The 288,358-nt window shown below is 44.6% G+C and overlaps 13 protein-coding genes across 15 annotated transcripts in view; 6 read left to right on the top strand and 7 right to left on the bottom strand.

Moving 5' to 3' along the window:
- The first annotated feature begins 4,132 nt into the window (after window positions 1-4,132).
- On the top strand, window positions 4,133-19,303 carry LOC307229092 (26S proteasome non-ATPase regulatory subunit 4). Its single transcript, XM_079998969.1, has 10 exons — window positions 4,133-4,182; window positions 5,260-5,400; window positions 10,857-10,971; window positions 11,050-11,136; window positions 13,789-13,857; window positions 14,436-14,651; window positions 16,377-16,485; window positions 16,576-16,707; window positions 18,601-18,653; window positions 18,746-19,303. Exons 1-10 carry the CDS (start codon window positions 4,157-4,159, stop codon window positions 18,914-18,916), a joined length of 1,119 nt encoding a protein of 372 aa, XP_079855095.1. The 5' UTR covers window positions 4,133-4,156; the 3' UTR covers window positions 18,917-19,303.
- Window positions 19,304-19,543: 240 nt separating this feature from the next.
- Window positions 19,544-35,507, top strand: znf687b (zinc finger protein 687b). Its single transcript, XM_080010086.1, has 10 exons — window positions 19,544-19,623; window positions 20,466-22,816; window positions 24,077-24,333; window positions 25,074-25,258; window positions 28,071-28,247; window positions 28,332-28,494; window positions 28,903-29,277; window positions 29,642-29,742; window positions 31,222-31,309; window positions 33,774-35,507. Exons 2-10 carry the CDS (start codon window positions 20,479-20,481, stop codon window positions 34,392-34,394), a joined length of 4,305 nt encoding a protein of 1,434 aa, XP_079866212.1. The 5' UTR covers window positions 19,544-19,623; window positions 20,466-20,478; the 3' UTR covers window positions 34,395-35,507.
- A 1,965-nt stretch (window positions 35,508-37,472) lies between these two features.
- aqp10b (aquaporin 10b) lies at window positions 37,473-43,252 on the bottom strand (the record flags this gene model as incomplete). Its single annotated transcript, XM_079998079.1, has 6 exons — window positions 37,473-37,665; window positions 38,134-38,351; window positions 40,016-40,134; window positions 42,112-42,249; window positions 42,363-42,489; window positions 43,166-43,252. The coding sequence occupies 6 exons, from the start codon at window positions 43,250-43,252 to the stop codon at window positions 37,473-37,475; spliced, it is 882 nt and encodes a 293-aa protein (XP_079854205.1).
- A 4,097-nt stretch (window positions 43,253-47,349) lies between these two features.
- hax1 (HCLS1 associated protein X-1) lies at window positions 47,350-53,900 on the bottom strand. The gene is made up of 7 exons (XM_079999388.1): window positions 53,737-53,900; window positions 49,976-50,220; window positions 49,574-49,803; window positions 48,824-48,887; window positions 48,578-48,708; window positions 48,221-48,350; window positions 47,350-47,745 (listed from the first exon to the last, which is right to left on the bottom strand). Exons 1-7 carry the CDS (start codon window positions 53,805-53,807, stop codon window positions 47,675-47,677), a joined length of 942 nt encoding a protein of 313 aa, XP_079855514.1. The 5' UTR covers window positions 53,808-53,900; the 3' UTR covers window positions 47,350-47,674.
- A 2,403-nt stretch (window positions 53,901-56,303) lies between these two features.
- On the bottom strand, window positions 56,304-86,085 carry ubap2l (ubiquitin associated protein 2-like; the record flags this gene model as incomplete). The annotated part of the gene is given in 30 exon segments (XM_080000391.1): window positions 56,304-56,413; window positions 58,679-58,873; window positions 59,467-59,534; window positions 61,185-61,310; window positions 64,324-64,429; window positions 65,047-65,264; window positions 66,094-66,175; window positions 66,691-66,744; window positions 67,387-67,475; window positions 67,999-68,320; window positions 68,610-68,676; window positions 68,862-69,045; window positions 69,168-69,207; window positions 70,904-71,024; window positions 71,404-71,576; window positions 72,778-73,100; window positions 75,035-75,236; window positions 76,539-76,716; window positions 77,012-77,097; window positions 77,570-77,622; window positions 77,719-77,778; window positions 78,480-78,586; window positions 79,891-79,935; window positions 81,799-81,844; window positions 82,051-82,167; window positions 84,626-84,660; window positions 84,662-84,798; window positions 85,313-85,423; window positions 85,739-85,816; window positions 86,002-86,085. Coding segments are annotated over 30 exon segments (3,603 nt in total). The 3' UTR covers window positions 56,304-56,317.
- Window positions 86,086-89,556: 3,471 nt separating this feature from the next.
- Window positions 89,557-95,165, top strand: LOC307234022 (protein C1orf43 homolog). The gene is made up of 8 exons (XM_080005564.1): window positions 89,557-89,687; window positions 89,809-90,044; window positions 91,040-91,141; window positions 91,375-91,483; window positions 91,574-91,627; window positions 94,085-94,251; window positions 94,575-94,633; window positions 94,775-95,165. Exons 2-8 carry the CDS (start codon window positions 89,913-89,915, stop codon window positions 94,980-94,982), a joined length of 831 nt encoding a protein of 276 aa, XP_079861690.1. The 5' UTR covers window positions 89,557-89,687; window positions 89,809-89,912; the 3' UTR covers window positions 94,983-95,165.
- A 39,620-nt stretch (window positions 95,166-134,785) lies between these two features.
- On the top strand, window positions 134,786-143,728 carry ttc22 (tetratricopeptide repeat domain 22; the record flags this gene model as incomplete). The annotated part of the gene is given in 9 exon segments (XM_079998067.1): window positions 134,786-135,048; window positions 138,799-139,000; window positions 139,003-139,143; window positions 139,241-139,296; window positions 139,394-139,509; window positions 139,981-140,099; window positions 140,183-140,344; window positions 140,725-140,877; window positions 143,186-143,728. Coding segments are annotated over 9 exon segments (1,755 nt in total).
- A 6,810-nt stretch (window positions 143,729-150,538) lies between these two features.
- ttc4 (tetratricopeptide repeat domain 4) lies at window positions 150,539-154,009 on the bottom strand. The gene is made up of 10 exons (XM_080001077.1): window positions 153,791-154,009; window positions 153,516-153,633; window positions 153,191-153,349; window positions 153,003-153,080; window positions 152,769-152,893; window positions 152,574-152,660; window positions 151,753-151,982; window positions 151,331-151,415; window positions 150,846-150,928; window positions 150,539-150,673 (listed from the first exon to the last, which is right to left on the bottom strand). The coding sequence occupies exons 1-10, from the start codon at window positions 153,899-153,901 to the stop codon at window positions 150,574-150,576; spliced, it is 1,176 nt and encodes a 391-aa protein (XP_079857203.1). The 5' UTR covers window positions 153,902-154,009; the 3' UTR covers window positions 150,539-150,573.
- Window positions 154,010-155,465: 1,456 nt separating this feature from the next.
- pars2 (prolyl-tRNA synthetase 2, mitochondrial) lies at window positions 155,466-160,958 on the bottom strand. 3 transcript variants are annotated; one of them, XM_080007435.1, is made up of 4 exons: window positions 160,821-160,946; window positions 159,769-160,144; window positions 158,603-158,848; window positions 155,466-156,733 (listed from the first exon to the last, which is right to left on the bottom strand). In XM_080007435.1, exons 2-4 carry the CDS (start codon window positions 160,087-160,089, stop codon window positions 155,852-155,854), a joined length of 1,449 nt encoding a protein of 482 aa, XP_079863561.1. In that variant the 5' UTR covers window positions 160,090-160,144; window positions 160,821-160,946; the 3' UTR covers window positions 155,466-155,851. The 3 variants fall into 3 exon arrangements, with proteins under 3 accessions (XP_079863561.1, XP_079863562.1, XP_079863560.1); XM_080007436.1 differs by having other exon boundaries at window positions 159,769-160,108; window positions 160,821-160,903; XM_080007434.1 differs by having other exon boundaries at window positions 155,467-156,733; window positions 159,769-160,123; window positions 160,821-160,958.
- Window positions 160,933-170,092, top strand: dnai4 (dynein axonemal intermediate chain 4; the record flags this gene model as incomplete). Its single annotated transcript, XM_079998056.1, has 15 exons — window positions 160,933-161,001; window positions 161,881-161,974; window positions 162,520-162,640; window positions 162,740-162,879; window positions 162,966-163,094; window positions 163,369-163,560; window positions 163,895-164,043; window positions 164,644-164,730; window positions 165,509-165,660; window positions 167,477-167,619; window positions 167,848-167,960; window positions 168,066-168,164; window positions 169,201-169,427; window positions 169,514-169,664; window positions 170,042-170,092. The coding sequence occupies 15 exons, from the start codon at window positions 160,933-160,935 to the stop codon at window positions 170,090-170,092; spliced, it is 1,917 nt and encodes a 638-aa protein (XP_079854182.1).
- Window positions 170,093-171,597: 1,505 nt separating this feature from the next.
- Window positions 171,598-172,887, top strand: insl5a (insulin-like 5a; the record flags this gene model as incomplete). Its single annotated transcript, XM_079998043.1, has 2 exons — window positions 171,598-171,760; window positions 172,705-172,887. The coding sequence occupies 2 exons, from the start codon at window positions 171,598-171,600 to the stop codon at window positions 172,836-172,838; spliced, it is 297 nt and encodes a 98-aa protein (XP_079854169.1). The 3' UTR covers window positions 172,839-172,887.
- Window positions 172,888-174,360: 1,473 nt separating this feature from the next.
- sgip1a (SH3GL interacting endocytic adaptor 1a) lies at window positions 174,361-246,004 on the bottom strand (the record flags this gene model as incomplete). The annotated part of the gene is made up of 25 exons (XM_079998033.1): window positions 174,361-177,136; window positions 177,747-177,911; window positions 178,947-179,011; window positions 179,128-179,330; window positions 179,423-179,558; window positions 180,565-180,720; window positions 180,893-181,004; window positions 182,680-182,739; window positions 184,692-184,751; window positions 188,321-188,477; window positions 188,594-188,715; window positions 189,982-190,755; window positions 191,220-191,294; window positions 191,864-191,944; window positions 192,728-192,813; window positions 193,913-193,988; window positions 194,104-194,128; window positions 195,503-195,514; window positions 199,171-199,349; window positions 200,326-200,389; window positions 201,225-201,287; window positions 201,982-202,006; window positions 202,327-202,390; window positions 241,729-241,773; window positions 245,962-246,004. 25 exons carry the CDS (start codon window positions 246,002-246,004, stop codon window positions 177,114-177,116), a joined length of 2,871 nt encoding a protein of 956 aa, XP_079854159.1. The 3' UTR covers window positions 174,361-177,113.
- Window positions 246,005-284,700: 38,696 nt separating this feature from the next.
- pde4ba (phosphodiesterase 4B, cAMP-specific a) overlaps window positions 284,701-288,358 on the bottom strand; it is a gene marked incomplete at its 5' end in the record, with an annotated part of 121,966 nt that continues 118,308 nt past the window's right edge. The window contains 7 exon segments of the mRNA XM_080011515.1: window positions 284,701-285,404; window positions 286,042-286,224; window positions 286,667-286,789; window positions 286,905-287,059; window positions 287,171-287,270; window positions 287,838-288,002; window positions 288,161-288,358. The exon segment at window positions 288,161-288,358 is cut by the window's right edge and continues 86 nt beyond it. Of these exon segments, the coding sequence (XP_079867641.1) occupies window positions 284,952-285,404; window positions 286,042-286,224; window positions 286,667-286,789; window positions 286,905-287,059; window positions 287,171-287,270; window positions 287,838-288,002; window positions 288,161-288,358 (1,377 nt within the window). The 3' untranslated portion in view covers window positions 284,701-284,951.

Below are 288,358 nucleotides of genomic sequence, written 5' to 3'. Positions count from 1 at the left end.
AAATAGAGGTTTACTCAAAACAAGTACAAAAACTGGGCAAAAACAAATAAGAAGTCTCGGGAGCTTGGAACAAGAGCGTTGTCATGAGGTTAGACAAACTCAAGACTGAGCGCCCAGGACACAAACGACAGGGTCTAAATAGGGACAACCAAACGAGACACAGGTGAAACATATCACCTAATGAGGCAGGGTAATCAGGAACAGAAATAGGTGAAGCAGAGCAACCCTGAAAAGGCAGTACTGGCGGCATCTAGTGGCCCCGGGCGAACCCTGACAGGACCCCCCCGTCTAGGAACGGCTCCCGACGTTCCTCCAGGGAGTGTCGGGCGGCGACGGCGGAAATCCTGTATCAGAGAGGGGTCCAGGATATCCCGGGCCGGAACCCAGGAGTGCTCCTCCGGCCCGTAACCCTCCCAGTCCACCAGGTATTGCAGGGCCCCGCGGACCCGGCGGGAGTCCAGGAGTCGGCGGACCGTGTAGGCGGGCTGACCGTCGATGATGCGAGGCGCCGGAGGAGGCCTCGTGGTGGGCGCCAAGGTGCTGGTGACCACCGGCGACACGCGACACGTGGAAGGTGGGGTTTATCCTCATGGACCTGGGGAGCAGAGGACGGTATGCGGCAGGATTGACCCGCCGCACGATCTTGAAGGGCCCAACATACCGTGGCGCGAGCTGGCGTGACTCCACCCGTAATGGAAGGTCCCTGGTGGACAGCCAGACCCTCTGGCCCGGACCCCGGTCAGTGAGACGCCCGGAGGCCCAGGCCAGATGTGGGTTGTGACGGGCCAGCCATGGGTAGCGCACGACCAGTGGAAATTCAGGAGAGTGGATGAGGTGGAGCTGGATTAGCTCTGAATGTTTTCCCTCCAGTGACAGCCAAAGGGGGGCGGTGAGATGGCACACGCTACCGGACCCCAGTGGTCTTCCATCCAGGGCTGTCACCGTGAGAGGATGCTCCAGAGGTGCCAGAGGGAGCTTTAGGGCTTTTGCTAGCCCTACATCGCCGGAATCCACCATAGCTTGGAGGGAGTGATGTTGATCTCCCCAGGCGAGGGAGGCAGCCAGCCGGACCCCGGTCGCCTCGAGCTCGGGAGAGAAGGTTGGCCTCGTCGCAGTTCTCCCTACCCTGGACGAGAGTTGGCTTTTCCCGAGAGCTCAGGGCAGGAAGAACGGAAATGCCCCGGGATTCCACAGTACAAGCAGCAGCGCTCTCTCATCCGCTGGTCACGTTTGGACCGAGAGAGCCGTGTGCTGCCTACTTGCATCGGCTCCTCCCTTGATGCTGGAGGCGGGCTCGGGATAGCCAGGGGATGCTCGGGAGGCCTCGTCCCCAGAGCCGCTCTGCGCGCTGGTCTTGGTGAAGCGGGGAAAAATGCGTTCCCCTTGTCTCTCCCGGAGGCGGTTGTCCACCCGAATCGCTGTATCGATGAGCGTGTCCAGGTCCTCCTGCGCCTCCCGGGATGCCAGCTCGTCCTTGACACCCTCATTGAGACCCTCCTGGAAGGCCGCGATGAGTGCCTCGCTGTTCCATCCGGACGCCACGGCGAGGGTGCGGAATGCGATGGCGTAGTCCGCTACGCTCTGTCCCCCCTGGCGGAGCCGGAGTAGCCGTGTCGACGCCTCCCTCCCACTGACTGAGTGGTCAAACACTCGGCGCATCTCCCCGGCAAAAGCCTGGTAGCTGGAGCAGGCCGGGGTTTGCCGATTCCAGATGGCTGTGGCCCAGGAGAGTGCTTTGCCGGTGAGTAGCGTGACCACGTATGCCACCTGTGAGCGCTGGGTGGGGAACTGTGACGGCTGGAGCTCGAAAGCCAGGGAGCATTGTGTCAGAAAACCACGACAACCCCCTGGGTTACCGTCGTACCTCTCTGGCGCCGGCAGTCGTGGTTTGCGGTGATCTGGAGGATGCGGGTCCATGGGAGGCAGCGCTGGCGCAGGGGCCATAGGTGGAGCCTGTGTCTGGCTCTGCTGGACGGCCTGGGCGAGCGACTGCAGGTTGTCCAGGACCTGTTGGAGAACCTGCTCATGGCGGCCAATCGCAGCCCCCTGGTTCGTCAAGGCCACCCGCAGGCTCTCCACCTCTGGAGGCTGGCTCTCTGCTGGGTCCATGTTGTGGCTCAGTCTTGCTGTTAGGAGGTATGCTGAGTGAGCCCAGGTGCAGAGAACAAGGCAGAGGCGAGGTGGCAAAAATAGAGGTTTACTCAAAACAAGTACAAAAACTGGGCAAAAACAATACGACATCTCGGGCGCTTGGAACAAGCGCATTGTCATGAGGTTGGACAAACTCAAGACTGAGCGCCTGAGGACACAAACGACAGGGTCTAAATAGGGACGACCAAACCAGACACAGGTGAAACATCACCTAATGAGGCAGGGTAATCAGGAACAGAAATAGGTGAAGCAGAGCAACCCTGAAAAGGCAGTACTGGCGGCATCTAGTGGCCGATGCCGGTGGGCCCCAGGCGAACCCTGACAAGAGGTGGGGATCAGCGAGCAGCAATATGGTTTCATGCCAGAAAAAAGGACGACATATGCAATGTTTGCTTTAAGAATGCTAATGGAAAAGTACAGGGAAGGCCAGAGGGAGTTGCACTGCATCTTTGTGGATTTAGAGAAAGCATATGATAGGGTGCCGAGAGAGGAAGTGTGGTATTGCATGAGGAAGTCGGGGGTGCAGAGAAGTAGATAAGAGTGGTACAGGATATGTATGAGGGCAGTCAGACAGTAGTAAGGTGTGCAGTAGGCGTGACGAAGGCATTCAAAGTGGAGGGGGGATTGCATCAAGGATCAGCTCTGAGCCCTTTGTTGTTTGCAATGGTGATGGACAGGTTCACAGATGAAATCAGCCAGGAGTCTCCGTGGACTATGATGTTCAGGGATGATGTGATCTGTAGCGAGAGTAGGAAGCAGGTGAGGAGAGCCTGGAGAAGTGGAGGCATGCATGAGAGAGAAGAGGAATGAAAGTCAGCAGGAGTAAAGCAGAATACATGTGCCTGAATGGGAGGGAGGGCAGCGAAAAGCTGAGAATGCAAGGAGTGGAGTTGGAGAAGGCGGATGAGTTCAAGTTCTTGGGGTTGACCATCCAAAGCAGTGGAGAGTGTGGGAGAGAGGTGAAGAAGAGAGTACAGGCAAGGTGGAGTGCGTGGAGAAGAGTGTCCGGAGTGATCTGTGACAGAAGGGTTCCAGCAAGAGTGAAGGGGAGGCTCTACAGGACGGTAGTGAGACCAGCTATGTTGTACGGTTTAGAGGCGGTGGCACTGACACAAAGGCAGGTGGCTGAACTGGAGGTGGCAGAGTTGAGGATGTTGAGACTTTCATTGGGAGTGATGAGGATGGACCGGATTAAGAATGAGTAGATTAGAGGGACAGCTCAGGTTGGACAGTTTGGGGAAAAGATGAGAGAGGCCAGATTGAGATGGTTTGGACACGTGTGTAGGAGAGATGAGAGTTACATTGGGAGAAGGATGCTGAGGATGGAGCTGCCAGGTTAGAGGAAAAGAGGAAGTCCAAAGAGGAGGTTTATGGATGTGGTGAGGGAGGACATGCAGGCGGTTGGTGTAAGGGAGGAAGATGTGCAGAACAGAAGGTATTGGAGGCAGATGATCCGCTGTGGTGACCCCAAACGGGAGCGCCCCGAAAGAAGAACATATGTATATGGATATACACATATGTATATGTGTGTGTATCATATCAATGTGTGTTTGTGTATGTGTACGTTTATACATATATGTGTGTGTGTATACTTAGTAATTGATTCAAAAAAGTGTGTTATTGACAATAAATAAAATATGTGCATATACAGTGTGTAGCAGTGTGTAACAATATAATGTATACCGTACCGATAACCAGTATTTTTTTACAATTGAAGAAATAATAATGAAGTAAATCTATTAATGTACAAGAATAAAACACATACCATATCCATATGTTCAATACGTATCAGAATGGAATGTTTCCTAATTAAATAATAACTCATTATAATATTTCATTCTTCTTTTCCACAGTCTGCTTAATGTTCACGGGGTCGTATTTAACGTGCATGTGACGACATGACAGGCCTGACGTCCCAACAATCAGATCCCTCTTTGTTTGAGCCTCCGCCTGCTCTCAGCCAATAGGCGGCCAGCTTACGGCAGAGCAACAAGAAGTTTTCAAAATGGGGCTGGAAAGTACTATGGTCTGGTAAGAGCGACACCAAATAAGAACAACAGTCCGACCATAGTTAATGTTCGTGGAGCCGCTTTGTGGAAGCCCTGAATGGAACACGGCTGCTTCGCAGTGTCATTCCGAAAAATGTGTTTTTAAAGCGAAGCCGTTAAAAAAAGGTCGTTAAGCTTGCTAAGCTAACCTTAGCATCGGCGCCCTAGCTGAGTCATTCCAACTCGTTCTCATCGGGTTTTGTCGCATCGGTGGCGCCGTCTCCCAGAGTTTTGTCGCCAAATCAAGTGGAATCAAGTTGAAATAATGAGTTGACACTGTTTCTAATGGATTGTCTCGGCCGCAGTCTCTCTAGCTGGCTCTGCATCACCGCTAGCCGACGTTAGCTGCAGCATTAGAAACGCTGGGAACTACTCTGCTCCTTCAATTGTTAAAACTGCTGTCCGTCCTACCGTCAACGTATGAGATCCTATATATATCACATTTTTATTTTTTATTCCTTGTTGTAGATATCATGAGCGTTACCCGAGGACAATTGTCACCTTAATTTCCTCAATGTCCCTATGTTTTTCCCTTAGGTTTATCGTACATCGCCAATTTTATTTTTATTTTTTTGTAATTACAATTATTACTTTTTTTTTTTTTGGTTTGTGCCTCATGGCCTGATCATATGGTGCCTCATTCATAGTTTTACGTTTATTTTAAGGTTTCATGTATATTACCAGATGTTTTTGTATGTATATGTTTTATTATATTTCAGCTTTATTCTATATTGCCAGTCTGTTTTAGTTTTATTTAAGCCTTAATCTGTATAGCCAGCTTTTCTGTTTTTTTTACCTTTATTGTATGTTGCCAGTTTTTTTTTTTCCATTTTTGTTATATTTTAACTTTATTGTATAGAATATTTTCTATTTTTGTTCTTATTACTTGATCATTATTTTCCCTATGGTTTTGATGTGAGCTCTGTGTATATGTCTGTATCTGTCTGTCATGAGTGCATATGTTATAGCTCTCAGAGGAACAAGAAATTATTTCTTAGTTTGTCACTAATAGGCTATGTGCTATTTCAGAACCGTTCAGGTCTTGTTTCTTTATTTCCAGTGTGGACAACAGCGAGTACATGAGAAATGGAGATTTTCTGCCCACCAGACTACAGGCCCAGCAGGATGCTGTCAACATCGTCTGCCACTCCAAAACACGCAGCAACCCCGAGAACAACGTGGGCCTCATCACAATGGCAAAGTAAGAAAACTGGGAATATTCCACTCTAACGGATCACTATAATGGTTTTGAGTCGCATTTTTGTGAAATGGTAGCGTGCTGTTGAGACAACATTGCTTGATTTGAATATATATTTTTTTGTTTACTGATTTAGTTTTATTTAATCTTAGTTGTTTTTACATTCATTCATTTAGCAGACGCTTTTGTCCAAAGCGACTTACATGAGATGATGGAAACAATCGAAGCATGCATCGACCATTGGAGATTTATATTTAAAGGAGCAATACACAACTTTTTTTGCTTTTACTTGTCATTATGAGGCTAATGTTGATTGCACAGTGTGGCTCAGATTGCTAGAGATTGCTAGACCGGGTACGAACTCCTGGGAAAAGGCTAGATTTATGGCAGTGCATCACAGGACATGGGTCAACCAATGTGCAACCATTAGCAGAAAAGGCAGACGGTGGAGCAATCTACTCCAGGAAGATTATAAACCCTTGAATATAAAAATAACTAATTGAAATCAGTTGAGAAATGTAAATGTTATAGTGCTTTTTATCCAGAAAAAACACAGCTCCAGAGTTGACTTGTTTGTTAACAGGCCAGTCTTGCAGCTCCAATATGGTGGCGACGTTAACGTATCACAGCTACGAGCCGAAGCAAGTCAAGTCACACTTTATTTATAGAGCGCATTTCATACCAGGGCAACACAATGCGCTTTACAAAGAATTACGAAAAAGAAAGAGAGAACGTAGTTATCAGCCGATCATTACAAAAGAATGCCCCTGAAACAACAGCAAAAACAACAATAAAAGCAACTCCAACCACAGTGGCAGCCACAGTAACAACAAACCAACAACAGCAGCAGCAGCAACAACAACAACAACAACCACAGAAACAACAACAACGGCAGCAGCAACATCGACGCCAGCAGCAGCAACAACAACAGCAGCAACGTACACGCAAAGACTTCACCGGAACAGGAAGTGGTAGCTTTCACCGGAACTGGAAAGGTCACTCAGGTTAGAGATGCTTAAGTTGAGATATAAGGCTACGATAAGTTTAGGTACAAGGCAAGCGAGAGTCAAGTTTAGGTACAAGGTTAGCAGCAGCGACGACAACACCAGTTAAGGTATAAGGTTAGCGGCACCAACAACATCACCGGCAGCAGCAGCAACGACAACACCAGCAGTGACAATACCAGCAGCAGACAACAGCAGCAACAAAAACGGCAACAGCGCACAAGCAAAGTCGTCACCGGGACCGGAAGTGGTAGCTCTCACCAGAACCAGAAATCTTCTCGTCTGTATTGAGTCAACAGTGTGTACCATCTCATCTCAACGAAGTAAAGCACAGCAAAGACCTCACCAGAACTGGAAGTGGTTGCCCTCACCGGAAACGGAAATTTAAACTGTGTGCACCATCTCATCTTAATCCAGTCACGGTCCTTTAATTAGCGACCCTAAGTTACGGGTCAAGTTTTCAATCAGACTTCAGGAGGGAGATCCTTTTGACTCTCTCTCTCCGAAAACACACCCTTCTTATGATCCTCTAACTGTAATATCACAACAGAAACAACCACAGCAACAGAAATAGCAGCAATATCAACACCAGCAGCAACAACAGCAAAACCAAAGCAGGAGCAACAACAGCAACGCACGCGCAAAGACCTCACTGGAACCGGAAGTGGTAGCTCTCACCGGAACCGGAAAAGTCACTCAGGTTAGAGATGTTGAGTTGAGGTACAAAGTTAGAGATATTTAAATTAGGGTATAAGGTTGGAGATTGTTATGTTTAGGTATAATGTTCGAGATGATTAGGTCAAGGAATAAGGTCAGATGGTTAAGTTTAGGTATAAGGTTAGCAGCGGCAACGACAACACCAGTTAAGGTATAAGGTTAGCAGCACCAACACCACCACCAGCAGCAATAACAACACTAGCGGCTACTGTACCAGCAGCAACAATAGCAGCAGCAAAAACAGCAGCAGCAACAGCGCACAAGCGAAGATGTCACCGGAAGTGGTAGCTCTCACCGGAACCAGAAATCTCATCTGTATTGAGTCAACAGTTCTCAGGGAAGCAACGCAGACAGAAGACGTCACCGGAACCGGAAGTGCAGCCCGTACCAGACACTGAGATTTCAACTGTGTGTACCATCTCATCCAAATCCAGTCATGGTGGATGGTCAAGTTTAGGTATAAGGTTAGCAGCAGCAACAACAGTACCGCAGAAACAATAGCAGCAACAGAAAACAGCAGCAGCAACAGCGCACAAGCGAGGACATCACTGGAACCAGAAGTAGTTGCTCTCACCGTAACCAGAAATCTCCTCATCTGTATTGAGTCAACAGTGTGTACCATCTCATCTCAACAAAGTAACGCAGAGCAAAGACGTCACCGGAACCGGAAGCGGTAGCCCTCACCAGAAACGGAAATTTAAACTGTGTGCACCGTCTCATCTTAATCCAGTCACGGTCCTTTAATTAGCGTCCCTAAATTACGGGTCAAGTTTTTCATTCTGACCTCGGGAGGGAGATCCTTTTGGCTATCTCTCTGAAAACACACCCTTCTTATAATCCTCTCTATCACAACAGAAACTACAACAACAGCAACAGAAATAGCAGCAGCAGCCACAAAACAAAAACAGCAGCAGCAACATCAACTCCAGCAACAGCAACAAAAAAACAACAGCAAAAAAGACAACAGCAACACACACACAAAGAAGTCACCGGAACCGGAAGTGGTAGCCCTCACCAGAAACGGAAATTTAAACTGTGTGCACCGTCTCATCTTAATCCAGTCACGGTCCTTTAATTAGCGTCCCTAAATTACGGGTCAAGTTTTTCATTCTGACCTCGGGAGGGAGATCCTTTTGGCTATCTCTCTGAAAACACACCCTTCTTATAATCCTCTCTATCACAACAGAAACTACAACAACAGCAACAGAAATAGCAGCAGCAGCCACAAAACAAAAACAGCAGCAGCAACATCAACTCCAGCAACAGCAACAAAAAAACAACAGCAAAAAAGACAACAGCAACACACACACAAAGAAGTCACCGGAACCGGAAGTGGTAGCTCTCACCGGAACCGGAAGTGGTAGCACTCACCGGAAACGGAGAAGGCAGTCAATGTGGTGTCTATGTATATACTGTATGTCTATGAATGCGCGACCAAAGTAAATAAAATTAAACAGAAATTGTGACAATGTATAGATAGTCCTACCTGCCTGATGTTGGCGGGGCTTTTCGCTTGATATTTGATCTCTTTTGCTCTTTTTCTAAATGATGGCATTCTGTTTGTTGTGCGCCTTCTTAATTTGTGGGATTTGAGAAAGTTGTAACATACCAACTGGAGGAGTCCAAGATGTGTTTCATTGACTCAGAGTGCATCGGAAAACAAGGGCCCAGAAAACTATAAATAATTACAGAAAGACTTCACCGCGTCATTACGTCACTCTGTCATTGTTGCTCCACACGGCACCAAACGGGCACCTGTCTGTCACTGTGAGTGCAACTCTATTTCCACAGACAACACGATGAGTTATAACAATAAGAAGTTCTGGTTTACAGGCAACCATAAACAGCTTTTTGTTTTGCGCTGTGTCGACCGCATAGTGGTTGCTACATGAGACGACAGACCGGGTGGGTGAGCTGATGCAGCGTTCAACATAAACTCAAATCGAGCTGTGTTTCAGAGAACCGGGAACCTCAGCCCTTTCCTGTTTGCGATGGTGATGGACAGGTTCACAGATTCAATCAGGCAGGAGTCTCCATGGACTATGATGTTCACGGATGATGTGATCTGTAGTGAGAGTAGGAAGCAGGTGAGGAGAGCCTGGCGAAGTGGAGGCATGCATGAGAGAGAAGAGGAATGAAAGTCAGCAGGAGTAAGACACAATACATGTGCCTGAATGGGAGGGAGGGCGGCAAAAAGCTGAGAATGCAAGGAGTGGAGGTGGAGAAGGCGGATGAGTTCAAGTACTTGGGTTTGACCATCCAAAGCAGCGGAGAGTGTGGGAGAGAGGTGAAGAAGAGAGTACAGGCAGGGTGGAGTGGGTGGAGAAGAGTGTCCGGAGTGATCTGTGACAGAAGGGTTCCAGCAAGAGTGAAGGGGAGGCTCTACAGGACGGTAGTGAGACCAGCTATGTTGTACGGTTTAGAGGCGGTGGCACTGACAAAAAGGCAGGTGGCTGAACTGGAGGTGGCAGAGTTGAGGATGTTCAGATTTTCAATGGGGGAGACAAGGATGGACAGAAATAAGAATGAGTACATTTGAGGGACAGCTCAGGTTGGACAGTTTAGTGAAAAAGTGAGAGGCCAGATTGAGAGGGTTTGGACACGTGTGTGGGGGAGATGAGAGTTACATTGGGAGAAGGATGCTGAGGATGGAGCTGCCAGGCCAGAGGAAAAGAGGAAGGCCAAAGAGGAGGTTTATGGATGTGGTGAGGGAGGACATGCAGGCGGTTGGTGTAAGGGAGGAAGATGCGCAGAACAGAAGGTATTGGAGGCAGATGATCTGCTGTGGCAACCACTAAGGGGAGCAGCCGAAAGAAGAAGACGTAGTTTTAGAGAACTGGGAAAACTGAAATACGTACCAAACACGCTAAACTGATATTGCTGCCTGCAGCTTTATTTATTATTATTATTTTTATTGCCTATTTTTGATGTGAGCTTCTATGACACGGCAGTTTGATGATAGTGTTTGATGGCACTGTTTTCCCTAGAACTTGTTTTTTTTTAGGCCTGGTGGGATGCTCCGAAAAAGCCCTAAACAGACGAGGCACGCGGGTTGGCATATTGGCGTGGTTGGCTTCAATCAGATGGTGCAGCAGGCAATCTAGGATTTATATTTGCGCAGTGTATTTGAGGCTTAAAACAAAGTGATCACAAGGAGACGGTGACTTAACAAGTTGCATTTATTGCATAAAAATAAGCTGTGTAACCAATGACTATTTCAAAACATTAGCACATCATCAACACAGTGTGCATGATTCATTGCAGCACTTTATCTTCTTTGGCTTGGAGAAAATTTACCATGGGGTCAGGATATGGAAATTTTGTCACAGGAGATCCATTTATTGAAATCTTCATGCAGGACCCAAAGTGCTCTCCTCATTCCTGAGGTCTGGTCTGTTTTCACCTACCAAAAGAGAAGATTTGTCTTTATTTAGTAAATTGTTACATTTAAGGATAGATTGCTATCAAATCAATCATGTGTTGTGAGTTATAGCCTGGTACCCTGTTCATGGTGGAGAAATCATGTTCACAGTTTACACTGCCCACAGGAACTGTGAGCGCTGTAGACTTTGATTAGGGATACCGCAGTCACGTGACATCACAGTGGTACTGAGCTCATTACCGTAATCACCGCCAATAAAAGTAAATATGGCTTTGTAACAAATCCTGAACTAAACAAACAAGTCTGTCTCACTATCTGTCTATCTATCTAATCGCTTTCCTCTGTTTTTTCTGCAGTAACTGTGAGGTCCTGACCACATTGACCCCGGACACCGGTCGCATCCTGTCCAAACTCCACGCTGTCCAGCCCCGAGGAAACATCTGCTTCTGCACGGGAATCAGAGTGGCCCACGTGAGGAATATATACCTGCTTTGTTGGATAACTATTTGCTTTGGGGCTTTGGTTGACGTGTGTTTTTATTTTTTGCAGCTGGCCCTAAAACACAGACAGGGAAAAAACCACAAGATGAGAATCATCGCCTTCGTCGGAAGCCCTGTCGAGGACAACGAGAAAGACGTGAGTAAAGCCCCTTTCCCACATGGAATCCATAACAGTGAGACCAGCGCTTCAGTTTCCAGCTCCGTCTCCCAACCCCTCCTGGGCAGACTCTGTTTCCTCCACTAACATAGCTGGGACAGGTCCCCCATCCCCGGACACAATAACCCTAACCCAATGTTATTAAATCAGTGTGATCATTTTTAACCTGTCCTACACTCTCTGCCTCCTGAGAAGGGGCATTCTCCACCCGTTCTACCTCTCCCTGTCCACTCACTCCCTTTCCGGCTCTGTGCCTCCGTGCAGCCGACGGGCAAGCGAAGTGCTTGTGCCCTATGTCCCTTCACAGCAGCCCATCCCTAACACTAGGATCCGAGCTGCATTTTTAGCAAGAAGAATACCAAACTGGACGTGTTTCAGTTTCTCTTCTTTGCAGCCGAGTGCCACAGTTCAGATCTGACTCGCCATTTTTCCGAATGTTGTTTTTTTTTTTTCCCTTGTAAAGAAATTATTTTAAAAATATTTATATGAAATAAATACTCGGAAAAACCCACTATTTGTGCTTTGCCGATATTCAGATTGCTCTCCACCCCTACTTTACGTGCTTTTCCCGAAATTTTTACTTCTTTCATTCCCACACACTTCCTTATTCCGTACCGGCATTTTCCCGGAAATGATACAAGATCGAGAGTGGGGAAATTTACGGAACGACTTTTACTGAACATTGAAACCGGCTCCTGTTCCCACATTAAGTCAATAGGGAACATTGCCAGTAGATTTATGTTTTTCAGTGCAAGTTGGAAAGGGACTATACTTTCTACAGAATCCTCTCCACAACTTTGAACATTCCCTTTAGCTCCCCCCTCAGTTCAAGTATTTTTCTTTGCGGATATACTTATACTGTTATCATTAGTGCCACTACTATTATTATTATTATTATTATTATTATTATTATTATTATTATTATTATTATTATTAGGGGTCCCTCCTATTGTTATTGTTCGGATAATTATTATTATAATTATTCTCCTTGGTACTTTTCGATCGAAAAGTGTTGGAACAGGACGGCCACTGCAGCTACGGACACGGCTGAGATCTCATTAGAACCTGGACGTCTCAGACATCACATGGTTCAAGTTTCAACCCACATACAAAGAAGGAATCAGTGAAAACCGATGAACTGAAGTAGCATCACCCACATGCCAAGGTTGTTAAACTTCCGGGAGCTAGCTGTTAGGGAGCGAGATAAGTTTGTGGAGTAAGACGCTTTGTGACGATGACATCCAATTCGCTATAAATGGTGTGTGTGTGTGTGTGTGTGTGTGTGTGTGTGTGTGTGTGTGTGTGTGTGTGTGTGTGTGTGTGTGTGTGTGTGTGTGTGTGTGTGTGTGTGTGTGTGTGTGTGTGTGTGTGTGTGTGTGTGTGTGTGTGTGTGTGTCGTCATGCCTGTTTGACGTCGGCGGGATATTTCGTTTGATATTTTATTGTTTTGCCCTTTTTGTAAAAATGAACGCAGTCTGTTCCATCTAACTTGGTGATGTGTACCTCCTTCGGCATTGGAGCAAGTCCTAACACGCAAACTGAAGGAATCAAAAACAGTCCAAAACATTTTCTGTTTGTGTCCTCACACATGGAGTCTGTTTGCAGCTCCAGAGTAACAGGTCTGAATCGCGTTTGTTTTATTTTAGTCTCGAAAGTTAAAAAGTTAAGGAAATGTCCCTTAGGAACATGCAGTGTTTAGTCCGTTTGAATGGAGGCGTGTTGTTGGGAACTTCCACATGGAGTGATTTCCTTCCACAGAGACACCGTGAGGCAGGACTCTGTGTACTACTGGTAGTAGATGGCCATCTTCTAATTTTTAGGATAAAGTCAACACTCCGTGTATCTTTGTAGCAGTAATTCTGCGTGTCACCTGGACTCGGAAAACTGGAGTCACCTCGTCATCTCATGAGTCGATGCTGCTTTCATTCGAAACTCTGATGTGCAATGCTGATGTGAAGATGAGTGACAGCATAAACTGATGCGACGTTTCATAGGAACTCGAAAATTTGTTGTTGGTATCAATAATAGGCCTTGTGTATTGCTGCCTCCAGCTATATTTATTATTGTAGTTATTATTACTACCATTAATTCTCTTATTATTGTTATATCAGAATCCGAATTTACTTATTCCGCCACGGGCATCTACATGCACAAGGAATTTGTCATGGTGAGGGATGGTGCGTTTCTACAGATCAGCATTAAAAAAACAAGTCTTGACAAAAAAATCTTATAATAAAATCTAATAGAATACAAAGTAGTCAAGAACTGCCAAATATGCACAAATTATTGTTACTGGATTACTGTTATTATAATCCCACATTATTCTCACTACTCTGATATCTCACCCGACTATGGATGGAAATTCTTATACAGTATGGCTATACACATTTTTCAATTTGGACTTTCTCGCCAAGGATTGATAAAGTGTTAGGTTATATGCTACATACTATGCTCAAAGTTGCTGGAAATGTTGCTATACTGAAATTAAATGTATTTTCTACCCGAGCAAAATGTCTTATTTCCATCATTTTCCCTCAATCAGGTAATTTACCTTCTCCTTCATTATCTGTCTGTCTTCCTCTTTCTTCCATCAATCTCCATTGCTCTGTTCCAACCTGGCAACCCGTGCAGCTTGTCAAACTGGCCAAGCGCTTGAAAAAGGAGAAGGTTAACGTGGACATAATCAACTTTGGCGAGGAGGTGAGAAAATTTGAATGCATTGTACCCCCTTCCCCAAAAAGTAAATGCAAGCATGGTGTTTATGTGTGTTAAAATCTTTTTATTTATTTACTGTTGACATTTTTATTTATTTTTCTTGAGGGTTTTTTTGTCTGATTATTTGGCTAATATTTAATGTTAAACATTCAGTTTATTGTATATTACCCTGTTTTGTTTTTTTGTTTTCTTTCTGCTTCACTGTCAGAGTTTTTTCATTAGTTATTGTATATGACCAATTTTTCCTGTTTTTTTTCTGTTTGAGATTTGTATTTCTGTCATGTCATCGTGGATAAATATGTTTATGTTGCAATATTTCTTTATTGCATACAGTTAACTGTCAAGTTTTATTGTAGTCCATATATTGTGGGGGATTTTATTTGTATTTATTTTTTTTATCCCATCGGCTTATTATTATTGCCTATTTGAGGCAATCTTCTCAGACGCTGTAATATCCCACCGGTGATGAATAAAGTATTCCTTTAATAATCTAAATTAACCAGTATTTTTATTTCCCTCCATCACTATCTGTCTCCTTCTCCTCCCCCTCCTCATGTCGTAAGGAGTTGAACACGGAGAAGCTGACTTCCTTCATCAACACTCTAAACGGGAAGGAGGGAACAGGCTCCCATTTGGTCACCGTTCCTCCAGGGCCGAGCCTCGCCGACGCGCTGCTCTCCTCTCCCATTCTCGCCGGAGAGGGAGGCTCCATGATGGGTCTGGGTGCGAGTGACTTTGAGTTTGGCGTGGATCCCAGCGCCGACCCAGAGCTGGCCCTGGTACGATGCAGATTAAAAAAAGCAAAAAAAAAAAAAAAAAACAAAGTGGGTGGGATGGATCAATGGATGTCGGTTGATCTGGTTAAACTAATAAGAACCAACCAGTCAGTTTTATTTTATTTATTTATTTATTTTTATTGGATTCAGCTTGCCACTAACTTGAGGGGTATATTCAAGGTGTGGTCTTAATTTTTGCTCATCAAAAAATAGACCATAAATAATAAAGCAATACAATAAAACTGAATTAATCAATATTGCGTTAGGGGTTGGTTAAAGGGGCAATAAATAACTTTTGCGCTGCTGTCGCAAAGATAACGGGGTAGCTCCATGTAAATGATCAAAACCACTTTGCAAATGAGAGAGAAGAAGCATGTTTACCCAGGAGGTCAATTGAAATTGTCACAATTTTAGTTGAATCTTATTTCTTTTGGTTGCGCGAAAATAGACATTGATATATACGTAGACCCCGCATTGACTGCTTCGGCTCATGGCTGCGATACGTCACCATCTCTGTCATCCTCTAAACAAACACAAGTAATTGGGAAAGCACTATAACGTTAACGTTTCTCAACCGATTTCAATGACTCGTTTTTATAATCAAGGGTTTTATGTTCTACCTGGAGTAGATTGCGCCACCATCTGTCATTTCCTCTAATGGTTGTGCATTGGTTGATGCACTTCCTGTGACCCACTGCCATAAATCTATCATTTTCCTGAGAGTTCATACCTAGTGGCCTTTGGAATGCGTAGTGATATCAAGGCTTATAGGGAACCAATCTAAACAACTATTGTGTCATTATTCTATTCCAATTACGCTGTGCAATCAACATTAACATCGTAATGATAAGTAAAGCAAAAAAGTTTTCTATTGCTCCTTTAACTAGGGGATAAACAATAAATATGATTGAAACTAGAAGATGGATACATTAACATGGACAATAATACTAAAGAAATTAACAATAACTAATGAAATAAAATTTGAAATGAACCTAAAGAAACAATGAACGTAATGAATTAGGTAATGTACAATAAACCTAATGATAGACAATAGATATAACCCAAGAAGTAACAAAAACACAATATATTGACCTAAAAGATAAACAGTGTTTGTTCATATACACAAACTAAGGGATACCTTTGCATAAACCTGTAAAAAAAGAAAAATAATGAATAGGACAATGAACAGGTGCTAAAGATAAATGATGAACAGTAAACATTTTGATAATGTACAATAACCCAAATGATAAACATTGAATATAAGTTAAAAAAACAAACAATAGAAAATAAACATAAAACTTAAACAGCAAACAAAATGTTGGCAATAAACATCAAAAATGTAAAGTAAACATATACATCACTATCAACAAATTCACATTCTGGAAGTTGTCCAATTTGGGAGGTGGGAGAGAGAGAATATGGGGGGTAGATGAGTGAGAGGGAGGGAGAGGAGAACTTTATTTTCTCATTTTAACAAAGTAAACACATTGGCCTTTGCCACGATTCACCATGATAAACATTTAATACAACCAAAAAAGTAACTAGAAAAACTACAGAAATGACCTAGAAAATTAACATTAAAAAATAGCAATTAGTAACAACTAATTAAATAAAATTAACAATAAACTGTATAAATGTGGGTAATTTACAATAAACCTAATGATAACCTTTGGCCATGCTCATACATTTTAACATAGTAAACACACATGGTCTCTGTCGTCGTGGTAGGCTCTCAGAGTGTCCATGGAGGAGCAGCGGCAGCGGCAGGAGGAGGAGGCCCGTCGAGCAGCTGCTGCCTCTGCAGCCGAGGCCGGTGTGCCCACACCCACCGCCGATGGTGAGGCTCAGCTAGGACGCTGCGCAAACTCCAAAATGGAAAGAAAAAAAACGACCTCTGCTCTATCTTTGGATTGCGTTTTGTTTTCAGAGTCGGAGGAGGCCTTGCTCAAGATGTCGGTGTCTCAGCCGGAGACGGGCGTCGCCGTGCTGCCCGACTTCAGCAGCATGACGGAGGATGAGCAGATCGCCTACGCCATGCAGATGTCCCTCGCAGGAGGAGGTGGACCACCGCTGCTTTTTATTTCTATTTAGATTATTTATCTGTTTTTAATTTGCCGTCTCTGTTCATTGGTCGTGTCAAAACTGGAACCATCCGTCCCCTTCCCCCTTTTCTGTGTTGAGATAGACATGGTACATTATACCACCTTTTATAAGTCATGATAAAAAATATTATTTACATGATAAGATATGAAAGTACTAAGGGCACTTCAGGATTTATTTAATCAACCATACTTAGAACTTGTAATTATTGGTACTGCTGCTATCATATGATCTACACTTAATATACAGCTGTTTACAACCGCACATTACTACTCTGCTGCTGCTACCTGGACTTACTTTAAAGTAACTGCCATCCGCCTACATAGGGCACACTACTACTAGTTAGCATAGTGCTACTCTTTAGAATAGTGATACTATTTAAAATAGAGCTACTGGTTAGTATATTACTACCAGTTAGTATAGTGCTACTATTTAGAACAGTTATACTATTTAGAGCAGTTATACTAGTTTGAATAGTGTTATTATCTATAACGGTTATACTAGTTGGTAAAGTGTTACTATTTAGAATGGTTATACTAGTTCGTATGGTGTTACTATCTATAATGGTTATACTAATTAGTATAGTGCTGCTATTTAGAATGGTAATAATAGTTAGTATGGTGTTACTACTAGAACAGTTGTACTATTTAGTCTAGTGCTACTATTTAGAACGGTTATACTAGTTAGTATAGTGCTACTATTTATAATGATCAAACTAATTAGTATGGTGTTACTATTTAGAACGTTATACTAGTGAGTATAGTGTTACTATTTAGAAGAGTTACAGAGGTACCTTGAGTAACGAGTGCACTAACATACGAGTTTTCCGAGTTACGAGCCGTCGTTCCGTCAGTTTTTTGTATTGCGTGCGAGCAAAAATTTGAGTTATGAGGAGGTAACTCAGGTACGCCGCCGCTGGTGGGCGTGGCGAGCGAATGCATCCAGCGTCTCACTCCTTCACTTCACGTAGTTACCTGAGCGTGGAAGCATCGCTTTTGTGTTTTGTGCTTGCAATTTGTGCTTTTTGTGCAGTTATTTTGCCAATTTTTTTTTCCGAACCATGGGTCTGAAAAAAAAAAAAGTGCTGAGAAGAAGAAGCGGATGATATCCATTGACTTAAAGCGCAAAATAATAGGAAAACATGAGCGAGGTGTGCGTGTGATGGAATTGGCGAGGCAGTACGAGCGTAGTACTTCTACCATATGTACCATACTGAAGCAGAAGGAGACAATAAAGGGTATTACGCCAGCCAAGGGCGTTAAAATAATGTCTAAGCTGCGGACCACTGTCCATGAAAAGATGGAGAATCTGCTGTTGGTGTGGTTGATGGAGAAGCAGCTCGCAGGAGATAGCGTGACGGAGGTTATCATCTGCGAGAAGGCAGAAGAGAAGAGAGATCTACACATTATTTTATTGTGTTTTACTATGGTTCTTATACAATATTTATTTATAAATACATTTTTCTTATTTGAAACACGTAACAAAAAAAAAATAGGGGTGTTTTTCTGCGGGCTGGAAAGGATTGTCATTTCAATTAATTTCAATAGGGAAAACTGATTTGCTATACGAGCAGATTGAATTGCGAGCTCTGTCACGGAACAAATTAAACTCGTAAGTCAAGGTACCACTGTATACTAGTTAGTATTGTGTTTCTACTTAGAATAGTTATACTAGTTAGTATATTTTTACTATTTAGAACAGTTATACTAGTTAGTATAGTGTTACTATTTAGGACAGTTATACTAGTTAGTGAAGTGTTACTATATAGAACAGTTATACAAGTTAGTATAGTGCTACAAGTTAGTATAGTGAGAGAGAGAGAAATAATAAAGTTTTGTTTTCTGTGATTCAGAGTATGGAGACATGGACACAGGAGCCCCCATGGACACGGCAGAATCTGCCAAGGTGGGTGGGGCAGTGTTTAAAAAAAAAAGCCGTTTTACGCCCTGTGAATCGTACATTAACTCTGTCTCCTCTGGATGTTTGTTTTCTTTCAGGAGGAGGATGACTACGACGTGATGCAGGATCCGGAGTTCCTCCAGAGCGTCCTGGAGAACCTGCCGGGCGTCGACCCCAACAACGAGGCCATCCGCAACGCAATGGGCTCCCTGGCCTCACAGACGGGCGGCAAAACGGACGGAAAGAAGGACGAGGAGAAGAAGAAATGAGGAGGAGGAGGAGGAGGATGACACGAACAATAGAAAACGATAAGACTGACGTTACGTGACCCAATTGACCCTGCACGGCCGCGCCCACACGTTGAACACATTCTGACCAATCCAAGTGATTTAAACGTGTGGAACTACATTGTATTATTGAGTAGAATGTTAAGATACGAACCAATGAGTGGATCCCGTTTGTGTTTGTCGTTGTGCGGCGCAACACAGCGTATAGACGTAGAAACTGCCTTTTGCTTTTTACTGGACTCCATGAACTCCGTGCTGACCTTTGACCCTCTATCTGACCGGAACGCCGTTTCTAAGGTGGAGATGGGTTCGCCGTTCCTCTGTCGTGTCGTCTTTGTTTTCCTTTTGCAATAAAAGAAAAAAATGTGTGGAAAACATGGCGTCGCGTCGTTTGTTCCACATCGGAATACGGATCCCGAAACGAGGGTCGGTCAGCGGATATAGTTTAAAGGGATGGTTTGTTGTCTCTTGTATTAATAAAGTACCTTTAACTAAAGTTCCTTTATCTTAAAAAAAACCGTTGGTAAACCAAACATTTGGTTCAAGCTGTGATTTTTTTATTTATTTATTTTTCTCTCCTCCCAACCAGGTTTTTTTCCCCCTAAATATTCCGACGGGTCACGTGACGGGAAGCGCAGCATTTTCGGCTAAACTCGAGCTCGGAGCGGAGTCTGGAACGGCACACTCAGGTAAACAAGCGAGGATCCGCGCCGTGCGCCTTTCAAAATCCGCACAGAGCCGCCCGACCACCCGCCCCCTCCCCGCCCCCCGTGGCCACGTCGACCCCGCGGGCGTCGCGCTGACACCGGGGCAAGAGCGGACCACGGCGAGTGGCTTTCCCGGGGCTCCGTTCCGTGCGCTAGCTGCTTAGCTAAATGACCCTTGGCTGGAGCTCCGCGACCAGCTAGCCCGGTTAGCTCTGCTAGCCGTCACATAATGGCACCAGGGAGCTGGAGCCGCTGCTACAGCCTGGTGGTACCGCTCCGGAACGGCACATTAGTCCACAGCGCGTTCGGGCTGTGGACCCTTGAATAAGTAAATAAGGGGGGAAGTCTGTTCCCGGAAAAGGGGCTTTTATACAGCGAGGGATGCTAGCGGTGCCTGGCTAACGGTGCTGGGACCTGGGAGGCAGCTTAGCTTAGCATGCTAACCAAGCACTGTTTTGCAGCATCCTATGTCTTTACATTGTGCAGTGTTGTTGTTTTACACAGAATTGACAACTGTGCAAAACCACGAGTGATAAGTCTTGTCAACATGCATCCCCCCTCTGATAGTGCATTACACGGTGTCATTTAGCAGATGCTTTTGTCCAAAGCGTCTTACATTCTAAGTACAAATCTGTCACAGTATCAGACCAGCTGTGTATAAGCAGCACCAGCAGAGGCAGAGAGAGGGTCCATCTTATTATTATTATTTTGTAATGGTATGACCGTAAAGGGAGAAGGGGGGGGGCCTCGTGGGGCGGACGGTAGGTCTGTGCAAGCCGCATCCAGGTGTCATCTGATGATGTTCCCACTGTTTTCCATTCAAGATTTGATCCCGGTATGGGGGACATGAAGACCCCCGATTTCGATGACCTGCTGGCGGCATTTGACATACCCGACATCGATGCCAAGGAGGCCATCCAGTCGGCCCCGGATGAGACGGAGGGGTCCCACGGGCCCGCTGGGGCCCCTCTGGGAAAGCCAGACGGCGTCGTGGGTGTGGGCCAGTCGCTGGGAGCGCCGAGCCCTGCCGACCCGCAGGCCGACACCTCCATCGTAAGTGTAATCGTGAAGAACAAAGTGCGTCTTGAGGCTGTGGACGGAGGCGACGTGGACCCGGACCCCATCAATGTCATCACAGGGGTGGACGCAGGCCCCCGGCTCGGCACCTGCGCCCCGGGCATGGTCGAATCGGAGGCTCTCAATCACAACGGTTTTGGGGCGTCCGGAGTCCCGGTCGCCCTGCCGCCGGGTCAAGGCCAGTCCAACGGAGCGCCGTGGTCCATGAGCTCACCCAAAGTGTCCTCCGACGCCGGCTTGGCAAAGTCTCACAAGCAGGGCGGGAACATCTTCAACAGACTCAAGCCCCTCATGGCGCAGGGGTCCGGGGACCCTGTGGGCCGTGCCAGGAAGATGCAACTCCTCCAGCAGCAGCACCAGCAGCAGCAAGATGTTGGCCAAGAGAGAGCAGACGGGGCGAAGGCCTCGTTGCCGTCCTCCTCTTTATCTGCTGTGTCTTCGCCCTTGGCCGCAGGCGGATCGGTCGGGCTGTCCTCGTCGTTCTTCCCGCCCTCCAAGCCTCTGCTCGCCGCACCCCTGTCCGCCCTATCCTCGCACCCGCTGCACTCATCCCAGCCGTTCAACGGTGCACCCAAAGCTGGTCCCGCGGGATTTCAACCACGGGAGTCTGAGGAAGAGGATTCTGATCCTGATCTGGGGGGCCCGTTGATCATTCAGGAGAGGCCGGACTCCCCCACCTGCGCTCCCCCCCAGCTGAGCCGTCGCTACAAGACCGTTAGCACAGACTCCGCCTCCAGCCAGTCGCCAACCTCCGCCGCAGCTCACCCCAAAATGGGAGATACTCCCTCAGGCGCCAGTCTCACCTCATCCACCCCGCGGTCCGGTTCGGCTGACACCCCGCCATCCGACGAGAGGAATCCAGAGCACGTCATCGAGGAGAGGGACTCACCGGAGAGCCCCGAGCCGGAGATGCCCAAATCCACCGTTTCAGTCAACGCCAAAAGGTGCTCCAGTCCCGCGGTGGCTTCCACGCCGCCGCCCTCGGACCTGCGGGAGCCCAAGGAGGAGGAAGAAGAAATGGAGGTGGGGAATGGGATCGACCGGGTTGTCGACGGAAAAGCTGAAACACGGAAGGGAGAGAGTCCACAAACTGGCGAAGAGAAGATGGAGGTGGATGAAGGGAAGCCCAAACCTGCGTCCACTGAAGGAGGTGGAGGCGGAGGTCGACCGGCAAGTCAGACGCCGGGGGCTCCGTCAAGACCTTTAAAAGTCCGAATTAAGACCATCAAAACATCCACGGGTGGAATCACCAGAACGGTCACCAGGGTGGCGCCCAAGGGTGCTGGAGCTGCGGCGGGGAAGGGATTGAACCCGAAATCTCAAAGTGGACGCAAGGTCCTAGCCAACAAGGCTCAGAAGGTTGAGGCCGCCACGTCGCAGCAACAAAAAGTCAAAGCTCTCAACGCTTTGCCGGTGTCCACCCTAGCAGCAAGCAGCGTCATGCTCGCCGCCGCTACAAAGGTCCAAAACAAAATGGCTGCCACCGACAAGACCAAGGTCTCTGCTACGGCCGTGAACATCACAAAGTCTGCTGCTCTGCCTGCGACTCCTGCCGTGGCTTCCTCGCCCAAGTTTTCCGTGGCTGCTGGTGGGATCAGCGTGCGCACCGCCACCGCAAAGACAGCGAACGGAGGAAGCAGTACCATCGTGGCCGGAACGCTGCAGTCCAACAAGCCCGCCTCCATAGTCAACAGCACGGGAGCCGTCATCTCCCGCAGCCAATCGAGCCTCGTGGAGGCCTTTAACAAAATCCTCAACAGTAAGAACCTTCTTCCCAGCTACAAGCCTGACCTGTCGGCGCCTCCTCCCCCGGAGTGGGGTCTGCCGCTGCCCGCCACTGGTTACCGCTGCCTCGAGTGCGGGGACGCCTTCGCCCTGGAGCGCAGCCTCGCACGTCACTACGACCGTCGCTCGCTGCGCATTGAGGTGACCTGCAACCACTGCGCCAAGAGGCTGGCCTTCTTCAACAAGTGCAGCCTGCTGCTGCACGCCAGGGAGCACAAGGAGCGCGGGCTGGTGATGCAGTGCTCCCACCTGGTCATGAGACCCGTCACCGTGGAACAGATGATAGGACAGCAGGACGCCACGGCCATCGGTGGTAAGAAGGGTGTTTTTGTTTTGTTTTTTTATGTGTCTTGACTAGAGGGAGGTATCGGCATCTTAGAGCAGTGTTTCCAGTTTTTACTATGAAACACTCACGGCACTACAGCATCACTATACTACCGCTATACTAACAACCTCAGAAACATGTAGAACTGTGCTTATTATGATCTACTAATAGTGATGCACAATTCGTTCATACATGATCAACAACATGAACAATTCCTTCATAGCAAACAAATCTTCTAAATGACTCAAGAGTTGGGAGTCGTCACTTCATCAAAAGAGTGAATCTTTAGCTGCTTTCACACATGCACTGCAACCCTGAAATTATCCGGACATTACCCGGAGCAGCGGTTTTTTAACGCAAATGTCTGAGTCGGTTGGATCTTTCTGCTCTTCTTTATATTCCTATTCACTCTTTCATTTATATTGCGGATACGTCCAAATTCATTGAGTATCAGCGTAAAAAAAAAGTCGGTCACCTGGTCCGCCATTTTGGATGTGCTAAAACTCTTGGCGTCATTGCATCACGTCCTGCCTCCTGCACACTCTACCCGGGCTCTGGCCGATGTCTAAACCATATTGAGTATTTCCAGGTAGTGTAAACGCATCTCTCACGGACAATCTCCGGTTGTGTGCTACATGTGTGAAAGGGCAACTCCGGACAATGTCCGGACCTGATTATCCAAACATCGTCCGGAGTTCATGTGTGAAAGCAGCTTTTGACTCACAGACAGGGAATAATTACCGAGGACTATGTTCAAGTCCACCGGGGGAAAAAAGTCAAGGCATTTGGATATTTTAATTCATATTAAATGTGATTGATTGTGATCAAGGATTGTGGAATTGTGATTCCACCAAAATAATAACCATTTTGACAGAATTAAATGATTCTTGTGAGACTCTTCTGACTCTCTGTCACCGTGCCTTCCACCAACTGAACGAGTCAGAAAATGGAACAACTCTTTTTATTGAGCCACTCTTCCGGAACCAAATTTAAAAAAAAATGAAATATGTCTAACCTTTCATCACTACTAATAGTCGTCATTTTCCAAGTGAAAGTTGAGGTTGTTCTGATGTACACAAGAGCTGCTATTTAGCTGGGACTGATGAATCAACCCGGGCCAATTTTGGTCTTGCAACACAAGTAATAATTTCATATTTAATGGAAAAAAATAGTGACCCCTGGAATCCTCCCTTGACTTGTACTTGGGCTGACCAGGCTCACTCTGCTCTTCTGCCTCCTCTCCTCCAGTCTCCTCCCCGTCCTCGACGTCGGGAGCTCCCGCCAGCTCCAGTCCCATGAAGGACGGCGGCTCTCCAGCGGCGTCTGCTCAGCCTCGGCCGCTGCGCCGCACGCCCCAGGGACCGCAGGCGCTGATGCCTCTGCCCTGCAAGAAGGCCGAGGTGCTGCAGTACAACAACTACAAATGTCCAGAGTGCCAGACGCAGTTCTCTGGCAAGGCCGAGCTGGTCACACACTTCCAGCAGATCAGAGCGGCTCCCAACTCAGTGAGTCTACTGTACTTGTTATAATCTTTTCTAATAACAAAATGCTAATGTTTGGTAGATAGAGAGAGATGGATGAATAGATTTGTGAAGGTACTTTATTTATCCAAACAGCACTCATCAAAACAGTAGCAAAGTAATAATAAATAAATAAATACAATAAAAATATAAAAGAGAAAATAGCAATATATATGGGATAATTGGAAAAAAAAATACAATATATCTCATGACAAATATAATCTAACAAAAACAGTAAAAGAAATAAAATAAAATTAGACCAAAATGAAAAATACCAAAAAGAAAATTATAGGTGTCCAAAAATTAAATATACATAAACTAATATCCTATACAATTTTGTATGAAATAAACAGTGAATTTATAATTAATCTGAATGGGCACTGGGGTGGTGGAGAGGGGCGATTTGTGACATCATCATCCAATTTATGCCTGTAACAACACAAACAGCCATAATGCCACTTCGTCCCAGCTGGTGCCTTTTTTAATTTTACTTGTCCTGTGCAATTTTTTTGTACATTGTGTATAAATATTTATATATTTGAATTTTCTTTTGTAGTTGCTTATTTTGTCTTGTGAATCTGTTTTTACATTTTGTAATTCTTGTTTTATTTTTCCAGACTTTTTTTCTGATTTTATTTGCAAATTGTTCATTCTGATTCTGTTTACTGATTTGCGTGTGAAATTAAATTGTCTTTGCTTCATTATTATTTTCCTCCATTTCCCAGACATGTACTCAGTGCTCGCCTCCCATGATGCTGCCAAACTCGTGCGCTGTTGCCGCCCATCAGAGGATCCACAAGCACCGCGCGCCCCACGTCTGTCCAGAGTGCGGGGGCGTGGCCCGGCAGGCCAGCTTCCAGACCCACCTGGAGGAGGCTTGCCTACACTTTGCCAGACGCATCGGCTACAGGTAGGTTCTCACCTGAAATGGAGCTTTGGTGTTGAATTGGCTCGTCAAGAGATAATTATTTTAGGTAGTGTTGGGCCCATGTAAAAAATTTCAAACCGGTTTGATTTGAAGCCAAACACCGAGCCGGACCGGTATACCGATGTGGCAGACCAAGGGTCATGGTTAAGCCCGCAACTGCAGACTGCAGCATGCGGGTAATGTAGGAGCCCCGTCTGAACATGGCTGGAGGCACATGCGTATGACGGAGATCGCTTTGAGAGCCGATACACTTGTTTTGTGTTATTACTTAATCCTAAATATTAGAACGTGGCTGTCTACTTCCTGTTATCCACAGAGTCCTGCCTCACGGTGTGTCTGTGGAAGGAAATCACTCCGTGTGGAAGTTCCCAACAACACGCTTCCATTCAAACGGATTAAACACTGCGCGTCCCTAAGAGACATTTCATCAACTTTTAAACTTTTGGGACTAAAATAAAACCGACACGATTTAGACCCGTTGCTCTGTTGCTATGAGCGAACTCTGTGTGAGGACACAAACATTGAATTTGTTTTTGACTGACTTGAGGATGAGTAAAAAATTCCACCATATCGGTATGGACGAATGCCTGGACAAATGGATTTATGTTTGTGACTCAGACTTTCATCGATTCTAAATAGTACATTTTAATCTTGTCTGATAACTGTTAATGATCGGTTAACGAGGGTCGGCTATCAGTCAGAAAAAAAATTCTGAATTAGCATCCTTAAATTAAACATAATATTATGTTATCACGTTGTGATTTTGCTTATTACGAATGCAATACAAGTTTTATTTAGCGCCGTGACGCCATCGGCACAGGTTGCTGATGTAGGCTACTTTTTAATTTGCCAGTACATCTCAAATGACAAATGCCGGTTGAATTGGTTTGCATACAATCAAACTGGTTTAGGCTCGCACACCGGACCGGGAAAACCGGAAATTGACCCAACTCTAGTTTAAGGTCGCGTTCTCCCTGTTTGCATACTCTGAATCAGAGTGAAGTTTTATACTTTTGGTTGGTTTTCTATTTGGTCCGATTCAGTTTCACTCTGCCTGGGTCCAGCACGCCTAAGCCCACTGAGATATGCATTAGGGATGCCACGTCCCATCCGTTAATAAACTCAGGACAACACTGGTAACACCAGACATTTTACACTTTTGGCTTTGACACCAAATCCTCTGCCATAGTCTTGTGTCATTTTAAGGTCTAGAGCCTTTCCTCTCCTTACTCTTGTCCCATGATAAGTGAAATTTGACGCCGGTAGACTGTGCTGTAACTCGGTTACACTAAAAGTACAATGAAAAGCAGCTCCACGTCAGGAAATACACAACGGGCAGAGCCGCCATGATGAATCCACCTGTGACGTCACCAATCATCGTCACCCACTGCCCGTCCAACCCCGCGCCGGCCTGCGGTGACATCGGCCAATCGGAACTGTGGGGGGACTAGTATTAGTCCCCAGTTGGTCCTCATGGCCGGACTGCAGTGAGAGGCTTCTCCATCAACAAACAAGTCGATATCTGTAATGTCCAGGAGGACACCATCATTGCACATAGAATTGAGAGCTCCTTGCCTCTGCCGTGGCAGCAAGGACCAGATCCTCAATCCATCTTGAGAATAAGAGAAGAACAAAGGAATCCGAGGCACATGGCCTGTAAGAAAGGGTCACAGAGGAGCACCTGGAGCAATTTGAAGAGTACAAGAGCCATCCAGGAAATGGCTGAAGGCCTGGCTAGAGATGCGGTCGAGGCTGAGGCTTGCTGCAAGTTGGCAGCAAGATGGCAGAGCTCATTGCTGAGTCCAATGCTATCAGAAGGATCCACAAGGAGAAGTTGGCTGAGCTCAAGAACCTGGATGAACAGATAGTGCCCAAGATAGCAAATCTCCGAAAACTGTTGGCTCTTGTGTCTAGTGACACTCACTGACAGACACTCACTACACAGCAAGATGGATTGCTGCACTTTTCTGATCCTAATGTACTATGTGTGTTATTTAATCTCTGTTGTTGTTGGTTCAAAAGTGCTTTTTCTGACGCTCTATTTCCCCTAGTGGTGGAAATTAAGAATCACCAGGGTTGGGGCTGGTGGTTTTGGTTCATTTTATGTTATTAGAGTAAATAAAATGTTCAATTGAATGTTTTATTCAAGTACTTGGTAAATAATTATTTTCAAGGGCTTAAAATGCATACTGATTTTCCATTTCCAACGCACTCGTGTTACCGGCTTTGACCTGGCATTGAACCCTCGAGGCCTCCAACACAGAAGTTCTCAACCAACAACTTATCTCTTGGGGCCACTGAGTCTTATGGAGCTTGGTTGTCTCAGTGCTTGAAGGCAGCATCTGAACCATCACGCCACCAGGTCAACTTCACACCAGCCTTAGTCTCCGGGCGTTTTTGAAATAGTATTTAATATATTCATAATCTTTTTTTCCTGTCTTTGTTTAACAAAGTGAAGAGTGTTTGAATTGGTTAGTTAGAATTCTAATTAAGCTTTGCCCTCTGAAAAGAGCTCCCTATTAATAGATTTTGGTCCTGGCTGCCTGGGGCCTCAAAATCACAAAGACCACCCCTGGATATATGGGGCCTGTGGCTTTAAAGAGATTGCATTGTGGGTAAAGTAGGAGTCCTGTTTGAGAATGGCTTGCGGAGGGGAGTAGGGAGAGCTATGTCTGTCTTGTAACAAATGTAACATTATATGGATAATTGGACTACTTCAACTTAATTGAACAATTGTGTGGGAAGGTTCCATTTTAGGCATTTGGCGTGACCTATTTAAATGTGTGCCCTGCAGATGCTCCAGCTGCCAGGTGGTTTTCGGAGGGCTGAACTCCATCAAGTCCCACATCCAGACTGCCCACTGCGAGGTCTTCCACAAGTGCCCCAGCTGCCCCATGGCATTCAAGTCGTCCCCCAGCGCCCAGGGCCACATCTCTACCCAACACCCCAACCTCGCCGGAGGCCAGGCCAAGTACGCACCCTGCTCCTGCTCGCAGTTTGAGCCTTCTGTGATGGATTGCCCGAAATAAATATATTCTTTGCCTTCCATTTGCAGAATGATCTACAAGTGTGTGATGTGCGACACCGTTTTCACACAGAAACCCCTGCTGTACATGCACTTTGACACTCACCTGGCCAAGCAGAAAGTACACGTGTTCAAATGTCCTGACTGCACCAAACTCTACGCCCAGAAAGGCTCCATGATGGAGCACATCAAGGTTGGTTTTCTGAACGGACTGATTTGGATTAGGAATTACAAACAATATTTCTGGATCTGTCTTTATGTGTTCATATAATGCATGTCTGAACTCATAACAAAGACAGAAATATTGTTGTACTTACTAATCATAAAAGAGCCGTTTGCCTCATTAAGTACAGTAGAGGTACAGATTCTAAGGAATGGAAGTGAGATGATTTGGGATGTGAAAATATGAATGCGGTGCCATTCTATTTCTATGAAGAATCAAATTCAGTGTGTGTGTGTGTGTGTGTATTTATTTTTTATAGGCCAGCCACGCACAACAGTTTGAATACCGCTGTTGTAAACTAAATGCAGCTAAGAGGTTGACTGATCTAACTTCTTTATTTTTGTTGTTTGTCTGTTCCTCCTCCTCTTGGGCGTCCAGACTTCTCACCGAGGCCTCTCGGTGAAACACGAAGTGCAGTTGGACGCCGTGGCCCCGGCCTCCGCCCCGCCCAACATATCCGCTCCTTCGGGCCCTAAGTCCAAGCCCTCCGGGAAGACGGACAACTCGGACGGGGAGGACTGGGGACGGGACCAGGAGGATGAGGAAGATGATGAGGAGGACGACGAAGATGATGAGGATGAGGACGACGAGGGGGACGAGGACTACGAGGCCCCGGCCACGCTCTCGGGCCCAGCGGAGCCCGGCGGTGGTGGCGGCTCCAGCTCCTTCTCCGAGTGGACATGTCCCCAGTGCCAGTCCACCTACACCGACAACGAGGACTATCTGAACCACGTCAAGGTGGAGCACGGAAAGGTGATGTAGTTCTTTGTTCAGCGTTTATAACCCAAAGCCAATTTGGATGTTTGAATAACCTTTATTTGTACAGGACCTTTAATTCACAACATGCAGCTCAAAGTGCTCCATAGCAATGGGAGAAAATCAAATCATGATCAAAATGCAATAATGTTCCTCTTCTCCCACTCTCTTCCTCACTTCTTTGGTTCTGTCCCCTCCTTCTTTGCCGCTCTCCTCCTCCTCCACATCAAGAAATGCAATAATCATCTTTCCTGAGTTGTATTGTTTCTTACATTAATTCCATGACGTTGTGGTGTGTGTGTGTGTGTGTGTGCGTGTGTGTGTGTGCGTGTGTGTGTGTGCGTGCGCGCGCGTTCCACAGTTCCCGTGTCGTATTTGCGGCGGCACGTTCAGCACGTCGTCCAGTCTGAGGCGTCACGAGCGTGTCATCCACGAGGGAAACAAGAAAGTCTTTCACTGCCAGTGAGTCGCAGCTTCAGGGACGCGTGTCGTCCACACCGCCTGGGGAGAAGGGGTTCAACCTCCATCAGGACCAAGACTACTCTACTTCCATGAGTCCAGAATATAAACGTGCTAGACTAGATCAGATCAGCCTAATCCACACCCATTCATTTAAAAGGTTTCATTTAAGATTCATTAATACCTAGATAAGCGCTCATCGTGGTTCTGAAAATTGGATTTTTTTTTTAAAACCAAAACTAGGGCGAGTCTGAGACTATTCTAGATATTGATGCCCCGATCCGTCGGCCGGTTTTCAGCTTGAACGGCCATGACCAGTGAGCGACCGATCGGGGTCAGATATAAACCATTCTGTGACGGTCATATTAACACGCACGATACGGTGCAAAAGTACTGGTAAAAATGCTCTGATATTCAAACCCGATACAATGTAATGTAACGTAGTTGACACTCAAAAAGAGCAAATGTCTGCTGTTTGGAGGTTCTTCAAGGTAAAAACAAAGATTCGATCAATTATAACCTGACAAACTTCCAAAATTGTGCAGACTGTTTCTACCGGTGTTACTACAGCGGAGCATCTGCTCTGGTTGTTCCTAGCGCACAAGCTCCGCTGGTGATGAAAGGTTCGACTCTTTTTTTGAGACTTGGTTGTTGACGAGTCACTCAGTAAAACCAGTCGATACAGTTGGTTTAACGCACGGTGAGCGAAGGAGGACTTCCAGTGAATGAGAGTGAGAAGAGATGGACAATTATTTATTTTTTTTGCAAGGATTGCAATTTACTTTGGAATGGCAAGTAACATATACATTTTATAGAAAGTTATATTTCCACTTAAAAGTGAAAGAAACAATCATTTTAAGTTTGAACTTGACATTTCCATGTTAGTTTTATGTTGTGTTCTACTAAAACTCTTACAGGTTGAATTATACTGAAACTTGGTGACAGTCCCATTTTGTTGGAACTCAGGACAGTTTCATGTTCTATTTTTGTTCCATAGTGAATAAGGAACAATAATAAAGACAGCAATCAGCAATCTCACTACTGTGGGAACTGAAAGTTGCAGCGGTAGTCCGTATGTGCAGCTGTCCTATAACGTGAGGGTAATCAGATCACATGATGTATTTGTCATTGACCTACTGCAGATAAACCCAATGAGACCAAATGGTAAGAAAATGTTAGTTCTTCCATCACGGATACAAACCACTATCGGACGAAATTGTCAAGTCATTTAATAGTCAATGTTTTATTATGAACATACAAGTGAATGAAATCCCCAATAATAGGTGGATCAGACCTTTAAGAAATTGGAACATCTCTAATTTTAGATTTCACAACTGAGAAAGGGCCGTTTCAGTTAGTCCACATTAGTGGGATTAAGTGTAAGATTAGGCCTAATCTGTGTCTGTGTATCCGCCATTAAAGTGCAGAATTAGGAACATTTACGAAGGTTTCCCTGCACTTGTGTATATAAATATTTTTCAGATTTTGCACAGAAGGGAAGCGCACCTTCGGCAGCCGCTTGTTACTGGACAAGCACGTTCGACTCCATCACAGAACCACGGATGGACAGGTCAGTATACTGTACAAACAGTGTTTCAGCAGAAAATATTTTTTTTATATATAAAAATGTTGCGTGCTACGTCCACGTACATACTCTTTGTTTGTGCAAGTGAATGAGTGTGTGCAAGTGTCCTCTGCTGCTCCAGCGTCTGTCGCTCGGCAACCCCCGCCAACATGTGTAGCTGCATGTGTGCATAGTTAACATCTGAACAGTTATCCCTGTAATTTACCGGGAACTATGTGTGGAAGGGGCTTTGTTATTTATAGCTACCAACTATGGAGGGAAAGGAAAACAATGAGAAACTACTTACAATTATGTATTTTTTTTTAACTAACTTGTTGTGAAGGGTTCCGTTGGCCTAAAAACTTTTGTTTTACATCAGACGTGATGTGAAAACCATTGTTTTGAATAGAATGTAATGGCTCTAAAGCTAAATTTGCTTATACCAAGGGGAATTATGCGAAAAGTTGTTACGCGGCGGATAGAAGCATAAAATTTGATACATATATGACCCACCTTACGTACTTTAGGGTCATTTGGTGCATTTTGGAAAAAAAGAAAATTCATTGGAAGTGCATCATTTGAAAGTGGAGAATCAGAGCTTCCAAACAAGGTGTCACTTGTGCAAATCGAGCAAATTCAATTTAAGCTATGACTTGTTAATGATAAGGGTGTGGCAAACCGTGTTTCTGAGATAATCACATTCAAGGTTTTACCCACACTAGGTTCGTGGCTCATTAACATACTTCTGAATGGGCCAATCATGAACAGCTCAACAACACACAACTAATTTTGTTTATTTAACAGTAAGAATATACATGTTTTATAAAATTTGAATTATTTTGGAGTTTAAAAGTATGGACAACACAACAAAATGTAGAGTCGAGCAATATTATTGGTCTCAGAAAATCTGAAAATCTGTCACCAACCTCAACGGACTTCATCACGTCATGAACTTCTTCCATTGTAACAACAGTGGCCATATCGTCGGTCTCTTCCGTTGGTTCTTTAAAATATACTGTTTCATCGTCACATTAAGTTTGAAATCCGCTGTTTGAAATGTCCTCCAAGTCCGGGATAATATCAGATTCGGCATCGCTGCTGTTCTCCATGTCGCTGGACATGGAGAACAGCAGCGATGCCGAAACGGTTTCACATTGTGACTTCATATCACATGGAATATGGATGAATGATCTTGGACCTGGACGCTCGCTTTAAAGGAAACCATCGATCGGCGTTTAGCGCTGTTCTGCGTCTCGGTAAGTGAACTGCGTTTCCCCATGTAATCTAATGGGAATATTCAACTCCACGGTTTAACATTTTTCTACTATTTATAAATCAAACTCGGTTTTGAAAATACGTTGAGATAAAAAAAACAAAAAAAAACAACATTTTTGTCCTTCAAGAAAGATTTTTTTTCAACTTATTTGGCTGCTCCTGGCGATTTTAAAAATGTGTAAGATGGCGGCTTTTGCTGTGGTGGGTCACATAAGACATCTTAGAGGGGGTGCCCAAAAAATATTTAGGAAGTGAGCTATTGAACAAATTCCAAATGGCCGCCTAAACAGTTAGCAATTGACATAAGGCACAGAAAATACCTCATAAAAGCATATAATTTGCTAAGTACATTTAGTGATCTTAATATATCCGAGAACGGGTGTCGCCAAAAACTTTTCAACAAATTCCAAATGGCTGTCTAAACAGTTGGCAATTGACCTCTGATGCACCCAAGTGGACAGTCTAGTACTGTAGTGACTCCTATGAACCAGTTCACATGTTCCAGCACATTTGGCGTAAAACTGTGCAAGGTAACCTGGCTTTCCGGCATCAACACTTTCGAGAACAGAGGGGCTCAGTTCTGCAGACACACTTTAGGAGTCCTCTACAAACCATGGTAGCTTCTGGCAAGAGTGTCCATAAAGTTGTCCACGAATCAGCTACTTTGGTCCATCCATATTTTTCAGGAGAATGTACGGACTGGATAGCTTTCAGACATCTGGTTTATGATGCATTTTCTGGAGGTTTTGCCCCACACCAAAAGCAACTCAGAGGTCGATATTTGGGTAGTCTTTGGCAAGCTGTCAATACTGACCAACAATGATCACTATTCGAATATCATGCTCGTCAGGCGCCTTTCCCTTCTAAAAAGCCTGGGTCTGAATTTTTGGACATCTTCTGAGATATCCTAAAGAGTGTCTATCCAGTTCTGTCCACCGTGTAACAAGTTGGGCCCTTTTTTGGGCTTAATTCCCCTGACTATTAAAATGTAGTGAGATATTTGGTGATGTGGAAGAGACATGGACTGTGAGGCATTGTGTTTTTAATCCACAGCATAGCTCTCAAAGTCCAAGCACCCGGGGGCCACATGTGGGCCCTAGGCCAATGCTTAGAGACCCCTCCTCTGCCGTGTTTCCAAAAACAGTACATCTTACTCAGAACCAGCTCTCTCAGTCTTCTCGGTTTCCTCCACCAGGCTCCCCCCCAGAAAAGGAAGCGCTCAGCAGGCGGCGGTGAGGCCCCCAGCAGTTCCTCAGAGCAGGACGGGGAGGGCGTAGCACCAGCGGGCCGGACGGGCGACGAGGAGGATACTCCCCCAGGGGAGGAGGGCGAGGAGGGGGGCAGCGGCGGCGCGCCGGCCAAGAGACCCCGTGGTCCCGCGCCGCCTCCCCCTCCCCCGGCGGAGCCTGAGGAGGAGGACAGCATGTTCCGCTGCGTCCCCTGTGGCTTCTCCACGGAGGACGGCGCCGCCTTCCAGCGCCACCTCCCGCTGCACCGCGCCGACACCGCCTCCTTCCAGTGCCTCACCTGCGGCGTCTGCTTCGCCTCGGTTGGCTCGCTGGGACGCCACCGCTTCATCACGCACCGCGTGCGGGACGATGGGGAGCGCGGGGCGCCACGGGCCCTCGCCCGCTCCCCTGACGGCTCGCCCTCCTCCCCCTCGCCGCAGGGCCAGGCGGGGGAGGAGGGCGAGGGCGACGGACTGGGCTGCAAGGTCTGTGGACGCCGGTTCGACAAGGCCTCCGACCTCAACACACACTTCCGGACCCACGGCATGGCCTTCATCACCGCCCACAAGACGGACAAGCCCCAGTAGAGGGGGATGGGGGGGGGCGGAGGAGGAGCCGCTCCGTGTTCCGTGCACTTTGTTTGGTTCTTCTCCCAGCGACACTGTGGCTGCACGTTGGGAGAGGAAGAGCAGTGGACAGTTCCCCAAACAAAGCGGCATTGGCCACGTTGCCATGTCCATCGCTCCCACTTTGCACTGAGCGTCCTATTGGTTTGTTTGTTTCCCAGTCGAACTTCTCTCAGCTCTATTCACGTACAACAGGCTGATCCCCACTTCTCATAGCAATGTTGTTTTTTTTGGACCGTCGGCATCTGAAGCCCAAAAAATTTTAAATAAACGTGCGTTTGGAGAATTTAGACACTGATTTTTATGTTGCAACAATATTCTATTTATTTATATATATTAAAAAAAGGAGCATTACTGCTGTTGGTATTCGTGTGTGTGTGTGTGTGTATATGTTGCGTCAAATCCTAACTACTGGCTGCAACGGTAGAAGTAGAGAGAGACGAGACGTAGGCCTCAGTGCATTTCGTTAGAGAACAAGGATACGGGATTTCCTAAATTCCCCGTTTCCGACACGGTCTGAATGAAGCGCCTGTTATGAAACGGAACTAGAGCAAAGGGAGTTGGGGCTACGTGCTGTAAATACATATTACACTAAAAGAAACATACTCGTTTTAGTTACTTGCTATGAAAATGTGAATACGTATAGTATTTGTACTTGTACTGTACCCCTTTTTATCTCCCCAAAAACGATTTGAAACAAAAAAAAAAAAGTCCCCTGACCCGCCCATCCAGAGGTAGCTATACGTTGTAATTAGAAAGCAGAGGGAGAATTTTGGGGGGGGATCTGTGTCGTCTTAATGTCCATGAATACAAACGTTTATCTCAGAGACGGTTCTTTTTTCTATGCTTGCTGTTCTCACTTTTTCCTTTTGTACGTTTAAAAACAGCCAGAAGGAGGCCTATAGATAGATATTTGTTTTGTTTGTTTGCATCTTTTTATATATATGTCATATCATATTTATATAGCTCAATAGTGGAAATCCATGTCATTTTTTTTTTTCTATGGTTGTGGTCTGCTTGCTGAAATGCCATACACTTTTTGTGCCGTTTCAAAATAAATGTGAAAGAGAAAAAGGCATGGCTAACGGAGCGTGTTCATTTCTATTAATAAATAACCATTTGCATACAGTGGTATCGAAACTGCAGGGGTGTAGAGGAATTACAAGGGGGGGCGTGAGAAAATAAAAGCAGGCCTTTACTATACATTTTAAGCACTAATTTGACCAATCACATTTCCTTAAATATGTTTATTTAAAGCTTGTAAATGGTTATGGTAATATTTGAATGTAATTTATTTTCATTAGTTGTACACCTTTCTGTGAACAGGGAATAAAAAATCAACCTGGTTTACTATAAACTACCGTAGTTTGCCTGCGACATTTTTTGTACTTTTTGGGATTTCCATTCCTTGAAATCCTCAAAGGGCTCGGCCATGAAGTTTGAATACCACCACTGGTGTGCTTAAACACACATTATATTGTTGGCAAAACCAACGCAGTTTGTTATTTTCTTAACTATACACTTTTTCTGCAGGCGTCCATGTTTTTTTTATTCCGGATTGAGGCATTGTAACATCATATCCTTGCAGCGTTTATTCAAAATATTAACATGTTATTACAGATTTTTAGATTTGATTACCTAATATTGTGTATTGCCCTTATTAGCTGATATTATCTATCACTGGCCTGCATGACTTTAAAGGACAGGACAGGACAGGGGCCAATAAATTGAAACGGCTTCCTACAGAAATCCCCAGAAATGTTATATGCCACCAGTCAAGACCCAAACAACTGCTTCGGCATATACTTAAAGATCACCTCCAGCCAACTCGATATCATGTTTTCCTCCTCAAATGTTCTCCAAATGGAAAGTGGTTTTTAGCCTCCACCAAAGCGCTCTCATTAGGCTACCAGTTAGCATCAATAACAAAGAGCAAAAGTAAACAGAAGTGACCGCTCACAAAAAGGTTTTTAGGTGGAGGACACTTCCTATATTCAGCCATTTGACTCGCTCACTACACTTGAAAAGACTCCAGTTGTTTTCAGAAGCGCTTGAAACACTTAACTTCCGGGGCTACAATCAGTTATTTGTTAATAATTTATGGCTGTCACTTCTGGGGATTTCTGTAGGAAGCCGTTTCAATTTACTGGCCCCTGTCCTGTCCTGTCCTTTAAAGTCATGCAGGCCAGTGATAGATAATATTAGCTAATAAGGGCAATACACAATATTAGGTAATCAAATCTAAAAATCGGTAATAACACGTTAATATTTTGAATAAACGCTGCAAGGATATGATGTTACAATGCCTCAATCCGGAATAAAAAAAACATGGACGCCTGCAGAAAAAGTGTATAGTTAAGAAAATAACAAACTGCGTTGGTTTTGCCAACAATATAATGTGTGTTTAAGCATTCGCTGAGTTTATTTACCAGGTGGTGGGCTCTGGAGCAGGTTTTTTCATCTTTTATCTTTGTGACACGGGTAAGTCAGCACCCGGTCCTCCAGGTTGGGTGTCCGGCGTGGGGTTAACAACCTCAACCCCGTAAAAAAAAAGCATGTTACGGAAACGACGAGAAGACGCCATTCTGGTAAATGGTGGGGACTCATCGCCCAATGTTCCAGAAGGAACGGGAGGAACTGAACTGAACTGCGCTAATAGCTGACCTAGTTATTTCTTTATTTATGTGCATAATGCAATTTTCAATAGAACACATCCAGAGCAGCCATTTTAAGACTTCACAGACGAGCAAATTCACGAAAAGATTGGCTTTTGCGGCCGTTAAACTTGCACAAATAAGACAAAAATATTTCTCAATGCACCCCTAAATGCGCTGCCAAGCATATAGCGTCTCGGTTCTCCTTGCGTGTATTTCAATTGGGCATTATGCATACGTACATACGGCACAACATTGTCCCCTTTCTATGCAAATGAGCAACATTGCAAATAGCGTCCAATTCATGGTCTTGTCAGCGGCTGCAATTCATTCTTGGTCAATTGGCCCCAGAGTCTTAAGGAAGCTATGACCCATAAAGTCATATCTAAAAGAAGCCATGTTGGCCCTGTTTTGGTGCTCCGCTGGGGCTCACCCCTTCCAGCTCCACCTCCACGGCGTCCTGCTCCGTGGGGTTAGGCGGGTGGTGCACCTCCACCAGCAGCTCGTAGATCGACGCCCCCACCAGCGCCCCCAGGCAGGTGGCCACCAGCGGCACCCACCACCACCCGCCTCCGGCCCTACAGAGACAGCGAGTTAGAATACAAGTGGTATGATACTCTGATATGTACACTCACACAGTATGCAATAATATATGTATAACAGTAGTGTAATTACTTACTAAATACAGAGCACTCATTTATAAACATATATAACCATACCAATAACTTGTCCCTTGCATTGAATCACTTTTGTGTTTTTCAGCTATTTGTGTATTGGGCAAATAATTTTTTTTTACATAATTTTCTATTAAAATGTATTTATTATTTTCAGCTATTTCAGCTACTTTGAATTGACATTTTATTCTATAAAATTGTATTATTAATTAATTAAAGTATTTTATTTTCCCTGACATATTTTGTTATGTGGACCTCAGATGCAGTTCTTCCGACGGCTATTAGGGGGAGGATCCGACTGTCGGTTGTGGTGTGAAGCCAGCTTCATACTTGATGACAGACAGTGGTGAAGAGAAGAGAAACTCCACCTACGTGAAAACCTCCGCCCCCCAGCCAGCGCAGTAGGTGAAGAGGCGCGGGCCAAAGTCCCGGGCGGGGTTGAGGGCATAGCCGCTGTTGGAGCCCATGGAGACACCGATGACCAGCACGACAGCCCCGACCAGGACGGGCTCCGACCCGGGCGGCGATGGGGAGTTCCTCTGGTCCACGAGGGCCAGGACACACACCAGCAGCGCCGCCGTGCCGATCACCTGGAGGAGAAACACCAAACCAGGAAATAGATTCTGTTCATTTTTATTTTTTTTTTTTTAAGGACATTTTCAGATATGAAGAATGTAGATTAGGACGATTGGTGTGTTGCTGTGCAGAAAATTTGCATAGAGATAAATTCTTAAAAAAATGTGGAAATGTAGAATAGCTAAATATATAAAAAAAGAAAATAAGAATAAAAGAACAAAAATATCAAGAAAAAGATCAAATAAAAGAACAAAAATATATTAAGAAAAAAAGTTAAAGAAAAATAGCCAAATATATTAAGAACCAAAAAAGCCAAATATATAAAGAATGAAAGGGGAAAAAAAAGATGAAATACTTAAATAACTAAACTAGCGGAATATACTAAAATAGCCATATATGTAAACTTGCAGCATGGCTGCTCGTGTTATGGGTTATAAAATATAGATTAATTTATTGTACGGGATGAATAAATATGAATACAATAATACGGGAATGGAAAACAATGAATGAGCAGATTACTATCATTTGTATCCCTAAAGTATTACAATATTTACATAGTATTCTGTTATATCAATGTTATCTAGGTCACGTTCAATCCGGGACGTCTCAGACATCTCATGGTTCAAGTTTGATCCATATCGATCTACATTTAGAGCAGGAATTAGTGAAAAACCGACAAATGTGCTTGAAGTAGCCCAACGTTCGTGCATCGCAAATACGGCAACTTTCTACAACTTCCGATCGGTGGTGGAGAAAGATGAGTTTGTGGAGCGGGCTGCTTTGTGACATCATCATCCAATCGATTATGTGAATTGTGGCTCTGGGTGGGAATTTGCATGGTGCGAGGTGTAGACTCAATTGGTCTGTAGTGGTTACAAGCTGTGTGTGTGTGTCGTCTTACCTGCTTGACACCGGTGGGGGCTTTTCGTTTGATATTTTATTCTTTTGCCATTTTTGTAAATATGAAGACATTCTGTTTGCAGCTAACCCGGTACCATGGCCCTCCTTATTTTTGCGGCATTCGAGCCAGTCTTAAGACACTAAAACAGTCCAAAACATATTCTCTTTGTGTCAGCTCCAGAGCAACGGGTCTGAATCATGCACATTTTGTTTCGTCCCAAAAGTTTAAAAAAAGTTGATGAAATGTCTCTGAGGGACATGAAGTGTTCAATCAGTTTGAATGGAAGCGTGTTGTTGGGAACTTCCACACGGAGTGATTTCCTTCCACAGAGACACCGTGAGGCAGGACGGCCACCTTCTAACTTTTAGAATAAAGTCATAACACGCAGCAGGTGGATCAGCTTGTAGTAGTAATTCTGCGTGTCATTACGTCCGCCGAAATTGTACATTTTTTCCGTAATGCTGATGTAAAGACGAGCGACAGCGCAAACTGATGAAATGTTTAATCTCCCCCTTGAAAATGTGTAATATTTTAATTTAATTTATTTTAATTTGTCGATACAAAGTGATGGTGCTTTTTACAGGAACTCAGGAACTGTCATTTATATCTAGCACAACTAAGCTGGAACCCATCTGTTGTTACAGCTAATGACTGAATTCCATTTCATTATGCTAAGTTAATCCTATCACAGACTTTTAATTTTGTATAAATGAGGATCTGAAAAATCCACTTGTTTCAGCCTAATTTTGGAAATCTCAGAGTGGGTGCTGCCCTCACCTGGTCCACGATGCCTCCCCACACACTGAGGTAGGTGGAGGGGTAGGTGGAGAAGATTCCTGCCGTGGCCGTGGGACCCGTGACCGTCAGCTCCCCGTCGCCGTACGCCAGGATAGCATCTACACACACACACACACACACACACACACACCACACACACACACACACACACACACACACACACACACACACACACACACACACACACTCCAAACGTGGCGGCAGCATCTTAACATGTCCAATAAAACACATGCACTACAGTATTTCAGTATTTTTTTTTTTATTTAAACATCAACATAACCCTAAAGCTTGTGTTCACCGATATTAAATATTGTCAATTTTTTTTATTTATAATGATGTTGAATTTGGTCTCCCTCAAAGACAGAAATGTTACGATTGTGTATGGTTGTTGGTGTTTTAGGAGTATGCCTTTTTCCTTCTGAATTAAAGTATATATAGAATTCTCGTAATCCTGGGTCTTAATATAAAAATAGTAAGGTGACAAAATATCAAAATGTTGATTGCCATTTCATTCATTTCTGTCTGTTCGTAGCAGGAACCTCCCTGAACGCCTAACTGCTGAGAAACCACTCTGCTGCAGCTTCTCACTGGACTGCACTGCTGTCCAATGGGGCAAACAATTAAGCCTTAAAAACGGTCCTATTATGAAAAACTCACTTTTTCAGTGCTTGTGCACATACATTTGGGTTTCTGGCAACCTGCAACTAATTGGTTGCAGGTCTATCCAAGAGCATTGGACAGACCATTGGATAGTTGTGATTGCTCTGACCCTGGCAAGGTCGGGTGGAAATCTATTTGAAAGTGAGGGTGGCCAGATGTGTCTTCCAGGGCAAATGAAACATGAGCTGCAGATTGGTCTGGTTCCCAGGATATCTACCAACACACAAACTGTGAAATAAGACGACCCAGTCAGTTTATTGTGAGCTTCTGTTTCAGAAAACATGTCCAAAAACAAGCCGTTCAGCTTGGCTGCCCCAACATACGTCATAGTATTAATATACGTCACTTCAGTAGAATTAGAACCGCCCCCATCTAAGTAACTCCACCAGTGGCTGGAGTGTGACCAAACCCGTTAGCATCGGAGCTAATCGTGGGACAAGCTCTGTTGGCTGCAGAGACCAGCACAAATCTTTTAAAAGAAAAATGAATTAATACCAAATGTCCATGACAAAACATCAGACAAAGGAAATGTAAGTATTGAAGGAGGTATTCTGTTGTGTTTCTTTCATTGTGTGTGTGTGTGTGTGTGTGTGTGTGTGTGTGTGTGTGTCAATGGTAGGTTGACTGTAAAAGAAAAAGGTTATGAATATAAAGTGATATTATTGGTTTCAAAAAATGTGAGTTTCCCATTTTCAAAAGGATGAAACTTTTTTTTAGGGCTTAATGGTTTGCCTCATTGGACGGCATTGAAGCCCAGTGAGAAGCTGCAGCAGAGTGGTAAGTTTCTCAGCAGTAAAGCATTCAGCGGTTCAGGTTGTTGCTACGAATAGTTAGAAATGGATGAAATGGGAATCAATATTTGACTATTACAGCCTGAGTTGAATAATAAAAGAGCAAACCTATCCTTTAATGCCTCTCTCTCCCCCACTGTACTACTTTCTGCCGGGAGGAGTCGAAGCCCAGTGGAGCCCCATCATGTCTCTTTTGAAGGGGACGAGCATGTTCTGAATGTCGCTGTGATGCAATTTAGGCAGCCACACCTGTCTTGGGTCTAGTTAATTGGGCCCGGGATCAGTGGTGGCTACACGCCTGTAGCTCGTCAGAGCGACCAACAAGCACAGGTTATATCACCCGTCCCCACACACATGGGAGGAGCCCTTGTCATTACATGCTTCCATTTGGTCCGGGCTTGATCCATCTTGCCCACTCTCTTCGATAAACTCGTATGTTTTAACACATACGAGTTTATTTTTATGTTTTAGCCTGTGTCTCTGTGTTGGAGGGCCCCCGAAAAAGCCACTCGGATGGCGTATGTCAGATGGAACTGCCACAGTTACTGAATACAGCACAAGATAATTCTCCATCTTTCCATAACCCATTGCCTCTTTTGTATGGATTCCAGGTGGTTTCCTCACCATAATACTGTAGTCCAACGGTTGCTGCGGCCAAAAATGCTCCAAAGACCTGAAAGAAGATGTAGAAAGGCAGCTTTGTCCAAGCATGCCTGCCCAAAAAGCACATGCTCAGAGACACAGCGGGGTTCAGATGAGCACCTTGAACAGGAATAGAAAAAAAAAATCATTTTAGGACACTTGGATTTTTTTATTTCAGTTGGATCCCTCATCTATTGTATCACAGGTGTCATGTTAGTGTATCTGTATCTCACCCGACACGCCCCTGGAAACAAAGACGCCAAAGGTTGTTCCCAAAGCAAACCCCAGATTGATGGACAGGTATTGGCCTTTCTTATCTCCGGTCGTTGTCACCTGGGCGACGGAGCCACATCCAAAAAGCTGCAACCACAGAAAAGGGGACAACGTGCCACAGGAAATCTGAAACTACTTGGAAATAAATAATCAAAGAAGTCGTGCTGTGCTATGATTAGGTATGCAACTTTTTAGAGTCGCAATTTTCTTTTTACGCCCCATTATTTGGAAGTCCATATAAACAGACAAACCAGTGCCTCAGCGTAATCTCAATTTTATGGAGCTGCTCTATGGAAGTGCTTTACTTTATGATTTGTGTTGTAATTTCTGATAACTAGGGCAGGTCGGCCAAGCAATGGATAACGGATAAGAGGCAATACTACCAAACTCAGTAGAAAAGTATACAACTTTATAAATATATATTAAATTGTTATCTGCCCCTTGACTCAAACTGCTCTTCTTAGGCCAAAGTCCCTGGTTAGCCATTGAGGAGATTTACTTGTGCCCAAAAACAAGGCAACAAACTGTTTCATACACTTTGTTGTGGAAAACAATGACAAAATTACACATGTACATGTACCCAAATTCAGAAGAGTGGAATCACACCAAGACCCCAAGAAATTAACGATAGAACGGCCTTCACGTGCAATTGCTTTCGCGACTCATGAGAATCCAAATGCATGTGAGGTTATTACATATGCGCTCCATTCCCCACAGAATTAAAATAATACAAAAAGGACGAACAGAACGTAAAACAACTCACAATCATGACGTAGACTCCGAGGCATTCGGCCATGCACTCCCTGACAAGCTGGCTCTTAATCCGACACCTTCTCAGGACCCGCTCCATCCTGTGGCGGGTGTCTTCTGGAGTTCCTGCTTTCAGAGCTGAGCCACTGCCGCTTCCATTCCAAACATCTGGGCACGGCCTAGCTCTCGGGCCGACCGAGCACAGCCTGACCTTTCATACCTGAGATCTGAACCATGTCACGCGCTTTATGGCACGGCTCAGGCGGAGGAGTTGCTTCATGCGTTAGAGGGCAGTATGAACATATTTGTACAGAAAAGAGAGCGCACAATATGTTCCTTTTTTTTTTTTTTACTTTTCTGATTGCTACTCCTTTGTCCAGAATTCCATTCAGCACAGTAGCAGAAGACACTGGTTTCTTTCCCCTCAGCTGAACCCAGTTGTCTCCTATTGGGCCTGTCATTTTATTGGTTGTTATAGACCTTCATCAACACAATTTATTTCTGTAACTATTTATATTTCCCTAACTCTCTGCGGGTGATCGGATGTCTTTCCTTCCACGGCAGAGTGAGATAATATCTACCCACTACAAAAATCTCCAAAATCACATTTCCTTTAACTCCACTTAGGTGTTAATGTGAACAATACAAGGACTGCGAGGAATAATTTACAGGGATGTAAACATTGAAAATACAACATAATGTGTCACAACAACGCCGGCCATTCCTTTTTCACTTTCTATGTTGTTTGATAACTTATTGGCACCGTTAAGTTAATAAGATATGGGCATCAACTCGGCACTGAGGCGTCAGCAATCTGACTCCCATTAAACAATTTCTTATCACATAATTTCATAATTTTTTATGATATTTTGGAAAACAGTTTCACAGTATCTAGGTTGTTAAATTGGACTTGCAATATAATCTGCCACATCCAACATAGACGTCTTTATAGATCAGCACTTTAATATACAGTGGGGCAAAAAAGTATTTAGTCAGCCACCAATTGTGCAAGTTCTCCCACTTAAAAAGATGAGAGAGGCCTGTTATTTTCATCATAGGTATACCTCAACTATAAGAGACAAAATGAGAAAAAAAAAATCCAGAAAATCACATTGTCTGATTTTTAAAGAATTTATTTGCAAATTATGGTGGAAAATAAGTATTTGGTCAATAACAAAAGATCATCTCAATACTTTGTTATATACCCTTTGTTTGCAATGACAGAGGTCAAACGTTTTCTGTAAGTCTTCACAAGGTTTTCACACACTGTTGCTGGTATTTTGGCCCATTCCTCCATGCAGATCTCCTCTAGAGCAGTGATGTTTTGGGGCTGTCGCTGGGCAACACGGACTTTCAACTCCCTCCAAAGATTTTCTATGGGGTTGAGATCTGGAGACTGGCTAGGCCACTCCAGGACCTTGAAATGCTTCTTACGAAGCCACTCCTTCGTAGCCCGGGCGGTGTGTTTGGGATCATTGTCATGCTGAAAGACCCAGCCACGTTTCATCTTCAATGCCCTTGCTGATGGAAGGAGGTTTTCACTCAAAATCTCACGATACATGGCCCCATTCATTCTTTCCTTTACACGGATCAGTCGTCCTGGTCCCTTTGCAGAAAAACAGCCCCAAAGCATGATGTTTCCACCCCCATGCTTCACAGTAGGTATGGTGTTCTTTGGACGCAACTCAGCTTTCTTTCTCCTCCAAACACGACAAGTTGAGTTTTTATCAAAAAATTCTATTTCGGTTTCATCTGACCATATGACATTCTCCCAATCCTCTTCTGGATCATCCAAATGCTCTCTAGCAAACTTCAGACGGGCCTGGACATGTACTGGCTTAAGCAGGGGGACACGTCTGGCACTGCAGGATTTGAGTCCCTGGCGGCGTAGTGTGTTACTGATGGTAGCCTTTGTTACTTTGGTCCCAGCTCTCTGCAGGTCATTCACTAGGTCCCCCCGTGTGGTTCTGGGATGTTTGCTCACCGTTCTTGTGATCATTTTGACCCCACGGGGTGAGATCTTACGTGGAGCCCCAGATGGAGGGAGATTATCAGTGGTCTTGTATGTCTTCCATTTTCTAATAATTGCTCCCACAGTTTATTTCTTCACAACAAGCTGCTTACCTATTGCAGATTCAGTCTTCCCAGCCTGGTTCAGGTCTACAATTTTGTTTCTGGTGTCCTTTGACAGCTCTTTGGTCTTGGCCATAGTGGAGTTTGGAGTGTGACTGTTTGAGGTTGTGGACAGGTGTCTTTTATAATGATAATGAGTTCAAAACGGTGCCATTAATACAGGTAAGGAGTGGAGGACAGAGGAGCCTCTTAAAGAAAAAGTTACAGGTCTGTGAAAGCCAGAAATCTTGCTTGTTTGTAGGTGACCAAATACTTATTTTACCGAGGAATTTACCAATTAATTCATTAAAAATCCTACAATGTGATTTCCTGGATTCTTTCCCCCCTTTCTGTCTCTCATAGTTGAAGTGTACCTATGATGAAAATTACAGGCCTCTCATCTTTTTAAGTGGGAGAACTTGCACAATTGGTGGCTGACTAAATACTTTTTTGCCCCACTGTACATCGACTTGGCAATTTTTAAATTAAGTTTGTCCATCCAAATCTCAAGTTTATTTATCGAAATAAGTGGTTGACACAAAGCTTAAACCGTGTTTTTAAAAGGAAATAAACTAGCTCTGGGCAGCAAACGATTGTGAAGGACAGATATGGAACAACAGTATGAAGCGCATAACATTGGTATCATGAATAATAATAAATATAGCTGCCGGCAGCAATACACAGGGTCCAGTATCGACACCAATTACAATTTTTCAAGTTCCCGTGGAACGTAGCATCAGTGCTTGCTCCACTTTACATCAGCATTTCTATGAAAATTTGTCACAATTATCCAAGTTTCCATTGAATGCAGCCTCCGCTGACGTAATGACAAGTTTTCAGAGTCCTGGTGACACGCAGAATTACTACTAAAAGCCGATACACTTGTTGAGTGTTATGACTTTGTGTCTACTTCCTGTTATCCACAGAGTGCTGCCTCACGGTGTCTCTGTGGAAGGAAATCACTCTGTGTGGAAGTTCCCAACAACACGGTTCCATTCAAACGGATTAACACTGCATATCAAAATTCTTTTAACAAAACAGACACAATTCAGACCCGTTGCTCTGGAGCTGCAGGTGAACTCCATGTGTGAAGACACAAACACAAAATATGTTTTGGACTGTTTTCAACTCCTACAGTTTGTATGTTACGACTGGCTCCAATACCACAGTAGGGACACAGTACACGGTTAGATGGAACAGACTGTTTATATTTACAATCAAGGAAAAATAATAAAATATCAAACGAAAAGCCTCGCCGACATCAAGCAGCTAAGACAATACGCACACGCAGTTTGCAACCCCTACAGAGTGATGTAGTCTAGGTTCGTAGCCACAGCCTGCAAATATATAACAAATTAGATGATGTCACAGAGCGTCCTTCTCCACAAACTTATCTCGCTCCACCACCAGACTGGAACGTTGGTGTATCGGTGATGCACGAACGTTCAGCTACTTCCGGTCAGATTTCATCGGTTTTTCCACTTATTCATGCTCCGAATTAACTATGAGATGTTTGAGACGTCCCGGTTCTAACGAGACCTCAATCATGTCCGTAGTTCCAACGGGTGTCGTAGTCCAGACAATTTTAGACCGAAAATTGCCAAGTTTAATAATACTAATAAAAATGTATACCTATAAAAATAAATACCATAAATACCTCTGATGAGTCACTGTGGAAGAACTAGCAACATGTTACTGAGAAGTAGAAACCTTGAGTGAGAAAATTTAAACTTGTATCTTATTTTAGGAAAAAGGACCAACATAGCATGAATCATTAAAAAAATTCGAAGGCCTTATATCCAAGGCCCTAATGTCTCCAACAATTTGGGGACTTGGTGCTACACAACTCATTTCTGTGAATATAACTGGTCATTCCGATGAGATGGGTTTAAATTCTGAATATACATCATTTCTAACACCCATAGTCAAATATTTAAATAAAGGGAACATTTAACGAAATCAGACTTAGCTGTTTGTTAAATCCTTAAACTATCACCTAGTTTAGTCTATTTCATGTGTATGGAAATGACCAAGACCAAGTTAATAGTTGGTCATAGAAGTAATTATTAAACACGAACACCAATGTCAATATATTAAGACACTTTATTTTTTGCACAACAGTTGTATAGGTTTATCAAGAAGAGAATACAAAAATAAAATGTATACATGATACATGTCTGATTCATCCCATTTTAAGAAATCATCCGTTAATATCATTGTTTTTCATTTATGGCTTCATGGAAATCCTGGTGCCATCTTCGAGCCAAAGCATTTATTAGTCAATTAAGGGTGAATCAATCTGATATATATATATATATATATATATATATATATATATAATTGTTTTTTTTTTACATTCAAACATTGAAATATAATTGTCTGAGAAACAGCTTGAACGTTTAATTTCCCATCATTTAAAACCTCCAAAGAACCTGGAGAAGAGCGAGTCGTCGCGCAAGTCAGAGAAGGAGCGCGGAGCACCTGGGACGGAAAACAAAAAAAAACAGTGAGAACATTTGGGGCGTGTTCCTTCACTCCTTTCTGTTAGTTTAGTTAAATATGTTTTGTTGCGACCAATCCAGCTGCAATTTGGGACATCGACTTTACGATTACGATATTTTGTGTTTCTTTTTTTTTTATATACTTCATTGTGTCGTATTTCAATGTTCCACTGTTTGTTACCATGACATAAACAGTCTTCATGTCCCATAAATACATTTCATTGTTTAGATACTTTTACTTGTTTTGGCTAATTTAACTCAAAAGATGATGTAAAAGTAACAATTAGTCGTAGATAGAAAACAGAAACCAAAAGGAAAAATGGTATATTGGAAAAGGCAGAACAAAACAAAATAATAATGATTAAGAGAATATAAAAATAAAATAAATAATTATTATTAAAATATTTGTGTTATTATTATTGTGCATTTGTACATAAAAGTATAAATCCACCAACCTGGCATGGCGGGTGCCCGTGTAGTGTCTGACTGCTCAGGGCCACTGGGACCCTCAGGACCCCCGGAGCGCGTCACAGTAGTCTCCTCGTTGCCCTGCCCGTCTCGCACTGTACGCCTCTCCTCCACAGACTGACGGATGGACCCCAAAAATAACATCCAACCATCACCACATGAACGATCCCCCGGTGGACGGAGATAATCTCTTGACATATTGCTCGTAGGGAATTTGTCATAACATATGTGATATTTGTTTTTTGAGGGATTTATTTTATGGCCAGTGCATACATATTCCATTGAAAGATTCCAAGCACATCCATCCATCCACATATTTATAACTTAAGAAATATGTCTCTCACCCCATCGGGCTTCACCACCTTGGTGACGGTGACTGACTGGAAGAAGGAGCGAATTCTGGGATGGCTGGGCGGTTCGCTAGGGGGCGTGAGGATCTGATCCAAACCTCCAGAGGAAACCGCAGAGTCCAGATCTACACGGAGAACAGAAATCACTGAAACAATGTCTCCACCGGCATTTCTTTGTGAAATGTTCACAATGCTCTCTTGGAGTTACGTTAGTGTGATGTGAGAAAAAAAAAACATTACCTCCGTCTTCTCTACGCTCTCTGCCTGGACTCCTCTGCTGCGCCTGTCTCCAAACCTCATTGAACTGAGAATATGACGACACGATAAAATTGCCTTTTTCCCCAAGAACTGAGATTTCTCGAGCCCCCCGCCCTTGGTTTTCAAGGACTTGTCGCCCCCCCCCCAAATAAAAGGATAAATACAAAATGTGTCATATGTAAACTAATGTAGTTTATAGTAAACCAGGTTGAGCAGACATTCATTTGTGGCGCACAACTAATAATAATAACTAATGCTAACTAATAATAAGAATGAAAACAAATAATTTTAATTAATCAAAATATGAACAAATTGTATTATTTTCAATTTGTCAATTGTCAAATGTCGTGTCAAAATATATATTAAAAGGCCTATTTTTTTTATCTTTGATATTCTCATTCCCCGCCTACAATTCCTCCACAGCCAACTAGTGGGGCACGCCCCACAGTTTAAATACCTCTGTGGTATTGCATTAATATTAACAAAAATTAATTATTAATTTGCATTCTTGCATCATTAACTTGCACAAAGGGGCTTAATCCGATTTCAAGCACAGTTCTAAGCTTGAAAAACATTAATGAATCAATTAAAATGACAAGATACTAGGCCAGCTAAGAAAACCGACAAGCAATAAGCTGCAAAGAAAATAGACAACAAGCAATAATCTGCAAGAAGACAGAAGGATCTCTTTGCGTTGACATTAATCAAAGGGAATTTTGCTGAGGGTCTTACTTTAGAAAAGGGGGTCCAGCCATGGAAGGGAGAGTTAGGGAAGTTTGGTAAACCCGCAGGAGGCGTGCTGTTATTTCCAGGCTCTCTGGACGGCCCTGCGTGGGGTCTTGGTGGAGGATCATCTGGGGATTTTAACATAAAGTCCCGCAGCGTGTTCCCACTCAAGTTTTTCTTGTTCCTGTCGGGTCTGTCCTGGGGTGGCACTGAGGGCGGCATTATGCCCGGACTACCTGGAAGTGACAAGTGTGTCGCAGAAAAATAAATTGAAGCCGAGATACAGAGGAGCACAGTTTAAATCCACTTCACGATAATTTATACATTTATTTCCATGATTTATTGGACGAAACCCATATTATCAAAAGATACTTGATAAAATATTGAATGTTCAGATGGTGTGCGTACCAAAGCCTGCGTCTCCAGGCTGATCGTCCCAGCGTCCCAGCTGGGAGATGATCTCCTCTATCTCCCTGAAGACCTGGCCAAAGGCCTCAGGCTCCTCGATCCTCATCCCACTGGGTCCGAAGTGGAACCCAAACCTCCAGGCGTCGTCAAAGTGGTCTTGTTCGTCCCTGTAGCCGTCATAGTGGAATTCATCATCTTCATCCTCGTCGTCGTCATCATGTGTCATGCCATCGAAGAAAGGGTCCCTGGTGTAGCAACAAGTACAGTGGGGCAAAAAAGTATTTAGTCAGCCACCAATTGTGCAAGTTCTCCCACTTAAAAAGATGAGAGAGGCCTGTTATTTTCATCATAGGTATACCTCAACTATGAGAGACAAAATGAGAAAAAAAATCCAGAAAATCACGTCTGATTTTTAAAGAATTTATTTGCAAATTATGGTGGAAAATAAGTATTTGGTCAATAACAAAAGTTCATCTCAATACTTTGTTATATACCCTTTGTTTGCAATGACAGAGGTCAAACGTTTTCTGTAAGTCTTCACAAGGTTTTCACACACTGTTGCTGGTATTTTGGCCCATTCCTCCATGCAGATCTCCTCTAGAGCAGTGATGTTTTGGGGCTGTTGCTTGGCAACACGGACTTTCAACTCCCTCCAAAGATTTTCTATGGGGTTGAGATCTGGAGACTGGCTAGGCCACTCCAGGACCTTGAAATGCTTCTTACGAAGCCACTCCTTCGTTGCCCGGGCGGTGTGTTTGGGATCATTGTCATGCTGAAAGACCCAGCCACGTTTCATCTTCAATGCCCTTGCTGATGGAAGGAGGTTTTCACTCAAAACCTCACGATACATGGCCTCATTCATTCTTTCTTTACACGGATCAGTCGTCCTGGTCCCTTTGCAGAAAAACAGCCCCAAAGCATGATGTTTCCACCCCCATGCTTCACAGTAGGTATGGTGTTCAACTCAGCTTTCTTTCTCCTCCAAACACGACAAGTTGAGTTTTTATCAAAAAATTCTATTTCGGTTTCATCTGACCATATGACATTCTCCCAATACTCATCTGGATCATCCAAATGCTCTCTAGCAAACTTCAGACGGGCCTGGACATGTACTGGCTTAAGCAGGGGGACACGTCTGGCACTGCAGGATTTGAGTCCCTGGCGGCGTAGTGTGTTACTGATGGTAGCCTTTGTTACTTTGGTCCCAGCTCTCTGCAGGTCATTCACGAGGTCCCCCCGTGTGGTTCTGGGATGTTTGCTCACCGTTCTTGTGATCATTTTGACCTCACGGGGTGAGATCTTGCGTGGAGCCCCAGATCGAGGGAGATTATCAGTGGTCTTGTATGTCTTCCATTTTCTAATAATTGCTCCCACAGCTGATTTCTTCACAACAAGCTGCTTACCTATTGCAGATTCGGTCTTCCCAGCCTGGTCTAGGTCTACAATTTTGTTTCTGGTGTCCTTTGACAGGTCTTTGGTCTTGGCCATAGTGGAGTTTGGAGTGTGACTGTTTGAGGTTGTGGACAGGTGTCTTTTATAATGATAATGAGTTCAAACAGGTGCCATTAATACAGGTAAGGAGTGGAGGACAGAGGAGCCTCTTAAAGAAAAAGTTACAGGTCTGTGAAAGCCAGAAATCTTGCTTGTTTGTAGGTGACCAAATACTTATTTTACCGAGGAATTTACCAATTAATTCATTAAAAATCCTACAATGTGATTTCCTGGATTCTTTCCCCCCATTCTGTCTCTCATAGTTGAAGTGTACCTATGATGAAAATTACAGGCCTCTCTCATCTTTTTAAGTGGGAGAACTTGCACAATTGGTGGCTGACTAAATACTTTTTTGCCTCACTGTATATATACATACACACAAACATATACATACACACACACACACACACACACACACACACACACACACACACACACAGTTAGGGATATTCGGCTTTTGGGTGAAATTTCAGGATGAAGATAAAATGCACGATAACCTTTACAGCTGAACTTAATTTGACCTTCTCTAAACTTTTGAATGCACATGTCCAACTGTTGAATGTTTCCGTACTTTTTGCACTATTTGCTGTTCTCTAACAAGGAGCTGAACGGCAAAATTCACAACAGGCGTTTGATCCATGAATCGACCAATACATTTCCTGGTTCAATTAGAATTGGTATTTAAACAGTCCTCTTCATCATGCCGTTCACATTTTGACATCATGAGACCAAGACGACACCTAACAATTGATCAACAGTACCTCGCCATTGTGAGGCTTCAAACAGGATGTTCTCAGAGGGAAGTGGCCACTGAGCTTAAGAGTGTCACAGAGTGTCATCAGCAGGTTGCAACAGAGATACAGAGACTGGAAGAGACACAGAAAGGCATAGAAGTGGACGTCCTTTGGCCACATCCCACACTGATGAGCGCTTCATTGTGAACAGCGCCCTGCGGAACCGGATGATGATGATGCCACTCAACTCCAGGCACATTTAAGGGAGGTGAGAGGCACCCAAGTGTCACGTCAGACCATTCAAAACCGTTGACATCAGCGTGGTCTGCGTGCTAGACGACCTGCAAGGGTACCTGACCACACCACCAGGCACAGCCATCATCGTCTTGCACGGGCCAGGGAGCATTTACGCTGGACGAGGGACCAGTGGCCTCAGTGCTGTTCTCTGATGAAAGTCGATTCACGTTGAGCAGAAATGATGGCCGCCAACGATGTTGGAGACGTCAAGGAGAGCGCTATGCATCAGCCATTGTTGTCACCAGACAAGCCTTTGGTGGTGGTGGTGTTACAGTGTGGGCAGGTGTGTCTAGTCAATACAGAACTGCCCTACACTTTGTGAATGGTACAGTGACAAGCCCATACTACCTGAATAACATCATTCATCCAGTCATTGTGCCCCTGCATGAACAACACAGGCCTAATTTCATCTTCATGGACGACAATGCTCCAGCTCATCGAGGTTGCATCATTAAGGAACGGCTGCTGGAGACTGGGGCACCTCAAATGGAGTGGCCTGCACTTTCTCCAGACCTGAATCCCATAGAAAACCTATGGGATCAGCTGAGTCGCTGTGTAGAGGCTTGTAACTCTGTACCCCAGAACCTCAATGACCTGAGGGCCGCCCTTCAAGAAGAGTGGGGAGCCAGGCCTCAGCAGACAATAAGTCGACTTGTGAACAGCATGAGACGTCCTTGTCAAGCTGTAATTGATGCTCAAGGGCGCAGGACAAGTTATTGAGACGTTGACATTTTTTGTTGTGGTATAGCCACCACTGTTGTTGGCTTTTGTTTCAATAAATTGTTTGAGATGAGGAAATCACCATTGCATGCTTCTACTGAAATGCCCTACACTCATGATATATCACTGTAGCGTGAACTTTACATTTTCCATAAATTTCACCCAAAAGCCAAATATCCATAACTTTTTTCTGTTTAGTGTGTGTGTGTGTGTGTGTGTGTGTGTGTACACACACACACACACACACACACACACACACATTAAGAAATACAGAGCATTTCCTTGGACTACGAAATAACTGTTGTACTCGAACTAGTACAGTATATGTGTAAAGAGGTAGTGATAACTTTTAAATATAACGCATGCGTCTTTTTATGTTCTACCAAACATCTTTAAGTGTTCAACTAGTTAGAGATGCGGGCAGTAAATAACCAACACCTTATCTTAGGTCTGGAGTGCGTGCAGCGAGCTAACGTGTTAGCATCCGAACGCCTGCGTTCCAACCATAAAATACCTCACCTTCTGCCCTCTCCGCTGTGGTATCCACCGGGAGGCCCGAAGAAACCACGAAATAAATCAAACACGCTCATTTGACCTCAACACTCGGGGCTCAAACCATCTTTAGTAACTTCTAATGACAAGTTTAACAGCGCCGGGAGGACGTCACGTCTGTCAACAATGCCGTAAAGCAGTATCGCTGTTTGCGACAATGACGCAACTGTCATAAGTAGTTTTACAGCACTTGGGTTTTGTGTGTTTATATGACGTAAAGCCGCACGACGTCAAAGTACACGTCTCAACCCCAGCACGTGCTGCTGACGCCGCTTTCCAGTGCAGTAAAATGTTTAATCAATGCCATACTTGTTTTATAGCTTATTATTATAACGATTTTTTTTTTATTGCGTAATAATTTTACTTTTTACAAAAATATGCTCGATTTTTCTTGCGACTGCATGTCCACCATGCATATCAAACTCTACATATATACACACACACACATATATATATATACACACACACATATATATATATACACACACACACATATATATATACACACACACACACACACACACACACATTTACGCACACATATGCATACGTACACATACATATAGTAAAGAACAAATATTTATTTTTCATAAATAAAGACTAATAAATATAATAAAGCTCATACCAAGATTAGGACTTAAACTAAATGAGATTTCTATGCAGTTTGTATTTATCAATAGATTTACCCCTCAGGATTTAGAACAGATAGCTGCACTTGATCGCACAAGCGAAATAGGAAACAAATAGGTAAGAGGTTGAGTCATGAGCATAATTAATGTTGGTAAACAAACACGACCCCCGCAAAAATGTTTTTCTATATCGGGTATTTTAAGTGCAAGCTTAATTAATGTCCAGCCCAATCACATGCATCAGCAATTTAGTGTAGAATCACAAGTGGTATAGAAAGCACAAAATGTATAGAGAAATACTGTGTTTGGAGTTTTATTTGGTGTCTACAAGATAATAAAGCCCAGTTACCTATTAAATTACGTCAGCCACTATGAATTTGATTCTATCAAACTTCAGTAGGACAGGTCCGTTCAGTGTTTTCCAGAATAAATTGCTTCACCATTTTCGCAAAATAATTTTTTTTTAACAAAGAACAATTTGAACTTAATTTTACATTCCAAGTTGTCAGGGATAAGTTGCAGAATGACAGTCCGTTTGTTAAAGTGCCAGGCACCAGAGTCAAGCTCATGTCTGAGGAAACAAACAAAAGAAAGAAAAAGCTGTATTAACAAGCCACTTCAGATACAAAAATAAGATTTCTTAAAAAAAAAAGACATTCACATCCAAAATGATGAAAATGCCTTTCCCATTTATTTACTTAATATTTATATATATTTTTTTACAAAATAAAAAACATTTGAAAACAACAACCAAAAAGCTAACAAGTCTGCAAGGATTTGAGGACAGGGAAAAAGCCAACAAACGAGGACTACAGTACTTGTGTTTTTTTTATATATATATGTATATATGTATATATGTACAAGACAAGTTTATCCATTTCAATCTTTTTTTTTTTTTAAATGCACAGTACAAAAAAGAAAAAAAAATATCACAGACAAAATAAACCCATAGAACAACTCTGTCCATCACAACTTTATCTGTGTTTCTCCAATGCCATTGGACAGGTGTGTGTGTGTGTGTGTGTGTGTGTGTGTGTGTCTGTGTGTGTGTGTGGGGCAGATTGAAGGGGAACATTTTGGGGGTTTAAAAATTTTAAATAAAAAAAGAAAACACATGGGAAGGCAAATTGGGTGTGTATTGGCCTTGGCATTCACTCGCAGAATATTTGGGATGTGTAGTAACGCTTGTCGTCCATTGGAACAGTTACTGTACAGTGAGTCAATTAAAGAACTTCATACACCAAACATCCTGTGCTAGGCAGAAAAAAGAGAAAAAAAAAACAAAACACAAAAACAAGCACAGTACACACCCATGGCCTGTGTGTACAAATACACGTGCAAACACATAAAAAAAAAACCACTGTTCCTCCGCATTCCAAAAGCCAGCGAGCTTTTCCTATAAATCTCAGAATATATCTATATTTAGTAAAAAATGAATTTCCAACAACGGACAATTTTAGTAGATTCCTTTCTTGAAACGTAAAATAATGTTAAAAAAAAAAAAGAAAAATAAATGGGGGGGCGTGGGCAAAAAAAAGAAATCCGTATAAGCCTAGGATGGGGAGTAGAGGGAGAGAAATACAAAACAAGCCTGTCCCCCACCTTGAGCTATATCAGAATTTCTCCCCGTTAATTAAAAAAAAGAATTTAAAAAAGCAAAAAAAAAAAAAAAAACGAATCAACCAATCCTTGGAAAGAAAAGTGGGGAGGGCAGGTCAATCTTTAATCCCGTCTCCCTCCTTTAGCTCGCTTTCCGAGCACGCAACACTCCCTCCTCCCTGCAGGGAAGGAATTTGGAATTCTGGAAAGAGACAGAGAGAAATTGATAGAAAAGGGGGGGGGGGGGTGTCTAAGGAGCACATTTGGGGGGAGTTGAATCTCCCGCGCCAGTATTTGGAACGCAGTGGCAGCAGCATGTGTTAGTTGGCTCCCCAGTTGTAGCTGCTGTACGCCGACTTGTTGATCTGAGACTTCTGTTGGATGGATGCGTTCTGGCTGCGCTGACCCGTGCCGCTCTGCTTGACAAGGAATTTAAAACAAACAATGAGAACACATACACACACAAACGGGGTGCTACAGGCTAAATATTTACTCAAACTGAGCATTTGTGGTATTTCACTCTCCCTCCCATATGTGAACTCACCACTTAGCCCCAACCTCAGATCTGCCATTTGTCTGGCAGTAATAAACGTATCTATGAGGGATGCAACGGCACACGGTACGTTATCGAAGCGGTCGGTACCCCCACCCTACGGTTCAATCCGCCCACACGAACAGCGGTATCATGATATCACTGTGGAAGTCCACCGGCCGCATTGGGGCAGCGTAGGGGAGTGGCGCGGCGTGCAGTAAGTGCAGCTTCTCATCAAACCCACTTTTGAAGAAGCATTTCTCTATTTTTGCGCAACAGGTCTATTTTATTTTTTATTTTCCAAACTGTGCGGGGCTACACAGCCTTTTCAATTGAAACACACAATCAAACTACACAGAAACATTTTTGTAAGGAATCCAATCAATCAAGGCGTCCGGTGGGAAAATAACCCCCTGGGATGGTCGTGTACCTCTTTATTACAAACTTCTCGTCAACACATCGTTCACCGGTTCTTTTGTAGGAACGAAAGGAACCGAGTCTCACTGGGTGATGAGCTGTTCTTTTTTTTTGTTAGGTTTCCCAGTTTTATGTTGTTTAATTTGCAGTCTCCTGCCACCGGAAACTGTTTACCCCTCTATGTACGAGACTGCCTATGCTCCTCCCTCGCAGGGAGGTGCCCTGGCTGAAAAGGAGCGCACCCACTGTCACCTCAGGTTCACAAAGGGAAGGCACACTCGCACTGGTCTGACTGAGGTTTTATCTTACTATTATTATTTAAGTGTGAAAAATACTGTTTATACCTGTTCTCCATAAAAATATCTACCTAAAGTACTGGTTTTATATTTTTTTATTGTTTATTAACGTAAATGTAATATTTGAATTATCCACTATCCTGGACACCTCCCCTTCCAATCAGACAAACTTGTGCAAATTATAACACGCCAATGAACTTGAACCCCCATCTTCCCCCTCCCCCCACAGTGATACACACAGAGCGTTACACTAGTTATTTATGGCAGACTACTATGAAAACATTTTTTACACCTTTTAACTTAATAAAATATATATATATATCATAAATATAAAGATACCAAAACCGTAACAGGGCCCCAAGACCGTGATACATACGGAACCATGGGCCCTCTGTACCATTGCATCCCTAGTATCTACCATTATATTATTATTACCATTATCCTGAATTTCCCTCCAGAGATGAATAAAATGTTATCTAAACTCATAATAGGATAGTCGTGATAAGACAAAACTATTAATTCCCTTAGAGGGAAATTCAGGCGTTACAGTAGCAAAGAGCAGTGCGGTCAAGAGGCCCTCCCTCTGCGTACGTAGGGGTGTTGGCGGGTACCGGATGACCCACCCGTGCACTTTCATGACCATCGGACACCACGCAAAGGAGTAACATGTTATTAGGAGGAGCACATCAAAGTATAAAACATGACATTTTCCATCGCCACCAGGCACCACTGTGACCATGTCTTCGGGCCGCCACTCTTCACAACTTGTGACGTTTGCGGCAGATATGACCATGTACAGTCGAGTTATAAACCACTTCCTGTTTCATGGCGAGACATGGAAATTCAACGCCACAGAGTTGGGCGAAAAAACTCAAGCTTTTAGTAACTTTTCATCACTAAGGTCTTATCTACACTGACCAAGTTTGAGGTGGACCTGGTTAGCACTACTAGATTGCATAGTAGGCTACTTTTTAGCATATTTCTGCCTCCTGATAGATTTGTACACAATTTATTTTCAACTCTTTTAGACTTGCACTCGAGTAAATTTTGGCAGAATTTCCCCCAGGGAATTAATAACATGCTATTTTATTGTATGGTTGCACATACTTAACATATAAATAAACAATCACAACAGACAAAAACAATCAAAAGGACTTTCATGTAGCAGCTTCTAAGTTCCAGTCAGCCACAGCAGTTTGGGTCAGACTGTATCTGGTGGTCACTGCACTTGTTCTGGCACACACCGCTCCCTGTCACGCCATGGAGACACAGAACAGGACTAACGGCGGTGCAGTTTGCACAATAGAGCGAATAAAGGAGAGTGAATATAATGTGAATATATAAGGCTCACTAGAGCGTGTGATTTGGCCAATCAACCCATCACTATTAGTAATAATTGAAAACCAAACAAAACAAAAAAATGTTGAAAACACTACCTGTCCGTCTTGCTGCAGGTGGTGGTGCAGGATTTGGGAATGGGGTTGTTGGTGCGGCGCCAGTATGTGCATGAAGGGGGGCGGTGCGTAACCCGCTGCAGCCGGGGGGTTGATGGGTCCGGCGCTGGCCAGGGCCGAGGGAAGGCTGAAGGACGCTGCTGGTGTCGCAGCGTGGAAACCCTGCTTGTCAAACGACTGCAGAAAAAAAGGGGGAAATTACTACTTTAAATGGTGAAATGTGTAAAAACAGGAGCGCTGGAGAGGTCCTTCATTTACTTAGTTGATACTGACCCGAGAAGACACTACAGGGTGGTTTCGTAGACACAGATTAGGCCAAATCGTCAACAGAAATCACACTTTTAACCTGGACTAACTGAAACGGGCCTTTCTCAGTCATGGTTTAAAATAGTCTCAGACTTGCACTCGTCTTGGTTAAAAAAATGAATCAGATTTCCAGAAGGAAGATTAGAGCTGAGTTAGGTCGAAGTGAATCTTAAATTACATTTTTGGACTAATAGGTTAGGCCCCTAAGACCAGCCACAGGACCTGACAGAAGGAGCCAACCAGTCCTACATCACCCTAGTCTAGGACTTCCTTGTCTACAACTAACCAATTTTAAATGAAGCAACATCTCAATTTATTCATTTTTTAACTCCATTCATTTAAATAGGATCATCTTAGTCCTGACTTAGATTAAACCCCTTCAGTGAAACAGCCCCTTTAAATCTTAATAGTGCTATTCTTGATGAGTGAGCGATAAGCAGGGCAAAGGCCGTTTCGGTACAGACCTGCGTCTTTGTGTAAACAGACCCCGAAATATCTGGCACGCCCGTGTTGCTCGATGTCACCGAAACTCCTGCAGAGGACAGAAAGGAACAAGGCGCACTGCTGTGAGAATGCCAGGGAGAGCATCGGCGATCGGGGCACATCGGCACGTTTGTTCAGCCGAAGTCCATGGTCGTGGCTTAAAACTTCATACACACACACAATGCATCACGGACGGATCTGACCACGGCCACTTTAAGGTCTGTGTTACAGATCAAATACAATTCCATCACATAGGGAAAAGGTCAGTAGGAAGTGATATCTTAGTTAATCCATATTGATGGAAGATACACCCATACATCCATCTGAAGGAGTTAAATACAAATATCAAGACAATTTGAGGATGTCAAGAAAAGATGATACTTTTAAGTAGTTGTTATGCAAAGAGTAGATTATGATCCAACTATAAATCCCCCATTGGGAGGTTTGAGGAGATGCAAGAGGATGAGGAGAGAGGTATGAAATGATGATGACGATGAGTAGCATGAGAACAACGGAGCGGCAGCGCTGCTGTTCCAGTCATCCACCTTGTTTACGAATTTGATCATATCCCGTGTTTGCTGGAGATTCCCTGTCATTTCCATGAGAGGAAACACGGGGCAACCTGGTGTGCCGTACAGGAAGCGGATTAGAAAGTGAAAATACTTTTTTTTTTGACCAATGCCACATGCAAGTTGGCACAACACGGCTCTCATTCCATTTTGACACATCAGACATTTGGGCGTTTTGACGCTTTCGTAGCTTCATGGAACGGTCTTCGCTCAAGCTAGTTGTGTTTGACGTAAATGTTATTTTGGCACCTTTTCCATCTGGTATTAGGATGGGACCTGTATCTGGAGAATGACATCCCAACGCGGGGTTTGGCATCTACACCAGGTGTTAAAAAGCGCTGTGGTTGTCTTGATTCTGCTCGCACTGTGATGGATCTCAGTGTGCAAATCACAGGAATCACTGTCTCCCAGATCACTGGAAGCCATGCCGCTTAGCGACCTTTCACTAGTTTTTCCGTTGCAGAGGAAGGGAGCAGGCTCGCTTCCTTGAAGAGCCTGGGAGAGGCAGGGTTAGGGGGACATTTTCAACTTGCAGGCTGACCCCCGCCAATGTGGCCGAGGTGTATGGACTGCGTTTCCACCAGGCTGAGATCAGATCCCGTAGCGTTCCCATTGTAATGCGTTGTGCGTGCATTAAAATGCATATTTCCATGTCAAGATAAAGACACATGTAAATATACAGATCGCATTTTTATGCAGGGTGTAAAAGGGGCTTTGTAACTGTCGTTCCTGGATACAACTCCCTGCACCCAACAGAGAGATGAGCATCTGCGGGGTGGGGGGGAATCCTCATGTTAAAAACACGATAAGCAGGAAGCAAGCAGCACGCAGGAAACATGGAAGAGATAGCCCGGCTACTAATTTTAACACTTCTAAGACCTCCTCACACGCAACATGTAGAGATGACGACATTAAAACATGTCGGTCTGGCTGGAGTACAGCCAGCGGACGCAGACTGGGCCTGGGCAATGTGTAGCCTCGCAGGGAGACAGACTGCATGGCGGACGAGGCCGCAGGCAGAGGTCATACGTGTAAGGGAGGGGAACCGTGAAGGACAGAGGATAAAGGACCGGAAGAGAGGGACGTAGCGCTTCCTTTTGTTTTTTGTTTTGGCTTGTGGCGGCACTCACCGACTCCAGGCCCGGTGACGGAACTGGCGGGCTTGTTTTGGGCAGAAGCGGCGGCAGCCACGGCAGTGCCGTATCCGCCCTTACAGAAATCCCCACTGCCTGAAGCCTCGCCCACATCCTCATAGCCTGCAACAGTCAGACACACAGCCGCAGCCTGCAGCGTTAGACACACTAGGGAGAGGGACGCAGACTCGGGCACACAGCGCCGGCCAACCATTCATTGCGTCTTTTCTATATTTTGTCGCTTTGTTTGTGCTCGGCTTCATCCAGCTGCACTGGGCGGAGCTACGTCGGGCGACGACCTCACAGCGACGGGGAAAGTTTAGCACATTTAAACTTAATGCAAATGAGCACCGCTGGGCGATAGCCAATAGGAGGGAAGATAACACTCTCAATGGCGCTGATCCATGGAAAATGGACGCCCAGACCACTGTTTATTTAATCGAAAAAAGCCCCTTAAACCAATGATTAAATAAGGAAAACATCACTTTGTTTCTCCAACAAGGACAACAACAAGACTAGCTACGTCCTTTTATTCCGGTTATTTATTTTGCTAAGTAAACAGCTACCAAAAAAAAAAAAAAAAAAAAAAGTCACACATCTATGTCATTTATATTAAATATGGAAAGGGAGAGATGTTTGAGGTGTTTGGCACGCCCGCAACAGCCCAGGGCCACGGAGACCTGGTGATGAGACGAGAGCTGCTTTGCCTCACGCTGCAGCCCCGGGGCCCAACATCACTCTGGGGTTCATGACGTGAGGATGCTACGAGTCAACGCTGCCACAGTCCTCCCCTGCACTAGCGAGCTGTCTCAAAGCAGGAGGCTGGGCATTGCCTCACCACGGGGCACACTATGCCCACGCTCCTTCTATGGAAGCGCCCCCAGGTGGGCTCAGACCACAACAACAGGTACGTCTCTGATGCAAATAGGTTGCCATGCTCCCCCAAGGACGGTTCGACACGAGCCGCTCTGCGATGGAATTGTGCTCCTTTCACAGTGTGCTCCAATCTGTCCAACTGGTGTAGCAGTAACATCCCGTTACAGAGAACGAGAAAGGAACAACTGGGAGAAATAACACATTCCCCAGGATTCAATCTAGTATTACAAAATGAAATTCAAGGACTTTCAAGTACTTTTTCAAAGCATCATTTTTTCTTCAGGCAAAATGAATGTAATCAATTTTCAATGTGATCTTTATTCATTCAAATATAATCGTAGTCTCACTGTTTAATATATATATATATATATATATATATATATATATATATATATATATATAAAAAACAGTGACTTAGATTACATTTTTTATGATGTCACAATTTTAAGAACAAAACCTGGGGAATATCACAGGTTTTTAATTACCACATTTCTTTCAAGGACTTTCCAAGCACTTTTTCAAGGTATCTCAGTACTTACATTTCTGAGGATGAAATTCAAGCCCTTCAAGCACCTCAAGGACCTGGTAAGAACCCTACCGCCCTACAAGCTAGCTCAGTGGAAACATACACTACTCACAAAAAGTTAGGGATATTCGGCTTTTGGGTAAAATTTCAGGATGAACCTAAAATGCACTATAACCTTTACAGGTGAACTTATTTTGACCTTCTCTAAACTTTTGAATGCACATTTCCAACTGTTCAATGTTTCAGTACTTTTTGCACAACTTGCTGTTCTCTCACAAGGAGCTGAACGGCAAAATTCACAACAGGTGTTTGATCCATGAATCGACCAATACATTTCCTGGTTCAATTAGAATTTGTATTTAAACAGTCCTCTTCATCATGCTGTTCACATGTTGACATCATGAGACCAAGACGACACCTAACAATTGATCAACAGTACCTCACCATTGTGAGGCTTCAAACAGGATGTTCTCAGAGGGAAGTGGCCACTGAGCTTAAGAGTGTCAGAGTGTCATCAGCAGGTTGCAACAGAGATACAGAGACTGGAAGAGTCACAGAAAGGCATAGAAGTGGACGTCCTTTGGCCACATCCCACACTGATGAGCGCTTCATGTGAACAGCGCCCTGCGGAACCAGATGATGATGATGATGCCACTCAACTCCAGGCACATTTAAGGGAGGTGAGAGGCACCCAAGTGTCACGTCAGACCATTCGAAACCGTTTACATCAGCGTGGTCTCCGTGCTAGACGACCTGCAAAGGTACCTGACCACACCACCAGGCACAGGCATCATCGTCTTGCACGGGCCAGGGAGCATTTACGCTGGACGAGGGACCGGTGGCCTCAGTGCTGTTCTCTGATGAAAGTCGATTCACGTTGAGCAGAAACGATGGCCGCCAACGATGTTTGAGACGTCAAGGAGAGCGCTATGCATCAGCCACTGTTGTCACCAGACGAGCCTTTGGTGGTGGTGGTGTTACAGTGTGGGCAGGTGTGTCTAGTCAATACAGAACTGCCCTACACTTTGTGAATGGTACAGTGACAAGCCCAGCCTGAATAACATCATTCATCCAGTCATTGTGCCCCTGCATCAACAACACAGGCCTCATTTCATCTTCATGGACAACAATGCTCCAGCTCATCGAGGTCGCATCATTAGGGAACGGCTGCTGGAGACTGGGGCACCTCAAATGGAGTGGCCTGCACTTTCTCCAGACCTGAATCCCATAGAAAACCTATGGGATCAGCTGAGTCGCCGTGTAGAGGCTCGTAACTCTGTACCCCAGAACCTCAATGACCTGAGGGCCGCCCTTCAAGAAGAGTGGGGAGCCAGGCCTCAGCAGACAATAAGTCGACTTGTGAACAGCATGAGACATCGTTATCAAGCTGTAATTGATGCTCAAGGCCACATGACAAGTTGAGACATTGACATTTTTTGTTGTGGTATACCCACCGCTGTTGTTGGCTTTTGTTTCAAAACATTGTTTGAGATGAGGAAATCACCATTGCATGCTTCTACTTAAATGCCCTACTTTCATGATATAATATCACTGTAGCGTGAACTTTTTACATTTTCCATAAATTTCACCTGAAAGCCAAATATCCCTAACTTTTTGTGAGTAGTGTATTGTGTGTGAGGAGAAATTAATCCAATTCCTGAAGTAGAGATGCGCTCAATGAGGCCGAATTGAAAAGCCGTCGCTTCCACGAAACAAAATGGTTTGGTGCCTCACCAGTGTTGTATCCATGGGAACCGTAGCCGCTGGCCTGCTGGAAGGGTGTGGCTGAAGCGTTGACGCCAACATTGACACCGTGCTGCTTGGACGAGGTAGGGGCCACCTGGACAACAAAAACAAAAGTTGTAAATTAAGTAATTCAAAGTGACATTAGTCAAAATATGACAAGAAAAACCTTAAGACTGTGAAACTATTTGGGTCACATGTTCTCGTTGCCATATCCTGGAACGCAACTTTGTAAATTAATGTAATAACGAATAAGTAAATTACTTTGTTAACACAGAGGTATATGTTCAGTTTATATTGGGTTCATCAACATTCTGCTTTACTGCTTAAATATTTGTTTTTTTATCATTAATTTGTAAAGAATTGGAAAATACATCATTCAAGTTAATCCTTTAATTTTAAGTTTCATTTCTTGTGTTCATTTAAAGTTCAATGCTCTATAACATCTAATCTATGCTCTAGTAGCATGACCCCTCTATTATTCTGTAACTTTTAAACATTCCCATTTCCTGCATTTATTGTTTTATAACCATGAGTTTTCAGAAAGTGGCACATTTCAAATGGCGCACATCAAGACCTAGAACCTAGAACCAGACAACAATTCCCAGAATGCAAATGGCTCGGTCCTCCCAGCCGTTGGTGGGGCACACATGAATTCCACCCAAAACAGCAGCCATTTTCCACTGAAATGAAACGAACAACTCCAGTCCTCACCGGGAACACAGCGGGTCCGTACTGGAAGGTGTTGGGCAGGCCCGGCATGCCGGTGTAGTAGGGCAGACTGGTGTAGCTGTAGCCGGGCGGCAGGGCAGGGTTGAGGAAGGGCTGCTGCGTGGTGTGGTGGGTCTGCGTCTGGTTCTGCTGCGTCTGGGACAGCGTGGTGGCCGGCGCCGGTGACGACGCGTCTGCTCGGCCGAACTTTGATAAGTCACCTGCGGCAGTGGCGGCGGGAGAATAAGAAGGAGCGGGAAACGTTCCAAAAGAAAATTTAGCTTTCCAAAGACAGACACAGAATTTTAACATTTTCACGGAAAACTCCGGAAAGCAGAAACTTTTAAATTGATCCAATCCAAGTGAGACTATGGATATGTATGCAATATGTTTGCATATTGAATATACACCACATTTTTACTAGTACCATCACAGCATATTATCCCAACACACTGCTGCTATACTGTATACCATTTGACATTTAGCCCCATTTCCTCCTACACATATTGAACTGACCACTCACCATAAGGTCACTTCCAATAAACATCTGTTTATAGTCTACATCTATTCAATTTATTTCTCTTTTTCTGTCAACTTTACTGCTTCAACACCTGAATTTCCACCCAAGGATTAATGAAGTGTTATTTAATCTGATGGTGGCACATACCCAACGCATCAGACACATCTGACATAAGACATTACAACAGAGAAACAATCCAAGGACTTTCATGTAGCAGCTACTAAGTTCCAGTCAGCCACAGCAGTTTGGGTCAGACTGTATCTGGTGGTCACTGCACTTGTTCTGGCACACACTGCTCCCTGTCTCGCCATGGAAACACCGAACAGGACTAACAGCGGTGCAGTTTGCACACTACAGCGAATAAAGGAGAGTGAAATTTATATATATTATATATAGCGTAGTTACCGGTGTTTTTCCCAGAGTTCAGGCATACACAGATTAACATTCCTTGCCCACCGCAGTTTTTTTTTTTTCTCTTTTACATTTAAATTTAAATAAAATGCATTTAGTTCATTTTGGCGAAGCCGCACCAGAGTAAGGGTTGTTGGTGAGGCTCCCCTCTCTGCCGGTCAGTGCAGTCGTGGGGGTCGCAAACGGAATGCTGTAGTAGTCCTGGTGCCGCAAAAATACAGAGGGGAGATAAAAGTAAAGCTTGGCCCAGAACAAGAAGACATTGTGTTTTTCTGTGTTAAAAGACAAGATACTTTATCGCTCTAGGGAGATTACAGCAGCTCGCATCAAAATAGACAATAATAATAAGATAATAAAATAGGCAAGAAAGGCGCACACAATAAAGCTATATATACCTAAAAACACAAAAATAAAAATGTATAAAATTCTCCAATTGTACAATAAACCCAACAGGTTGACAATAAAATAGACCAATAAACAGTAAATACAAGACAAACAGATTACGAACATGAACAGTAGATATGTGGTTATGTACACAATAAACATTAAATATAAACCTATTGAAATATTAAAATAACTATAAAATAAACTGTAAACAAGAAAAAAATGGAAATTTAGAGTAGATGAAGGCTAGACTGTAGGCTAAAAAGTAAACTGGGAGAATTAAGCCTTAAAATAAGCAGTGAACAATAACAATTCCACAATATAAAACTCACCAGAGGTATTCTGGTCTGCAGCATCTGCAGGTCGTCGTACCCGTACACCTGAGGCTGAGAAACACAAAAGTGTAATCTTAAATTATTATTTTTATTATTATTATTATTATTTTTTTTTTAACCGGGGGGGATTGTCATCGCTGAACGACATCTTGGTTTTTAGGGCCAACAACTCAAAGAGAACAATGCGAGGAGAGGAGACCAAGGAGGAACGGAATGACAGCATTTTTCTGTTCCAGTCATCCACATTGTTTTGGGGTCTGACCGTATCTGGTGTTTGCTGCCGTAGTTTCTCTGGCAAAAACAGATTCCCTGTATTTTCCACGGAGAGGAAACACAGGGCAGGCTGATGTGCCGTACAGGAAGGAGATTTAAAAACAAAAAAAAAAAAAAAAAAAAAAAAAACGTTTCAGCTGTCGTCCAGTTTCAACATATCAAATTGCAACCTATAAATAAGTGACTTTAAAACATTCGGAAGCACAGGATCATTGAAGTTTAGTCAAGCGTAGACATTTAGTTGCTTTGTCGTCTCTAGGATGCGGTTAACTTTCCTCACAAGAGACGAAAAGCACCGTGAGACCCTTGTTAAAAAACATCCAAGCAGCATGTGACGTGAGATTCGATTTACAGACCCAAGATTACGACACTGAAAATACTAAGGGGTCAGACTGACGGGCGTGGTCAGAGGGGACTTACAGGGTAGGCGTGTAGTAGTCCAGGGGCCATAATGTACGGGTTGGGCAGCAGGGGGGGCACTCCGGGGGGCAGGTTTGGAGGCGCTTTCCCTGGGTGTAAAGTAAAGACAAGTGAAATTTGAGCAAAAAAAAAAAAAAAAAAAAAAAAAAGTCTGCACATCTATACTAAAATCAATTCAGGAGCTTTTCATTAAAGACAAGACACCCAAGTAAAAGGAGAAATGGAAAGTTACCCATTCCAACAGATAAATGTATTCAGGGCTATTTTAAATTGTGATATCATTGTTATATTGTGGTATTAAATGCATTCTTCAAGGCTGCATTACAGCGAAGTAATGCACTTTTCTAGTTGTTGTAAATAACAACAACTCTACCTGCTTGGTCACAATATGCACTTTACTGGTGACCGTCTTCTCAAAATAATTTTTTTTTTTTTTTTTTAAAAAGCACCAATAGCATCCCCACAATATAAAGCAATTATCGATATCAAGGTATTCATCAAAATATGATATTTGAGTTTCACTCTGATTAATGTGGCTGAGAGAAAACTCTTAAGATATTACGTTCTCCAATATCAAAGGCATGGTTTTAGCCGCTCAAGGACTCCTCTTACCTGAGGATGCTGCTGAGCTGCGCGAGGATGAGGCGGACGAAGAGGGAATGGCTGAAACCGCTGTTGAGATGGAGGCGGTGGCACCGGCGGGCCCCATGGAGGCCGCGTTGAGGCCCATGGCCAGGGTGCTGACGGGCGTGAGGCCGGAGGGGGCGCATACCGTGGAGGGCCCCACTGACAGGGCCTGTGGGACGCCCAGGGAAACGTGCGCCGCTGCCGCAGCCACTGCCACCGATGTGGAGGGGACCAAGGAAACAACAGCAGACACGGAGGAAGGGAAGGAGGGGGAGTGCAGGCCGGCGTCGCCGTCCACACCGGGGTGCTGTGGAGACGGAAGGAGGGAAGACAGGAAGATGGGAGGGAACGGAGGAGGTTAAGGGAAATTAGATTACAATTCCATTAGGGTCAGCCGATAAGTGACTTAATGCATCTGCTTCTGCAGGAACAGCTGTTTTGCAGATGATGCTCATGGATGGCGGCGGATACACCCGACAGCTCGCTAATGGAACGGCAGTCTACTTGAAATGACTTCTCTCTGTGAACGAGTGCTTGGCGCAGGAGACAAAATGGACTCCGAGGCGCGGTCGTGTAGAGAGACGCAAAGAACTTACCAATAAGCCGGAGTTGGATGAACGAACTGAAGATGCAGGAAGAGTGTTCTGTTGTGACGGGAGAGAGCTGCAGAGAAAAGAGACTTTATTACTCAGCCTTCATTCTTTTAGACAGTAAATACCTAGATCTGAGCCTTTATTATGTTGTATGGTTCCATGCCATCTGAGCCTACCAAGACATAAAACTCCATATACAAATAATTTTTCCCCTTCTACAGTTTGTTTCAAGTTTCACTTCCGTTGCGTTCTCACTTGTTGTGCTGCGGTGGGGGTAGCTCTTCATTGTGCCCCAAAGCGCCGAGGGACGTCGGGTTGGATGCGGTCAACAATGTCGCAGGGCCGGAGCTGCTGTCCGTCAAAGTGCCCAAGGCGGAGACCGATACTGGCGTGACAGAGTCAGAGACCGACTTCATGGATACTGCAGAGCCTGCTGCAGCTGAATGGAGAAACAACAAAAACAGGTTGCTATGTAGAATGAATTAATAAAGAACCTAAAATTAAGTTCAAAGCTTACTTGTTACCGATAGAACACTCAATAAATAATTAAATGACACCCACCTTCACCAGATTGCGTTGTCTGTATTGAATTGAAGCCATTCTGTTAAAAAAAAAATAAAGAAAGAAAACAGTGCAGGTGAGATCATGAATTTCGATGGAAACCACCTCTGATCAAGTCGTTAAACGAGGGTTGGGTTTATGGCAATAGAATTAACCAGGAGCTGTGATTGATGTTGTGGCTACTGAAACTGAACACAATGAAAATTATTTGGATCATTGTCATAGTCTGATAGAATGAGCCCATACTAAAGAAGATCCACAAAATGCATATCGCTTATTGCGCTCTTCAAAAAAATAATTAAAAGTAGTCTGGTAGTCTCAGAACAGTCAGAAGATATTATCCACCCAAGTAGCAGGAGGGGAAGCCATAGCGCCAATCTTGAGCTCCCGATAACTAGCGAAAGCAACCAACCCCCCCCCCCCCAGTATGGAACACCATTTGAGAAAATAATAAGCCTATTAAATAAATTTTGAGGCAATAAATATATAAATTAATATAGCTACACAATGTGAATTTGTTTATAGTAATTGTTATTTTTTAAATTATTTTATTAATTTCAGGGGACTTGTATTTCATAATTCCGCTTTTATTTCTTATTTTTAATGCCACATTTACATCTGTTATATCCAAATGAATGGGGCGTGAATATCTCCTATTCAGAGCGGGCGGAGACAGGGGGAGCCACTGGCGTTCTACGCAACAGTGGTGGTTGCTCGGAGGTGTCCCCGGCTCCGGATACCTCCTCGGTTGGAGCCAGCGGCCGGTAGGGACTGAGCCAGTCACGGTGGAGGGCAACCACCCTTAAACAGCCGCGCCCTGTCAGACAGCCGTGGGCTGGCCCTTGCACTGTGCTGGAACAGTGCAACAACCAATTCTGAGTCCTACCACTTTTGCAGCGCCGCCCCTTCCTGCTGGCTCTGAATCTGTGAGATAACCATGCTCCATTAATTTGCTGCAAGGATTGGAAATGCGACATTACGAAATAAAAGTGCTATGAAATAAATAAAAGTGGCATTATGAAATAAGTACCCATTCATAAATAAATGTGGAATTGTGAAATAAGTCACATGAAATTAATAAAAATAATATGTTCAAAAATACCCTTTTAAAAAATAAATAATTTATTTAACTATATTTACTCATTCACATTTCCAATTATTGATATATTTATTCCATAATTTATTTATTTATTTATTACAGGATTTATCCATAGGCACATTTATTTATTTGTTTACGATTGATTCAAATGGCGTTCCATACCCTAGTTCATAAATCTGCAAACAAACATTGACATCCCTGCTTCTAATGAACGGGTGCATTGAAACAAGAAGCCAGAACAAACGCAACAAAGGACAGAATTTGTGGCAAGATGGCGAGCAAGACGGTGGCACGTAGGGTGGCTCTGTATTTTAGAGGGTTTCATTCAACCCTGACATGTGATTAAAGGATAAGCCGGCTTTTGAGAGATACACTGAGTGTGCACTTTAGGTACACGCGTACAATTCTGTACAACTGCCTTTTAAACTGTTTGTTATGACTGAAATACACAAGTTTTTCCATGATAATATGGTATTCAAGTTAGCATAGGTCTTCTGGGTGAGCACCAAATAGAGCAAGGGACTATCATAGAATATCAAGAATAGAACAATTTCCTTGCAGGTGTGTGTGTGTGTGTGTGTGTGTGTGTCTTCTCGAGCAGCAAGTTGTCGGGCTCAAATAGGATGTTGTGCCTTACCTTAGGCTGCAGATCCTTCTGTGGGGAAGAGGAGACGGAGGGAGGGTAGCGCCGGGTCTGAGGAGCTCTCTGATCATACAGGTCAATCTGGCCAGGGTTTGGAAGGCCTGGCGTAGACTCACTGAGAGATGGGAGATTTATTTTTGTCACACAAAAATAGGGTTGCGCTCTCCAGTCATGTGTTATACTGCTGAGTGAAATGCATGCTAATTATTTTGTTATGCCCATCGCTAGCTGCTCAGGACATGCTCACTTGAACTGACAGTCGTTTTTTTAATGTGACTGAATCTAACGCTGTAATGAGTCCTTGGGTTGCTGGAAATGCACTCACAAATCAAAGCCGTTATCATTGCATTTCTTTGCACTGAGCAATAAATCAAAATGATAATTTTTCATATTTCCCTGTCAGTTATGAAATTATAATACTTCCGTATGGTATATCAAGTCTGAAAGATTTAAAGTTTTATTTGGAAACACTAGATTTTTTTTATGCAATATACCTGCTGGGACTGGCGTAAAGGCTGTTCTGGACCTGGTTGGCCTGCGTAGTGGCAGCAGGGGTGGCATCGTACTCTTGGAGTACCGGTTCAGAACCAAACTGCAGCGCTCCAAACTGGAGATTGATGCCCGAGATGTCCGTCGAACCAGGCATCTCCACTGGCATGGCTGGAATCTGGAGATGGAGGATAATACTATTAAATATATCTGCAGGCAGCAATACAGAGGGTCCAGCTCAGTTGTGTTAGATGCAAATTACAGTTTTCTGAGTTCCCGTAAAACACACCATCCCTTCGTATTGACACCAAGTACAAATTTTTGGGTTTCCACTGAACGCAGCATTGGCTGATGTAATGACACGATGAGTCCTGGTGACACGCAGAATTACTACTACAAGCTGATTCACTTGTTGCATGTTTTTAATTTATCCTAAAAGTTAGAAGGTGGGTGTCTACTTCCTGTGGTGCACAGAGTTCTGCCTCATGGTGTCTCTGTGGAAGGAACACTCCCTGTGGAAGTTCCCAACAACACGCTTCCATGCAAACGGATGGAACACGCCGTGCATGTCCCTCAGAGGCATCATTCATTTCATCAACCCTTTAAACTTTTGGCTAAAATAGAACAGAACAGTTGCTCCACGTGCGAGGGCACAAACAGAATGTTTTCGACTCCGGCTGCAATGTCGCAAAATAAGGAGGGATACAACACTGCATGTAACACAGGGTTGAATGCGAACAGAATGGGTTTATTAACAAAAAGGGAAAAAGAGATAAAATATACAAAGGAAAAAATACAAAGGAAAAGCCTCACAGAAATCAAGCAGGTAAGAGGACACACACGGTCACATGCAGTTTTCCTCCACCAACACAGACTGATGGAGTCTACACCATGCAAGATGCAATGGCCTCCAGAGGCACAACCGTCACATACATAACGAATTGGATGACGATTTCACAAAGAGCTTCGCTCCACAAACTCATCATGCACCACCACCCAACCGGAAGTTTTATAACATTGGCATATCGGCGATGCGCCAACGTTGTGCTACTTACGGTAGATTTGTCAGTTTTTCACTAATTCCTGCTCCAACTATAGACCGATATGGGTCAAACTTGAACCACGAGATGTCTAAGAGGTCCCGGTTCTAACCAGACCTCAACCATGTCCGTGGGTTCAGGGATTGTCGTGTTCCAGACACCTTTAGCCCGAAAAATGCCAAGGAGAATAGTAATAATAATAAAAATCACAGCAATAACGATAGGGGTACAGCCCCATGTAAAAATAAAAAAATTAAATTAAAATTTAAACCACAACAACACACCACAGTTTCCCTTTAAGAAGTTGATATTGGAAATACTAAATACATTCAAGGTTACCTTGGTGGTGAGGGAGGTTCTCTTCTTCTGCTGCTTTAGTTTGTGCTGCTGCAGCGGCAGTGGACTAGAGCCCTGGGTGTCTGAGGAACCTGGAGAACCCTGCTGGCCAAGGGAAGGGACCATGGTCATTTTTGGAAGGGATGACGCGGGCGGAGGCACCGCGTGGGGCGAAGGTGCCGTCTGTTGGGACAAGGAGGCGGAAGGAGGCAGGCCCTTGTCCTGTAGAAAGGCATCCAGCATGGAGGAGGCTGAGGTGGCGGTCTGGTAGGGCTGGCGCTTGGTGAAGGGGCTGTGCACAGCAGACTCTGGCTGAGTCTTCACATCTACGCCATGAGGAAGAGAGGACCAGAATCAGAAAAGCAACAGACTCCGCATTGAGCATCAAATGATCTCAAACTACATATTGACCTCTCCCTTCATTAGTAGTATATGTAGGAAGCATTGAGAGTCTTCGGAACTATTTACTGACCTCACCCCATCTTTAAATTACCATATCGAACCGAATATAAGACGATTTTTCAACTCATTTTTGCAAAAATACAACGTGAAAAACCTATCTTATTTTTATAAAGAATCATTTTATTTCAAAATAATGATAACCCAGCATCCAGTCGTATGGAGAATACGTGTAGAATATAATCCGGAATCAAATTTCACAGGCACGAGTTCTACCCGAAAATCGTTAGCAACATGCTAAGCTGCACGTCTGACTGAGTCAGTCACACGATGGCGAGTGCAAATGAGTGGGACACACAGGAGCTAGAAGACCCACCCGCTTCTTTCAAATCAGCCGTGTGGTAACATTTTGGGTTCCCAGTGAACTACGACCGCAACGGGGAGCGAGTGATGGATTGGACGAGGATAGGGTGTGGGCGTTGTTCCACAGTTATAGGGTGTGTGTGCGGAAACAAATTGAAACACGCCTAATGCACACGTTTTGTTTTTTATTATTCTACTGTACATTGAAATTTAGAAGTCTAGACGCCGAAAATATAAGACGATCCCATTTTTCAGGCGTATTTGCAGGAAAAAAAATCCATCTTATATTATTCCGGTCAATAAGGTAGTCCAAATACCACATGGTTGCTTGCAATGAGATTAAAAAAAAGGCAGAGGGTAGACCACAACTTTCTTTTCTGGTTCATTTTTTCCCCACTCCATTGTTGCATCCACTTCGCATTCAGTAACATTTACACAGATCAGCCACAACATTAAAACCACTGACAGGTGAAGTGAATAACATTGCTCATCTTGTTCCACTGGCGCCTGTCAAGGGGTGGGATATATTAGGCATAAAGGGTACAGTCAGTTCTTGAAGTTGAAGTGTTGGAAGCAGGAAAAATGGGCAAGCGTAAGGATCTGGGCCACTTTGACAAGGGCCAAATTGTGATGGCTGGACGACTGGGTCAGAGCATCTCCAAAAGGGCAGGTCTTGTGGGGTGTTCCCTGTATGCAGTGGTTAGTACCTACCAAAAGTGGTCCAAGGAAGGACAACCGGTGAACCGGCGACAGGGTCATGGTAAATGTTCTGCTGGGAAACCTTGGGTCCCGGTTACTTTGACACGTACCACCTACCTAAACATTGTTGAGGCGGGTCAAGAGTTGTTCTGGGGCCCTACACAATCAGGCAAGTGGTTTTAATGTTGTGGCTGAACGGCGTAGGTACAGGGACAAGTTCTCAAGCAGTTGCTTTTCGCACAGGTGTTTCTTCGACTGAAGTATACTGGCTGCTTAATGAGGGAAAAATCATTCCTTCTGAACTAATATTTATGATTTGATTTACGTCCAGTGTTCATATCAGAGCTTTGGGGATGGTAGCTCAGGCGGTAGAGCTGGTGGTCTAGTAATCTAAAGGTTGCTGGTTGGATCCCAGGCTCCTCCTGCTAGCATGCTGTAGTGTCCTTGAGCAAGACACTTAACCCCTAATTGCTCCTGATGGCTGCGTCCGTCGGTGTTTGAACAATTGTAAGTCGCTTTGGATAAAAGCGTCTGCTAAATGACTAAATGTAATGTAAATGTAAATGTAAATGTTTGCATATCTTTCACTGCCTCAAAAATTGCAGGTAAATGATTTGCACTTCCCTCACACATTTCCAAGAAGCCTAAATAATATATGTCAGACTGCCTCCAACAAATCAGTATGCATAGAGAGCTCGCTGTGGAGCCACAATTGTTTTAACAGGGGTCGACCCAGAATTTAACCAGAGACTGGGATGAATGAAATATCGCAGACAGACAATTTGGTGTAGGCTCTCACCGTACTGCCCCATTGCGGTAGCACTGGTTTCCCAAGAGGAAGGGGCTGTGTTTGGAGGTCCACTCTGAGAGTGCTGAGCCGCCAGCTGGGCCAGCGCCTGGGCCGTCTTATACTGCTCCAGGAACTGGGATCCAGTCGTGGTCCCTGTACTACCTCCTTTTGGTCCCCCAACGTCCCCAAAGCCCTTGCTCAGCATGCTAACCTGCAACATCAGAGACAATATAAAAACTGTAATGACATTGCCAGAGTTATATCATGAGTAACAAGTAAGGTTTTTAAAATAAAAGGCAGTAAAGAGAGCATCATGAGGAGGCTATTAAATAATTAAATTAATAAGTAAAACAAGTGACAGGTGAAGTGAATAACATTGCTCATCTCGTTCCAATGGCATCTGTCAAGGGGTGGGATATATTAGGCAACAAGTGAACAGTCAGTTCTTGAAGTTGAAGTGTTGGAAGCAGGAAAAATGGGCAAGCGTAAGGACCTGAGCCACTTTGACAAGGGATAAATTGTGATGGCTAGACAACGGGGTAGAGCATCTCCAAAACGTCTTGTGGGATGTTGCAGTAGTTAATACCTACCAAAAGTGTTCCAAGGAAGGATAACAATTAATAACTGATTATAAATGTTTTGGCTCGATTGGCTTGGATCTGATGAACAATAAAGTTCAATATAAGTTCATCCAGTTTGTTGCACAGTTAATGCACATTAGAGAGAAATATTCCCGGTAACCTTGTGCAAAGTGCATATCGGCTGAGACGTGCCACAACGCTTTTCTCCTCCAGGGCTACACAAAAAAATTAAAATGTATTAAGCGGGTTGCGTATTTTTGGGCTTGTTTTAAAAAAAATCGGTTGCTGGACGAAAACCTGACAAGCAGCTTGTTTTTTTGTTTACATTTATGATTGCAATTTTCCCCAATGTAGAGGTTCCCAAGCACCGGGCCGCGGGGCAATTGCCACAAGGCCGTGAGAATGTGGGCGGGATTTTTTCTTAATTGTGATTCCATGTTTACAATTTGTTCTCGTTTAAAGCAGTTTTATACTGGAATCTTAATTCCTGACCAATTTGTTGCTGCATTAAAAGCTTCACACTTGAATTGTATTTCCTGTTAATTTTGAAGATTTTTTACCAAGTTATTATTTTAATCATAAATAGCAATTCGGTAAATTTATATATGTATTTGTTACATTTTGTTTTACAAAGAAGAAAGACATGTTTAAGTCAAGCCTGATGTTGCCTTACACATTAAATTAATCTTCTTAACAGGAATACAGATTATTCATTTAACGCTGGTAACGGATTGGTACTCTGTCGAATCGCCGATACCCAAAGCCCAGGTATCGCTATCGGGACTGGAAAAAGTCGGGTCGGTGCATCCCTTGCCACTAGGCATCAATACCGATATGCAGTGCGTATTTCCCACATCTCCATAGCAATCAAAACAAAGCCTTTTGCACACCCGTTTATATAAATGTCCAATACCACTGAGATGAAGGCTCACCATGCTGTGCTGGGTGTAAGCAGCACTGGAGGGCGTTTGGGACAGCGGCACCCCTTGCTTGGAGTTGCTGAACACCAGCGATTGGGAGAGGGAGGGGGGTTGGCCGGCCTCCATGGGGGCGCTCTCCGTCTCTGAGGACGAGGGCGGAGTCTTCCCCAGCAACACAGCCAGGTCAATCCTAGAGGGAGGCAATGGGAGAGCATCAACAACCGACGGTGACATAACTTCAAAACCAACAAACGATGAATAATCACCATCCAAATACACACAATTGGAACAATCTTTTGAGCCAAGATATTTATTACATTACACAGGTTGTGAATAAAGCTAAATTCTTATAGACCTCATCCTTTCAAGTTTTAGAAAAAATGGATTTGTTTTACAAATGGGTTATGATGAGTTGTTTTGCTCAATTTTACATCCTAAAGCAAGTTGTTGTGTGTATTATTAGTATGACAAGCATGTCAACTTACCTTTGTCCTTTAGTGATGGTTACATTCTCCTGAGGGAGCGGCATGGAGGCGACACTGGACGCTGTGAATATCTTCGTCTCTGACAACTTCCAATGGGGGTAAGAGAAAAGAAAAATTTAGAGAAGGGAAGAGGAGTGACAGGAACCCAATTGGGTCAAGTTCACGCGACCCACTGAAAATCAAGGACACTTTATGGCCTATATTCACCAGCAAAGAGCACGGGCTGCATCAGAGCTTCAGCTTGAGCTCAGAATAAGGACAGGCTGGTTATCCATAACTAACTATATCATTTCAACTTTCAGCTCTCATCATTTTATTCATTTTTTTTTTTTTTTACCTATAACTGGCCAATTTGCAAACTGAAGCCTAGTTTTGCACGTCTACAATCTCCACACGCCCATCACACATGACTTGACCGTAGCAAGGTAATCACAGGCGTAGCTCAGAATATGAATTATGGGTTTGTTCCACATTTTGACCATACCGCACAACATCCAAACTGCAATCATTTTGGGCTCTAATAAATATAAATCTTCTCTCTAGCTTATTGACACTCACATCCTCATTCCAGTCCTCTGTGCCCCATTCCTCCGTAGCAGTCCTCCAGGCACCTACAAATCAAAAAGAAAATAGTTCAATACAAATATCTTGAGCCTACCCAGCTTCAAACTGAATACAGGATTAAAAAATATTAATAATTTCCTTACCAGGAGCAGAGTCAAATTTGGGTTGGTAGTTGGGCGCGTCTCCTGTGGTGTACTCCAGCCCTGAAAATCAACGAGAGGAAGGACAGTGAGGGCACAAGAAAACGCAAAGGAACTCCACGCAAATTAAATCACATCGATATTCGTCTCACAAATCACACTTTTTCCACAAGTCTGATCGGAGTGGGGATGAAAAAAAAGTGTGGTATGGGGGCGCTTTACTTTCTTTCACTTCCTGCATGTTTTGAACAATCATGTGGCTGGGGGCGGGGCTCTATTAGCAGTGTTATGAGTCCAAACTGGAAACAACCTGAGCAGTGAAACCAGGAAACGTGACGTGACTCGGGACTAAAAAACCCTTTTAGAAAAAGAGGCCCGGGATCCCTGATGACTCCTTGACTCACAGTGAACACAAACTCAGCAGTCACTGATACATTTAACTTTCCCCGTAGCCGGTGGGAAGACAAGCTACAACATCCTGTATGGACACCAACGTACTCAGGCAAAACTCAAGAGGGGCTTCCCCCCGGAGGTCCTTTTAAGAAAAGGACTGCTCCGAGATGACATTGATATCACCAGATGACATGCAAAGACCGGTGAGGCTGAATGCCAACCCAACCCCAAGAAGGAACCGTCTGTCACATGAGAAGTTGAGAACTCGTCAGCCACCATGAACATCAAAATCTCAACTTTTGAGTCGTCGAAAAACATAAGCGCGCGAAACGCGCACATTTACTTCCGCTTCTGCTCGTCATTGAACTTACTGGCTCCTTCCTCTGGCTCGACGCCCCCAGTGTTATTCCAGGTGTTGCCCCCTCCATAGCTCCCCTCCGTCTGCGCTGGTTCAGCGTAGTCGGCAGGATTGAAAGTTCTGGAAAAAGTCAACAACAGGACTTACTTGTTAATGACTGTACCCACCTCCTGACAACAGCAACATATACGGGAGTAGACGTTAGCGCTGTACCCAGCATTGAGGACACACAGCCAGTTCTAGCTTCCATGTTGCAGCTTCCCACTAAAAGTTAAGGTTCTAAGAGTAAGGCCGCATCCACGCGCACATGGATATTTTTGAAAACGCATTTTTCTACCTGTTTAAAAAGTTTTTTTTTTTTTTTTTTATCTCTGTCTACAGGAGAACGCAAAAATTATTTACATAAATATGCCACCTACTGCCAATGCATGGATGCCATTCCTGAGATGGAGAGACATAAGAGCTTTTGATGGAGACACGGAGACCAACGCAACGGGCGCCAGTTCCTGACGCAGGTCGACGTCCTGACGTCAGCGTTTTCCCAAAAAAAAATTCTCCACCCTGGAAGACGTTTTCCCAAAGCCTAGTTTTCAGTTCCAAAATCGCTGTTTTCATGCAGACTGGAGGCCAACAAGCAGAGAAAATACATTCTAAAACAATATCCATATACGTGTGAACAGGGCCTATGCGTAGAAGCTCCTTATCCAGCACTCAAGAATCTCACCGATGGAAATAATATATTTTAACAGGAGTGTTTTTTTTGTGGTACTTTAAGTGCATACATTATTTCAGTGCACGTGCATCCCAAAATTAAACCACATCTCCCAAAGGTGGAATAGTTCCCCTCATGCCATCGCCGACGCATAGAACAGAACCATAGACGAAAGTGAGCTTTGCAGCAGGAAGAGGAAGTTAACGGTACATTGTGGCATTGCAGTCACTGCAAAAGGCGCGAGCGTGTTCAGTGGAAGGTTTTTTAGAAGAACAACCAGAAACAGGAAGGAACATTGGCCGAGTCGTCTTTCTACCTGCGGCCGATGGTAAAACATACAGCTTTGACTAATCTGGTGCATCCATGGGTAACTGAGATAGCTGCAACAAAATCATTTACTGAACAGCTCTACTTGCTTTCAGACTACCACGCGGCGAGCACTGAACAAAGCATTCTGGTGGTTCCTTTTGGCAGTTTTTTTTTGTATTTGTTTGTAATTTTGAGTATTCCATATGCAAATCCCGACAGCTGAGAGACTTGTGCCAACATGTTAAATCCCCAAGGTTAAGAGACAGGTCATCTCACTAGGCTGTTTGCTTCTCTCTAGCATGGCAAAGAACACTAACATCCTTCCATCTCATTTTTGGCAGTCAGAAACCCCCACACTAAAAGTAAGATTCACACACTGAGACACCAGTGGCAGTGCACTCACCTCTGATCTCCTGCAAAATCATATCTGGGCTCTTTATCAATCTGGCTTTAGAGGAAAAATAGCATTCATTATAAGCAGCAAAACAAGGGGATTGTTGAGAATAGACCGTGTGGATTCTCTAAAAAATAAAAATAAAAATAAAAAAAAAGATAATAATAAAAAATCAATTAATGCAATATCAGAAAGAATAGACAAGTCACTTTATACAGTACTGTGCATGTTCCAAAACACACAGTATCTGAACACTGCACTCAAGAGTGTGGTGCCACTTTGCTATGTGTTAGATTGCCTAGGGAGGGAAAAAAAAAAACAAAAAAAAAATGATAAAACTCAACCATGTTGGTTTATTGTACAGCCTGGGTAGAGACACATTGAATACAACACTCGGGCTCCAAAAGCCACTCATTCCAAAACAACAAGCCCCTCTACTTTTAATAGGTTGCGCACAAACTCAAATTACTCTTCAGTCCACCTACAATGCAAGTCAAGCCAGGAAGCGTTCGCTCAAACTGGATCGTTACATCCCAAGGAAGCCAAATTCAACAAAAGCACAAACACACAGACGGCAGCTGGGCAACTCGCTGTTAAGCAACAAATGTATTAATTCCCCCCCTCTTCCTCTCTGACCTTCATCAGCTAGTTGTATTTTCAACGACCTACCACCTTTTATCATTAGACTAGGCAGGACGTCATGGAAAGAGACGTGCTCAATCATTTGTTGTGTCCTTTCAGAGAGTATTCTGCATTTTAGCTCATTCATTTTCAAATGCAAATTGTTCCATTTCATATACATAGTAGATGTTAAACAGCACTTTAGTTTAAAACCAAGTCTTTGCGAAGAACCCCTATGGTCATTGAATTGTTTGGTTTGACCATTTCAATGTGTCCTGTATTAACTTCTATGGTTTCAGTGGTCGGTAAAGGTTGTTAGTAAATATACAAGCGGTTTTGGCACTGTGTCAAGAGCATTAGTACAAGGTACCAGTTACTGGAAACAAAGAGGTAAAGCTGCTGTCTTAGTGTGAGGTCACACACCTTAATCGGTTTAATGGGCAGAGACCTTAATGGTCGTTGTGTATAACCCCAGATCGTCATGTGTTAGGACATGATCAATTTGATCAGGTTAGTTACTAGGGGTGGTAACTATTGTTTCTTTTTTGAAACTAAACAAATGCACAATGCGCCTCAAACTGATGTGATCAGTCTCGTTTACTTACAGGAACGGTGTGCCAAATAGGTGAGAAGTAACATTAAAACACCATTTAAACACGACTAAATTAGTACACACACACACACACACACACTTAATATTTGGCCCAGCGACAAAATTGACAAGCGCCCTTTTCACCCGAGGATGCCATTTTCAGTCCTGTGCAGCACATCCATTTCTTCAGTGTTGCCCAAATAATTATTTGATTTAGATAGCCATGAGGCAAAATCTCAATTTCAAACAGTTTTAACGGATAAATGATTTCACTACATTTAGGAAACGTGCTCTGACTGACATCCCAATGAGGGAAGCGGGAAGAAGCACTCCCTCCGTCATCACACACGAGACCAGATAACACCAACAGCGTACTGCACAAACGCCTGATATCACCACGAGAACTTTAAATATCACTGCTCGCCAGGGCCAGACAGCAGAAATGTTAAAAGTAAACCAATTGGATAACCCAAAGAATATTAAACGGTTCTCTATGTATTCCCCTTCAACTCCCTGAAGAGTCTGGTTATATAAAGATACTGCGTGCGACCCACGCGGTTTCATTTTATTGGCCCGTGTTGTGTCTGCCTTGAATTGAAAAAGGGAGACAATGGGCCAGGCTCCTGCTCCCTTGTGACCATGGCAACCGGTGAGAGACCAACAAAAGGCTGTTGGGTTTTAGGGTAATCCAAGTGTTTCCTTACCCCATGCCTTGTGCTGAGAACCTGCCTCCCCGCCTCGCAGATGCTCCTGAGCAGACAGGAGAAGAACTAGTTCAGATTCCGCCAAGAGTAGTTACCACATTAGAAATAATAACCCCCCTTTTAAGGATTCACATCTTAACCGGTCAAAAGGAAGTTACTTTTCACAGCTTCCACTGGGTCAAAAAGGGAGGGAGAATCATAGTGTCGAAGCTGCATCATTCTCAAACCCCCGGTGGTCATAAAGTTACTCACCAACAGTTCCTCTTCCTCTGCCTCTTCCCCGTCTGCCTCGCTCTGCACCTCGCTCTGCGCCTCGACCTGCTATTCCAGCAGCCTTGCCTGCATCCAGGCCATTCTCCTGACCACGGACTAAACGAAAATGTGATTGGGGGGGGGGGGGGGGGGGGCTAAATGAAATAAATTCCAGTATTGGAAACACACATGGATTTTATTTGGCCATCTAAATAATCAACATTAGAAAATGAGAAAATAGCCAGCATAAAATACATAGTAAATGCTGAATGATATGTCACTTCATTGCTATAAATCTCATATTTACCACTACACTTCTTCCTTATCTATACATTCCATAAGTCCAGGGCACTCGTGACAAGAGGTAATGGAACTGCCAGTTATTATGCCCACAGTGGCCACTCATGTCACCGAAAGCCCAAAACTACTCGTAATGCAGAGCTGCCAACCTAGGAAAGTATTTTGAGTACCACGACAGTGTAACAAGGAGTCACAGTGGTGTTTGAGTTACTGCAGTTAAATAAATCCTGTTATTCACACGATAGTCGTGACAAAGCAAATCACCCCTTAAGCGAGCTACTACAGCTGACTACATATTGAGCTCATAAGGATTAACACCTTGAAATGCATCATCTCGTAAAGTTAAATGTTCAGCAAGAGATGCACCGATTCCAGTTTTCTTGGCCGATTAATGATTTTTTTATTTTATTTATTATTATTATTTATTTATTTATTTATTTATTTTCAATCTGACCTGCCGATTCCCATTTTGTCCAATTTTCACTCACTTGTATGTTCATAATAATACATTGACTATTAAAATAACGTTTACATTATCGTCCGATAATTCTGAGTGTATATCCATGATGGGAGAACTAACATTTTCTTACCATTTGGTCTCATTGGGTATATCTGTAGTAGGTCAATGATAAATACATCATGTCATCTGAAGACGGGCATGTGATAGGACAACTGCACCTACGGACTACCACTGCAACTTTCAGTTCTCATAATAGTGAGATTGCTGATTTGGACATTGTGTTTATTATTGTTCATTATTCACTATGGAACAATAATAGAACATGAAACTGTCCCTGACTTCCAATAAAATACAACATGGAGCAGATGGACAAAACATAACATGGAAATGTCCAGTTCAAACTTCAAATGAACGTTTCACTTAAAGTGAAAATAACTTTCTTTTATATTTATATGGTACTTGCAATTAAAAAGAAAAAAAAATGCAATCCTTGCAAAAATATGAATTATATATATATAAAAAATAAATGGCCGTCTCTTCTCACTCTCGTTCACTGGTTAAACCAACTGTATTGACTGGTTTTACTGAGTGACTCGTCAAGAACCGAGTCTCAAATAAGAGTTGAGCCTTTCATCACCAGCAGAGTTGTGCACTAGGAACAACCAGAGCAGATGCGCCGCTCTAGTGACATCGGTAGATGTCAGTCTCCACAATTTTGGAAGTTTGTCAGGTGATAATTTACTGAATCGTCTTTGTTTTTACCTTTAAGTTCTTCCAAACAGCAGACATTTGCTCTTTTTGAGTGTCAACTACGTTACATAAAAATATTTTTTTTAAGGTTTATATCGAACCCCGATCGGTCGCTCACTGGTCATGGCCGTTCAAGCTGAAAACCAGCCGATCGATCACGGTTTGTGTTAACATAAGTTCACATTTTTATGCTTGATTATTACTCCCTCACTTCCCATTTCTCCTCAGTAATGCAGCGTTCTGCCTCGGGGGATAATAACAACTGCTGCGCATAAGTGGATGTGGAGTGAGTGAAAGGAGAGGGAGGGGTTACAGAACCACAGGTCCCTTTTTGATCACTGGAAAGTCCAGCAACTTTTACATAATTTAAGTCTAAATAGCCTCTCCTCTGGGGGATGTTTTAATCATCTTGCGCAGGGTTGGAGACTGAAACCCGGAAGCACTACTATCAATTGTGTCCACCGAACTGAATCACAACACAGATTTCGGTGCCATGCCCCATCGTTGCTCCGAAACCTCCACCCACCACTTTCCTCTCCCCTGCGACTCGAGCCAAACAGCAGCGGCGTTCGTCAATATCACATTATGGTCACTTAGCCAATCAGATAAGAGGCGGGGTGTAAACGTTTTCACAATCGATAACATTCAGTTCACACAAACTGTCAGTAGTTTGTCAACATGTAACATCTGAAAAGTAATTAAAGACAAATGGGGGAAAAAAACTCAAACAGCTTCTAGGGTGGATTGGCTAGGGTCTAGGGTTCCCTCTAAATTTGAATAGGTGATAAATAAGTACGAGTACGTAATTCATTTTAACTAGTAACTAAAATATAAGTACTAGAGACTCGTTCTTCCTTTGTATTAAACGTTAAAATGGCCACCATACAAGACCGCAGCCAGCGATATGGAGCTTGATGGCGAGCCGCTTTGCACGCGCTATGATGCTGAGCTCGGTGGGCCAAAAAAAAAAAAGAATAATAATATATATATATATATATATATATATATATATATATATATATATATATATATATATATATATAAAATAAACAGACCAACACTCACACTCTCGCCCCCGACTGGCTCCACGGCCTGCGCGGGGCCCCGCCTCGACGCCGTGCCACATCCCTCTCTCCTCCTTTATCCCTGTTCTCCTTTCCTTCCTCTCCGGCCTCCACCTGGCAGGTCTCCTTCTGGCCCGACACACCTTTCTTTTTCCCCACCATTTCCCAGGAGTCCTGGGGAAGAGCAGAAGACAGGACAAGCTTGGATGCATACACCCAAATATTCTCACCACAGGAAGAGGAAATAAATAACAAAAATAAAAAAACACGTCAGGCACCGCGCCCAGAAGGGATGAACCACATCTTCGTACTTTGGTACACAAGTAAAAAGATAGATGCCTTTTAGGACGGACAATTTTAGTCGTATTCCGACAGCCGTAGACCCGCCATCTACAGCTGTCCTAATGACGTGTTGAAGCGCATTATGGGATATTTATGCCAGCGGAGTGTGCAGTGCTCGCATACTAGCTTATTTCAGCAGTTTAGCATGTCATGTCTGATACTTCTGACATACAAATGAATCATACACACCCGTGTGTGTGTGTGTGTGTGTGTGTGTGTGTGTGTGTGTGTGTGTGTGTGCGTATATTCAAACAAAATGTGACCCTGGCAGTGCGCGATGCCCAGTCCTCCAACACAGTGTAAGTTTGTTCGGGGGGCGCTGCCCGCACACAAAGCCTATACTCACAGTATCTGGGCTGCCCTCCAGTAGCACATTGATGGCTCTGTTGACGTCCCCGTTGCAGTCATGCAGTGCGATCATAGACTCATCCTGGTCCTTGCCTGTGATGTCAATCAGCTACAGTGGAGAGATAAGACAGTTATTCACACAGACAGTTTGTGTGTGTGTGTGTGTGTGTGTACACGCAAAGGCCAAAAACTCAAAGAAAACAACCCAAATAACACAACCCTCTGAAACTTTCTGAATCACCACATGCTCATAATGGCCCCCAGCTGTGCAATTAATAAACAGTCTCCCACATCCAACAGAAGAATCCGTCCGTCTTACATTTTTGTGAGTCGGGGTTCGGGTGGGTTTCCGATGGAGTACGAAGTTAAGACAAAAACTTCAGCACTAAACTAAAAGTACAAAAGGGCGGCGGCCTTTCCTCACCTGCTTGACCTTTGCTTCAAAGTCAGCATCATTGTGGTCGGAAATCATCTGTGCAAGTCGGATCTGCTCAGCAGTGGCCTGTCACAGTGGAGAGTTGGAATCTCAAGCATACATAAAAGCTTATTCAAATTAATTCTGAGTAAACATTGTGTTCGAACACATAACTGAAATGCTTTGAAATAAAGTTGTCGGAGAAAAAGAATCGGGTCAATCAAAACATACATTAGTGACACGGGTTGATAAACTCTTGAACCGGCAGTTACCTGGGGCCTCTGCTTGTGCTGTGTCTGGCCTTGTGTCTGCTCCCAACTGCCCCGAGCTCGGGTTCCGCCCACGGACGTCATCATTTACAGTATATACAAATAACAGTATTTACAAAGGAAAAAAATCTGTGGAGGGGAAATTGGACCCGGGTTACTCCAACTATAGATGTATCCCGTGCTCCAGTGCAAAAAAAAAGGGAACAAAACTGGATTAAAAGACAGTATCTGGGGAGACAATGGGGTAGCATGGCATCTGAGGCTCCAGTGTTGGAAAATACATGGATTATTATTTATTTTTTTTAATTCCAAATTGGTAAGAGGAATTTTTAAATGTAAGGTTCAGTACCACAAACAAAATTCACCGATAAACACCGCAATAAAAAACAGCCCAAAACGCCACGTGAAAGGTCCTTCCGCTCAGAATGCGACGGGTGGATTTCTGTTTCATTTTGTTACGGCACAGTTCCATCTTCCAGGCCACACTGGGGGGGGGGGGGGGGCGTGGAATGGGCAACTGCCGTGAACAAGGCCTAGATTTAGTTTTCAAAAGTTAAACACGGGTATTGAGCCACAGGGTGCCAGCATTATAATTAACCATTTAAAAACATGGTGGACATTTTATCCAATCGTCACTAGTCTGGTTTGTGACGAGGGTCCCTTTCATATACACTCAGTGTTCACTATATTACATACACCTGTACAGTCTAATATAATAAATACATCCGCTCAGCCATAAATGTTGCCTATCATGTTCAGGGGTTTTTGACACTGTCATAGAAGACGTGTTAATTCATTTATATATTATAGCATCGAGGTCATAGTAAGTGGTGGTGTTGTACTAAGAGGTTTTCTAATATTCTGACCCCCTCATGTATGTCAATAGGGAGGCCATTTAGAAACAACTCTCAATATAATGTAGTTCAATACAACACCATGTTTAACTACGACCTGAGTCATGAAAATATAATTTAATTTACACATTTCAGACTCGATGTCAACGAAAACTGTTATAAACGTCATAAATGTAGGATTCATGGCTGAGCTGGTGTATTGGATTATATTGAATTGTACAGAGGTGCCTAATAAAGTGCACACTGAGTGAAGTGTAGTGTAGTGTAATGTAATGCAATACACACACACACACACACACACACACACACACACACACACACACACACACACTTAAAGGGATCTCTAAGGAGGGATGACAGCTGAAACCCACAACTTGTTTTGGGCCTAAATCCATTCAGGAAAAAGATACGTGTGCATGGTACGACGCACGTTTTAAGAATGAAACCAGAGTGGAACCGCCTAACACGATGACTGGATCAGAGTATCGGACCGACGAACACGGTGTCGACCCGACTAACACGTTGACCGGCCAAGCGTATCGAACCGGCTAAAACGGTGACTGGACGGGCACTCTTGTGTTTGAATATCCGCGTCGGACGCTTATAATCTGGAGCTGGTTACGTAAATCCTTGTTTACGAGCCCGAGGATATTCCTCCGGCCACGGCCCAGGGGAAACACCGCCGCCGCCGAGCAGCCACATGGTCAGCGTGCTAGCTGCTAACACTGGAGGGGGGGGAAAGTCCAGCCCCGAAGTGTCGGTGGGCTTCCGCTGCCGGAGCCTCACCTCATGGCGGCGGTGGGGCTACGTTAGCTTAGCACGCTAGCGCCTTAGCTTTGATAGCCGGATAGCACGAAATGTAAGTCGGTGCGATCAGCAGCGTAAGCCGCTAACGCGCTAACGTGAGCCGCGTTAACTCGGCGAACTGGTTACGGAGAGCGGTTCGCTCGTTAGCTCGTGGAGTCCCAACCACCCCGAACGGAATCGACAATCGAAGCAGCTGTCCGGGGCTGTGGCAAAGCCAGACCGAGGCGCAAGGCCGCCCCAAGGCCCCGAACAGGAAAATAAATAAGGAGGCGATACTGACCAGCAGCGCGACTCGGGTGTAAGATAATCGGCAATACAACCAACCGAGTGACCGCCGTGGTCGATGTCCGCGTCGGATCGGGGTCGGGACGCGGTCACCGAGTCTCAAGTTAACACAACTAACTTGGAGATGCAGCGAGCCGCCGCGCACCGACAGCAGCAGAGAGGGAGGCGGACGTTACCTGCTCCACTCTGCACCGCGGAGAGTCCGTCACGTGGTCCGCAGGGCGCCTGGAGGAACGCGGACCCGAGACACGTGACCACGCGGCGTTCAATTACGTGTGGACTACATGTGATAAACATGTAATATACATGTATATTACATACATGGATTACGCATGTACTACATATGTGTTACACATGTAATATATTACATGTGATATACATGTGTAATACATGTAAAAAAACACGTATTATGCATGTGCTACACATATACTACACATGTACTACACATGTGATATAAATCTAAAATGCATGTAATATACCTGTAATATACATGTAATGCACATGTAATATACATGTACTACACATGTATTACACATGTACTGCACATGTACTACACATGTATTACAGATGTAATACACATGTATCACACATGTATTCCACATGTGTTACACTTGTATTACACATGTACTGCACATGTAAAATACATGTAATACACATGTATTCCACATGTATTCCACATGTACTACACATCTATTACAGATGTACTACACATGTACTACACATGTATTACACATGTATTACACATGTATTACAAATGTACATGTGATGGCTACGATCCACGCACCAGTGTTATTCGTTGGAGTCAAATAATAATAATAAGAAATTACAATAAATTCTCATATCAGTTAAATGCAGAACACGGTGCACATTACAGCAGCAATCTAACTGAACCATGTGCATATTGCAGTTTCTTCAGATTTTAGATTTGATGATTAGATACACCACCAGGAGGGAGATTGCAAAAATTCAGTTTTTCAACCACTGTGTCAGGAAAGCTTGCTAGTGCCGTGTAAATGTTTCATATTCCACCTAATAATAATAATAATAATAATAATAATAATAATAATAATAATGGAAAATATAATTATCTTACTGAAGTTTGCAATATTTCCAAGCTATTCTAGGTCATCGGCTCCAGGCAGGATAGTCTGCGTCCTTCAGAACAACTTTAACGCTGAACTGCCGCATGAAAAAAGAACAGTTATACATGTTTGTGACGTTTTGTGACGTTTGTTTTCGGTTGAGAGGCTCGTGGTCTGTTGAGCGTGCCGTGGCAGGGAACAAAACAGCTGAGAAACACTGCAATAACAGCGTAAAAAAATGGGAATATAAAACAATATCCATCTAAATATTCTCAACTCGAAGGCGAAAATCTGTACTCAAAGCTCATATTAATCGTTTGATTGTTAATTGAACGTCATTTGCCCTCCCGTGATGAAGCGACACGACTACTCGCGCAGCTTTTGTCTTATACGACGTTATTACGATAATAGGAAGTCGCTTTTTGACTGTCCCGCTACAACGTTATTGCGGTAAGAGGGAGTTGTTTTCCAACGTCACGCTACATCGTTTGGCGGTAATTAGAAGGCGCTTTTTGAGTGTCCAGAAACAACGTCCTTACGGTAACGCGGAGGCGCTTTTGTCCCGGAACAACGTCTGACGGTAATATGAAGGCGATTTTGAGTGTCCCCTATCAGCGTCATTGCGGTAACACGAAGGCGCTTCTTGGTGTCCAGAAATAACGTAAGTACGGCAATGTGAAGGCGCGTTGGAGTGTTCCGAAACGACGTCACGACGGCGATATGACGTCTCTTTTCGGTGTCCCGCTACAATGTCATTACGGTAACGCGACGTCTCTTTTCAGTCTCTCGCCACAACGTCATTACGGCCGGGCGCACTTGTCCTGCGTCGCTTCCCAAATGGAGGCTGTGCAGCCCCCCCCGCAGGGCCTGCTGATTTGATGCGTTCATGGTTTCCACGGAAGAATCATCTCTCTTTCACCGCCGCTATACGCACAGGAGCCAAAGAAAGGCTAACATGGCCGAGTCGTCACCGCTCTCCGGAGTCAATGTGGTTCTGGTCATGGCTTACGGAAGCCTGGTGAGTAGCCGGTGGTTAGACGGGCGCAATATTAAAGTTGTAATCCATCAGATTCATTTGTTTCAGAAAATCACAGTGGTGTATTGCTATTCATCCGATATTTGTTGCGCTGCCACCGCGCCCCGCCCGCTTTCACACACGCCAGTCATTGCGTTTGTGTTACGCACGTGATGCCGTGCAGTACATTGTTGTGTCCGCCTTTGCTGGTAAGATCAGGCACGTAGCTTGTTGTGCTCAGTAAATTGAACATTCACAATAAAGAACAGATGGGAATGAATGCAGGGCACTGGTTTCCTTATTTAGCACTAATAACCTTATTATTACACATCGCTTTGGAGAAAAGCGTCTCCAAAATGACACCGTGTCATGTAATAATCACTGCATATTGCTGCTAAACACGGCTGCTGTTTACTATTCTTATACTTCAACGTAACTGCCATAACCTGTGCATAGTGGGTTCATGAGTTAGCATAGTGCTACTGCAGGTTACCTGCTATTTATAGATATGTACATAGATGTTGTTCTTATTTCATTTCATTTTTGATCTCTTCATTGATTTGCATGATCCGATACAACTTTATTGGCAGTTTGCACTGAAATTGGTTTGCACCTTGGGCAGTTTGCACACAGATGAAACCCAAAGTATAGCAGCATATATATATATATATATATATATATATGAGACCATCATACATACCAAACGACATCCATAATTCTTCAGCCTGTTGCGTTTTAATTGAGGGACTCCACATTGGAGGGCCGAAGTGTGTGTTCTCCGTTTAAAACATGCCTGTGCTCGAACGCTTGAATTTAACAACGTCTTGAAGACGACCCGCCAAGATGAGGGTGAACGCGGACGCTGGATTAAAAACATGGCGGTGTGAAATGGAATTCGGGGACTCGGGTTGTGAGGTTCACTCAGTCATCACAGACCTGTCTGATGGATTACCACTTGAATGACCTTGTTTTTCCTCTTTAATAACCTTGTTTTCCAGGTGTTTGTGCTGCTGTTCATCTTTGCCAAGAGGCAGATCATGCGTTTTGCCGTTCGATCCCGACGAGGACCCCATGCCCCCATCGGGCACAATGCACCCAAGGTAAAATATATTTTCACTTTGGACACGACATCTGTCTGTCTGTCTGTCTGTCTGTCTGTCTGTCTGTCTGTCTGTCTATTCTATTTCTCTCTCGCTCTCTCTCTCTGTCCGTCTGTCTGTCTGTCGTCTATCTGTCTGTCTGCCTGTCTCAGTAAATGTCATTGGGAATGAGAGTGAGACAGGGTGATTTGGGGGGGTTGTAACCAGCAGCGTGTGGGCGTCCATTGATCCAGGGTTTGAGGGAGCGGATCGACTCGCGCCTCACCAAGGTCCAGGAGCTGCGCTTTGAGCCGCGCCTCCTGTCGGAGCAGGACGACAGGCTCGGCCACGCCCCTCCACTCAGTGAGTGGAGCCCAAAAAAACCACAAAAAGGACGAGATGCCGATTTGACATTTCAGATGGGGCTTAACCAAATGTGCTTGTGACCTTTAGATTGCTACAACTACCTGTACAGGATGAAGGCTCTGGACGCCATTCGGGATTCAGGTGAGAGCTTATCATCCACCGCAGTCACTGCTTTTTGTTTTTACTTCGTCCGATTTGGTCAATCGGACTATTCCTGTTTTGGATTTTTCGGTGTTTGTGGTGGTCATATAATTTATGGTCTGCTTATTCAGGATACCAGCAAGGTTAAAAGTATTAAAAAAAACATTGAATTTAACATTCCCAAAAAGGGCCTTAAAAGTATTGAATTTTGTTTACAAAGGTCTTTATTTTTTATTGTTTATTTACGTACTAAATGCTTGCCCCTCTGCTTGGCGACAGCGCCGGCGCGTCCTTAGCAACGTGGGTGTGTCTTCCGGGTTACCAGAGGTCAAATGTTCGAGTGGAGAGGTCAGAGCAGATGCACCGTCTCTGTCGCCCAAAGTTGCATTTAAATCTTCTTGTGCGTCACTGGCAATACGCACGTCCTTAGTGTCCCCCTCAACCGCACACGACACCTTGTTGTTGTTTCTGACCGTGAGGTCCCCGGTCGGAGTTCATAACAATGGCGTTCCTCACGCACCGCTCGGCTAGCCGCCGGGCATCAAGCCAGTTTTCCTAGGAGCGTTAGTTGAGGTCTAGAACAGGGGCCTTATTTCGGTGGTTTGTGTTCCCTGGTATTTGTTATGACAAACCTAAATGTGTTATTACTGTACCAGACAACCCTGCCGTTTTATTATGACAAATTTTTGCAAAAATACTATGTATACTATAATAAAGAAAATCATTTTATTTCAAAATAATGATAATGCAGCATCCACTCGAACGGAGAGTACGTGGTAGCCTATGTGTGAACGTACTGCGGAACCAAATTTCACAAAAATGAGTTCCACCCTAAAACCGTTAGCAACATGCTAAGCTTAGCTCAAGCTGAGTCAGTCACACGATGGCGAGTGCAACTGAGTGGAACACAGGAGCTAGAAGACCCGCCCGCTTCTTTCAAATCAGCCTGTGGGAACATTTTGGGTTCCCAATGAACGTTGTTCCATAGTTGTACTGTACTGTGTGTGTGCGGAAACAGATTGAAACACTCCTTATGCACACGTTTTCGTTTTCAGTATTCTACCGTATATTGAAATTTAAAAGTCTAGACACCAAATATAAGACATATTTCATATATTTCCAGGGGAAAAAAAAGTTTTATCTTTAATCTTTTAATCGGGGCCAATATGCTACGTATAGGAAGTACATATACAGTTTGTTTACAGTATTTTGTATTTCTTTATTACTATTTACATGTTATATATTTATGACTGTTTTATTTACATCTAGTATTTAAATTCAAATATTGTGTAAATAATTCATTTCTAGGGCTTAAAATCAACACTGATTTTCTCTTATATCCTTCATACTTTTGCCAGTTTGGCCATGAAGTTGGCATTACAATTCATTAAAGTGGTCTTAAAAAGTCTCAAATTAAACTTGGAGAACCCCGTGGGTACTCTGTTATATGGTATATGTCTTCTAGTTTATTTAGGTTATTGTATCAGCCAATTTTCTTTTTTCTTGTTTATCTTAGATTTATAGAACGGAGTTTCCGCGGGTCCTTAAAAAGTCTATAATCTAATAATCTGAATTCTAGGCCTTAAAATTATAATTTCACAGATCTTAAAAATCAATTGGATCGTGAAGTTCAGGGACGCAAACAACCCGAATGTCGCTTTTTTCACGTCCGTTTGGGTGACTTGTGTGAATCTCCCAGATCTTAAGAGTTTTGGACTTCTCTGGTATTACGTTAGAAGACACAGACAGGGCTCTCAGGTTGAATACGCTCCAAAGCAGGAAGTTATGCTGTGTTCAGGGGAACTCGGAAAGCTGTAATTTGTGTCGGAAGTGATGCTGCATTCACGGGAACTGGGAAAACTGTAATTTGTGTCAGTAGTCCCCCATTACATTATTTTAATTTTGGTGGCAACATTATCAATGATAATGTCTTTTTTTACACTTTGTGGACAGAAATCACATTTCGGTTCCATACACCCGCCAAATATGCTATAGCTCTATAATATGCCTACGTATTCTAGCCACTGAATCAAATGAACAAAGAATGGAAAAATGGAACGACTCTTTTTACTGAGTCACTCGTCAAGAACCAAATCTTAAAAAAGAGTCGACCCTTTCATCACCACAAATAGTCTTCACTTTCAGAGTGAAACTTGTTCTTCTGGAGCTACAATCCTGTCTGAAACTGATCAGCAGGATTAATTAGTGCTGCCTTGCAATTTTGATCTTGCAACACAAGAGCTCCATTTCCATTATTTATGGAGTGGAATTTGAAATATTTTCACGGCTCCGGGGTTGAAGACACTTGAGGATTATTTCCTGCTCCCATTTAGATTCAGATCCTGCTCTTGGATGTTGCATAAACCTAGCTGTCCATCCACGGCAGTCATTGAAATTGTTTTGTTTTGCTTTTGGTGTTTTGTTGTTTTAACCAAATTGAAACTTCCTCTCCCTCAGGTATCCCGCTGCAGGAGATCAGCCGAAGCCCCAGCGCCTTCACGGGCCGCAGTTTCCGCATGTGGCTGCTGGAATTGAGGAACTCGCACTCACTGATTAAGAGCAGCCGCAGCGCCCTCATCGACCGCCTGCTAGAAGGATACGACAACGCCCGCCACGGCACCGGGGTGTGGGTCCTTTACTTTTGACATTTTTAGGTTTTATTTTTCTTTTGTTTATTGTTTTGGTCTACTTTTAGACTTATTGATTGATTTATTGATTGATCATTTTTTATTTCTAACTTTTGAGATAACGTGGGAAATCAATAAAGTCATTAATAAAGAGGAAAAACGAAAAAACAAAATGAAAGAAAAAGCATCCTGCAAAAAATAAACAGATAAAAAAATAATATATAGATAAATAATGAATAGAACTTAAAAATGTCAAACTCGATAATCATCACTATTGGTCTCCATTGGTTGCCGCTTTGACTCTGGCTTTTGTGTTGCAGGTATTTGGGGAGGCTGAATTCCTGAAATACCAACAGGCTCTGAATGAACTGGCTGATGTGTAAGTGCTACTAGTTAGCATAGTGGTACTATTTTATTGGCTTTATATTTTATCTCCGCCTTACTTCTTAATCCCTCTCTTGACCGGCACAGTTATTTTTATAAAGTTTAATAAAGTTTTACCTCACCCATCCTCCCTCAGGGTGAAAGCCTACTCCAGCTCCACCAGCCTGGACCAGCACCACCAGTCCGCAGCTAAGGACCTGACGGGCTCCCCGGCGTGCGGCCCTCCCTCCACCATCCAGGTGACCTACCTGCCCTCCGGTAGCCAGCGCAGCAAGAGGCCCAAGCACTTCCTGGAGCTCAAGAGTTTCAAGGACAACTACAACACCCTGGAGAGCACCCTGTGAGGGGCCAGCCCCAAAATGACTCACAAGCGGATTGTCTTGGTGTTTCGTATTGGCTTGACACTGGAGCCTTTAAATTAAGACTTGGAAATGGAAACAACATGTTCGCAATGACAATTGTAAGAGGGGGCGTTATATTTTCTTACTGGACTTGAAAATGTGTCTTTTGAGCCACTGAGACTGAAAGTAAGCTATATTTATATGAAGCGTTGTAACTTATTGCATTTGTATGTTGTTTTGTTATGTGCTTGTGTTTTGATATAAAACTGTTAAACTCCTCAACAAGTGTGTGCAATATCTCCACTAGGTAGCAGTGGTTATCTCAGGAACAAAGCGTTCGATTTCCGATCATAAGTATCGTGCCCGCCAAAGGCGTAAACAGGAAAAGAGAAACAAGTACTTAAGACAGAATAAAATAACATTTATTTGGACAATGCACGCAGCAATGTGGTTGCACAGTACATTGAGTATTAGAGGTTATTCATAGTGAATTGCAGTGTCTAAGTGTACTAAACTTTCTTAGATTAATTGCAGCACAAAAAAAACAAGCCATGCCATTGAAAGGACAGCGATGTGGCTGTACAGTGTGCAAATGCAATTGCTCTACAATTTCTACATGTGTAATCTTTCCGAAACAAATTCTGAAATCCTATTCTGCTTCAACTCTACTCTTATATGTTTAGATCACTCAGCGTTTACTAACTACTAACAGAAACAGATGTTTAAAACTTTCAAAATGTGGGTGAAACAACAAAACAGGGACGTGTTGGTTCCACTGGAGGAACACTGAATGTGGAAAACTGTGTGTGTGTGTGTGTGTGTGTGTGTGTGTGTGTGTCTGTATGTGTATTAAGGCATGAACATTACATACACTGCAACTGATGACGCAATATTCTTGCTTGTGCTATTCTGGGCTCGCTCCGTGGAGGAAGCGGCGCTACAGACGAAGACACAGGTTACGCACCTTTCGAGTCTGGGTTCCTCCATAAACTGGGAAAAAGTGCTCCCCTCTTCCCTCCCAGCTCCTTGTGTGGAATTGAACTCGGCCGAAATGGGAGCGCGGCTCTCACAACGAAGGGCGGGGGGGTACTGACAGCTCTTCTCCGCAGTGTCACGCCCCACAGGGTGGCGACAGCTCCCTCTGCCACGCGGCTGCCGGGCATGAAGCTCAGCGGGTCCCGTGGCGGTGATCCCCCTGGGTCTGCTCCAGCGGAGACGCATGCTCTGCATTCCCTCCCTCGGTGGCCCCCCCATCTGGCTCCCTGGAAAAACCCACACGTCCCGTCAGGAGGACTGGCCCCCGGGATGAGCCGCGTCGCACGTCTCAGTTTTCATGGACGCGTCTCTCGGGATGCGGAGGTCTCAAGTGGTGGTGGGGGTGGGGTGGGGGTGATGATCCAGAATTTCGGTGATCCAGAGGCTGCTGCGCTGGACGCACACACACCTAGTCTCCAGAGCAGTGTATATGGCGTACTGAACAAGGGGGGGGGGGGGGCGACATTATGTCGAGCCCCCCCCTCGACAGGGTGATTGACCCTTCATCCAGGATTGGTCACCAGATTTGAAACGCACCGTGCACTCTCCGGTTCTCACTGTGCCCGCGGGACGATCCTCCGCTGGGAGTGGACGCGTTTGCGCATCGGCCGTGGTCCAGGATATCCCTTTACGCGTTCCCGCCGGTCTCGTTGGTTCCACGGTTCCTGGACCGGGTGCAAGAGGAACGGCTGGAGGCTATTCCGATGGCCCCAGAGCGCACGGGCGCGTCAGGGTTCCCACACCTGCAGAGTGTGAATGGGATAACAGAGCAATATCTGCAGCCCTGATATATTTCTATATTATTTATTTCTCTTTTTAGTTTACATATTTTTTATTTTATTTATTCTGTGTTTAAGGTAAAGCCATGAGAATACACTTAAAACTGTAAATTTAGCATTATTATTATTATTATTATTATTATTATTATTATTATTATTATTATTCGATATATACATGTGTGTGTGTATATATATATATATATATATATATATATATATATATATATATATATATATATATATATATATATATATATATATATCGTGATAATTATCGATTATTGATCAATATAAAAAAAACATATCATCCAGCCCTATTTCATGGAAAATAAACTTTTCAAAATGGAATTCAAATGTTATTCAAAGAAAAAAGGCAGCACTAATTACGTAAATTCAACTACTACTGTAAAACTAAGTAATATATACATGTATACATACATGTATATAAATGCGTATATACATGCGTAAAATAAATCTGCGTAAAAACGTCATCATTGACGGGCACAAGACCCAACAGTCATTAAGACTCCACATTTACTTACTTACACACAACAAGGTAAGTTATAACAATGACAACATTTGGTTTAAAGTAGAAAATGAACGGTTGTTTTAAAGAAACGTCATGTATAAACAATATCCTACAGCTAAACGTCGCAGATTTAAATGAAAAGACAGAAAGTGTTAAGTATTGACAGGTTCTTCCATAATAATTCTAATGCCAAATTAATGTTAAAGTTCTATACATGGTGTCTGCATTACAATATAGACAAGTAATCTATTAAACTGAATTTTCAATTGTAGATTATTTACATAAAAATCTAGCCACTGGGGTGCACAAGCTAGTGTATCATCAGTGCCGGTCTCTAGCCCGGATGAATAGAGAGGGTTGCGTCAGGAAGGGCATTGTAAAAACCATGCCAAATCAAACATGCGGACAACAAATCTGATCGGTCGAGGCCGGGGTTAACAATGACCGCCACTGGTGCTGTTAGCCAAAAGGGTGCCAGTGGAAATTGTGCTTCTGTTGGCCGAAGAAGAAGAGGGCAAAGGCGTTTCCGGAGACAGCAGAAGAGGAAGAAGGGTAGGAGAGTAGAGTTGAGAGTAGAAACTTTGAACGTTGGCACTATGAAGGGTGAAGAGAAAGAGCTGGCTGACGTGATTGAGAGAAGGAAGGTAGGTGTACTATGTGTACAAGGCCAGGGGTACCAGAGCCGGGTACAAACTGTTCTACCATGGAGTGGATGGCAGGAGAAATGGGGTAGGCATAGTCTTGAAGGAAGAATATGTCAAGAGTTTTTTGGAGGTGACGAGAGTGTCGGACAGAGTGATGAACATGAAGCTGGAAATTGATGGGGTGATAATGAATGTGGTCAATGCATATGCTCCCCAAATTGGGTGTGAGATGGAAGAGAAAGAAGAATTCTTTAGTGAGTTGGATGTTGTGGTGAAGAGTGTCCCCGAGGGAGAGAGAGTGGTCATTGGAGCAGATCTCAATGGGCATGTTGGCGAAGGGATCAGAGACATAGGTGACAAGAAGGTGACGGGTAGGTATGGTGTCAAGGAGAGGAATGTGGAAGGACAGATGGTGGTGGACTTCACCACCGGTATGTAAGCTGTATGATGGCTGTTGTGAATATGTATTTCAAGAAGAGGGAGGAACAAAGGGTGACATACAAGAGTGGAGGAAGGTGCTCACAGGTGGACTACATCTTATGCAGGAGGTGCAATTTGAAAGAGATTAGTGACTGCAAAGTGGTGGTAGGGGAGTGTGTTGCTAGGCAGCATCGGATGGTGGTCTGTAGGATGACTCTGGAGGCCAAGAAGAGGAAGAGAGTGAAAGAAGAGCCAAAGATAAAATGGTGGAAGTTGAAAAAGGAGGCGGTGTTGCATGCAGTTTAGGGAAGAGGTAAGGCAGGCAATAGGTGGGAATGAACGGTTACCAGATGACTGGGAAACAACTGCACAAGTGGTGAGGGAGACGTCCAAAAAGGTACTCGGTGCATCATGCGGGAAGAGGAAGGAAGACAAGGACTCTTGGTGGTAAAATGAGGAAGTACAGGAGAGCATAGAGCAGAAGAGGTTGGCGAAGAAGAAATGGGATAGTCAGAGAGATGAAGAAAGTAGACAGGAGTACAAGCTGATCCAGCGCAAGGCAAAGAGAGAAGTGGCAAAGGCAAAGGAAAAGGCATATGACGAGTGGTATGAGAGGTTGGACAGTAAGGAAGGAGAAAAGGACTTGTACCGATTGGCAAGACAAAAGGACCAAGCTGGGAAGGATGTACAGCAGGTTAGGGTGATGAAGGATAGTGATAGGAAGGTGCTGACTAGTGAGGAGAGTGTGTTGAGAGGGTGGAAGGAGTACTTTGAGGAGTTGATGAATGAAAAAAATGTGAGGGAGAGAAGAGTGGATGATGTGGGGATAGTGGATCAAGAAGTGCAGCAAATGAGCAAGGTTGAGATGAGAACAGCATTTAAGAAGATAAAGAGTGGAAAGGCAGTTGGCCCAGATGACATACCTGGGGAAGCATGGAAATGTTTAGGTGAGATGGCAGTGGCATTCCAAACGAGACTGTTTAACACCATCCTGGAAAGGGAGAGGATGCCAGAGGAGTGGAGAAGAAGTGTACTGGTACCCATCTTCAAGAATAAGGGAGACGTACAGAGCTGTAGTAACTACAGGGGAATAAAGTTGATCAGCCACAGCATGAAGCTATGGGAAAGGGTAGTGGAGGCTAGGTTAAGAGGAGAGGTGGGGATCAGCGAGCAGCACTATGGTTTCATGCCAGCAAAGAGTACTACAGATGCAATGTTTGCTTTAAGAATGCTGATGGAAAAGTACAGGGAAGGCCAGAGGGAGTTACACTGCGTCTTTGTGGATTTAGAGAAAGCGTATGATAGGGTGCCGAGAGAGGAAGTGTGGTATTGCACATAAGTAAGTACATAAGAGTGGTACAGAGTATGTATGAGGGCAGTCAGACAGTAGTAAGGTGAGCAGTAGGCATGACGAAGGCATTCAATGTGGAGGTGGGATTGCATCAAGGATCAGCTCTGAACCCTTTCTTGTATGCAATGGTGATGGACAGGTTAACAGATGAAATCAGGCAGGAGTCTCCGTGGACTATGATGTTCGCGGATGACATTGTGATCTGTAGCGTGACAGAAGGGTTCAAGCAAGAGTGAAGGGGAAGGTCTACAGGACGGTTGAGACCAGCTATGTTGTACGGTTTAAAGGCGGTGGCACTGACAAAAAGGCAGGTGGCTGAACTGGAGGTGGCAGAGTTGAGGATGTTGAGATTTTCATTAGGAGTGACACGGATGGACAGAAATAAGAATGAGTACATTAGAGGAACAGCTCAGGTTGGACAGTTTGGTGGAAAAGTGAGAGAGGTGAGATTGAGATGGTTTGGACACGTGTGTAGGAGAGATGAGAGTTACATTGGGAGAAGGATGCTGAGGATGGAGCTGCCAGGCAAGAGGGAAAGAGGAAGGCCAAAGAGGAGGTTTATGGATGTGGTGAGGGAGGACATGCAGGCGGTTGGTGTAAGGGAGGAAGATGCCCAGAACTGAAGGTATTGGAGGCAGTAATCTGCTGTGGCGATCCCTAACGGGAGCAGCCAAAAGAAGGAGAACAAGAAGATTATTAACAGAAAAACATACAACAAAGTACTAATTAAAACTAACATTTATTTATCATGTTGATGTAATAAAATGTATTTATTATTATTGTTATATAAAGTAATTACAAAGTTTGTTTTTGTTATTGTTCCAGATGCCAAAAAATAGCCGAAAGTCAGCGTTGGCGTATTTTTGAATACATAACAAGTGGTATAAGCATGTAGAATTGAACAATGAATGGAATAATTCTCTTTCCAAAATTGAAGAAAATCCAAAAATCAAAACAACAATAATGAATCTATGTGCAATGATAATATACAAAATGCGGATTTAAGTTCAGAAGATGAAAATATTGATGAAACATTAAGTGATAAACAACAACATGGAATGTTTAAGGAAACATGTTTCCAACCAGTTGATATTGTACAGGAAGTGTTAGAGCAGCACTTTGATGACATATTGTCTGTAGCACCAGCAGAAGGGAACAACCCTGTGCCATTGTTGGAGGTGAAACCAATGAAGTTAACTGTTTCCTAGTCCTTTTCCCAAACAACAACGGGAACGTTTCAAACGTGTTGTCGTCCAAGTTTGATTCACACCGATCTACGTTTGTATCAAGAAATATTGATAAAACTTTACAAACTCACTGAAAATAGAAGAACATCAGCGTTACATTGAGAACACAGACATGTTGTGACATCATGAACCGATGCCATATAAATCCAGGGTTCATCCCTGAGTGGTCGTAAAAATCGATTTTCGGATTCTCTGAATATTTTGAATCTAAAACTATCTGGAACACAAACTTCCGCAGAAGCTACGAACACGGTTTACTTTATGTTTGAACCAGTCGGCCACAAACACCTCGTGGTTGAAGTTTCTTCAAAATCGATCCACATACGGAGCAGAAATTTACGAAAAACCGACCAAATTTGATCGATATCACAGACGCGGTCCAATGCATTTCACGCCAAAATATATCCAACTCGGTTGAAAGTACCTGGATCACAATATTGACAGAATCCACGAACACAGTTAAGATGTCGTTTAAACCGGTATAAAACAAGTATCTGGTTTAAATTTCATCCAAATCAATCCACATGGAGCAGATATTAATGAAAAACCGAACAACTTTGACCCGAAAAATTCAGCTGGTCATGCTTAACTGACATGCCACTATTCCTAAACAAAATGATCGAGATGAGATTAACAGTGAGACGCACTGTGACATCATCATATAATTCACTATAAATGTGTAGGTTACAATTGAGAATGTACATTGCGCCGTGTCCAGTGTGCGGCGTAGACTCTGTCACTCTGTACTTGTTGGACGTTATCGAACTATGGGTTTATGTGTGTATTTATGTACCTTCTTACCTGGTAGATGTCAGTAAGTCTGCTCAATTGATATTTTATCTCCGTGGTCTACATTACTTTGCTGGATGAATGAAAAATACAATAAAAAGTAGTCCACAAAAACTCGTCTCTACATCGACTACAATCCACTGGAATATGCGACTAAGTGATGTGTTCAAAATCCAGCGAGGAGTCTGAAAAATAGAAGCTGTGCCATGGTAATCACTCACAGTAATACCACAACGTTTTTTATATTTCATGGAAATGTAACTTACTGAAAATTTAAACCAAGGAAAAAAGTCAACAAATACATTTTGTAAATTCTACTGTTATCGTAAATCTACATAAACACTACGTAATTGACGTATAGGAGACACGAAACACCCCCTACCGCGTGGTGGTGCATTGTGGGCTGTTCTGTGCCCATGGCTGGTCGCTGTGGATTGTGATTGTGGTTGGCTGGGTGGGCCTCCTAGCGGCTGGGTTCGGCCTGGTGTCCGTGGCCCAACTTCTGCGCCTGCGTCTTGTGCCTGCACCTGGGGGTGATTTGTATGTGTGCGCCTCAGGGGTGCAGGGTCTCCTCGCTCACTCCCGGACTGGGTTATGATCCTCGGTGCCGGCCGTGGGTGTTGCTCTGCAGGCTTCCGGCTTCTCTGGGGGCTGGGGATTGTTCTGTGGCTGCAGGACGGAGAGCTCGGGGCTTTATGTGGTTGTGGGATGTCTACACAGCCGCAGGCCTCAGGGGTGGCTTCGGGGCCTTTTCTACTGCTTGGAGGCTGCTACGATATAATACCGACCTCTTACACCAGAACCGATTGGGACAAGTCCTGTACACTCACAGGTGCCACATCACACGCACACACACACATGCCCAATTGCTGTTCCAGTTTTCCTGGACTTAATTAACTCTGTTTTGTCGATACATGTTGTTATCTGACGTTTGTATGTTCATGTTTTTCCATGTTCATGTTGTTGTTTGGTTCTATGTTTATTAGTCTCACCTTTGGTGATTCTCTCCCTCTTGGAGTAGTGATTAGTTGTTTAAAGACCAAAACATGGTAAGATCGTTTTCCAAAGAGAGGGATTGGTGGCGGTTCATAAAAAATAAAAATAAAAAGTGAAGGATCCATAAAAGTGGTCTGCATTACATTATAGACATGTAATCTATTACACTGAATTTTCCAATTGTACATTAATAACAGAAAAAATACAGTGAAGTAGTGATTACAACTAACATGTATTTATATATTTCTAAAATGAAATGTATCGTTATTGTTATGAAAAGTAATTACAAAAGTTGTTTTTGTTATCGTTGCAGATGCCGAAAAATAGCCAAAACTCTAAGACAATAAAGAAGCCATTGTTGTCAAGGTGAGTCACAATATTTTAAAAAAAAAAGTACTGAAGAAAAATACTGTGAAAAAAAAAAATCACAGATGGAAAAACTTTCGAGGTAAGGGTTTCCGTTATTGTCAATGTTTAACGTCGGATTGAAATGGAAATGCTTCATACATGATGCCATGAAAGTTGGATTTGTGAAATGACATGGACGTAACTGCATTTTGTTTATAAGTTCAGTATATTTTGCTGCATTATACAAACAACAAAAAACGGTTGCCTAAAACGTGCCTAAAATGAATAAACTGGACCCCATGTATTGATGATTTTGTCCAGCTGTTTTGGACAACTGTTTATTAAAGCCATTATCTGACTTGTCTTGTAATTTCTTGCCCAAATTTACAAATCAGTCTACTTTACAACTTACAAACAAAATTTGGACTGTTAGCTCAGCTGTTTGATTCGTGGAATTACATGAATGTAACTATGTGATGTTTGTAAGTTCAGTAAATTGATGCATTTCACACACAAAAAAAATTGTAAAACATACCTTCAACGATTAAACTGGATTTATTCGCCCGTTGGATTGCAACCTTGTCGTGGTCGGGAAGCTTGTGTGTCTCAATGACCCCTAGAGCTATGCCAGCGGGAGATTTATCTCCTGGTAGGGCCTCCCATGCTGGGCAGGTCGAAGGGTAGAGGCGAGACAAAAATCCACTGGTCTGAGCACAGGGCTAACAACCCTGTCCCGTAAAACAAACTCTGTTACGCAAACGGCAACTGAAGGAATCAACACTACTGGGTGTGATGGACTTCCAGGGCTATCGACAGATGCTAGGGTGAATGCCAATGGTGAAAGCCGAAAGGAAGCCACTGGCAGGAAGGTGGAAGTTCTGAATGCCAAACTTGAGACTAGGATAGGATTTTGGAATGTACAAATTATGTATGATACAGGGAAACTAGCACAAGTAACAGCTGAGATGAGACGATACAACGTAGACATACTTGGAGTATGTGAAAGCAGATGGGCAGGATCAGGGAGTCTTGGGACTAGCACAGGAGAAGCAGTACTGTACTCGGGGAGGGATGACGAACACCACAGGGAAGGAGTAGCCATCATTCTAAAGAAAGGAGCAGAGAAAAGCTTGATAGAGTGGGAACCTGTCAATAGTAGGCTCATGAAGATCAGACTGAAAGGGAAACAAATCAACACAAGTATAATACGGTGTTAAAGCTCCAACGAACGATAGTGATGATACTGTTAAGGACGAATTCTGCGAGCAACTGCAAGCTGCATTGGAAGCTACACCTAGGCACGACATGAAGATTGTGATGGGAGACATGAATGCCAAGGTTGCAAATGACAACAGAGAGTACGACATGGGCTATGGGAAAAGAGGGCTGTGGTACTATGAATGAGAACGGAGAGAGGCTAGGAGAACTTTGCAACACTTATGACCTTGTAATTGGGGGAACCCTCGTTCAGCACAAAAACATACACAAACTGACCTGGTACTCTCCAAATGGAAGGGATCGGAATCAGATAGACCACCTGATGATAAACGGCACCTGGAGACGCTTGATGTCAAGGTTAAACGGGGAACTGATGTTGGCAGTGACCATTACCTGGTCAAAGTAAAGCTGAGGAAAACGGGGAATAAAAAGACAGGCAGACAACAGTTTGATGTTGGCAAACTTCAAGACCCAAAGGTGAAAAGCTCCTTTGTGCTACAACTGAAGAACAGGTTTCAGGCATTAGCAGATGTGGAGGATCATACAGAACCAAATGCAAGTGGTATTGATGCTATGTTGGAACAAACCAAAACAGCCTATGTGAAGACCAGTGAATCCTGCCTGGGGTGCAAGCAGAAGACGAGGAAGGATTGGATGACAGAAGACACATGGCAAACCATAGAGAGCAGGAGAGCATTAAAGAAGCAAGTAATTGGGACAAAGTCTGAACGGCTGAAAGAAAGATACCAGAAATGGTACCAAGAAATGTGTGTATGAAAGTATGTATATGTACGTGACGAATAAAAATCTTGAATCTTGAATCTTCTAAGTTGTTCTCAGATTTGAACTTCTCCTACCTGTACATTTTAAACTGGCCACTGGGTGGCGCCCCATTCCACATCAAATCTTTTAGATAGTAAAGCTTGTGTGTGTGCTCATACCATTTACTCCGTTTTTGATAAAGAAAACAGAAACAGGATCTTTGGTTGTGGTCAATATTGTTGTTGTTGTAGTTGTAATGTGTGCAGGTTGGGGTACATGTGTCTGAATTAACTTTTGCATTTATTTTAAATGTATTTGTTTTTGGTTTGGCATCTGTCTTCTCCCGTTTTAAATAGAATGTGTTTACTTTGTACCGTATATTTAGAGACAAGTATAGTATAGTCTAGAATAAATATTTTTTACTTTGTTCTGGTTCCTTTGTTGTTCTCTGGTGTCGTTTTGCCTCTTACAGAACAAAGATAAAATACCCCGGAAACAAAATAATATTCTTGAACTACATATTCAAACTATATACTCCTAATTTTATTACAATTGCCCTTACTGTCTTTGTTTTGCATGCATTCATTCAAAATATGCTTTCATGAGTACGTTGGAATACAGCTGAACTAGTGTATTTGGGGGTTAGTGGACGTGTTTCTATGCTGCAGCCACCACCGTCCACACGCAGTGAGCCGCTCTGGAAAGTAATGTCCTGTGATGCCCTTCAGTGTTTTTCTCCTTTTTGCCATAGAAGGACATGCAGTTGTGCAGGGCTTCTACTTGGCACATCAATGCTGTAAAGCACCGTGGCGTGGGGCCATGCAAGGCTCAGATATGGAAACGGGCAAAAAGGAAAAGAGAGGGAGAGCGACAGTGAAAGAAAAGCTGAGTTAATGTTCACGCACATTAAGAAGGACAAGTTAATGGAATGTTGCTGAAAATATATATTAGATTGTATTAGAACGTCCACTGATTGGAGCAGGTTTCCTAGGACGCTACTCCATAGCGATCAGTATTTTTTATGTTTTTTGTTTTCTTTACGACTGTTGTCCTTTAATGTCAAAAAATGGGCCCCAAATTCTTTGAGGGTCCCCTAAACCCCAGTACCTGTGTGCTGCTCTGCAGGCTTAGCTCAGGGTCATGAGATAAGGCAGTGGAAATAAACTACTGAGCATAAGAAAGCTCTTTGGTTTGCTTTGTATATAGACATCATTCAGCTGTGAAAAAGAACAATATATATATATATTTTTTTGTGTAAACAGGATTTGGAACAGGAAGAAAGCGAATGCTGTAAAGATCATTAGGGATTTAAAGCCCTCACTCCACTTTGTCAGCTGTGAAGTCGAAGCCACCGTATTTGTGCCTCGCGCTAATCCTCCTCCAGAGTTCCAGAAACGTGTTTATTCATGGTTCTCTGGAGGAAAAACTTTGCCAAGGGCCTCCCGTGACCCCAGTCACTCAGATTACACTTTTATTAAAACAGATTTCCAAATTTTCTTGTAAGATTAAGGCAACAGCTACCAATACCACATAATGCTTCTGACGCATAACACCTCTTTTTTTTTTTTTTATTCATCTATATTCCTTAGACCAGGGTTTCCCAAGCTTTATTTATTTTTTCAGAAATTTGAAGGGCAAGTCTCCTTGGCAGACTCCATAGCAAAAGGTGTTTTGCTTTTGAGTTACGAGTTATAAATGTGTTTATTTTTCATTCAATGGAATGTCACTAAAAAACAAGGGGAAGTCAGCGTCCCATATCCTCATCCCCATTCCCAGTCCCGTCTCCCCGTGGATCCATTCATCTGGATCCCTCACTCCGTCCTCTGTGGACTTATACCAGGGCAGCCCTGGCCTGTGTAAACACAGGAGCCAGCCCCGTCCCCGAGGAAAGAAAAAACGATAAAGTAAAAGCTCAATGGGTATTACCACAATGTGGAAAACAAATGTCTGGAATCCAATAGGATTGCTTTTGCTTTGAGTTGGATTCTGCTTCCATCTGTCATTGATTCAAATGACTTCTGATTTGTAGTGGAATAAAGAGGAGGAAAGGAAAATGTGCAAAATAGGTGATGGAGAAAAACAAGGTGGAACAGGCAGAACTGATTCTCAAGAAAAACAACAGTTTTCTCCCTGAAGCATTTTACCATTTGGCTGAAATGTACATGATGTTGCTTCATTTCTCTCACTCTGTGTGGTGTAAATAATGTAATGATATCATTTATGAATTATGAATTATAATGTGTGTGGATGTACAGTATAATGAAAACTCAGTAAAGAGTCTTCTTGACTGTTTATGTCAATCAAAAACAGCTGTGTGTGTGTGTGTGTGTGTGTGTGTGTGTGTGTGTGTGTGTGTGTGTGTGTGTGTGTGTGTGTGTGTGTGTGTGTGTGTGCGCACAGCACATGGGCATGCATCGGCCGATGCCATCATCCTTTTAATGGGAATAAACAGCAAAGATTTAGCAGCTTGACATGCTAAATCCCACATTGATCTCCCAGCTTCAACTCCGAACAGCAATCGTTAAGGGGCTTTAAAACTGTAGTTTCTATGTGTGTGTGTGTGTGTGCGTGTGCGTGTGTGTGTGTTGGCTTTGAGGATCTTTTCATCTGGAGCAAAGGTCTGATCGTGGCTCACTCCACGACCACAAAGGAAATGAGGAAATTTGAAGCTAGAGGAAAGGAGACCTTAGTTCGGCCATAGAAATTAATGAAAGGAACAAAAAAACACATCACAAGCAGCAGGTGGAAAGAGAGGCATTGTACAAGGTTGAGAGCCACAAATATGCTGGAGCTCTGGCAACTCTCAGGGCTCTGTTTCGGGACCCCTTTGTTTTGGGAGATGAGGGCCAAGATGCTTTGGGAGGGTACTGATACTCATCCCCTATCACTCATGAAGAATATTGTAATACAGTAATATCGTAATATAGTAAAGTACTTGAGGTTTGACCACTTTCTGGTTTTCCAAATGAACAATGCAGTCTTTGGCCATTTTAGTGACAAATGCCTCCCGTCCTGCTAATTTTCAAAAAGTCCTATGCCTCCTTCCCATGCTGTTGCATGATTTAACATACTTATTTGTGGGTCAAAGACAATTCTTCCAGAGTTTTGCATGTAGGCCAAAACTATTTCTCAACTTGTTCGTAAAAACCATTAGCCCAATTATTTGTATGGCATGAAAAGCATTGGTCTGCGTGAAACACATGCCACAGAGCCTTAGAGCCTTTGAAAGTGACCCGGGGGCCGCCAGTTGCCCTAGCCACGTCTGCCGCTGGAAGTGGGTCAGCTGAGTGGAATGCATTCATATCAGTGCGTACATGTGTCACAAAACATGCTTGTCTTGGGGTAATAGGGTGAAAGAGGTGCCACTGAATGAACGGCATTCACACTGGCGCTCAGTTAGGGGCCTAATTGATTTGGGGTCAGTGGGGGGTAACATCTAAGGCTTTCTTCACAGTTTTTTTTTATTTTATGTAATCTCTAGGCAAAACCCATTTTAAGACTAGAAGATTGAGCAATATTATTGTACTCTATAGGGTGGAATACAGTATTTGTGAGATTCAGTACTTGAGGATTTAATGAAATTTCGACGATTCAGTATATACCAAAACATATCATAGCAATGAAAATTCACCATCTCTTCCACCTCTCATCCTTGAGCAGCGAGCCTCAGCATTCCAACACTCTCCAGGGGATTGCACGGCCACGTAACAACCAAATTCCTCCATATATATATATATATATATGTTTTTATGCACACTCACACAATATATTTTTTATTACCCTATTATATGTATTCTTTTCATCCCTGAAGCTCATCTACTGCACATGCAATGATGTGCACATCTGGTCATGCCATGGGCTACGAAGAGAGGAAATGGAGTGTACGGGAGCACTTTCCCTGAACCTGCTGAGGCCACGGTCTTCTCCCACAGAACAAGATTAAGGACAAGAATCCCTGCAAGAGTTCCCTGCTTCACTGATGTGCTGCGATGACAAAAAAACAAAACATTTTCAACACAAGGAAGTTTAAAAACTTGCCTTTGGTATGTTTAAACAGAGTACTTTTAAACATATTTAGCAGTGGATGGTACTTTCTGACCCCTCTAGTCTATGGCATTGAATGCAAGAGAATATGTTATTTATTTTAAACAAAGCCTAGGTCTCTTAATGTGGAAGAGAACATTGACTTCCGTCAAATGGGGTTTTTTTGGACAAGGTTTCTGGCAGTCCTCTAAACAGGGACTCTCACTCTGCTCAGTCTTTCAGCAAAACGGCATTGATGCTAAAACCTTGTGCTTTCATGTCGGTCTCATATCTAATCGTCTCCCTTCTCTCCTCCAGGGTTTTTTCATTTTCTTTTTTTTAACCTGTGCTGTCAGCATGCTGGGCATATAACACAGAGTGTTTGTATGCCATTGCATCTAGCACAGAGTTAGTCTGCAAGTGGAGTTCAACTTCTCACCCCTGCAATGCCACTTTTCATTCATTCTTCAATCATCAAGAACTGCTGCAACAACTCTGTCCTGAGGCCGACCTGTGGGATGACAAGAGCACAGCTTTATTGTTATACAAGACCACCACCAATCCCCCTATTTAGAGAACGATCTTACCATGTTTTGCTCTTTAAACAATTAATCACTACTCCAAATGGGGGCGAATCACCACTGGTGAGACTAATAAACATAGAAAACAACAACATGTACATGGAAAAACGTGAACATAAAAACATCAGATGACAACATGTATCGACAAAACAGAGTTAATTAAGGAGAAAGGAGAGGGATGTAACCAGGAGGGTGTTGGAGGTGTGTTCAAAGCAGGTGCTGGTGGTGGGTGTGTGCCTGTGATGAATTTGCCTGTATATGTGAATGTGCATGTGCATGCATGTGCGTGTGATGTGTCCACCTGTGAGTGTAGGGGACTTGTCCCAATTGGTTCTGGTGTATGAGGTTGGTATTATATTGTAGCGCCTCCAAGCAGTGAAAAAGCAGCCACCCCTGAATCCTGCGGCCGTACAGACACCCTATGACCACTGGAAAGCCCCAAGCACCCCACCGTGCAGCTTCAGAAGAATCCCCAGTCCCCAGAGAAGCCGGCAGCCCGCAGAGCAACGCTCACGCCCGGCCCCTAGGAGCATAACCCAGTCCCAGAGTGTATGAGGTGACCCGACACAGGCGCAAGACGCAGCCACAGGCGCAGAACCCAGGCCCGGAGCCACGTCCCGTGCCAACAGACCGACACCCCGCATGCACCGCCTGCAGGGTGTCAAGCCAGGCAAGCCGGCAAGGCCCCCATTCTCACTAACGCCCCACACATGGGCGAGGCCCCCACCAACTCAACCGGCCAGACTTCCCATCCAACCGGAAGCCACGAGCTGAGCGAGTGTGCTCAGCACAGGACACCTGGATATCAGCCCCACCCACCCTGAACTTGGAACTGAACTTAAAACTAAGTAAATAAGTAAATATGGTGTAACAAAATGATGACGTTTTTTACTTTAGCGGTGGATGTCATCATATTCACTGTCAATAAATATTTTGCACTTTGCAAACACCATACAAAGGGAGTTTTAAACTCTTATTCATGGATGATGGTAAATGTCCAGGTGAACAAACTACTCGCTGTTGTATTGGAAAAAAACAAGCTCTCACATTTTTTTGATGCAAAATTCAGACGCAGTTCATCCGACGGCAACTAAGAGAGTATCCGACGTTCAGGTGTGTTTTCGGATTCGGTGTGAACCAAGCATTAAGGGTCCAATTTATCTGTGGATGGCTATTTTTCATGTGTTAGAGTGCTTACACAAGCACTATATTGTATATATACAGTATATACTGTATATACTGTATATATATATATATATATATTTTTTTTACAGTTTTATGTAAACAGGGAAATTTACAATTTATTGACAGCTGCAATTGAATCAACATCTTCTATTTAAATTCCAACAAACAGACCTTTGGGATATTTGACGATCCTGTATGACAGTGAATGTTTACGCAGCGAGAGAATGGAATCCATCTGCTAATGATTTTTTGCTAATTATCCCTCATTAGGGTGTATTTTCTTTTGGATCTCAGTTGTGTATCTCTCTCTCTTGCTGACCCCCCCGCCAACACCACGCCCCATTCCTGGTGTTGCCGACCACAGCACTCAGCTATTCCTTCCCACTGTTTCACTGGACGTGTTTACTTTTTACAGCCTCCTCATATTCCATGACAGCTCCACCTCTGTTTACTACGAGCGGCAAAACAACATGCACAGTCAAATAAAAGTGAAAAATACCTCTTAGAGTATAGGCGCTTATCTACTGTTGAGCTGTAAAGGTAAAAGAGTTTCCATCAAATTGCCTTCTTCCACACTTTAACCAAGCTCCAAAAGCTTCCTCCGCCTCATCCTCCTAATCCACACTGTTTTCCAGCAGTGGGAGTGATGGTTTCTTACAGTGGGAGTGACGGTTTCTTGCGGTCATGATGTTGGGAAACCCAGACACAGGCGTAAAAGCAATTCCACAAATGCTTGGCGTTTTTCAATAAGCGTACTTATATAAACCACCGGGAGAAAGCCACATGTCTCCCATTGGCTGAGACGCTGAAAAACAGGCAGCGTTAAAACACAACACACAACACAACAACTCCATCATCATCACAATGGGACAATATTCATTATTCATTCAGTATCATCACTACTATCTGACGATACTATATACACTGTACAGATATTAAATATTAAAATACGCCTATACATATATTATATGTATAGCCGTGTATAGCTATACATGTACTTACTATGCATATTATAATACCATACTATATACTGTAAACTATAGTATCATACATACGGTATAGCGTATTTCAACACAACACTTGCGACCAATATTATTACATGTTATTACTGATACACAGCATACATACCGATTTTATTTTATATGTGTATGCAAACCTTTACCTGACTGTGAGTTGTTGATACAGAGGTTTATTGTAAATGTATAGGTTGATTGTATATTGCCAAATTATCGATCGACCAGCAGAATTTGACTATTACACTATCTTACCCACAATCCCCTCCACCGTCAGCTTCTGTTCAAACCGCAGACTGTACCTCCCCATCGTCTTCCACTCATTTCTAAATCCTCATCATCCTCTCCCTGGTCGTAAAACAAATTCATCAGCAGACAGACAGGGAGGCCCAGAGCTAGTTATTACATGATGGGATGGCTTGTCTGCTCGCTTTTAAGCTCCCCCGTCACTCTACGGGGATAATACAGATAAAAACGGTGCCGCTAGAAGGAAGGATTGTATTTATACACGTACAGACGCACAAACATACAAACACATATACAAATAACATAAACAGAGGGTAAGCTGGATTTAAGAAAGAACCAAAAAAATAATAATGTATTTTCAGCCTTACGTGACCCCAATCCTATTGATCACATCCAGACAAAAACAACAGCGGTTTGAATGCAATTTGACTGAAGAAAAAGCTACAAAAAGAAGGGTTTTCATCTTAAACGCTGCAAATTTCCACAACAAAACCACAAGAATAACACATTTTAGCATTGGATATGAAATATATATTTCATGGTGATTCATAAATCAATTTGTAGTGGAAGAGCTTTTCCACTAAATAAAGGTAGAACATTGAGGGTATTACTGGTTTTAATTCGTTTTTTTTCAATACTGGAAATCACCTTCATTTATCTTTTATTATTACAGGGCTCTGTGGAACACTCAATTCTGTTGATCAACAGTGGCAATAAGCGGTCAGTTATATCTGAATAATAACTGATCTATAAATAATTACTGTTGTCCCAGGCAACCACTATCTCCGCCTGCTTTCACCTCCCTGGCTTCACTCCTACAGCGGCAGCAGTGCGCCTGGACGTGCTACTGAGCGCTGGGATCCAGAGCCATCCGGATTGCCGATCAGAGTCCTCGCTGACGGCAGGTCAAGCAGTCAACGTCGGGGAGGTCAGGGCACGAAAACACAGCTGCTGAAGAAGACAAGAGGAGGACGTATGGTTCAAATGTATTATTTGCTCTTCCTGGCGGGGGGAAATATTTGATACAGTGCCAACGACACATCCTCAAAGTGTGCCCGGAGGACTCAGGATGTCTGAGGCCTGTGCTGTGGATGAGAGCTTTTTTTTTTTTCTTTTTTTTTTTTACTATGAGGAGAAAGCAACGACTCGGTTTCATAACATTTAAAATATCTTTAATCACTGGAGAAGCTCGTACAATTTGCATACCGGCATAACATAGTTCTCAACATCGATTTAGCGTTATTTCCTTTGAGGACAACTTGACTTGACAAAGAAAATGTATATTTCTCTGGGAACTTTGCATCACAAAATCATTAACAAAAATGTGCTTTACCGTTGAAAATAACTTTTATTTCACTCCCACAAACAAGATACGGACAGAGCAACTTCAACCCATCCAGTGCATGGTAGTCCATCTCTGTCTCCTCTCTTTCCATAATGTGTTCACTTGTACAGTGTGCACAGAGCAAGTCAGGACAGAACACACACACACACACACACACACACACACACACACACACACACACACACACACACACACACACACACACACACACACACACACACACACACACACACACGCATCCACATGTGCACACACGCACAAAGGGAGACCAGCATGAACAGTGGTGTCAATGAAAGTCAATGTCAACAGTCAATGAAAGGAAACGCTTTTCCTAATGGATCTTTTCTGCAGGCAATCAGCAGGTTCCTAGAAGACCAACAGCAGTGCAGGAGATGATGCACTGCTGCCACTCAGCTTTGTGTTGATCCTTCTTTTCTGCTAGTCGAATCCGAGGACATACTGTGGATTTGGCCACCGGTGAGCAGGAGTGTCTCTCGTTGGCAAAGAGCTTCATTTAGCTTTTTTATTGCTCAACATCTCGAGGCGCCAATGGGAAAGCATGGATAAACAGAAAGCCGGGGCAACACACTCCCGCGGAATGGCATTTGCTCTGCTGGAACGGGAGAACAGAAGTCACCCTCGTAAGAACAAAATCCACATTTTTGTCGCTGGGGCCAATGGAGGACGCACTGAGATGTGACTTCCCAAAGTGAAGAGTCATAAGGACTGAGATCTCCAGCATAAAAGCATATTCTTCGCCCGTAACATGAGAAAAGGCGTCATTATAGAGTGATGCATTCTGAAGTCACGTTACGTTTGTTCCCGCGGGCCGGCAGCACTGCAGGAACCGCGGGTCGCCATGGCAACAGAGTGGCTATTCGCTTTCCTATGTAATCATGCTGTTGTCGTTCCCACGCCCGGAATAGCTGAGCGCCCGTGACGAGGGTAAAACGCGCCACGCACCTGATCGCTCTGGAAAAAAATACATGAAGGACAATCCCGAGTTCTAATGCGAGCGACAGTTCTACTTCTGAACGGACGCACAACAATCTGTATTTACAGCTTTGCGTGCATATGGCGGAGTCCTCTCTCTCTCTCTCTCTCTGTCTCGGGTCCCGCGCCGGTCACGTTGCAATCTGAAATTCTGGTTAAAATGTTACCTGTCTTGTTTCAGACACGGTGGCCTTTATCCGCGTATATATTACCTCAGCTCCGTATAATAGCTTTCACAGCTTAGTTTCCTGGACTAGGTTGCGTTTTCCTTAGGACAAAAAAAAAAAGAAACAAAGAAAAATAACACAAACTAGGGGAGCAGACAACCCCTTTGGCGCGCTATTTTTTGTATTTTATGGCCGACGTGGATTTTTTTTTTTCTAAAGACCGCACTTACACACTCGTGGTTAAAGTATTTATCCAGCGTGCCCGGGGCTGGTCTGCAGTCAGCGTTTCTGCAGCGTCTGTCTTCACGACGCTGTAAGGCAAGGCGATCGTGTATGCATCACGTGTACAGCGTGTTGGCGGCGACTGGGTTTACATCCAAAAGTAGTGGTGGGGGAAAAGTAAGACGGGGGGCAGCCTCACAAATGGCTACAGCCCAGAGGGAGAGAAATACGATTCTTCCCAAAAGCATCTCACTCGCAGACCTAACGATGTCTCCTGGCCCAAATGAGATTAAAAACCGAGAGACGGTTTAAAATGGTTTCGCTAAGTCAGAGCAGTCGGAGTCTGCTTCGTCTGGTTTCTATCAGAATACTTGACAAAAATAACGTGCAATATTTTCCTTTAAAAAAAATGCTTAGTCAGATCAAGCTCTGGAAAAGGAGAAGCGTGTGAGTCATCTGAAGTGTGTTAAGGCGGTGATGGCTGCCGGTGCTGAGCGGCACAGAAGTGGAAGCGCGTCACACTGTGATATTGCATAGCATGGGCTTTAGTGAAAACTCAAATCAAATGAAGCTAAAATACCCCCCAAAAGACAGATTCCGATTCTGATCAAAGTCTTGTGCTGAGTGTGTAATGGTATTTCCACACTTTATCAAATGAAGTTGACAAATTTGTCAGATTTTGCCTCTGAAATTTGAAGTAGCAAAGGCTTTCTCCTCACACCAACGCATCTGAAAAGACACACACACACACACACACACACACACACATAGACACACATACACACACACACACACACACACACACACACTCACTCTAGTGGCGCAAGACTCGCAAAAGGTTCCTTCGTAGCGAACCAATTATTTTAAGTGATTCAGGAGTCTGGAGTCACGCGACTTGCCCCTTCATTGCATTAAAGATGAACACCACTTTAAAGTCAGCCAGTGCAAAAGCTCCCGACAACACTACTAATGCTCTCTGATTGTTTTAAGTATTTCACACTTTTCCACGATTCAACCGGTAAAAGCTTTCAACACAGTCGCCATGCAATATATACTCAGTTGGGAAAAAACACATTTACCGTTGAACGCACTCAGCCAAAACAGAAGCCAGGAGGAGTGAAAAAGAATAATTCCGTCCTATAAAAACCCAGCCTATCATGGCAACAGTGCAGTCATTATGGGAAAGCAAGTACAGTCACACAGAGTTTAGGTTTTACACCGACCAGGCACCACATCTGCTTTTAAAACGATGCCAACATTAACTGTAGGTAGCTGTAATAGTCAGAAAATGAACACCAAATACTGAGCTATATTTATGTTTTTGTTTTTTTCCCTATAGCCATTTTACCTGATCCACAAAGTAGCCTTATTGCAATTGACTGCAAACTGAATATACAATACTGCAATCGGTCACACTGAAGGTATTAGCTTTATAACAAAACCAGATGCAAGGTAGGTATGTTCTGTTTGAGCAACTATAGTTTTTTTTCCTAAGCTTTACTGTACCTACTGCTCTGCAGAGGACTACAACTAAGTGAAGAAACACTAAGGATACAGTGGATCACAGATTTCATCATGATACTTGTAGGTGTTATTGCATTTTTTGTTGTTGCTTATACTGTATATATTTTAATGGGTCATACTCCATATGTACAGTAACTGTTATGTTAGGGGCAGTCAAGAAATCCATTCAATCAATCTCATTTATTCAATCAACTTCATGAGCTTTATAAGGGAGACCTTAACTTTGGCAATGACTACATGCAATAGGTTTGACTTATCGTGGTACATTAAGCTGTTCTTAAATGTTCTATTTGAATGTGGTGAATAGGTGAATGATGGTCAAATGATTTTTACTCAAAAAGTTCTCAGGCACCTTGTGGAAACATAACCTCACACTGTGCTTAGATCCCATTATCTTTTTCCTCACAAGGACGCCTTCCCAGCCAAACATTTCATAACCAGGGAGTACCCAGAAACACCCTGAGAGAAAACTATGACACAGGATTCTTTACATAGAATTTCTATTTTTTTTCTTATGAGGCAACCAGGTTTGGTTAAAATGTTGTGTGCATCTCATGTGCATTTAGCCTAATACTGACATCGGCGTTATTGTTAAAAACGTAATGCATTTGAGGTTTGAACGACGAAACCAAAAAAATAAGTTGTATCTCTGATCATTTAAACCTGGTTTTCTTTTTCATTAGCAATCCGTATTATTTGTATTTTACAACGGTAGTCTAATTCCATTGAAGGCTTGGCCCCCACATGGCCCATTACAGTTCCTAGAGGTCGGTCCATAGTGGTTTCAGTCCTTGTTGCTGCCCTCTTTCTCACAGAAACGTCACATCCTCTTGCGACTGGACCCACCGCCAGTGAGCGTCATACTCCAGGTGCATTTTACCATTCATCCCATTTTTGCAGGTCTCTCGGCCGATCTTTCTGTTTTTGTAGCTTTTGAATTTAGGGCAGGATTTGGTTGGAGAGTCCGGGCCGCTCGTTTGGTTGGTTGATTTCTCAAGGATCCCATTGGTCTTCATGGCCTTCATCTGGGCGTTGTCCTTATGGGTAATCGGATTTCTTTGATCCATTTCTTTGGCCTTTGTCCAGATGGGAGCTTCTTCTTTAGTGCCTTCTGCTTTTATCTGCTTCTTCCCAGTCCCCGAGACCTGGCTTCCACTCATCCCACCAGCCCCACCGATGGAAGTGCCATCCTCGACCATCGGCCCGGGTTTCACCTCCTTCGGGGTTGCCGTTCCAGCCCCAACGGCATCCCCATTGGCCCTGGCCTGAGCCACCGCAGTTGCAGCTCCAGTCCCAGAACCACCACCACTGGCACCAGCACCCATATTCCCAGCTCTCGTTCCTCCCTCGGTCCCTGTCCTGGTCCCCTCCCCTGTCCGGCCCCCACGGCCGCCCCCCTCGGAAGCCAGGGGAGCAGTGGAGCACACGACGGACTCGGAGGTGGACGGACAGTACTCGTCCATCTCATCGGCCAGGGTGTCCAGGTAGCTGCCCACGGAGATGTTGTCCAGCTTGTCGTTGGGGTCATGCAGGCTGCTCCAGGACCCCCTCCAGGAGGTGTCAGGCCCCTCGCCCAGGCTGTACTGGCTGCTGGTCAGGCTGCTGCAGCGGCTGGTTAGCGTGCTGCGCTCCTCCACCAGCCACTTGACGGCCTCAATGCCCTCGTGCACAGCCAGCAGCTGCTGCAGGATCTTTACGTCCACCGAGCGCAAGTGGGCCTTCGGGAAGGATGAAAGAGAAAAAAAGAGATTGTGAAATTAGATGTAGGAGAGCGTGCGTTGAGCTTTTTCTATTTTTAAGAGCGCTTGATGTGATAGACATTGTTAGCATCATTTCAAAATGGGAAACACTCTAGGGCCAATAATAGAGATGATTGATAAAAGGCGGAACAAGGCGGAAGCATTGAGACGAACTGGAGAACGGATAAAGTAGAGAGAGAAAGAAGATAGAGGACAGAGGAGAAAAGGTGTATTTAAAAGAGGCAAATTAAAAATAAACCCAGCAGAACGGAAGTGAATGGAGACAGAATCTTTCCCTTTCAGCGGCTTTCCAAGTTTACTGCTAATGGCTGGGTGAAGGACACCTGAAACAAGTGTTATTTATGCATTTATGAGCCATATGGTACCCCTACGACAGTAGTAGTGACTCAGAAATAGCCGGCTCTGCGGCCGCCCGGCCTGATGCCTGCCTCCCTGCGGGGGAGGCTGAAAAGTTAAATGAACGAATGAGAGCCAAAGTAAAAGGACTGCGGTCATGGAAAATCCCTCCCAGAATACATGAGGTGAGGTTGGAGGAGGTGATATATGGAGCTGACATTTAGGGTTTGGCCTGATGATATCCATCCCTCTTCCTAAATAACCTCTCTCTCTCTCTCTCTCTCTGTCTCTCTCACACTCCTGTGTGTGTGTGGGTGCGTGCGTGCATGTGTCCGTCCGTCCGTCTGTCTTACTTATTCGGTGTCATGTAAGCAGTTTCTCTTCTTCTTACGTTCTCTCTTCCAGTGTCCTCCCCTTCCATCCCCAAATCCACCCTCTACCTCTTTCATTTCAAAGGGGATTGTCTGCATATTCTGACTCGAACCCATGGGATTTTTCTTTTATAAATGAGTAAATATATTTATTTATATTTATTTATCTGTTGAAATATTTATTTTTGACATATTTTTATATGATAAAGCTCCGGAAAGTCCCAAGAAAACACACCCCCAGGGGAGCCCGAGAGGGGGGGAGAATGAGCACCCCAAACGGACAGACAACCAGGCAACGACCCATGCAACTGAAAAAACGACAACAAGAGTACTATGCATATGTGGCAAGAGCTGCAAAAACTTGCGGGGCCTGAAGATCCACCAGGCCAAGATGCAGTGTTTGGTAGGCGAGCAGCCTGAGCAACGCACAAGGAGCAACCTTGGTGAGATGCAGGAGGAGCAAGGCCAGGAGTCACCCCACAGTGCCCAGAACATCCGAGTTCCAGAAGCTCTAGTACCACCCACAGCACAACACCCGCGAGTTAAGTGGCCCCCAGCCAGCAGCAAGAACGAGTGGTGCCAATTCGATGAGGACGTAGACAGTATCCTGGAAGCAACCTTGAAGGGAGAAGCAGATATGAGACTTAAAACAATGACGACCATAATCATCACCCTCGGCACTGAGAGGTTTGGTACAGTGGAGAAGCGTGATACCAAAGGCCAATACATCAAGAACTGCAGGGCAGAGAAGGTCACGCAATTGAGACAAGAACTCCCACTTCTGAAAAGGCAGTTTAAGGAGGCTAGCGAGGAGGAGAAGAGCGGGCTTGCTCCTATACCAACCACTGTTTTTAACATCAAAGAGCCCAGTTTGAAAGAAGTTCAAGCTGTGGTCAAGGCTGCCAAGGCCAGCTCAGCACCTGGACCCAGTGGAGTGCCTTACATGGTGTATAAGAGGTGTCCCAAGCTCACGCTCCGTCTATGGAAGATCCTGAGGGTGATCTGGAGGAGGGTGAAGGTAGCCCAACAATGGAGGTTTGCAGAAGGAGCGTGGGTTCCAAAGGAAAATAACTCTACTAACATCGAGCAGTTTAGGACCAACTCACTGCTCTGCGTGGAAGGGAAGATATTTTTCAGTATCGTCTCCAAATGCCTGACAGAGTACCTCCTGAAGAATCATTACATCGACACCTCTGTGCAGAAGGGTGGAATTCCAGGGGTACCAGGTTGCCTAGAACACAGCGGTGTGGTAACACAGCTCATCCGAGAGGCACGAGAAGGAAAAGGCGACCTGGCAGTGCTATGCTTAGACCTCTCCAATGCATTCGGCTCCATACCTCACAAACTGGCTCAAACAGCATTGGAATGACATCGCATCCCAAGTAACATCAAGGACCTCATCTTGGATTATTATAACATCTTTGGAATGAGATTTACTTCTGGGCCCATCACATTGGAGTGGCACCGACTGCAAAAAGGGATCATCACTGGCTGCACCATTTCAGTGACACTCTTTGCCCTGGCCTTGAACATGCTGGTCAAGTCAGCCGAGGTGGAGTGCAGAGGACCAGTATCCACGTCTGGAGCCCGGCAGCCCCCCATCAGGGCTTTCATGAATGACTTGACAGTTACAACCGCGTCAGTCCCAGGAAGCAGGTGGATCCTCCAGGGCTTGGAGAGGTTAATTACTTGGGCTCGGATGTCTTTCAAACCTTAACCAAATCCAGGTTAAAATCCAGGTCTCTGGTGCTGAAGAGAGGGAAGGTTACAGACCGGTTCTGCTTCACCCTCGGAGGTATCCAGATTCCATCAGTTACAGAAAACCCATAAAGAGTCTCGGGAAAATCATTAACTGCTCCCTGAAGGAGGCTGCCTCCATCAGAGCAACCAACCAAGAACTAGAGGGATGGCTAAAAAATGTTGACAGATCAGGACTACTGGGGAAATTCAAAGCCTGGATATACCAGCATGGCATCCTACCCAGGATACTGTGGCCTCTGCTGATGTATGAATTCCCACTGTCAACAGTCGAAGGGGTTTGAGAGGAGGATTAGCCGTCACCTCCGTAGGTGGTTGGGATTGTCAAGAAGCCTGACCAGCAATGCACCTGTATGGCAACAGTAATAAACTGACACTCCCCTGCAACAGTCTGAGTGAGGAGTTCAAGGTTGCCAGAGCAAGGGAGGTGTTGCAATATAGGGAGTCCAGGGATCCAAAAGTCTCCCAGGCAAGCATTGAGGTGAGGACCGGAAGGAAGTGGCGGGCACTGGAAGCATTGGACCAGGCGGAATCACGTTTACGCCACAGAGCGCTGGTGGGATCTGTGGCTGTTGGTAGAGCAGGACTGGGCAGCCTACCAACCGCCAACTACATCAAGGCAAAGGAGTAAGAGAGAGGGGACTTGGTCCAGAAAGAAGTGAGAGCCGGGGTCGAGGAGCTGCGTGCGAGCCAGATGGTGGGACTGAGGCAGCAGGGTGCATGGACCAGGTGGGAACAGGCAGTGGATCGCAAGGTCATATGGTCGGAGTTGTGGAAGGCTGAACCCCTACGCATCCAGTTCCTCATTCAATCCGTGAACGATGTTCTGCCCAGCCCGTCTAACCTCTTCTGGTGGGGCAAGGCAGACTCACCGTCATGTCCCTTGTGCCAAGGAAGAGAAACGCTGGAGCACATCCTCAGTGCTTGTCCTAAAGCTTTGGGAGAGGGCCGGTACCGCTGGCAACACGACCAAGTGCTGAAGGTAATCGCTGAGCCCATCTGTAGCGCCATCGACCAGAGCAAGCGTCTCCCACCATCGAGACGAGAAATCACATTCGTGAGAGCGGGACAACATCCAAACCCGCGCCCAAAAGGCCAGGCAGGCCTTCTTGGGTCAGCTCGCGACTGGCAAATGAGGGTGGACCTGGGAACCCAACTCAAATTCTCCGAAGCCATCGTAGAAACCACCCTTCACCTGGACATTGTGCTGTTCTCGGAAACATCCAAACAAGTGGTCATGTTGGAGCTCACAGTGCCTTGGGAGGAGCGAATGGAAGAGGCCAACGAAAGGAAGAGGGAGAAATATGCAGAGCTAGTGGAAAGGTGCTACAGAAAGGGGTGGCGTGCAAAGTGTTTGCCCATCGAGGTGGGAGGCAGGGGCTTTGTGAGCAAGTCCTTTTGCAAAGCCTATAGCCTCCTGGGCATCACTGGTGTGTGCAAAAGAAAGGCCACAGGTAGAGCTTCAGAGGTAGCGGAGAAAGCCTCTAGATGGCTGTGGATCAGAAGGGACAAGCCATGGATGAGTGCTTCTTGGACACAGGCCGGGAACTGATCACTTCCGGTCGGGTTGCTTGGGTGAGGGTGTCTGAAGTTGCAAGACCCGAAACACCCTATGATCCCAGGTACTATCACTGAGGATCTATCCAAGTGCATCATGGGATGTATTTTACTATCTTATACAGTATATATTTATTATTTTGCATTAAACTAACCTGAAAAGTACATTATCATCCTTCAAAAATATAATCAAAATGAATTGGCACTATAGTTTCCCCAAAATTTGTTTTTTTATGTATGTACAGAATGTTTGTCTTGTCTATTCATTGTTTTTCCTCTTACATATGTACATAAATATTTTGAAATCAAAAATTTCCGCCTGTAGGCAACGATGAAAAATTGAATACCAAATGAGTCTTCTTAGAAACAAAAGTCAAAATGATTGGGCCAAATTTGAAAATAATGACTCAGGAATTATTTTTTTGAATTTGGCAAAGCATTTTTAAGATAAAGCAACCTTTGCACTCTGACCTTTCCCGGTCATTGTGTACCTTCCTTATTTCCTACACTCAGAGGCCTCTGACCCTCCCAGGTTTTGTCAATAAAACTGTGGACTATTGATTTTTCCATCCCACCACTTCCACTTTGAGAGACTGTCACCATGGTACTGAACAAAGCCTCATTGCATCTAGGTCTCCACTGTACCCGGCGGAAAACACCGGGTTCCATTGATTCCAATGTAAACAGAGTGGATATAACAGGATGACTGCTCCGGAGAGCACAATAACCAGGCATGACGTAATAAAAAAAGCAAACGCTTCTCATCATCCTTCTCTCCGGCCTTGCATGCCGCGATGGCTGCCCTTTACATGAACCATCCAGAGAAACTGGAGACCGCTGGCACCGGGGAAAAGCCTCCTTGGTGTCGCTCAGCGGGCCCTTGCTTTCCCTTTGTGCTTTCCTGTCCCTTTTTCTCACTTTGTCCGGCCTTCTCTGACTGTGAAGTCAGGTTGATTTGGGAATGCATCACAGCAGACGGCTTAGTATGGTGATGCAACAGTGTTGCATCAGTGTGGTGGCAGCGCTGCTCACTTACTATTACAATATTGTGTTGGAATAGCATTGATCTTATTATTATTATTATAGCTAAATTTTTCTGCACCTTCCATGGTTTTGAAGCCACTGCACATGTACAGTTAAATCATCAAAATTATCAAAATTATGAGGTCAATGTATGGTTTCGGCCAGCGGTTGCACCAAGAGGCCAAGAGGTTCCCCATGATGTCTTTAAATGACTATTCTAAAGAGTGCCATCAAGATCATTTTTGAGATTGATCAGTTTGGACGCATTGCATCCATGAGTTTGGGGAAATTCCTGCTAATTTCTGCAAAGGGTACATCATTTTTACTATTTAGCTGGGAGCTGGGCACGCACGCACGCACGCACACACACACTCACACACGCACACACACACATACACACACACACACACACACACACACACACACACACACACACACACACACACACACACAGAGTAAGTAAACTCAACTAAATCAATGGAATGGATGTACCGACCCTGTGCAAGTAAATAAGTGCTAAAGTAGTTTAATGTTCTGGTTGACACAGCGCTTCTACTTTGTCAGGATGAGGCTTCAGATCACACTGAATTGGGCAACATAATGCACATTTACAGCGCAGGTTCAATATTTAAACTGGGATCCAAAAACCAGGTCAGTACAGGTTCGACCGTTCAAGTGCACATTTCCATCCCCAATTGCAAAGGTCCATGGTAAATCCAATGGAAAAGTAAGTCATTTCCCAGCATTTAGGAAAAGCATTTCTCACGTGCAAGTTGAACTCTGTGTGTGTGCGGGGAGCCATAGACAGGAAAATGAAAATTGTCTCTCCAGAATACTATGGATTAACCAGAAGGTGCTTGGGCCCAAATCACACAGCTGGAAAGCGGGAATCAGTTTGACTTTGGATTGTTGGCTGCGAAAGGGGGTGGGGGGCAGATTACAGTTCTCTTAGTTCAGTTATTGATTCTTTATCTGCTTGGGCTCCCAAATCCATTATGAAAAAAGGCCATAATCGTAATTTGGAGGCTTTGTATAATCGGGACATTTCATGCCACTTGAGAGAATTAAGCTTTTTAGTTATTATTGTTAGAAAAGCCTTAACTGTTCAGGCTGTTCAGGCTGTTCCAGGATGTTCCAGGTTGTTTCAGGCTGTTTCAAGCTGTTTCAGGCTGATCGGCCTATTTCAGGCTGTTTCAGGCTATTCAGGTTGTTTCAGGCTGTTTCAGGTTGTCAAGGCTGTTTCAAGCTGTTTCAGGTTGTTTCAGCCTGTTTCAGGTTGTTTCCGACTGTTCAGGCTGTTTCTGGCTGTTTCTGGCTGTTCAGGTTGTTTCAGGCTGTTTCAGGCAGGTTCAGGTTGTTCAGGCTGTTCAGGCTGTTTCAGGCTGTTCAGACTGTTTCAGGCTGTTCAGGCTGTTTCAGGCTGTTTCAGGTTGTTCAGGCTGTTTCAGGCTGTAAGAATGGCCCATAGAGGCTTTCACAGCACAGCACACAACATAAGCTGGCGTGTGACAAGGACAGACTGACGTCCAAATGAAAAGATGCCTGCCTGTATCTTAGCGACTGGAATGCCTCACATTGTTGCCACAAAGGAGGCTTCAGCTTGCTACACAACAACAAATATGAAAATACATTTTACGTAATGACTTTCTCAGGAACTCAGGGACTTCTGCAATGACTTTTGAGTCTTTGAAATGAACGTTGTTGAAGGTTTCATGGTGATCTCGAGGAGGCTCTGATGGACTAATTCCTACTTCAAATCCGACCGTTATAAGTAGGAATTACTTGTGATTACTTCTAGGACTGCTGCATGGTGAGATGTAGTTTTCAAACCAGAAGAAAACGATCAAAAGATCAGAAAGTTCAGATCAACTTCTCAAGTTACAACGTCCACGCGACCAACTTAGATATTGTTGCCAAATACAGTATAAAGTATACAGGAGAGAATGCATATTTGAATCTAGCCTTTTTCCGACATCGCCTCTCCCTTTACCTGCGCTCCATTTTATGGGGTACAACCCGTTTTGTTGACATTATCAAGACGTAGCGGAGCGTGGAACATAACAGGCTTGTCAGATCCACGCCGTCGCGTCGGGCAGGAACACAGACAGGCGGAGCACTCCGCATGCCCCGTCAGCATGTGCCACCTCAGCGCTGACGGAGGCACGGGGGTACGTTTACTAGCGTCCTCATTAGGCGCTCGGTCTCTGCCAGCCCCAAAACCTCAAAATCACGAGCCCCAGCTCAACCCCTAATGTCTACGCCCGATGGGACGCCGTGCCGGGAGTTTATAGTAACCCACACACACACACACACACACACACACACACACACACACACACACACACACACACACACACACACACACACATACACATACACACATACACACACACACATACACACATACACAAAAGCCCGCACAAAATAAAGCTGTGTGTGTTGTTCTTGGAAGTCTAATTCTTACCCTCAGTTTGGTTTTATCGTAACACATTTAGGTTTTACACGGGTTGGACTCACAGGCTGGCTGGGTGGATGGATGGATGAGTGGAATTATGGACAAATGGACAGATGGACAGATGGAGGGACGGACGGATAAATGGGAAAAATGAGGGATTGGGTGTCTGGATAGACAAGGTTGTTTTTGATGAAAAATGTTTGCAATTGCAATTCATTAGATGTGGGGCAGACATGTCTGTGTCCTCAGCCGCTCTCCTCTGTCTCCTTCAGCAGCCGCCTCCCCCCTCCTCCACCTCAGGCCATCCGTCCATCCCGCTCCGGATGGACGGATGGCCTCTTCCCCAGTCACAGAGCTGGACAGCACAGTGCTGGCCACAACACAGCGTTTATTTCCACATATCCAATCAAGCATATCACTATTTAGGATTTCGCCTCCAAAACTAAAATTACAACGTCATAGAAAAACATTTTCCTTGTTACAGCATCATTTATCGGCCAATTTCCATCTACACGGAGATATGGTGGCGAACCAAGTTCATAAGTGAGACGATCACCTTGTGTTTATTCTATGCAGTCCTCCGGAAGCACCACTGGGCATTTTGCATTGACACTATCTGCCTGAATCCTACAGTATTGTCTCACACGACTAAAAAAAACAAGGCAAGCGTATAAATAGAACAACGTACACACATTAGACCTTTTCAATTTCAATGCTTTCTGTCCAAAAAAATGTGCAGAAGCGCCAGTGAACCTTTTTATGATGGTTGGCTCCCAGTGAAGCAGCTGGTCAGGCACACACACACACACACACACAGAAAAAAAGACAGAAATACACACAAACCACAGTAAAAGCACCCACTGCATATAGTTACATGCTGTGTTCAAAGTCAATGGCCGAACATGTGATGCAGAGGCTGTGTTTTGCCGAATCGGTAAACCAACACACTTCGTAATTTTGTCATTTTTTGTTGTCTCATTTTCGAGGAGGTATAGCGACCGTATCTTCCAAATCAAACTCACAGACACACACAGAGGTCTCCTCCTGGTTGCTATCGCCTTTCACTTCACGTTGCCTCACCGTCGCCCGTCCTCTGCCAACCTCCGTAGTCCTGGCCGTGTCTTTCTGGTCGCTGGTGGAGAAGCAGGAGGCTGCCATCTCGTTTCTACGGCCGCCCCCGTGGCTCCATCTGCCCACCCGGAACTGAACGCTGGAACCCCCCAACTTACTCCGCACCTCCATGTTCTCCCTTTGTCTGCTTTTATTTCTGTATTGGATCGTTCATCTCAATCTATTTTCATTTGCCCCACCCGTCGTTTTGCTTTCTCTCCATTCCTTTTCATGGGTCTCTGTATAGTAACACCGGTATCTGTCAGAGGACATCTGTCCATTCACAGCTTTCTCCGTCAGGTCTCCTTCTGTCACCGGCATGATCCCTTCCCACGTTTGAGGCCAATGTGAGAAAAACAGACAGAACATTCAGAAGCCTAACGCAAAGGGACTGCTACATCGCAAACGGAGGCGCTGTTGATCATTGTGTGCTGGAATGCATCCATTTCCAGAGATTTTACGGCCCGATTCAGAATAAAACCGGAGAAGTCTCTTTGGCTTAGAAGATGTGTTTGGAAACAACGGGCAATAGAGGAAAATAAGTGCGGTGCAGTTTATCAGAACGTCATTACAGCGGAGCAGCGTCATTAAAACCGTTACCGCCATAACGACTTGAGACGCCACGTAGCCCGAAATCAGGCACAATCTTAAGAGGCTTTATAAGCTTTATAAGCTTTATAATTCCAAACCACCAGTGGAACTAGGAAAAGAACTTGACGAAAACCCCTTATTTATAAAAAAACAAAAAACAAAGCCAAAGCCTTGGCCAGGCATGAGTTTCTGTCCCAGCGGGACAGCCATGCGTCCACGTACGCAGGTGCCTTGTGGGCAATTTGGCGTAAAAAAGTACAGACGACGGGGAATCATCTGGGATGCTACCACCACTGCCACCTACACCCAATACTTTCCTAAACCCAGTCGCTGTAATTCTACACTACCAGTTGATTGAAACAGGATGCCAGTCAGGAGTAGAATATCCACCCTAAGGGGATACTCATACCATTCGTTATGAATCTACATAAGGCATTGGCATGTCTTTCCCTGAAGATTAAGATTAATATAGATTATTTTCTTTGAGTATGTTATTGGCTGATTGAAGCAGCCGGCATTTGCATGTGTGTATACGTGTGTGTGAGTGTCTATTTGTGTATATAAGCATGCATAACTGTAATTGTCAACACACAGACACACACGGTATTCTCAGAAAGACACAGGCCATAAACTAATGTGGGCTTTGCCTTTGCAGAGAAATCAATAGAGGCAGTGAAATGGTGAGAAATGGTGCTGAGGCACAGAAGGGCTCTCTTTGATTGTGTGCCTGAGACGGGGGGTTTTGGAGCGACGTATCTACTGTATAGGATATTGCATAACAGATTTTCATGTGCACTCATACGTGTCCGTGTGTGCACAAGCGAGCCTTTCCTGGTAGTAGCACTCCCCATGTGTTACCAAGCATCTGACTAAGCAGAATTCTAACGAGAGTGCAACGTTCAGACCCAAAGTGCTTTTCTGTCTTGCTTTAAACTACACACCATACACACACACACACACACACACACACGTGTATCTTTCCTGGCGGTGTCATCATCTCAGCCAGCTGGAAAGTGTCTCTTTGTCACCATCACCTCGCTGAAGACTTGCCCCCCATGTATCCCAGCATGCCTTGTGAAAGGCAAATAGACTCATGGATACTCTATGGTCCACCTGCTCACAACTTCGGACGCATGAAGAGAATGCATTCTACTTTATAATGCCATTCTACTGTATAGACTAGTGGATGGTGTATTTCAATCTAACAACAATTTGTCAACAATTCAACAGTAGCTATTTTTGCAGTATTATGAGATGAAAAGACAATTTGTACAGTGAAGATGACGTTGTGATGTCCAAGTCATTACCATAGCAACCAGGCAACCTGCCCCTGTATGCACTGAGGGGCGCTGCTGAATTATTGACTGGGTGAGAGGATGGACGCCTTCAATTGGAAATGGATAAGATGCGAGGTCGCAAAAATATATGACAGTGTTTTGTTCATTCTCAGGGATGGAATTGGCTGTCACGCAGCCTAGGGGTACAAAGAGCAATCATCCAGTGGTTGTCATAGTGGGGTGCGGGTACCCCCAGGGGGTCCTTCAAGAGGTTTCAGTGGGCCCCTCGCAAAATTATTCATTAATGATTGCATTTCACTGTTAAATTATTTATAGTATCATTTGTGAAAGTACAACAATGACAGAATAATACAAAAAACTGTCTCCCTAATTAGAGTATTGAAGGTACAGAAGTTGGGACTGAATTATAACTAACAATAAAAAAAATCTTCTCAGATTGGGGTCCCAAATACAAAATCTTACCAAATGTTGTATTCTAATGGCATAATGTGTATGAAATTGAACGTCCTTGGTATGAAAAAAGCTTGAAGAATGACCGTGTGGAGGTTGAAGGACAAGGTAACAACAGAGGAACAAGGTCCAAAGAAGACCAGACGCATAATAGTTGCAACAAATATAACTTGTTTGGATCGTGCAACAGTGTCCTATAATGAACAGCAACCTCACGCATCCTCACCATGTCGAGCTTCAGCTTCCTGATCTTCTCGTCCAAGCTCCTCTGTCCAGTGTCACTGGGCTCCTGGGCTGCGGGCGCTCTGCAGGAACCCTCCTCCCTCATCCACCGGAGCAGACCCTCGGGGGTCTTCCGACCGATCTTCACCTCCAGGTCCCTCAGATCAGGGAGCGTCTCGCTGCTTTCGCCTTCATCCATCGCGTTGGGTGAGATGCCTCCGCGCAGTGAAGGCTCCAAGTCTAGCCCCTTCTGGTCTTCTTTCTCATCCTATGAGAGTCCATCAACGGACCGACCGCTGAGGCTCTCCACTGCGGAAGAAACGCGCACACATCGCCAGTGATCGCTTCGTGGAGATGTCCGCAGCCCGGTAACGAGCGTCCCTGGCCGCTCTCCCACCGGCTTCCACCTGCAGGATGACAGCAGAGCAGAAGCCGCAGCAGCGGAACGGGACGAGCGACGGGAGACTCGCGAACGCTCCGTTCGCGGCGAACGAATCTTTTTAAATGACTCGGGCGTCGAGAGTCACTTCGTCGATTCACGAACTCAAAATAATTGCTGAGGACTAAATAAAAGTCCAAGGCAAAATAAAAGCTGCGGCACTTTCACGCTCCACCAAAATAAACATTTTTGACGGAAGTGAATTGGTTTGGTGATTTACATGGCTTTGTCTTTCTCTGCCAAATTAAATCACGTTTAAGGGAATTGGTTGACAGCCTTTCTGGAATCCACAGTTAGCATTTTTCCAGGTAAAATGCATAATAGTGGCAGAATTAAATGATTCCTGTGGGAATGATTTTCAAGACTCAGAGCCAACTGACTCTTCTCACTCTGGTTCATCGTTGGCTGGAAGGCCTCCCTCTTTTCTACTGAGCGGCTCGTCGAGAACCGAATCTGAAAAAAAGAGTCGAACCTTCCATGCTTAAACCGACAACTAACCTACCGTAATTTCTGTAACACCGCGACCCTCTCTCTCTCTCACACACACACACACACACACGCACGCACGCACGCACACACACACACACACACACACACACACACACACACACACACACACACACACACACACACACACACACACACACACACACACACACACACACACTAACATCCAGACTTTTCTATCCCGCCAAGGTTAATGTTACAGCAACACAAGCCACACACACACACACACACGCACGCACACGCACACAGTCCAATTCAGACTCTGTCTCAGAGGAACCTCTTCCCATGAAGTAATTGCAGGGTATATTTAATTTGGAGGCTACGGCAGGCCCGGTTCTAGACCACTTTGATGGCGAGGGCAGTAAGAAATGTTGATTCGCGTATTCACATGTTGGGGGGGGTTATCAAGATAACAGACCTGACATCACGGCAACATGGTGCCGCACAACGTGCCTACACACTAATACTAACATGGGGACTACCGACAAGAATTACAGTTTTCCGAGTTCCCATGGAACGCAGCATCACTTCCTGCCGTCTCTCGACCCAATAAAAACTTGGAGCGCTTTCTAATCCGCCCGAACCAGCGGCCTTTACCTAGGATGGCGGCAGAACTGGTGGAATAGACGATGAGTGAAATCAGCTATTTTGACCAAAAAGGTGCAAAATAGAAAGGGCAAACAAGGATGCCCACAATCTAAAGAAATGCCCCGTGCGTGTCCATATACAGTATGCTCAATGATGTCATGGCAACCCCCTGCCAGAACTCTGGGTTTCTATGACTCATAATTAATCAATTAAACTAATAAATTGCTTTTTTTATTTTGGGATGAAGCTGGGTTGGTTTGGTGGGGGGCAGTCGGAGGATTTGGCAGGACATTGTCCCACCCCACCCCGTGCCCGTGCCTTGAATCACCCCCGCTAGAACCGCCCCCGGACAATGGCGATAACAACACCAATGGAAATGTTTGCATCATGCTCAATTTAGTAAGAGGGTCAGCATTTTGCGGTACATTTTAATACACATACAGTATGTTAATGCAAGAGTGGCAGTGTTGGGAGATGTGTATATGATGGTGATCCTTTCCGACTCAAATACTGGAAAGTGTTGCTCGCATCATGGCAACTTAGGTCCACAAAGAGACAGGAAGTTGGCTTTGGAGAGGCTGTGAGTGCTGTAATCTGCAGTCCGTCTGTGGCCTCTGGAGAACTCAGGGGATCCTTGGCAGCGGCGGCTCTTATTCAAGATGTCAGTGAAAAGGCTGACTGCTGACTAGGAGACACGGCGATTAAAAGAGTAATACAGTAGAAGTAGTCAACACTCTGTGACGGCTCGGAAACTGCCCTCAGATGTGGGCACTTACTCAATTTTCGGTCTGTGGCCACCCATACCAAGTGATGTTGGGTGTAATACAACAAAAAGAGGCAGCGGCGACTACACTGCAATGCTAAGGAATAGTTTAAATACAGGCTTCTTAAGCCACGGTGAAGGGCTGGAAAAAGGTGGCCAGCTTCCAAAAAGTCCTCAGAGAAAGCATTATGGTAACTTTGAGAACCACTAGGGTTACCTCTACTGAGCCTTCAATCTGTAGTGAAACCTGGCATTTCAGTCCTCAGAGGAAACCTTCTAGAAGAAGATTCTTATTCACACCCACCACAACACATGCACCCATGCAGCAACGGCGACACACACACACACACATACACTTCAAATGGTGGCCGGTGAAACATGTCCTCTGCATTAAACCCGTTCTGGCTTGTCCTTCCTCCAGGGGGAAGCCAAGAGTGGTGGGTGGGCAGCAGACTGTCCTGCGATGCTCCCGGGGACAAACTCCAAACATCCTTCGTTGGTCAGACAATGATCTTCTGCATGTTTTTGGTGGAGTACCTTACCAATGTTATACGGAGGAAACCCCATGTGAGCACTGGGAGAACATGCAGACTCCTTAAAGAGAGGCCCCAGGCAGGAATCGAACCCGTTCCCGGTGGCACGATGGCCATAGCAACTACAGTATCAGTGATCCATGAGATTTTGGTGAAGCCACCACCTACATTAAACATTAATAATACGACTAAACAATCCTCCCTGATTCTCTGTGGCATTACATTTGGGCTTTATCTCTTTAAGATAAATATGCAACAGGGTGCTATCGGTAAGATAAGGAGCATGTTGGTAATGAATGGACCCCATTTTTTATTGAGTATCATTTAGAATTGTGTACGTTTACAGGCGAATGCACCTTCCATTTTAGATTTTGTAGTTGATCTCTAAACTGGTAATAAACCCCCATCGTGCTAATGACGCGGGAAGGGCCCCATTGTCAAGATCAATACTAAGCAGTTTAAGTGGAGCTCATAGTGAGACAGGGCTGGAGCCTCTGACAGTATGTGGGGCACATTTCCTAATCCTTCCATACTGGGGGAATGTCACTGAGGCCCCCGGGGATTAATGGGGGTCAACACCTCTCTCTTAATAACTTTGTTTTGGTACTGTACGTCTTCTGCAAAGGGTAAACCATCACCCAAAATGTGGTGTGTTTGACATAAATGTTGCTGATTTTTTTTTCTCGTGTTCAGAATGTAATTTATTTATTTATTCATCTCTTTGTTCATTATTGTATTTATTTATTTATTTATTTGTTTCATTTTTTATTTGTCTTTGTTTGTTTATTTCTATTTATTTTTTATTTCCTGTTTATAAGAATGGGTTAAAATACATTGACATATTGAAAAGACAATAACCCACAGCAGGTGGGGTTTTAAAACCATAAACCTACCATAAAATACAAAAGAAAATGGGGGAAAAAAATCTAAATGCATAAAATAGCATGTATTATGTGTGTAGGCCTACTCACGCCAGCATTTTGCAATATGTTATGATGCAATCACACTTTAACCTGTGCGAGTTGCCATGGCAACGGTGGCACAGAGATGCCAGCTTTCAGCACACCTACACTGTCCAAATCCAACATCAACCCACTCAAAGGCAAAAAAAAAAAAAAAGAGAGAGAATTATGCAGCTGCACTCTCTGACACAAACAGCACAGGGTTGATTGACAGTCATTTTAAAACCCAGGATTATTTGCTTTATGTAATGGTGAAAAATAGGCACATAGACAAAATTAGACACAAACCACGCATACTGTACACAAAGCAGCACACCCTTAACTGATCCACAACAGACTCGGAGCCATTTCTTCAAAGTGGCTTTAACAAGTGAAGAGTGAAAACAATACTGGGCCCCACTGATACGTTACTAAACTGTCCAGAGGACCCAGCCGGTCTGTCTGTACATCATGATCTGAATTCCTGGTGAGGATCAGTGGGCTGTACAATTCAACCACAAATACGGTAATTTGGGTTTGAAGTTAAAGAGGAAATGGAAACGCAAGACATTGTGCAATGACGTCACTCACTGGGACCTGCGCAAATAAATATAGTGCAATTTGTGAGGTCTAGACATTCTACTTCATTAAATGGCATTTCAGTTCTTGCACGCTACTTTTCCATTCATTTGAGGGTACTACCACTGGGTGCTGTAAATCATATGACCACATGACGTTCCAAATAATTTTCTCTTCATGTAGATATAGACAAAAGCAGAACAGTTCAACCATTCTTCTGGGTGTTTTAATGATTTTATTCTGTCCCATGGACACCATGTTTACTCTTCTACTTGAACAGATAATTATGGTCAGGCTGGTTTGAAATGGTGCATCCTCCCCTGGTGGAGGACTGTGGCATTGCAGTGACAGAATTCCTTAAATACCTGTGTTTTATGAGTTAAATTAAGCCACACATTTCATTTTGTGATGTTAAAGTAAACTGAGAATAGAATGTGAAGATAGAAAAATAAATCTGAAATTTCAACCCAAATGAATGTTCCCAATTCACATTGATGTGGAGCCTGTTGGTTTACATTTCTTTCTCTTTCTTCACATTTTTTCATTCTTTATATAGAGGGAGGAAGAGGCTATTACCAGGGCCATTTTATTGTTTATTTTTAGGTTTATTTTTTTGCGTATATTACCAAATTTATTTGATGTACTCGATTTTAATTAATTATATTTTATTGGTGCCGATTTGGATCTGGATTTTAAAGAATGACAGCAATCCAGGAGCTACATTCCTTTATGTACACATGTAGGTACATGAGGCAAACAATTTACCCAAGAAGCACCTGAAAAGTAATATTACAATTTGCAAACTACTTTTTCTTTGTAAAAACAACTGTATAGGATATGACTCAGCAACAGGACTTTTGCCTCAGGAGGAAGCACAAGTTCCACTCCCCTGTCACTCTCAAGCCCAACCAGTTTTACCTGTCCACGACAGGATGTCAACAGCCCTGCTGCAGTGACGGTGGAGTCAAACATACTGGACTGGCAGAGAAGGAGGTATTGTCTTACTTTAAAAATCTCAAAATTAGTTTGTATATGGAGGATTGTGACTCTTATGGTTGCTTTTCTCTTTGTAACTAAACTAAGTATAGGGTGAGGGCAGGCATCAGCCATGGCAGGAGGCAGCAGAGACGACATAGAGGCTCTCATGGAGGCCATGGAGTACATCCCGGGCCATTTCCACCTGGAACTCAACCTCAACTGTGACCCCACGGGCCCCGTAGAGCTGAGGCGACGAGACACCCACCTGAGGCAGGCCAGCCTGCGGGCCGAGCTGGAGGCTGAGAGCGGGTACATGCAGTATGCCATCCGAAACCTCCTGGGCTTCCTGGCTTTCCACCTGGACCAGTTGGAGACGGCCGAGGAGACGTTCAGGTGATGGCCAGATTTGTACATTTGGTTCCATTAGGTACCCAAGGTAATTTATTTTACCATTGTGGACTTAAGGAAACAAGAGATTTTTTTAAAATCCGGTCCTAACATAAGGGTTAGACAATAAACATGTTATGGTTAGGCAATAGACATTTTATGGTTAGGCACTAAACATGTAAGGGTTATGCTGGGATCAGACAACACAATATTTATGTCTTTCACAATGGTCACCGTAGCATTTCTCCTGCCACACGCCACCCGAGTGGCTTATCCAGGGCTCCCCAACACAGAGACACAGGCAATGATGTGAAGCACTAACTGGTTTAATGGCAGGATGTAATACGCTAGGAGCAAATGGAATGGTTTCAAGACAAGAGCTCCCTTTTCCCGTGTGTGGGGATGGGCGATTTAACCCATTCTCATTGATTGCTCTGATAAGAAACAGGTACACAGCCTGATCCTGGGCCCCATTAACTAGACCCAGACGGGTGTGGCTGCTTAAATCACACCACCCCCACACCACAGTCACCATATCAGATTAGGCAATCACAGTACCATAAATTATTGCTGTGTCTTGGCCGGGAGACTGGCAACATTACAAGTATAACCCGACCAATCATTGTATGCTGTCTTTCATGACCCTTTGTGAGTTCATAGGTGATTCTGGTGGTCTTGTGTTCCAATAAGAAAAAGAAAAGAAAGAAAAAACAAGCAGGAAGTCTTGCTACTGGGGATTGATAACCTAGCATAGTTTAACCATCTTCTCACCATGTTGCTGAGGTGCCTCTGCTATTTCTTGCCTACATTTATCTTCTTTGACTCCGTCATGGTACTTCCTTGAGTAAGCCTTGATTTCCTTGATTTTATAAAGTCCGCTCCCAGTATTAGACACTAAACATGTGAGGGGTAGGCACAAAACATTTTAGGGTGAGACACTAAACATGTTGGGGTTCGACACTAGAAATGATGGGGTTAGACACTTAACATGTTAGGGTTAGACACCAGAAATGTTAGGGTTAGGCAGCAAACATCTTAGGGTTCGACACCAGAAATGTTGTGGTTAGACACTAAACACTGAAAATGTTGGGGTTAGGTACTAAACATGTTGGGTCTAGACACTAAAAATGTTGGGGTAAGACACTAGAAATGTTGGGGTTAGACACGAAAGATGTCAGGGTTAGACACTAGAAATGTTGTGGTTAGACACTAAACATGTTGGGCCTAGACACTAGAAATGTTGTGGTTAGACATTAAACATGTTGGGGTTAGGCACTAAACATGTTGGGATTAGACAATAAACATGTTGGCTTTAGACACTACACATGTTGATGTTAGACACGAAAGATAATAGGGTTAGACACTAGAAATGTTGTGGTTAGACACTAAACATGTTAGGGTTCGACACTAGAAATGTTGTGGTTAGACCCTAAACACTAAAAATGTTGGGGTTAGACACTAAACATGTTGGGGCAAGACACTAGAAATGTTGGGGTAAGGCACTAAACATGTTACAGTTCGAAACTAGAAATGTTGTGGTTAGACCCTAAACACTAAAAATGTTGGGGTTAGACACTAAACATGTTGGGGCAAGACACTAGAAATGTTGGGGTTAGGCACTAAACATGTTACAGTTCGAAACTAGAAATGTTGGGGTTAGGCATCAAACATGTTGGGGTTAGACAGTAGAAATGTTGGGGCTAGACAATAAACGTGTTGGCTTTAGACACTAGAAATGTTGGGGTAAGACACAAAATATGTTAGGGCTTGACACTAGAGATGTTGAGGTTAGGGACTAAACATGTTGGGCTTAGACACTAGAAATGTTGGGGTTAAACACTAAACACGTTAGGGTTAGACAGTAGAAATGTTGGGGTTAGACAATTAACATGTTAGGGTTCGACACTAGAAATGTTGGGGTTAGACAGTAGAAATGTTGGGGTTGGGCATTAAACATTTGGCTTTAGACACCACCAATGGTGGGGTTAGAGAAGAGAAATGTTGGGGTTAGGCAATAAACATATTTGCTTCAGATACTAGAAATGTTGGGGTTAGACACGAAAGATGTTAGGGTTAGACACTAGAAATATTGTGGTTAGACACTAAACATGTTAGGGTTTGACACTAGAAATGTTGTGGTTAGACCCTAAATTCTAAAACTGTTCGGGTTAGGCACTAAACATGTCGGAGCTGGACACTAGAAATGTTGGGGTTAGGCAGTAAACATGTTAGGGTCGAAACTAGAAATGTTGGGGTTAGACACTAAACGTCTTAGGGTTTGACACTAGAAATGTGGAGGTTAGGCATTAAACATGTTGGCTTTAGACACTAGAAATGTTGGGGTAAGACACAAAATATGGTAGGGCTTGACACTAGAGATGTTGAGGTTAGGGACTAAACATGTTGGGCTTAGACACTAGAAATGTTGGGGTTAACACTAAACACGTTAGGGTTAGACAGTAGAAATGTTGGGGTTAGACAATTAACATGTTAGGGTTCGACAATAGAAATGTTGTAATTAGACACTAAACATGTTAGGGTTCGACACTAGAAATGTTGGGGTTAGACAGTAGAAATGTTGGGGTTGGGCATTAAACATGTTGGCTTTAGACACCACCAATGGTGGGGTTAGAGAAGAGAAATGTTGGGGTTAGGCAATCAACATATTTGCTTCAGATACTAGAAATGTTGGGGTTAGACACGAAAGATGTTAGGGTTAGACACTAGAAATATTGTGGTTAGACACTAAACATGTTAGGGTTTGACACTAGAAATGTTGTGGTTAGACCCTAAATTCTAAAACTGCTCGGGTTAGGCACTAAACATGTCCGGGCTGGACACTAGAAATGTTGGGGTTAGGCAGTAAACATGTTAGGGTCGAAACTAGAAATGTTGGGGTTAGACACTAAACGTCTTAGGGTTTGACACTAGAAATGTGGAGGTTAGGCATTAAACATGTTGGCTTTAGATACTAGAAATGTTGGGGTGAGACACAAAATATGTTATGCTTTGACACTAGAAATGTTGGGATTAGACACTCAAAATGGTAGGGGTCGACAATAGAAATGTTGGAGTTAGACACTAAACATGTTAGGGTTCGACACTAGAAATGTTGGGGTTAGGCACTTAACATGTTAGGGTTAAACACTAGAAATGTTGGGGTTAGACACTAAACATGTTAGGGTTCGACACTAGAAATGTTGGGGTTAGGCACTTAACATGTTAGGGTTAAACACTAGAAATGTTGGGGTTAGACACTAAACATGTTAGGGTTCGACACTAGAAATGTTGGGGTTAGGCACTTAACATGTTAGGGTTAAACACTAGAAATGTTGGGGTTAGACACTAAACATGTTAGGGTTCGACACTAGAAATGTTGGGGTTAGGCACTTAACATGTTAGGGTTAAACACTAGAAATGTTGGGGTTAGACACTAAACATGTTAGGGTTCGACACTAGAAATGTTGGGGTTAGACACTTAACATGTTAGGGTTAAACACTAGAAATGTTGGGGTTAGACACTAAACATGTTACGGTTAGACACTAGAAATGTTGGGGTTAGACCTAGATAGCTAAGATTGGTAAAACAAATTATAAGAACAAACATAGAACAAATGAAGTAGAACAAATTTCCCCACAGGGGTCAATAAAAATGCATCACCATCATCATCATAGTCATCATCATCATCTTCTTCTAATATTTTAGTTAAATTGCTACATTGTCCACAAGTGTTCTTTGACCCATGATCTTTACAGGAGCATTTGTAAGGAGGACCCTGGGAACCTCAACGCCTGGGCCAACCTGGGCTACGTCTACGACAAGCTTGGGAGAGAGCTAGACGCGGGGGAATGCGTAGAGAAGGTGTCCCAGCTCATGGGCATCGACGGTGGGGAGGTCGGCCAGGCGGAGTCCAGGCTGCTGGCCGCCCGGTGCCTGGCCGAGCAGGCTTACACCCACCCCTGCTGGCCGCCCGGTGCCTGGCCGAGCAGGCTTACACCCACCCCCACGACGTGGAGCTGGACAACCAGGGGGAGCTCAGAGAGAGGCTGGTCATGGCACTGACCCTGTACAACAGAGCCCTGGACTATGAGGGAGATCTGGTGGGGCGACGATGTGGCTTTTTTGTATGCTTTAAGTTGGGCGGTGGTCAGTTTCTTCTTTGAATAATATAATGTATGGCGTTAACGTTTTTTTCAGATACCAATGGAGGAGAAAAGGAGCTGGTATTTTAAAATGGCAACAATCTACATAAGGTACTATATACAGCTGCTATATTGAGTCTGTGAAGAAGACCCTCAATTTCACCGGTGACTGATGTGCAGTGATTGAGCAGTTGTTCTGTCCTTGCAGACTAGATGACATAGTGAAGACCAACATTGATTCTGAATATTCACGACTTTCACACTACAACAAGGGACTGAAGCTTCTCACAGAAACACTCAAGTCAGAAAAAATACAACATAAAGGTAGGCAGGAAAGAAGAAAATTCCATTTCCCTATTAAGCTGCAGTATATGAGGAATTCATGTGCTTTTTTATTCATTAAGGAAATACTGAATAATATTCCCCAGCCAGTATTATGTGGCTAAGAAACTGGAGGTATCAGATCTTGATTACTCTGCTAAAAGCTCCATATTGCTGTTCATTCAATTAATTGTTACCCACCCAAAACGGGCTTAGTCTGATCAATGATGGTAATGTTATCTCCTTACTGATGGCACTTGGCAACATGGTCACCTGATGGCTAGAAATTTGGGGACTTAATTGTGACGATATGGTGGGGTTAGTTGGAACCAACACCTCCAAGGGTGTTGATAACTTCTCTGAGGAACCTTCAATAAGGAACCTCTAAGATCAAAAGACTATATGCATGCAGGAGGAGGACACATTGTGTCCACGTACTAAGGCTTTGCTGTGTCCTCTCTTTCTCTCTCTCAGCTTTGTCCTGGTGTTACATTGGCATCATGTTGGAGAGGAAGGAGGAGTTTTCCACCGTGCCCATGTCCATACATGACTGTGGTTTCTCAGGCTCGGATCCCCTGTCCTGCTATGGAACTGTGAGTCCACCCAAACCTATTTAATGTACCTTAAACACCTTTGCCTATCGTACACCGTTACCATAACCAAACTGTGTGCACAGGCCATAAAGCTGGCCAGCGATGACGCCTGCATCCTGAATGTCCTGGCCAAGATGTTCTTTGTGCTGGGCAAACACGAGATGGCAACGGGGATCTGCAACATGGCGCTCAACGTGCTGCCAGACCCAGAACTCAACTGGCAGACGTACTGCACCCGGGCCAAGGTACTGCAGCGTGGCAGAGCCCAAGCCACTGCCAAAATGCTAGAAAATGCTCGACTGAAGGCATTTATTGCGCAGAAGTATTGATATTTTTGTAGTGTTCATTCACATACTGACTCAGTATGTGACTCGGACTCAGATTAAAAGACAATTAGACTAAGTCTTATTGATATTGAATGTGCTCTATTCTACATGGTACAACATTGTACTATGTAGTTCAATACTGTAATGGTGTATACAGCAAATAGAACAGTACATCTACTAATGTAAAGATTTTAATGAACTCACTCACTAAATAGTTAATAAAAGTATAAGGTATACTAAAAGTATACTAAAAGCTTTGAAGTGTATTTATTTATATTTTCCACATTTGTCCCATGCAGATCAACATGATGACCTATGTGAGAGACCTGGAGAGGGCCAAGCAGGGTGAAGGAGGACTTCCAGACAGACAGAAGCTCACCAATGCTAGAAGAGATCTGGACAACGTTCTGGCTGTGCAGCCCTCTCTGCGCACTCACCTGGAGCTGGCACAGGTAAAAAGACATAGCATGGGTCAAAAAATGGAAATATTTATCATATTTTCAACCAGTTGATTGGCTTATAACGTGGCACTGATATTAACGTACTGTAGCAGTGTATTTTTGGTTCAGTCATAAGATACAGTGCGGGGCACGTTTTAAATATGGCAATCCATTATACAATATAAATTGCTGCATAGTCCTGATCTTAACTACAGTAATGGCAAACCAAATAGTTCTAAGAGTGTAATTAAAGCAGATTGTTAAAATAGCTCAGATTGAGTTGACTGGAAATGGAGCACACTGTGATTCCACCCAGTGTTGTCTCTTTATTAGGTATCTCATCGAAGAGTTTCAAACATTTAGTATCATATGCATCCTGCTGTGCCTCCACCTGTTCTTTGGACCTGTTGTTTGGACCCCATGCCCACAGCCTTGGTCAAGGCATGCCTACCTCCCCTGTCCACCATCATGGTTGACATTATCAACTCCTCCTTGGAATCTGGCATGGTACCCTCCAGCTTCAAAATGACTTTAGTCACCCTATTCTTGAAAAGCCATGTCTGGACTACCGGCCAATCTCCAACCTTCCCTTTCTCAGTAAGATTAGACATTAAGTAAGACTGCCCTCAGAAAGAGCAGTTGCCACCCAACTCAATCAACACAATTCCAACCATTAGCTCCATGGACCCCTTCAATCTGGCTTCAGAGCTCACCACAGCACAGAGACCGACCGCCCTCATCAAAACCACCAATGACCTCCTCATTTCTGCCGATTCCGGCCACATCAGTATCCTTATTCTCCTGAACCTCCCACAGCCTTCGACACTGTTTCCGATAACATCCTCCTCAACCGCTAATCTGAATACCTGGGCCTCACCTGTGCAGCTCTCTCCTGGTTCTAGTCCTATCTCTCCAACAGGAAACAGTTTGTCACCATCACAGACTCCAGTGCCACCCCAGCTCAGTCAACCAAGGCCTGCCCAAGGCTCTGTGTTTGGAACCCTTATTTTCACCATCTACATGCTCCCCCTTGGCCAAATTTTCTGTCCCCACGGCCCAAGACTCCACTCCTATGCCAATGACACCCAGCTGTATTTCAACATTAAACCATCAGCTCAGCTACCCCCACAGTCCCTTGTCAACTGCCTACACAACATAAAAACCTGGATGTCATATAATCTACTCAAGCTAAATAGTAATACAAAAACAGAGCTCATGGTTGTGGCTTCCAAGGCGCTGCTCCAGAGGTTTGGAGATCTTCTCCTTGATGTTGATGGCTGCTCCATCTGCCCATCCCAGGAAGTCTGCAACCTGACTCCACCCTCTCATTCCAGTCACACGTCAAATCCATCACCAAAAATGCTCTCTACCACCTCAAAAGCATTTTCAGACTCCAGCCATCTCTCTCAGACTCTGTGGCTGAGATGCTTATCCATGCCTTCATCACCTACCATCTGGATTATTGCAATGGAGTCCTGTCTGGGGTACACAGCAAAGCCCTGGACAGGCTCCAGTATCCGCAGAACTCAGCTGCCAGGGTTCTCACCCTCACCAAGCCCTGGCAGCGCATCACCCCCACCCTCATCCACCTTCACTGACTCTCTGTCAAGTCTCGTATCTCATACAAAATCCTCCACCGCACCTATAAATCCCTCCATGCCCTTGTCCCGCAGTACCTATCAGACCTCCTCCACCCCTATACCCCGTCCCAGAATCTGCGGTCCTCGTACAAGGGTTTGCTCACCGACCCCCACTCCCATGATGTAGACTTTTGGGGACAGAGCCTTCAGTGTGGCAGCCCCTCTTTAGAATTCTCTCCCAGCAGAGATCCGCAATGCCGCAACCATTTACACCTTCAAAAACTCCTGAAAAAACCAAGGCCTTTGGTCTTGATTAATGCTGTCACCCCAGCAACATTATTATAACATTATACTATTATTTTCTGCTCTTGTGTAATTTGTTTTGTTTCCCTCCATATGTGTAAAGGGTCCTTGGGTCTCTTGAAAGGCGCTATAGAAATGCAAGCCATTATTCTTATTCTTATTCTTATCATTAATGTTATTATTATTATGATTATTAATAATAATTAAGCATTGTGATGTTGAAATTCATTTGCAGACCAGATTTAACACTGTATTATATTGATGCTGCAGGCCTCATTACATTGTTTTGCGGGCCGGATGCGGCCCCCTGATCTAGTTCAGTTTACTGTAATTAAGTACAAGTAGATACAATGAAATCATTCTTGAATTCAAATGAGTCAAATTCAAGAGTCAACTGTAACTCTTCAATTCCCCACCAAACCTGTCTCCAAACGTAGGTGCACTACTACTCAGGCGTGGACGCTCTTCAGGAGAGCTTGCTGGTAGATGAGGGGGCTGTGAACAGCGCTCTCGTCTGCCTGTCGCAGGCACTCAACTGTGAGCCGGGCGGCAGCCTGCCAGACCTGCATGTGCTGCGGGGCCGCTGCCTGCTGCTGAAGGGCGAGGAGCAGAATGCGGCCGACTGCTTCAAGCGTGCCATGCAGCTGGAGAGGCCGGGCAGCACAGATACCACGGCCCTGCGCTGCCTCCTAGAGGCTCTGCTGGCCCTGTTCGCCCAGGGAGGCCCCAACCCGGACTCAGCCATCACCCAGCTGGAGGAGTGGCTGCGCCGGGCGGAGGAGAGGCATCCCGAGGAGGCGGTGCAGGCTGAGCTGCGGTGCCTGTACCGCAGCCACACCTCCGAGGTGACGGCACTGTCGCGGGCGCTGATCAGGACCAACAGGCTGGACCTGGTGAGGAGGTTCCTGGAGACAGTGCTGCCTAGACAGCGGCACCCCGACAAGAGGAGGCCGCTGTCCAAGTCCCTGTCCATGTCATGAGCCGGAAAGTGGCTTTATGAGGCCCCTATTCAGACGCAAAGACAATGGTTATGCCTGTTGTAAACAAAAAGAGCTTTTGCTTTATTAAAGGACTTCACTGCAATGTTGTTGAATCACCCAGTATGTGATCTGCTCATAGTATTTGAGGATTTTAAAAGAAATGAAGGGCACCTTTGTCTACTTATTGAGCACTTAAATTCTGAATAAAATTAATTGATTGAGGTTTTTCCCCACGTTCACACTAAAACCATGGGCAGAGCAGAGGGTGAGAGGTCAGCCTATTAAAATTGTGTCTAACATAAATATTCACTATGGTAGAAGGTGAAGCAACAGACCACCACAGGTTATATATTTATTTACTCACATTTTAGGCACAATTCCTACATGGTACACATTGGGGTTTTTTTTATTTCTGTATAAATATAAGTTTAATTTCATGTCAATTTGTTTACAACATTTGTTTTGTATTTGTAAGATTCCCGTTTCCACTGATCACCAAAAAATCAGGCACAAGATCAAAAGGGAAAAAACTTTATTAGTTCATGCAGAGCACAGAATACTGGTACAAAGCTCAGTACTGCGGCATCTTTACAGACATTTTTATTTGGATAGCCTTCATTTTCCCCCTTTAATTATTAAGGAAGGTTTATCAAGACCAAGCCATTTCTATATGCACTTGATTTCTTGCCAAGCATATCCTTGCCTAGTTTTTGAGGCAAAATTAAAAAAAAAAATCAATAAAGGAAAATGACAGCTGTTAAATAACAGGATATATGATCTGCAAAGGGATATATTCCCATTTAACCTGAAGGTATTTAAATTGAATTTAGCTGTTACATTTTGTGGACACTGTAGCTTACAGGCACAGGAGGGATGAGAGCAGAGAGGTCAGAGTTCAGTTTGGGGTTGAAGAGACAAGTTTGAAAATGTTGTTGTAGTTCCCATGGCTTCACTGTAGGGCTCCATTGCAACTGATCGATCAGGAGAGGATCCCATCAGGAGTGGAGGAAGTATTAGTAACATTTTATCGCTGTCTGCCCTTTACACTACATTTGTATAAGTAGATATAAGAAGATATGGATAAGACGATATCCCAGGGTGGAGGAGGGTGTCGGCGGGTATCCTGTTACTCGTGATAGACTTTGGGGAGGCGAACCACATCCTGGGGGACCCATACCCCTGAAGCTGAAGCTACAAGCTACATCGAGAGGCGACGGGGGTCCATAACTCGGCATGGAGCCAATGAAGCTTTGCTGGTTGACCATTTGTGACCCACCGTTGCAAAGCCCGCTATCGCGCACAATTTTAAAGTTGCCACGAGCCGCCAAATAAGTTGAAAAAACTTTTCTAGAAGGAAAATTTGATTTTTCCAGATTCGTTCCTTTGTGTCAGTTTTTACCTCAACGTATTTTCAAAACCGAGTTTGATTTATAAATAGTAGAAAAATGTTAAACCATGGAGTTAAATATTACTGTTAGATTACATGGGGAAACACAGTTCACTTACTGAGACGCTGAACAGCCCTGAACAACGCAGATCGATCATTTCCTTTAAAGCGAAAAAAGTCAAAAGCCACCAAATGTACCTAAAGTCTGCGGTGGGTCACATTAGGACCTGACGGTTGGTCTGCATTGGGGGCAACTGGCCGTTCTAGCGCTTTTTGAGCTTGGGGGCCATCCGACACCAGGGCAGCGCCTGCAAAAAAAGGGAGGCCATGATGTCCATACACAGGATGCCCTACACGGGACAAAATACAGTTTTACTCCAAAGGTAGGTGTGTAGATATGAGCTCTACGTATAAGTATATAGTATGTACAACAGCGAACCTTGTTTCCATATTCGTGGTGAACAGCGACCCTCAGAGACAAGCATGCGGGCGGGGACACACATTTACATTACATTTAATCATTTAGCAGACGCTTTTATCCAAAGCGACTTACAAGGGAGAATAACATTCAAGCTACATTGCGACAGAGACATTAGTGTAACAATAAATACTGCAAGGTGGTGCTAAGTAATTGTAGGTTAGGACAGGAGGTACTCACTGAAGAGCTGGGTCTTCAAGTGCTTCTTAAAGACAGAGAGGGAGGCCCCTGCTCTGGTGGTTTTTGGCAGCTCGTTCCACCAACGTGGAACTACAAATGAGAATAGCCTGGATTGCCGTGGTTGTGCAGCCGGCAGAGCCAGGCGACGCTCATTTGACGAACGCAGCATCCGGGGGGTAACATGTGGTCTTACAAGAGCATTTAAGTAAGTGGGAGGATTCCCAACAATCACTCTGTAGGCAAGCATAAGAGACTTGAACTTGATGCAGGCGCCTACAGGTAACCAGTTCAAGTTCAAGTGATTATTTGTCACATACATAAACATACGGTCATACATATTTGCAGTGAAATGTCATAACACCCGGTGATTACGCACAATAAGCTCTAAAAATACTAAAAGATACCAAAATGTGCGTAATCGACACAAGGTGCTCGCGCAGGCAGCTGCAAGGGGAGGCGCCACAATCGCGATTCTGGGTTCTATAATTATATAATATAATTATTATGATGATTATTATTATTGTTAAGTCTGGGGACAACTCTGGGGACAACTTCGATCTGCAACTGTCTGGTGGGTTCAATTTGCATGGAAATGGACCAAATATTCCCTTTGAATTGGCAGCAAATTCTCCTGTATTTTCTGTTTCTCCAAAAATCCAATGACATACAGCTGTAGGCACATGCAGGCACGGAGCGTGTTTTAACGCCTTTACCAATAAATGGCAAAATATTCGTTTGAAATTCAGTGGAGCTCGATAAGCAGCGGAGTAACGTGTGCCCTTTTTGGCTGGTTGAGCACCAGTCGCACCGCGCATTCTGTATCATCTGCAGTGGCTTCACCGCACAAGCCGGCAAGCCTGTTAAGAGAGCGTTGCAGTAGTCGAGGCGGGAAATCACCAAGGTTTGTACCAGCAGTTGAGTGACATATTGGGTCAGGTACGGCCTGACTATTCGGATGTTGAATAGTGCGAAGCTGCACGACCGAGAGACGGCGGCCACATGGTCCGAGAATGTCAGTTGGTTATCGATAATGACACCTAGATTCCTTGTAGCCTTGGTAGGAGCAAGAGCTAAAGAGTCAATTTTGATATCAATGTTGTGATAAATACCTTGGTTGGCCGGGAAGATCAACAGTTCCGTTTTTGCCAGGTTTAGTTGAAGATGGTAATCCTTCATCCACGTGGATATGTCAGCGAGGCAATCCGAGAGGAAAGACAGATAGAGTTGAGTATCATCCGCATATCAGTGATATGAAAAACCATGCGAGCGGATGATCGGGCCCAGCGAGGTGGTGTATATGGCAAAGGGGAGAGGTCCCAGCACAGAGCCTTGGGGCACCCCTGTGGTGAGGTGGTGAGGCACAGACAACTGGCCTTGCCATGCCACATACTGTCACATACTTGAGAGTATGGACAGGAGAATGCTGTGATTGACAGTGTCAAAAGCAGTTGATTAGTCTAGCAGAATGAGAACCGAGGACTGGGCGGCAGCTCTAGCAGTTTTTAAGGCCTGTCACAGACAACAGGGCTGTTTCAGTGGAGTGTCCGCTTTTGAAGCCAGATTAAAGTGGATCAAGAAGGTTGTTTCTTGACAGGAACTCTGTAACCTGTTTGAGACTGCCCTCTCAATGGTTTTGGAAAGCAATGGGAGGAGTGAGACCGGCCAATAGTTTTCCACTTGAGTGGGATCGAGTGAAGGTTTTTTGAGCAGTGGTGCTACCGTAGCCACTTTGAAAGCAGAGGGGAATGTGCCTGAAGTGAGGGAAAAATTAATCAAATGTGTGATTGCCGAGGTGACAGCCGGTGATATGGCTTGAAGGAGGTTAGATGGGATCGGATCTAGCGGACAGGTTGTAGGACGGCTACATGTTAGTAGTTTGGATACCTTACTCTCAGCGAGAGGGGTAAAACCAGGGAACAATGAGCCTTGAGCCGGAGTAGACAGATTGTGAGCTGGTTGTTTGGAGAATTGGCTACTGATAGCTGCCACTTTGTCAGTAAAAAAAGGAGGCAAAGCTATCAGCAGTGAGGTTGGTAGCTGGAGGAGGTGGTGGAGGGTAAAGCAGAGACTTAAAGGTGGAGAATAACTTGCGTGTGTCCGTGGCACCGTTGATCCTGTTGTTGAAGAAAGCCTTCTTATCAGCCGTGATGCTGGAAGAGAAGGAGGACAGCAGTGTCTGGTAGCTTGCAAGATTTTCAGTCGCTTCGGATTTATGCCATTTCCTCTCGGCTGCTCTGAGGTCAGTGCACGATGTCCGGAGGGTGTCACTCAGCCAAGGGTGCGACTGGGTTGATCGAGCAGGTCTGGTGGATAGTGGACACAGGCTCTCCAGACATGAGCGCAAGGTAGAGCAGAGAGAATCTGTGGCATCATTAACCTGTAGAGAGGAGAAAGTGCCGTGAGGCGGAAGAGAACAGGAGAGCACAGAGGAGAAGTGGGTGGGAGACAGGTTGCGGAGATTACGACGAATGGTAACCATGGGTGGGGAGGTAGAGGGTTGTTCTGGAAGCTGAACATTGAAGCGCATGAAGAAGTGGTCTGAGAGATGGAGAGGGGTGAACATTAGGTTGTCTGTGGTGCAGCTCCGAGCAAGAATGAGATCAAGCTCTTTGCCAGCCCCGTGAGTCGGTGGAGTCGGGACCTGTCTTAGGTCGAATGAGCGAACCAAAGACAGGAAGTTAACCGAGCACGCACTGTCCGCGTGGATGTTCATGTCACCCAGGACAAGCATGGGACACTCATGCTCAGGAATTGATGACAGCAGGGTGTCAAGCTCATGTAGGAAGTCACCTAGTTGTCCTGGTGGACGGTAGATGACGACCACATAGGCTTTTACTGGAGCAGTCACCAAGCTGGCATGATATTCAAAGGAGACAAAGTTGTTTAACGGCCGCAGTGGATTAAATTTCCATATGTTGGAAATTAGGAGGCCAGTCCCACCACCACGGCCAGATGGTTGGGAGGTGTGGGAGAATGAGTAGTTTGTGGAAAGCGCAGCCGGGGTTGCACTATTTTCAGGTTCTCCACGTCTCAGTGAGAGCACGAGCTCCAAGGAGAGGTGGTTAGCGTAACCAGAAATAAAGTCGGCCTTGTTAACTGCAGATCAACAGTTCCACAAGCCAACAGAGAAGGAGGTCTTTGCAGATGATGTTTGCTGCAGAGACCTGAGGTGACCCAGATTGCATCAGCGTTTGTTATAACGAGGCTTTCTGTGTGACCTTAAAATTACAGAAATGTGGTCGTTGCACATTGTGTATGAGGTGACAAAAACAAGACAGGTTTGCCTTGTTCGGTGTCCTTGCACAGGTAGACTTGCAAGTCTTTACACAATACCGTCTTCACACAGGGCTGACGCTTTAGTAACAGGCCCGTGAATGTAGCATGACCACTGATTGAAGACGGCTGTTCTCATGCTCGGACTGATTGCACCCGGCTGAAGGCATGCCCGCACAAAGACAAGGACTTACTGATTTGGGGGAGTGTCTAGAAGTCACACCCTTTGTTGATGGCTAAGCAATTACCAGTGATGGGTTCAGAGTGAAACCAGCAGTCCTAAGTTACAACAGTACAATACTAGATAAAAGATACAAAGCAGTAAATACACTTACACAACAGTCATGGCACTGTAGCTTGTCACACACGGGATGAATACATCCAGGAGAGGAAGACATCTTTTCGCTCCAAACAATTTTGTTGTGCTGCAGGCAAAAGCAAAGGACAAACAACCTGAAAACCCCCAGCCACATGGGTTAGGGTGGCACGGTGCATTGCACTGCTGCCTCACAGCAAGAAGGGCCTGGGTTCAATTCCCACCTTGAGAGCTGTTGGCAGCGTAGGGTTATCTCCCAATTAGGGGCCTTTCTGTGTGGAGTTTGCATGTGCTCACATGGGGTTTCTAACATCAGTAAGGACCCCAACCAAAAACATGCACACATCACCTGATGAGCCATGGAACCAGGTTCCCAGGCACATCATTGAATGCTGCCTGCTGCTCGCCCAAGAGGAAGGACAAGGCAGGATGGGTCAAAATTTGCAAATTATCCTCAGTAAGTAGTCACAATTGACAGGATTTAATCTATGCATACTAGAATATTTGATGTAACAGAAACATCATGTTTAAATTTTTTTGTATCAAAATAAATCCATTCATCCAAAATGGAAATTTGTGTGGATGTCTTAATTGTACTAACTGATCATTTGGCCCAGGACTGACCACCAAAAACACATTTTTGCTTTGTCCCACAGGGCTGTATCTGTATGACATCCTTCTACTCCTGGTGCTCCTGGTGTGAGATGGCTTGCGAGACCAAAATAACAAACGACCGGCTGTCCTGAACACGTAGGCTGGAGCTGTGGTTAGCGAACAAGCGGCCAAAGTGAAGGTGGTCAATCACCAGAACATCGTCATCGGGTGATGAGTAAGTAGCCACTCACGCACGCAGTGACAGTCAACAGGCTTCAAAATCCAAAATCCACTGGTGTGAGCAACATGGCCGCGCTACCGGTGTAAGACAAGGGCTGGGAGTGACAGGATGGCAGGGTTAATAACAGTCCGATACGATCAATAACTCACACTGCAGACTTACCTTTCAGACAAGCCTCTACCTGCTTACAGCAATGGAACGATGACAGATCTTTCTATAGCCAGTGTTCTAAACCCCATTATCCCACCATCGCAAATATATGCCAGCATTAAGAAACATTCAGCACATTTCTTTTCAGCATTTATTATTGTTTCCAAACTGTTACATACAGATGAAGATGTAAAATATTATGAAACATGAGTTTACAGGAACAACGTTACAATCTCTCCACTGTCCTTCCAGTTAAAAACTGTTTGCAGAATGGCGATCCCTTGGCCAAAACAATGAAGCTTGGAGTGCCCGCCTTCACAAAGCATCTGTCAAACAAAGCACAAAAGAGGAACCATGATATTAAAATAAAAAAATAAAAATGTTTGTGACGTTCTGGAAATTGAGTTACATCGTTAAATTATAATCTCTAAATTCAGTCAATCAATAAAAGCTTGCAGAAAACACAGTTTTGTAGGTTTTATTTGATGTAACACGCACCTGTTGTGCCACAACACCTTCAAAAGGAGTGTTGTTGGTTCAACCTCGTACAACGTCTCCTTCTCCTCATCCTCAAAGAACAGCTGAGTGAAGAAGAAGGGAAAAATAATATTAAGAATATAAAAATAAAAATTGTTTTATTGTGTTGGTAGTTATGGTTGATCTCAAATTGATTGTTTGATCAGTTATTACCAAAGGACAAATCAATAGATTCATTATTGATAATCATTGATATACTGTCGTTGATGAGCAGGCAGTTTAAATGATATATTTGGCATAATTCAAATTAAAAAAAAAGTTTATTTGTAAGTGATTTTCATTACTTAAAATATATTCCAGATATCTCAGATATTTCATATATTTCATATAATCCACATATAATTTAAAACAAGATACGATAAGAAATAAATCTAATATACATCGATATAGTTGTTCTATATTTATATTAGGAAACCTTTTTGTGTAAATTAGTGAAACATACAAACCTGCAGGTTTTGAGGAAGGTATTTCTTGTCTGTGTCCCAAGGTGGAAGTTCCTCCCCAAACATGACCCCCAAGTGGTCAATGAAACTAATATAGAAAAGACATGGGATACGGTAAGAATTCTTAGGTTTCGTATAATATAATTTGAAAATAATTATAATAAACTGGAGGTGACAAGGACTGTATCTTTCTAGGCTTACCACTGCAGTAATCATAAGAAAAACAATTAATGGAGTAATATGTTGGCCTTTTCAAAATACGTATGAAATGTTTACAAAATTCCAAAAATATTTTCCCCTGGCAGTTACAGAACTACTGAGAGAAAGAAACATGATGCTGGCTTCAGACTGTACTCAGACTTTACACAGGTCAAACTAGATAGTACTACTCATGACCAGGGTTCGGAGCAGAGCAAGGAACTCACCTGGAGCCGTCGCAGAAGGCCGATACAAAGTCACTCTGCTGGTGTTCTGGGTAGAGGAAGAGCACGGGCCAGTGCAGCGAGCCCTGCTCATCCAGGAACACCCGCGCTCCCGTGGCCTCCTGGGAGTCCAGCCCGTCCAGAACCGCGACCGCAGGGCCACCGTCCTCATCTTCGCTGTCCGAGCTGCGTTTCAGTGGCTGCTCCGGCCGCAGCAGCTTGACGCCCCGCTCCTATGAGAGAACACGCAAAAAAAGTTCATAGGCTGACAACAGTGTGTGACAACAGTGTGTTTTTATTTATTATGTAATCAACAAACAAAACGCCTACCAGGGTTCATTCTGGCATTCCAAAATTTAATTCATGGTTTTCCAAGTACTTTTTTAGCACTAGTTTTCCATTTTCAAGTGCTTTATGCAAAACAAATATAATCGATTTTCAATGTGATCTTTATTAATTAAAATATAATATAAACTTAGTCTCATTTATTATTATTATTATAATTATCTTCTATTATTTATATAAGAATATCAACTATACAGTTTATCTATTATAAATCTCATTGGCATACTATTATAAGTGTCTCCAACCATGCTGGATAACATTTCCCTGGCATAATCTATGTTGTAAAAGTGGTTCTGGAAAATGATTTGGATAACAAACCCAGGGAGAATATCACATGTTTTCAATGAGTGTGGTTTTTTTTTTCAAGGACTTTTCAAGCACTTCAGCACAAACTGACCTATTTTCAAGGTCTTCCAGTACTTACATTTCTGAGGATGAAATTCAGGCACTTCAAGGACCTGGTAAGAACCTTGACCTACCTTGATAGCTGCCAGTAGAGCCTCTTTGTCACTGCACGCTTTCTTTTCTTTGGCTTTTGCTTTCCTAGCATCTCGCTCTGCTGCTCTCTAAAACAATATCATTTTTCTTATGGCATGACACCCAACATCGCATTACCTGTCAATGAATAATACAAGCAGTTCCTACCCAAGCCAACTGCTCGTCCACTGCCGTACCTTGTGTTTGTCTGCTGCTGCTCTCAGCTCCTGCAGCTTTTTGTCACTGGGATGCACCTTAAGACCTGCGTCACACCACTGGAGAGCCTCCACAAAATGCTGAAGCTGCATGCAGCACTGAGCGCCTGCAGACACAATGTAAGCAAACACACGGTAGTTACCGGGCCTTCTTTAAGTCTTATTGATAAAAGTGCTTTCTTAGGTTTCTTCATTTTACTGTATTGGATTGCACACCTCTGATTAAGGCTTTAAGATGATCCGGTTTGATCTTCTTTGCAGCAGCAGCATCATTCAACGCAGAGCGCATGTTACCTGTACGATGAAAATCAGAGCAGAGTATCTGAATACAGTCACTAGATGATTATCAATTTTCCCCATTATGTTGATCAAAGTTCACACAACTTTATGATCAATTTCCCCACCAAGGTGAAAGTGTGCTGCAGCCCGGTTGGTAAGCAAGACAGTGTTGATTTCTTGGTCGCCACATTTCTTCAAACCTTCCGTATACGACGTTATTGCTTTTTTATAGTTTTTCTCTTTAAAATACTCATTCCCTTCGTCTTTCAGACCGCTCGCTTGCTCTGAGGAAAATTTAAAAGAAGCGACAAGGAGAGAAGTGACAAATCAAACAGCAAGGCAAAGCAATATAACAATATACTGTAAATAAAGATAAAGATCGAGAAAATAGATACATCTACATCTTCATGAAAGGATGCATTGCAAAAAAAGGATATTGTTTCTACCTACCCTCTGGAGGTCTGTCATCATTGTGGATGATGGACTGGAGACAGGCCAGATCAGGGTGCGTTTTACTGTCAAATTCTTCTGGGGCCGATTTCATGAATAGGGGGATTTTATCAAATTCCTGGAAATTAAAAAAAATTGTGCTTGATGAGAGCTGTAGGGGCGTTGTTAAGACAGACAGACGGATACATAATAGATATATAATATACAGTGACAGACAGACAGACAGACAGACAGATAGACAGATAGATAGATAGATAGAAAATAGATCATTTTACCTCTTCCCAGTTGTTTTCATCGAAAGCATTTTTATATTTGTGCGTCTTAAATTGTTCCATAAACTGGTCCATTTCATCGTCGCTGTCATCATCCATCGCCGACGAAGCCATTTCGATTAAATCCTATTTTACAGTAAAATGTTCTCTTTTCTCCCTCTCGACAGGTAGTTTGTTACAGAGATCAGTCCGTCGCCATGTGCAGCTAAAATGTACAGATCTGATTTTACGTCAACAGCGCCGGCTTCCGCTTGTTTACCCATGTGTACGGAACGGTGCAACGGTTTAATCTGTCCGTGTAGAAAATAACTTCAGATACAAAGGCTCCGCGACCACGAACGCCAAACGTTTTTATTTATTTTATTTTTTTATACCAAAATATCTGAATAATAAATATACGTACAGGCAGAAATACATGGGGTCCGGTTCAGTCATGTCAGGTACGTATTACAGGTTTCCGACGTTTCGTAACACACATCGCGTTGCATTACGTCGCTAAATGTTCCTCTTGCGTGGTTTAGTTCAAGTGTGCCCCAAGAAGGGTGTTTGAGCTTTTACGATCGCTCCTGGATCACGCAGTGCGGACTCTAAGGGGAAGGAAGGTTCCTCCAAAGGTTCTTAGAACCTCTAGCGGTGCGAAGACGCCTCGTGTGACTGATCAGTCTTCGTGGTTTTGTGAAACAGAGCACGAGCTACAGTTTTCAGAGTTTCCATTCAACCCTAATATAAACTGTCCCCAAATCAAAAAGTTGTTCCTTTACTCCATAGTTGTTAGTGGCTTAATTAAAACACAATTCAAATTTTGAGGAAATAAAGTAATATTAATTTTGCTCCATCCAAAGAAATAGGATTAGAACAAAATTTCAGATTTTTATTAAAGGATGAATTTAACAGCGCTATAAATATGACACTTTCCTTGAGGAGAAGGTGAAAGTGAGAAAGTGTCCCCATTACGCAGTGTTTTCTTTGGTTTCATTCAATTCGAAATACAGTTCATCTATGATAAAAACATATGCAGCGGTCAGCGGAGAGGAGACCTTTAATTTCTTTTTCTTCATAAACGTTAAAGATATGGGGTATTTACAGGAAATTAACAACTGGGAAGACAGCATGAAAGAACGGTAAAATATGATAGAATCCCGGGAAATAAGGGAGGGTTGACAGCTATGTCCTAAACACATTTTCCATCGTCCCTAGGACGATGAAAAATGGGATGCCGTTAGTCTGGAACCCTGTTCAGGTTGTCTGTGAACGCTATGCAGTCCAAGTGGCTAGAGGGGAATGGGAACTGAGAAACGAAGCTTGGACTTATAAAACTTGGGATGATGTCACTAAGCGGCCCGCTCCTGAAATTAATCAAATTATGACAGTTTTTCACTCATTTCTGCTCCAAATGTTTATCGACACTGGTCTAACTCGTACGACTTGACTGTGCGTACTGGGGTTGCTGTGTTTCAGATATTTGTAGCGTGAAAAATGCAGAAATTAAAAAAAACAAACAAAAAAAAACCCACAGAGAATAACAGCCCCTTATAAAACAGCACACCGGAGATGGTTCAATACGGTGCTCCCCCCACCCATAGGCTGCATAAAACATTCAAGTTGTTATTTAATAATATTTTATTCAACGATCACACATTCAACATTCAGTTCCATACAAGGGGACACATGTTATCAGAATAAATAAATTTATTATGTTATTAACTTACTGACATGGGTCAAAACAGGCATATGGAGGCCCGTTTTGACCCATGCCAGTAAGTTCATTCTGATTCAGTAGAACAAAATCATTGCAGTATCTCAAAAATGGATATGACATGTAAATTAACTCATATTTCTTCGCAAAAATTGTAGCCAGTACTGTCCAGTCTTCCAATCACATTAAAAAAAAGTTACTGTCTTTCATGATTTTTGATGACACGATTTTAGTAAGTACAACATCTTAATCTATACCCCCCAGCACTCACTCAATACATTTTTTATATACAATATATATATATATATATATTTTCCCCCAGAAAATAATCACCAAACCAAACCACTATAGCTGTTCCCTTAAATTGTTCAGATAGTTTCCACTCTTCCTAGAAGGTCGATCAGTCCATCTTTACTAAGAAACATTGTCTCATCCGTTTGCTGGCAGATCACCTCAAACGTGGGCGTCTCCTCTACGGCGCCCTGCCCCACCACCACAAGGTAAGGGTAGCCCAGCCTGTTGGCATCCTTCAACCTCTTCCCAATGGTCATCTTGGTGCGGTCATCGAGAACCACCTCGCCTCTCAGATGGGGCAGAGACTCTTGCAAAGCGTGCACCAGTTCCTCAGTCAAACCAGCCCTTTCATCCACCTTGCTGCCCTTCTTAGGAGGTAGGACACACACCTGGTAGGGGGCTATGAGTCCAGGCCAGCGGATACCCTCTTCTTTTGACAAGACCTCGATGGCCGCCGCCAGAATACGGGTCACCCCAAGACCGTAGCAGCCCATCTCCGTGACGAGAGGGTTGTTTTGGGAGTTGCTGAAGGTGGCGTTGAAAATGTGTGAGTACTTTGTGCCCAGGTAGAAGGTGTGGCCTACCTCTATACCCTTTGACTCCACCAGTGTGCCGGTCCTACACCGCGGACAGTCCGTCTGGCCCGACGAGACAGTCTCGACGTTGGCGGTGAAGGAGCAGGTCCCGCAGACCAGGAGCCTGTCCTCGCCTATTTCCGCTGGCAGCTGGAACTCGTGGGAGAGTTTCCCCCCAATGTTCCCCGTGTCTGCCTGCACCTGGAGGCAGTGCAGGCCCAGCTTGGAGAAGAGTCTCGCATACGCCTGGCACACCGACTCATACGTCTGATGAGCGGCTTCTTCGCTGATGTCAAACGTGTACATGTCCTTCATGTAGAACTCCCTGCCGCGGAGCAGACCGAATCTTGGCTTAGGCTCGTCTCTGAATTTCCGGGTGATCTACATAAATAAAAAACAAAAATTTCGTTACGTAAAATTCGTTTTCCAGTTATATTATTAGAACTATTACCGCTCATCCAGTCCAGTCCCCTTGGTGAACACCAGGCTTGACCTAGTCTTGGTTTAAAACAATCTCTTTTCCAGAAGTAAGATGAGAGCTAATCTAGATCCAACTGAAGTCTTGAATTAAGCTGGCCAGAGGCAGGTTTATTTTTGGATTAATGGATGTGGCCTCCAGGTCAACCTCGACAATAGAGAACGTGGATTATCTGGACTAAGACTAGCAGCAAGACCAGACAGAAGGAGGTGACTTGTCCTTTATTAACATAAGCTGCTTTCACACATCCACTGTGAACCTGAAATTATCGGGACATTACAGAGTGGAGCTGTATGTGTGAATGCAAATGTCCGAATCATTTGGACTGGACATTACCCAGACTCTACCCAGCCAGCGATCTAGTACAAAGTCCAGGTTATGTCCAATTGAGCAGTATGTGTGAACAGACCAGGTAATTGTCCGGATCATTCACAGCGAGTGTGAGAGAAAAATGCATACGATCAACTATTTTGAATGAGGACAAAGGCCTCTACCTCCAGAGGGGGGGGGTTGAAAACATTTGTCTCTGTTTCCCCAGGAACCCCCCAGACTTTATGTAAAGAGAAATGTTTTTGCTCCCTACAATGTCAATTCTAACATGAAAGAATCAGATCACATTTGGCTCTGTTTACCTTCTATGGAGATGAAGAAACTCAACAGGGGAGCCTAGGGGTGCACTGTAGGGACCGTAATCCGCGTCTGCCAGGACAAGTTGCAAGTACATGTGAATTTCACTGTCTGAGGGTGGCACCCAAGGAAACAGTTGGGGGGGCACAGACTTGTAAGGGACTTCTGACCCAAGCCACACCCTGTTTTTTTTGTATAAAGCCTGCTGTCTACAGAAATTATATAAGATCGATCCGAGTGCTGCTTTGGAGCAGTACTGAATGGGGGGGACGGTAGCTCAGGAGGTGGAGCTGGTCGTCTAGTAATCTAAAGGTTGCTGGTTCAATCCCAGGCTCCTCCTGCTAGCATGCTGTAGTGTCCTTGAGCAAGACACTTAACCCCTAATTGCTCCTGATGGCTGCGTCCGTCGATGTTTGAATAATTGTAAGTCACTCTGGATAAAAGCGTCTGCTAAATGCAATGTAATGTAATGAATCTTTCCCTTTATTCTGCAGAATAAATGTCTTGAATATTCTCAGTTGTTGTTTTCTTGTAGCGGGCAGATTAACCTCACTGATCTTTGCAGAACAATTTCTTTCACACGAGCTAGTGAGTGGGTGTGTCGCGTGTTGATGAGGTCTTTATCATGCGCCAGTTATTTACCTTTGTGCGGCTCTTCATGCACGGAGCGTAGCTGCTTTGTACTCCTTTCTGCTTTCTTAATCATTCCTTTCCACTCCCTCGTTTATATTGCAGATATGTCCAAAGGTCCAAAGACTTTTATATGCACTCCATATCAATACAAATCCGGACAATGTCCGCATAATCAGGTCCAGACAATGTCCGGACATTGTCCAGAGTGCAGGTGTTAAAGCAGCTTTAGTCCAGGAATTTCTAGTCTATAACTCATTTATTTTAAATTAAGCAACGTCTCAGAAAGACATTTTTAGAGTCTGGATTCATTAAAGTAGCATTAGCTTACTGATTTAGATTAAAGGCTGTCTGCAAAACTGCCCCAATAACACACAGGATCTGATGTTAAATCCCTTATGCTGATGATAAGGGGAGAACACTCAGAAATCCAGTCTGACCAAGTAACATGACACACCTCTACTTATGCTTCAGGAGAGTCTAGCTACTACTGACCCTAACTACCCCTACTCTACCTGGTAGAGGAGAAGGGGGAGTTGCCGGTAGGAGAGTGTGGTCTGGTGAGCTACGAGCGTCGTCACCGCCTCCTCATGCGTGGGACCCAGGCAGTAGTCCGCTCCGTGCCGATCTTGCAGGCGGAACAGCTCCTTCCCCATCAGGTCCCAGCGCTCGCTGGTCTTCCACAGGTCACCGGAGCACAAACTGGGCATGTCCAGCTTCTGTCCGCCGATTCCCTGCATCTCCTGGTCGATCAGTCGCACCTAGAGATATAAAGGCAGACGCTATTCTATTTATTCCCAACCATATGTCCAAAATTATTACAGGGCTCATTCTGGCATTGCAGATAAAAATCAAGGCCATTACAGTACTTTTTAAGCACATTTTTTTCCATTTTCAAGGACTTCACACAAAACAAATATAATCAACTTCACAATGCGATTGTTATTAATTAAAATAGAATATAATCTTTGTCATTTTTTATTATTATCTCCATATATTATTCATATTAGTATGTTATATATCTGTTATATATCTTTTATAAATATCATTGGCATCTACTATTATAAGTGTCTATCTTGAACCGTGCTGGATTGAATTTCCCTGGCATAATCTATGTTGTAAAAGTGATTCTGGAAATGTTTTACTATGTTACAATTTCAAGAACAAAACTGGGTGAATATCACAGGTTTTCAATAATCACGCTTTTTCTCAATGACTTTTCAAGCACTTCAGCACAAAACGGGCCATTTTCAAAATATTACACTTTTTACATCCTGAGGATGAATGTTTTTGCTCTGTTACCTTTTTGCCTTTGTTTTTATTACTGCCTCTTAATCCCAATATTGGCCTTTGTAAAGTCATTTGCGCATGACTTTTATTCAGTTTGACAGAGAACCAATATGATTTGGATTGTTTATATGCAAAAGTATTTTATCTTAAGGTACTAGGTACTTTAGAGATTACATACATTTTGTTTGTTGTAGTGTGCTTGATTACCATTAACATTTAGGCAAATCCTTTATTTCTCAATAGTTCTTAACCACTTAACTACTCATACAAACTAGACATGTCTTTATGCTGCATATCAGAGAGGGTTCATAACCTCCAATATATGGCATTTTAAGCCAAGATTGTGATAGATTGTGCTCTAATGTTAAAAACGTAATGCTTATTAACTCACCAGCTTCTCTACAACACGTACGGTGGTGGGGAGGTAGTAGTAGCAGCCGGGGCTGGAGGGGTGGATGAGACCGGCCTGCTGCATCAGCCGCTGGCTTTTGCAGGTCATCTCTTCAGGCGAACGACTGTCTTGCCCTATGTCACGCAGGTTGGAGGGCTGGTAGAGACGGGACACCAGTGGTGTGGGCCACGCTCGTCTGGAGTGAGCGGGAGCGGGATTTGCAGCGTGTCCGAGACAGTTTGAATGGCTCCTCAGTGAAACAGTTGGAGTTCTGCGTGAACAGAGGACTCTCCGGAAAGCCTGATGCATCAGGGTCTCCATTGTCGATTCAGATGTGCTCCTACGGCAAGGATTTCTAAAATCAGAAATAAAACACCTGTACAAATATATAACAAAGTTGCAAAACACTGTGGGTATTGTGTGTGAAATACAATGCAGGAAAATAGAAGACCCAACAAATTTGCAAAATAGTTAGCCAAGTTGCAGGCTAAAGATCTCACGTTCAGCATAACTTATTCTCTTAAAATAGACATTTATTTATTGACATTAAACATGTAGGAATAAACGCCCTAGATACCATTACACAAGATTTCTACGGGTATTGCAAGAATGTAAGAGTTTAAAATCGGTCCCAAATATAGGACCAATTTTTGACAGAACCCCCTCTTTCTTATTCAACAGAAGTGTATAAGCAAGTACTATATGTTTGATATATGTCAGAGTTAAGTAAGGTAGAAAAAGGGTAGGTTGAGAACTACATCGTTCTATGAACTGTTATTATAGTAGTGTCCTTATGTCAGGTAGCAAGGTGAGTGGTTAGGAAATAACAATTACTATTATAAATATAACCATCGCTATTTTCACAGAACTTGTTGAACTTAGGACCTCTTCAATTTAACTTTAAGACCTTTTAATGACTTTTAAAGTCTAATATGATTAACTGTCTGAATAACTGTCCATCAACACTGATGTCAGTGACTGTCACATTTAGCCTGCTAGCCCCATTAGCTAACAGACCTAAGCATATTTGGAAACGTGTAAAGCGGACTCACCTGGTGACGGATCACTTTAAACAGTTAAAAGTTGTGAATAATACAAGCTTAATAGTTGTGTTGGTCAGTAACACATCTTCACTGATAACCTCCATAACGTTACTGTGGCGCCATGTTGCCTGTGCCTGATGCGGAAACAATGCTCCACATGTCCCCACAGCGCCACCTAAAGGACGGGAGTGTAGGTCTGTTCGTCGTGAAATTCTCCTTTTACAAAATTTTAAATTGATTTAAAACATTTTTTTTTATTTGTACCTTTCATACTTTATCCTATTTTAATATACTGAGTCGAAATTACCTTTTTTTTTTTTACCGAGTTGTATGGAACGCTGCATGAGACGGAGGACTGCGCCATCTATGGGTAGCGACATAGAAGTCAATGTTAAAACACATACTTTACTTTATCTTCTACTCCGCCTGTGATCGCTGTCATGTGTTTTTAATTACTATATTATAATAACTCGTTTGACAAGTTGATGTTGTTGTTACTAGCATACTTGTTTGTGACCGCTGTCAAACCACTGTAGGACCATAAGAATGAGTAAAGTGACTTGATACAGGGTTAAACGCTAATATCCCGGGGGTGACCTGGGTGCATTTATATGACGTCACGGTCTAAAGCCACGGTTGTGTAGCAACCAATCTGAAAACAGGGTTGCGTAGCAACCGGTGTGTATGTGTATTACCGACCAGCCCATGATGAGTCTCCGCACACAAGTGTTAGTTACCTGTTAATGGCGCTGTTGTTATTTTCCTGGTTCCTGTTCTAAACTCCATGCCCAGCATGGCTGCCTCTCTCAGCAAAACAACATTAAGTTTGGCTGCGGACAGCAAAGTTGTAGAAAAAACTTCTGATCAAACCTCAATACATACAGTTCGGGTGAGTTCATTTGTTTAAAAATGTTGCACAAATGAAGCACTATTAAAGATTAATTTAAGTTGTATTATTGTAATGAAGTCGGTATGTTAGCACGTTGTATAATGAATGTAGTTGCCATGGAGTGTATGTTTGCCCGAGTCTAGGATGTGTCCTGTGTTGCTATTTGTCATCCTCTTGCAGCTGTTTGATGAAAATGGCGTGGACATCACCCCTCGGCCCCTGTACCAGTCGGATGGTGGCTTGGTGCAGGCCAAGCTCAAGGTCTTGTTTACCGGTGACACCTTTGCAGGGAGTGGAACCGATCTGATGTCTACCCTGTTCCCAACAGCCACCAACACACACTCCACTTGGCCCTTCACAAGGTTGTGAAATCTTTGATCCGGGGCAGGGTGAAATTGAAGCCTACGATGTAAAAGTCAAATCTTCAAGCTTTACCAGCTCTTCTGTTCATTAAGAACAAATCAAATGCCAGACCAATAAATGATGTGCTGATATGCTAATTTAATCCTAATATTCCTAATCATGTCATACTCTATTCTATTATAAACATAACTACATATATCTGGGTAGTATCAGGATTATCGTAATCACTCATTATCTGCCATGGTTTTCTCAGATCATTTTTGTGTAGCAGCTCAGTGTCCAGATCGAGCCACACCACCATGGAGTCCAGAAATGAAGAATTTGAGGTTCCGTCAGGGAAAAAGGACATTCCCAATGGCCAAGGTTAATTGGATTTATGTGTGTGTGTGTGTGTGTGTGTGTTTGTGTATCTTATCTTATCTTATCTAATCTTATCTTATTTTATCTTATCTTAAGTGGGAGAGGACATGCTAGATGACGTGGTGGAGGTTTACCTCTCTGAGACGGAGACTATTTCCCTCTTAGACATTCCCGGCGTCTCTGTGTCAGTGGACGCCGACGATGCAGAATCTGTCGGGTTTGTTCTTATTATCTTCTACCCCAGATGAACCCCTTTCTGTGCACTCGAAGCAGAATTTCTGACCCGGCTGCCGTCTTCCCTGTCTCCCCCTTGAAGAGAGAGGAACGCCATGTATGCTGAGCTTTGCGCGAACAGAGCGGGCAACGACAAGTACGCGGAGCGGGCCGTGCAGACGTTCAACGGAGCGGCAAAAAGCAAGAGGATCCAATGTGACCGCGTCAACGTGGCCGATGCGGGTAGAAGCTCGATGATCTCACCCTGTTATCCCAAAAGGATTTCCCAATCCTTCAAAGTGGATAACGTGTGTGTACCGTGTCCACAGCCACCGAGGCCTCCACCTGGGACCTGTACGTCTCTTTATGTGGAGCTGAGCGGGACGAGACCACGTTTGGACCTCAGTCAGAAAAGGTTCCCTGTCCAGAGGGTGTCACGGAGCCCATTGGAGGCTCAGGTCTAGATCCCCGCCAGAATCGTCACTCAATTTGCATTGGCGACACTGCCAGAACTTTTTGTTCATTGGGTGTATAGGGGTAAAAATGTCACTGATGATTAGAAGTGTTATTTTGATAGGTATTTCTATTTCCAGTCATGTCAACACTGCTCAATCAACCTAAATATATCCAGATAGCCAATTTGGGGCCGTTAGAACATAATAATAACGATAATAACAGCAGTTCCTAATAAATGATGTAGCGTTCATTACAGAACCCTCTCACCATCTCCAGCCACCGCCTCCAGCTCATGCTCAGACGTGGAGCCGGTGGACCTCAGTGAAGACTCAGAGCTGGTCCTGGACTCGGAGCGGATCCTGCAGTCGGAGGCTTTCCAGCACTGCTTGTTCATCATGGAACGCTCCGTCCTGGAAAACATCTTCCAGGCCAAGCAGGCTGCTTACAGACAGCTGCCTCCACTGGAAGGTACGCCACACCACATCCAGGCAATGGAATTACAACGTTCAGTGCCATGAAAAAGTATTTGCCCCACTTCCTGATTATCTCCATTATTGCACATTTGATACACAGAGTGACGTCAAATCTTTAGACAAAATGTAATATTAGACAAGGAGACCCTACGTAAACAAATAACAATTTTTTAAAAACATTAGTTCATTTATTTAACATCCATATCACCAACGGGGAAAAGTAATTGCCCCCTTAAACTTATTAACCAGTTGACCACCTTTAGCGACAATAACTGCAGCCAAACGCTTCCTATCATTTGAATATAATAATTTCATTTATTTGTTTTCAGACTGTGCAGTGAAGCCCGAGATGGTGGAACCGGCCGTGGAGGCCGAGCAGAGTTCCCTCACCCCAACCCTGCGGCATCTCTGGGACTTCTGCTGCGATCTCACCGCAGGACGTAACATCAGCTGCATGGCCTGGAACAAGAAGAACACAGTAGGCACAAACCCACAGAATCCTTGTTTTCTGAATTTTTAACCTGGGGAATGGGGGGAGAGGGGTGTAGCGTTGCTATATCAATGTGTGCTATCACATCGGAATCTCAGCCTGACAACTGATATAGGATGTTCCTGTAACTACTGTCTTAATCTATCCCTGACATGATAATGTTAACTGTAATATTATACCGTAATGTTATTGTCATATTATTGGTGTATTTATTATTACAGTATGAGATTTATTATATGATAAAGCATTATAGCACAATACATTAGTATACATTAGTATACACAGTCAAATGTTAATAAATAGGTGCTTACAATATCCAGTACAATTAAATTTTTTTTTTTAAAGAATGGCACATACATACTGTCTACATACCTGATATACACAGTATACTTTATTTACCACAGTGGAAAACAAAATGGTTATAAAATTACAATATATATTTAAAAAAAAGTGTTTTAAATAAATACATATTAATCAAAATTAAATGAATTCTTCCCTATCTCAGTTAATTTCAACCTTCCTTGTTTGAATATATATAAATGCATCATGAATGCTATGCTATGCCAGAGCCTGTCTGATCTCTTGCAGGACATCCTGGCCGTGGGCTACGGCCAGTTCACTGTGACGGACCCCAACCCAGGCCTGGTCTGCTGCTGGTCTCTCAAAAACCCCAAAGTACGGATGTTTACGATGTTTCCATTCTTACATCTAATGTTTTTCCATCAATATGTTTCATGTCCTCAGTTACGTGTGTTGTTAATGAGTTTGCGTGATCATATAAGCAGTGAGTTTGATAGAGAGATTTCCCAAGTTCACATTTTCCCTTATTTCTTACCGTGTGTTTTGTTTACTGTTGTGAGCCATAGATATATTTGTATGATGTTCTGTAGTAGATCAGAAAATGTTCATTGGACCAAGTGGATTCTGATACAAGGAAGGATACAAGGAATTTGTCTTAAAAGTTGGTGCATTGTAGTGAAGACGGACAAGTAGTGTAAGAAATAATGATTAACAGTCAAAAAACAACAACATATAATACAGTATATACTAACAGGGGCTCTTGAGTATTGACTGAGTATGAATATTATTTGTATGTACCGGTAGTTGGATATTTCTGTGCATAATAAATAACTGTATAAAATAGTATGGACACTAATAACAGATCGATTACTCTAACTTATTACAGTGTCCTCACTAGTTATGATGTTAACGTTGAATTAAATCCATTTTCAGGGTGTTTGATTGAATACTTTAATACTCAATGTTTTTGTTGCAGCCAGGCGCTTGTTTTAGGAGTTTTAGGGAAGGAAAGAGAGGAAAACGTTAGAAGGAGCTTAAAGACGCAGATGGTGGTGAGAAGAGACACAGACAGAGATAGCAATATGAAACACTGACCACATCATGTTTAACCGCATCCCCTTCATAAAAAAAAAAAAAAAAACATTCTGTGCAGTGGCCTGAGCGTGTCTTCCACTGTGAGAGTGGGGTGACAGCTCTGGACTTCTCCACCAGCAACCCAAGTCTGCTGGCGGTGGGGATGCACAGCGGCACCGTCGCCGTCTACAATGTCCAGAGCCCAGAGAGCGCACCCGTCATGGACAGCAGGTGTGTGTGTGTGTGTGTGTGTGTGTGTGTGTGTGTGTGTGTCTTTGTGTGTGTGTGTGTGTGTGTGTGTGTGTGTGTGTGTGTGTGGTGTGTGTGTCTGTGTGTGTGTGTGTGTGTTGAATACTGTCAGGAAAACAAGGCTAAAGCAGTCAATAGAAATGTGTGTGAATGAGTACTTCCTGTTCACATAGATGTCAAAGACTAGTTTACCAACACAGTTGAAATCACCTCTTTTCTACAGCTGATGGCACTGTACCGCCACAAACAGTGATTCCAACACTGTGTGACATATTTCTGTATGGCTGGAAAATACTGAGCTGTGCTGTGGGGATGGTGTGGTTTGAGCAGCCACACCTGTCCTGGGTCTAGGTAATTGGGGCCCAGGTTCAGAGTGGCTGTACACCTGTTGCCCGTTTCACCAACTGCAGGGATTGTTCTATCAAGCCCCCTCTCCACAATAAACCGTGTTTTCTCAACCCCATTGACTGTGTCTCTGTGCCGGAGGGCCCTGAATACGCCACTTGGGTGGCGTGTGGCAGGCGGATCTCCCACAAGTTGTGCCTGAACAGGGACCCGGGAGGGGCAAGGCACAGAGTGAAAGGCATCTAGAAGCCCGTCGCTGGGTGTCCTCCTCAGCGTGAGCTCCTGGGAGCACGCCACGATTGACCGCTGGCCCGCAGCGGTCAACCAGGAGCCGGCCAGAGACACAGACGATGGGGTTGAGAAAACACAGTTTATTGTGGAGAGAGGGTTGATAGAACAAGCCCTGGAGCAAATGGACAAATGTCATGACAGGGGCTCCTCTCCTGTGTGTGTGTGGGGATGGGGGTTTTACCTGTTGCTCGTGAGTCCAACCAACGAGTAGCAGGTATACAGCCACACTGATCCTGGGCTCCAATTACTTAGACCCAGGACAGGTGTGGCTGCTCAAACCACACCATCCCCACACCACACTGACAAAATCAAATATCACAATATTCTTTTGACAAATACCACAATATTGATAATTTGACAATATTTTCATATAAACGATATTTACACACAAGAAATAATTGAGAATCAATCATTTGGACTGTGGATATGACCAAGCAGGTCTACAATGTTCAGAAAACTGCATTACTTTACCTTAAAGACAAGATTTAACTGTGCTGAGTTAACTGAGTGTCAGATCATGTTAGTGATTGACAATATATCGATCCACCCTTTGATCCTATAACTTTTCTTGAATCGAAGAAAGACTGGCCTGGCAAGGCACCAACTGCAGAGTATTCAAGCCTGATGGATACTTTCCAAGTCAGAATTTCATGTTTGAACCTCGGATTACACATAACATTTTAAATCACCCATTACCCCAAACAGGATCGCTGTACGATGTCAAAAGGAACAGCGAAAGGGCTTATTGGGCAAAAAGGGATTTAATGAGGTTTTTGGTACCCGGGTTCAGATGGACCCCAAAAACAAGGGAGTGACCCATTTTTACAGGAGTTTGTTGTGATGCGAGAGAATTTTACCACCCTCTGTCGCTCACTTTTGGATTTCCCGACGTCTGTCTCAGAAACTGTATTCTAACTGCAGGGAAAGTAAAGAGCTAAAGTCTCTCCATTATTTTGGACAAATTCTTTAACTTTGTTCTCTCATTTGTTTAGTTTGTTAATTTTGTTTGTTTGTTCATTGACTTTTTTTTCCATCTTTTTTTAATCATTTGTTCATTCATTTCATTGGTTTGTTCCTTCTTTCTTTCTTTCCGTCCTTCTTTCTATCTTTCTTTCTTTCCATCCTTCTTTATTTCTTTCTTTCCGTCCTTCTTTCTGTGCAGCGACTGCGCCAACAGGCCCCTCAGTCCGCAGTGGCAGGTCCGGTGGATCGAGCACTCGGAGGACAGGGGACGGGGGTTCCTCTCCGTGTGTGCGGATGGAAGGATCAGCAAGTGGTTCCTGCGCCACGGGAGCACATGCAGAGGTACCGCTCCCAGGATCCCCAAATAACACCACGAGCGAGTCAAAACAAAAACAAAACTATTTGTACTCAGAGTTTCATTCAGTTCCAGTAGACAAGAGGCATGAAGCTGTTGAATCAGTTTAATTTCCTGAATCTAGATTTAAAGTATTTCTGATTCTGATTCTGATTCTTGACTTCCCCAAACCAATTTTTAACAGTTGTACTTTTTACTTTATTCTTGCTCCATAGACTTGATGAAGCTGAAGAGAACCGGCAACGACGAGAGTCACAAGAATGGAAAGCAAACGCGGCCATTTATATCAAAACACACTCCGGGGCTTTCATTTGCCTTCCACCCGATGGTTTGTTGGATTCGGGGCAAAAGAGCGAGAATCAACTACAATTATTTTAATTTTAATGAATCCTGATTAACGTCGGCCGTTGCATTCATCACATTTGTTCTCCAGGATTCCAACCTGTACCTGGTTGGCACGGAGGAGGGACACATCCACAAGTTCTCCTGCTCCAACAGCGAGCAGACGTTGGAGACATACCGCGGACACAAGGTGGGGAGGGCTCAATCAGTCAATGAGAAGATGGAAGTAGGAGGATGAATGGTATGATAAACAAGAAGAAAGAGTAAAAAAAAAAAAAAAGAAGGTAGTTAAAAAGAATGACAAAATACAACACACAAACAGCACAACCTCTAAAACCATCCCATGGAGGCCGATGGCTCATTATGGTCCTGGTTGGATTAACAGTCGCGGTACAACCCACTAACATTTCAATTACTAATATGACCTGGAGTCGAAAGTATGGAGGTCTGGGCAGTAAAAGAAAAGGTCGTTAGCTCCAATTACCTGAAAAGTAATGGTTTTAAAATAATGTAATCCATGAATCATGGCCTCCTGCCCTCTTATGGTTATCTCTTAATGAAAGAAAATCCTTTCCTTGGGGCTCTACGGCTTTGACCTTTGCACTCTCTAACGACTGCTTGTATCTCATGTTTGTGGTCTATGGAATGATTCTCAGACTTCCTGACGTACATGGTGTAACCCCAAGTAAGGGGTGATGTACAGCCAGCCTGTCATTATCGAAAAGGAACCCCCACCAGGCTGATCAGCACTTCACCCTACAAATTCACATTAATAACATTAAACAGGTTTGCCACCTGTTTAATGTTATAAATATGAATTTGGACATATCTGAATTCCAGTCTTCCATTGTAGTTTCCATGTAGCATCACAAGATGTTTCCCCCAGCTAGCATTAGCTTGTGGGCGGCGTGAAATGAAGGATGTAAAACGGGGCTGAGAAATGGTTGCCAGTGACAACAGTCATTATTAACAGACAGCGATCATTATTCAAAAATAATTGACCGCTGATTGCCAGAATCAAGTGTTCTGCAGAGCTGTGTGTTATCTAAGGAATAACCTTAAATATTGAATAAGTAATGCGAAATAAAAGAAAGGGAATAACTTGGATCTCAAGTCCTATTTATTGGATCCAGCGTCACCAGAGTTGAGGTAGGGAGGTGGAGATCAGATGTCGGGGGTGACCCTTGACCTCAACGCTCGGTGACCTCCTCAGGGCTCCTTCTCAGGGCCCCGTGTACTGCGTCACGTGGTCCCCGTTCTGCCCCGACGTGTTCCTGAGCTGCTCCTCCGACTGGACCGTCCGGCTGTGGAGGCAGGACCTGCTGACGCCTGTGCTGAGCTTCCCCTCGGCCCAGCGGGGCTTCTACGATGTGGCGTGGTCGCCCAGGTGGGCCACTGTGTTCGCCGCCGCCAGCGAGGGACGGGTGGAGGTCTGGAACCTGGGATCCAGCATGTGAGGGCCTCATGCCAATTTAACGCTCTTTCTCTTTCAATTGGTTGTATAGTCTCAGGCGTAACCCTCCACGCTCCCTTCCCCAGCCTGGACCCGACCATCGTCCACGACGACGGTCCCATCGCCAAGACCTCCGTGCTGTTCGCTACGCCCACGGACTGTGTCTTGGTGGGGGATGGCGAGGGGAAGGTGGGCGTGTACCGGCTGGAAAACCTCACCTTGGGCGAGGGCGATCAGGTAAAAAATGTAATCTTGAAATATCAATCAATCAATCAATGAGGCAGTCCGTGGATTAGAGCGTCTGACTCTGTTTTTGATGAAATCTACAAAAGGCAGATGAATAACAGGGAAAAAGGGTGACATCGAGATGGACGTGCTGGGTCACTGATCGACCAAATACGAGGAAGCGTGACAAAAAGATGTGATGTTCGCACCTATGAGTAGATTTAATGTACTCTTATTGGATGTACTAGACGCAATGTTTGCCCGTTATCGATACTCTGCCGTAGCGTCTCGGTGTTAATGCACATCCGCCAGCTGTCTGCCCTTTTATACCAGCAATTTAAACTGTTGTTGCACTCAGTGACACTTCTTTTTTTTTTTTTTTTTTTCAGGTGGATACTTTGAAAGACATCATTAACCGCATGCGTACCAGCAACCTTTGACACACACACACACACAACACACACACACACACACACACACACACACACACACACACACACACACACACACACACACACACACACACACACACACACACACACATTACGTAGGGAAGATACTTGGGAGATTCAGAGTACAGACAGTTTCGACAATCCATGTGAGTATAATCTTCCAAAGGTGTTTCATGGTGTCAGGGTGTTGAAAAAGCAGGGATATAACAAGTCTAGTTTTTCACAGCATAAATTAACAGCCTGGGAAAGTGGCACAGATTGCAGCTTAAAACACAAACAAACCAGGTTTCTTTTGGTTTTAAGACAATAGAACGTGTTGGATTGCTAACTGAAATAGTACCTGGATATTCAGTGTTGGGTAATGAAACAAATGGTCAACACCGATCAGTTGATCAAATGTCCCTTTCATATTTTCACACCAACATGACTTGTCATTCTATAAAAAAACACCACGTCAATTATTCTTGGTTCAAAAATGTATGATACGTTGTTGGATAATCTACTCTTGAATTGTCTACACTCCGAGCTAGTGAGCATAGTGGTTGCTAGATTGCCGTCAACACATCTTTTTTGAGTGCTTTTTTTTTATGTTGTTTTCCTGAAATCTCCAACACTTCCACAGCGGTTTAAGTGTAATCAAGGGATGTGAGGAAACCACCGAAGTGCCTTGCAATGAGGGTGTTTGAGATGCAATAAAGGCTGTTTAGAAAGATGTCAGTTATGTTGCAGAGATGCAGAGTCAGAGGAGGCCAGACTCAGAGTCTTGACTTGGATGAACAACCAGAGCTGGTATTAATCAGCTTCAGGCTTTCCTATTTTTATGAATTCAATTTGAATCGTTTTTTTTAAGTTATCAGTCGAGGGACATCAAATGACGACGGTTGAAGCGAGATGTTTCTTAAATATTACATCACAGCACCAACAAGACCTTATTGACCGACGTTATGGGTTGTCAACATTGACAGTTTTTCTCCCGGCGGGCCCAAAACTCCCGTTGGGAGAACATGAACCGGGGCCGTCAAACTCTCATCAAACGGATGAAACGCGTCGAGCTAAAAGTGAAGGTCGGCGTAATTATGCCGTTAAAACGGTGTAATCACGGGGAGGAGGCCGCCTTCCGCCTCTCACATAATGTGATTGCGGACCGAGGGCTGTAAAAAGCCTAATGGTGAAAGAGAAGGTTTCTCTCTCTTGGAGCACGAGATGGCCACGAGATGACCGGAAACATAAAACAAAATGATTTGACTGAAAAGGAGTTCCAAGGAGGAGGGCGTGCACATGGGTGCGTACGTGTGTGTGTGTGTATAAAGGGGATTGGCCAGAGGGACCTCTGGTGATCCCTGATGACCCGAGAGGTGGACGGTGTACATCTATATAACGTGTGTGTTGGAGGAGACTCGCAGTTGATCCAAGACCAGTCCACTGCGTTCAGGGAGAAGAAAAAAAAAAAAGAGGAGATCAGTATTTTGGTTCATCCAGAAGATCCTTCCACTATGCGTCCGCTGCTGCTGCTCCTTCCCGTGCTGCTGTGCACGGTGCAGGTTGGGGCGGAGGGGGTGGCGATGAAGCTGTGCGGCCGGGAGTTCTTGAGGGCCGTGGTCTACACCTGCGGAGGCTCCCGCTGGAGGAGGCTCCTCACCGAGCAGGATGTGGACGGTGGGTCGGCGCCGTCGTTGCCTCCTCAGAGGACTAAAAGGCGTAAAAGCAGTGAATATCAGCCTGTTTACTGTTTAACATTGTTTTTTTGTTCCTTTTGCCACATTTAACATATTGCTAAGAATATAGATAAAGCTTGACTGTTGAGTAATGAGTATAATGCATAATAAAAATGTACATTTTTATTACACATTAGCACAAAAAAATTAAATCCTTTTTAAATTCCTTTTTTTTGTGTTGTTGTTCTAAATGCACTGTTTTTTCCTGTATGGAAATCTCAAAAAGTCTGATTTGCAAGACTTTTTCTAGGATTAAATATTTCTTTTAGATTGTGCTTGTCAGTTGGTTAAAAAGCTGAAGAAGAATCAATATACATTCAATAATTAAAACCCCTTTTGAAGTACTTAGTGTGTGGCCTTCAAATGACTAGGGACACTCCAACAAAATACTCACTCCTCCCATTTTGCAGGAAGAAAACACTGGAATTAGAGGTGAAGTTATAGAAGTTTAAGCTGTTTTTTATATGTGGGTAAGTTCCTTGAGATGTCCATCAGGAGGATTTCAGGTCCAACCTAGAAGGAGACAAGCAGTCCGTGCAGAGACAATCAAACAGGTGTTGTGTACTGTATGTGTGCATTTTGTTGGCCCTCGTCCTCGCCAGGGAGCGGAGATAATGGATGTAGGAGTCCATCCTCGCGGACATAGTCGGAGACGAGCTTCTCTGCATCGGGTTGTTTTCAGATGTGTCCTCACGGCGACGTAAGACAAGTGTCCACACTTTTTACAGCCCACGTGGCTGCAGTGGGTTTGCGGGCGTCTGCACCGGTACAAGGAGCCATTCTCATTCACAAAGAAAGCGGTATAACTGGGTTTCAGCCTGGACGCGCTTTGTTGGTTTCCTGGGTGTGTAAACATGCCGTGTTGTGTGGTTCTGTGGCCTGCAGAAGAGCAGGGCAGGGTGGAGAGCCCCGCCAGCCGCCTGGGTACGGAGCTGGCCCGGCGGGACATTAACAACATCCTGACCACGGCCTGCTGCAAGCTGGGATGCCGGAAGAGCGACCTCGCCTTCCTCTGCTGAGACTCTCTGCCTCTTGCTCTCCATACCGTCAACAATCGAACAGCTTTTCCTCTCATCTCACTATCCTACACACAGTACAGTACAGTACTGTTAATTACAAAACTGATCCATAGTAAAAATAAAATCAAGATTGTATTTATTGATCATGATGTACTTACAGTAAAACATTTTTTTTTAAAGATTTATTAAAGTATGGATTTCTTTTATTTGTGTTATTCTGTGTGGTAAGTGAAAATTATCGTAAGTGAAATCATGAGTTTGAGGCAAAATCAGTTTAAAATGACTCTAAAATGGGAATAAAGGATTTGGAATCTAAACCTGGAAATGCATTTTCTATCCTTGGTTAGAAGACAAAAGATAGAAAATGCATCATTTTCAAATAAATGTTCTTGCGCAAAAGTTTTGATTTTAAGTAGGAACTCCCTTATAAATCAGAAGAAAGAAGAAGAAACAGTCTTTATTAGTCACGCAACACACCACACTACAACACATGCACATGCTTTTTGATGGTGGCCGGTGAAATGGATCCTCTGCTTTTGACCCATCCTGGCTTGTCCTTCCTCCGGGGGCACAGCCAGGAGCAGTGGGCAGCATTCGTTGACGCGCCCGGGGACCAGGTGATAATTGTCCATCGCTGGTCAGACGATATGTGCATGTTTTTGGTGGGGGTCCTTTCTGACGTGAGGTGGAGGAAACCCCATGTGAGCACGGGGAGAACATGCAAACTCCACACAGAAAGGCTCCTATTTGGGAGATAACCCGCCGGAGCACGGTGCCAACAGCGCCCCAGGCGGGAATCGACCCCAGGACCTTCTTGCTGTGAGGCAGCAGTGCAATGCACTGCGCCACCGTGCCACGTTGCCATGCCATCACAGCCTACTTGCTGAATTATACACTATTAGACACAATCTTTTACACAAAAGTTTTACTCCTGTCAATTTGCAATCTTTTCATCAAAACTACCATCCAGCTACCATGATGCATACCCACTGGATAGAAGAGTAGAGCGGTGGAGTAGGGGAGGTGGAGGGAGTAGCAGTAAGGAAGCAGGCAGCGAAGCAGGAAGCAAAGCAGGTAGAGCAGGAGGGATTCACTGCTTAAATAGGATGGCCCATAAGGACATGGAAGCACGTGGTGATATTCATCCCTGCAAGTAATTAAGCATGGCAAGTATGGACCTGATTTTTTTGGGATGCAAACAATACATAGATCTTCAACCATTGATATTTTCAGCTTGTGAAACCCACCCCTTCTACATACACAGGCAGATTGGGTCTTTATACAACATGGAAAAGATTAAATAAACCATTGTCACTAATTAACATTTTCTTTAACCTTCATTTTAAGAATCAAGCAAAAAATATCCATGATTTAATGAATGCCCCTCAATATATATTGGCATTTTGCCTCTGTGATGGAAATGTTTTTTCATGTGCGCAACCCCGTGGTGAAAACATTTTCATTCATTCATTTTTAAATCATTCCCTGACTTCTGTACAAAACACAACCGTTTCCAGTTATAACTTTTATTGGTCTTGGAAAGAAGCAAACTAAGTTTTTTTTCAGTTCATCTTAGCATTGTTATGCACTGTACAAACAGCTCGAAACATGTGTGTGAGAGTCCACGGTACAGAACCAGAAGCACAAACACACTCTCTGCTCAAGATCAACACAGTGCAACATGTCATTACAGCAGCATCAATCACCGTAAAAAAAAAAAAAGAAAAAAAAAAAGTACTCCATCATGGAAACAAATTGCTTGGTGTTTCTCGTCAATAAAAAACAACAAAAAAAAACCCAATATCCATGCTTGAAATAGTAGTCTGAAGTGATGGTTACAGTGTGTTACGCATGAAATGGAAAAAAAGGCATAAAAACAAACCCAAAACAGTGTCATTTTGTAGTGACATGTTGTACTGAGTGCTCTAGGGATGGAGGGAGCTCCTTCTCCACCAGCGTCAGCAGAAAGTGCTTCCTCACTAAAATGCTATGGTGTGCAAATGGCACCAGTCGTCACAAGCCTCAAGTTTTGTGTTTAACGATGCAAATTTATGAGAGCAACAGCGAGCCCTGCAGACTGCTCAAGGTATTTCACACCAGGAGCTAAAAGGGGCCTGCAGAACTGACATTAAGTCAATTGTTCAACAGGGTTTCGATGGTAATTTGGAAACTCCGAGACGGCTACGAATGGTGACACTCAGCAGAAATACCTGCTTTACCGAAACTTTGAGCTTCACTCCAAAAACAAACTTTTTGTTGTAGTTCTTCTTCTTCTTCTGTGGTGTAACCAGAGCATTCGAGAGTGGAAGTAAAATCAGAAGTGTTCTTCACATTAAACAACATACAATTTGCCTTTTTTTTTTAAATTTTCCTCTTTTTTTGTCCATTTTAAAAATATTTAGCTTATTCTCTTTTTTATAGAGGACTGTCTGGGGGGGGGGGGGGGGGGGGTTCACACAGAAAATACAAAAAAAGAAAAAGAAAGAGTGAAAGCGTTTTGGTCAGCTTAACAATTCTCCAAATACTCACCCATGTCATCTCACAGAGACCATTAACCGTTAAGCAAAATAAAGCCATGGATTCAAGTGCCGATGGGATATCGGTGCTGAGGTGAACCAAACAGCGGCAACGTAAGGTGCCGGCAACGTAAGGTCTGCATCTGAGTTTTGACTTAAAAAAAACAAACAAAAAAAAACAGGATAGCTGGTCTCAGCAAACCCTCTGGTCCCAGTAACTGTACTGTGGTTAACAAACCTAAAAAAACTGGTGTGTTTCGTTTTGCGACTAAATCCACCTTAACTAAGTAACATTGCTTCCACGAAGAATGATGCGGCATCCAGGAAGATATTCATGTTGGTTTGTTTGTTTTGTTTTTTTTTCCTTTAAGTTTACTGCCCCACCACCCATATACAGTAAGTATAGCTCAAATCTTTTCTGTTGAACTTGAGTTAAAAAAATTATATCTCGAAATCAATTAAAAAAAGTATGCCTCATTACTGTACACAGGTTACCCAACTACACAAATAACAAAAAAAAGAAAGAATTCAAATATTTCTGAGTTGCGATACCATTCAAATTCTATTCATATACAGAATAACGTACTTTTTACAACAGGTAAATCATCATCATCGTTGTCAATAAATAAAAATAGAATGCTGTCGTGTACTCTGGAGTCTACCACTGCTGTTCGGGAACAACAGAAAGGCTATTTGACAATACGAGGAAAACACCAAACGCCCTTTAAGATATATATTATTAATTTAAAATGACACTTTGTACAGTTGGATTTCTCCCCTTGTGGGAAAATCGTGGTTCCCGCAACCGAGGACCGATTCATCACTGCAGCTGCCTGACGGCTTAAAAAGAGAAAGATCAGTTTATACTGGTGATCAGTGCATTTAAAGGAGATAAAGAGGAAGAACATAGTTGCCGCTTTTGATGTTGTTTGACCTTGTAGTACCAGTATGCCACCCATCAAACAACTGTTTTTTTAGGTTTTTTTTAGCTTGCACATTAAAACGCCACACACGCACGCACGCGCACGCGCACGCGCACGCACACGCACACACACACACACACACACACACACACACACCACACCCATCCATCCATCCACCCGGCGGCCACAGTGGTTTAAGACACCACGTGTCTAGGGAGGAAGAGTCTAGAATACAGAACAGCAATTTGGTTTTGGCGCTATTAAGAAAGCCCTCATAGGATTTCCTGTCTTAACAGCCTCTTGGTGGACCTTTGACCTTTACCGTGTGAAGGGAATAAGCACAAAGGCCTACTGATAGAAGCCAGTTTGGCTCGTTGTAAATCACTTTTTGATTTTGGTTCAGGGAGGTGGGAACGTGGTCCCGCTCTGGACCGTGGAGCTGGTCAGGCAGCTACAGCGACTTCCGGGATCTAGAGCAACACCATACACTGACCTGGGCGAGGTTTTTCAGGGCAGAGACTGAGGCACGCGGACCATTGGAGGGGCGAAGGAAACCCGAGTACCCCCCCGTGATGGCAGCGATCACAGGTCTGATGAAATAAATACATTTGTACGGATACAATAATTACATGACCAGAAAACATTTCCACAACGCTTATATGCAAAGTTATACAATACTGGGCGGGCGAGCCGGTGTGACGGCGTGGACGTGGGGGGTGTTCATGGTGGAGGGGTGAGGGGCTGTCGGTCAGTCTGTGGTGTCGGTCTGCGTTGCGTCCTCTGTGTCAAACCTCTGACGTCAGACATAGTGTTCCTTTGTTCTCAGTAGCTGTGGGTTAGTTGTCCGCCAAGTACTTTCCTGAAAACACAGAATACAAGTACTATGAACTTCCAGACTAGAGATGCTCTCATGCCAAGACTAGCATCTGACATATAGGTCTATACCAGGCGGCAAAAATAAATATATACACTATATATGTCTGTATCCAAGAGCTGTGTTAAACATGGCACTTATTATGAGAAAAGCATCTGGATTTCCTCCTTTTATGACATATAAGAGGAGGCAGATGTCACTCAGGAGGAAAAAAATATTATTTGTCCATTACTAGGTTCTACGGAACCCAAACTAATAGTCTAAGTACTTCAGACGATTTGGTTTCTAGTTTGTGTTTCTAATTTACTTTTCACCCTTTAGTTTGAAGACTTTCACCAATGAAGCGGCTTCCAGTAGTTTGAGTAATTATAGACTTGATCTTACGCAAGTAAAATAACACAATTGTGCATTATAAAAAAGATTTAGTATAATCTTGAATATAAGTCATAATTGTGAGCTGTCAAAGAGGGAATGCTTCCCTTGTGGAGATCAAAATGTGCCTCTTATACTCGAGTGGGTCCTGGAACATTTTCTCACTAATCTCATCTAATCACATCTTCTCATTCGGGCTGAAACGCTGGCGGTATGGACCAACCTGCTGCAAACCTCTTCTTGACGAGTGAGAAGCGGTACCCGGGCCCAGCCAGCTCGATGTCGCAGCCCGACAGTGCGCTGCCCTCGCTGGTGAACTGCACAGCCAGCGGGGAGGGCTTGCTGGGACCCTCCGTCAGCTGGAAGCGCGCCAACAACGAGCCCACACCTGGGAAGGGGGATCAACCGTGATACCACTGCTAGCATCCGATACCGGTCTGACACTGAAATAGGGATCTGTATTGGAGAGCAGCCACGTCAGCCGTTATCGTATTATTAAGAAAAGCATCTGGGTTTTCTCTTTTTATGACACGTGACGCATGTCCAATGTCTCTAAGGGAGGAAAAAGCAAGCAATCAAAAAAATTATTTGTCCATTTTATGTCTGGTCTGGCTTCAGAATCCACATTTGCCCTGCTCAAACATAATTTAGGATTTGAGCAATTCTAATATACTTTCACTGCACTATTTGATAAAGAATAGTGCAAGAACCCACAACGTTTTGTTCACTTAAAAATTGTAATTTAATTCAACTGTATGATGGTGTGGATGTTTGTCATATATGATTTCAAAATATAAGCACAGCATCAGAAATTTGGTACACCTAAACAACGTATTTCATTTTTTAATAAGTGAATAATTGAATTAGATACACGCTCAGTTTTGGATCTGGAGCCTGCCGAATCTGCAGTAATAAAGGAGATACACGCAGTTCAGACGGCAGTTCCACTAGTGCAGGTACAGTGCACAACGAAAGAATCCAGTAAAGCCTGAAGCCGTGATAGGTGTAAAACCATCTTCAGACACAAGGGGCGTGTGAGCTCTGGCAGAGGATCAGAGAGCACCAGATCAGCGCTGGCTTGCGCATTGGATTGTGGTCAGTAAAATTAAGATCTCCGATTCACAAGTTAAAACATGCCCAAAATGTCAATGGCCTGGATATGAGCTCACATACTCAGGAACAAACTACATTATCATTAATATTACAATTAATCAATGGATATTACCTCTTTTTAAATCCACTGAAATATGGATGCATTTTATGTAGCTTTGGCTCAGCTGAATTTTTCAATGCGAATATCACTGAAAGATACTTCTAAAATAGATCACAACACCTGTGGATGCCTCTGTATTTCTGGACCTCAATATTTTGGCTCCAAAAAGGTATTTCAACTTGAAGGCCTACATGTTAACATTACACCCACCTCCATTCTCAGACTTCTGTGAGATATCGGGAATCTTCCAAAGGATTCTTTTCTGCTCTGCATTCCTGTCAAGAGTCACAAAACATGAAAGGGAGTGAAGCTCAGCAAGTGCTCAGCGGAGAGACGTTCTCCAAAAGAGCAGGTTTCTTCAAATACAATATAAATAGACTACAGACGGTACCATGCGGCGGGGGGCAGCACAGCCAGCAGTTTGGAGACGCCGCCATCGATGGGGACGAGGAACTGGACGTTATTGAGAGCCATGGGCGTGGTCATGGCCTCCCCGTTGTATTTGTAGTCTATTCTCAGGTCCGTGCTGGTGGGCTCGCACCTCCAGCTCACCGCCAGGTTCAGTGGCGTGGACTGGAGGCCGTGCGTGGATACCTGGACAGAGATTGGGGAGAAGCAGCGATGAAGAGGTTTGGAATCCTGACCTCGATACATCGATTGATACCGAGTCCCTAACCAAAGCACACCTGATACTTGAGCATGTCCACATTGTAGTATGTGGCCTGGGGCTTCTGCTCGGCCACCTTCTTCAAATGAGCGATCAGGTTTGGCATGTTCACCCAGAAGTCCTTGGCGTTGGCCTTGGCCTGCGTGGTGGTGTCGCTGGTGGAGGCAGAGGAGGTGGCGGTACAGTGGAACATGGCGTTACTACAGTGTCTCATTTCAGAGTGCGTTCTCTCAAGCGTTTTCTGGGGAATATTAGGCCAAGGCTCTCATCATTAAGGGCAGTTGGCCCAAAAACCTAAAACTTGGGTCAGCAGAGAAACGTGACATGATCTAAGTGGTCACCCTCAAACAGATCACCATATTAAGTCAGGTTGAGTAATGGGATGGAGCACTGTGGTGGAACATTATTGCCATCAATACAGTAATAAGAAATCGTTTGATTATAGATTCATTAATTAATTACTGATTAATCAATTCATTGACGATTCATTTACATTACAGTATCCGCAGGCATTCAGGATAAAGAATTTGGTCAAATTAGTTTTAAGTGTGAGTTGCTTGGATTCCTTTTTAATATTTATAGCATTGTGGTGGATTTATAGTGGTGTTATTGTGGTGCTAACCACTCACACATCCCTTTTAAGTCATTCTAATTTCAAACATTTAAGCTCTTTTTTTGCAACCTTACAGGCCAGGTGATGTGATCATTCATCCATTACGTCTTTCTACACACTGCACATTCTCCACGATGAACACGGCAAGAACTGTCCTGGTTTAGATCTGTTTGGAGCTGGGCAGAGGCTACAATAAACCATAAATGAACAACCTCATTCTGTGAAGAACCTGACACCAATGACACAATCCGATCAGATCGACTCATTGAAAATGACACGGGCCAGACAGCAAAGTAGAATCCCGATGTCTGACATCATGACTAGATAGCCAGTTTCATAGCCATCTGGATTCCAAGTTGCAGTTTTATGATTGTGAGGTAATGTCGGGCATACTTTAACAAGGTGATAACGTCTTTGAACAGTACAGAAGTCCATCTAGCTTTACGGAACTTGAGTAAAATATTACCATTTCAACTGTGAGAAAAACATTTGTTTCCCCTCTTTCCTGATTGACTATAGTGATGAGGTTAAGTGGTGGTGTTTTTTACCAGCAGAGGAGCTGGGGGTTAGGCAGCACATGCTCCAGACGACTGTAGTTTGTTATGCTGAAGGTTAGCACGGCTGGGGATGGGTTATTAGAAAAGTGCCGCGTGATCCCCGCCGGAAACGACAACACCATCTCGCCTATGATCTTCACCACACACCTTGGAAGGGGGGAGAGGAGAGGGGAGGAAGAGGGAGAGAAGGAGATTAGAGAGAGCGAGGAAAGGAGACGAACAATGTGAGGCGATGTGAGTTTGTTTTGTTGTGTTGTGGCACTGGAACCACTCATCCGTCCATTCCCCTGCATGTGGTCTAAAGCGACGGCGGACGTACTTGTTGGGGTCGGCTCCTTTGAAGAAGGCATTTACGGTTTCTGTGAAAGCAGCGGCAACAGGGAGGGTGTCCTGGGCCCCCATGGTCAGAGGGCTAGGCCCCCGAGAGCAACCTGGAGAGAAAACACACGCGTGTTTCAGCTAACTTATATGGTAACACGCACGCACGCACGCACGCACGCACGCACGCACGCACGCACGCACGCACGCACGCACGCACGCACGCACGCACGCACGCACGCACGCACGCACACACACACACACACACACACACACACACACACACACACACACACACACACACACACACACACACACACACACACACACACACACACACACACACACACACACACACACACACACACAACCTAAAAAAAGGCCTGATGTTCTACTGATGTTCCTGAAATACACACAATAGACCTGAAGCATTCTGTTGTTTGATGCTCTACTGCTAGTTAAAGTTTACATACAGTAAGAGCTTTAGGTCAAGTCCATCCTCATTCATCTCACAGAAATGAGATCATTTTTGATAACTTAGTATAGTAATTTAAAAAAATAAAAAACACTCTTTTCTTTTCTAATTTCAACTCCCAGTCCAGCGCCTTATGCATAGTATACACCAAAGGACTTCCCTCAGGATCTCTGAGTCCGAGACAAATTTTCAAGATTTTAGGAGAATCATAAGGAAGTCTCTTGTCATAAAGGCTGTTAAACGTGCGCTCCATTCAGTGGGAGTCGTTTGATTTGAGGTGGTTAGAAACTTAAGACTCTTGTGAGAATATCAGGTTGGTTTGAGCTTACCTACAGTTTTAAGTCTTGGCTATAGATGCAACATGGTCTTGATTAAATGGGTTCAATATGTGTGACCCCCTGTGATCGCTGTCCTTGTTATGCGTTTGTACTACTGGAGTGTGTGCACTATTTAAAATCTACGATGTGGTCCATTGCTAGGAAAGTCTTTTGGTGTATTCCCTGCTATTAGCTATAAGAAAACATTGAGTGGATGACAAAGAGGAACAAAAGATGACGAGGGTGAAGGTGAGGAAACTTCAAAACCATTTGAAGTAAGAATAGATGTTAATGAGGTTTAATAAGGTTAGATGAGAGTTACAGACGACAGGCATAAGTTGAGCGCATCCATTTCTCTCTGCTCCTTTGACTGACACTCCATATATATCCCTCCCAACATCTGCGATTAATGTTTCAAGTCCGTATTCCCACGCAAAGAAGCTTATTTACATTTGCATATTAGAGCGAAAAGCAGAGGGAGTAAGAGATAAGAGCGAGAGAGAGAGAGAGAGAGAGAGAGAGAGAGACAGATAGAGATACGGAGCTGCATGCTTGTTCCAGGCATGCTGCTAAAGCTGAATTATTCTGACATGGTCAGAGAAGATCAGAGAGCCAAAGATCAAAACCAGAGCCCAGGAGTCAAAAGAGAGAAAAAAAAAACTAAGTCAAGACAAAAAGATTAGTAAAGTACGTGAAAAATGACGATTCTTAAGGGGGTATGAAAGGCAGCCGCCGTGGATGAAACGGCAATGAATAACGCCGTGAGACGTAGGAAGAAAAAAGAGGAGGGAGAACGAGAAAAAAATACTTAAGAGATACCGAGCCATTGCATAGCCGACTGCATATGAAGGGGCTCAGCTGGGATTTAGTATGGCCTGGGGCCAGGATGATGGAGGGATGTAGAGGAGGATGAAGCGGATGGCAGGAGGATGGAGGAGGGGGGAAGAGGCAACTTGCACAGATGAGCCTGGAGCCCTGGCATGGAGAAAAACTTACCTTCAAAAGTTAAATAAAACTTCCCTCTGTCAAACCATACCAGGGACGGCTGGTCATTCTCTGTGTGGGGTCAAAGGTGGGGGTGGGTGGGGGGAGTGGGGGGGGGGTGAAGGTGAGGAGGAAGGGCGAATAAAGGAAGGAGGAAGAGAAGGGGACGGGAAAGTGGGTGACAAGGAGGAGGAGGAGGAGGGGTGAGGGGAGAGAAGGAGAGCATTTTGAGTCTCAGATGGCAGGTCTATCACATGTCACAGTGAGGAGAGCTTAGGGGGGCGGGGTGGGGTTGTTGCGGAGGCGGGGCCAGGACAAGCCGGAACCACGACCAGGAGAGAACGTGGAGCCGTGTGTGTGTGTGTGTCTATCTGAGGGGCAGGTGAAAGCCATGGTTGGTTCTTCCGCCATTTCTACTCACAGCTACTCAGCAAGACAGAATCCTGTATTTGGGTCACCGACAGTTCCGTTACACTGCATGTACCTTTCAAGCCCCATGTATTTTCACTGTTCCTCTCCTGTATCGGTTATGCGGCAGGCTGTTATGTCTGACAACCTCCAGCAGGGGGCAGCCAAGAGACTGGGATCGGGAAGGGACTATGAAGATGAATTGGCGTGACTGGAACAGGCATTACAATGTCCTAAAAGCTATCAGAAGGCTTACGGACTGCCAAGTTGAGTTGGTAAAAGCACATTATTAGTGTTATTAGTGTCGTTTGGGCTCATCCTGTTGTGTTTTAGATTGTCGAGCAGGCTCCCATTAGAAAGGTGAACAGCAATTGGCAAAACAAGGTGAAAGAGCAACGGGCGGGGTTGGGGGAGGGGGGGGGGGGTGGTCTGAAAGAAACGGTCACAATAGGGCGATGAGAGGAGTGCTTAATGGAGAAAAATACAAAGGGGCAGGTGCTCGCATGGGGGAGGGGGGCAATGGGTCGTAGAAGGATTTTTTTCCATGGATGAAGAGCGTGTGAGTGGCAGGTGTGGAGGGTGGGTGTCAGGGGGTTGAGTGCGGGGGTTGGTTCGGGGGGGCGGGATCCTGGGAGCCCAACCTGGGGCCGTACAGTCTGGCTCAAGAGGAGAAGAGACGCCAGCATGAATACCAAAGAGCCACAGCCACTCAGCAGCCTAATTCTCATGCCAGACTTCAAACGGCTCCGGAAGAGGCCGTCTGATGTGTTACGGCGCAAGTGGAAAAGAGAGAGAGAGGGAAGGGTGGAAGGAGAGAGGGAACCATATGTAGATCTTGGGGAGCGGGGGACCGAAGACGAGCGTCTCTTTGAAATGCTCCTTGTGGCAGCAGGCAGACATGCAAGACGATGCCCGGCAACACGGGCGCAGAGTGAAGGTATCTCAGAGTCGACGCGCGACGGCTGTCAACGGGAGTCGGGAGGAGCGCGGTCGCCATAGCAACGCGGGCAAGTTGCTTACAGATGCACAGTCATAAAAACAGAGAGAAACAGAGTCTCCTGGTGGCCAGGTGAGAAGAGCCAACGCAAGGGCCTTTTTAACTTTCAGAGATTTAAAAGTGAGGCCCTCGGATGCTTTCCTGCTTTCCGCACGTTTCTCACGGGGGCGTCGGCCTCCGTGAGAAACGGAGGGGAAGAGAGAGGGATGCGCGGTGTGAGAAATGAGGGGGAAAAACACGACAACAATGACGAGGGACCCTAACCCTAACCCAAGAGGTGGCTGACCCAGAACTCTCTAAAAAGGAACGTCTTGTGCAATTGATAGCGCCGGCGGATACAATTATTTGTGGACTGTTGTGGCCTACATTCAACCAGCAGAGAGAGAGAGAGAAGGAAAAGAGCAACACTGGCTCACTGACCCCGCGCTGACAAGAGAAATCACGTCAAGAACCAAACCAAAAAAAAAAAAAAAAGGAAAAAACATTGCCCTTTCATGAGTGATGCATGATGAGCTCCTAACATGTTTAAAACCCCCAGGAACACTCAAAAAAAAGAAAAACAAACAAAAAAAACAAACACTCCCTTGCCCCTTCCTCTCCGAGGGGGTCATTACTGTACCTGCAAATGAATCAAAGTGTCTCTCAAACGTAGGAAGCTTGTCTACGTAAGCATCGTCCTCTGATGAGACACATGACAACAAAAATGGAAATGACGGACAGAGAACAAAAACAAGAGTAACGCAAATCAAAACAGGAAGGATAAAAGAAAAAACATTTGAATTTTCAGGAGAACATTGTGTGAAAAATGAGCGGTCCGAAAAAATAAAAGCAGAAAATGGAAATCACAACAGCTGGGATGAGCAAATTGCGATGGAATGTTTGGATAAGGGCAGTTTATCGAACATTAAATTCAATATCTACTATTCTCTTTTCCATGTGTCGCAACCCAATCAGGTGCTGCTAGATAACAACTATTTAAAAAGTACAAAGTAATTCAACGGTTGGAGTCATTTTTTTTTATTAAACAAAGCAACTTTAACCCTCCGATATAAGTCCTTTGTTTTATCCAACTGGTATCAGTTAAACGGGAGCATTGTCAGATCTCTCAAAAGTGTTCAAGAAGATCAGATCAGATCACACCACAATTTTGCTGGTTCCCGTTTTACAGGCCTCTGATCGCTTGAGAATCGATTGGATGGACCAATCAGAGGCTGCGCTTCAGGACGCTCTGACTGACGTCGACTGGGACATGTTCCAATCAAGTTCAAGTGACGTCAGCGAGTTTACGGACGTAGCGGTGAGCTTCGTGGCTACGTTAGTGGACAGCATCGTTCCCACGGTGAAAGTTTGGATATTTCCAAAGCAGAAGCCGTGTGTCGATAAATCCATCTCTGCGCTCTGAATGCTTGCATGGCCGCTTACAACGACGGTCTTGTATCCGGTAATATGGACAATTACAAAGCGGCATCATACAATCTGGGGAGGGCGGTGAAGGACGCTAAATGGACGTACAGAGAGACTGTGGAGCTACAGATGGAACAACGGGACACCAGACGCTTGTGGCAGGGGCTGCGGAATATAACAAACTACAAGAGCAGCTCCTCCCCAGTCACGAGTGCAGACGCCTCCCTCGTCAACGAAATGAACTCCTTTTATGCGCTGTTTGAGTCTGGCAACAGCACTGCTAGCTCGCCGGATAACTGGAGTTACACCGCTGGGGATGAGCACGCACTCTGTGTCTGAGCATGACGTCAGGAGGGCTCTGATGCGGGTGAACACCAGGAAAGCTGCGGGCCCAGATGGCATATCTGGACGAGTACTGAACACCTGTGCTAACCAGCTAGCTCCGGTGTTCACTACAATATTCAACATCTCCCTGGCTGAATCAGTGGTCCCGTCCTGCTTCAAGAGGTCCACCGTTGTTCCTGTCCTGAAGATCGCCTCTCCTGCCTGCCTGAATGACTACCGTCCAGTGGCCCTCACCTCGGTGGTAAAGTGTTTCGAGAGGCTGATTAAGGATTATATCTGCACCTCCCTCCCCCGCACCTTGGACCTATTGCAGTTTGCGTACCAGAACAGATTCACGGATGGCGCGGTTTCGCAGGTACTGCACACCACGCTCACGCACCTGGATGGCCAGAAGGGGGCCTATGTGAGATTGCTGTTCATTGATTATAGTTCAGCTTTCAATACCATAGTCCCCATCAGACTGGCTGTCAAGCTGAAAGAGCTCTGACTGAATACTCCGCTGTGTGCCTGGATCCTGGACTTCCTCTCAGCCCAGCCCCAGGTGGTTAGGGTATCCAGCTCCCTCACCCTAGCACAGGATCCCCCCAGGGCTGCGTCCTCAGCCCCCTACTGTACTCCCTGTACACACATTACTGTGTGGCCAGGTCAGGCTCCAACACCATCATCAAGTTTGCTGATGACACTGTTGTCGTGGGCCTGATCACCGACTGCGACGAGAAGGCCTACCCGAGGAGGTGGCTGACCTGTCACTCTGGTGCCAGGACAACAGCCTCCACCTGAACATCAGCAAAACTAAGGAGCTGATTGTGGAGTTTAGGCATGGATTACAACCGAGGACGCAAGCGCCCTTGGTGATTAATGGGACTTCTGTCGACAGGGTGAGCAGCTTCAAGTACCTGGGAGTCCACATCACAGAGGATTTAACATGGCCTTTACAAACAGACACTCTGGTGAGAAAGGCGAGGCAGCGTCTTTACCACCTCAGGCAGCTGAGGAAATTCCGGGACTCGGTGAGGATCCTCAAGTCTTTCTACTGTGGAGCAGTGGAGAGCATCCTGACAGGCAACATCACTCCTGGTTTGGGAACTGCACTGCTCAGGACAGGCGGGCCCTGCAGAGGTTGGTGCATTCAGCTGAACGTACCACTGGAACTACCCTCCCCTCCCTGCAGTACTTATACACCAGGAGGTGTAGTAGGCAGGCAGGATCATGAAGGATCCTCACCACCCCAACAACGGACTGTTCCAGCTGCTGCGGTCAGGCAAGCGCCTCCGCAGTCACACAGCGAGGACAGAGAGGCTGAGATGGAGTTTCTTCCCGCAAGCCATATGAACTGTCAATGCTGACCTCACCAGGGGTCATCAGTGAGCCACACACATAGGCTCCACTACCTTACTGTACTGTATGTAGCATACTGTACCACATACTGTGTCACTGTTCTGGGTTGTTCGGTGTTAACGTATTGCTGCGGCGTACTGTTGTATACTGTGCTGTATATCTCAAACGCTACCTCACTTTATTCACATGCAACTTTAATGCACATATCTGTATATACATAAATAGCCTATCCCATATACGTTAGTCTATCCCATATACATAAGCCTATTCCCTTTATCTATTATGTACCCACCCTTGAGTTCTTATTTTATTTTATTTTATTCTATATATTTTGTATTTTATTTTATAGTATTCGACTCTCTGCATTACGTTTTAGGAATCAGTTAGTTAGTAGAAATTCTTAGGTAGCTACTGTGTTCAGTCTAGAACATATTGTGTGTAATCACCGGGTGCGTTGCATTGACATTTCACTGCATATATGTATGAAAGTATGTATATGTACGTGACGAATAAACCTCTTGAATCTTGAATCACCGATAGAATGACTAAGTGAGGGATAATGGTGCAGCCAGCCAGTCACTATCCATAAAATAACCCCCGACAGACTGATCAGGTCTGATTTTGCGACAGTGACCAGCTGGTATAATTAGATAGTAATATAAGATAATATATTGAGATGGAATATTGATTTGAAACTAGTTTATAACTAGTACGCTTAGTTATAGAACTAGTATTCCTAACGCGGCAGCGTGCTGGGTGACAGCAAAACAAAGAAAATTGTCCACAACAACGTAGCTTACAGGACGCTGATGTAGTAAAACTACAAAAGAGAGAATAAAACGTCTCCCTACATGTGACAAACCTTTTCACTTATTAATCTGAAACTTGATGTCAAGTCTTCCATTGTAGTTTCTATGCACCGTCACAAGATGGCGCCACCCGCTAGTGTTATCGTTCGCATGTAGGCGGAGGGACGGGAAACCAGGCAAAAAAGCGGTTGCCCGTGATAGCGGTCGATATTAACAGACAGCGGTCATTATTCAGATATAACTAACCTCTGGAATGCTCAACTCTGATTGGTCAATAGTGGCAATCAGAGACTGTAACCACTATTTCTAGTCAAGTAGAGTTTTAGATAGCGGCTGGAGCAGGTGCACACACCTGATACAGACACGCAGAGGTCTTTACCGACAGTGGGCGTGGTGGCGGCGCTCAGGGAGTTGGTGGAGGAGATGGAGGAGGTGCTCTCGGCCCTTGCCAGCGGGGCGATGGGGGGAGGGCTCGCAGAATGATGGACTGGGGGGCTGAACGGTCGACTCTGGAGGGAGAGAGGGGACAGGGGAGAAACCAAATAAATCAGCGCTCAGATATTGGGTGTAATGTATCGTTGCTTGTCATCGGTCTTGTAAGATCAAAGTGGAGGGCGGCACTCACCACGTCCCCCGCGTTGGGCTTCCCCGGGGGGAGTTTGGGTCGCGAGGGCGGACGGGGCGGTGGCGGCGGGGGAGTCGGACTGACAGATGACGGGGTGGCGGGGCGCACTGGAGAGGAGGCGCCTGAAAAGTGAGAGGACTGCCATGTTTATCTAAAGCAACTCCAATAAGGCAACATATGTGTTTCTGATTCCGGTGGGAGAGTTGGACACTTGCTGCCACCCCGGGAATAAATAAGCAAGTAAAGAATAGTTTGGCCAACTAGTCACAATTTCATTTCAATTTAAAGAGGTATACAAGTGACATTAGAACACCAGGCTGAAACTTCCTCAGCTTCGTGGCCTCGCAACACATTAAGTGCGTCAACCTTATAATAATATTACAGTCCGCATGTGTACCTTGTCAGGGCCATCGTGGTTTTGATCCAACGCTGCCCCTGCCCCTTTATCTAAGCGTGCAACTTTCCCAGAGTGTCACGAGAGATTCCGGCGAGACTTCTTTCAATGCGCACATAGAACCGTGAGCCTGCGCTGTGTTGACATTAGTGCTGCCTCAGAAGGCATAACGGCTAAGAGCCGCCTGCTCGCTCGCCTGCCGGCTAAATCCTGCAGGATTTGATGAGACCGTGCGAGGACAGAAACACATTAAGTGTGTGAATCTTATAATAATATTACAGTCCGCGTGTGTACCTCGTCAGGGCCGCCATGGTTTTAATCCAACGCTGCCCCTCACTGTTTATCTAAGCGTGCAACTTTCCCAGAGTGTCACGAGTGATTCCGGCGAGACTTTCCACACGCACCCGGCCGACATGCTGCGTCAGCGCTCACTTGACAAGCCCTGGCTGCCCCTCTCACTGTGTATTGTCATCATGAAGTGACCTTTAGTTCGGTTAAACACAACGTTCAGTCTCTCTAGATACAGTCCCAGTTGCAGTCCTCACCCCCCTCAAAATACTTTAGGGCCAATATATGTATCATAGAACTTCCGTTCTATGATATCCGGCTGAACTGACGGCTGAAACTCATAAATGTTGCCAATGATCAATATTAAAAGTCAGACAGTGCAGCATACGGATCCCGCTTTCCGGTAAATTAGAAAGTTAAAGCCAGAAATGAAGAAATGCAGCAGCGTTATTATTCAAGATGTGCTTTGCAGCATTTTAAGCAAATTCTATCAGATTGGAATTGAGTAAAATTACTTTTTAATAGCGCCGGTTCGTTTTCATCATAAGACTTGGGTCTTTTTAAGTGCAGTAGTTCCTACAAGACGGTGTCTTGTAGGAACTACTGCACTTAAAAAGGAAAAGAAACACTCGTCTCCTTCTATCATGACGCAAAGTGTGAGTTGAGCTCTTCCACAGTAGGAACCAACAGCGTGTTAAACACGTACCACTCCCTGTACCTCCAGCTCCAGAGGTTGGACCCGGCGACGACACCACGGCGCGGTACGTTGGGGGAGGCGGCGGGGGAGGTGTGCTCCGACTCCCCGGGCCAGCCTCCCCTTTGGGCGAGGTCGCTCCTTCCTCCAGCTCCTCCTCGTCTTTGGGCGGGGCAGCCTCTGGACTCTTCAGCCACTCCTCCCGGGCCAGGGGGAGCGGCGGCGGGACCGAGGGGGTAGGGGGAGGAGAGGCGGGCAAGGCCGCGGGGGGAGGCGAGGCCTTTGAGGCGGGAGCCTGCGGGAGAGTGCTCGGGGGTGAGTTGAGGGTGGGGAGGGAGGCTGGGGGAGGGATCGTGGCTGTAGCCGTAGCCATGGCGGAAGGAGAGGCTTCTTTGCGTACGTGAGGCGGAGAGGCGGGCGAGGGGGGAGTCGGGTCTTGAGTCGGGGAGGGGAGAGGGGGCACAGGGGGCAGAGCTGCGGCCTCAGAGGCAGGAGGAGACGCGGGCGGAGGAGGGGACACGGGCTCCTCTTTCGGGGGTGGCGGGGACATGAACGCGGGCGGAGTCGTTTCTTCGTGCGGAGGCGGGGAGGAGGGTAAGGGCGGTGGGGGCAGGGGAGGGGACGGGAGGGGGAGGGTGGGCGGCCGCTCGGGGGCTTCTTCGCTGAAACACACCCATTTGTCACCCACATCGTCGGTTGCGCCGGAGTCCTTCTCAGGACCGAAGATGTTGTCCAGGTCGGCGATGGACTGCTTCCCCACTCCGCCCTCAGCTTCCGTCAATACTTCTGAAACCGAGGCAGGAAGTGACACGTGACCCCAAAGTGTGATGGTGAAATATCAACTGTGTTTAAAGCCGTCATTTGGATTCCAATGCAAGAAAAACTATGGTACTTTTCTTATTTCTCTTGATGCAGAGGAATGAAGAGGAATGAATAAAGTACGATCTAATCTAATGTATCCACTTCCACAGTTATAGATTTGCTTCATTCTACGCTGGAATTTAAAAGGAAAGCGTTCGGATCCAACACTAGTTTAATCTCTCTCTGCCATTTGGAATGATTGGTTAGGTCATCCCATAGTCCTACATCACAGCACTGGCATTCTTAGATTATTTCAACAAACTCCCTATGGACAGAAAGGCTGGCCAGAGAGATATGAAAAAATACGCTGCACAAAGTAGAGCACCTAACGAAAACACAAGATCCTTGATAAAGACAGAGGGCGGTCCGGAGAGGAGAGCTTCTCTTACCTGTAGCATCCCCTGAGGGAGGTCCGGTCGGAGGTGGGGAGGTGTTGGGGTTCTTGGGCGGCAGGGGAGGTGGTGCTGTAATGAAATTAACAAAACCAGCGGTTTTTAAATAGGAAACCCACTGCTAAAACATTTTGGAGAGGTGGCGAATGTCAAATTTTGTAGGACGCTCCTGAACATCTCGTGTTTGGAAAGCCTTTTTCTCCAAGCCCCTGAAAACCAATGTGAGGTGTTGTGTATTCATGGCACAAAATAAGACCTCATTGGTAACACACAATCATGAATATGCAGGATGTTGCAAACCACTGGTCTTAAAAATGCATCAGCTTTGATTGGAAGGGGGGGGCGCATTCAAGGAAACATGCCAAATGCAAGGAGATGGGAGGGACTGGAGGGATGAGAGATCGCTTCCACTTGAGATTGTTTGAAACAATCTGTTGACAACGGCTCATGAAATGAAGTGGGGAAGAGGTTTAAAAGAAACAGAGTTTAACCTCAGTTTCTTTTACAGGCTCATTGGTGATCCCGTTAGTCGGCCGATGAAGGTGTGTGTGTGTGGGGGGGTGGAGTCGATGGTGTTTCCGTGCAGTCGTTCCGGGAAGCGGAGGGAATGCCACACAGACGAGGCGAGCGCAGCAACTTACTTCCTGTTGGGAACGATCTCGCTACGGACGACTCTGCTTCTGACAGAGGAGCCCCCCAAACATCTGTCTCAGACAGAACCACTGGGTTCAGAGGAGGGGGGGGGGCAAAAGAACATAGAGGGGAGGAGGAGGTGTCAGTGGCTATATCACCAAATCAACAACTTTCATTAGGGGCTTGGACGAGAAACAAGATGTTCTGGATCAATAAGCTCAGGAAGACACAGACATATACATACCCTGATAAACCTTTATTTAGATAAACCGAGCATGAGAAATGACACAGCCATAGTAGAGTATACACCAGGAAACCAAAGGTTAGGTACAAATATACAGTAGGTGCCGTTCATCACATAAACTGATATTTTCTTAGCTGCTCCCATCATCCACCACGGCATTTTGTTTTTCTTTCAATGCATAGAACCGTGAGCCTGCGCTGTGTTGACATTAGTGCTGCCTCAGAAGGCGGTTGCATAACGGCTAAGAGCCGCCTGCTCGCTCGCCTGCCCGGCTAAATCCTGCAGGATTTGATGAGACCGTGCGAGGACAGAATTTACATGGCAGCCAACCCCTCCGTGCATTGTTGTGACCTACTTGAGCATTTTCTAAACAAGAGAAAGTGAGCGAAACACTGAACCATGGCCTAACGAAAAAAAGTGTCGTCAGGGGATGTGGGGAAGGGTAGGAATAATAATAAAGAGAGAGAGGGCGAAAGAAAGTCCTAGACGGTAAGTTTCGCCATGTCTCATTCAAAAGAGAAGAAAAGACAAGAGGGTCAGACAGGATAGTTGGAGATGCAGTGAGACTCAAATACGAACGAACACAGACAGGGACACACAAACAGAGCGTACACCAGGGAATAGCCACCTTCCGATTTCTGCTCGCCGAAGGCTGTCTCTAGCGGAGGCCCGAACAATGCTGTGGTGTCTTCAGCCTCTGCTGCCGGCTGGTTGCTGCAACGGAGAGAGAGGGCAACCTTGATTTGGATCTCGACTCAAGACACCAAGAGATGAAGCGGCTCATATATCTGCACTGGATGGTGAATTATCAGGTGGATCCAAGCTATCAATGTTGCAAAATGGTTGGCGTTTGATGAAAATAAAATTACGGCAGGAATACAAAAACAATCATCAACTTCCTTCACCAATTTACTAGGGCTGTGTATTGGCCAAAAAATCTCCAAGTGCAATATAAATTACAATGCAGTGCAGTAGCATGTAAACATCCAAATTTTACTGTCAAAAATTGAGATTTCTTCAGGGAACATCAATTTATAACAAAGATATAAAATGGCAGGAAGTCAGCCAAGCAAGGTGGTGTTGATAGTGATGTGTGGATGTCTGCTTTATGCACATGGCAATTTTTCAAAATAAAAATCTAAAATCAAAATGGCAGTGATAACAATTTAAGAAGTAAAAATATCCACTAAGTGGAACATTTAAAGAAGAACAAAAGTAAATGGAACGATTTGAATGAGTTGACAGAAGCTGTTCATCAATGCCTTTATTTGTGTCCTACACCCTAAAAACTCCAGGACGTGCTTTGGCTCCGCCTGAAATATCGAGGATGCATCGGTTGGTGACGGCGCTAACTCCATTGACCTGGAAATCCCAGCATTCATTGCAAATAGCGCGGCAGCTCTGTTTGGAACGGGCTGCTCTGTGGACGTAAGCGAGTCAGTCGCAGAGCCCTGAAGCCCCCGCCCCTACACACGCCCCTGCTGGCGACGCCCGCTGTTCCCTTGTTTATTGAAAGTTTATTAACATCACACGTGTCACGTGGCCGAATTGCACGAAATTAGACACTGAACATCCTTGGGTGGCCAGCAACAGACCCGCCAAGTGTCAAGTAGATTGGATTAACGATTGTCGAGATAATCGAACGACCGACAGAGAGAGCTTCCTTCCTTCATAAATTAGACGTTGACACCACCATGCATCGAATCCCGGCCGAGTCTGTTCTTCGCGAGAACAGACTCGGAGGACGTTCTAAACGGGAAAGAGTCCGCTCTAGGAGTACTTGGCATCGATAGACAGTCATCCGCACACACACCTTTGGGGCTTGGGAAGTGGAGCTGGGGTCGGAGCGGCGGCCGGGACGGTGCGTCTGGGTCTAGCGATCTCCTCGCCTGGGAAAACAAAAAATCAAAGCCTTAACCGGTGACCTAAATTGGCCCTCACACTTGACCATTGATAAGAGATAAAGCTGGGTTCATAAAGGAAGGGCATTTCCTGGACACTTACTGGAGGTGTTTCTTTTCAGCACACCCTGAAACCAGAAAAGAAGGAGTTAAATATATAACCTTCGACTCATAAAGTTGAGAGAAAAAAAATAAATGTTAATCCCCACAAGGAATCACCACGAACTTGCGAAGTTGGGGTGAACAGCATACATTTGGCCTGTTGTCACTTGCTTATTATATTAGAAAAACATTGCTTGATTTATCTAAAGCGTTTTTGAAAAATGCATGGGCAATAAGCAGGACCAACGTTTTAATTTATTATGAATTTATTTTATGGTTGACTTTGTGGCAACGTGCACTTTCATCCGCACAAAGCTGCACTTTGTCCAGCAGAGAAGGTCAGGAGATGAGCTCTCGCCTCAGGATGACTTAATCAGATGAGACCGGTGGAACTTCCTGCTTAACAACCGGCTCCACAGGGGGAGGCATGACTACCAAACATAAACATGCGATACCAATAGGAAGGGTGAACCCGCGTGTCCGGAAAACACTCTGTAATGGTGTTTCATCTATGGACAAGGTCAAGGTTACGACCCATCCCTGTGGGCGAACACCTTCAGATAAAAGCTCTGTCTTTCGGTGAGCCCCTGTGTGCTAAACCTTAAAACCTTAAAATGTATAGAAGTTAAGATTAATTCTACCTTTAACGAAAGGAGAACCATGTTCGATTTGATAAAACATTTTGCTGCCATTACGGATGCGGGCCTGACGCCGTGCCATCGCTGTAGAAAGAGAGATCCCACGACAAAAAAGACAATCCAGCAAATGGGAAACGAGACAAATTGCTGCTGTTTGCAGTCGTGTGTGGTGTAAAGCGGCACGGCGAGGGAGGTCATAGAGATGTAGAGCTGGGATATTGGATAATGGGGGCAAATGTCACATGCAACATGTCTTTGAAGCGTCGAGCAACCCGAGGTAACAGAAAGAGATCAAAGCCGTCCCAGTGTCAACAAGGACAGTGGACAGTCAGGACAGCAGGTTTGGTGTTAGTGGGCTAAATGGTCCAACATCTGGCCACCGAACGCTAACAAGACTCATGGTGATAAGGGAAAAGAGAAAGCGCAGAAGAGGCGAAGAGCAGGGGTGAGAAGGGACGACAGAGGGGAGTGAATGAAGGAAGCACGTCAAAGGGTTCGGTCGTCAAAAGTGAGTCCACCACGGCGACCACGCCGGGGATAACTGTGATTAGAAGATGAGAAGAACCGAGTATAAAAGTCTGGAGATAGAGAAACGTGTCTACATCCGGAGCCATCATTTGAGATGAATGAACCCCGAGATTTCCACCGCTTTGACGGACTTCCCAGACAAGGTACGAAGCAAGAAAAAAAAAAGGGGGGGGGCGGGGGGGGCAAGGGACACGTTCAGCATGGGGACGGACGCCGAATGAGATGGACACTTACCGGGCTACGTCTCTGTGACCAGCAAAAAGGAAGAGAGAAGAGATACCTGGTCAGAGAGTGACAAATCAGTCAAGGAGACAGGGCGTTGCGTCTGGAGCCCCTACACCCCTCAACGCTCACGGTTCACCTTTCACACTAGAAACGCCGTCCTCCCCCGGTCGCTGGTCCTACGAATGCTCTTTCATGCTCGTGCGCATCTCCATGCATAATGACATCCGCTCATTTCTGCGTTCAGTTTCTGGGTTGTCAAATAAATCTTTGTGTTTCAATGCCCTAAGGTAACCGTGGAGGTTGCTCCAGTAATCCAACACCATCTATGGACCTGCTGTGAGAGCAGCAGACTGGAGCTGGGCCTCAGCCACCTCTCATGGACATATCCACCCATCTTCTTACATTAATTCTCATGTTGCTCACCATTGGCTTATTGACGTTTGTGTGTATTTTCTTAGTTCCATTTTTATTTTGCTCATGTCTTTCTTTGGTCTGTCAGGTCATGAATTCTGCTGAAATCTGTATCAGTATCACCCCCCAACCCCCCACCCTGCAAACCCGACCTGCATCACCCATCCAACCTTTCTTTCAGTGCTTGTGGCAGCTGCGCAGCGAGCCGGATGCGATTACCGTGATGTAACGAGGGGGGCGGGCCCTGCGTGTGAGAGGATTAATCTTATTGGATAAACTGATAGAGGAGAAGGAAATGTGCTGTGCCAGTGTGGAAAGGAATAGATTTAGCACATAGTCCAAGAAGGACTGACCCCTGAAAGTCGACGAGTCCAATCATCAGTCAGAAACCCGTCAGTCAGCTCAGATTCCTCAAGTCGAGTAGTCGTTTGTTTTGGTTTTTTTTGTCACTCAGTGTGCATTACAATAACAGGATAAAAGAGATAAAAGCTTACAAAATGCACAGGGATAACATTTTAATGCGGAATTATAAATAAGGGGAATTATAAATATATTTTTATGTGTGACAAGAACACGGACACAGCTCTTGGTGCGCCCCGATCATTGTGCTCCGTTGCGCCAAATAACAAGAAAACTAAAAAAGCGTAGGAACACGAAGGAACACGGCATGACTAGGGATGGTTACAATTTTAACGGTACTGCTACTCTTACCGATACTGCTTATCGATCCGGTACTTTAACTTCTCTTATCGGTTCTTTTTCAAAAAAATTTAAGAGAAAACCTAAAACAAATTAAGAGCAGAATTAACATTGCTTTATTGGCTGCACATTACACATGGAGAGGGGGCCACCGCGGCGAGCAATCTGTGCTCGCCGCGCCACTGTCACTCACTCACACGTGTGAGAGACAGGCAGAGGGAGCCGGCCCCGCTCTCCTCGCGCATATCTCTAATAAGTAAAAATACAAACAAACAAAAAAAAGAATAAACAAAGGAGATAAGAGACGAGAGTGAAGGCTTACCGGACTTCTCTATAGACGTCAGCATTGTCCCAGGAAGCAGAGGGAGGACATGAGGAAGACACAAACAAGGTCACAAAAGGAGCAAAAAGAGAGAGGAACTACATCATAATTTCATGACATGGTACCTCTCTTATTTTCTGTATAAACTGATACAGGATGTATCGGTATAAACGGATACAAGATGTTAAGCTCCAGATGCTTCTGCCTTTGTGACACAATTCAGCCAACCCACACTTTCTAAATGCTCATCCTAACCCTGATCAATTTTGGGAGCCACGAGTGTGTATAGAGGCTCCTTACCTTCCAAAATCTATAAAGTCTAGAGTGTATTGTTCCAACGTCGAACAAAAATGACTGGTTAAGGCAAAAAAAAGTAAAAAAAATGAATTCACACATGATTTTAACAAGAACATACCACAAAATAACTGATGCAATGGCAATTAGGCTCTTCTTAGATGTGCACATGATTCAAAAGATCTCAGTAGCCAAGGAAACAAGTAAAAAAAGTGTTTCAATTGTGGGGAACTTCACCTCTGGCCACTTTACGACTATTTTTTTTATTTGCGCTCAGTGCTGTGTGCTGTTATCTGGGGGAGCGTATATCTGCTGGGGAAGACTGCGTGAATCATGTTTTACGAGTGGGATAGAAAGGCTTGGGTTCCAGCAGTGTTCCAACCGAGTAGGGGCTGGAACTGATAGAGGTGGTACAGAGATAAATGTAAAATTTGCTCTTGGCAAAATAATCCATGGTCCCGCCACAACAAAAGACAGGCTAAAGGCTAAAGAAGCACTATGGGTGGCCAGAGAACTAGACCACCGACATTCTTTTTAGGTCTTGTCTTCAAGCTGTACGTTTTAATAGCAACACTGATGATGTGTGTAATGTTCTGCTAACTCCGAATTCAAATTCAAAAACGGGGCCTCTTCATCAGTATCAACCCAACACAATCACAAAACCTGTTTGTGCTACAAAACCATGCAACTTTAAGTATGTACACATCAGCTACAACATTAAAACACTGACAGGTGAAGTGAATAACATGGCTCATGTCGTTGCACTGGCACCTGTCAAGGGTAGGATATATTAGGCAACAAGTGAACAGTCAGTTGTTGAAGTTGATGTGTTGGAAGCAGGAAAAATGGGCAAGCGTAAGGATCGGAGCCACTTTGACAAGGGCCAAATTGTGATGGCTAGACAACTGGGTCAGAGCATCTCCAAAACGGCAGGTCTTGTGGGGTGACCCTGGTATGCAGTGGAGGACAACTGCTGAACAGGCGTCAGGGTCTGGGCGACCATGGGCTCATTGATGCACGTAGGGAGTGTAATCTAGCTCGTCTGGTCCGATCCCACAGAAGAGCTACTGTAGCACAAATTGCTGAAAAAGTTAATGCTGCTATTACGGAAAGGTGTCAGAGCACACAGTGCATCACAGCTTTCTGCGTATGGGGCAGCATAGACTGGAGCAATGCTGACCCCTGTCCACTGATCCATGGGGGCCCCACCTCACAACTTCCAGAAATTAAAGGATCTGCTGCTAACACCTTCAGAGGTCTTGTGGAGTCCATGCCTCTTTTTAATGTTGTGGCTGATCAGTGTATTGTTATATGCACAGGCGACAAGCTCCAAGGAAGAATAGTTTATTGGGACCTGAAGCTCAAATGACCACAGAGGACGTGGTATAAACACGCTAGCTCCCTGCGCCTACTTTCCAATGTGAATTATTCAGAGCAAGACTTACACTCAACCCACACGTTTTCCTGCCTCTGGAAAGCTGGGAAGTCCACCAGAACGGAGGCTAGAGGTGTTTGGGGCGAAAAGGATCCTAGTATCAATTAAAGGGCTTCCTATTTTTTTGCTGGAATACTTTGCCGATGGTTTCTAATATTTTGGAACGTCTGCCCTGTCTTGAATCGTGTTATAATAAATAGGAAAACAGAGGAGATCAGAGAAGATGCCACTGACAGTATCACAAGAGTATAACATCTAAAATTAACTACATGGTGTAATTGACTACTTCTTCTGTATCGCTGCGGGGACTCACAAGGACCAAAGTGCTATTTTTCTGGTAATTCGCCACAACAAGCACAGAATTGATGCTTGAAATTGAACACACAGGATGAAATGCAAGGTACACGCGCACGCACGCACACTACACAGGAAAGAAACAACAAATCCATCTGTCTTATTACCCCCCTGAACCCTGCTTAAATGCCACCCGGCGGCAGCAGGAGGGCGTGGACTCACCATAGGAGAAGGGGACAGGGCGATGTTGCCGATGGACGCCTTCAGCTGGTCCACGGAGGGCACGGACACCGCGCAGTCCACCGGCAGCGGCTTGATCTTGATCTTGAACTTCTTCCGCTGGTCCTCCTCTCCCTCCGACTCGTCGGAGGAGAAAAAGTGGGACTTTGCTTTGGGGCCGGGTGGAGAAAGAGCGCGTTAAGGACACAAATAGCCTCCTTGTCATCAAGCTGTTCGACCTGCATGTTCATTACACCGCGCTGCAAGATGATTAAAGTGTAAGTAGGACATCGGGGGGGGGGATAAATAAATAAATACAATTGTTATTCAGGTTGAAGTATCCTCCAAGAAAAACAGTCAAGCTGAATTGTCGCGGTTTGGAACTATATACCGTCACAATAAAAGCACTTTGGGTGCTGCGATCTGGTGTGGTTCACACAGAGGATTAGGATCAAGGCCAAGTGTCACGGCTAGAAACACTGGAATCTCTGTTTTGTTTTTGTGATTTAGGGTGCATGGAGTATATTTGGTGAATGAGACCAAATTCGGTTATAAATAAGCTTATTCATATCCTGCAACACTGACCTAGTTTGTGTGTGTGTCTAGTCATCCCACCGACTCGCTGTTTATCGGAGGGTGATTGCAGGGAGCTAAAGATCATTTCAGCTTCATAACAAACAGTTGTCGAGGAGACTAAAGCGTCGCTTTCACTCAATGCCGACCCTGCCTATGATAAGTGAGTATTGATTAGAGCGTTACGTCTGTGCTATGGATGGAGGGTTTGAGGCATTTTTATCATCCACCTCTCTGCGAGTGGACGTTCATCTCAAGGAGTGTCCTGAAGGTGCTGTTCACTGTGTTTAAAAAAATATTTTTTTTTTAATGTTTTTTCTGTCTCATAAGAGCAGATAAGTATAAAAAGCAGCCTGCGTTCCAAGGTATCCCCAATAGTTTGAAGCTCAAACTTCAAAATAAAGAAATTGATCCTGTTGGTCGATAAGACATAGTATAAGAAAAAATAGAAAATAGGATTCCAATACTGCCACACCCATTTCAGGGGCGGCTAACAGATCCTATTACACCTGTGGTCGAGTAACCTAACAAAGTGTAACAACAGTGCGGGTAACAGGGTTAACAGAGACAAAGCGTTGAGGATATCTGCTGCTTGTTCCTCTTCATCGGGTCTGATGCTGTAGCCCTCGTCATCCACCTCAGGAGAGTTCTGCAACAACGCCAATGAAAGAGTCAGAATGAGCTTGATGATGTCCCAATTTAAGTCTTATTTTATTTTATAATATTCTAATTACTAACTGCATTACGTTTTAGGAATCAGTTACTTTCAGTTAGTTAGCTAGGTAGGAATTAGGTTGCTACTGTGTTCAGTTTAGAACTTATTGTGCATAATCTCCGGTTGTGTTGCAAAGACATTTCACTGCATATATGTATGAACGTATATACTGTATATGTATGCGACAAATAAACCTCTTGAATCTTGAAATCTTGAAATTAAGGCAGGCAAAAGATTGATGTGTGTGTGTGATAATATGCTTGCCAATAGCATACTGATATTATACCAAACTCTGCTGTGTATGGCTTGTGATATAGGCTGAAAAGATTTATGTCTAATGAAAATTATAACAAAAATAACATTTGCATTGTAATTTAAACAAATGTTTGGATAGTTGCTTTGAAATGTAACATTATGAAAATGACAATGCTGGCTAAACCCTTGGCTTTGGATTAGATCGAATTACGTTACGTTTAAATGTGTCTAATAATCTCATCCAAAAGTGTCAATGTTAAACAGACACATTCATAAATAAATTATTTTCCTAGTTTACATATTGAATTAGCCGTGAATTGGACCAATATCATGGAACGACAGTCTGAACTGTATTGCGATTAAGAGCTGTATCAATAAACACGGCTTGACTTGAAGCAGAGGTTCAAGAATCAAAATACTAAATATAGTTTTTATTTTAAAGGTTCAATCTATTAACAGGTTAGGAAGGCAACATAGACCAATTAGACAATCCTACATTTTGGCTCTTACTTACATATCTGTCCCAATCAATCTCCCCATAGAAGCCATTGGGTGCACCGTTGGTCTTCCTCTGAGACTGAAAAGACAACAAATGCCATACGATAAATACCACATGGAGCGATTTCTATAAAAACCAACAGTAAGAAACCATGCACTAAGGTTTACGACCACTGATAACTGCAAGTGTATACTCAACAGGATGTTAGCTAGGACAGAACTAGGATCATTTTGTTAATTTTTTTACAGGCTTCCTCTAGCTTGGTTAGACTCCAGGTTGGGTGAATGATGACGGTCTAAACATCACTGATTTATCAAGCCTCAATCATGACGACAACAACTTATTCAAAACAACTATTTCTCGACAACATTTGGTACAATTAGACATAAACATATGAATAACAGTACAACGACAATATCGCAACATCTACTACCGGTGGTACTAGAACTACTATGAGAAAAACCCATTGTGAGCTCTACATGATGTTCTAGAGATTAGACTACTATAAAAGGAGGCTGGGAACAAAGGTCAGTACCGACTCAACCTCTTGGGGTTCCTGGCAGGTGAAATGGATGAAAACACAGAGAATGAAAGAGCAGAGTCATTCAAAGCAATCCACACATCGGTGCAACCAAAGTACCATACTTAAAGATGCATGGATAAAAACTTATGGACTTGTGACGTGGGCTTAGGCAGCTTTTTGAGTATGGATGAAGATAATAGAAGATAATACATTTAGGAGAACGAGAGAAGGGAGAGAAAATATACGTACACTCCCATCTCTGTCCGGGGACCCCCTGTGAAAGACAGAAAGAGAAAAGAGCACTTGAACCCTGTCAGCAAATGGCGACTGTCTTGAGAAATACTCTCAAGCTATTCAGAGATTCCATTTTGGAGCAGCAAGCTTGTATCCAAGCTTGCTGCTCCAAGCTTGTCGCTGGCGTGCTCTACCCCGCACAGGAAGTTCTAAACCTTCGTGCATGTACTTTACAAGCTATTTTCTCCTGATTCTAATTCACAGTCCGTCCGGGTAGACTGTGCTAGCTGTACCACTGATATTGCTTCCACAAAAATGTCCAACATCTGAGTCATTAATTCAAGCTGGAAGTGCACTCACGTGGAGTCATTGTCCTTCTCTTTCTTCCGTATACCGAAGGCTTTCCTGGTGCGTTTTTTCAATCCTGAGGAGAATGGAGGAGAGTAGGGATTAAGTGCCTGTAAGCCAAAAAGTACAGACTGTCTCTGTTTGTGTGTGTGTGTGTGTGTGTGTGTGTGTGTGTGTGTGTGTGTGTGTGTGTGTGTGTGTGTGTGAGATTCTGTCCACAAAGTGAGGGCCGGATCAATTCACCATTGGATTAAAGGTGTTGTATACATGCATTATTGAGTGAGTAGCAACAACGTGGACGGAAAATAACATCTCTGTGCTAAAACTGTTTTTAGGGTCAACTCGGATGGATCAGATTCTTGAATGCACAGCGGCCTGCTGTCTGATGGAAACATCCATCAGCAAACCGTTAAAAATACAGAGACGACACAATGAACCGACAAAACTGACAGTAACCAGCTGTCTGCCTTCCATTAACCGTCCCCTGCATCATCACATATCATTACACCAAATAAACAAATTGGAAAAGCTCTTGGCCAATACACTCACCCAAAATGAAAGCCCAGTTGTCCCCCTCCATTTCCCACTCAGAACACACTCCTCTCTCATTCTTTCCCGTCTCCACGTCACATTATGGACGGATCAAACTCTCCAATCGTGCCAGGACGCTCGGTTTAGTACCAGGAACTCGATGCCCCAAAGCTGAATTTAACACCAGCCGATCCACTCATGAATAAGGAAGTAATGTTGTCATCAGTGCAGGTGACGACACCAGTATGCATGTGTCTGTGTGTGTGTGTGTGTGTGTGCATCTCAGTATTTCAGAATACTGGATGGCTTCTCTTTTTAAAAGGACCACAAAATGGACAAAGTAACAACCTGGCATATAATTGTTGTGTTTTCCCCAAGGCAACAGATATTTATACTCCAGTTGCTGCTCTGACACCGGCAAATGGAAAATCGATCCAGACAGGCTGGCAAGAAATGGGGACCTCGTCCAAAAATAGCCTCATTAATCCAGCAATCTACAATCTTCTATGTACGGCAACTGTCAAAGTTTGTATGAATGCCTTACTGCAGGGGAAAGGCCAACGCGCGCACACACACACACACACACACAGCGGGTAGTCACAACACAACCAAACTATTGGTCTTGTGCTCAAAATGCTCAAGAACACACACACACACACACACACACACACACACACACACACACACACACACACACACACACACACACACACACACACACAAAGGGTGCACTTTATGACCAGTTGGCACTGAAGTGCTGTTAATCAGCACATGCTTCCGAATCTGCCAGGGGCAAAGTGAAAAGTTTGGACACATTGAGACTGAATGTGAGGTCACAGTGTGAGGCAGCAGAGCAGGAGAAACCAGAATTGAATTTAGGGTTTGCCAAAATCGGACCCACAGTAGATTTTAGGTACTTTTGGTGCCATTTGACTTTTGGACACGCGAATCAAGCTAATATTTTTAAAGCTATGGCTTGTTAATGATGAGGGTGAACTGTGTTTCTGAGATAATCACCTTCAAAGTTTTCCAAACACTTGGTAACGTTAGCTTGACTTCTTCGTTGGTACACGCCACCTACACAATAATGTCTCTGTGTGTGTGTGTAAAAGTAGTACAATTTAAAGGTTGAACTCTATCAAAATGGTTTTGCATTGTGCCTTCACATCACATGGAATATGAAGGAATGATCTTCACCTGGATGGTCGCTTTAAAGGAAACCATCGATCGGCATTGTTCAGCGCTGTTTAGTGTCTCGGTAAGTAAACTGTGTTCCCCCATGTAATCTAACGGGAATATATAACTCCACGGTTTAACATTTATCTTCTTTGTTCTATATCTTTCAGCTGCTCCCGTTAGAGGTCGTCAGAGATCATCCGCCTCCAATACCTTCTGTTCTGCGCATCTTCATCCCTTACACCAACCGCCTGCATGTCCTCCCTCACCACATCCATAAACCTTCTCTTTGGCCTTCCTCCTTTCCTCTAGCCTGGCAGCTCCATCCTCAGCATCCTTCTCCCAATGTAACTCTCATCTCTCCTACACACGTGTCCAAACCATCTCAATCTCACCTCTCTCACTTTTTCACCAAAATGTCCAACCTGAGCTGTCCCTCTAATGTACGGATTCTCAATCCTGTCCATCCTTGTCACTCACATTGAAAATTTCAACATCCTCAACTCTGCCACCTCCAGTTCAGCCACCTGCCTTCTGTCACAGATCACTCCGGACACTCTTCTCCACCCACTCCACCCTGCCTGTACTCTCTTCTTCACCTCTCTCCCACACTCTCTGCTGCTTTGGATGGTTGACCACAAGTACTTGAACTCATCCGCCTTCTCCACCTCCAGTCCTTGCATTCTCAGCTTTTCGCTGCCCTCCCTCCCATCCAGGCACATGTATTCTGTCTTACTTTCATTCCTCTTCTCTCTCATGCATGCCTCCACTTCTGGTCTCACTACAGATCACAATGGCATCCGCGAACGTCATAGTCCACGGAGACTCTGCCTGATTTCATCTGTGAACCTGTCTATCACCATTGCAAACAAGAGAGGGCTCAGAGCTGATCCTTGATGCAATCCCACCTCCAATTTGAATGCCTTCGTCACGCCTACTGCACACCTTACTACTGTCTGACTGCCCTCATACAGATTCTAAACCTAACCCATTTGTATTTTGTGTCTCCTCTGCCTCATCTTCATCGTAATATTATTGTAATAACATCGATTTCAGACACTAATCATTTAGTAATAACAATATTTGTTTTAATTTGATTATAACTGATACCTACTCATCGATTTTTATCCATGCCTGTATTATAATATATACATATATATACAGCCACAACATCATGGTGGGGATGGTAGCTCATGAGGTAGAGCTGGTCGTCTAGTAATCCAAAGGTCGCTGGTTGGATCCCAGGCTCCTCCTGCTAGCATGCTGTAGTGTCCTTGAGCAAGACACTTAACCCCTAATTGCTCCTGATGGCTGCGTCCGTCAGTGTTTGAATAATTGTAAGTCGCTTTGGATAAAAGCGTCTGCTAAATGACTAAATGTAATGTCATGTAATGTAATGTAATTAAGTGTAAGGATCTGAGCGACAAAGGCCAAATTGTGATGGCTAGACTACTGGGTTAGAGCATCTCCAAAACAGCAGGTCTTGTGGGGTGATCCTGGTATGCAGTGGTTAGTACCTACCAAAAGTGGTCCAAAGAAGGACAACGGATGAACCGGCGACAGGGTCATGAGCGCCCATGGGCTCATTGATGCACGTAGGGAGCGTAGTCTACCTCGTCTGGTCTGATCCCACAAAACAGCTACTGCAGCACAAACTGCTGAAAACGTTAATGCTGCTATGATAGAAGGGTGTCAGAAGCTCAGTAGCTACACAGTAGCTGTGTAGCTCAGTGTCCATGTTGACCCCTGTCCACTGCCGAAAGCACCTACAATGGGCCCATGAGCATCAGAACAGGACCATGGAGCAATGGAAGAAGGTGGCCTGGACTGATGAACAACGTTTTTTGATCATGATGATGGGCGGGGTTAGGGTTTGATCCGATGGAGCATCTGTGGGATGTGCTAGAACAATAAGCCCGATCCATGGGGGCCCCACCTCTAACTTCCAGGACTTAAAAGATCTGCTGCTGTTAACGTCTCGGTGCCAGATACCACAGGACACCTTCAGAGGTCTTGTGGAATCAAGGCCTCCCCGGGTCAGAGCTGTTTGGCGGCACGAGGGGGAGCTACACAATATTAATGGTTAATAGCAACTCGTTCCACACGTTGGTGGAAAGAGCTGCCAAAAATGACCAGAGCAGGGGCCTCCCTCTCTGTCTTTAAGAAGCACTTGAAGACCCAGCTCTTCAGAGAGTACCTCCTCTCCTAACTTACAATTACTTAGCAACACCTAGCAGTATTTATTGTTACACTAATGTCTCTGTCGCAATGTAGCTTGAATGTTATTCTCCCTTGTAAGTCGCTTTGAATAAAAGTGTCTGCTAAATGACTAAATGTAAATGTAAATAGGGGAGGTTTTAATGTTGTGGCTGATCGGTGTATGTATTCATCCTGTACTGAAATACCCCATCTATATTTATACCTACAGCCTACACTAGCAACCATACTTGCCATAGCCTTTTATTTTATCTTGTGCACAGAATAGTTATAATATATATATTTTTGTTTCTCTTTTTTAGACATGAGTTTTTTCTATGCCAATTGTCTGCACAACAATGCATCAACCGTTACTAAGAAATTCTTTGTATTGGGATTTTGTTGGCCGAATAAACAGATTCTAATTCATCTCCCATAAAGCCAGCGTTTCCCCGGGTTGAGCTGACAGCTGGATCGAGCTCTGGGCTCAGAGCTGACCTGAGAATGCCCGTGTAGTGCGACATCAGATTAAGCAGACTACTACTTTTTCCTGTTGAACCAACCATCTGTTGATTTCACAATCCACCAATCCTGCGAGAGAACAAGTGACTAAAACACACACACACACTTGAGTATATATATATATATATATATATATATATATATACACATACATACATACATACATACATACATACATACATACATACACACACACACATATATTCAAGATTCAAGAGGTTTATTCGTCACATACATATACATACTTTCATACATATATGCAATGAAATGTCAATGCAACGCAGCCGGTGATTTCACACATTATGTCTTAGACTGAAGTAGCTACCTACTAGACCACCTAACTGATTCCTAAAACGTAATGCAGTAAGTCGAATACTATAGAATAAAATAAAAATATATAGAAAAAAATAAAATAAAATAAAATAGATAAAGGGAATAGGCTTATGTATATGGGATAGACTTATGTATATGGGATAGGCTAATTATGTATATACAGATATGTGCATTAAAGCGGCATGTGAATAAACTGAGGTAGCGTTTGTGAGATATAGAGCATAGTATACAACAGTACGGCGCAGCAATACGGTAACACCGAACAACCCAGAACGTTGACACAGTATGCGGTACAGTATGCTACATACAGTACAGTAAGGTAGTGGAGCCTATGTGTGTGGCTTAGTGAGGTCAGCATTGACAGTTCTTATGGCTTGCGGGAAGAAACTCCGTCTCAGGCTCTCTGTTCTCGCTGTGTGACTGCGGAGGCGCTTGCCTGACCGCAGCAGCTGGAACAGTCCGTTGTTGGGGTGGTGAGGATCCTTCATGATCCTGCAGGCTCTGCTACTACACCTCCTGGTGTATAAGTCCTGCAGGGAGGGGAGGGTAGTTCCAGTGGTACGTTCAGCTGAACGCACCACCCTCTGCAGGGCCCGCCTGTCCTGAGTAGTACAGTTCCCAAGCCAGGCAGTGATGTTGCCTGTCAGGATGCTCTCCACTGCTCCACAGTAGAAGGACTTGACGATCCTCACCGAGACCCGGAATTTCCTCAGCTGCCTCAGGTGGTAAAGACGCTGCCTCGCCTTTCTCACCAGAGTGTCTGTTTGTAAAGTCCATGTTAAATCTTCTGTGATGTGAACTCCCAGGTACTTGAAGCTGCTCACCCTGTCGACAGAAGTCCCATTAATCACCAAGGGCGCGTGCGTCCTCGGTTGTAATCCATGCCTAAAGTCCACAATCAGCTCCTTAGTTTTGCTGATGTTCAAGTGGAGGCTGTTGTCCTGGCACCAGAGTAGCAGGTCAGCCATCTCCTCGCGGTAGGCCTTCTCATCGCAGTCGGTGATCAGGCCCATGACAACGGTGTCGTCAGTAAACTTGATGATGGTGTTGGAGCTGGACCTGGCCACACAGTCATGTGTGTACAGGAGTACAGAAGGGGGCTGAGGACGCAGCCCTGTTGGGATCCTGTGTTCAGGGTGAGGGAGCTGGACATGTGCTTCCCCACCCTAACCACCTGGGACCGGGCTGAGAGGAAGTCCAGGATCGAGGCACACAGCGGAGTATTCACTGCAAGCTATTTCAGCTTGACAGCCAGTCTGGTGGGGACTATGGTATTGAAAGCTGAACTATAATCGATGAACAGCATTCTCACATAGGCCCCCTTCCGGCCATCCAGGTGCGTGAGCGTCATGTGCAGTACCTGGGAGACCGCTTCATCCTTGGATCTGTTCTGCTGGTACGCAAACAAACGGGTCCAAGGTGCGGGGGAGGGAGGCACAAATATAATCCTTAATCAGCCTCTTGAAACACTTCATGACCACCGAGGTGAGGGCCACCGAGTGGTAGTCATTCAGGCAGGCAGGAGAGGCGATTTTCAGGACAGGAACAACGGTGGACCTCTTGAAGCAGGACGGGACCACTGATTCAGCCAGGGAGATGTTGAATATTGTAGTGAACACCGGAGCTAGCTGGTTAGCACAGGTGTTCAGTACTCGCCAAGATATGCCATCTGGGCCCGCATCAGAGTGCTCCTGACGTCATCCTCGGACACTGAGAATGCACGCTCATCCCTAGCGGTGTAACTCCAATTAGCTGGCGTGCTAGCGGTGCTGTTGCCAGACTCAAACCACGCATAAAAGGAGTTCAGTTCGTTGGCTAGGGTCCACACTCGTGGACACACCCTAACCCTAACCCACAAGCGTCTGGTGTCCCGTTGCTCCATCTGTAGCTCCACAGTCTCTCTGTACATCCGTTTAGCGTCCTTCACCGCCCTCCCCAGATTGTATGATGCCGCTTTGTAATTGTCCATATTACCGGATACAAGACCGTCGTTGTAAGTGGCCGTGCGAGCACTTCAGAGCACAGTGGATGGATTTATCGACCCACGGCTTCTGGTTTGGAAATATCCAAACTTTCACCATGGGAACGATGCTGTCCGCTAATGTAGCCACGAAGCTCACCGCTATGTCCGTAAACTTGCTGACGTCACTTGAACTTGATTGGAACATGTCCCAGTCTACGTCAGTCAGAGCGTCCTGAAGTGCAGCCTCTGATTGGTCCATCCACCGCTTCACTTCCCTCGTCACCACCAATTCTCGAGCGATCAGAGGCCTGTAAAACGGGAACCAGCGAAATTGGGCGTGATCTGATTTCTCGAAAGCAGGGAGAGAGACGGTCTTGTATCCGTTCTTGTAAGGTGTGTAGCAATGGTCCAAAGTTTTATCTCCCCTGGTGGCACACATGATGTGTTGGTGGAAATTAGGCAGAACTTTTTTAAGGTTTGTCCTGTCCCCAGTCAACACCACAGCCGCGTCGGAATGTTTGTTTTGAAATCCTCACAACACATCATACAGGTCCGACAGTGTTGTGTCGGAATCCGCTTGCGGTGGGATATAAACGGCTGTAATGATGACCGTGCTGAATTCCCGGGGGAGATAAAATGGACGGCATAAGATTGTGAGCTGTTTCAGGTTCGGCGAGCAGGAGCCGGAGAGAGTCTTGGTCTAATTGGGGTTACACCAGCGGTTGTTTACCATGAGGCAGACGCCTCCACCTTTGGATTTCCCCGACTCCCCCGATCTGTCACCTTGGAACACGGAGAAGGACTCGGCTGGACGAGTGGCTTAATCCGGCACCAGCGGGTTCAGCCATGTCTCCGTCAGGCAGAGGACGTAACAGTTCCTTGTGTCCCGTTGGAATTTAATCCTCGCTCGAAGTTCATCCATCTTGTTCTCCAGGGACTGACGTTGACAAGAAGGATGCTTGGCAGAGGTGGACGGTAAGGTTGCGTCCTCATTCTGACCCGAATGCCGCCTCGTTTACCTCGGCGCTTCCTCCGTGGGCCCGCTCATGGAACAGCGGATCTGTTGTTGTCGTCGTCGTCGTCATTGTTGTTGGCGCGTAAAATTTCAGTCGGTCACTCTAGTTCCACAGATAAAAAGTCCCAAAGTTGTTCTTTTAGGGAAGTTTTTATATCCACGAGTGCATCGCGGCCGTAAGAGATAACTGCCGATGCTTTTTTGGCGGACATTATGATAAAAAACGGAAAAAAATACAAAAATGTGCAGTCGGCCGGGGCGCCGGCGCAGGCGACCGCAACGGGCGGCGCCACTATCGCCAATACACACACACACACACACACACACACACACACACACACACACACACACACACACACACACACACACACACACACACACACACACACACACACACACACACACACACACACACAGTTGCCCTGTTTCAAATAAGAAAAAAAATAATAAACCACAAGTATATACAGTAAACATACAAGAATGTCACTACTGTTACAACTTTATCGAAAGGGAAACATTGGAGTGGAAATCTGAAAAGAAGCTTATTATTTTACAAACTTTCCTCTGCAATAAAAATAGAACCATTCAGATATTCAGAGACAGAGAAACATCAAACCGTTAATATAATGCAATTAATGCAATACATTCCTGTGCCAAGAATACAGCCGAGACAGACGCAATTCCATGGTATGGAATTAAAAAACACAATCAAGCCTTACAAACATGGATTCATTAGCGGCAGGAGGAAGAAAAAGCAGTGTCCATCACACACACTGTGTAAGGACTTAATTGCTTCCGTTGAGAGGGTTTCTAGCGGAAGTGCTAACGTGGTTAGTGGTCTCTTTAGAAGACAGTAACATAATTGTAGAAGAAGTCAAAGGATCTGGAGGTAAACAAAGAGCGAGGGATCACCCCACAAACAACAGGAAGCCTGCGGTGGGGAACTCTAACACGGCAGGGACTAGTTATTCTAATTTATTTTTATATATCCCACAGGGGGGAAGTAACACTTAACAAAATTAAATCCCATTTCCTTGTGGGGAAAGGGACAGGGTGCAAAGAAATGCCCAACCTGACGACAAAAAAGTTATTATTGCAGCTCTGTGAGCACCACCCTGCAAACTGCAAGAAGCGGTGCCTTCCTGCAGTAGCACCGCCTGAAATAATGGAAACCACATTAGAACCTAAGGTAGCATCATAAAAATGATAAAACCAACAAGTTATTTGTAAAAATAAATGTTTAGGTCGCCCAACCCTCCAGATATCAATCCTATATAAAACCAAAATGATCTGTAGATGGTGCTTTACGTGTTTTTTTCTCTGAAGAACAAATTGCGCATATACAGTAAATCCTCAATCTACAAGGACTTTTTGTAATATGAAGGGTGGTGGCAGTGCCACGCTCACTATTATTGTACATATTATTATTATTATTATTATTATTATTGCCAAATTTCACTGTGCTACTCCTCCCACAGTATTCAAGCCACATACACACAAAATACAGCAAAACAACTGGCTCAATTCAAACAGGTGCGCTACAACATTGTGGCAGGTCTCTATCAGCAGTTTAGAAAATATCCCACATTGTGTGTCAAAACTTTGCCTAAAAGGTTTCCTGTGGATGAATGAAAGGACACGGGTAGAAACATGCAGTGGCTCATATAGAAGCAGGTGCAGACCCACTCAGCCATGCACCTTCAGCACAAGCTTCACTGGGCTGGGCAGGGGCACCAGAGGCTGCTCGGCAAGCAGTTCCAAAATGGGGGGGCAGTGGAGAGGCACTTTAACATCCCGTCGCACACAGTGTTTTTAGTCTTGTGCCGCCAGCCAGAGCAGACCGGGCCACTCCACACAGTGAATGGGAGACGTGCACTGTTGTGCATGACAAGTAGAGGGGAAGACAATTGGGCCTTGACATCAGACGCTGATAGAGTCCTGCCGTCTCAATAGCGCATTAATACCAATGCGTCGGTTGTTACCAAGTAAATGAGAACATTAAAATTTGTTGCGGCCAAATTTTAACTGACCCGACTGGGAACAGCAGCTTACACACTTTATGTTATTAATGAAGAAAAAGATCTACAGGCAAAGAGAGCCAAGAGGGCAGCGAAAGCAGCCGATTATATAACCGACGAAAAAGTGGGTCAAATGCAGAAAAACTGTGAATGCCATTTCCATGATGTTAGGGTATGTAAGGTCTCTATTGACGTTCATGTCATAACGTAACTTATATGTTACTGTTGATGGTGGTGGTGGTGTTGGTGGTGGGGGGGTTTCCCTTCCTTCAAAGTCCGTGAGGTTATTTGTGCAGTGATACGCATGCGGCAGCTCGCTGCAGGAGCGCATGTGAGGGAACGGGATGAAAGGAGTGCAAGGAGGCGCGAACGCACAGATAAACAGACATGTAAACAGGCAGACCGGCAGAGAGATAAACCAGCGATGGCGGAGCTAAGCAGGGAGATAAATGGCGATGCAGACAACACTGGGACAGAAACAAGACAGAACGACGCTTCATTGTTGGAGTCACTCATCCGGCCATGTTGCCGCGATGAAGAACACAAAGAAACGTCCACCCTACACTAACTTACAGTTTAGATTCACAAATACACATGAAATCACACATAATATTCAGCAACAGCCAACGAGAGGGAGCCTATCACTCACTCTGTTGTTAAATTCAACAGAGGAGGAGTGAGATGGTTGAATGGGGGTGGTGCTGTTTTTTTATAAATGATTAAGGGAGGACATGAAACGGTGCAGAGGAGGAAAAACATCAATATGACAAAGGAACCTTGGTCCAGTTGGGCAGAGAATGTCCAGTTCTCATTCACTTGTGCGGTAAATGTAGTGTAACGTCTGTTTGCTTGTGTAGAGAGCTGAAGCTAAAGCCAGTCCAAGTCATGGTTGTAATAAATCAAAATGTACAGAGTGTGTATTAGTTATTCTTTATCCCCCTCATCAGTGACAAGCTGGAGTGTCCGGGTGACTGCACCACTGACCGCAATCCATTTACAGTTACAGTGACCCAGAGGTTATACACACACACACACACACACACACACACACACACACACACACACACACACACACACACACACACACACACACACACACACACACACACACACACACACACACACACACACACACACACACACACACTTTGTTCTTTAGTCAGTGGATGCACACTTTGTAAAGATGGATTCTTTAGCTTATGACGGCAGCAGCAGCTTCGACAGAATCTGGGTCAGGGCCAGAGAGCCACGTAGTCGGACGGCGACTGTTGGCGTGGCAACGAACAAAAGATGTTTTGGAATGCCATAATGGCGGGGATGTGTCTGGGTGTGTGTGCGCCAGCTCTGTTTGTGCTTTGTCCATATTTCATGTCAAGCCTTTCCATTTCTGGTTCCACAGCAGCTGGCGATGCCTGTAGCTCCACCGTGCTGGTGAACGATCTAGGGCAACGTTGCAGAGTTTGTCACCGTGAATATCGTTTGAGAGGCTGTTGTGTTACTGCATTGGCTGTTGAAAAGAATGAGATTTTGTTACTCAAAAGGCAAAAATAATTAGGATGGGGTGGTGGGGGTCATTGCATTAAGCTCCAAAATACAACCGTCTTGAATGTTCTTATGTCAATAGCGTTCAAGTCGCCAGAGGGACTTTGGTAATTGTCGCCCTGCGCTGTGCACACACAGTATGTACTGTATGTGTGTTAAGCAAACTCAAGGCTGTTTAACTTGCTGACAAATGGTAGGCAGCGCACACCAATGTTTGACAAAAACCCATTTTGCTGTTGACTGAAGAAGCTGTATGTGAGAATGTGAATAAACATACGCCACAGTGTAGTAGTGTGTCGAGAGAAGACCCTACCGATGCCTCTGGCTCTCCCATGGAGACTTGTCACTAGATATATTCCAGCCATGTCCTTCGATCGCAACAAATCACCACACTGACAGAGGGGACTGGCAGAGGGAAGAAGCAAACATCTCGGTGTTATTATTGAATGCTATAGCTGCCATTTTCCTAACCTTCTGTACTTACTTAGCCAAGGAGTGATGTTCGGTATTTACTTCGGCTAGAAAAGCAGCCATTACTCTCCCCCAACTCAACACTTGCTGCGTACTGAGTGAACTAACGGTGCTGCGTCTCCAGCGTGCTTGTATTAAATAATGGCTTCTCATCCCTCATGCTAATGGTTTCACTGCAACAGAACGCAAATGCCAGCCCATTCTGACAGTTGTATTCTTTATGAATTTTAACAGACAAATAGCAGAAAAGATACTTAATTTACTAATCGAACACAAGGCTTTTTCCTTCAGAACATTCTACCACAGCAACACCGACCCAAATACACACCCCACTCATCAACTGCTGATTAATGCTGAGTCTTCAAAGTAAAGAAAGGAGACAATATCTCTTGCATGTCTTCTGAGGAAGAACCATATTCATGACCACATAATGGGAGTTTGACATTTGTGAGTTAAAAAATATTATAAGGTAATTTACAGCTACACATAGTGTAAGTGTAATAGGATGCAAGTATTGTTTCCCAGTAAAATGTTTTTATCGGTAATATAATTGTGAGATTTTGAAGACATACTATACTGTGTGTACATTTATGTACAGTGAAAAGTCTGTCAGTCAGTCAGCAGCAGTGTAGCATCAAATGTAACTTAGCGTCCAGTCTTAACTTCAATCATTGGCTTGTTGCTTTATGGTCCATGGCACAGCTTTATGTGATGGTTACTTTATGGGTCTGTGTGTGTGTGTGTGTGTGTGTGTGTGTGTGTGTGTGTGTGTGTGTGTCTACAGACATTCAGTAATACATTGGCGTGGTTGTCTGTCTTGTCATCGTCCTCTACCGGTGCCGACGGCAGTCTTGCCCCCCCCCGCCAAAGCAATGAGAAACTCATCACCTAAACAGCTCTGGAACCATCATCTATCCAGCGACGTGCTGCTGCTTTTTGGACGATAACTTAGCCCTGAGCTAATCATCTCAGCAGAGCGAAGCCACTCAATGAGAAGGTACGCCGAGTATCAAGTCAGGCATTTTTTATCTTCTGTGTTTTCCATACTCCATACCCTATTCATTCTTCCACTCCTACCATCTGTTCGCCTTCCTTCACGCGCACGTGACAACAAGGAGAGTGGCCATGCATGTTGTGCATGTGTGTGTTCGTGTGTGTGTGTGTGTCTGCAGTCATCATTAACACGGTGTGCGACTGCTACGTGTGCGTGCACGGAGACAATGGGTTCATTAATGAATTGCCTCTCCTTGCAGAGGTGCACATGCATCACGCCGGCAGCTCCTCAGGTTCAGGTTGTTTCTAATGCACCACAGCGACCGGATTGGCCGAAGCACTGAAGAGTCTCCAGAGGCGATGCTTTCACCCTGCTCCCTGGATTACACTCATCCTCTTCTAGCTCCAGTATTGTGATGGACGCTCCCACCGTTTGTTTTTACCGGCCGTATACTGTTTTTTCCGTATATTTACAATTTATCTTTTAACACACTGCATTAATAAAGGCCACAAACAAATCAAATGACACTACACATAGTTGTCGTTTCACATACCATACTTGCATCTTTATTTTGCATCATGACACTACACGTTTCTAAGTTGAGTGCAAGGTTCTTACTTTTACATTGTTTGGTCGTAATTCCTAGTATCTCATAAGTTTGTGTCTTTTATTGGTTTCTTTATCGTCCTTTTACCAAAGCCATAAGAAGAGCGGAGGAGTTTGGAATCTTTGTTAATGTTGTCTAAAACTACTGTTTGTTTAACGGTAACTTATTACTTCTCATTTTACACGAGAAGGACTTTAGGTTACTATATTAAACTGAATATAAATTTAGTGTAGAAAAGATCAATGGAACTTAAAGTGTTATGTTTGTGTGTCCCCCCCCCCTCCGGTAGCAGTGTTTAGTCGCACATCTTGAATCACTCATTCTTTTGTTATGTATTTTGAGTTTTCTGACTGTTGTTATTTTTATTGAATCAAATTTTGTCTGGTTTTGTTCCCGTATATTTGTATTTTTGGGAAAATAAACCCTTCATTTGAGCACTCTACCTACCTCACTTGTGCCTAACAGTATAATCCCTCACATGTACATTTTGGTTTTCTTTTTGTTGGTTAAATGCAAACACATGTGGTTTATTGAATGTTTAGGTGGCTATCGTTTTATGTAAATTTACTAAAATGCCATAAGCTTTAAATACATAGTTTGTGCTCATGTGCTTTACTGTGTGGTGTTACTACAAGGAAATCAAATCTGAAAGGTTTGTTCAGACTTAAAGCTGCATGGAATATTTGCATTGACCTATCATGAGGACATCATAAAGAGTGTAAGACTCGCTTGTAAGGTGTGTAAGACGGCTGCCATCAATCGCACCGTCTCAATAATTTGTATGCTGCCAACTCAGGTGTTGTCATCTCTACGTGAACAATTGTAGAGTTCACTTTGGATCCAGTCTTGAGCTTTATGGAAACCACTATGAGCCCAAGTACGAACCGGTGTCTTTGGTACGCAGCGTGAATATAAAAGTACGCTGCTGTTGTTGTTGCTGTTTATCTGCAGAAAACCAGGTCATCTAAGAGAAACCGCGATGAGGGAAGCAGACGGAGGAAGAACCCAAATAACAGGGATGGGGGGAGAGGGGGGTAGTATAGAGAGGAAATAAACAGGCAGCGGGGAGGTGACAGCCCCTTTCATCATTTTTCTCCCGGACGCCGTTTTCCCCTCATTCCCAGACGTCGGGCAGATGTCTCGTAGCAACCGTGCCTGAAAGTGAGAATGAGCGCGAGCCTTGTTTATGACGCAGGAGATCAGATTAGGATGTAGAGATAGGGGGATGCAGACAGGGGCACCCATTGTCAGATAGTCACGGTGCGAAGAAGGAAAGTTTCTGTGTGCGTGTGTGGTCTTGCTTGATGGCAGACCTTGCGGAGAGTTGATCTGTATAGGTGACAGGTACAGACAGGTCACACTCTGTCTCTCTCTCTCTCTCTCTCTCTTCCCCCGGGGAGAGCAGCGTAAATTACAAATTTGAATAAAATTAAAAATATGAAAAACAAGACCAGAAATAGAGGAAGAGGGAGGACAGAAGAATGTAAAGAGAAACTGAGCGTAGCGTGACCGGCGAGGCGGTGTCTCCTGATCCCGTGGAGCTACAAACTGTAGATGTATGAGAAGCCATGTGCTTTGCTTCAGAACTGATGACTCAGCATGGCGAAGGACTCCATCTTTGAAAAGAGAGACCAAATCTCTCCCTCCTCGTTCATTCCCACAGCCTCCCAATGGGATGGGACCCGAAAAAGTGGGCTCGAATTCCTGTGGATTCCGTCCTCCTCATTCCCATCCGCAATCTATCTTAAGTCTATTCCAGACATGGGCAGATCCCCCTTCCCCACCCGTCCGCACCCATCCTCACCACACACCAAGATTATAGGTCTGCCTGGTTTTTTCGGCCGGCGGAGGAATGCACCGACTGTCCTTGGTCTATTAACGCTGGGCCTCAGGTCGGCAAAAAACTCACAAGGCTGCAGCTTTCCACAGAGCCACGTTCCAAGAACATAACGGCGCCTGTACCCGCGCAGGGCTTCCTGAGGTGGGGGTTTGTAAAGGGAGGTTCAGAGTTATTGAGCAATTCAGGAGTGAAAATCTACAACTACTTCTACCATTTTGGGACAAAACACAGTGGCAGGCCCGTGTGAATTCACTAAAATGACATTAAGAAATACCTTCACTAATCTGGGGACACCTTTAGGAATCATCAGGGGAAATTAAAAGAGGGATCTGCTGCATGCGAGATTAAGTCAACCTCACATCACAGTTGACTTAGCTAGCTTTAGCTTCACACTGTGTCAAAGGCTGTGTTTCCACCCAAAGTACCCGGAGCTTTTAGTTCCAGGAGCTTTTTTTCGTGAACCAAAGGTCACGTCGTCATTGTCTGCGTTTCCACTGCGGTCTAAAGACCCGTGAGCATTATGCAAATTAGTCCACTGACATATTGCGCACAACTACACAACAAACTGCTCCGCTCCAGTCCAGTAAGTGGTGCTAATGCAGAAGACTATACAACAACAACAAGAATAAAAATGGATAAAGAAAGAAAACCAAAGCAATAATGTGGAATATCACTTTGGTTTTCTTTCTTTATCCATTTTATTTTTCAGTCCTTGCATTTACTGTCAAGTGAAATATTCACTCTCACAATCAAGATTTTATTATCAAGTTTGAAACAGATTGAAAAACATGAGTTCACACATGGGGAATCGAACCTGGTCTACTGGGTAGAAGGGCAAAATCTTACTGGCTAGACAATCATACATGTATATACGAACACACTCGGTCGTTTTTTGGTTTTCTGTTTTTTTGATCAAAAAAATGGCTTTTTCCGTTTTTTTGTACAAAAGGAACAATTTAAGAACAAAAAACAAACTGTACGTTGTTGGTTTGAGGCTATAGACTCAAACCACCATAAAAATGGTGTCGGCGCTGCAAGTCCCACCCCCAAAGTTCCTGGACATTTGAAAAGTCTGAGGAGGGATTTTTTGGTCTGGCACATAATTCAGATCGCGGCCCCTTCGGTGGAAACACAGGGAGTTCCTCCAAAGTGTCCTGGTTCCCAGGGAAAGTTCCTGCGGTGGAAAACACGGCTTAAGACAGGTATCGTCAGGGTTTCATATTTTGGCCCGTTTGGCTCCATGTTCAAGTATTCCAACGCGTGGACATGTATCACACCTGGTTCTTAAAGCAATGTGGCAGTCGTTGCAGTAGAAGTTTTCTCCAACTACTGTACTAAGCCAAGTAAAAAATGGAGGAATAGGATGTGTGCATCAAAAAAGTCATCCTGATGAAAGCTTAGTTCCCACATGCACAGAACACACACTAACAATGTGTAGAATCCCTCCGGACAGTCTACATGGCTGAGACAGCCCGGGGCAGCCGTTGGCTTCCACTCACACTGTTTTGTTTTCCTTTCTCAGGCCGTGGTAAGAAAGAATGTGACACCGCCCTCCTCTGACTATTTATCAATAATGTCTTTGAAATTAAGAATGTATTCACGCATTGCGTTCTATGTAATTATTTCACTTATATTTTTCTGATGTTATTATTTACAAAACACTCTTTTGTGACTGTATCAGGTAAAGTTCTGCTGATAAGATGAAGGGACGCAGGCACCTCCGTTTGATAAATAAGATAATATTTATCCAAGAACACAAATAAAACTACTCATTTCACTAAGTGCTTGTTGATGCTCTAGCGTTTACGAGTCGCTATGAGGGACGGCAGGAAAACATTGTGTTCTGTAAAAATAGTTTCAGGCATAGGAGGATATGAAAAAACTTGAAGAGCCTGTATTTGCCGGCCGGTTTTCTTTGGAGGCAAATGAACCTAAAACAACCCTCCGAGATCAGACGCTGAGCTCAGGTGAAAACCAAAGACCCCCAGCGATCCCATTTCTGAGAGGAAGAAAGAAGGTGAAGGACACCTCCATTGTCAACGCAATCCGCGGCCCCTTACGCCGTTGCACTCTGGTTAGAGATGGTCATCAAAAATCTGCCTTCCGACCGCCTTCTCAAGGATTCAAGAGGTTTATTCATCACATACATATATGCGTTCATACATAAATGCAGTGTAATGTCTTGAAATGAAATGCAACGCATCCAGAGATTATGCACAATAGTTACTAAACCAAACATAACAAACGAACAACTTCTGTCAAACCATTCGCACCACGGCCTTCCCGCGAGCATCCAACCCTGTCGTAGAATATCTCTCTCTCGCTCTCTCCAGTAATCTTTTTTAAAATAAAGTCCATGTTTTGTTTCTTACAAAGGCTCAGATTGAAGAATGGTTTCTGAGTTTTTCCCCCTTTGTCTTCTTACGCTGCCTCCATGTAAGTGCCTCATTTAGCAGAGAAACGCAGATTAACAGTCTTTAATATTCAATATAGCAGTGAGTAAAGGGGGAGACCCCATGAAACCTGAAAATATCTCTCAGTTTCTGCCTTTTTGTCCGTGGTTGGTGTCTCTCCATCTCTGCCCCTCCCACCGCCCCCAACACCAATCCCAACTCTCTTTCTTTCCCTCTCACTCCCGAAGAACTCCTTATCAATCCAGCATCAGATAAAGCCTGGGGTGACCTCGCTTGAACGACAGAGACGAGCCAAACCAGGAGGCGTGTTGGACCTCCTCCTCAAGGCCGACATGCGCTGCCGTTGCACGTGCGCCGGTCGGTTGAGTGTGCTGTGCCTTTGAGACATTATCAGACAAAGAGAAGCACGCCTCTTTGAAGGTGCAGTCACCTGACAAACAGCAAGGGGAGCGTGAAGGAAAATAAACACGTTGTTTGTGACTTGCTGGTAAAATCTGACAAACTCATTATGAGAATTGTTCAACTGCCTCTCTCCGAAGTCAATACGGTCAACGCTTCAAAAAGGGAACTGCGTGCGTGGGTTGGACGGTCAAGGTCTGACTTATTTGGAAAGCAAGAGGAAAAACAAACTTGACCAAGTTCCACCAATAAGTATTACAAAATCCTATTGGAGGCCAAATGCTATTCTTTTAAATATACATTGTAAAATGTATATGAAAAATTCAAATCGACTAAAGATACTTTGCTCCTACTCTTTCTGAGTGTACCCTTTTTGAACTATCTGCCCACTGAGCAGCACCAGCAAACTGACTCACATAAGCAGATGAAATATATGCACTGTACATAAGTATAAAAACACAACATGCATGGCTATTTCCCATGTTCCACAGTGGTCCAGTAACCCTACTAGTCACTGCAAACCAGTTTCCTGGACGTTCCTAAGTGGGAACCCATTCGGTTTTCGCTGACGTCCTTTTGTACCTTTGACTTCTTTTCTTTCTCCCTTTCTGTCTCTCTCGCTCCTCCTGATCCTCGCTGCTGAGTTAGAGAAAATCAATGGCTCCTCTATTCCGTGGAAGGCCTAATGTCTGCTAATGAAATCCTATCTGCTTTGAGTCATCCATCAGATAGTTGCAGGCGGAGGACAATGGGAGGTGGAGGAGTGTCTCCAGCATCACTTTCATTTATGATCACGGGCCAATCTAATTCACATGCATGCGCACACACACAAAGTGTGCACACATGAATATGTACACGCACGGACAAACACACACTCTTAATTGTATTATAATAATAACAAATGTTGATGACTGAGTATGTTTTAATTTGACTAACCTTTAAAAATAAAGAAAATTAGCAAGAACACACTGCTACCACCTACACACACACACACACACACACACACACACACACACACACACACACACACACACACACACACACACACACACACACACACACACACACACACACACACACACACACACACACTCTGACTCATGCTAAAGCAAAGAACAGAGCTGCTGACGAGCATGGTGGGCTGAATATCTCCGCTCCATTACTAAATCAACAAAAACATAACTACTACCTACCCACTAATGAATCACAGCTATTTATCTTAGAGCAGAAAAAAGTACAGTGCTTCTCAGCAGGAATTCATCAGGGGTCCTACTGCTACAGTACATATTTTAGATATTATTATATATGTTATTGCTTCAGCTCCATAAGAAGATATTTATATTACAGTTCAAATAATTTTGACATCCCAATCGAAAAAAGCAAAAGTAGTAGATTCTATCAAATCATCAGGACAAATGACTATTAATAACTGTTTCGATATTGATCCTATTATGATGCAAAATCATTAAAACAACCAAAATGATGTTGCCCCAAATAAAAAAACATTTTTCAGAATTTACGGCCTAGTGGCTCAAACAAAATATAGAACAGTTACTAGAACTGGCCCAGCATCTTTTCATCCAAGTTGGGGAATTTTATGCCGTTGTTAGAAATGTTGCAGACTGCCCTTGATAGTGATGGAGAGTTGAGTACATGTCTCATTTCACATTTGTAAACTCTGTTGTCAGCAAGAAGACTGTCAAAATTTATGGGACTAATCCGTCCCAATATAATCGTTATAGCACGTATAGCATGCTAACATGCAGAGCTCCTGTGGTTAATTTGTAAATACAGAGTACATACTTGCAACCAAGACTTTGGCTTTGCAGATCTGGTCAAAGTTTCAAAGTGTTTTATTTGTCAAGGGTACAGTACAACACAAGGTCATTCGGTACAATGAAATTCTTGGGGCATGACAGGCAACAACTGCGTAGTTGGCATAAAAAGATAAAATAACAAGGCAACGATAAGGAGGAATAATTCTTTTTTAAATAAGATAAGAGTCGAATAAAAAAAAAAAAAAAAGAGTAAGAGTCAATGTTACAAATACGGGCAAGAGGTCACAGTGTATGTACATAAAATGAAAATAAGAAAAATACTCCTAAAACAGAAACTAAAATAATTGTAGCATTGTAGCAGTTCCAACAGGTTCCAATAGGTCAGTCTATTGCACAAGATATGGATATAAATATAAAGTGAAGGGGTGCTGGTGGAAATGTACATTTGTGGTGATGTACATTTAATTTACATAGGTGACTACAGATGTTGCAGGTTGAGAAGCCTGATGGCCTGATGGTAAAAACTGTTTGTGAGTCTGGTAGTCCGTGCCCGTACGCTCCAGTAACGTTTACCAGATGGCAGCAGAAGTGAACAGTCCGTAGCCTGGGTGGCTGTAGTCCTTTATGATGCTTTCTTAAGGCCTCGTGAGTGGTAGATGCCTTGCACGGGAGGAGAGGTGGCAACCAATGATGCACTCCGCTGTCTTCACCACCATCTGTAGCGCCTTGCGATCAGCAGCGGAGCAGCTGCCGTACCAGGCGGTGATGCAGCCAGTGAGAATGCTCTCAATGGTGCATCGGTAGAAGCTGGTGAGAGGCCTGACAGACGTGCCAAACTTCTTGAGTCTCCTCAGGAAGAATAGGCGCTTTCGGGCAGTTTTTGTTGCCGCGTCCGATTGCCTGGACCAGTAGAAGTCATCACTGATGGACACACCGAGGAACTTGAAGCAGGAGACTCTCTCCACTTCAGCTCCGTCTATGTGTCTATGTGTCCCCCCCGCTGTCGTTTCCTGTAGTCCACGATCACCTCTTCGTGGTGAAGGGGTGATCGTGGACACCTCGTGAACCTCTCTCTCCTCGTCTTGCAGATGTTGAGATTGTTATCCTGGCACCATGTTGCCAAGACGCTGACCTCCTCTCTGTAGGAGGACTCATCGTTGTTGGAGATGAGACCTAGGATGGTGGTGTCGTCCGCAAACTTCAGGATGGTGTTGGTGCTGCGCATGGCCACACAGTCGTGTGAACAGGGCGTTCAGGAGGGGACTGAGTATGCAGCCCTGTGGGGCTCCGGTGCTCAGGGTCAGTGCAGAGGAGGAGAGATTTCCATTCTCACCACCTGGGGTCTGCCCCAGGAAGTCAGGAAGTCCAGGATCCAGTTACAGAGGGAGGTGTTAAGACCCAGGATCCAGAGCTTGGGAACAAGCTTAGCGGGCACAATTGTGTTGAATGCTGAGCTGTATTCTACAAACAGCATCCTCGAGTATGTGTTGCTCTTGTCCAGGTGGGAGAGCGTGGTGTGCACTGCCAGGGTGATGGCATCGTCCGTAGATCTGTTCGGGCGATATGCAAATTGAAGGGTGTCCAGGGTGTCAGGAAGGGAGGAGTAGATGTGGATTCTGACCAGCCGCTCGAAGCAGTTCATGATGGTAGAGGCCAGTGCTACGGGGCGATCATTCAGGCAGGTAATGGGTTGTTTCTTTTGTATCGGGACAATGGTTGTCTGTTTGAAGCAGGTGGGGACTGCCGACTGGATCAGGGAGAGGTTGAATATGGAGGTGAATACCTCCGCCAGCTGGTCAGCGCACGCTCTGAGGATATGGCCTGGAATGCCATCAGGCCCTGGAGACTTATGAGGGTTTACTCTTTTAAGAGCTCTCCTCAGCCGTAGACAGGAACAGAGTGCAGTCATCCTGGTCCTCCGCTAGCCTTGCAGCCGGGATGGTGCTGCTCGCCCCAAACCATAAGTAGAAGGTGTTGAGCTCATCGGGAAGAAAGGCGGCTGGCTGGGCATCACTCCTGTTTCTACCTTTACAGTCTGTGATGGTGCGCAGTCCACACCACATGCGTCTGGGGTCGGAACTGTGGTAGCCTGACTCCAGCTTGTCCCTGTAGGCTCTTTTGGCATCTCTGATGGCTTTCCGAAGGTCATATCTGGACTTCCTCAAGGCCTCCAGGTCCCCAGAACTATAGGCAGAGGACCGTGCTCTGAGCTTAGCACAGACATCACCATTAACCCAGGGCTTCTAGTTGGGGAAAGTTCTGACCTTGACTCTTGGGAGGACGTCATCAATGGTCCGTGGTTTCGAAACAGTCCTGGAAAGTGGCAGTGGATTCCTCACTCCAGTGTTGGACTGTTCGACAAACCGGTTTTCCTTGCTTTAATCACAAAAACATCCAGTTTTTACTAAATTAAATGGTAAATAGATTGCATCTTATATAATGCTTTTCCAGTCTTGCGACCACTCAAAGCTGTTTACATGCCTCACATTCACCCATTCACACACACATTCATACGTTGATGGCAGCGACAGCCATGCAAGGTGCACACCAGCTCATCGAGAGCACTTTAGGGTTCAGTGTCTTGCTCAAGGACACTTCGACATGCTGTCAGGAGGAATGGGGGATCGAACCAGGAACCCTCGGATTACTGCACGACCCGCTCTACCTCCCGCCACCATCACCCATATTAAGTCCCATAACAACAGAAAGCAAAGGGGAGATGTGCGTCTCGCACAGGTATTTTTGAAAGAGTACGGAGTAAGGACTTGGACAGTCTCGTAAGTCTCAGTTGTGTTTAAAAATGTTGTTTCATACATTTAGGAAACAAACTAAAATAAATAGATCTAAAATAAAAAGACAGGCACAGGAGCCTGCACACTGCTGTCTGGAGAAGAAACAAAAAAACTCCCATTCTCTGAGTTAGGTTTACGTTTTTCATTTTCCATACAAGTAAGAAATTAAGGGAATAAAATGATATTATATATTGCTAAATTCTAATTAACAGAATATTTGTATATTGAGCGGCAGGCACCTGCTAAACAAACCCCACTGTGCTCTTATTATCAGGTGCGCTATTTTTTAGGCGTTAATGGACATTGAGGTAGCGGATTGTCTAGACAAGACATTCATGAGGAACACCTCATGAACCTTGCACGTTGTCAACCTGCGATGTGCGCACAGCAGCTCCGCTGTGCTGCACCATTTGCCCAGAGAGGAAAAATGCCTAGAGCTGAGTGTCCATGTGCCATTTCTTTTTTTTTTTAGCAACTGCCCCTGAAAGTCTCTGTACGGGACTGTAGAGGTGAAGTGATACCCGATCACCAGTGGTTACTTGACAGCTCTGAGTGGAGAGGGGCCTTTGGCCCCTCTCTCCCTCCCTCTCCCTCCTCACCCCTCTCTCCCTCTCCACTCCAGTTTCAGAACACGGTAAACTGCATTTACACTGTTTCAATTCTCAGATTTCTCCTGGCAGATAAAAAAAACAAAAGAGAAAACATTGGTCATCAATGTCAATATATAGCCATGGATGGTGAGGATAACCATCCTGGGCCAATTTACGATTTAATCGTAAATTGGCCCCAGGCCTAATTTGCAACAACCCAACCTTTGTACACAAGTGTTCGGTCAGAAATGTCATAATAGAAACCTGTAAAAATCCCTGTGAATATAATTATATACAATTTGAAACAAATATATTTATAGTTGCTTGTTTGTATTTTCAAAAATGTTGTATTGAGCTATAACTATATGCACACGCTATATGCATGCGATTCATAAACACAGAATGAAATTCCTGAACGCACAAAAACCTTTTAAACATAGTCTACACAATATGTAGTACTATGTTTTGTAAAAGGTATTTGTTGAGTGCGATAGTGGCGCCACCCTTTGCGGTCGCCTGCGCCAGCGCGCCGGTCGACATTTGCACGTTCTAGTATTGTTTTCCGTTTTGTATCATAATGTCCGCCAAAAAAGCATCGGCAGTTATCTCTTATGGCCGGGATGCACTCACAGAGTTAAAAACTTCCCTAAAAGAACAACTTTGGGACTTTTTATCCGTGGAACTAGAGTGGCTGACTGAAATTCTACGCACCAACACGCTCAACAACAACAACAACAAAAATGGAGCCGCTGTTCTACGAGCGGGCCCACGGAGGAAGCACTGTGATACACGAGGCAGCATTCGAGTCAGAATGAGGACGCAACCTTATCGTCCACGCTGCCAAGCATCCCTCTTGCCAATGTTCAGTCTCTGGAGAACAAGATGAATGAACTTCGAGCGAGCATCCCTCTTGCCAATGTTCAGTCTCTGGAGAACAAGATGAATGAACTTCGAGCGAGGATTAAACTCCAATGGGACACGAGAAACTGCTGTGGCCTCTGCCTGACGGAGACATGGCTGAACCCGCTGGTTCCGGATGAAGCCATTTGTCAAGCTGAGTCCTTCTCCGTGTTCCAAGGCAACAGATCGGGGAAGTCGGGGAAATCCAAAGGTGGAGGCGTCAGCCTCATGGTAAACAACCGCTGGTGTAAGCCCAATAACACCAAGACTCTCTCCCGCTCCGGCTCGCCGAACCTGGAATAGCTCACAATCTTATACCGTCCATTTTATCTCTCCCGGGAATTCAGCATAGTTATCATTACAGCCGTTTATATCCCACCGCAAGCGGATACTGACACAGCACTGTCGGACCTGTATGATGCGTTGTGCGGATTTCAAAACAAACATCCCGACACGGCTGTGGTGTTGACTGGGGACTTTAACGGGACGAACCTTAAAAAAGTTCTGCCTAATTTCCACCAACACATCATGTGTGCCACCAGGGGAGATAGAACTTTAGACCATTGCTACACACCATACAAGAACAGATACAAGACCGTCTCGCTACCTGCTTTCGGGAAATCAGATCACGCCACGATTTCGCTGGTTCCCGTTTACAGGTCTCTGATCGCTCGAGAATTGGTGGTGACGAGGGAAGTGAAGCGGTGGATGGACCAATCAGAGGCTGCGCTTCAGGACGCTCTGACTGACGTTGACTGGGACATGTTCCAATCAAGTTCAAGTGACGTCAGCGAGTTTACGGACGTAGCGGTGAGCTTCGTGGCTACGTTAGCGGACAGCATCGTAGCCACGGTCTTGTATCCGGTAATATGGACAATTACAAAGCGGTGTCATACAATCTGCGGAGGGCGGTGAACGACGCTAAACGGACATACAGAGAGACTGTGGAGCTACAGATGGAGCAACGGGACACCAGACGCTTGTGGGAGGAGCTGCGGACTATAACAAACTACAAGAGCAGCTCCTCCACAGCCACGAGTGTGGACGCCTCCTTGGCAACGAACTGAACTCCTTTTATGCGCGGTTTGAGTCTCGCAACAGCACCGCTAGCTCGCCAGCTAATTGGAGTTACAACGCTGGAGATGAGCACGCACTCTCAGTGTCTGAGCATGATGTCAGGAGGACTCTGATGCGGGTGAACACCAGGAAAGCTGCGGGCCCAGATGGCATATCTGGGCGAGTACTGAACACCTGTGCTAACCAGCTAGCCCTGGTGTTCACTACAACATTCAACATCGCCCTGGCTGAATCAGTGGTCCCGTCCTGCATTAAGAGGTCCACCGTCGTTCCTGTCCCGAAGATCGCCTCTCCTGCCTGTCTGAATGACTACCGTCCGGTGGCCCTCACCTCGATGGTCATGAAGTGTTTCGAAGGGCTGATTAAGGATTATATCGGCGCCTCCCTCCCCCGCACCTTGGACCCGTTGCAGTTTGCGTACCAGCAGAACAGATCCACGGACGACCTGGTCTCCCAGGTACTGCACACCACGCTCACACACCTGGATGGCCAGAAGGGGGCCTATGTGAGATTGCTGTTCATCGATTATAGTTCAGCTTTCAATACCATAGTCCCCACCAGACTCGCTGTCAAGCTGAAGGAGTTTGGACTGAATACTCCGCTGTGTGCCTGGATCCTGGACTTCCTCTCAGCCTGGCCCCAGGTGGTTAGGGTGAGGAAGCACATGTCCAGCTCCCTCACCCTGAACACAGGATCCCAACAGGGCTGCGTCCTCAGCCCCCTACTGTACTCCCTGTACACACATTACTGTGTGGCCAGGTCCAGGTCCAACACCATCATCAAGTTTGCTGACGACACCGTTGTCAGGGGCCTGATCACCGACTGCGATGAGAAGGCCTACCGCGATCATGAAGGATCCTCACCACCCTAACAACGGACTGTTCCAGCTGCTGCAGTCAGGCAAGCGCCTCTTCAGTCACACAGCGAGAACAGAGAGACTGACTTTTTTCCCGCAAGCCATATGAACGGTTATTGGTGACCTCACCAGGGGTATTCTCTGAGCCACACATATAGGCTCCACTACCTTACTGTACTGTATGTAGCATACTGTACCGCATACTGTGTCACTGTTCTGGGTTGTTCGGTGTTACCGTATTGCTGTGCTCTACTGTTGTACACTGTGCTGTATATCTCACAAACGCTACCTCACTTTATTCACATTCCACTTTAATGCACATATCTGTATATACCTAATTAGCCTATCCCACATACATAAGCCTATTCCCTTTATCTATTCTATATATTTTTATTTTATTCTATAGTATTCAACTTACTGCATTACGTTTTAGGAATCAGTTAGTTGGTCCTGTAAAAATTCTTAGGTAGCTACTGTGTTCAGTCTAGGACATATTGTGTGTAATCACCGGGTGCGTTGCAAGATGAAGATCCTTGTGTCCACACACACACACACACACACACACACACACACACACACACACACACACACACACACACACACACACACACACACACACACACACACACACACACACACACACACACACACACACACACACAGCAGCTTACCGACAAACTGTGTAAGCCTCAACATGTGTGCGGCACAGCTGCACAGAGACTTGCAGCCATGCAGAGTGTGATTCACTTTTTAATCACACTTATACCAACCCTTTAATTTGTCACTCTCTCGCTCTGACCATATAGCCATCTCCTGCTTTCTGTATCCCTCCATCCCCTAGCCTCGCCTCCATCATCCCAATGCATCCCCTCTAATGCTGAAGTCCACCCTCCTTATCTTCTCTACAGCTTCCCCCGCCCTCCTGCTTTCGGTCTGAGAGCATTAATCTTTTCCTGTGGTCGTGTCCCTCCGTCACCGTGCCGCTGCGTTCTCGGCCGATTAGAATTGACAGCTGTTTGCACAGTGCTGGCGAGCGTCCACGCCACGCACGGAGCGCCCCGGACACGTTCATAGATAAACAGGAAAGGGTACATACACATTTTCTACAAGCCAGCCAGCGATGTCTATCTCCAGTACGAGACCAATCCACGGTCCCCAAGGCTTCCAGTTCTGGTCAGTATCAACCGCTAACATCGTATAGAAGTTAAATACCCTAAGAAAACACTACTCCGGTGAGGTTAAAAGTTATGTAACCTACGTCCAACACAAACTCAAGTATTTAAGTCCTGGACATAATATATATATATTTGTATAAAAGAAAACCTTTTCCCCCAGTACATGACTGTAAATGATCTGTACTGTTACAGATAAATCTAGTGGAGAAAAAAAACACTTATTTTATAATATACTGAGGTAAAGGTATGAAGTTCTCGAAAATAGAATAACAAATATCAAAGAACAAATACACAATATGGAAATCGTATGTACGTATGTATGCTCAATCTGCTGTGAAAATGGTAACCAGCCCTCGTTTCTGCCGTTGGGGCTTTACTTTCTCACGTGAAACTTCACGAGTGAAAAACAAAATTAATCCTATACGAGTTTCTTGTTAATGTACTCAACTAATGAATTTGATTTAATGTTGCCCTGCTGTATTGCATTTAATGAAAAGATGAAGCCAAGCGCTAACACTTAGTGTGGGAACTGGACGCATTACGCAGCGGAGCCCTTAATAATGCATAAACAAAACATGTCCAACTTCCCCGAGGTTACCCCCACAGCCCCACACTTTAATCCCACTCATGCATGGAGGAGAGGAGAGGAGAGAGGAAGGAAACGAGAGACACTCTGAGAAGGGAAGGGAAGGACAGAAAGGGAACGAGGTGAGAGGTCCCGGAATGTGCCGGCACAAGGAGGTGAAATGAAGGGGGGGGCACAGGAGAGAACGCTGACGTGGTTTGGACTGTGATGGTGTCATGGTTTTGAAATGAAAAATCCATTCTCAATTTAAGGAGCAGGAGATTGGTGACTGCTTCTTGCAAAGTGAATTGGTCCACTGATGTTAAGAGAGCTTTTGGTGAAACACTTCCCTGTTCAACCAACGCAATGCTAAAGTCCCCACAACAAACAATTTAAAACTGGGTATGGCACGTACACCTCCTCCAATCTACCATCACCAGGGAGCGGCGACAAGAAATGCCTTTCTGTTAACAATTAAATGTGCGTAAATAACAGCTCAATAAATGAAGAGCAGCGGTAATCTGCAGCTCCCTTCCGAGACACCCTTAACTTGCATCAACATCAGACGACAGGACGTCAGCGAGGAGGTTGATCAGGAAGTGACTCTACAGAAGGCAGAAGACAGGCCTTGTCATGTAGGGACACTCTGATGACACTGTCCACTCTTTTCCTCCCTTCGGTGGCCCCGCACATCACTGTCCCCTAATCCTACAATCTCCCCAATCCCCTCCAGCCATTTATTTCCCTCTGGAGCTCTTGATACCATCTTTGTTTCTTTCCATCTTAGGCTCTGCCCCCCCCCCCCCATTTTTTCCATTATGTCTTTCCCTTGTAGAGCTGGGCGGCCCTATACACTCACTAGGCAAGTTGCGTAGGGCTATTTATGCAGGGGTCCCGCCTCCCCCCTTGTGTCAAAGTGGGTGTCAGAGTTGCCAAGTCAATTTATTTTACGCAACTTTTCTTTTGAAGTTGCTTGAAAAAAAAATAAAAATCAGGGGTCACAGTTTTTTGGGCAACTTTGCTTTTTTACATTTAAAGTTGCTATTTTCCCTAATGCATTGATTGACACTGTCTGCTCACAGCCTTACAATAATATCAGGGCTGTAGTGTAATTCGCCCCCCCAACATATCACCATGTGGACCTATCCAGCTCCCCCATTAGACAACGATCATGTAATTCCAAGGTTTTGTCACAAATGAACCATGTGAGATCCAAGAAAATTATTCAATTCAATAAATATTGTTTGTTTATACCTCGCTATTTTCTGTATAGCTCTATTTATTCTTAGAACGACAGATGGCGCAAACGGTTTTAAAGGCAGGAGGGATTGTAGTGGGGTCACTAGAGTGTCAGGCAGGCATGTTCCTAACGACTAATTTCCCTGACGTTTGAATGGAAGTTTAAGCTTAGACAAGTAGACTAGTCTAAAAGTAAGAAAACACTCAGAAAACAGTCGAAAACATTTAGCACAATGTAATCTATAAAGTTAATCATTGTCCGAAAAAATATTGCATATAAGAGCCATTTGAAACCGTTAATTACATTTTTCAATAGCCTTCAATTGTCATTTTTTATAAAGCAACATTTGACTCGGAAGACATGACATTATGGTGCAAATTATGTCAATATGTAATTTAAATGTGAACATAGAAAAAATAATAAGTTTAACAACAGTATTTCTGGTGCCAACTTGCGAGGGTTGCAACATTTAAATGACTAATCGCGCACATCACTAGTGTCAGATATGACTGTGTGGCAATGGCAAATGGTTTACATGGCTCATGGGTCAGGTAGGAGAGCCCCTGAGCAGAATTTTGCCTCGGACCTCAGGGAGGTCAGGACTGGCGCTGCTCCCTCACTCTAGACTCCACAACTCGGTTTGCTCACTCCTCTCGCTGCCCCCTTTAGCCATCTCCCAGACTCTTAACCTTTTTATCCCCCGGGCTTCTCAGCCTGCTTGTCTCATTCTCATACTGGGCTCTTCCAATGACTCTCGAGTAACGTGGGCCCCGTCTCTGCTGTCAGAGAAGCCATCGTACGAACAGTCACATGAATATGTTTCCATGCACCTATTTGAAAAGAAGCGGGCGGTAAAAAGAGAGGGAAACTAAGAAAAAGGAGAGAGGCAGGAGAGGGTGAGACAGACAGAGAAAGTGAGAGACACCTAATCCAATGTCATGGGCTTTGAGAGAGGATCTAGTCTGTGACCTGATCGTATCCTGAACAGGACAAGACAGACCGACATAAAGTCAACAAAATAACACCCCCCACCCCCATCGTTCGGCACGCATGTGAACTATGGATTAATTGCAGAATTTAACCATCATAGTGAAAAAGTTTTGCTGCCATCTCGATGCAGAGTTGCTGCCGGCGTTATTTACTCTGAAGCGCAATGATAATACTCAGCAGCTCATTCACGTGTCGTGAATGAGCTGCTGTATGTGCCCGCTATGCGTCTGCACATCCGCCATATTGGAGCGCTCAAGATCTGCGAGTAAAGAAATATGATGCATATCCAGAGATGCAGACTTCTTGACAAGACTGACTGTAACTCACTTAATTCTGAACCGATTTCAGCGTTTCCATTATCTGGTAATTGCTGGTTTTTGACCGGAGAAATCTGTTGAAGTTCCACATAAAATCCATCATTAAATCTCTCCGGTCATAATGTCCGGTGAAAATAATTCCCTCCAAGCACAACTTGAATTAGTGTGGGGTGGATCATTTTGATAAGAGTGTCTGCAGATCTGTTCATTTCTACGCTCAGGAAGTTGCAACTGGAAGTCAATCAGTTTGGACGACCTAAATCTGATGTGAAAGCTTCACCTCTGACCAATCACGTCTGTCGATATAGAACTAAGCCCCGCCCCCTCCCTCGTGGACAGGTGGCGCTTGTAAACACAGCAGAAACGGAGCTGCAGCATCTACAACTCTGAGGAGAAACAGAAAGATGATGTATCGCTGGGACACATACATCCATAGTTTGGTGTTTTTTGGATATAACGTCGACCTAAAGCGGTGAATATCCAGGACATCCCGACGAAGACGGACAACACCACAAACTTTATCATTTATTTAGATCTATTTGCCAAATTAATTTTGTTTTTGATTTGATCAAAATGTTATTATATTGAAATGAAAAATATTATACATCTACATGCCTTGATGATGTCATTCTTTCTATAGCCTGCTTATCAGTTGTTTTTGAACAATATTTTACCGGAATGTCTCCCATTTATCCGGGAAATTGAACTCTTCCACGACACGTTGACTGCCACCAATTATTTCTGATGGAAACTCGGACTGATTTTCATGAAATTTGGTTAAATACGTGAGGAATTGAACATGATGCTGGTTGCTTGCTTTTTTTTTTTTTTTTTTGCTGGTCCTAAAAATGAGTTGTGACTCAAAGCCGTGATACGATCCGAACTGTGAGTTATGTAATCCGTTGCACCCCTAAAGATAAATGTCATACTGTATAAACACTTAAAACTTTTTATTGTCTCCAGTCAAAACACAAGCACCCACCAGCGTCTGATGGTTGACACTGACCATGAGTTTCTGAAACACATTTATTGTTTTTAAACATTAATCGTATTTGGGTGGCTCTGTCTAAAATTCCAGATAACACGGTTGCTACTGAAGCAACACACATGCTTGCCTACGTTTTCCTCGAACCATGAGTTAGAAACCTCTATTTGGATTCCAAATAACCTGCCGTATTTCCCTCTAGGCTTTTCGTGGCCTTTGGCATTTCCTATTTATTTAACAAGGAAGGCATTTAACATTTTCAGAGATATCTAGATAGTGACATGTGAGACTTCAGACATCCCCCACTTACCCCCTCGCAAGCACATGTTTATATGTGTTAGCCCGTGAGGCACAACATCACATAAGCTGCTGCATGTATGACTATGAGGAGCTGCAAAAATAAACTCTTGATTTTGGCCAAGCACACACAACTGAATGAGCCCTGTCAGAGATGCAAACAGGAAGGGCAATAACAACATAAAGATATATATATTTTTAAAAAAGAGCATTTTGTCCAAAGTGCAATGTCCTCTCATTTCCCTGTCTCGGCCTCTGTCCCTGTGTGTGTTTGTTGTGGCCAAAGTTAATTTGGGTCTCTCTCAAAGTTATTGTCAAACACGAACACAAAGGACCTATTCTACTGCGGAGTGTCCAACAATGAGCTCTTCCTCTTTGCTCTCTTCACGGACAGTGTCTCAGACACACACACACACACACAACAGCAGCTGAACACAAGAGAAAAGCCGGCACGCACGCAAACACAAGTAGGTATTTAACTTCCATACAAGCACCATGTTGATCTGCTGATGCATTTGTGTAACAGCTTCTGTTTTGAAGCGGCAAACTCTTGGACACAAACCTATTGATAAGTGATGTGTCCACACAACTCTACAACTCATTTAACATTTATTGTAGTAAAACTATTTTAGTGCTTTTATTTTTACATAAGGAATTCTCTCTCTCTCTCTCTCTCTCTCTCTCTCTCTGGACTACGGTCTGGATTGGACCGGTGAGGAACCCAACAGGGTTTCTTCTACTTGTCTGTCTTACCTCACTGCTTGACATGACCTCATAGACACATGGAGGACGAAACATGCGTCAGACAGACAGTACACATGGGTGAGGGTTTCAGACGGTAGGGTCAGTGTGGCTCGGCTTGACAGGCTTTACGTATCACACACACTCAGTTCCCGGTTGCTAAGCAGTTCCATTCACCCTGTGGGTTTCAAGGATCATCACCTTGTCACTCTGGAGCTATGCCCTGCACCCGGCACCAGGCATTCTTCTTATTGGCATTTTAATGTAAAGTTGCTGCTCGTCGCCACATTCTGTAGTAGTTTGAAATCATTCTGGGAGGGCTGGGGGAGCAGGAAGGGGGCCTTCAGCTTCTTGGGTCAGTTGTGGGAGCTAGGCAAAGCACAGATCCGTGTCTTCTGCTAATGGTACTATGCTCACTCCACCCGCAGGGTTAGGGAGACTATAAACACCCTGGAGCAGGAGATCAGGGACATTGAGGGTGGCCTCCTTTGTGGCAGTGCCCCTGTGGGTGGGAGGCTGCAGGAGAGAATACGGGGTGCCATGGTCAGGGCTCAGTACATCGGCATCAGGGATATGGACACCCCCAGCTCCAATTTTTTCAACTTGTAGAAGACAGTTCTGCAGTCCAGACAGTTGGCCTGTCTCCGTCTCCCGGCTGGCAGGGTGACCACCTGCCCAGCGGAGATGAGGGCGTATGCAGTGGCCTTCTACACCACCCTATTCAGCCGAGGCAGCCCCCTTCAGGGGGCGGGATGCCTTGGACGCTACCATTTGAATGGAGGAGCTCACCTCTGTTGTGGACCAGCTGGCGACTGGGCGCGCTCCTGGGATAGACTGTCTGCCTCCAGAGCTCTACAAGCATTTCTGGGGCCTGTTAGAGGGAGATCTACACTGGGTGCTGCTGGAGTCACTGCGAACTGGTACACTACCAGTTTCCTCTCGGCGAGCAGCCCTATCTCTCATACCCAAGAAAGGGGACTTGGCCTTGCTCAAAAACTAGAGAGCCTTTCTTCTCGAACGTCCTGGCCAATAGGCTGAAGGGAGTTTTAGGGCTGTTGATTTCCAAGGACCAGTCTTACTACGTGCCGGGCAGATCTATTAAGGACAATTTAGGGATTTGTTTGATCTGTGTAATTTCAATAACATCGATGTGTGTGTCTTATCCCTTAACCAGGAGAAGGCTTTCGATATTGTGGACCACGGCTTTCTGTTTTCGACCTTAAAAGGCATTTGGGTTCGGGGAAGGGTTTCTTAACTATGTGCAGCTCCTGATCAAGGTGTGCGGGGGGTTGAGCTGTCCACTCCCTGTAGAGAGAGGGATAAGGCAGGGCTGCCCCATTTCTGGCCAGCTCTACTCCCTTGCTATAGAACCTCTTCTGCACACTTTAAGGAACAGGCTGAGTGGACTCTCCCACAGTGGCCACTGCTGGTCGTCGAAGCTTACGCGGACGATCTCAATGTTTTTGTCACCGACCAGGAGGACGTCCTTTGGTGGCTTGCTTGGGGATGTATCAGACGGCCTCATCTGCTAAGGTAAACTGGGAGAATAGTGAGGCCTTGCAGGTGGGGAGGTGGGAGGGGAAGACGCCGCCTGAGCTACCAGGGGGCCTGAGGTGGGAAATGAGAGGAATGAAGGTTTTGGGGGTGTTTTAAGGCTCGGAGCAGTACCAGATGCAGAACTGGACTGGTGTGGTGGAGAAGGTGTGTGCCAGACTGTCCAGGTGGAACAGTCTGCTACCTCCAGGTGGCTGCTACCCCAGTTGTCCTACAGTTGTCAACTTTTTCTGGTCCGGTCAGCACTGCAGCCCTCTATTTGCCAGTCCAGGAGGGGGTCAAGGCCTCATTGACATTGCATCCAAGGTCGCGGCATTCCACCTCCAAACGGCGCAGAGGCCGTTGTACGGTTGTGGACTGTGTTGGCTGGACAAAGCGAAGGTGCTGCTGAGGCGGGCGGGGCCTCTCTTATGACAAGCAGCTGTTTTTGCTGCGGACCGAGGTAATGGACTTGACAGGGCTGACTGCTGCACAGGTTGGTGCATGAAGTTCCTGCTTCACTGCCAGTTGCCTATAGGGCTTTTATTGAGAACCATGCTCTGACTGACCAATGTGACAGTGAGGGATTTTCCTGTAGTAGTCCCATCCCACTTGCTGTGACCTCAGCAAGCGCTCTTGCTCTCTCTCTCTCTCTCTGTCTCTTTCTCTCTCTCTCTCTGTCTCTCTCTCTCTCTAACTTGCAGTGGGGTATGAAATGGGGACACTTTCTTAGTGACTCCTGATATATGATGATCAAAGAAAAAAGGCATATTTGCAAGTCGCGCTACTTAAAAACTTTAGAAGCACCGTCTCCAAAAATGGTCGCAAAATGCAACTAAATGGTGGTAGTCTGGAACTATGTTAAGAAGAGCTGGACTTGTGCTTTGTGACCAGTGCCTGCAGACGTAACGTATCAAACAGTCGTACGTTTTTTCACCTCCTCCAAGAACCCTTTGAAGGACCGGTGGTCCCCATTTCGGAACGTTCCTGGGCCTGAATGGTTTAGTGGCTCGTTTAGTTCCGGTACTTTCGTGGAAAAGCAGCTATTGGTAAAACCAGAGCCTGCCATTTAGCTTCAGGGCAGATGCATCTCCAGAGAACATCCCAGCACTACCGACATATCTCCTAACGGCACTCTGCGTCTCCCTCAATCTGTCTCTGCCTCTACATGTCGATTGACCTGTTGGCTGACAGCTCAACACACATTATGTTATATAACCACCTGCAAAGTACTGTAGTATAGTCTGAGACCTCTGTACAAAGTATGCATGCAAGTATGAGTCCAATAACCATGATTTACTGTGCATGTTTACAAGGGCTGCAGTTTACAGGGTTACATAACAGAGATGCAAGGGGGTCCCTATAACCCCTTTCATCACATTAGGTATGCTGTCTGGTTTGGAATGCCCTCAAATTGCCCTCAAAGTGCAAAGGGCAGGTTTTATCTTTTAGGTCTAGATCTAGAGAGAGAGAAAAAAAAAAATCACTTTATCTTGCGTTTTAACAGAAACGTACACTATGGTGAAAACCAAGACCTGTATGGTGAGAAACACCCTCTGAGCCCTTAACAATCAACTATAACATTGAACAACAGAAACTTTACCAAGAGGGAAATTTTAATCTAATAAAGCAAACATATCATTACAAATTGAAAAATGCAATTGGTAAAGCAACATAACAGTTAACTTGTTAAACATAAAAAAAGACATCTGATTACACCCAGGGGCAGTAGTAAAGCCAGCACACAGGGATGCTGTACATGTCCTTATTGAACTTCACCAGGTAACATTCCAGAAAATACTTTAACTAAGGTTGACTGACTGGCACGAAGCAAAGGGTCTACCTATAGAACACAGCCGAGATTTAGCCTGCTACACATTAGCAGGGAAAGTAAAGTGCAGTCACTGACTTCAATGGATTGGAGGCAGCACTAATGGACGCCGCTCAAGCTGTGGCATAATTACTGAATTGCTTTATTAAGAAATTAGGGGAAATGATTGTCTATTCAAAAAAAACAAAAAACAAAAAAAAAAAAAAAACACTGTAAGCAACAACTAGGACAATCCACAATTGCCGGTAATGTCCTCATTGTAATTCCTAGGTTGGAAATCCAATGGCCACCAGCATCCTCTGAACTGCCAGCATGGTTAACTGGAGACAAACTGAGAAAACCACCAGCGGAAAGAGCACCATGCAGGAGAGGGCATAGAACCCCGGCATCCTTTATTATAATCTCAATCCTTTAAATTCACCATGACAAACTGAAACTCAAGAAACCTTGAGATTCTTTTTCTTTCCTTCTTGCTTCCTTCCATCCTTTATTAGAAAAACACCCTACATCAATTTCTACCCAGGGTCAACACGCTGGCCACGCCAAAGGGCTTTACGGAGTAACACCAACTGGGATTAGTGTCCAATTTTAACACCTGACTGTAATCCCGCCTTCACACAGTCCATGCTAAGCCTGGACGAGCCAATCTAATGGAAGGGATGCTATTTACGGATTGTCACTTTTTTCCCTGCTGTTACCTAACACCTGACTCATGGCACATGCAGGGTAGCACACTGCGCAGAGGAGGGGAGGGGGCAGAGGCGAAAAAGGAGACGAAGCTCATCAAAATCACTCTCCTGGACAAAATGACTCAAAATCTTTCACACTAAACTGGTGTGTGTGTGTGTGTGTGTGTGTGTGCATATTCCTGTAATACCAACTGTGAAAGCCGTCGGATAAGAATTCACTTAGAAATCCTCTGTTACGCCTCTGATTAGAAACTAGTGGCGGACAGATCATTGCCACCATGCAATCGTGCATGAATAATATTAGGACGTTAAGCTAACACTGTACTGTAGAATTAGAAACAGTGATTTAATGCGGTTATGACCCAAATGGGAGGGTACATGGAGGAAAGAGATGAATGATTCGTATTGCAACCAACCTTCCATATTGACAATAAAATGAAAGTAGAAGCACCAATGGCTCCAGTGCAAAGCCTTTCACTGCTCACAGATTAAAGGGGTATCAAAGGTGCCGCCATCTCTCACGACAGAGCCGGCTCTGGAAGCAACATCAGCACCGGAACGGATCACCAGGAGTTCCAGGGAACCGGGTTTCATGGCTGAGCAGCGGCAGCCGCAGTGGTGTAAAGCTTTGGAGCAATGCAAACACGTTCTCTGGAATGATGAATCACACTTAACCATCTGGCTTCACCATCTGAGTTTGGCAGATGCAACAGAAGGCAACCTGCCCCCATGCACAGTGCCAACTTTGTTGGAAGAGGAATAATGGTCTGGGTCTGTTTTTCATGGTTCAGGATGGACCCCTTTGTGCCAGTGAAGGGAAATGTTTATGTACTGACACTCAGCGGTTCACAATGGTTACTCAACTATGTGTCAAAATTTGCTGAAGCCGTTTTTCTGTATGGCCCTTGCACAACGTTCCAACATCTAGTGCAAAAGTGTCCCAAAAGAATGGAGGCTATTGTAGGCCCAAAGAGAGGGCCAACTCCATAATGTAAAAATGGACTTGCCATTTTTCAATCCTGTCCACATACTTCAAGCCGTATGTTGTAGCGAGGAGAAGCCTTGGACCAACAGCCTGAAAGGCACAGCAGTGGAAGAATTGTGAACAGAGACTGAAAACCCAATCCCAACTACTAGTAATTGATAATCAGTGTCATCATCACCTTATGGAAGCATATTTATTACACATAGCAGTGTCTTGCATCTATGCAAGCCAACTAGACAGCGACAGAGCACAGGGGATTTCATTGATCAAAAATCAGTAGCTGTAGCCTGTTGCCTTTAATTTCTGTTCAGCGATCAGCCTGACTAGCATTGATCCAAAAATGTCAGAGAGCTTGTATCACTGGTGTCCCTGTAATTACCGATGAAAATAGCTGTATCAGTTCACATGGTGTTATCTAAATGCTGAGGGTATGTGTGTGTGTCTAATTGACACACACACACACACACACACACACACACACACACACACACACACACACACACACACACACACACACACACACACACACACACACACACACACACACACACACACACACACACACACACAATTTAACTTATTTCCAAGAAATCCTTTTTTTTTGGGGTTCTGTTTTTTTTAACATACAGTATACACATATTTGCCAATATGTAGTATAGACTCATTGAAATACCCATGTATTTGGTTAATTTACTTTAGTAACCATTTCATTTAATTCAATAAGGGATGTACGAAAAAAAGAGACATTATGGCAGTGTCCAGACAATGGAGCTGCTAGCAAATCACAACCGAAAGTTGCTTATGTCCCAGAATCAATGGCTGGGTGCCTGCCTACTGCTCTTCCTGCACCATGGAGACACTGCTCAATGCCACTATCAAACATCACTCCTGGCAGTGTCTGCTCTGGTGTCAGTTCACCAAAAGCCAAAACTAGGGGACGAGCAGCAAGAAGGTCATCCCTGTCGAAACACTGATCATCAGACATCAAACCAAAGATACAGATGGGCGTTACTGTGTGGAAACTTATTTTATAGAATAACTGACCAACAGATTATATTCCTCAAATATTGGTTTCTTACATCTTACGTTATATTTATAACAAGCTGAAGGAACATTAATCGACAAATGTATTTCTGGGATGTGGCAACCTTGAACAAACCAGTCCATTTTGACTAGCTTTGTCTAAAGACTCATCCATGGTAAAAATATAGAAAATATGGTAAAAAATAAAACGGCAGATGGAACACCGGTACGGGTGGATGAATAAATGAATAGAAGGATAGAGACCTCTGGTTGCCAGCTGCAGAGATATGGAGTCATCCCTCTATCTCTGGCCTGCCCCTGATGATGTCAGCAATTAAAGGGACACTATACTGAAACCTACAAGAAACCTTTTTTTTTGTTTGTTTTCCACCAGCCACCAGCACTGGATAAATCGAGCAATGGGTGTACAAACACAGGTCCGTACAGTCGATGCACAAACGATACACCGCACAGTGCTGGTGCTTCTGAAATCATTATTGCAGCATGAGCAAACACAGATGCATAACCTACTGTGTGTGTGCTGTGAGTGTGTGTGTCACCATGGGTTAGGGTACACGATACAAAAGAGAATTTATACTAGTGCTAACCAGCTGGGCACATAAGCCCTCCTGCACAATAAATCCAAATAATCCTTTACGACAGGGGGTCGGGGGGGGCGTAAAAAACATAAAAACACACGCACACGGTTCAATTAGCCTTGCTATTGTGCAGAGACATTCTGCGTTGGTGCCCTTCCCCTCAGAATGACATGCAAGTCACCAGAATCCATGTACTCAAAATAGCACAGCCGCTTATGACATTTGGAGGTGCAGAACACACACACACACACACACACACACACACACACACACACACACACACACACACACACACACACACACACACACACACACACACACACACACACACACACACACACACACACACAATGACAAAAAGGAGGATTAGGCACAACTGGAAAACAGAAAAGGAGAAAGAATAAATGTAAAAAAAGGAGTGATTTCTTACCTTCCATCATGGTTGCAGATTTGCATTCCTCTATCTCCAAGGAGCCTGGAATGAAAGCAGGAGGTGTGGGGGGGGGGGGAGGCGCAAAAGCAATAGCCTCTGGTTACTAGATGGACACCGGAGAGATACAGTAAAATAGATCAGAGCAGAGCAGGCGTGTGTGTGGCTAACGCCCTGGATCACTGCAAACCTCCAACACCCCCAGACGTCGCCTGTCAGATAGCCCAGGGAGAGAGACAGAAAGAGAGAGAGACAGACAGAGAGAGAGAGACGGGAGGAGGGGTGAGGGGGAGCTGGCAGGGCTCGCTGCTGATCAGCGGCGGGGCTTAAGCCATGGATGCTGCTACAGCGACCACTGCTGCTACTGCGGCTCCAACCTCCACCTCCAGCCCGGGATGCTGAGGGAAGATGGAAAAAAAAAATAAAAAATTCCCAGAGAAAAAGGGGAGGGGTGGAGAGGGAGAGGGAGCGAGAGAGAGAGAGCGTGATAGCGTAAGAGACATTTGTGTTTGTGTGTGTGTGTGTGGGGGGGGGAGCTTGCTGAGGTCACAGCCAGCCTCGGCCAATCTCTGGAGCTTTGTTGAGTCACATGGCTTGCAGCTTAAATCTCCTGACACTACAGCCTGAGAGAACGCTAGACTGGTAACCCCCCCACCCCCTCTCTTATATATAAAACCATGGTCCTACATAGGAATAGAGGCGCACAACAGTATTAATACACACACACCACACCACCCTCGTATCACTGCAGCGCCCACCCTGCCGAGGGGAAATTACATGAACTATTAGCTTGTAGACGAGACAGTGCAGGTGTGAGTGGCAGCCTGTACTGCAGTCACATGCTGGCAGAAACGTTGTGCACAAAACCCTTTCCACGTGCACTTGCACAAAAAAGGAAAAAACACATGCAAAACATGTACACACAAACACAACACATGTACCCCTGCAGCCACTAAAGTCCTCTCTCTGTGCAGAATGACTGTGCTCCTTTATAGGCACTGTGGGGCTGTCTCTCTCTCGCTCTCTCGCTCTCTCCACCCCCCCCCCCCCACACACACACACACACAACAGCCCCATCCAATTGATCAGTGTGACGTTAGCGCCCCGCATGACTACACCCTCCAAGTGGGTGGAGCTCAGAACAGACTGCCCCCAAAGAGAGTGTCTGTGTGTGTGAGATTAATATTAAATAAGGATGGGAGCCAAAGGCCACTGAGGGATGACCACTAAGAGAGGAAAGACTGGGCTGCACAAGGACAGATGGACCCTTGAGTTTCTACAGCCAAAATAAATGGGATGAACCAAAAGAGATTACCTACGCGACGCAAACAAACTGCCAATGAAGTGTAAAGCCATCCTGATGATACATGTACAGTGTATATGTGGTGTTTGGCGCGGTCAGCGTGCCTGAGTGAGTCATGCAGTAAACGGGAGCCGTGCCATGCAGCGTGCACTCTCACAGTCATGCTGAGGGCCATGTGAGAATGCATGTCTCTCTCTCTTAATCGCTGCTTTGCATTTCCTCCCCACATCCGTCACCTCACACCCATTTATTTACTTGTTTTGCCCCCCCATTAACGCTACCGTTAGGGTTCTACTCCACCGCAGGGAAAGCGACTGTAATTGATGGAATTTCTATTATTATTATTGATTTTTTTTTCTGTATTTTGTTCAATGACTGGTAACTTTTTGTCCATTTCGGCAGCCACATAGTCCCGGCCGTGCGTAACCTGGCCATAAACGATGACACAGATCCATCCATAGGGCGCGCTATAACACACATTCTGAGTCAAATGCTCATTGCTGCTACTATGTTTGGCCTAGCAAAGTGAAACTTGAAACACATCTATATGTCGCAGCTGGACATTCTGAACAATTTTGGAATTGGGACCTATAATGTCCGCCTATAATTTATTCCCGCCATTTATAATTTTTAATTCTAATTTAGGTCCACGGGATACACATAAACATAGTTTAAAAAAAAACAACGTAGGGATTGGTCAAAGATTGGTCCACAGAGGCACGGTTCCATCCATTTCAGTTCCAGCCTCTTGGCCCACAGTGGCCACTATAATAAGCACTTTCAGTCTAAGGCTCATGCTTTAAAGTGTTACAAACGTGTAGCTGGACATACAGCGCACAATGCCGCTAATTTAATTTATTCCTTGTCATTCAGTGGAACCTAGTCCATTGCTGCCATGCAGCTCTATATACACAGTTGGGTTTTGTTTCAGGGCCCATGTGCTTCATTCTGTCATTTCCCGCCTCCCTCTTTTCATCCCTTCATCTCCCTCCTCAACACCCAGCAGATGCTCCTGGAGAGGGGGGTCACCCCCTCAACCCCTGACTCTACCTAACTCACTCACCCACTGACTAGTATCATTCACTGGCATCCCTCCTCTCTTTGGGCTCTCTGCCCTTTGTCCATTTTCTCGATAATTCCTCTCACCCCTGCCTGTCTTCTTTTCTTCCCAATCTCCTCTATGTAAACTCTCTCACCTTTCTAAGCTGAAGGATAATTTATTCAGAGTATTTGTTCAGAATTCTCCTCTACTGCCATCTAGTGTTCAGAATCAGGATTAAGACTAAAGAATGCAGCAAGACTTTCTCCTGTACATTTGAACCATTACATTTTAATCCATTTGAACTACAGTATTAGGAACAGTAGACTGCCATAGTCCAGCTCTATTATTTCATGGAGAAACTCAAGTTCGGAGGCCTGGGTGCCTCAGTCCAATGGAAGTAGTAGTTGACCAACTCAGTCCCCGTCAGGTTTCAACTTGTGGAGAACCTCCTTGTTGTGAAGAAACTGTGCAATCTGCAAAACACTGATTGACTGCACTGCCCTGAATGGAGCTGGAGTGGGCTTACTACATGGAGCTGTAGTGGGCTTACTACTTTCCTCTACAATGCACTCAAGGAAATAATAGTTTACCATCTATACCAGAGATGGCCAACCTGAGGCTTTTGAGCAACATAACATAATATGACTACATGGTTTTCTATTAACAATCTGGTCTTTCTTTTTTTTTTTTTTTTTTTAACATCCACATTGGATGTGAGGCTCTTTGCAGTGAGATGCCTTTCTGTACCCTTTTTGTAGTATCTAACATAGTATGAGTATGAGAGTTTCTTCTGTGCATAATATGTCAGATACTACAAAAAAAGGGTACAGGTGTCATTGTGGATCATGCCAGCTAGTGAGAAGCAGTGCGGGAGGGGAGAGGGGTTGAATTCGGTTAAAACAACCTCAAGCTCCATAAGCCGTGTTTTAGAGCTGACGACTTGGACTGGCATGAATAAAGAGACATTCTCTAATAAAGAAAAATAATTCTCTATTCTCTAATAAAGAGGCGCTCTCTACAGCGAGCGCTGGATGCACCAAATATTTGGCCTACATACAAGTACTGTCAAGCCTTGACGGCTGCAATTTTGGTCACGATGAGCTGATTTTGAGTTGTTATGAACGGATCATTATGTTCTCATGAGATAACTGATCCCTTTAACCCACTGATGTTCATGTGTGACATTGTACTCTTTGACATGACCAATGGGAGTCTAGTATTTAATGAAGATTACCAGCACCAGGTCCTCATAACTGAACCCAAGTGACGAAAACAAATTGACTATTTTAGCCACCAGAAAAGAGAAGATAGGAACAAAATGGGTGGCCTAGGGGTTAAAGAATCCAGAGTAGCGGCTGATCCCAGCAGACATTTAGTGTGGACATTTTGTTAAGGGCGAAGAAAAAAGCCCGTGTCTATAGATAGATGATCCTAGAGGAGGTAGGAAGGTCAGACAGAGAGATATAAGCAAGTGAAACACACAAGTTCTATGTGTCCTTACCCTACACCTCCCCCTTTTCTCTTCTCTGGCTCTGTTCTCTCCTCTGTTTCTACTTCTGTCTTGGGTTTCTCACACTCTATGTCGGTGACAGGAGCGATCTGTTCTCATTTCATGAGGACACAGGGCACAAAGCACTGCACAAAACCCACACCTGCGCAGACAGTTTCAATGACAAGGTGCACACAAATTGAACCACACACCAAATCATGCACCAGCATACAAATAAAAGCCAGCACAGCAGACAAGCTAAAGCCAATAGCTGCAGACATACATGCAACAAAGACATCCAAAAACGATGGCAATGATCGGTAATGACAAAATACTTGATTCCAGGATTCAACTCCTGCCGGTAAAGGTTGCAACAGAGGAGAGGTTTTGTTCTCCTACCTGCAATGATGCGAAACCAGCCGGTGCACAGCTCCTCAGCCATCTACAGCCTCCTCCATGAACCCCGCTCCAGAGGGGGGGGACGGACGGACAGTGATTGGGGAAGACGGTAGACTGCTGGGAGAGAGCGAGCGAGAGAGGCAAAAAAAAATGACGGACTGAGCTGCTCAGAGGAGGCGTGTCCGCAGGTACATACAGTACATAGATCCTGTAAGGATTAGTCATGTGGCGCAGGCAGATGAGACCAGAGCAGTTGTACGGTCAAGGTGACAATGTCCCAATTTTCAATTCACTGCAGTGTGCATATGTAATTGGTTACAGGTTTTATAGAACTTTCATTCCGGAATTTCAACCTCGATGAGACGGGGGAACATCCACATCTTTCACTGTATATTTCTTAATACCAAACTGGTATCATCTTACCTCTTCCAGTTAAATTCTAATTGACATGCATCAATTCACCAGGATAATAAGTGAATAAAGTATAAGGAATAAAAGTTATGTTAAATAGGAAGAGTAAGGACCCGCATTCTATGAGAGGAAAGGCTAGCGTGTGCTGTTGGCGCTATCTGCTGGCTGCTTTTTTGCATTGTGCTTTTATTTAATGGCAAAAAGTTCCACAATGACCTCATCACCAATAACATGCGAATACAGTGGTGCTGCAAATCTGATCTCAAGTCACAAAACAGAAAATGAGGTCCAATATAAGAGTAAAATGTGACTTTAAAGCAGCTTGCAGGTCAGTCCCCAGTCTATTGTGCCATGTGTCTTAACAGTTATATGGGACACTCACAGTAGAGTGATCCAGAGGAAAAAAGATTACATATTGAGATCCCACAAAAAAAAAATAAACTAATCGCATTATTAGCCGTGACTGTCCCAGAGAGGCTTAGTAAGCTGTCAGGCTTTAACATAACGGCTAAAGCATTGATACCAATGACACTGACATTTAATTTCAATTGATTCTCTCATTTGAGCCGAGTACCGCACCTTTCCCCAGACCCTTATCTCAGCAAAACATACACTTCAAGGACCAGCGCGTCTCGTTGGCATTTAGGCAGACGCAATTACTATTCAGGGGAGGACTCAGGTTGCCAATGTTGTAACTTCTTAAACATGTCAGACAGATGCCCCTTACGGAAGAGCCGGCACTCGAGTGGAGCGGACACGTTTATTTTGAAATGTGCCGTGGTTAAAACTAGGCTGAAATCATCTCTCCCCACACTGCTGCTCTGAACCTCTCACCCTCACTTCCTTTCCGTTTCTGGCTTTCTTTCTGTCTGTCTCCTCCACCCCCTTCTCGTCTGACCTACTTTCTCCTCCACCTTTGCTCAAACTCTCTCCGGTGGGGGGCAGTGTCGCTCTTGGCTCGTCAAGACTCCTGTGACGTCTGCCTGCAGTTTCGTGCAACTGCACTACCAGCCACAGATAAGAGACAGAAAGGCAGACAGGTAGAGAGGCAGACAAACAAGACACGTCAATGGATAAATGGATCATCGGTCTAATATTTTGCGGATATAGTCAAGTCACGAGGACCCAGTTAGCGGCCAGCAGTCAATGACCTTTTTGTAGTGTTGGATAAGATGTGAAGGGGACACTCCGGCCCGAGTGCAGGTTATCCGTCAATGTGTTCTACTTTTGTCCGACCCATTTCCCCACAGAGGGGGCTGCCTTGTGTGAGACACCAGCGAGCACCGGGGCGGGCCCATACAACAAATGACAAATCAAGAGCGGAAAATCTTTTTCTTGAGTAAGATCGGACGTTTCGGTTCTGTGGATATTCAACAGAACGTGGGTTGTTTTTTTTGTCTGCTCCGCGTAAAGACGATGATGTATTCAACTTGATCCTGCATTGCACAATTCTTTCCCCCCGAGTTTCTTATAACTTGTGATTTGATCTAATAACCTTGACGTTACAACACAAAATACAACCCCATTGCATCCCAGGTGGAGATTTTGCACTGGACTTTGACTTTGTGAGCAGATTTTGTCATATATACATACTTAATATTGTGTAGAGCTGTCAAACGATGGGCCCAAATTCCAATGCTACTCGAATTGTAAAAAATTGGCCCATGCAGCACACACGTATCATCTCCTGTAACCTCATGTCTTTCCCCATCATCCCCGATAAGGAAAATGATTAGGCAGAAGTCATTAAGCACACACACACACTCACACACACACGACAGCCAGACCAAAACAACATTCCATTCAACACTGGGGAAAAGGCATGCAGGGTGATAAGGCCTAATTGTGGCGGGGCTACCATGTTGAATGCCTACGTGCCAACCGGCCACGCACAATGCCCACAATGTCAATTTCTCCAGTCTGATAACCTGCGCTCTGTCATCAGCCAATCTAATGGCCAAGGCCAGGGAGTAGCCCCCCTCATCACACACACACACACACACACACACACACACACACACACACACACACACACACACACACACACACACACACACATTTCCAATAAATCATTTTTGGGGTTTTTTTGACCCTCGATCTAACAGCATTATAATGCTGAAGTGCAGGTTTAATGTTCCCTCTAATGTTACTCAGTCAATTAACCCTCGCTGTCACAGCTCACTTAGCCAGGTAATAAGTCCAGTTTGCCCATTGTGGTAGTGGGGAGTGGTTTTGGCGCCATCTGCTTGTGGGGAGAGCCAGCACTGGCAATCGGAAGGGGATGCAGCCGCAGGAGATTGAGGTCATTAGGAGAGTCTCTATAAGCTGCAGTGGTTTCACCTCTCCTGAAAGCAAGGCTGGGCTACCACTCCAGACTGCACCAAACGTTTGTGGCTTACACGGTTGTCTGAAAAGACAAACTTCTTCGTTTGTTGTTTTCATAGACACCCAGCAAAGCCTGGTTTCTGATCCACCTGCCTCCTGGTCCATCGCTTAACACACAAAAACAAGAGGACTTCATGCCTGTTCTCAAGTTCACATTACCTATTGCCTGTCTACCTGTTTTAAATAGTCGTGCAGCAATGACAGCTTGGCCTTTTCCTGGCCCCGAGCCCCATCCAAAGCTTGGGCTCGAGCTTCAGGGGCCTGCTCCAGCCCCTTCCCAATCCCCAGACTCACGACACAGGATGGAAAACATGAGCTCATCCCCTGTGAAACTGCACCGGTCTGGTCTGTGGTCTCCCTGATGAGCTCTGGGATATCAACACCGGCCCAGTGTGTGCCTCCAACACCAATTACCATTTCCACACCGGGGCCCCAGCCAAAATAAACACCGTGCAACTCTGCTTTCCAATCAGCTCCCATCTATAAACACTGCTCGGCACTGGCCTGGACAGGGCGGCGGTCCTAGCTTCGGGCCGCTCGGCTGAGATGACAAGACAGAGACAGATGAACCTCCCCGGGGGGGTGGTGCTGTTCAGAGGCGATGTCTAGAGAGCAGAAATAGCAGGTTTTATATGAAACTGATAAGCATCCAGGAAGCGTAAATGTAATCCATTGGTAGAATTACTGGTCAATCTAAGCAGTTGACAGAGGGCTTTGTAAGCCTAAGAGAATGGCGATACTCGTTATGAGTTGGCAGAGTCAGCCAATGAGACGCTAGGATCACCTTCGGTTCCTCCTACAGACTGAAAGTTAGGAACATCCTTCCTTTTCCGGGACGAGCCAAAGTGACAATGGACGAGTTGATGTTTCTGAACAAACTAAGTTATTTTGAAGTAACTTGCGAATGAATTTAGAACACATTTATAGATATTTGATCAAGAAGTGATTTAAGAGAACCAGCAGATTTATGCAACAGCGAGTATTAGCAACATTTTCCAAGTTATTTTCGGTTTGTTTGGGTAACAACAAACCACTTCAGAGGAAAAAAACAAAGTCTTCCCTCCACTACAAGTGCAGTCGAGCACTGTACTTGTACTGTACTGTAAATTTCTCCTGGTCAGTCTCATTTAATAAACAAATCGCTAGAATGGAGCATCTAAAACAAGAATGGCATGGTGAGAAGTGATGTTCTGACTAGCTGTACCTAAAAGCACCAGCTAGCTTCGTAGCATAGCGTGTGTCAGGGTTGCTTTTGATGCTCTGTGATTGATGTGTGGGGGAGGGATGTGGGGTTTATTGTCGGAGCTATGGTCTGCGGGCAGGTTGTGCTTTTTGGCGTTGAATTTCGCGTGCCTCTGTCACAGATATTACGTTGTGCGAGAGTGGCACTGATTACTGCTAGCTGCGGTTGTTTACCATACTGGTTCCGGCGACAGCAATGTGAACCATAAATAGTAAACTGAATGAGCTAACTGGAGCTAATTATACTATGCTGAGTGCAATAGAACCAAAATAACAATTTATATGAGCTATACCATGGCTTATTGAACAGATTATATGGATAGTTTCAAGTGTCATACATCTTAATGTTTACAATGCATGCAATTTTCAAGTCATCAACCGTTAGGCTATGATTTAAATGTTATTGAACAAATCTCCCAATGATAAGTCTTTTTTTCCAAAAATAAAAAACTCAAAATGCACTGTTCCAAATTATTATGCACAACAGAGTCTCAAAACATTTTATAGGTTGAAAATAATTGAAAATGGTTATTTGTTGAATTTGCAGCATTAGGAGGTCATATTTACTGAAATCAAAAGCTATTTCAATCAAAAACACCTTAACAGGCCAAGTTACATGTTAACATAGGACCCCTTCTTTGAGATCACCGTCACAATTCTTGCATCCATTGAACTTGTGAGTTTTTGGAGAGTTTCTGCTTGAATCTCTTTGCAGGATGTCAGAATAGCCTCCCAGAGCTGCTGTTTTGATGCAAACTGCCTCCAACCCTCATAGATCTTTTGCTTGAGGATGCTCCAAGGGTTCTCAATAGGGTTGAGGTCAGGGGAGGATGGAGGCCACACCATGAGTTTCTCTCCTTTTATGCCCATAGCAGCCAATGACACAGAGGTATTCTTTGCAGCATGAGATGGTGCATTGTCATGCATGAAGATGATTTTGCTACGGAAGGCACAGTTCTTTTTTTTCTAGCATGGAAGAAAGTGGTCAGTCAGAAACTCTATATACTTTGTCAAGGTCATTTTCACACCTTCAGGGACCCTAAAGGGGCCTACCAGCTCTCTCCCCATGATTCCGGCCCAAAACATGACTCTGCCACTTCCTTGCTGACATGGCAGCCTTGTTGGGACATGGTGGCCATCCACCAACCATCCACTACTCCATCCATCTGCACCATCCAGGGTTGCACTGCACTCATCAGTAAACAAGACTGTTTGAAAATGAGTCTTCATGTATTTCTGGGCCCACTGCAACCGTTTCTGCTTGTGAGCATTGGTTAGGGGTGGCCCAATAGTAGGTTTATGCACAACTGCAAGCCTCTGGAGGATCCTACACCTTGAGGTTTGCGGGACTCCAGAGGCACCAGCAGCTTCAAATACCTGTTTGCTGCTTTGTAACGGCATTTTAGCACCTGCTCTCTTAATCCCATAAATTGTCTGGCAGAAACCTTCCTCATTATGCCTTTATCTGCACAAACCCGTCTGTGCTCTGAATAGTACGATGATCACGCTTAAGTTTTCGTGAAATATCTAATGTTTTCATACCTTGTCCAAGGCATTGCACTTTTTGACGCTTTTCGGCAGCAGAGAGATCCTTTTTCTTTCCCATATTGCTTGAAACCTGTGGCCTGCTTAATAATGTGGAACGTCCTTCCTAAGTAGTTTTCCTTTAATTGGGCTCACCTGGCAAACTAATTATCACAGGTGTCTGAGATTGATTTCAGTGATCCAAAGAGCCCTGAGACACAATACCATCCATGAGTTTCATTGAAAAACAAAAAATTTAATGTTTATGACACTTAAATACGTGTTTAATATGGAGGTATTTTCGAATGTTATTTTTTATGTTTGGGATAAACATTTTTATAACGACAGCTTGACATCTGTGATGTATATATTATAAAAACTAAGCCATCTTAAAAAGGTGAATAAAGAAATGATTCACCTTCATTTTCACCATTTTCTCTAACTTGGTAATGTCAGTCACCATACTGTTGTTGGTGTATCTGACACAGAAGTAGCCACCTGTGATAAACTTTTGTTGGATTGCGTAAATGTTTGTCGTCAAGTTGGATATTTTGCATTTGATCAGGTAGCGGTGCATGGCAGACATTGTGATAGTTACTGTAACTTCCAGATTAGGTTGCATTGCATCATTGGTGACTTCTAGAGTGCCACTGATGTTGCAGTTGTATTTCTCCATGAGTTCGAGTCTATTACAATTCTGAGTGGTGTGGTCATTATCATCAGTGTTGACATTTTCCTGACTAGCCTTAGTTTTAATTAGTACTTAATTGTATTTATTCTGTGAATAATCTTCAATTGGAAAATTCCGTTTAACAGATTACTTGTCTGTATTGTTTTTCAGACAACATTTATGGAACTTTAACATTAATTTGGCATTAGAATTATTTTGGAAGAACTTGTCAATATTTAGCAAACCTAAATGAAAAGGCAGAAAGTGTGAAGTTCAGCTGTTTATCCATGAAGTTTCTTTAAAACAACCATTTTTTACCTTGAACCAAATGTTGTTATTGTTATATCTTACCTTGTTGTGTGTAAGAACATGTGTAGTCTCAGTGACAGTAGGTGACTTTGGGTCTTGTGCGCTTAAATTATGATTGTACGCAAGTTTACGTATTTACGGAGGTTTACAATAGTAGTCAAATTTACGTAATTTTAGTGGTGACTTCTTTCCTTGGATTACATTTTCAATATGTTTCTAAGAAATACAAAGTTTTGTGAACTTTGTGGACAAACAGATCCACAGACATCTACCAGGTAAGAAAGTACATAAACATATACACAAACGCCTAGTTTGTCATCTCTAACCACTACAGCGCAAGGGAGTCTACATCGTACACTGGACACAGTGCCGATGTCCATTCTGAATAAGAATGTGCTGGACCCTGAATAATAACAATAGTGCCTCATCCTGATGAAAAGACATCTACATTGACGTAATGAGGTGGCTCTTGGACCACCTCATTACTGGAAAAACAAATCGCTTCTGAGAAAGTTCCCTAGTTGAACCAACTGCGAACCGGCACCAGCACCAGCCCTGAACCAGAACAAGGTTTGTGTTGGTGGAAAAGGGGTAACGGACAGGCTGTGCCTTGGATATGTGGAACTGAGCCTGACATTTTCCAAAGATTTACTGGGGGCCGAAGCTTAAGTACCTACGCTAGCGGTTCCAGATATGATTAACGTGCCCCAGATCGTCATCGGCACTAATTCCCCAGATGCCCCCTACCCAGTTACACTCAGAACAACATGGCCGGTCCTCAGTCAGCACTTCGCTGCTACCGAGCAGTTCTTAAAGGGTACCCATTGTGCTTTTCCTTATTTTCTGTCAAATATATAATTTTACAATGTGGGATGTTCATATGAGACCTGATCCATGTGTCAAGTTATGAGATAAAGATAAAAGGTGATATACGTAGGGAGCTCCATGATGCTGATTATTTTTTGGAAACATGACTCCTTAAATGAGTCAGTCTCACTGTCTACTACATAACGAAAGATTGGTCAGTGTTCCAATGTCTGGAAATTATGTACACGCCAGAAGCACACACAGCCGACAATCTTGCTGAAGCTCTCAGATCGGCAATGGCAGACTGGGGCCTGGAGGATTAACAGTTGTCCTGCTTAAACACCGACAACGGCAAAAACATTGTGGCTGCAGTAAGGCAATTGAAATGGCCATGGCTGAATTGCTTTGGCCATAATCTGCACTTGGCCATAACCAACGGACTTGCCAGTGAGAATTCTTGCACAGGCCAAGCTATTGGCCTGCGCAGAAATTTAGTCAGCACACCTCATTCCAATGTGACAGGACAAGGAAGTTTTGGAATCGGCCCAGGCAGCATTAAAACGAGTTTCTGATTTTACGGATGTGCTCTCGGTGAGGTATGTTACGGTTTCTTCTGTGAAACCTAGTGTGTAATTGCTGACCAAAGATCTTCTGAGCCCAAACCCCAACAATTAGTTGAATCTAATCTAATGTCACCCAGAGGATAAAAAGAAAGCTGTGCAGAGTGTTGGACGAAAAATACAGCGTACCAGTTTTAAAATACCTCCTGGGGAAGTAGTCCCTCCTTGAACCGACGTGCGGAGGAAATGGGGAACATGATTTGAAAGAGATCAAAGAGGTACTCTTGCCAGAGAATGTCGCAACTAGCGAAAACAGAGGCCAAGTGAGTGGTGCCTCTGCAAACGCAACTGGGGCCTATGGAGGAGACAAATTTGGTGCAACTGCAGAGTGTGTGCCACCTCCTGTCAAGAAGAGGAACCATGGCAATCTTCTGCAAAGGCCAATCGGCCTGCAGGAGGAACCCGGCCGGGCCGGCCTCGTACCTGTAAGAATGCGTGAGAATGCAGAGTTGACCCACTACCTGCAGGAGGAGCAGCTGGTCCCTGGACTGAAATGGAGCGCAGCCACTGTCACGTCAGTTCACGTCGCTCACAAAGTGTAGGCACACGCGCACTGGTCCGTGAGGTTTTCTTTCAATAATTTATTTTACAATTATTATTTATGTGTGAGAAATACTGTTTATACCCGTTCACATACACACACACACACACACACACACACACACACACACACACACACACACACACACTACCCACTATCCGGGATACCTCCCCTCGAACCAAATTAATATATGCAAATTATAAAAACCCACCAATGAACTTCCTCCCCCCTCACTCATATACACAGAGCGTTACACAAGTTACTTATGGCAGACTACTATAAAAACAATTTTAACACCTTTTAACTTTTTTAATTTTAACAAAAAAAAATAAAAAAATCTTAAATATAAAGACACCGAAACCGTACCGTTACCATGGCCCCAAAACCATGACACATACCGAACAATGACCCCGCCGTACCGTTGCAGCCCTAGTTTTTAGCACCACTGGATACAGTCACACCACCCTGCTGTGCCTCAAACCGGAGAAGGTGAACATGTCAGTTTTCTTTGCACGGAACCTCGACAAAGCTATCTAAAAGTCAAACAGGCCGGACATTTTCATTTGTTTATTGTTTCCTGGTTTATTTAACAGGGACACGTAGAATAAACGGCACCGTCCCAGAAAAGTCTATTTGATTTTGTTTTATTTAATTAGCAGTACCATACTTAAATGTTTTATTGTTTCACATTTAATATCTGAGAAAGTTAAGAAAGGCTATTTAATTTTATTTTAATTAATTCAACCGTCGCAGTCGGAAAGGCACCCTGGACAGACAATGCCAGTCCGTTTTATTTCATTTTAACATAGCCTACTTTGTTAAGCACTGTAAAAAGAAATATTAACGGTATTCAAGTTTTTCCAAAATGTTTGGAAATGTTGAATCTGCGTTCTGTTGAAAGAAACAAGAGTTTACAATATTAATTATATTCTACTTCAGGCCCATGCAGAGACCTTTATAGGGGCAGGTGCAGTAAAAAAAAGAAAAGAGCACATGGAAGACAATTTTAAAATGCCATTTCCAGCATAACCTGTTGAAATTCAGCAACTCATATACATATGCAATATACACTCACCGGCCACTTTATTAGGTACACCTGTTCAATTGCTTGTTAACACAAGAGTTTCACATGGCAGCAACTCATTGCATTTAGGCATGTAGACATGGTGAGGATGACTTTCTGAAGTTCAAACCGAGCATCACAATGGGGAAGAAATGGGATTTAAGTAACTTTGAACGTGGCATGGTTGTTGGTGCCAGACGGGCTGTCTGAGTATTTCAGAAACTGCTGACCTACTGAGATTTTCACTCACAACCATTTCTAGGGTTTTCAGAGAATGGTCCGAAAAAGAGAAAATATCCAGTGAGCAGCAGTTGTGTAGAAGAAAATGCCTTGTTGATGTCAGGGGTCAGAGGAGAATGGGCAGGCTGGTTTGAGACGATAGAATCGCAACAGTAACTCAAATAACCACTCGTTACAACCAAGGTATGCTGAATACCATCTCACATCATGGACATGCAGCCGACAAATCTGCAGAAACTGCATGATGCCATCATATCAATATGGAACTAAATCTCTGAGGAATGTTTCCAACACCTTGTTGAATCTATGCCACAAAGAATTAAGGCAGTTCTGAAGGCAAAGGGGGTCCAACCCGGTACTAGCAAGGTGTTCCGAATAAAGTGGCCGTTGAGTGTATATACACACAGTATATACAAAAGCGTAGCTTTCGTGTTAAGATTTGGTGGAGGACACAACATCCCCCCAAAACGAGACGAGCCAACCGACACGATTATTTGGTATAGCCGCCAGGACTCCAGCCAGGCCGAGAGGGGGGGCCCACCCGACTGCCCCCCGGCCAACCTCGCCCCCACACTGACCCGCCAGTGACCGGCCACTCTGGAAAACCCGCCTCCCCCCCAGTGCTCAATGTGTGCTGTTGGTAATTGCAGTTAAAATTGCGGGGTTGGGGGTGCGAGTCCATCAGGCAAGTCGAACCCGGATCACTCGCACCCCTCCTGTCCCGCAGACCCTGGTCCGATGGAGTGCTGTTCGGAGTAGGATTGGTGTGCCAGTGTTTGTGTTCTAAGCAAATGTGAGTGGGATTAAAATTTTGGGACGGACAAGAAGCACGCTTGGGCAGGAGCGTGACATGATGGCATCCCCATCCACATAGCCTGCACCCCGCCCATTCTGCAAGCCCTAGGTCTATTGTGTGGTGTATGTGCTGAGTATGAGTTTTGGCAGTGGGAGAGATAGGCGAGTTGCGACCGGATCGATCCAGGGGCGCAGCAGGCCAGGGAGCAACCAGGCAGAGCCCCTCCCCCCGGACCCAACCGCACCCCAGTGCGCCCACCTCCCGTACATGGTGGCAGCCAACCTACAGCGATCAGCCAAGGGCGCAAAGCATCCGCCATACACCTCCGCCATGTCGGGCAGCTCCGCGCCCCCATCAGGCCCCTGGTCAGCCCCCAGCCGCCGAGCATGAGGACTACAGAACAGAGGGTGGAAGACGGCACCCCCACCCACAGCCCGATCCCCCAGCGATGAGCGCCCCATGCACCGAGAGCGTCAGAGGGCAGGTACCTCGGCAGCCCGGTGTGATGACAGGAGACCACCCCCCACGAAGGAGGCCACATGGTGAGTCCCGCGCCTAGCACAGCCAGCCAGGTTCAGGACTCAGGTTGACAGGACCCGACAGAACGCCTAACCAGCCCTGGCTCGACGGGCCACCCCCCCCCACGGGACGCAGAGGGACGCACAGGCCCAGCCACCCCGCTGACCACGGGGCCCAAGACCCGAACCAGCGACCCACATCCCCTACCCCCAACCGAGCCCCGGAACCTACACACGGACGCCAGCTGCAGGTACTCCCTGGGAGCGCGTCTCCCCGCCACCACCCCCAGAGACAGGCCAGCTCAACTCAGGTAAAGGAGCGGGCGCCACCACCCAGACCACCCAACTCCCCCATGGGGCCCCGAGATCCCCCAAGAACACCGGCCCACGCACCACGGATGTCCCCAGAGCCGCCCAGGCATCCACCCAACCGCGGAGCCCCGGCAGACCAGGAGGACCCCCACGTGCCCCAAAGCACAATGACATTGCACCAACTTAGGAAGACTCAAGTATTAAATGATGGAGTTATGTCAGTGATAAAAGTAGCCCATATTTCATTAAATGAATCAACATTGTTTTGGGATATTGCCAAAAGTTTTTCCATTGAGATGTAATCTATTAATAACTGCAACCATTGGGATGTGGTGAGATTATCTCTCTTTTTCCAATTGAGTAATATTGTTTTCTTGGCCACTGTTAAGGCGATCAAAATGGGTTGGTGGTGTTTCAGTGGTGGGTCGACTGAGGAGAGGTCACCGAGAAGACATATAGACGGGGAGAATGGAATGCTGCGACCCAGAAGGGTTGATAGCTTCTTGGTGATGTTGGTCCAGGATGCTAGGATAGGTGGGCAGAGCCAGAAGGCATGAAAGTAGTCATCTCTGGTCGCTCAAGGGAACAGTGAGAGCAAATGTCTTCATCCGCAAAACCCATTTTGAACATTTTGTGTTCCGTGATATGGGCTCTATGCAAAATCTTATATTGGATTTGGAGTTGCATTTTGGATTTGCGGGTCATAGAAAAGGTGTTGTTGCAAATAAGCTTCCACAGGTTGATATCAGTGGGAACAGCAAGGTCTCTTTCCCATTTCATTGTAGGTAAAGATAAGGTGTCGTCTGTTTTAATAAAAGTTTGTATATTCTGGAAAAGGGATTTTTCAAGTGATCGATATGAGTGAGATGTTCAATCATTTCAGGTGGTTGTAGGATGTTGTTCGTCAATTTGATTTTATCTTTTAGAGACTGCTGTAACTGAAGGAATTGAAGGAAACCGTGGCCACCGATATTATACTTTGGGTTAAGGTTAGGAAGGATATAGTAAGCGATGTTGTTGTTGCGATAAATGGGTTTTTAAAGCAATTAGGTTTCCTTATAGATTCAGTAAGGAATGGGAGATCGGATAATGATAACTCCTGACATTCAGATTGTTCAATGTCCCGCCATCCATGGGCCAATTGTTGCTCTGGTTGTAACCATTTCATTATAAATTGAAGATGGTTTGCTAGATAGTAGTATCTTAAGTTTGGGGCTGCTAGGCCTCCACAGTCTTTGTTTTTCTGTAGTGTTGCTAGTTTAATTCTCGGTTTCTTGTATTTCCAATAAAATTTGTTGACTATTGAGTCGAGAGTATTAAACCAATGTACTGTTGGTTGCACTGGGGTCATTGAACATACATAGTTTATTTTTGGAAGTATATTCATTTTCACTGCTGCTATCCTACCAATTAGTGAGATGGGTAGGTTGTTCCATCGAATGAGGTCTTCTTCAATGGATTTGAGCAATGTAGTGAAGTTTAAGGTAAACAAATCTGATAGATTGGGGGAGATATCAATACCAAGGTATCTAATATTGCCCGTTGTGATGGTTAAGTGAAGTTTCTGGGTTGCAGCATTACAGTCTCCCCCAATGAGTGGTAAGACTGTGGTTTTAGTCCAATTTATTAAATAGTCTGAGATAGCTGAGAATTTAGATACTATAAGATTGAACACCTCCAGTAGGGATGATATTGGGTTCCGTATGTACAACAGGACATCGTCTGCATATAAACTGATTTTGTGAACAGAGTTTCCTGTTTCTATGCCTACAATATTACTGTTTTGACGGATGGCCGCCGCAAGGGGTTCAATAAAGATGGCGAATAGTAAAGGGGAGAGCGGACATCCTTGTATTGTGCCGCGTTGTAGAGTGAAACGCTGTGAAGTGTAACCATTGGTGATGACAGAAGCAGATGGAGAGTTGTAGAGGATTCTGATCCATTCAATGAGGGACTCTCCAAAGCCTTTTGACATCTCCATGGTGACTCGTCGATGACAGTGTCAAAGAAAGAAAGAGAGGATCAAGCAATTCAACCTTCACCATCTGACAAATGCGGAACATACTGATGCAGTTTTTCTGAAGACAGCGAACGCCATCTGTAAAAAACATCTTGTCCGCCAACCCAGTGCAATCCTTTGATTCTCGCACCCATCTATAACTTTAGTGAGTCCCTTTAGAGTCCCTTGCTCTCCACTTCGATGCTCTCCACAGTGGTTTCCAACAGGAAGATGACCACGGTCTCCCTGTGGTCCCTCATCTGTCTGAAGAGGACTTGATGAAGCGGCAAAAGGCAGATCCAGATCTTAGGGCAGTCATAGAACACCTACAATCTGAAGAAAAGCCCTCTCCTTCCCTAAGAAAATAACTCCCTGACGTAGGCCTGTGGTTCCGAGAATGGAAGCGGCTGGAGATGAGAAATGGAGTACTATACAGAAGACAAGACTAAGGGGACCTAATGTATCAACTGGTGCTCCCTGCAAATTTAAGAACTGCTGTTTTGAGAAGTTTACAGGAAGACTTGGGCCACTTAAGTGCAGAACGAACCCTCGACCTTGCGAGATCCAGATTCTATTGGCCAAAAAGCTCAGTGGATGTGGAAGGAAAGATAAAAGACGTGTGAAGTCTGAAGTCTAACCCACCAGAGGGAACTCACCTGACCTCGAACCTGCAAGAGAGATTTCCATCACAAAAGAGGAGACCGGTGTTTCCCATACATTTAATTATTTGTGGCAACCCGCCACAATATCACATATTGATTTCCATTTTTTTCTATTTATTTAAAATGGGAAAAATCTAGAGCTGAACGACAAATCAAATTCAAACCGATAACGCAATTTAATAGAGCGCAATTTTCGCAAAGGCTGCGATAAAAAAGTAAAATTGTTTCTTTTTGTTACACAATCTAACGATGAATAGGGCTGTCCAGGGCCGGCTCTTATTATAGGTGAGATAGGCATTCGCCTAGCGCAACGATTCCGGGCGATGGGGTGCCCGCGATGGACTTACCAGAACAGTGTGTTTTTAATTTATTTTACCTCTCCTTATGGAACGAAACGAATAACAAAACAAACAAAAAAAAAACCTGCATAATCGGGACACTTTCTCCGTGACACTCTAACTCCCCCCGAGTGCTCCGACCCAGATCTGCTGGCAGAGCCAGGACTACCTGTAAAGCCCGGACAGAGCAGCCTCCAGAACACTGTGTCTGTTTGTATTTTTTTTATTTTTTTGATTTAATGAGCATGAAGCTGTTCCTGAGCACATAGAGCGGCACTCTATATATGTGGACATGTGTGCGCAGCATTTTTATAAAAAATAATAACTTTCTGCTGAGACACTGCATATTTTATCATTTTCAGATTCAAACAATTACCAGGCTTGAAGTAAATGTCAGTCAATATTCTGTGATTGAAGGTTCTTCTTTTTACAATTCAGTAGTTAAATAAAGATATTTTATTAATATAAATTCATAGGATAGAATTATTTATTTCCTGTGTTTAGTGAATAATACAGAAGATAAGGAATTTACATGGCACAAAGTTTAAAAATAATTTGGAATGAACAAGTAATAAATAAATAAGATAATGTCATCTGGACTACTGATAAAAGAAACAATTACACAATGAGGTTTACAATGAGAAACAATATTGCAATCTAATGCCATGCATGAGATTTATTGCCAATGCACTTTTAACGCATGCAACTTATGCAGCATTAAAAATGGTTATAATACAAGAAAATGGAGTGTGATTGGTGAAATGTAGAATCAAAAGCCTGGCCCTAAAACACCCGGAACTGAAACAGTTAAAATAATAATAAATAAAAAAATCAACAGATGTTTTTTTTTTCTTCCCTACCCAAGTGGCTCACTGGCTTGCTCTAGTTTGGCTAGATACCCACGAGGATGTTGCTAATATAAGTTATGCGGGTGCTCTGTGACGGTACTACGAAGGACCAGGATAGGCCTCCAAATTACGCATTATATCCGGGCAAAAAATAACTGAAATAAACTTTACAAACTAAAGTTTCGCTTTTTTTTTTTTCCTACGGTTATATTTTACAACACAGGAAAGCAGCCAGAATAACGATGATAGGGGCCATGATCATGGCTAAAAGGTGCCCAGGTTTTTTAACTTCTTGCAGAAGAAGGCAGTCTCACTTTTTGTTTCACATGAGAATTCATTAACCCCTTTACGAATGAACATCTGACAAATTTACATACATAAATACCCACGCTGCAGTGCTCCATTAACAGCATTCTTAGCCACTCTTTTCTAGGTTTTTTGAATGAATGAGCAAGGTATTTTATTCACACAAAGGGATAACAGATCAAGACATCACTGTAGGCTCAGGAAGGTAAGGCTTCCTAAATGTATGCTCCCCTTCTACCTTCTGTATGTATATGTATGTGACAAATAACCTCTTGAACTTGATAGTAGAAGGGGATGGGTAGTGGTCGGACTGGGACACGACTAAAACTGCAACAGGGGGTTAGAAGGGGTATGAGTCATCGTCAGATTGGGACACGCCTAAAAATGTGACAAAAAGCTTAAAGCTATTCTCAAAATAATCACCATGGCACTACTTTTTTTGGTAGAAAACAATTGAAAAGCCTTTATTTGGTTGGTTTACCGAAGCGTGTCTGCCCACATACTTTCTTCAGGGTATACATTTATATTTATATAGAGGACCTAATATCCTAGTTCTATTTGACTTTTTTTTTGGCAGCGCTCTTCTATATGTTCTTTAAGATAGATATTTGCTGTGATTTGTATTATTATTTCTCATCATTAAGATATTGTCATAGTAAGAGAATACCAATGAGTTTTTGGTTGACATCATACCCTACAGTTTGAATAATGTGGGATTTTGAATTCATACATGGATACGATGACATAGATCAATGTCATTCTTTAGCATCATCGTGAAAATAGAAATTATAATAACTGCTGCCCCCCAAAAGTCGATGAGTCCAACCATCAGTTGGAAACCCGAGTCGAGCAGTTTTTTTTCCCCAGTTAGTGTCCATTGTAATAACAGGATAAACCAGATAGAAGCTAACAAAATAACATTCCAATGAGAAATTATGAATAAGGGGAATGATAAATATATTTTTATATGTGTGAATCGCCCGTGTGAGGACACAAAAAACAACTAAAAACAGTGTAAGGACGGGGCATGGCGGGACGGGGCACAACTAGTAAAGATTATATTCTGTGCATTACGCATGGAGAGGGGGTCCTTGGGGAGCGAGTCACAGCTAAAGTGTCCACATTACGCACCTTTTCGTTCCATACGCACATTTTTCTTTCCATAAGGAGACATAAAATAAAATACAAACACTGTTCTGGAGCACTGATCACCCCATTGCTGGCGCTCGTCCATACCATCGGAGAGGGAGACAGGTGCGCAAAATGCACCCCAATCACTCCGCCCCGCCTCGTGATGGCGCCTATCTTAACTATGGGAAGAGTTTAGCTGGCCCGGCCATTCGACTGACAAAATACCGGCGGGGAGCAGGGGGGCATAAAACGTAATTAAATACGGCGAATGCGGTCCTCCCGTTTCAGAAGTGCAGGATTTATTATTTACAAGTTAAGTATTTACACGAAAAAAAAAAATCTGTTTTTTTTTGCTAAATAAAGTCCCACAGCAACCAAAAGCAACGGGAATAGTCGGGACAGTGGAGACGCACAGTTTTTTTTTGGAACGGGATGGAACAGGACAGTCCCTTAACTCAGTTGTGTTAAAGCAATTGTTTCATATAAGTAGGAAACAAACTAAAATAAACAGATCTAAAATAAAAAGACAGCCAAGGGAACCTGTACACACCGCTGTCTGGAGGAGAAAAAATAAAATGTTTAAATGAAAAAAAAAGATAGGTTTATGTTTTTCATTTTCCATACAAGTAAGAAACCAGGCACCCGTGATCTGCGCTCTGCCGTGCTGCTCCTTTTGCCCAGAGCGGCAAAATGCCAAGAACCTGAGCTTGAACCTGAACCATGTGGGGAAGTGAGATACGATTACCAGTGGTTACTCAACAGCTCTGAGCGGAGAGGGGGAGAGCCTCTGCCACCTCCAGTTTCAGAACACGGTAAACTGCACTTACACCATTTCAGTGCTTGGGATTTTCCTGGCGGATACTTTTTTTTTCTTTCCTTTTTTTTAAAATCTTCATGAATTTCCGTCGTGATCGATGTAGTCAATAGATGATATAATCGTATATCTGCCCAACCCTATTCCTTTCCAAAAGCCTTGAATACTGCAGTTATTAAACCCCTTCTAAAAGAGCGGAGCCTAGATGCTTCTATCATTTACAACTACAGACCGATATCAAATCTACCCTTCATTAGTAAAATCATCGAGAAAGTTGTCCTCCAGCCACTTACTTATTTTTGGCCTCAATTGGCTGCTATGACAACTTCCAGTTAGGTTTTCGACCCCTTCACAGCACCGAAACTGCACTTATCAAAGTTGTAAATGATATTCGTGTTAACACTGACTCCGGCAAAATTTCACTATTGATGCTTTTAGACCTCAGTGCTGCATTCGACACTGTTGAACCACTCAGTCCAGTCAAGGACTGGACGTGCCAGAATGTCTTTCAACTAAATAAGGACAAAACTAAGATAATTGTTTTCTGTGCCAAAAAGGAATGGCTGGAAGTAAGGTTACACTTATCCTTGAAAACCAAGATACAAGCCAGAAATCTCGGTGTTATTATGGATTCCGATCTAAAATTTCAACAGCCAAATCAAGTCAGTAGCAACAAAATCGGCCTTCTATCACCTTAAAAATATAGCAAGACTATGAGGACTCATGTCCAAACAAGACTTGTTGAAAAACGTATTCATGCCTTTATTACCAGGAGGTTCGATTACTGTACAGTAATGGTCTCTTCGCAGATCTTCCGAAAAAAGCTCTTGGGCAGCTACAGCTTGTTCAGAATGCTGCTGCTAGAGTTCTAACAAAGACCAAAAAAATTTGAACACATTACACCAACTTTATAATCCCGACATTGGCTCTCGGTACATCAGAGAACTGATTTCAAAATACTGCTGCTCACCTATAAATCACTAAATGGTTTAGGGCCAAACTATATCACTGAAATGCTTTGGCTATGAACCCTTTAGACCGCTAAGATCATCTGGGACCAGTCTGTTAATTGTTCCCAAAGTCAAAACTAAACATAGAAGAGAAGGCAATACTGTTGCTGCTATGTAACAAACAGCTGGAATAAACTTCCTAAAGATGTGAGACCTGCTCCAACCCTGACTACTTTTAAATCAATACTAAATACGTTTCTGCTAAAACGCCAATTACATTGCACTTCTTTATTCAAATGTAACTACATTGCTCTTTTCTTATCTTGATTCAAATATATTTTTATGTATTCTTTTAAATCCTGTGTTATTTTTGTTTGACGTGTCTTTATGTGGAGCACATGGAGTCTGCCTCGTGTATGAAATGTGCAGTATAAATAAAGTTGTCTTGCCTAATTTTACCATGTTATGGTCTCAAATAATCACAAACATTTATCCACCCCAAAAATGGACAAATTCAACTGATTATAAAAATAAACTTTAGTTGCAGGTATGATACAGTCCTTGTGGTTTTGGACCCTGCTATGCTGATCAACACCAAGAGATTCCCTGTGAGAGGTTTTTGGGGCTGTGTGAATGTAGGACACACACACAGCTTTGGCAGAATGCAGAAGACTCCCACACGCACACAACAAAAAAACGCATGCATCAATACATCTGAGCGCGCACACACACACCTCTTAGTCACTGTTTTGCACAGACTCTGGAGTGTCAAATAATAAAGCATATGTTCCTTTCTGTGAGCCGTCTCTCTCTCTCTCTCTCTCTCTCTCTCTCTCTCTCTCTCTCTCTCTCTCGTTTGTTTCCTCACAATCTCACCAACTACTGTCTGAAAGAAGACATTCCATGAACAAACCTGCTCTTCTCACTTTGTGACATTTATAAATCATCCATAAGCATACCATTAAGGTAAAATATAAAATGAAGAACCCATCTTAGGGGATCAGATGAGGCTATTTCCCCCCTATAAATACTGTATTTAATATTTTGTTTTTTTACCAAGTCACACAGGGATTCACAGAGGAGCCAGCACTGTGTGGAGGCATTGTGAGAACATTTTATACTGCTCCCTGTAAAGAAGACTCTTTCGCTCCATTTCTGTAAGCCTCTCCAACATCTGACAGGTCTAGACAGGTCTGGACGGCCGGGAACTATTTACGTGCAGCCCTTCCACATACCATAAAGCATGGTGGAATTTAAGGTGTTTGAAAAACAGACCCAGAAGGATGTGTTCAGCATGTTTAACATACTGGACAAAAACAATGCAGAATGATTACTTGAGCCAAGTTTACACATGGCTTTTCATGTACGGCTCGAAGCTATTGCTATTATTGTCTTCTCGTTTAACCCCAAAATCCTAACGCTTTTCTCCAGCATAATGGGCACATACTGGCACTGGCAGAGATCTGGTGGCTTTATGTGGAGGAACAGGGAATTGTAACAGCTTGACAGGAAAGGGAGTGCCGTAATTTTCCCATGCTCGATTCCCAGGCACACGCCCAATTCCCTGCCCGTCACCCCATGCGAGCTTGAACGACACGCACGCACGCACGCACGCACGGACGCACGCACGCACGCACACAGACACAAACACACACACACACACACACACACACACACACACACACACACCTCAACATTTGATGACAGTTATAATATTATAATATAATAATATTAATCAATTTAACTTGTTCTCCTTTTGCACGCTGTTCAACCTCTTCAACAGCGTGCTGAAGCTCTCCCCCTCCATGTGTGGTTTCAACGGGAACACAAGATGTGTTGTCCTCGGTGAGGCACATGGCAACATCGTGCGCGACGGCCGTGCCCACAACACAGCTGCCGCTCCACGTGTCCCCTCAAAAGGCGCCGGCACCTGCTCCGTCCGCGGCGAGCAGCAGCCACCATATCGACTAAGCCTCGAATGACAAATTGCGGACAATTGATCGGACACAAATCACGGCAAACCCCGACGGCCCTCACGAGCACTTAATGTTTCAATCCGGTGCCCGGGCATCAACACCAACAACTCTTACGCAAGGCCGCAGACTATAATTAATCACGCAGCAAAAAATGAGAGGCAATCTATTTTAATTGTACCGCACATCTTAAGTTCCCCGGGTTGGCGGATCGACCGGAGCTCTGCTGGAAAATGACTGGCGCCGCAACACAATTCTCTCTCTCTCTCTCTCTCTCTCTCTCTCTCTCTCTCTCTCTCTCTCTCTCTCTCTCTCTCTCTCTCTCTCTCTCTCTCTCTCTCTCTCTCTCTCTCTCTCTCTCTCTCTCTCTCTCTCTCTCTCTCTCTCTCTCTCTCATTGACTTGCAGTTTCGGCGATCCCCTCAAGTTCATTGAGAAAGTTTCGGACTTGCATGGTCACCTTTGACCCCGGGTATAAAGTTTTCCCAGCCGGGGCCATGAGGACCTTGGCGGCGCCAGGACCAGACCTGCATGATCGGTTCAACCGTCTACATAAGCCTCGACGGGAAGCATGGACTCGGCCGCCACCGATGGACCCATCGAGCTCTGATTCAGCTTTCACGTGAGGATCTTTAGAAACATTGAATTTACATATTTGGCTCTTACTTTACCACACGTTTTAACGGCGGCCACTGAGGTGTCGCTGGCAGGAGGGAATCAGGTGAGTTCAGGGGTAACAAGTCTGACCAGATGGTTGTGATGGAACCTCAAAGGACGGAGGGAAGGAAGGAAGAAGGAAGGAGGGGGCAGAAAAGGGGAATATATAAACATTGGACATTGGTTATACAGTACGGTTCAATGTTCCGTATCTAATTACATTTCTGTGATTCTTACGTCCCAAGTCAATCTGCAATATGCACAACAATGCAGTAGCTCGCGCTCAGACGCCGCTGGCGACGGGACACTTGGACTGGCCACAAAAATGCAACGAAAGACAAGAAAGGAGATGAAAACACGAGTCTATCGTCTGACACCGCAGGCAAGGGAAGAGTCTCCCAGGGACATGTGCTGAGTCAGGAGTCAAAAGGTCCAGCCAAGTTTCCATGAAAGCCACGGCGCCAGTTCCCAATGTCCCAACTCCTAAAAGCCCCCCCCCCCAACCCCACCCCCAATATAAATTAATTCATCTCAAATTATGTGCTATCATGTCAATCATCAAATGATTATAAAATAATGCAAAATAATGCATTCTTCCATCCTATGAACAACATTGACTTTGAATATCTTAGGATTGATCGAGCTGCATCGACCGGTGTACTAACTACACAAATATCGATAATAACTCAATGTGAAGATTCAAAACAAAATGTTTTCGTACCCGTTTTTCCCCCCAAATCATCCTGCAGCCGCATTCAGCCCACGGGCCATAGGTCTTACACCCCTGTGTCAGAGAGGTGAAGCAACTGGATTAGTTCCCAGATTACCCGGTACCGTCAGTCGGTTGCACAACAACCGACTTCACTGTAACGCAGCCTTAAAGATGACGTTTGACTACGTGACGTCGTGACGACGGCCAGACGTCCCTCACGTCACGATATCGGTACGAGTCGATAAATCGGCCCCGCACGGCGCGTTGTATAATTGATGGCGCGAGAGAGCAGCCGGTGAAACCACCTGCACGCACTGTTAACGCCACGTGACCACGCGGACCCCAAAAACACGCACTTAACAACTTCGCGTGAACAACTTCGGCGCTTTTTGTCCGAACACCCGGAGCAAAGCAAAGCTCTGCGTTAATAATTCATCACACGACGATTCCCCCTCCGCGGTTGCGTAACACGGCGGTTTATTTCGCCTCGTACTCTTTTTTTTTTCTGTGTGTGTGTGTGTGTGTGTGTGTGTGTGTGTGTGTGTGTGTTGTTTTTTTTAATGTTCTGAGGAAACACGCGTTTCAAAAACAACACGGGAAGTTCAAACGCTTCTACCTTCGCTGCTCCTCGGTGCGACGCGCGGGATCGAACAGAAGCTTTATTCCAAGACGCCTCGAGTGGTTTGTAAAATACTGTGCGTGTCCATCGCCACGGCTTTGCTCGGCACGCATGGCACGCTGGGTGTGTGTGTGTGTGTGTGTGTGTGTGTGTGTGTGTTGCTATATTTGTGAGCTCTGTGTGCGCGCGCGCGTGCGTGCACTGGAAAATCCAGTTCCACAACTGATCTCAGCGATGTGTGTCTATAAAACTAAAGGTATAATAATCTCTGGTGATACAAAAATAAATGTGATTGTTTATTGTATGTGCGGATGTATGGTCATTGACGTTATTTTTCATGAATATAAATGAAATAGATGAAAGGGCGTCTAAAATTGAAACAGCTCATAAAAATGTTAATTCACTCAATGAAAGCGCAATAAAAATATCAGTTTTCACCATAAAATTGTTGACATACTAGTTTGGCATAATTGTTTGTTCGACAACAACAGCTACAACAACATTATTTAAGCTCAAAAGTATCAAAATCTGATTTTAAATAGGTAGATTATAAGTACATGTGTGTTTAAAAAAAACCTTAGTCCCAAAAGTAGTCATCAGTGCGGCCATCATTAAAAGTGTCACTAAAAGAACAGTCTGACATCATAGCAAGTGACATCACAAAGTAGAATCCTGTAGGCCCCCGTGGACCCACTATAGACCCCTGTAAACCCCTGTTGACCCGCTATTGAACCTTGTACACCTCAGTAGACTACCGTAGATTCAAGATTCAAGATTCAAGATTTTTATTTGTCACATACATATACATACTTCCATACATATATGCAGTGAAATGTAATGCAACACACCCGGTGATAGCACACAATAAGTCCTAGGAAAAAGTACAAAAATAAAATAAAATAAAAAGTAGAAAATTCCTTTCTAATAGACCGACTAACTGACTCCTAAAACGTAATACAGTAAGTGGAATACTTATAGAATAAGATAAAAAATATATAGAATAAAATACAATAAAAAATAAATTGAAATAAAATGGAATAGGTTGAAGGAATATGCCTATGTATATACAGATATGTGCATTTAAAGTGGCATGTGAATTAAAGTGGCATGTGAATGTGAATAGTGTGAGGTAGTGTTTGGGATAATACAGCACAGTATACAACAGTACGGCGCAGCAATACGGCATCACGAACAACCCTGAACAGTGATACAGTATGCGGTACAGTATGCTACATACAGTACAGTAGGTAGTGGAGCCTAGTGCATGGCTCAGTTAGGACCCCTGGTGAGGTCAGCGTTGACAGTTCTGATGGCTTGAGGGAAGAAACTCCGTCTCAGTCTCTCTGTTCTCGCTGTGTGACTGCGGAGGCGCTTGCCTGACCGCAGCAGCTGGAACAGTCCGTTGTTGGGGTGATGAGGATCCTTCATGATCCTACGGGCTCTGCTACTACACCTCCTGGTGTATAACTCCTGCAAGGGGGGGAGGGTAGTTCCAGTGGTACGTTCAGCTGAACGCACCACCCTCTGCAGGGCCCGCCTGTCCTGGGCAGTACAGTTCCCAAACCAGGCAGTGATGTTGCCTGTCAGGATGCTCTCCACTGCTCCACAGTAGAAGGACTTGAGGATCCTCACCGAGACCCGGAATTTCCTCAGCTGCCTGAGGTGGTAGAGACGCTGCCTCGCCTTTCTCACCAGAGTGTCTGTGTGAACAGTCCATGTTAAGTCCTCTGTGATGTGGACTCCCAGATATCTGAAGCTGCTCACCCTATCGACAGAAGTCCCATTAATCCACAAGGGCGCGTGCGTCCTCGATTGTGATCCACGCCTAAAGTCCACAATCAGCTCCTTGGTTTTGCTGACGTTCAGGTGTAGGCTGTTGTCCTGGCACCAGAGTGACAGGTCAGTCACCTCCTCGCGGTAGGCCTTCTCATCGCAGTCGGTGATCAGGCCCACGACCACGGTGTCGTCAGCAAACTTGATGATGGTGTTGGAGCTGGACCTGGCCACACAGTCATGTGTGTACAGGGAGTACAGTAGGGGGCTGAGGACGCAGCCCTGGGGGGATCCTGTATTCAGGGTGAGGGAGCTTGACATGTACTTCCCCACCTTGACCACCTGGGGGCGGCCTGTGAGGAAGTCCAGGATCCAGGTGCACAGCGGAGCATTCAATCCTAGCTCCAACAACTTGACAGCCAGTCTGGTGGGAACTATGGTGTTGAAAGCCCTGTAGCCAGCTGTAGACCCCGGTAGACCCCTGTGGATCCCAGTAGACCGTGGTAGAACACAATGTACCTGAACACCTATAGACTCCAGTAGACCCCAGTGGATCCCTGTAGACCCCAGTGGGCCCATGTACACCCTAGTAAACCCCTGTAGACGCTGTAGAACCCTGTTGACCTCAGTAGACTCCAGTAGACCCCTGTAGACCTCAGTAGAACCCTGTGAACGTCAGTAGACCCCCGTAGACAGCTGTAGAAAACAATGTACCTGAACACCTGTAGACCCCAGTGGACCCTGGTGGACAACTGTAGAAGCCTGTGGACCCTTGCAGTCTCCTGTAGGCCCCCTGAAGACCCATCTCGACCCTTCTAGACCCAAGTAAACCTCAGTAGACTTCTGTAGACCCCTGTAGACTCAATTAGACCCCTGTGGACCCCGGTGGACCCGCTATAGAGCTTCCTAGATCCCAGTAGACCCTTGTAGAGCCAGTGCATCCTTGAAGACCCCTGTAGACCCCTTAGACCCCAGTAAACCTCAGTAGACTGCTCTAGACTCCTGTGGACTCCATTAGCCCCCTGTGGATCCCAGTGGACCCGCTTTAGAGCTCTATAGACCCCAGTAGTCACCAGTAAACACTTGTAGAAACCTGTGGACCCCCCTAGGCTCTGGCGGACCCTTGATGCCCCCTGTGGGCCCCTGTAGACTCCCATTAGACCCCTCAGGACCCCAGTGGACCTGCTATAGACACCCTAGATCCCAGTAAACATCAGTAGACCGCTGTAGACCCCTGTGGACCCCAGGGGACCCGCTATAGACCTCTTTAGACCCCTGTAGACCCAGTGGACCCTTGAAGACCTCAGTAGACCTCATTTGGCCCCTGTATTGAAGGCGTTTAAAGGCAGTTACAGACAGCAACATGCCGATGTGACGTTATTTTGCACGGCAGTGGTGGAAATTTGAGTGAAACAAACAGAAACAGAAATAGAATTAAATTTGACCAAACAAGATGAAGACAATGATTTACATTTGCTTATATGTTTAAGAGATAACGTATTTAACTCGATTTGATAAATGACTTGCCGTATGTGGCCGTAGCTCTAACTAATGTAATTTGATACCGAAGGTGGCCCCTGGAGGGAAGAAAAGAATACAGTAATACACAGGACCCCAGGTTCGTCCAGAGGCAGCAGCGGAGGTGCCTGAGCCCCCGCCCATCTGCACCTGGATGTCCAGGGTGTCGATGGCGGGCCGCCTCTCCGAGAGAGACGTGCAAAGGCAAAATTGGAAAATGAACTCCACACCACCGCACCACGCTATAGTTCATCCATCCGTCCTTTCCCATCCTCCTTACATACAATAATATGTGTCTGGGAGAATGAAGAAGGGCCAAAGTGGGTGAGAGAGAAAGACAGAGAGACAGATAGAGAGAGATAGAGTGAGACAGAAGGGGATCCGTGTAGGGGAGACCGCTCCATTGGCCCTGAATGGGTCGTGGTTGAGTCATGTGTACGTGCAGTGCAGCAAACTTACAGATCAATTCAATCTTTTGTCGTTGCATAACCATAATTCTATTAATAGCGCGGCCTGTTGTAGCGAATGGTGATGGACAGTGGTCAAATAGGCAATAAAACACGGTTTGACTGTAGTTTCAGGGAATGACTGAAACTACAGCGACAGTCAGAGCGACAGCCTGAGTGGAAACGCTTTGGTGTGGTGGAGGCTGCAGAAGAAGAACGAACCTTTGAAGCAGAGGATGTTCCTGTGCAGCCGTCAATAAAATGTGCCTGCGTAAAGGTGCACACAAACGTGTGTGTGTGTGTGTGTGTGTGTGTGTGTGTGTGTGTGTGTGTGTGTGTGTGTGTGTGTGTGTGTGTGTGTGTGTGTTTCTCTGCCACGCAGCCCGCTGTGGGAGCCAGTGTTTCCAGCATGTGATCGTACAGATGTTATCCTATCGGAGGAATGCTGAAGCGATGCGTCGTGCTTCCCTCCCTCCCTCCCTCCCTCCCTCCCTCCCTCCCGCCCCGCTTACTCCCCCACCCTGGCATGGTTGCCATGGCGACCACCTCTTGACAGCGAGAAAAAAAAGAGGCTCAGGCATCGCCGTGCAGGGATGCGAGCAACTCAATTTCTCTCCAACTCTCCCCCCTCCCGCTCTCCATCTCCCTCTCACCCCCCTCTCCCTCTACCACCCACCCTCTCTCGTGTCCCCCCCTCTCCCTCACCACCTCCCTGCCGCCTCCCTGTCTGTCCCCTCTGTCTCCGTCTTCTGCATCCTTCTGGGTCTTTCTCCTCAGGCTCGGACCGTGAACATGAGGCGAAACCTGGATTCAAATATGAATATGAATCTGAATGTGTTGGAATCCCAGGTCTCCGTCTCTGGGTTACACACTGTGTGTTTTCTTCCTCTCTCTTTGTCTCTCTCTTTCTCTCTTAGCCTCCTGTGTGTCCTCTCTTCTCCTCCTATAATCTCCTCCCCTCTTCTCCCATCCCCGCCCTCCTTCTCGTCCCTCCCCTCTCCGTCCCTCCTCTCTTTTCTTTTGAACCTCTCTCATCCTCTCCCCTCTCGTCCCACCTCCTACGCGTCTCCCCACCTCTCCACTTCTCTTTGTCCTCCTCTCATCTCCTCCAATCTCCTCTCCTTTTCTCACCTCCCCTCCTCTCCACTCGTCTCCTCTCCTCCCCTCTGCCTACTATCTTCACTTCCCCTATCATCCTTTTGCCTCTCCTCTCCTGTCTCCTTCTCCCCTCCTCTTCTCTTCTCTCCACCATCCCACTCTCCTCCCCCCTGCTCTCCTTCTTTGTCCTCCTCTCCTCTCATCCCATCTCCTCTGCTCTCCTCTCTCCTCCTCTCCCACCCTCCCCTCCTCTCACCTCAGCTCTTCCTCTCCTCCCCTCTCGTCCTCCTCTCCCCTCGCCTCCTGCTTTCCTCCCCCTCTGTGCGCAGTAGACCGGCAGGTAAACAACAACGAATGTCACAGTGAGGCCAGACCAGGCCACTGCACATGCTCAGTTCTAGCTGTCACAGCAGATCACAGCTGCAGCTTCCACAACTCTAGAAGATACGAGTTGGTGGATAGTGAACGATGCCATGCCCAGATGTATTGCATAGGGGAAGACGCAAATTTGGATTGAAAGTCCAATATTTGCCCACCTCTGTTTTGTGCATATTTTTGAAAACTGCAAGCACTCATTTTAAACAGAATTCGGCTTAAATATGCTTCAAATGTATCAAATAAAAATTTGATACATATAAGGAATTTGACTCGGGTTCTCAGTGAATCTTTGTACTAAATATTCAGAACATTAAGTCAAATGGAAAAAAAAAAAAAGAAAACGTGAGCGCAAGGGATGAGCTGCATATTGAAAGATTTCAGAGCAATTCTAGAAGCTTTATGATGAGCATGACAAATTATGAGACTATATTTTATGCATCAGTACAAATTACATGATGGAAGACTCTGGTAAAGACTCATATCACTGTTAGAATTACCTTGAACAACATTGTAATTAGGAGTGACGTGGGAACAGAACACCATATTGATCGTGACGCTACGGGAGGAAACACCGGCATTGTTTCGGAGTTCAAACAAGATTCAGCATTTTAGAAAGTGGTTGTGTGTGTGTGTGTGTGTGTGTGTGTGTGTGTGTGTGTGTGTGTGTGTGTGTGTGTGTGTGTGTGTGAGAGGCCGCACTCTGGCGTGGCCTCTCACAGCTCAAGGTGACTGGGCTTCAATCACGCTTGGTAATTATGATCATTTGCCGGTCGTTTGGGTCCTGTACAGGCAAGAATGAGCCCTGTGTCAGAGCGAGGGAATAAAAAACCCTCCAGAGAGAGAGAGAGAGAGAGACAGAGAGAAACGGGTCTCTTCATGGCGTAAAGGTGCTGTAACAGTCGGGCCAGGGGTTATTCTAAAACTATATAAATGGACTGATTTTTGCTTCTAATTGGATGTAGCAAAATTAACCGTCATATCTATTTTTTTTTCGATGATGCTTGCTTTCTTAAAGGTAACCTAAAGGGCAAGAGTCAATAAAGTTTGACCAAATAAACATCACTATTCTAATAATTCTTTCTAGTAATATGGTAAATTAATACAGCTGAATGGGGGGAAAAAACGACCTCCACAATGACACACTGGGGTGGTCAGACCAGTGCAGATGTAAGGGGAAGTTGATCGTAACATTCTACTCACAATGATCACAACAATAAATGAATACCCGCGTAATTAATTATACTACCCCTAGTGACTGCCGGATGAACTGCATCTGAGTTTCGCATCACACAATATGTCACGGAAAATGGGAGAGCTTATCATTATCTGATTTGTTTTAAGCCTGGTTCCAATAAGAAAAAAAAAGAAAAACTTGGCTGACATCATCTCCAGCCGTACTGTCGGACCAGAACCTGTCACACGAGTTGAAAAATTAAAACGCGTCACAGCTTTTCTCAAGCGGAATCCAAACTCTCCATAGGGATGAATGGACTTCCGCTTTGTTCTTGTTGTTTAGCTGTATAACCTGTGAAGCAGCCTCAACTCCATAGCGCTACCAGTGGTGCATCACCTCAAACGATGCGATGGTGCTCTCCACTGTCGTCCATCTGTTCTGTTATCACAGAATTGGAATTCCTCTCGGTGGCGTCTCATCGCGGCCTCCACTGTTCCTCGTCCGCCACTCCTTCCAGTAATTGGCTGGGGAGGGGGATATAAATAGCCCCATCCCTCCATCACACCCTGACTTAGCGGCTTAATTTACAAGGTTAATCCGCCTCAGGGGGCCCTCCACCCAGGTAACCCACACCCCCCGATGACGCTTCATTGGGATTCAGATTTCTTTTGATCATTGAAGAAAAAGGTCATTAATGGATCTTGTCTGCTGTTGTATGGCTGTAAAGTTTTGTTGCTTTTAAAACAGTAGTTTCATGAATACGTGTATCCTTTCTTTTTTTTTTAAGTAATGGAATAAAAACCCTAAATTAATGAACACAGAAATGGATTCAAGTATGTGTCTTGAAAAAAAGAAAGTACATCCATAGCCAAAAGGATTATCTATTATATCCATGTGTTGAAGTTTGATAAGTTCGAAAGTGATCTGATATCTGGGCAGAGGCTTTAATTTCATTTTTGGTTGATAGATACGAACCCAGACACCAAAATTCATAGTCAAACAATAACGCAAAGTCTAAACTGAGATCAAATAACAGAAAATGGGGGCAGCCGAAAGCCATAACAGAAAAACTAACAACCGACAAACTGTGTGATATTTGAACATATGTAAGCATTTACAATTAAATTAAAGACATGTTTGTAAAAGAACAAAAACAACCACAGAGCAGAATTGAATCCGCCGCTCGGTCCGGTTTCCAGCTAAAACGCGGAACACTTCCTAGAAGTCCACACGCGGTGTCATAACAAGTGAAATAAAATTAAATATCCGATTAACTGGCGCGACAAAGCTCGAGAGAATTACTTCAAGTCTTATGTCATCACGGAGTATTCTGGAGCTAAGACGCCAGCAGAGGCCAAGGAACTACCTCTGCGGCCTGCTCTTAATCAAACTGCTGCAATGGTTTCTTTAGCATTTAACCATTTTGGATTTATTTTGTTACATTTTTATTTTGTTTAATTGATTTAATTTTATGGGTTTTTTAAATTTGATTTGTTATTTTACTTAAAAAAGGTGAAGCAACACACGTAACCCGTAAAAAAGCACCAATCTACACTTCAATGAACTATGAAAGAAAAGCTATCATCACTATTACCATGAATTATGAAAGAAAAACTATCATCACTATTACTATGAACTACGAAAGAAAAACTATCATCACTATTACTATGAACTACGAAAGAAAAACTATCATCACTATTACTAGGAATTATGGAAGAAAGACTATTATCACTATTACTATGAACTACGAAATAAAAACTTATATCACAATTACTATGAACTATGAAAGAAATACTATCATCACTATTGCAATGAACTATGAAAGAAATACTATCATCACTATTGATATGAACCATGAAAGAACAACTATTATCACTATTACTATGAACTATGAAAGAAAAACTATCATCACAGTTACTATGAACTATGAAAGAAATACTATCATCACTATTACTATGAACTATGGAAGAAAAACTATCATCACTATTACTGTGAACTATGAAAGAAAAACTATCATCACTATTACTATGAACTATGAAAGAAAAACTATCATCACAGTTACTATGAACTATGAAAGAAATACTATCATCACTATTACTATGAACTATGAAAGAAAAACTATCATCACAGTTACTATGAACTATGAAAGAAATACTATCATCACTATTACTATGAACTATGAAAGAAAAACTATCATCACAGTTACTATGAACTATGAAAGAAATACTATCATCACTATTACTATGAACTATGAAAGAAAAACTATCAGCACTATTACTATGAACTACTAAGGGAAAAAAGGGCTGATTTGAGTGTCATGGTGTCATTATTTTGGTTTTGTAAATTGTCCTAAAATAAGCCATATCGAGTCTACGAAACACCCACCGGACCGCAGGTTGTTAACGGGAGGGCCCTAATAGGGCCGTGGACCAGAGCCCCCCCCTCCAGGCTATAAGATTCAGAGATTGAAACCACGGCTCAGATAAGTTTGGTGATTTGAGCTTTGATGTAAATTGATATTAAGTGGACGCTGGTTAAAATGCTTCTGTATAAAAAAAAAAGGATTGATACATATGTGACACCTTGAGATGAATCCTGTCTTGAAACAAAAAAAAAATCCTGTCCTTTTCATTCATTTGGAGATGAGTGGACGGGGAATTCTCAATCTCCTCCACAGGGGGGGTCAACAAGCTCCATGGAGCTCCACCGCTGAGGATCTCTGTCTATTCCCAGCGTCGTGACGTAACTCTGTCATCCCACTGAAGCCCAAACTCATTCCTCTTTCTGGAAGCCATGTGCCCCGTCGTACGCACACGCTAGCGGATCTAATCAAGTCAAAGAGGAGACTTTTAAGGCTGTAGGACACGGGGAGGATGAGGAGGGTAAGAGAGGTAATTAGAATAGAAGAGAGGGATTCTAGGTCTGAGAAGAGAGAGAGAGGGAGAGAAAGAGAGGGGGGGGCAGAAAGAGACAGAGAGAGAGATAGAGAGAGCGACAGAGAGAGAGATGGGGAGCGAGAGAGACAGAGAGAAAAAGAGACAGAGAGAGAGAGAGAGAGACAGAGAGACAGATGGGGAGAGAGACAAAGAGAGAGAGAGAGAGAGAGAGACGAAGAGACAAAGAGAGAGGGAGACAGAAACAAAGAGAGAGAGACAAAGAGAGAGAGAGACACACACACAGAGAGAGACAAAGAGAGAGAGAGGCAAAGAGAGAGGGTGAGAGAGTCCTGTGATGTAACAGTGAACTGGTTGGTGATTCAGCTCTAATGGAAGGTTGCTTGAAGGGCAGACGCTCTCTGTGAGAGGCTGTCAGCGACTCTCACTGTTGTCAAATAAGAAACTGGATGTCCAGGATGGCCAGATGGCGTCGCATTTTCATAACCCCACCGAGATAAATCCTCCGCTAGTGATCACTAAAAAAAAAACAGCCTCTAAAATGTAGAATACACCCTAAATCAGAGGAAGTCAACGAAACAGGCCGTCGCCCTTTGTGATGTAATGAGGGTCAAAGACGTCAGGAAACTGAACCAGATTTTCAAGCTCAATCTTGCTATGTTGCGCCAAAAGTGATATAAACAAGAAAAACTAAAACAAAACACCATCAGGAATATAGAATAAGTTCTATTCTCACAGGCCTTGTTTACTTTTCAAATATTTAATTTCCATCTTTTAAACTATGGTGGTGTCAGACTCCAGAGCTTCAAGGAGTTGTTGAAGCTAAATATTGCTAAATTGCTATGATATTATATATAATATTATATATATAAATACAGTATGTATATATATATCACTGTGTAAATACATCTGCTGATGCCTCTGGACACAACATCAGTGATGTTCCTGGAATCATTGGGTGTTTCGGGTCTTTCAACATCATACACCCTCATCCAGGTGACCCAGCCAGGGCTGATCAGACCCCAGCTTGTGTCCAGATGGCTAATAAGCTACCATGTCTCCAATGTTCTCCTCCCTTGAGCCACAGCCATCTTGAGGCCCTCTCTGCCGCTTCGCTGGTACTGCGGATGGCTCTCCTCTTTCTCTCTCTCTCGATGCCTAAACTTCTGAAGGCTCTGGCCAAAGAACGAGCCGCGAAACCTCTGCATCCCACCTCCACTGGGAGGCACCTCGCTCTCCATCCAGCCTGCTGGCAGTCGCTGACCAGTCCCGTGTACTTGGAGAGCTTCCTCTCAAAGGCTTCTTCCAGGCGGAGTCCCACGGGACTGTCAGCTCCAGCAGCACGGCCTGCTTGGTGGTCTCAGACACGAGGCCGATGTCTGGTCGCAGGGTGGTAACAGCAATGTGGCTGGGGAACATCAGCTGTCGCTCGAGGTCCACCAACAGCTGCCAGTCTCTATTGCGGAGGTCAGGATGCCTGCAGGTGTTTTTCTGGCAGGGATTGCCTGCTCCCCAGCTCTGACAAAGGCAATGGTTTTCTTGGGAGGGATGGAACTGCTTTGCCCACTCAAGTCCAGTACTGATGGCTTCAGCGATGGTTTTAAGGTCTTGGTCATGCCTTCAGCGGTACCGTCCTTCTCCAAGTGCCGTTGTGCAGCAGCTGAGGATGTGCTCTAGGGTCCCTCGCTCGGAACACAATGGGCATGCTGGTGTCTCTGCTATGGCCCATGTGTGCAGGTTAGATGGGCTCGGAAGCACATCATAAACTGCCTGGATGAGGAATTTGATGCGGCTCGGCTCGGCTCTCCAGATCTCAGTCCAGGTCACCTTCCTCTCAACGGCGTTCTCCCATCTTGTCCATGCTCCCTGTTGTTTCATCCCCACAGCCTTGCAGGATCTTGTCTCCTCCACTGCTGCTCTCACCTGCTCTTGTACAAGGTGCCACCTCTCCTTCCCTCTGGTGTTCAATTGAGGAGTTGGAAAGCTCTGCACGACCTTGTGGGACCACTCCCACAAGGCTCCTGTGACGCAGCCTTGCTTCTGCCTCTTTGAGAGCGTCCTCCACCCTCCACTTCCTGCCAGTCCTCACTTGAATATATATATATATAAATACAGTATGTATATATATATATATATATATATACATACACACACACACACACACACACACACACACACACACACACTGCTCAAAGAAATAAAGGGAACACTTAAACAACACATCCTAGATCTCGATGAATGAAATATTCCAGTTGAAAATCTTTATTCATTACATAATGGAATGCGTTGAGAACAAAATAACATAAGAATGATCAATGGAAGTCAGAATCATTAACCCGTGGAGGTCTGGATTCAGAATCCTACTCAAAATAAAAGTGGAAAAATCAGATCACAGGCTGATCTACCTTCTGCTGATCTACCTTCCTCAAGACAATTCATAATGAGGCTCAGTGGTGTGTGTGGCCTCCACGTGCCTGTGTGCACTCCCTACAACGTCTGGGCATGCTCCTGATGAGATGACGGATGGTCTCCTGAGGGATCTCCACCCAGACCTGGATCAGGGCATCACTCAACTCCTGGACAGTCTGTGGTGCAACGTGGCGTCGCTGGACGGAACGGGACATGATGTCCCCGAGGTGCTCGACTGGATTCAGGTCTGGGGAACGGGCAGGCCAGTCCATAGCATCAATGCCTTCATCATGCAGGAACTGCTGAAACACTCCAGCCACATGAGGCTGAGTATTGTCATGCATCAGAAGGAACCCAGGGCTCACTGCACCAGCATACGGTTTGAGGATCTCATCCCGGTACCTAATGGCAGTCAGGGTACCTCTGGCTAGCGCATGGAGGTCTGTGTGGCCCTCCAAGGATATGCCTCCCCAGACCATCACTGACCCACCGCCAACCGGTCATGCTGGAGGATGTTGCAGGCAGCAGAACATTCTCCACGGCGTCTCCAGACTCTGTCACATGTGCTCAGTGTGAACCTGTTTTCATCCGTGAAGAGCACAGGGCGCCAATGGCGAATCTGTCAATCCTGGTGTTCACTGGTAAATGCCAATCGGGTTGCACGGTGTTGGGCTGTGAGCACAGGCCCCACTTATGGACGTTGGGCCCTCATACCACCCTCATGGAGTCTGTTTCTGACAGCTTGAGCAGAAACATGCACATTAGTTGCCTGCTGGAGGTCATTTTGTTGGGCTCTGGCAGTGCTCCTCCTGTTCCTCCTTGCACAAAGGAGCACAGCCCCCTCCACGTCTCCTGGTGTACTGGCCTGTCTCCTGGTATCTCCTCCATGCTCTTGACACTGTGCTTGGAGACACAGCAAACCTTCTTGCCACAGCGCGCATTGATGTGCCATCCTGGATGAGCTGCACTACCTGAGCAACTTCTGTGGGTTGCAGACACCGCCTCATGCCACCTCTAGTGGTGAGGGCACTGGCAAAATGCAAAAGTAACCAAAAATCAGCCAGAAAAGATAAGGACAGGGAAATGGTCTGTGGCCACCACCTGCAGAACCATTCCTTTATAGGGGTTGTCTTGCTCATTGCCTCGCATTTCCACCTGTTGTCTGTTCCATTTGCACAACAGCAGGTTAAATGGAGTCACAATCAGTGTTGCTTCCTAACTGGACAGGTTGATATCCCAGAAGTGGGATTGACTTGGAGTTACATTGTAATGATTATGTGTTCCCTTTATTTTCTTGAGCAGTGTATATAATATATATACATACATACTGTATATAATATATATACATACTGTATATATATTTAATATTGATATATTGCTGCTTCACACAATGGACTCGCATTTCTGCTTGGAAAGTTGTAATCTGCTTCTATACTATTGTTTTTGTTCATAAAAACTGACAATATAAATGTACAGATTCCCATTCAGAATGTCCAATTGGACCGAGTCCACTGCGCCGCGTGGACTGAGTGGTTTGACATTACTGAATGATGGCTTTACGTGTGTATTTATACACACCAGCTTCTTTCCTGGTAGATGTCAGTAGATCCGTTGAACTGATATTTTAGCTGTGCATCACTTTGTCGGATGATCGAAAAATACAAGAAGTAGTCCTTAAAAAGTCATGACCACGTCCACTTGAAACCACTATTGTGATGATTGACGTTGACTTTTTAAAGCTTGAATTTAAAACATTTTTGTCTCATTGTTGGACTTCTGGGCAAAGTCCACGATAAATGGAAGCGCAGACATAGAGAGTACAGTATATTCATGCTTTGTTTTTAATCACTTCATAGAAAAAGTAGTTCAGATTTCATTTTGAACACAATATACAATATAATACCATTCATTGTGTGAAACATTTAATAACCCACCTGCCACAAACGGCGGACTTGTAACGAAGTATTGACATAAAAAGAAAAAAAGATAAAAGAAATCCCATCTCTCATGCAGATCGTGCTAAATCTGGCTAACGAATTATTTTTTTCTTTGGACACCATCGGGAACCAAAGAGAGCTTCGAACATAGATCAACAATGTTAAAACCAACAGAATTTGAATTTCAAAACTGCTAACAAGTTTGGTCAGAGAAGAGTTTACACATCAGCACAGATCAATTACAGAAGATCACGTCCGGTCAATTCAGAATGACTCACGTTGGTGTGGGTGGAGCAAGAGCGGGGCGGGGCGGGGGGGTGGAAGCGGAGCATGCTACCAACACCGCCCCCCCTTGGTGGAGTCTACTGTCAGGTGTAAAAGGGGAAAAACGAACCGCCTTGTGTCTCGTCGGTTGAACCGTTTATCTGAACCTTGTATGTCAGCAGTCTGCATTCCAAATTGGATGGAGAAAAGCTGGTGTTTGTCTGCGACTGAGCCTCCGTCCCCGTATCCCACCGGTGTCCTACATCCAAGCCTACGCAGTTTAACATGTCCCCCATGGAGCCGCTGGCTTCACCTACGTACTGCTGTCAAATGAAAACCTTGAGGAATTATTTGTTCTGATTAAAAATCATCGGCTATAATATAAATATTAATAATAATAATAATAATAATAATAACAATAATAATAATAATAATAATCATAATAATAATAATTGTAATCTCACATAATTCGCTGATTTTTGGTTTTTATTTTGGTAACTGTCACTTAAAAGTAGAGAAAGTAAAAAGTTGGAACAAGGTTCTCAGGTGACAGCGGCAGCAATGTCTCTTTAGCTGCTGCGATGCTGGGCACTCAAAACATTGTGCGAATATATACTTAAGATATATATTTATATATATATATATATATAATATATATATAAAAAAAACAAAAAAACAATATGTAGTACAGAATATAAAAGGACTCCAATCCAGAGTCTTCTACACATTAGACACCACCACTTCCAGGTAATGCAAGTGCATATAAATTAAAATAGATTTTACACTGAATCAGTATTTCTTATGTACAAGCTTTAGGTATAGAATAAATACACACTGTTATAAACAGCAAAAAGGACCAACTTGAGCTCCTTGCGACAAACAGCAGAGACAAACATGTCGTGTGAGTGGGGTAAGGCCTGGACACAAACACACACACGCGCGCGTTCGTACACCGCTCACACAGACTTGCAGGATGGGATGGACAGTAAGGTCGATGAGGTACCTTGGAGCAATTTCAGTAAAACCAATTTGAAAAATGGACCGATGAAGAATTTGGGAGCAAAAAAAAAACGAGGTTGGGCATTTTAATTTTGGTTCTAAACCGGACATGTTTAATTAATTTCTCTCTCTCTCTCTCTCTCTCTCTCTCTCTCTCTCTCCACTGGAATTTAAATTTTTCTGACTGATGTCAATGAGCAGAAAGAAGAAGCGCCGCTTTAGGGGGGTTGGCACAGAAGGAAATAGGTGGCCTGATTGTTTTGGGGTCACGTCTCCCAGGGGGTGCGGGCGGCTGAATAATAGCGCTGATGAAGACGCCAGTACGACTTCAGGCGGCTGCAGCAGCACCTACATCCGTCTGGTCCGGGGCCTGATTGCACCGGGGCAGGGGGTCCTCGCATCAGGATGGCGTGAAGTCGGGGCCCGTACAGACTTAACACGCCCTTAACAGGATTAATACCACCCCCGGCATACCTCCAGGATAAAAATAGATCGATGAGAGACAGTGAGAAGCGGCCATTTTGTCTGATCGGCGCTGTTCGCTGTTCCCACGTGCGGCTATATCTGGTGTCTTCTTTCATTGTGGACGTGTGGAGGTGTCGCGCATTGAACGATGAGTTTAAGGCAGCAACTGCACTTTGGGGTCGGGTTTACCACACATGGGATCTTTAATCTCAGATTTGTTGGATTCAGGAAATACTATAAGATGTTCAAGAGGGGCGTGGTTCAGAGCGTTTTTTTTCTGACAGTCCTTGAAAAGTAACGTACGTTTACAGTCGACATTTAACATGAGCCATGAACCTGTGAATATGAATTCCATGTATAAAGATATATATAGTTGTGCTCAATTGAAATATACAAAATGTGCATCGAATATGGGTGTTTGTGTTTTTATTGTTGCTGTCGTCCCCCGTTCAGATGAGTTTGTCCGAGATCTGTTTGTCAAAGTCTGTTTGGATTTCTCTATTGCCCAATACATGGAAGACTGTTCTCCTCTTTCTGAGATACAAAAAAAAAAGGATCTGCTCTTTTTGGATTAAGAATAAAAAGAACATTTCACAGACATACTAAGAAGTGTTCAATAAATAAAAAAAAATAAAAATAAAAAAAAACTATTAAAAAGACGATAGTAAAAAAGGCACACAAAAGTCCTCTGACAAATAGTACAGGAATAAAGTAAACACTTTCCTCTCTCTGTACAAACTCCCTCAGTAGGTCTTAACACAATGCTACTTCTAAAACGTGTCTGTAAAAAACAAAAACACAAAAAAGGTCTTAAGTTTTAAGGTACAAAACTTCTCTCAGTAGTGTCAATGTCCGTTAGTAACGCCAGTCCCGGAAAATCTTTAAAGCAACCGTTTTCCAAACTAACCCCCCCCCCCCTTTTTTTTATTCCTTCGGTTCCTGCGTCCCTGTCCCGTCATCTCTGAAAATGTCCGCAGCATTTATTTTCCTGAGAACTCTGTAGCCGCTTCGCTCTCTTTCCGGCTCCGCGACGCCCAAGTGCAAGACGCCCCAATGCGGGCCCCAAAACCGAAGCCCCCTGAAGCTCCGGCGGGCTCGTCACAAAGCACAGCTGCAAGAGGATCTCCCCTTTTTTATTTTGTTTCAATTAAAAACTGACCGCCATGTTGGGAGCCACGCCCGGCGCTCCCTATGTGTCTGTGGGCGACGCCTCGTGCGTTACGATCTCCACCGCCACCATGCGCTCCTCCGCCTCCTCCTCGTGGTTCTCGCGCTCCGGGCCGTTGGGGTAGTCCGGGGGTGGGGAGCGGAAAGACTCCCCTAAACTATCCTCCTCCTCCTCCTCCTCCTCCTCCTCCTCCTCCCCATCCCCATCCTTCTCTATCCCGTCTGAGTCCTCCTCCTCCTCCAGCGTCAACTCGAACTGGAACTTCTCGCCACCGCCACCCCCCGGCCCCCCGGCGCCTCCGCTGTGGCCGTCTGGGCCCTGGTCGTAGAAGGGCGGAGACGGGCTCTGGGGGATCATGCTCTGGTACCAGTTCCTGTTGTCCTCCAGCGTGTCCAGGATGTCCTGGGCATCCGGGTGCACCAGGTCGGCCCAGGTCTCCCACAGCGGGTGCACAATGTAGTCAATGAAGCCCACCTGAAGGGACGAGAGCGGTGAGTAGACGTCGGCTTGGGGATCAAGTGTGTGTGTGTGTGTGTGTGTGTGTGTGTGTGTGTGTGTGTCTGGGTGTGAGCATATTGAACACATATTGAGCATTACACCAGTGGTGGCCAATCTGCGGCCTGAGGGCCACGTGCAGTCCATAGAGCCATACAGTGTGGCTCACCAATTGATGAAGTCAAATTTATTCATAAAAACATTCAATTTTTACAATAATAAAATATATTATTTTTTTCTTAAATTGAATCTTTTATCATATTGGTCAAATGGGTTAATTAAATATGAATACATTTAAATATTACTTTTGTACCAGTTTGGATACTTTACTCGTATAAAGTAGTTTTCCCCCCTCATCTTCCTATGAATGTTTAAAAAGTAATTTAACATATAGATATGATATTACTGATAACTGAAAATATTGAAAATATCAATAATTTGATTTAATTGGAAATATCAATAATTAAAAAGATTTCAAAGTAAAACGCAGGTATCATATCAATTAAAACCCTTAAACTGTTCAACTTCATTATATTCTCTGTGGACTTTGTTATTGTTTCATGTTGAGCCTTTTGCGTACTTGTTGCGGAGTATCTCTATCTCTGCTCTGTCCTACCTGGCTTTTCTCCACGGAGGCCGTGTGCTTGTCGCACATGGGGCTGATCTCCATCCCCCGCTCCCTCTCTCGGTCTCCCTGGTGGAAGAACTCCTCCATTATCCGGTCCGTCCACTGGCGGTACAGCTCCAGGGACTTGGTGGGGTTGCTCAGGTCCGCACAGTGCACCATGTTACGCAGCACCTGGCGAAGCACATGGTGAAAAAAACACTTGAACTTAGGTGTGATAATGAGCTAATGAGCTTTGTGAGTAACCTCTGGCCACACTGCGGCTATAGATTACAGCTATTACAGGCCCCTAAAAATCTATAGGCAGGGGGTTGTGATCTATAGTTCCAAACTCTCTCACAGCCGTGCTGTGTGCGTGTACGACCATAACCACACTAACACAAAAAAAACCATACAAACAAACAAACCAAACCAAGACAAATTTGAAGGAGATTGCCTCAAAAGAAGTAGCTGTTCCAGCAGCTGCAGGTGTGCCTTTGCTTGTTTGTTTGTATTCCTCACAGAAAGAAGTTTGAACAATCACCTGCAACCACACACACACGCACGCACACGCACACGCACACGCACACGCACACACACACACACACACACACACACACACGTGCAAAATACCCACCTGTATTCTGTCTGTGTAGTTGTCTAGCAGCAGCACTCCAGAGCTGGTCACCTTCTTGGTCTCCACCATTGTCTTCAGGTCGGCCAGGAGGCTCATGTGTTTGGACATGTCAGTGGCCAGTACCTGGAGAGGAAAGCGACTCAAATGTCAGCACGACTGCGATTCTGTCTTTAAAACTGTATAAAAAAACCCCATAAAAGGTCAGAACAGAAACCAAGTAGAAGGTGCAACGGCTTACCATGTCAATGACCATCTTGCGCAGTGACTGCCGTTGTTTCTTGGTGAGGTTCTGGAAGATGTCGCAGTTGTCTTCCTGCAGCAGCTTGAAGCCAACGGCCAGGTGGTGGTTCTCCAACACGGACTCATCGTTGTACATCAGCGCCAGCTCAGAGTCTGGAACATGGGTAGAGACGGATTGTTGTTATTACTAGAGCGATCGAGGGGGTGCCATCCCCTGTTTTCAATCAGCCCTCTGCGGAATTGCAATGGATATTTTGCACTTACTGGTATTGATCAGGAATTGGTTTGATACTCCAGGGTGGTCGACGTCATGGATAGCTGCAGCGAAAATGGCCGCGAGGATCTCAAGGTCTGTGAAGACCGCCTGTAAAGAAAACGGAAAAAGGAAAAAAAGAGAGCGAGGGAGGAAGGAAAAAGACACAGCGTTACCCACGAATTCAAGATAAAATCAGCGGAACAGCGGAACATAATAGAACAGTTAATCCATGCTGGTGAACTATTGATTCCCCTTGCTCTGTCTGAGTAGGAGATAACAGCCCTCGCATTGTTGCTGAAGAATCCTGATGCTGGATTTAACTCTAATGTGTGCGATGAAATTACCAAATACCAAAATATAAGGTTCTTTAGTCTATTCGCTTGCAAACTAGCAGGGATTGTGGTTTGTGGCTGTTTATCTTCTACACTGGAGGAGAACGGCTGGAACAGGATGTACTGTACGCTAGGGTGAAAGATGGGATAAATTCAGAAAGCAGAGTGTATGATGACATGCTGGGGCCGTTGCACTCTGGCCCGACTGCGTCACCCTGGCGGGCCGAGCAGTATTTTGAGATGGGAGATAAAGAAATACAGGAAGGGAGGCTGAAGGGAGTAGTGGTGGTGGTCTAGAAATACATTTTGGTTCCTTCAAATGCAATCCTGGGTTGAGACTTACATCCAGCGCTGGGGTGGAGAGGAGGATGTGCGTAGACTGGGCTACGTCGGCGGCGTGCAGGCTGTTGTGGTACGCCACATCTGAGTGGTAGTGGTCCTCCAGCGTCATCATGTAGGCCACGAACGTGTCCACTGGGATCTTGAACGTTTTCAACAGGTCTCTCTCCTACGGACAAGAGCCAACAGCCATGAGGTGTTTAGTCAAAATGGAGTAAAGGTATAAACTTGGTACAGCCTTATGTGGAAGGGTAATACGTGAATGGACATTTCAATGGACAATGGACTTCCATTTGAAGAGGAGAAAGAAGAAAGCCCCTGCGTTACCTGGAAGATGGCATACATGATGCAGGTGAGTGGCCGGCTGTTGGAGAACTCGGAGACGGTGAAGATGTTTAGCCCCCACTTGTTCAGGTCCTCCAGCTCCTTGGAGAGGAGCTCCTCCTTGTCCGTCTTGACGCCGAAGCGCGAGATGGAGCTGCTGGAGAGCGAGGGCCCGTGCGACACCTTCTTCACGCCGCTGAT

This window comes from Zeus faber (assembly GCF_960531495.2).
Source record: "Zeus faber genome assembly, chromosome: 1".
NCBI classification, from domain to species: Eukaryota; Metazoa; Chordata; class Actinopteri; order Zeiformes; family Zeidae; genus Zeus; species Zeus faber.
This window is presented reverse-complemented; position numbering and strand designations above follow the sequence as displayed.

Coding starts and splice junctions, on each gene's coding strand:
- LOC307229092 (XM_079998969.1), top strand. CDS start 4,157: ATGGGGCTGGAAAGTACTATGGTCTG. Junction 5,401..10,856: donor GGCCTCATCACAATGGCAAA/GTAAGAAAACTG, acceptor TTTTTTCTGCAG/TAACTGTGAGGTCCTGACCA. Junction 14,652..16,376: donor CCGACCCAGAGCTGGCCCTG/GTACGATGCAGA, acceptor TCGTCGTGGTAG/GCTCTCAGAGTGTCCATGGA.
- znf687b (XM_080010086.1), top strand. CDS start 20,479: ATGGGGGACATGAAGACCCCCGATTTCGATGACCTGCTGGCGGCATTT. Junction 24,334..25,073: donor TCAGAGCGGCTCCCAACTCA/GTGAGTCTACTG, acceptor TCCATTTCCCAG/ACATGTACTCAGTGCTCGCC. Junction 29,743..31,221: donor AAGAAAGTCTTTCACTGCCA/GTGAGTCGCAGC, acceptor AATATTTTTCAG/ATTTTGCACAGAAGGGAAGC.
- hax1 (XM_079999388.1), bottom strand. CDS start 53,807: ATGAGCGTGTTTGATTTATTTCGTGGTTTCTTCGGGCCTCCCGGTGGA. Junction 50,221..53,736: donor CACAGCGGAGAGGGCAGAAG/GTGAGGTATTTT, acceptor TTGCTACACCAG/GGACCCTTTCTTCGATGGCA. Junction 47,746..48,220: donor ACGGGCACCCGCCATGCCAG/GTTGGTGGATTT, acceptor TTTCCGTCCCAG/GTGCTCCGCGCTCCTTCTCT.
- LOC307234022 (XM_080005564.1), top strand. CDS start 89,913: ATGGTTTCCACGGAAGAATCATCTCTCTTTCACCGCCGCTATACGCAC. Junction 91,484..91,573: donor CGGCCACGCCCCTCCACTCA/GTGAGTGGAGCC, acceptor TGTGACCTTTAG/ATTGCTACAACTACCTGTAC. Junction 91,628..94,084: donor GGACGCCATTCGGGATTCAG/GTGAGAGCTTAT, acceptor CCTCTCCCTCAG/GTATCCCGCTGCAGGAGATC.
- ttc4 (XM_080001077.1), bottom strand. CDS start 153,901: ATGGCTTCGTCGGCGATGGATGATGACAGCGACGATGAAATGGACCAG. Junction 153,634..153,790: donor ATGAAAACAACTGGGAAGAG/GTAAAATGATCT, acceptor TTTAATTTCCAG/GAATTTGATAAAATCCCCCT. Junction 153,081..153,190: donor TGCAGCACACTTTCACCTTG/GTGGGGAAATTG, acceptor TTCATCGTACAG/GTAACATGCGCTCTGCGTTG.
- pars2 (XM_080007434.1), bottom strand. CDS start 160,089: ATGGAGACCCTGATGCATCAGGCTTTCCGGAGAGTCCTCTGTTCACGC. Junction 158,849..159,768: donor TACGTGTTGTAGAGAAGCTG/GTGAGTTAATAA, acceptor TTATATCTCTAG/GTGCGACTGATCGACCAGGA. Junction 156,734..158,602: donor TCCCCCTTCTCCTCTACCAG/GTAGAGTAGGGG, acceptor TTATTTATGTAG/ATCACCCGGAAATTCAGAGA.